This window comes from Trachurus japonicus, chromosome 14 (assembly GCF_045865225.1).
Source record: "Trachurus japonicus isolate A0001 chromosome 14, Traja_1.0".
Lineage (NCBI taxonomy): Eukaryota > Metazoa > Chordata > Actinopteri > Carangiformes > Carangidae > Trachurus > Trachurus japonicus.
The window spans coordinates 32,567,855-32,840,037 of NC_140920.1; the positions used below are offsets into that span (position 1 = coordinate 32,567,855).

The 272,183-nt window shown below is 44.2% G+C and overlaps 17 protein-coding genes and 1 pseudogene across 32 annotated transcripts in view; 10 read left to right on the plus strand and 8 right to left on the minus strand.

The window, feature by feature from the left end:
• Positions 1-17,892: 17,892 nt before the first annotated feature.
• On the minus strand, positions 17,893-30,869 carry LOC146975137 (uncharacterized; annotated as a pseudogene).
• Positions 30,870-32,745: 1,876 nt separating this feature from the next.
• Positions 32,746-45,593, plus strand: pgap2 (post-GPI attachment to proteins 2). Its single transcript, XM_085798821.1, has 6 exons — positions 32,746-33,064; positions 36,860-37,034; positions 38,628-38,877; positions 38,957-39,063; positions 44,962-45,070; positions 45,230-45,593. The coding sequence occupies exons 2-6, from the start codon at positions 36,861-36,863 to the stop codon at positions 45,358-45,360; spliced, it is 771 nt and encodes a 256-aa protein (XP_085654947.1). The 5' UTR covers positions 32,746-33,064; position 36,860; the 3' UTR covers positions 45,361-45,593.
• A 1,125-nt stretch (positions 45,594-46,718) lies between these two features.
• On the plus strand, positions 46,719-95,641 carry LOC146975139 (stromal interaction molecule 1-like). Of its 5 annotated transcripts, none has more exons than XM_085798824.1 (14): positions 66,897-67,052; positions 71,076-71,219; positions 81,781-81,911; positions 82,067-82,181; positions 84,685-84,796; positions 85,036-85,151; positions 85,477-85,651; positions 87,251-87,428; positions 87,527-87,694; positions 89,112-89,212; positions 89,891-90,126; positions 91,340-91,426; positions 92,666-92,729; positions 94,976-95,626. In XM_085798824.1, the coding sequence occupies exons 2-14, from the start codon at positions 71,078-71,080 to the stop codon at positions 95,415-95,417; spliced, it is 2,067 nt and encodes a 688-aa protein (XP_085654950.1). In that variant the 5' UTR covers positions 66,897-67,052; positions 71,076-71,077; the 3' UTR covers positions 95,418-95,626. The 5 variants fall into 5 exon arrangements, with proteins under 5 accessions (XP_085654953.1, XP_085654950.1, XP_085654949.1 ...); XM_085798823.1 differs by having other exon boundaries at positions 66,926-67,052; positions 81,775-81,911; positions 94,976-95,627; XM_085798825.1 differs by lacking the exon at positions 91,340-91,426 and having other exon boundaries at positions 66,926-67,052; positions 81,775-81,911; positions 94,976-95,629.
• On the minus strand, positions 53,124-63,688 carry rhogb (ras homolog family member Gb). 2 transcript variants are annotated; one of them, XM_085798829.1, is made up of 5 exons: positions 63,577-63,688; positions 57,869-57,965; positions 57,622-57,779; positions 55,003-55,173; positions 53,147-53,762 (listed from the first exon to the last, which is right to left on the minus strand). In XM_085798829.1, exons 3-5 carry the CDS (start codon positions 57,748-57,750, stop codon positions 53,487-53,489), a joined length of 576 nt encoding a protein of 191 aa, XP_085654955.1. In that variant the 5' UTR covers positions 57,751-57,779; positions 57,869-57,965; positions 63,577-63,688; the 3' UTR covers positions 53,147-53,486. The 2 variants fall into 2 exon arrangements, with proteins under 2 accessions (XP_085654954.1, XP_085654955.1); XM_085798828.1 differs by lacking the exon at positions 57,869-57,965 and having other exon boundaries at positions 53,124-53,762.
• A 5,713-nt stretch (positions 95,642-101,354) lies between the features above and the next one.
• On the plus strand, positions 101,355-108,114 carry LOC146975141 (capZ-interacting protein-like). 4 transcript variants are annotated; one of them, XM_085798830.1, is made up of 6 exons: positions 101,355-101,440; positions 105,165-105,254; positions 105,333-105,401; positions 105,480-105,551; positions 106,984-107,229; positions 107,429-108,114. In XM_085798830.1, the coding sequence occupies exons 1-6, from the start codon at positions 101,435-101,437 to the stop codon at positions 107,861-107,863; spliced, it is 918 nt and encodes a 305-aa protein (XP_085654956.1). In that variant the 5' UTR covers positions 101,355-101,434; the 3' UTR covers positions 107,864-108,114. The 4 variants fall into 4 exon arrangements, with proteins under 4 accessions (XP_085654956.1, XP_085654957.1, XP_085654958.1 ...); XM_085798831.1 differs by having other exon boundaries at positions 105,483-105,551; XM_085798832.1 differs by having other exon boundaries at positions 101,373-101,440; positions 105,165-105,251; positions 105,336-105,401.
• A 3,077-nt stretch (positions 108,115-111,191) lies between these two features.
• LOC146975142 (deoxycytidine kinase 2) lies at positions 111,192-116,765 on the plus strand. Its single transcript, XM_085796950.1, has 8 exons — positions 111,192-111,387; positions 114,477-114,592; positions 114,681-114,764; positions 115,262-115,371; positions 115,490-115,637; positions 115,777-115,892; positions 116,445-116,544; positions 116,632-116,765. Exons 1-8 carry the CDS (start codon positions 111,282-111,284, stop codon positions 116,656-116,658), a joined length of 807 nt encoding a protein of 268 aa, XP_085653076.1. The 5' UTR covers positions 111,192-111,281; the 3' UTR covers positions 116,659-116,765.
• A 3,294-nt stretch (positions 116,766-120,059) lies between these two features.
• Positions 120,060-127,215, plus strand: oatx (organic anion transporter X). Its single transcript, XM_085798834.1, has 17 exons — positions 120,060-120,090; positions 120,184-120,255; positions 120,347-120,556; positions 120,801-120,965; positions 121,036-121,094; positions 121,184-121,313; positions 121,411-121,514; positions 121,607-121,761; positions 123,293-123,461; positions 123,554-123,677; positions 123,768-123,883; positions 123,995-124,049; positions 124,196-124,355; positions 124,439-124,547; positions 124,775-124,853; positions 125,111-125,238; positions 126,548-127,215. Exons 3-17 carry the CDS (start codon positions 120,530-120,532, stop codon positions 126,696-126,698), a joined length of 1,731 nt encoding a protein of 576 aa, XP_085654960.1. The 5' UTR covers positions 120,060-120,090; positions 120,184-120,255; positions 120,347-120,529; the 3' UTR covers positions 126,699-127,215.
• A 5,173-nt stretch (positions 127,216-132,388) lies between these two features.
• On the plus strand, positions 132,389-135,702 carry pwwp2a (PWWP domain containing 2A). The gene is given in 3 exon segments (XM_085798835.1): positions 132,389-133,363; positions 133,656-134,931; positions 134,933-135,702. Coding segments are annotated over 3 exon segments (2,862 nt in total). The 5' UTR covers positions 132,389-132,443; the 3' UTR covers positions 135,599-135,702.
• A 4,541-nt stretch (positions 135,703-140,243) lies between these two features.
• Positions 140,244-150,498, plus strand: slc23a1 (solute carrier family 23 member 1). The gene is made up of 14 exons (XM_085798839.1): positions 140,244-140,318; positions 143,125-143,304; positions 143,438-143,595; positions 143,728-143,816; positions 144,741-144,808; positions 145,039-145,220; positions 145,305-145,425; positions 145,513-145,669; positions 146,445-146,592; positions 146,675-146,780; positions 146,901-147,030; positions 147,960-148,103; positions 148,175-148,270; positions 149,375-150,498. Exons 1-14 carry the CDS (start codon positions 140,301-140,303, stop codon positions 149,626-149,628), a joined length of 1,851 nt encoding a protein of 616 aa, XP_085654965.1. The 5' UTR covers positions 140,244-140,300; the 3' UTR covers positions 149,629-150,498.
• A 2,174-nt stretch (positions 150,499-152,672) lies between these two features.
• Positions 152,673-156,108, minus strand: LOC146975146 (uncharacterized). Of its 2 annotated transcripts, none has more exons than XM_085798837.1 (5): positions 155,756-156,108; positions 155,138-155,522; positions 154,784-154,870; positions 154,487-154,694; positions 152,673-154,400 (listed from the first exon to the last, which is right to left on the minus strand). In XM_085798837.1, the coding sequence occupies exons 2-5, from the start codon at positions 155,510-155,512 to the stop codon at positions 152,950-152,952; spliced, it is 2,121 nt and encodes a 706-aa protein (XP_085654963.1). In that variant the 5' UTR covers positions 155,513-155,522; positions 155,756-156,108; the 3' UTR covers positions 152,673-152,949. The 2 variants fall into 2 exon arrangements, with proteins under 2 accessions (XP_085654963.1, XP_085654964.1); XM_085798838.1 differs by having other exon boundaries at positions 155,138-155,531; positions 155,756-155,862.
• Positions 156,109-158,108: 2,000 nt separating this feature from the next.
• On the plus strand, positions 158,109-165,811 carry mat2b (methionine adenosyltransferase 2 non-catalytic beta subunit methionine). 4 transcript variants are annotated; one of them, XM_085798842.1, is made up of 7 exons: positions 158,109-158,325; positions 159,091-159,288; positions 160,605-160,719; positions 160,801-160,953; positions 161,992-162,185; positions 162,274-162,387; positions 165,401-165,811. In XM_085798842.1, exons 1-7 carry the CDS (start codon positions 158,296-158,298, stop codon positions 165,572-165,574), a joined length of 978 nt encoding a protein of 325 aa, XP_085654968.1. In that variant the 5' UTR covers positions 158,109-158,295; the 3' UTR covers positions 165,575-165,811. The 4 variants fall into 4 exon arrangements, with proteins under 4 accessions (XP_085654968.1, XP_085654969.1, XP_085654967.1 ...); XM_085798843.1 differs by having other exon boundaries at positions 158,214-158,325; positions 159,094-159,288; XM_085798841.1 differs by lacking the exon at positions 158,109-158,325 and adding an exon at positions 158,501-158,688 and having other exon boundaries at positions 159,094-159,288.
• Positions 165,812-167,114: 1,303 nt separating this feature from the next.
• On the plus strand, positions 167,115-170,906 carry pfdn1 (prefoldin subunit 1). 2 transcript variants are annotated; one of them, XM_085798853.1, is made up of 4 exons: positions 167,115-167,190; positions 168,433-168,599; positions 170,510-170,594; positions 170,752-170,906. In XM_085798853.1, exons 1-4 carry the CDS (start codon positions 167,158-167,160, stop codon positions 170,833-170,835), a joined length of 369 nt encoding a protein of 122 aa, XP_085654979.1. In that variant the 5' UTR covers positions 167,115-167,157; the 3' UTR covers positions 170,836-170,906. The 2 variants fall into 2 exon arrangements, with proteins under 2 accessions (XP_085654979.1, XP_085654980.1); XM_085798854.1 differs by having other exon boundaries at positions 170,755-170,906.
• An 85-nt stretch (positions 170,907-170,991) lies between these two features.
• ttc1 (tetratricopeptide repeat domain 1) lies at positions 170,992-175,175 on the minus strand. Of its 2 annotated transcripts, XM_085798851.1 has the most exons (8): positions 175,118-175,175; positions 174,199-174,589; positions 174,058-174,118; positions 173,859-173,971; positions 173,726-173,762; positions 172,237-172,385; positions 172,040-172,094; positions 170,992-171,152 (listed from the first exon to the last, which is right to left on the minus strand). In XM_085798851.1, the coding sequence occupies exons 2-8, from the start codon at positions 174,580-174,582 to the stop codon at positions 171,022-171,024; spliced, it is 930 nt and encodes a 309-aa protein (XP_085654977.1). In that variant the 5' UTR covers positions 174,583-174,589; positions 175,118-175,175; the 3' UTR covers positions 170,992-171,021. The 2 variants fall into 2 exon arrangements, with proteins under 2 accessions (XP_085654977.1, XP_085654978.1); XM_085798852.1 differs by lacking the exon at positions 172,040-172,094.
• Positions 175,176-198,879: 23,704 nt separating this feature from the next.
• On the minus strand, positions 198,880-219,523 carry tmprss15 (transmembrane serine protease 15). Its single transcript, XM_085798844.1, has 26 exons — positions 219,397-219,523; positions 219,194-219,318; positions 218,924-218,991; positions 218,493-218,635; positions 218,165-218,284; positions 217,929-218,037; positions 215,723-215,832; positions 214,757-214,897; positions 214,536-214,688; positions 214,343-214,448; positions 213,537-213,696; positions 213,313-213,454; positions 210,965-211,054; positions 210,750-210,875; positions 210,515-210,658; positions 210,326-210,436; positions 210,082-210,205; positions 209,899-209,994; positions 209,770-209,819; positions 209,557-209,622; positions 209,304-209,448; positions 207,900-208,081; positions 207,629-207,724; positions 199,375-199,514; positions 199,188-199,242; positions 198,880-199,096 (listed from the first exon to the last, which is right to left on the minus strand). The coding sequence occupies exons 1-26, from the start codon at positions 219,506-219,508 to the stop codon at positions 198,969-198,971; spliced, it is 3,042 nt and encodes a 1,013-aa protein (XP_085654970.1). The 5' UTR covers positions 219,509-219,523; the 3' UTR covers positions 198,880-198,968.
• A 513-nt stretch (positions 219,524-220,036) lies between these two features.
• Positions 220,037-240,574, minus strand: csf1rb (colony stimulating factor 1 receptor, b). 2 transcript variants are annotated; one of them, XM_085798845.1, is made up of 22 exons: positions 240,480-240,574; positions 231,866-232,153; positions 231,004-231,312; positions 230,766-230,899; positions 230,523-230,685; positions 229,971-230,310; positions 229,646-229,761; positions 229,450-229,558; positions 228,269-228,462; positions 228,076-228,185; positions 224,355-224,481; positions 224,153-224,257; positions 223,952-224,062; positions 223,695-223,854; positions 223,314-223,384; positions 223,131-223,219; positions 222,570-222,692; positions 222,368-222,479; positions 221,403-221,502; positions 221,175-221,301; positions 220,996-221,082; positions 220,037-220,914 (listed from the first exon to the last, which is right to left on the minus strand). In XM_085798845.1, the coding sequence occupies exons 1-21, from the start codon at positions 240,535-240,537 to the stop codon at positions 221,023-221,025; spliced, it is 3,006 nt and encodes a 1,001-aa protein (XP_085654971.1). In that variant the 5' UTR covers positions 240,538-240,574; the 3' UTR covers positions 220,037-220,914; positions 220,996-221,022. The 2 variants fall into 2 exon arrangements, with proteins under 2 accessions (XP_085654971.1, XP_085654972.1); XM_085798846.1 differs by lacking the exons at positions 220,037-220,914; positions 220,996-221,082; positions 221,175-221,301 and having other exon boundaries at positions 221,399-221,502.
• Positions 240,575-241,817: 1,243 nt separating this feature from the next.
• Positions 241,818-256,703, minus strand: LOC146975152 (platelet-derived growth factor receptor beta-like). The gene is made up of 27 exons (XM_085798857.1): positions 256,495-256,703; positions 255,382-255,450; positions 255,147-255,241; positions 254,630-254,825; positions 254,286-254,546; positions 254,041-254,171; positions 253,235-253,316; positions 252,801-252,875; positions 252,025-252,208; positions 251,837-251,952; positions 251,591-251,702; positions 250,255-250,357; positions 250,041-250,149; positions 249,325-249,419; positions 248,412-248,544; positions 247,758-247,862; positions 246,527-246,631; positions 245,090-245,192; positions 244,876-244,997; positions 244,665-244,780; positions 244,367-244,489; positions 244,165-244,276; positions 243,976-244,075; positions 243,165-243,270; positions 242,835-242,940; positions 242,362-242,488; positions 241,818-242,247 (listed from the first exon to the last, which is right to left on the minus strand). Exons 2-27 carry the CDS (start codon positions 255,437-255,439, stop codon positions 242,127-242,129), a joined length of 3,096 nt encoding a protein of 1,031 aa, XP_085654983.1. The 5' UTR covers positions 255,440-255,450; positions 256,495-256,703; the 3' UTR covers positions 241,818-242,126.
• rps14 (ribosomal protein S14) overlaps positions 242,205-272,183 on the minus strand; it is a 155,363-nt gene continuing 125,384 nt past the window's right edge. Inside the window, exon 5 of the mRNA XM_085798860.1 lies at positions 242,205-242,218. Coding sequence (XP_085654986.1) covers position 242,218 — 1 coding nt within the window. The 3' untranslated portion in view covers positions 242,205-242,217. The remainder of the gene's footprint in view (positions 242,219-272,183) is intronic.
• Positions 263,654-272,183, plus strand: part of LOC146975154 (arf-GAP with Rho-GAP domain, ANK repeat and PH domain-containing protein 1) — a 15,791-nt gene continuing 7,261 nt past the window's right edge. Inside the window, exons 1-18 of the mRNA XM_085798856.1 lie at positions 263,654-263,743; positions 263,828-263,886; positions 265,870-266,292; positions 266,374-266,460; positions 266,561-266,741; positions 266,822-266,935; positions 267,205-267,309; positions 267,457-267,517; positions 267,607-267,727; positions 267,899-268,163; positions 268,251-268,450; positions 269,433-269,518; positions 269,665-269,847; positions 270,662-270,730; positions 270,825-270,924; positions 271,033-271,089; positions 271,184-271,307; positions 271,864-271,963. Coding sequence (XP_085654982.1) covers positions 263,655-263,743; positions 263,828-263,886; positions 265,870-266,292; positions 266,374-266,460; positions 266,561-266,741; positions 266,822-266,935; positions 267,205-267,309; positions 267,457-267,517; positions 267,607-267,727; positions 267,899-268,163; positions 268,251-268,450; positions 269,433-269,518; positions 269,665-269,847; positions 270,662-270,730; positions 270,825-270,924; positions 271,033-271,089; positions 271,184-271,307; positions 271,864-271,963 — 2,424 coding nt within the window. The 5' untranslated portion in view covers position 263,654. The remainder of the gene's footprint in view (positions 263,744-263,827; positions 263,887-265,869; positions 266,293-266,373; positions 266,461-266,560; positions 266,742-266,821; positions 266,936-267,204; positions 267,310-267,456; positions 267,518-267,606; positions 267,728-267,898; positions 268,164-268,250; positions 268,451-269,432; positions 269,519-269,664; positions 269,848-270,661; positions 270,731-270,824; positions 270,925-271,032; positions 271,090-271,183; positions 271,308-271,863; positions 271,964-272,183) is intronic.

Below are 272,183 nucleotides of genomic sequence, written 5' to 3' on the forward strand. Positions count from 1 at the left end.
AAAATTTGAACTTTTCAAGCGACATCGCGTGACGCTGTGCCGCGACATCCAATCAGTGTTGATATTCAACCACGTCACCGACACAGCTGCAGACACACATTTCAAAACATGGTGGAGAAGATTACTGTGGCTGTAGTCTCGCTCACCAGATCCTCCTTCAGAGAACCTGTGGCTGTGTTAAAAAAAAAAAAAAACGGGGCTGTGTGTGTTTTCCTCAGATCAATAATATACATCCATGGCCGTTTCCCGGAGCTTTATGACACGACTCGTAGTTTTACCGCGATGGTAATAAAAAAGATAATGCCTGCAGAGGGTCAGAGAGGACCTACAGCTTTCTCCTTGTTAATATTTCACATGTATTTATATTTATTAATATTTCTCAGCCATGGTTGACGAGAGAAAGAAAATAGCGGGAGGTGGGTTGCATCATAGCGCGATGAAGCTATGAAGCGATGGTGAAATGTGACAAATGTGTCAAGCGACGCGATACTCGCGTTACGGGCGATGGCATCGCGTCCATTGCGTTTGGTGTGAACGCACCGTAAGGCCCTGGCCCTGGACTTGAGTAGCCACCCTCCCCTTTTTATTCAAAGACTGGACTGTTTTAATGGCATTTTAAAACAGTTCTTTTACTACAATTTTTAAACAGACATTTTAATTAAAAGTAAAACAACTTTCAACTCCATGTAATTTTCCCCTGCCTTTCTTAACAAGTGGAAAATTGCTGGCATAACAGGACCTCACATTATTTTGTGACATTTAAAAATTTTCAATTTTCCTTTGATTTTTAATTATTCAGAACAAAACTGCAACTTTTTTTTTTTTTTGCAACTTTCGCTGTCTCCCGCAATTTAATCGCAACAAAAGTGCTTAAACATCGCAACATGCACTGCAATTTTTTCAAAATGTGGCCGCAAAATCAGGCATTTTAGGCCGCAACAATAAAAAGGCCGCGAAATCCTGGAGGGACTGACTATAATGATTATTATTGTTAGACTTTAATTATTATGTATGAATTAGTTTGACAGACCAATGGAAGTTGCAGTTATGGAGTTATTGCATTTAGAATTCTGGTTTTGAAGTATGACACAGGCACCAGGACTAAACAACTGGTTACAATGATTGCATTTTTACTGGTTAGGATTTTGTTGAGACCAAGTAACATGTATATTTTGCCTGTTTTTCAGTCAGCTAAGTAACAGTGGTCTAGATGAAGTGTTGAAGACAAAAGTTCAGCAGTTTGCCCAAAATTCCGAGCGGGTGATTTTGACATAAATACACAAAAACTCACCGGACTGTCCGATGCATTGGCTGCACTGGAAAACATACTGTGCTAGTAAAACTACGGTATGTAGTTGTGCTCATGCTGTTCTTAATTGTAAAGTTTTTTTTTTTCACTTGAATAATGTTTCTTGCATTCAAAGCACTTTTGTTTGTGCATCTTCAGAGTGTTATCTTATTTTGGCAAAATCGTCTTTCAGTGTTGTAAGAGTCAAAGTACCTCATATTTGCACTATTTTATGTTGTTTATTTTCTTACTGTTTTCCAGTAACATTGGCAATTTGATACAGTAAGGACTCAGTTATGTTGATATGCTGTTTGTGTTCCAGCTGAATCAAGAACTATTTCAAAGTCAACATAAGACGTATAAAGCTTTTGCAATATTTTTCTGTGCCTTTGTAAGCCTAGAAAGGTTAAATAAAACAGTTCAAAGAAATACAACTTTATTTGCCAAATTATTCTTGGCAGACATGACAGCTTTGTAATCATACAAATAATATTAATCAATGACTACATCCAGGTTTTTCAATATGTAAAAAAAAAACAGACCAAATGGTCTGCTTATCCAGTTCCTCAATAACACCACAGGCTGTGAGAAATCACAATAAACAGTTTTTTTCCCCCCATACATGTCTTGCCGTCACATTCATTAGGCAAATTAAAGCATCTGTGAAAGGAGTATCGTCGTTGCATGGCATCTGCCCTCTTCAGATGAAAATGGATCAGCTCCAAAAGCAGACTCCCAGGTCAGTGAGGATCGCAAGTCTTGCTCATACATGTTAGCCACAACAGAAGCACATGGCAGCAGTTCCTCTGAGACTTTGGCTAGGTGGCCTGCTGCCAGTTCATTGGGTATTCCACGACCTAAGACATGGAATCAAATCAATTCTGTTTAGGTTGGATGGATTGGGAGTGGAAAAAAATTATCAATATTTCTTAAGTGTAAATAATCAGTTAAGCATACCGGGATCATGGGTGCATTCCATGAACGCACCACTCTGTCTCTGTTGCATCTCTTGAGAGAAGGTCTGTTGATCAATTGTCCAAGTGTGCATGGCCTTAGCATAACCAGATGAGCTTGCTCGTGGTCCTACAAAGTTGTAAACAGCTATTAGTTTGGATGACATATGTGTTCCACATTTGTTACAAAAACAAAAAATGTTTTCCCACAAGCTGCATTTATGTCTTTATCAGTTCACTCTGTGAACTAGTTGTATAACTTAAATGATAATCAAATTATTTTAAGATCAAGCATTTAAAAATTCTGGAGGACAAAAGTTATTTCATTAGTATGAATGAATGAGTTAGACAAAGAAGGGGTAGTTCATGCAAGGTTCTTTACTCCTTGAAACACAAGTAGGGCAATTATTCAGAACAGTTTGTTTTATCTTAACACCTACAATTTTCCTTATAAAACTTGCTCTGTAGTTGTCCTCTAAGACATGATTTACTCTTTTTGGATGTGCGTGTCTCTTCTGAGGTATGAGGACAACTGTCTTCTGAAACACAAACATTCCGCTTACTTCCGCTTTGAAGAAAGAGATCTCTGCACACTTAGATCTATGCAATCTCACTTTATTAAAAGCTAAGCTTTCGGTCTCAGATGACCTTCATCAGAGCATACACTGAGACAATGGACAGGCAGGTAAAATAACACACACACACTCCCTTTAACTTCGAAAATGGTCAATTCTATGTTATGCAAAGCTTATTCATCACTAGGACAAAGCAAGATGAAAACCTAGCTCATCCTCTTTTCATTTGAAGATGTTTTTCCCACCAATTTGCACCATGCAATTGACCTCCATGTGCTCAGCATTTAGTTGTGTGATCTGGCCCACAAATGGCTTCTGGTCATAGGATGGTTGCTTGCTTCCGGTTTCCTCCAAAATGAAATTTCTGAATTTCCGTGTGGAGTTTGCAGGCAGAATTTTCTGAGAAGTCTACATGCAGAACCATTTGTTTTCTTTAAGATGCCTGAATTTCTAGGCCTGGTGAATCCAGTTGAATTGATGAATGGCAATACCCTCCTCCATCAGTTTTTCCACTGTATCATTTTCTTGTTTCTTCACCCAGCTTTTATAGTTTTATAAAAACTGGGTTTATAGTTATAGTCTGGAGGAGAAGGAGAGGCTCTGATTAAACACAAAACTAGTCTCAGGGTCACAAGAGAGCAGAAAACATAGGACAATAGTCTTGCTATCACACTGGTTACTACCGGGACTAGACGGCACAATCTGGCACCGATTGCACGACGGCGTCTCCTCTTATCACCTCCGGTGTGCTGATTGGAGATGCGTCTCCGGTGTGCGAAGCGGAGGGGCGCGCAGCAGGAACTCTCTCGGGAGACGGAGACGCGCTCCGTGATGGTGACTGGACCAGTTGTGGGGTCACTTTGCACACTTCGTTACACAGTTAATTATGTACCTGCAAGTGGAGCAAATAGATGGATGGGTGCTGCTTCTGGAATAATAGGTTGAATTGGCTGAATGCAGGTAAGAGGGTTTGGTAGAAGAGGAGATGGACTTCTGTGATTGGATTTTTAAAATGAGCAATCTGGCTTGCTTTTCTTCTGAAAGACAATATATTGAAAATCAAACAGCTAAATCGCATGTATTTTCATTATCTAAATATATAATTAAAATGAGACAAACCTATGGATCTGAAGTAGCTTCTCAGGGCCTCATAGAGGCAGAGAATACAGTTTACTGCAAAATCCAAGCTCAACCCACCTGATGTTGTAGTACCTCCATATACTTTGTATCACAAAACATATAGAATTCTGAGTAGAACAAAACATGTTTAAGAATGGCCCATTAAATAATTAGTCACTGCTTTTCATTACAGTAAATGGGTTATGTGATGATAACTTGCCATCAAGCATGTTCTTCCTCTTAGTGCTGGATTTAAACCAATAAGCAAGATCAATGCAGAAGTCCTCAACCTCAAAGCCTGCTATCTGAAAGGTGAGCAAAAATGTGTTACTTTTTAGAACAGCAAAATGTTATAAATGTAGAATGCAATTCTAACTTTCAAACTATTAAACTATTACCTCTGAGTACACCAAGCCACCAGCTTGTGTGTTATTCAGCACAATGTGGATTAGCACCCGTGTGACTCTCATAAACAGCTCTCGTCTGCAGCACATGTGATAAAATCTGCCAGTCCTCGCTTATATAATGTGCTGTTATTGTTACGTACGACTTACGTTGCAGTTTAAGTCCATGAATCACATGTAATGGCTACACGGCTAGCTTTACTCATCGATTCCATTACCTGGGCTTTGGTTTCGTCGTACAATGCAGGCACAACAGTTTCTGTGAAGTGTCTTCGTGTCGGCAGGTTATACCGAGGCTCAAGTGTCTTCAGAATGTGGCAAGGTGAAGAGGGCCCGGGCGGGGATTGAACCCACACCTCCCAGGTAAGAGTCATGCGCGCTTGCCAGTCACCCAAAGGGACATCCCCTTGGCCAAGTAGCCAGGGCACATGATCAATTGGAGGCATAGTGACAGGAACCTCAACTGTCACAAGGAGGTAGCGAAACCCGGCATTTTCTACCACAGAATAGGGCCGTAGACCCTTAGCAATGAAGCAGGCAACAGAACTCTTCCCTCTCTCCGAAGCAGACGGCAAAGTTGTCAGCGCTTGTTCGATTGTTGGCTGGGATGTGCTCGCTGTTTTCGTGGCTGTTGCTGCCTAAGTCCTCACAGGGTGGAAACGTTCAAAATGTTTCGTCATATTAGTTGTATTCCCAAAGTACTTTATTTTAGTGTGGCAGACTTTACACACAGCGTGCGTCTTTTCAAGCTTTCCGTCAAGCTCATAAAAGCCGAAATTAGCCCAGACGTCCGATTTAAATGTAATAGGTGCATCTTTGATTTTACTTGTGTGGTTCGCGCCGTATCCCCATCCGCCATTTCTGTTGTTGTATTGACGCTAGTGCAACACAGTGCGCAACTCTGCCGCGGAAGTAGTTGAAAAACCTCAAAACTTTATTGTCCAAGCGCGGCCGGAAAAAGCGATTATGGCACGACGCTGCATCGATGCAGAATCGTGCACGGCCAAATCGTGATGCATCTTAGAATCAATCATTTTTCCCACCTCTATGTAAGACCAGTAATGTTATTTATTTGTTGAAGTGTCCCTGTGGTCTTGCTTACATAGGAAAAACCATTAGAAATCAGGATCAGAAAAGCCCAGTTGCCTGTCATTTTAATTGAATGAACCATCCTGTTGCTTCTCTCTCCTACATGGGCATTGGGCATGTTCTACTTCAACGGCGGGGGGGGGGGGGGGTCAATAATCTGCTTCTAAAACGTGAACTGTATTGGATATATACTCTGAACACGTTGGCACAGAGAGGTCTAAATGAAGAATGTGATATCAGACCCTTCCTTTGAATTGGGTCTGCTCTGCTTGTTTTTTGCATCTGTATTTATATACACTGTATGCATATTGCTGTGCCCCTGTTTATTGGTCTTAATGTACTATTTTTAAGTTAGGCAGTGTTCCATTTACTGTACTTAGGTACTCTGTCATGTGTGTTTACATACAAGAGGCGCCTCTTTGTAGCAGGTCTGATACAGTATGACGGGTTTTCCTGATGTTTGGTGTATCCAGACTGCTTTAAGTGTGTTTAATTAATTTTTTAGTATGGTGTTTTGATGTGTTATTGTTCCCTAGCACATCTAACACTCAATAGGTGAATGTCTTATACTATTTGAGTGTTTATACGGCTTTGTAAAAAATTTCTCTCTTTTTCTATTGTCTCCAATCAATGTGGAAGTGGCATCAGCTGTGTGATCATGTGACCACTCACCCTTTAAAGATGGCGTCTCCCATTATTGTGTATGACCTGAGGAAGAGCAATAGCTCGAAACGTTGTCACTATTAAATTATACTTATTGGAGCCATTGCAGTGTGCAAGCTTTTCTTCATTTTTTTAATGTATAAAACACACACTTTCAGTAGGTGATAAAAGATTGTAGTACGCTGACAACATTGCTAGCTAACACCGCTTTGACTACATTGGATCCATGGAGGTAACCATGACAACTGGTTCTTTCTGCGGTCAGGTTGCGCACGCCTCCGAGGTGTTGGTAAACAAATACCGTATTGATCCGAATATAAGACGACCCTGAATATAAGACGACCCCCCTTTTTCAAGACCTGTCTTTGGAAAAATACCTTTTTCAGACAAAATCAAAGAAAAAATTAATCTTTTTAAAATCATGTTTTCAGTATCTGTGAAATAACGTTCTGGTAGATTGTAGCGCCAACTGATCTCTCTGAATGTGTGTAGGTGTGTGTCCATCTCTCTTGCGCTCTGTTTACACAAAAAGGCACACGCATCAATTGCGGTGTTTTATTTTGAAAATTGTTTTGATTTTGAAAGTTGAGCGGATTCTCTCGTGTTTCTTTGTTTGACCTGCCCGGCTTGACGCAATCACTCGCAGCTCGCGCACAAAATAGACCAGACACCGAAACGATTGCTGCAGGACGTCTGGTGTGAACAACACAATCGTTTAACATGAGCCCCGAAAGGAAACTGGCTCAGCTTCTCGGCGCTTCGCAGCTATTCGGCGCCTCCGCGTCCGGTGTGTCCCTGTCCCCGGCGAGAACGCGGCCGTAGCCGCTGTGATATGACAACCCCGCCCCTGGAGGAACTGTGAAGGAGTCAGCTGTGATTAAAATGACCTAAACCGAGCCGAGTTGAGCTGTAACTGTGTGGCAGCGCTCTGCTGTGTGGCGAAGGGGCAACACACACACACACACTTGGTGCACACACGCGCGATCATCCTCTCAGACGCAGCTGCATCTCTGCAGGTCACTGGTGTGTGAGTGAGGAAGAAAAGCCCCGACTTGCTTGGACAGACGTTGTTTGATGTCACCCGCTGATTTGCATATAAATATCTAGACCCCGAATATAAGACGACCCGTCTTTTTCAGACTTTTTTTGACGGAAAAAATATCGTCTTATATTCGGGTCAATACGGTAATCCCTCTATAGCCTAGCACCGAGACTCAGAAATGCCATGCAGTCACAGGAAATAATGGGAACTGTGGTTGTTTGTGAGTTGCTGTTTGCTAACACTGTGTTTGAACCTTTTTTGTCCTTTTTACAGATCGTGGATTCATTTCATATCATTCATGGTGCACTGATACTTGGACAGTTCTTAGGACGCAAGGTCAAATAACAACTACGAAGATGGAGGGTGGGGAATATCATCACTATTGCATTATCTAGCGATTGTTGTCAAGGTTAAAATCTTTAACACCACCTGCCAACCTTAATACAATTAAGTTGCAGTTCATATAGATGGAATACCACTATTCAAAAGCAGTAGACTTCAGTTCTGGCCAATTCTTGCAACTGTTGATTACACCAGATTTCCATTCCTTGTAGGCCTTTAATGTGGCCTTGGCAAACCAAATAGTGTGTTTGACTTCTTGGGGCCATTCATGGAGGACCTTAATGAAGTATGTGTATGTTTGTGTGCGATGCCCCTGCACTCGTGTTTATTAAAAACATAAAGGGCCATGTGATAAATGTGTTCAAGTTGGTGAATGACAAAGTAAAATGACCTTTCCTGAATTGATGCTAAATTCAGAACTGACACAGTCTTCAACTCCATGACTGATGAAGACCACAACTTACATCAAAAGTTGTCTCCGCTAGCTGGTGTGGTGAAAATGTTTCCATTAGACTACATGTACTTGTGGTCTTGGGTTGACCAGGAAAGTTCTGTATATTTGGATAAGAGGAAAATCCCTGGCTGTGATATAGTTCCACATCAGTTGTTTTTCCAACAATGTGGTGCTAATGTTTGAGTGGACAAACTTTATATATTAGAGTTTATACATGTAATGTGTCCTGTATACAAATAACATGACAATTCAAAAGTTAGGAATTACTGAAATGTTATTTTCATGAAAATGCATTGTGAATTAAATGTTTCCAAATGAATGGAAATTACAGCCAAGTTATTGGAAATAAGTTTGTTTGTTTAAGTATATTTTTTAGGGCTTTTTTTTGCCTTTATTGGACAGGAGAGTTGAGAGAGGGGGACCGACATGCAGGAAAGGGCTGCCCGATGCGGGATTCGAACCGGGGCCGCCTGCAGTGAGGACTATAGCCTCAATGTGAGGCGGCAGCTCTACCAAGTGAGCTAAATGCCACCCCCTTAAAATATTTATTCACCACAATGTAGTAGGGAGTTCAAAGTACCAAAATCACACAAAATATAAAAATCGTGTAAATTGTACTTTTCCACCTATTTTGCCTATTTGCCACATTAGAACGTCAGCGACTTCCGACGGGTTTTCCCAGGCCGCCACACATATATTCTAATAATTTACTGAGATGCACCAGAATAACATGGAAAACTCCAGTAGTTCAAGTCAAAAAGCCCTCACCAAGTATTGAGAACATATAGATGGACAAACTTATCAGAAAGCAAACATTTCCATATTAAAAATGCTTTTTTAAATTGGTCTTTTTTCCATACATTTTGTCTACATTTATTCTAATTCATTGAGATGCACCTGTATGCCCTCCTACAGCGGTTTGGTCACCGTTGGTCAGCCTTCTAGTACTCATTTCAATACTCAAAAGTTAAAAACGTAAAAGTTGTGTGAGTGATTTCAGTGTCAGTCGCGCGCAGACTCCTTCCTTTCTTCCTTGGTGCTTTTTCTAGTTTTGTATTGATTATCTTTTTTTTTTAAATTAATAACAGACAATAAGTAAACTTGACTGATTGTCATTGAGGTTGTAGTACAGTGGGATCCCCAACCATCGCTTATATTTATAGGATTTTTTAAATTATTTTTTTCGGTCTTAAATTTCAGTCAAGGTGGCATTCAAAAATGTCTTAAATTTGACTTGCTGAAACCTGCAGATACCCTGCTGACGGAGATGAACACACCAAACAGACGCGTACTTGACATCGTCCGACTCTCGGCCCAGTGTGTTCCGGCCTTAAATTTCATCTCACCACTCCGATGTGATGCTCCGTGTGTGTGTGTGTGCGCTGCGCTGACACACACACACACACACACACAGTTACCTTGCATCTACAGGATCCTAGCGCATGTTCAAACATATGAGACGTCTTATCGCAGAATAAACGTCACAAGCAGCTCAGTGTTTTCCCAGTCTGACTTTTCTCCTCCACTTTCTGACTGTCGTATAATCAGGTCACTCTGATTCCACACTGCCAGGCTTCTTTTCATGACAACATTACATCAGTTGCCATCAGCTCCACTTCCACTCATTTCCCTTTTTTTTTTTTTTTTTTTTTTTTTACAATTTTCACTTTATCCGTCTTGCCCTTTAGCTGCAGCAGCCCAGACAAACTTTACAGTACATGCTCACAACAGTAGGCATGCCATGTGATAAGGAAATATGACCATAGCCGATTATCATAATCGATCAAAAGTTTACTGCACACAGACACAACCACACACAGTCGCAAGGTTTCATAGTGGAGTGTATGGTGTCACATTTAAAACAGGTCGGTCGGAAGATTTCCTGCCGAGCTATCAATTGAGTGACACCGAGTACATGTATGCAGAGTCCGCGCGGTATGTGGGGGCCTTTCGACATTTCGATAAATGTGCGTTACTCAACAGGTGACTTCCTCGTACTTATCTGGACTCTCTACTTCTGGACTCCGTCTATCTGACCTGTCTAGCCTCTATCTAGTCTTTTTACTAAACTTAACCAACTCCTTTCTTCATTGCCTATGCCCAACCAGTGCAAAATCATTTGGGGAAAAAATACGCTATTAAAGGAATTGCCGGAAAGGCAGGATGTTTACAAAACAACAAAAAAATACCGTCATTCCGACCATAGGAGGCAAGAATTGTCGGAATGCTGGGACATTTGATAGAAAATTAAGTGTTGCCATTTAGATAATTAGAGGCCTATGTCGGACTGGTGGGATGTCATGGGGTCCGTCCGCTATTCCGACATCCCGCTATTCCGACATGTCTTTATTTAGACATCCCGCTATTACGACATCCCTCTATCTAGACATGCTGCTATTCCGACACTTTTTTGTATCGCTATTCCGACACGTCATCTTTTTTTTTTTTTTTTGACACAGCTGCAAAGGCAGGCACGTCTCTCTCTCTTTTTTTCTTTTCAGCATGCCTATCACCGGTTTGATGAGGGAATGATGTTCTTAATCTCAACAACTAAACTATCAAGTCGCAAACAAAACTGACACACATGATAAACAAACAGAACTATGCTGCAGTTTGTTTGTCAAGTTAACCTGTGACCACCGGCACCACGGACAGCGCCGCGGAGAAGCTGCAGCTGTGAGCGTCTGGGCTCTGGGCTTAAGGCCTGGGGCCTCATTTATCAAAACTAAGTAAGCAGTGTAAAACTGCTGCTACTAAATTTTTTGCTTAGGCCTACGGTGAAAAGACACCCAAAATATTTACACCTTTTTCAGATCTATCAAACTGTGCGTGCACAACAATGCACAATTTCTCTTTGATAAATCAAACTGGATCCAAGAATGGTGAGCAATGAACACACCTCATATTCCGCCCCCGGAATGCCTAGACACAACCATATATGGTCAGCATGTGCATATTAATTAGCCATGTGCGCTCTGTGGAGCGGCAACAAAGTGACAACGGCAACAACGAAGACAACGGGCGGAGGGCGGGGGAAAGAAAGCGAGATACATGGCATCGGGCAATAAATCAGTCAGAAAAATGATCTTGCATTTTAATAAGCTACAATAAAAACAAAAACCTCCCAAATCTCAACAAAAGGGAGCAGAAAGAAGAATAATCTTATGTAATCTGCCCGTTTATCCCAGAAAATCTTTTTTTAAAATAAGCTTAAAAGAAGCTCTAGCTGCTGGTTACACCCCGCCTTTTCGAAACCCCGCCTTTCCAAAAATAGACTTCCATTCATTGTAATAGAGGGGTTTTCTATTTTTTCTAAAGACCCCGCTATTCCGAAAAGGCTATTGGGGAAACCCCCCCACTAGTCAACTACCTGCCTTTCCGACAATTACTTAATAGCGTATTGCACTCTGCTGCGTAATTACACGCAACCATATGGGTATTCCTTTATCAGCATGTATTAAAGGATAATTACTGTTTTTAACAATCTGGACCTTATTTCCAGTGTTGGGAGTAACGCATTACAAAAGTAACGCAATAGGCTACATGCCACAGCCGTTGATTACGGGCGCATGACGTCTGTCCGACTACCCATTTCTCCGACCACCCATTTCTCCGACTCCGACCATACATTTCTTTATTTTTGCGTCATCAGTCCGACCTCCCACTTCTCCGACTTAAGTAGCCCTAACCCTTAACCTTACCCTAAACCTAACGTTAACACTTCAGAATGGGTAGTCGGAGAAATGAGCCGTCGGACTTGTGGGCAGTCGGACTGACGTATGCTCCCCGTTGATTACGTACTTCTGCTAAATTCTCAGCCAGCGCTGCAACTTACGGTGCCGGTTCCGGGTTTGCCTGTTGACATGGCTCAGCCGCAAAAAATTTAACTACAGCAACTGACAGGTAGCGTCAGGCGTACAGCAGACACAACTCAGACATAAGTTTTCACTCTGCGCCCACCGATGTCGAAATTAGGAAGAAATGGACGGTTGCCATTCACCGGGAGCGCTTCACCGTGACCGACCATACCCGGATTTGAAGTCGGCATTTCACCGCAGAGGATTTTCGTGAAACAACAGGACAGCGGTTACCGTGTGAGAGATGGTCCAACACTGTCAAGATCACAGTGAAGAAGACAGTGGAGAACACACAAGAGTATCTTGTGGAGTTATTTCACAATCTCCTGCATACAAGAGGCATGCATTCAACATAAATCAACAGTATTTCTACTGCAGAGAGTTTAAAAGAGGAAGCTGTGATTCACATCGACTTCTCAGAGAATTACACCTGCAAATACAGCTCAGAGATTCAGGCTGTGCACTTAGGCTCCCCGCACCAAAAAGCTACACTGCACACTGGTGTTTTGTACATAGGTGGTGAAAAAGAGCCAATCTGTTTTAGCACAATCTCACCCTCCAAAGGGGTCCGCCCGCTATTTCGACATCCCGCTATTCCGACATGTCTCTATTTAGACATCCCGCTACTCTGACATCCCTCTATCTAGACATTTTTGATACCGCTATTCCGACACGTCATCTTTTTTTCTTTTTTACAGCTGCGATACCCAGGCGCGTCTCTCTCTCTCTCTTTGCTTTTCAGCATGCCTATCACCGGTTTGATGAGGGAGCGATGTTCTTAATCTCAACAACTAAACTATCAAGTCACACACAAAACTGACACACATGATAAACAAACAGAACTATGTTGCAGTTTGTTTGTCAAGTTAACCTGTCACCTTCAGAACCATGGACAGCGCCACGGATGAGCCGTGGAGAAGCGTCTGGGCTCTGGGCTCTGGGCTTAGGGCCTGGGGCCTCATTAATCAAAAAGGGTGTAAAACCTGCTACTAAATCTTTGCTTAGGCCTACGGCAAAAAGACGAAAATGGCGTACACCCAAAATATTTACACCTTTTTCAGGTCTATCAAACTGTGCGTATGCACAACTCTCCGCAATTTCTCTTTGATAAATTACACTGGACCCAAGAATGGTGCGCACGTTAACACACCTCATATTCCGCCCCCGGAACGTCTAGACACAACCATATATGGTCAGCACGTGCATATTAATTAGCCATGTGCGCTCTGTGGAGCGGCAAAGTGACAACGAAGACAACGGGCGGAGGGCGGGGGAAAGAAAGCGAGATAGGCCTAGTACATGGCATCGGGCAATAAATCAGTTAGAAAAATTATGTTGCATTTTAATAAGCTACAGCACATCTTGCCTAATCTGCCCCTTTATCCCAGAAAATCTTTTTTTTTTCTTTTACCTATAGGCTATTAAAACAATGTAAAGCAGGATTTCCAGGATAGTCATTTTCCATTACAACTGAGTCCTTCACAGTTCCTCCTCAGGGCCGCGTTGCCTTGCTCTTTATTCTCTCCTCTCGTCAGCTCCAAACACACGTGCACCTCAGAATAATAACAGTCTCAGTAGGCTGCAGATCAGTGCGCTGCTGCCGGTGTGTTTTTAAACTTGGCAGGTTTGATCCTTGTCGGACGTCACACTAGTTTGTTTTTTTCTTCTCTCTAATAGGCCTATGTATTTGTGTATGAGAAACAGTGTCTCAGATGCAAAAAAAAAAAAAAAAAAAAAATCATAACGACAAGTCTGACTATAACGTAATCAATCAATGTCGGAAAAGCGGAATGTTTGAAAAATAGTAAAGTGCCGCTACTCCGACAATGAAAAAAAAAAAGTTGGAATAGTGGGACGCTTGAAAAATAATATTAATGCCGCTATTCCGACAATTAGAAGTCAATGTCGAAATAGCGGCATGTCGGAATAGCAGCATGTAACCCCTCCAAACACAAAAGCCCCCCAGCTATATGGGAACACATGAAGCCAGATCGCACTGGTGTATAACCCGCACCCAACTTTTTAAATGAAAAAAAAAAGCAGGGGAAAGTGCGACTTATGCACCAAATTTTACGGTATTTGCTTGTTTTGCAGTTAATTATACACATGATCCATTTAACCCCAAAAACGCCTATTTATGTTACCTGGGTATCAATAGAAATGCACTATATAAAAGTAAACCATTATTACTATTACTCGTATAATCCATCAAGTCACTGATTGATTATCAAAGGCTTCAAATGCACAACCAGGAGGAGACTCAGCAAAACAGCAGACGTGACCGGACTTGCAGATTCGCAAAATGGGGGGGCAACCGACATTCCGACATCCCACCAGTCCGACATAGGTCTCTAATTGCCTAACTATCAAATGTACCATAATTCCGACAATTTTTGCCTTCTATAGTCAACATCCTGCCTTTCCGACAATTCCTTTAATAGCGCATTGCACTCTTCTGCGTAATTACGCGCAACCATGTGGGTATTCCTTTATCAGCATGTATTCATTTTCCCTTCCACCACAAAGAGGGGGTTTGGTAAAGGAGAAAGTGACCAGCGGCAGCGGCGGACTCACCAGAGGAGGATGCAGTTAACCCTGCCCGTCACCATGACTACGCCTCCCACCCTGATCCTGCCGTTGTGGATCTTGCTCTTGAGGAAAACCAATCACTCAGAGAGGAGATCAACCGCTTGAGGGAAGAGATGTCATTGATGTCAGTGAGGCAGCGGTTTGGCATCTATCAAATAACCCCCCGTGACCCATAGTGCCTTACATCATTTCCTGCGTGAGTGGAAGTTAACCCAAACATACCAAAATAAAACACAAAAAATAAAAGGCAAAATGGCTCTTGCAATCTCTATAAAGACTAATGGGGATCCAAAGAATACAATAAACAAACAATACAACAATAAACAGTCACTTTAAATACTTCTTGGGATATAACTCTTTTTTTGTTTTAATAATTTTTTTATTTTTTTTATCTGACACATAACCCCATGCATACTCAAACACAAACCCACAGATTGAAATTTGCTCTACAACACATAGCTCTCAATTACAGGGAGTTAAAAATTAGACTCAATACCTGTAAAAAAAAACAAAACAAAAAAAAAAAAACAATGTTGTATTTCTATATCCACAGCTCTCAATTCAAAAACAGGGAGTTAAAAATTAGACGCAATACCTGTAAAAAAAAAATACTTTGTATTTCTAAATCCACAGCTCTCAATTACAGGGAGTTAAAAATTCTCACTCAATACCTGTACATACTTACACAGCCATCAGCTAACTAATTGTTCAAGTAGGCATTGAGGAAAAAATAAATGGTCAACTTTCTCTTTGTTTCGATGAATTCCATGTCACGGGGGAACCCTCTGGATGAACATGTCATCTTCTGTGTAAATGACAAAGTCGCACCAGTCACACCCAGAAATCAACATTTGTCCCTGTACTTGCCAGTAGTACGGGATCGCTGATCATAATGTAAGGGCAGTCCACATAGCTTGTTACATTTGGGCATTTGATTTCCAGCAGGCCAAACACTGGCTGCCCCTCAGGATCGTACACAATCCCATCAGGTGATGACCCCATCCATGGGGCATCAGGGTGGATCAGGAACCCACAGGGGTAGTGGTTTACCTCCTTTACCCTGCAGTACTCCTCCACTGCTATAGGCTCCAGGTCAAGCCCCCGCTGCATGTCAGCAGTCTGACTGGATGGTCTCAGAGGCCTTTTAGCAAGGTTTTCAGCGTAGCTTTTCCCCCTGGTGTGACAAACCTCCCTGAAGTTGGTGGAGGTAATGCAGCACCTCTTTGGTTGGTGCCACTCAGCACAGGAACTCTGCTCTCGTGTGCTGTCACCAAAGATGTTTCAAGGGATGCCATATGGTGTTGCTGATGGTTGGAACACACAAATGCACAGGTAGAGGGTCCCAGCGTGTAATCAGGGAGTGGCAGCTGTGGGGGAGAAGGGGCAAATGTGTGTGGTCGGGTCCTGGGGACTGTCCTTGTTGGTAGTTGGTAGGACCCCTGCACCTGCACCTGACCAAACGTACACTCAACCAGAGGTACATCCAGGGCCGGCTCTAGCCATTTTGGTGCCCTAGGCGAGATTACTCTCAGGCGCCCCCCCAACAATGATCATAATGATCATAACGATAACATAACAGTGTATCTCTATGTCCCCTCTGACCCTGAGATACACAACTTGCACAACAATCAGTAAAATTGCATTGAGTAAATCCTGGGTGAAGACATGAAAAAATTAGTCTCTTCACAATCATGAGAACAAACTGTTTTGGTGCTTGAAATGGGTATACGAAAGTCTGGGCTTCACAAAAGCAGTGGAATATACTGTATGATATAAGGCGATAAGTGTGGGAAAAAAATTGTGAAATTGCTTTTTGAGCATAAATGTTAGGCCTAACTGTCATTCTCACCAAATGTCTCAAATGTGGGATAACAGAAGCTAAATATTGACTTCATTGACTTCAACTTCATGAGATGTGTGTAGCCCTAAATGAGAAATTTTCTCCAAATATCAATTAAGTAGACAAAAAACACACCAAATTTACAATATTTAGCCTATATAATGTACCCTATATGTGTTGTCACTGTGGTACTGTTTGAGAGGTTAAAAAAAAAAAAAAAAAAAAACTAGTTTGAGAGCTCAGCAGGTCTGAATACAGAGCTGGAGCTGATCTGGAGCTGTGGCCCACTGGCCCTGCTGTCTGAGCAGGCTGAAATCTCTACTCTCTTCTTTTTTTCATAATCTTCCTCATCAAATTAGTCAGAACTTTAAACCTCTCTCTCTCTCTCTCTCTCTCTCTCTCTCTATCACTCTCTCTCTCTCCCTCTGAACGACTCTGCTGTTTCGAAGCGCTTCACAGTTGTTGTTTTGATTGACAGGTCGTCAAGGGCGTGCGGCCGTGCGTATTTGAAAGAGGAGAGTCTCCCAATCACAGTAGTTGAACCGCATTTCTACTGCGTAAATGACCAAAATATGAAAAAAAAAAAAAAAAACATATTGAGACGGTCGCGCAAACGCGCCAGCATTTGTGCCACACATCTAATTAAAAATGTGGCGTTTCTAACAAGAAAACGGCTTGAGAGCATTCCTGCTGCAGACAGGTATCTGCTGTGTGTGTGACTATACACAATTTAGGAACATGTTTGTCATTGTTTATTTATTTGTTTTGGGGTTTTTTTTCTACACAGAAAACACTAAGTGAGGGGGCGCAGTGGACATAAATCATTATTATCATCTTTTTTTTTTTTTTTTCCCCCTTGACTGGCGGCGCCCCTCCAGCAGTTGGCGCTCTAGGCGACCGCCTATATCGCCTATGCCTAGAGCCGGCCCTGGGTACATCACTGGAGATGGCCATAGTTGTTATCATTTAAAGGGACAACGAGGAGTTTCAATTTGGTTATAAAAAAGTATCACGTTAATGTGGATGAATCTACGCTACCCACACTTGTTAATGGCTCCATTTTCGATAAATATATCGTTTTGTCTCTATCGTTATTTTGTTATTATTAGTGGTGGCGGAAATGCTGGGCGAGCCGACCAGCGTTTCCTTTCGCAGCGAGTTATGAGAATAACGCCGCCGAATCGCTGTTTATGGTTGGGACTACGACGGTAACTGAACCTCTTTAAACCTCTGACTTTAATTCTTGATGAATGAAAACATGAGTCCGTCTTGCGCCGGTCAAAGAATTCTACGGTGCGCGCGGAGGCTCATAAATGTAGTGTGAAAACGCTTTGCTTTTCCAAAACTCCTCGTTGTCCCTTTGAGTTAACTTTTGTTTGTAGACTTAAAAATTGTGCAAAGTGAAACAGGAAAAAGTGTTATAAAACACAATTTATTTGCAGTTAAATGTGTAAAATAGATAACACAACCATTAATGCACTAACATAGCACTAGCCTAACTTTTTTTTATGAAGGTCCGTTTGTCTTTTCTCTTTCTTGCCTACTGTGTCTTTCCCAGGAAGCATGGTGCTATTTTCATCTAACAGAAGGAAGGATTCCACCTGAGCCCTTTTCTCATTTATTAACTTTCTCCTTGGGTGGCAAATGGTATTTTTCTCAGCCCTCTTCTTTTCTTTGCTAACTTTTCTCTGGAGTCTTTTTATTCTGATTCTTCAGCTTCTTCTCTTCAGTGTGTGGGCTTGGTGGTGGTGATGTAGGACCTGGGACTGGACCTGGGTCTACCTGGATGTCTTCATCGTAGATGGAATTATCTGCGGGAGTCATGTTGAGTAATGCAGAAATTCTCAAACAAAATATAGAGCCAGAAGTACGCTCTATATTTTGTTTGAGAATTTCTCCATATCTCCCTCAGCTTCTCTCTTCTTGGTGGTAGAAGAGTCTGGATTCTAAATGTAGGTATCTCCCCACTGTTTCTTTTCTTGATATCTGGAGTAACAGAATGGTGTGAACATTTTAACAGTTGTGGGCCAGCAAGGCTTGTTGCATCATCCTAAAATACATTACATTTTAATTAATATGTTTATTAATCAATACGTCAAATTATTAAACATTGTCTATTCTCTTCATTTCATAACTGCGTTCCTATTAGTTGCACTGCCTACAGTGTCATAGTCCAATGATATTTTAACTATCATGTATTGCTAGGCTTCAAGAAATCTACCTCAAGGCCTTTTGAATCAACAATGAAAGCACCCCTTAAAACTCTCAAGTGTCTACTTTACGGCGCTGTGAAGATGTCATGCAATCTGATCACGCCGGCTTGATCGTCGACTCCTAAGGGTTAACCGATTATCGGAGATCAGGCCACAGGTCAAATGTGACGAGCTGCTGGAGTTGTTGCTTGAGCCATGGGCACACCAGCCAAGTTAAGTTGGTAAATAGGCTATTGCATAATTATAGGATATAGGCTGGTGCTTAGAATGCAGCATGCCTGTCATCTAAGCACCACTTTGATGCTGATGCACCGCATGTTAAATACTATACCTGAGGTGGTTTGTGAACGGCAGCGCTTCAAACTGTTCTGGGAGATCATGACATGAACCAATGTGTTGCCAGTACACCTGCATCTTTCTGTGTTTACTCCCACCATGTCTTTGAACAGCTGGAATACGTACCTGAATTGAAATAAAACATGATCGCAACCCTTATTTATTTATTATTTTGCTTTATTTTCAGTAATACACGTTCACATAAAATGTCTGTATTCACCTACCACTGAATGATGTGTGTACTTGTATTGGTGTATGTCTTTGAGGTGGGGGCACATTGAGGTGCCCCCACCTGTTGTCAAAAAATGTAGCCATCTCCATCATCTTTCTGGCATCAGGGGTCTTGATGTGGTCAGGAAGCAGCACCTTGATGACAGCATAGCAGAAGTCCTGCACCCAACAGCATACAGTTGAAACACCAACGCCAAAAAGGTGACTCACACTCCTGTACTCATTGTTGGTGGCCAGTCTCCACAGGGCGATGGCCATCCGTTTATTGACGGGCATGGGCAGACGCTAGTTGGTGGTCTTCCTTTGCAGGACGGGGCTAAGACGACGGCAGATGTAGTTGAAAGACTCCCGCGACACCCTAAAGTTCCTAATGAACATGTCGTCAGAGGTGGCAAAAGTACTCATATTCTGTACTTAAGTAGTACAGTGTTGTGTAAGTTACTGAAAAATAGTAACTAGTTACAGTTACTTGTTATTTCATTCAAAAAGTAACTCCGTTAGTAACCTTAAACCAAAACGTAATGGGTTACTGAGAAATTAACTTTTTCGTTACTTTAAAACGTTTTTTTCCTCCAATGCTCCTATTAAATAAAGGTTGATTGAATTCCCCTCTAACCCTCATTTCAGTTCTGTACTGATGCTGATGAAAACACGTGTTTTTATCTGTAAAATTTCACCATCATGCTGCATGATGTCAGCATGTAGCTACAGCAGCTTGACCTAACAGAACTGCAAAAAAATCTTTAGGATACGTCTTGACCGAGTTACGTTCAAGAACCTGTTTTCAATGACGGAAGTAAATTCACTCAAGCGGTAATTTTTTTCAATCAATCAGCTGTGTTTACCCAGAGCGATCGCTCTGTGTTTACCGTTTCAGGTGTCATAATTGGAGTCCGTCTGTCGCACTCTAACCGCTGCTGCTCCGGTGGAGTGGGTGCTTCTGTGTGCTCGCTGTGACTCTCGAGCTGTGTCCCAGTTCAGGGGCTGCAGCCTGAACTGACACACTACACAGCTTCAGTCTCGGTGCTGCGTTAGCTAACGTTACCTTAGCTCACCGTCATGCCCTTGTCCTGAGACAGCTGATGTGTGGCCACCTTGACACCTTGCGTTTCATTCAACCAACTGTAGTAACGCGCCATTTCACATTCTCAGTAACAGCAACGGCGTTGCATCGAGTGTATCAGCTAGATCAAACTCTCTTGATGTTGTTTTTGTCACAGTCTCAGGGTTGGAGTCAAATGTGTCTGGCAATTCTCCAACTGAAAAACATGGAAATAAGCTCACCTCAATTAAGCTTTCCCAACGTTCTCTTGTGTAAACTCTGTTCTTCTTTGCTGTTGTTGTGTTCTCTCAACACCATTGTAAATAAGGTATTTTCCTCAATGGTCCTCAAGAAAAAAATAAAGGTTATAATAATTGCTTTAAGGGACAGCTAACACCTAGAGAAAATGCTTAAATAAATCCAAGCTGGTTAACAGAATACGAACATGAATGCTGAATACAGTAGGGAGCAACTAATAAAAGGGCCTTTTTCAAAAAACAGCTTGAGTATTGATCCGAAACTGAGGGAAAGTCTGCATTTTTTCTGTTTCAGAAAGGGAAGTAAACCCTCTTAAAAGTTAGTTAATTAAAGAATAATATTTACTTTGAAACGAAAAATATGTAAACTAGTAAACTGTGTAGTATAATGATGACTGACCAACATATAGCATTATAGCAAGTCATGGCGTCTTTTCACTGGACACAACTAGGTCATAACAACACAGTTTACCTTCCTCAAAGTCTAAGAGTAAATGGTCTTTGTGTCCCAGGGAAGAAGTAGGAAAGGTCCTTCATCCAGGTCTTTGTTGAAGTCCCTCATTTTCCTCACTGCCTCATCGATCTAGGGAAGTGATGTTGTTTATGTTGAAGTAGCCTTTATTGTCATTATACAGTGAATTGTACAACTGAATTATGAGGTTAGAATGGAGGGTTAGTCCTGAGCTGCTGCAGGCAAACATAATTTTAAGTGCCTATCATGCATATCAAAAACCCAGTAAACAGCAGATTACCTTTCGATACAGGTAAATGGTAATACAATGATTTGCACGTCACGGTTATTCATCATAATACGAAACTAGCAAATATGTACAAAAGTGAAAACAGGACAGTGTCATTGTCTGAGTAATATGGTCGTGGCACAGAAGCACATTAGTATTATGCAAAAAATATATGGTCACCATAAAAATGACCCTATCATCTGGCTTACTTTTAGAGGACTGAGATGATGATGGAAGAATGTCAACAGCTGTTCATTCTCACTCTGAGATATAACCAACTTACCTGGACTTTACAGATTTTCTTTGGCTTACTTTTTCCACATGAAAAGTTAACTCTCTCTTCAGCTTTTCACTTTCTGTATTCCAGAAAGCTCCCTATATAGGGATAGTCTGTGATTCTACATGGTAGCAAAGGAAAAATATGCTACATTATACGGACACATAAATACAGTGAAGATAGTCGTTAAAGAAAACGCAAAGCCATACAGTGTTGCAGCACCCCACTGTATACCCATTCCACTCCTTCCATGAGTTGAGGAGGAGTTAAAGCGGATGGTGCCAGTGATCAAGCCAACGGGAAAAGTAAGGATTTGTGTAGGAGAGAAAAGTTCATCCTACCCACTGTTGACAGCATTCTGCACAAATTAGCTGGAAGCTCAACACCATGCTGGATGCAGCCAGTGGATTTTGGCAAATAGCCCTGGATGAAGAAAGTTCAAAGTTGACCACATTCACAACTCCAAAAGGTCGCTATCGCTTCAAACGACTCCCTTTTGGAATAACGACTGCACCAGAGATATTCCAGAGGAAAATGCAAGAGCTGTTGCAGGACCAGGAAGGAACATACTCTAGTATTCGGAGCCTCAATGGACCGCAATCTTGGAAAAGTCATGGAAACCATCCACAGGTCGGGCTTGAAGCTGAACCGCCAGAAGTGTAAAATAAGACAGAGCTCACTTTACATTTTAGGCCACGTTATCAGCCAGGATGGCATTGCTCCATGCCCACAGAGAGTTTCTGCCATCACCGCCCTGGAAACACCCAACAATGTGTCTGAATTGAAACGTATACTTGGTATGGTAAACTACATTGGCAGATACATACCTCATTTGTCAGACACCCTGCATCCTCTTAATGAACTGTTGAAAACAACTGTGACATGGATGTGGGGCCCTCAGCAAGAGGAAGCCTTCAGGAAGGTTAAAACATTGATATCTTCCGCTCCTGTGCTCCAGTACTTCGACCCAAAGCGGCCAAAGGTAGTAGGTGCTGACGCATCCAGTTATGGACTTGACGGCATACTGCTGCAGGATCATGGAGGTATACGCTCTAACCTGTAATTTACTGCTCCCGAACACTCACTGAAGCAGAAAAGAAATACGCACAGATGCCACTACTCAACGAGACATGCCGAGGAGTATGCAAAATACCGGGGAGATGAGAGGGAGAAGCGAGTCGCAGAACTCAAGAAATGTTTCACCTGGCAACAAAATCTCTTTAGGAAAGCAACTGACGAGGCTGATAAAGCAGTCAAGGCCAGCTATACACTGAGCGAAATGATCGCTAAAGCAGGAAACCCTTTTACAGAAGGCGAGTTTATTAAAGAGTGCGTGTTGCAGGCTGCGAGTATTGTCTGCCCCGAAAAGAAAGCTCAGTTTGCCAGCATCAGCTTATCACCTAACACAGTGGCAGAGCGCGTTACCAAGCTGTCAGATAACATTTATGGTCAACTACGTGACAAAGTCAAAGACTTTTGTGCGTACTCAGTGGCCCTGGATGAGAGCACAGACACCACTGACACTGCCCAACTAGCAATATACGTCCGTGGTGTTGATCAGCGTTTCTCAAACTTTTTTCAGTCATGCATAAAATCTCACGGCACCCCTGTGTAAAATATAATTTAAAATGACACTGCATAGCCTAAATGTAAATTTAATCCAGATGTGTCTGAGTAGTCACAATGGTCAGACACACCTGGATTAAACAGTTTGTCCAATAATATAAGACAGGAAACAAAGGAGCAGCATTAAGTTCAGGAAGTAGTGGAGCTGTGCATAGAGCCCATTGTCCCTCACTGACTACTGCCTGTGTCTTGGTGCAGCGTGATGCACTGGTGTTTCTCAGTGCAGGAGATCAGATACCTCTCTGTACTTAATGGTCATTTGTAGCTCATACAGCCCCACTTCAAAGAAGCTGACATGTCCATTTAAATTATGTTTCGGCTGTATGTTTTTGTTGTGGAAGGTTAAGTAAGGGTATAAAAGGTAAACAGTGTAGTGCATAGAAGTCAAGAGTTCCTACCTTTGGCCCTGATGGAATTGAAAAAGAGTTCCAGGTGGTCTTGACTCACACGGTACATGCACACGTACCGCTGTCTCTCCAGCAGGTCTGGGATCATCGTGGCCATGCATCAATGTTGATGGCAAAACCCGTGACCGACAGATACCTTTAAAATATAAAGGACAAACATCAATATTCCAACACTTACCATAAGGCCATACAGTTGGTCTGTTAGACTACTTAGACTTACTTTAAAAATGTTAAAATACCAGGCAGGTGAGTACGGAAGCCCTAAAGGGCCAAGTCCGTATAAATTTTTTTATTATCGTTTTCTCGTGATAACGACTTATTATTTCGTTATCTCGAGATAACAAAGTCTGTTTTCTCGTGATAACGAATTAATTTATTTCGTTATCTCGAGATAACAAAGACCGTTTTCTCGTGATAATGAAATAATCATAGAATGTGTGGTTGACATGGTTGCCAAGCAACATGTTTCCCCGGTGCAATCGCTTCTGCTTACGGGGAAGTAGCAGCTGGTTAGCCGCTGTATGTTCGTAGCAGGGGGCTACTACGTATTAACTGACTCGCCGCTCTGTGTGTGTGTGTGTCGCGGTGATAATTTAACCGTGAAAAGTAGGCTACAACACACACAACATAACGTTACAGCCGCAGTGTTGTGAGTGAATCATGTCGGGACAACCAGGCTTCATGAATCCGTTTCACAGACCCCGGTGCTTGGGGGTCCATGGCACTGGTCCGACCTCCCATTAGTTCGACCTCCCATTGGTTCGAGCTCCCATTGGTCCGACAATCGGAGTAATGAGAGTTCGAACTAATGGGAGGTCCTCATTAGTTCGAACTGGACTAGTTATTAGTCAAACTCTCCATTCTTACCGTTCACTATGCATTTATATCATTATTCATATAGGCTCCACCTGTCAATAAGACACAAGTGGAAGAAGAGGTGCAGTTTATTGTGTTTCACCAACGAGGAGCTGTCATTACGCACGACTTTTACGCACTGCTGCGCGCTCATTGGTGTCCGTAATTAAACCTTGACACTCATATCAAATCAAACTTACATTACAGACAGGTGGATTGGGTTCTCTGTCTCTCTCTCCCACTCCGAACAGACAGACGGACGCAATCAGAAAGGAAACAGAGGCTGCGCATTGATCCTTTTTTCCTTTCTGGGATCAAACGGATCATGTGCATAATTAACTGCAAAACAAGCACTTCATATTAATAACATATAACGCTCATTATGCTTCCAGCCTGTCTAGCCTCTACCTGCTGTTTTTACTAAACTTAACCAACTCCTTTCTTCATTGCCTGAACCTAACCAAAGCGAAATTTACTTTTTTTTTCTCTCTCTCTCTCAGTCTGCTGTCAGCAGCAGCAGCGGCTGCAGCAGGCTCGCGCCCGTGAAGTGAGCTCAAGCCGGCCAGGTTCAGCCGTGCTCGAGCGGAGGGGGGAGGAGAAAAAAAAGTGTATTTCTTTTACTCTGTACTCTGGGAGGGGGGGGCTTTGATTATCAGTTTACACATCTTGATCAGCATTTATGATGGTTGTGCGCGATCTGACATGATCTGGCTCTCTGACTGAATATGGTGATATTCTGGGCCGCGCGTGTATGTGTGTGATGTGCGTAGAGAGAGAGAGAGAGAGAGAGAGAGAGAGAGAGAGAAAGCTGCATGCTCCTATCAATGGAAGAGCTTGTCACAAAGTAGCGATGACAGTTCGAACTAACGGGACCACCCACTGGTTCGACCTCTTATTGGTCTGACTTGTGGTTGATTTTATCGGAGTAACGGGAGGTCGAACCAATGGGAGGTCGGACCAATGGGCAGTTCCCGTGCTTTGGGCCGCCGCCGCCGCCGCTGCTCTAGTGGCGGCCGGGCACCGGGGTCTGTGAAGCGGATTCATGAAGCCGCTCCACAGACCCCGGTGCCCGGCCGTAGGTGGCTCACACACCCGGGAAGGACATCCTGGCAGTTAAGAGGAGAAACTTTCTGCTTCTTGTTGTTGTTAAGTTTAGGAGCAGCGCAGCGGCTCGCGGCTGCAGCTCTGTTCACTTCATACACTGAGAATGGAGTCAGTGTATGAAGTGAACAGAGCTGCAGCCGCGAGCCGCTGCGCTGCTCCTAAACTAGAAGCAGAAAGTTTCTCCTCTTAACTATGCTGCCAGTATGGCCTTCCCTGGGTGTGTGAGCCCGGCCGCCCCCGCCGCCGCTACTGCTACGGCGGGGAAGGCGAAGCTCACTGATCGCCTTACCCCAGCGGCGGCGGCGGCCGGGCTCACACACCCTCACTGCCAGGATGTCCTTCCCCGGGTGTGTGAGCCACCTGTGTTGAGTGTTGTGAGTGAATCATGTCGGGACTCGGGACAACCAGGCTCCATGAATCCGCTTCACAGACCCCGGTGCTTGGCCGCCGCCGCCGCTGCGCTAGTGGCGGCCGGGCACCGGGGTCTGTGAAGCAGGTTCATGAAGCCTGGTTGTCCCGACATGATTCACTCACAACACTGCGGCTGTAACGTTATGTTGTGTGTGTTGTAGCCGAAAAGTAGGCTACAACACACACAACATAGCATTACAGCCGCAGTGTTGTGAGTCATGTCGGGACTCGGGACAACCAGGCTTCATGAATCCGCTTCACAGACCCCGGTGCCCGGCCGCGGCGGCGGCGGCCTGGAAGCCTGGTTGTCCCGACATGATTCACTCACAACACTGCGGCTGTAACGTTATGTTGTGTGTGTTGTAGCCTACTTTTCACGGTTAAATTATCACCGCGACACACACACAGAGCGGCGAGTCAGTTAATACGTAGTAGCCCCCTGCTACGAACACAGCGGCTAACCAGCTGCTACTTCCCCGTAAGCAGAAGCGATTGCACCGGGGAAACATGTTGCTTGGCAACCATGTCAACCACACATTCTATGATTATTTCATTATCACGAGAAAACAGTCTTTGTTATCTCGAGATAACGAAATAAATTAATTCGTTATCACGAGAAAACAGACTTTGTTATCTCGAGATAACGAAATAATAAGTCGTTATCACGAGAAAACGATAATAAAAAAATTTATACGGACTTGGCCCTTTAGGGCTTCCGTAGGTGAGACAACTTTATGGGGAAAGGATATTAATGTCCACATCTACAGAACAGATTGGCTCTTTGTGACAGAAGCTTCTACCAGGCCCCTGTCTTAACAAACCTTTTGGTCACACAGAGTGTAATTAATATTAACATTTTTAGCTTCAGTGTCTCACCCATCTGTTTAAAACAGTGGTTCCCAAAGTGGGGTCTGCGGAACCCCAGGGGTTTGCAGGCCATTGCCAGGGGGTCCTTGAAACAGTTTGCTACAGGTCAAGTTAGACCAAACTGAAATTAAATTATTCTGTTTGAAACTATTAAGGTATTAACGTAACATATTCTGGAAGTAAAATGTTCCAAATGTATCTGACCGAATAGATGATAAGCCTATATGATAAGATGATATGGTAAGTTGTAAGCCTAAATTTGTGTTGTGATTATTACAATAATAGTATTATTACAAAATCTGCACCATTACGGGTCCCCCACACCATGAAGTTTGAGAACCCCTGCTATAAAGGTAAAGATATGATATACAGGTTGCAAAGAGAAAGATGGCAATGCATAGACCTAATGATATAGAACGATGGAATCAACATTTCAATACATTACCCAAAGTTTTCTCTGAAATGATGTCCTCATGTTTTTCAAGTAAATAACTTGCTTAAGAAACCAAAGAAGCACTGGAAGAGTAAATAAGACATCTTTTGAACACAACGTCAAAGGATAGGATATGAACAAAGGAAGGATATGAACAAAGAACTTGATCAAGACGTTCTAAAGAGTAAATCATTAAATTACTGCTTTGGGTCAAGGGCTGTAGTGTGTAAGCAATCCAAACTTTTGTTACCATTATGGTTGTATTATTACTCTTTAAAACTCTTGTTCTCTTACTCTCTTATTACATAAAAACACCTCTTGGAGTGATGAAGTGGAGTGCCATCATTCATCAACAACTTGGGCATGTAAGCTTGGGCTTCTTTCAAAAACTTAAATGTGTCCTCCCAGTTGCGCAAACCAAGTGCAAAAAAAAAATCATCTGACTGAAAATTTATTTAGGTATCACTTTGGGTCATGGCCGCATACTGCCTCGATATTTAAACACCACGTGGTCCATTATCCCTTCTAGTTCAAAGCCAGGGCATGAAACCAATATTTTTTGCAAGACTTCACCATTCTGGTTAATGGGCTATAAATAACAAATCGTCTGCACAAGTTTTCAGTGCAAGCATTTATTTTCACAATGTTTTAACACAACGGTGTAACACACACACACACACAAAAAACTAACTTCAAACAGCACTGAACAAGTTAAAACAGTAAACATCTACTTTTTTGGCCTTTTGTTGAATCCAAAGTCATCCAACTTCAGGACGCCTGATGCCCGTTTCCGGGGGTTGGTTTTTGGCCCAAGAGGAGAGGAAAAGGGTTGTCCTGCAGGTGTGGCTTTAGATGAGCCAGAGGCAGAGGGAGTGGAAGAGGAAGAGGAGGAGGAGGAGGAAGAGGGAGTTCCAGTAAGAGTTCCTTTTGAGGAGAGGGGTTTTCCTGCAGTGGTAGATGAGGAGGAGGAGGAGGAGGATGGGGTTCCTTTTGAAGAGGAGGATTTTCCTGCAGTGGTCGAGGAGGAGGGGGGGGGGGGGAATGGTGGTCTGCAGTGGTCGAGGAGGAGGAGGAGGGAGTTCCTTTTGAGGAGGAGGAGGAGAAGAAGAAGGGGGTTCCTTTTGAGGAGAATGGTTTTCCTGCAGTGGTAGATGAGGAGGAGGAGGAGGAGGGAGTTCCTTTTGAGGAGGAGGAGGAGGAGGAGGGGGTTCCTTTTGAGGAGGAGGGTCTTCCTGCAGTGGTAGAGGAGGAGGAGGAGAAGGAGGGAGTTCCTTTTGAGGAGGAGGAGGAGAAGAAGAAGGGGGTTCCTTTTGAGGAGGAGGGTCTTCCTACAGTGGTAGAGGAGGAGGAGGAGGAGGGAGTTCCTTTTGAGGAAGACCTGGAAGGACGGGAGTACACCTCTGTATAAGTCGATCATGGTGAGCTTACTGAACTCTGTGAAAAGTACACAGATTCTTGTCTTCCTGTCATTATTTACATCGATTTGACCCTTTGGTGATTTTGCAAGTTGTTGATGTAGTACATCCATCCTAGCCTTTTCATCAGCTGTAACCCCATGCTTCTGCAGTACCTGGTTGAGCAGCCATCTGTTAAAAAAGAAGAAAGAAAGACACAGGTCATACATAAAATTAAGAAGAGTAAACAGAGTAACAATAATTATTGCATTTGATCTGACTATAAATTTAATTTAACAAACGTGATAGAGAAAATATTGAAAGGAAAGACTAGACTGCCATATCACCTGTATTTGCGCTGATCATGGGGTGAAAGGAAGCAGAAATAGTGTACAACCAGTGGATCCAGTAGCTCCCTTAGCCTGTTGTACACCTCCAGCATCTGCAGGAACCTGCTGCTGATGGGGCGGATCAGGCTCTTGTTTTTCATGCGTAGAAGAGATTGAAACTCTTCAAACAATTCCTTCTACTTTGGAAACTTTTCGATGTCATAATAAACCTCCATACAGAATTCTTCAATAAAATTCTTGAATGGACTCAAAAGGGCCTTGGCAGAATTTGACACCATGTGCACTGTGTCTCCACTGATGTCAAGCAGCGATTTATTTTGCTGTCTGATCTGGGTCTCCACCCCAGATCTCTTCCCTCTCATGACGCTGCAGTTGTCCAGCAAAATAGACACAACCTGATCCCAGTTCAACTTGTATGAGAGGAGGATTTCTGCTATTGCATTTGTCAGTGATGAGGCATCTGCAAAGTTTACTATCTTTGAGCCTAAATGCTGAGTGACAACTTTCCCCATATACTCATCATAGAAGCGTACAAGCACATTTAAAATCTTGTCCATATTGACATCAGTAGCCTCATCTGCATTCAACGAGAACATCTTTGGTTGCAGCTTCTTGGACAACTCTGATTTACAATAGGCTGCAATGCCATGTGTGCACAAGTAGGAGGCATGTGCATTTGATATTGACAACAACACACAGAGAACTGCTGCTGAGGACGTGATTCAGGTTTGCGCTGCCACTCACTCACTCATGATTCGCAAACCTACTGCACACACAGAGAACTGCCGCTGGGGAAGCTGTTACTCACTCACTCACTGGTGATTCGCGAACCTGCACCAGAGAACTGCTGCTGCAGACGTGATTCAGGTTCACGTACTGTGCTGAATGTAGTGCTGTGTCACTCACTGCCTAGGCCTACTGCATGCACAGAGCTGTGTAGCATCATGTTAAGTGAATGTACTGTGCACACAGGACTCGCGTTCACCGTGTAGTAATATTTGCTGCTTCTCCCACGAATGTCTGTACTGTACTGTACTTTTTTTTTTTTCTTTTTGCACCGGCGACGACGGCCGTAACGTCTGACGGGGGGAATTTTTTGAACGACTCATTTTAAGGAACTGATTCTAGTGATTCAGTACAGTCAAAAGAACTGCCGATCCCATCACTACCTTAGACCCAAGAAAGCCCTTTAAACAGGGAAAAAAACTGGAGAAACAGAAAGAGGGATCCCTCACCCAGGACGGGCGGACAGGACAAAGATGTTGTATAGTAACGTCACAGACAAGAAAACAGTTTACTACACATGAACACTGATGATGTTAAAAAAATAAGTTGTGACAAGCCTTTAAAAGATGATCTGGGAATAGAAAAACATTGGGGATCACTCCCTCCCGTAAGCGGGTGGTCTGCCCAGTGCTGTCAAAGTCCTCATATTGAAAATGGCAACTCTTTTGAGGACTTCTCTCCAGTATTGCCTTGCTGCTTCTATTTCTGTTGCCATAGAAACACCAACAGTCCTGATGCCCTTGCCCCTGTGGAGTAAAGATAACATGGAAGCCTCCTCACTCCTCTCATGGTCCCCGATGCGTTCTGAATGTTTCCGGTCACTAAATCCCTCAACAAACTGATGATGACATTTAGAGAAAAGTTTACAAGCAAAACAGTAAATATTTCCATTTGAGGGGGAGTAGCCTACATCATCCAGTCTCTCATTACTTTCTGTCCATTTGGAAAACAGCAATATGGTAAATCACTGTTTATGTGGCGATTTTTACCTCCAAAAGTTCTGTACCTGGCAGAAGCTGGGTAAGTCGACCTGCTGCGCCTCTCTGAATAACAACGGTCTTTATCCTGTCGCTGCTTGTATCTTTCCACAATGCCGGATCCGTAGTGGTCTCGTACCACTCCTGCATTTCTGGTTCAGCTTCGGGGGGCCGCCGGTCTCCCACTTTCAAATCAGGAGACTTTGCTGGTGTCGTCTCCGCCTCCTCTTCTACGTTCTGCACCAGACTTGTGTCAGGGCAGTCAAAGCAGCAATCAGCTCCTCCAGCCCCAGTCCTGTGCGAGTTGGTCCAGTGCGTAAAGAACCGGGAGTAAGATGCATAGCTCATGGACCTGGTTGACACATACCAGTTAATATCATCTCGACAGAGCTGGAATACAACACGGCCGCCAATTAATTGTCTACACTCCTGTAGACTGTATTGCTTTCTAAATTATGTCAAGCAAGCGCAGCTTGTTTTATTTATTAATTTCACAGATAAGTATACATCCTTAGTCCTTATTTTAAATTCATTATGGAAGTGGATTTAAAGTAATTGTTTCTATTTTATGGCCTTGCTGCCCTGGCTTTTGACCTTTGTGCCCTCAAAAAATTGTCAACACAAAAGGCCAAGTGGCCTTGTCCCTAAAATGATGAAATTCTAGGCCTGGCCTAGACTATCATTCCGATGTATGATATTAACATGTATGCCATCAAATAATTTGTTAGACAAAATACAACAAAGCAAGAAGCTACCAAAAACTAGAGGAGCTAAAGTTGTTTGAAATTGATGTTGGTGCTGTTTAACTGTTAAGTTTATCTGCTGTTGCCGTTTCACAGTAATGTTAATGTAGCTGAGATTTTGGGAGCCTCCTTTCATATTTAATATCTGATAGAGATGAGAAGCGCTCAGTGGCATTAGCCGACATTGACAGCATCTGCCCCCCCGGCCCCTGAGTGGGCCAGTCAGGTACTAAATTCCCGGGTCACTTTTTTGCCCCAGTCCGCCCCTGGATACAAATGAACAATCTAAGATAATTAACTGTATAAAACTCTGTAGTGCTTTCAGGTCGGCGGTGGGAGGCTGCCATGATGCTCACGGCCCGTCATCAGCCAGGCCTGTGACAGGACGTCTGTGAGGAGGAGCATCAGGCTGCAGCGCGCTGTTCAATACGTTTACAGGTGACCACTATGTTCACAGTTTGCTTCGTCAGTCAAACCTGATAATGCAGAAGGTAACATCTCACATCAGCAAGGTCAGACTAAACTAATCACATGTTATGCTCCTTCTTTGTGTATAGTGTTCCTGTCACACTTTGTCTGTAGTTAACATTAATCACCGCTGTAGGTTACATCATACATATGCCTTCTCATAACCATATTTTTGTATTAAGAGTATTTGCTAATATATTTCACATTCACTGTGTGTCACAGTGAAAGACTACTCAGTATTAAACTATGAAGACCAATGCAGTGAAGTTGGGGAAAAATAAAATAAAATCTTTTTATTTTATATAAAATCTTTTTATTTTATTTTTATATTTTCAAATAATCTTGAACAGGCAAGAAATAATAATAATAATAATTAAGAATAATAGTAACAGCCTAATAATAATAATAATAATAATAATAATAAAGAACCAATTTATTTCTCTATTTATTCATTTGTGCACCTAAATATAAAAACAAATTCTGAGTATGTGTAAACATACTTGACCATAAACACAAATGTCATTCTGATGCAAATTGATTTCATTTTGGTAAAGATGGTGTTTTATAGGCTAAATAGGTCTCTTTTTTTTTTTAGCAATTGATAAATGCAAACTCCCAATGAGAATAATACAGGTGAAAAATTAAGTGCAGTATAAAAGTCCATGAAGGAAAACAAAACAACACCAAACAGTAACACATAAGGTGTGAAGGATACACCAGACATTTTACAGCAAAAGCGAAATAGCCTAATAAAGAAAAGGAACAAAACCATGGTGTTTGCAGCTCCTTCATTCAGCTCAATGGATGTGGTATTTACCCAGCAATAGGGTGATATTAATCATGTCTGAGACAAATAAGGCTTAAATGATCCATATAAAAATGGTATTATATAAATAAAATCGCATATAATTAATTTTTAAAGAAATAAACTACGTTTATAAAACGTCAGACACCGCCTGAAGCATCCTCTTGGCTTTCCGTTCTCCGGACGTTCGACTTCCGTAGAGACTTTTATTCTGAAGGGTACAGTAGCCGGAAGTGGTTGGCCTGATAACCGGTGCCAGGGGAAAGTCTGCTGAGTGTGTACTGTTTGTAACCGAAATAAACAGTAGTACAAGTGACGTACAAAGTGATTCGGCGGCGTGAAGCAGATGTGAGCGGTGGAGGAAGCGACAGACCGGTGTTGAGTTGTGAAGCCGCCGGAGCAGCGCGGCTACCGGCGGTGAACTATGTGCTGACACCTGGGAGGCTGCGAGGCTAACAGCATTAGCTGCTCAGGTGGATGGCTGTCGGCCGGAGCACCAGGTGGCGAGAGCCGGGGCAGCTGTGAAAGTGAGTAACGTTACCGGGCGGTGCCGCCGGGCTGACCGGTAACTAGCCGCGGAGTGGGACGGTTCAGTGGGGTGTGACGTTGGTCCACACAAACACAGACACAAACACACAACAGTGCTCAAACTTCTAGATGTGTTGATTTAAAGTGAAGTGACCAGCAGCAGAACTGAGCTCTGGCTGGCAGGAGAAGAGTGAGCTCATCTACTGATCCACTGTAAATTAGATAATCTGTTGATCAGAGCTCAGTGTTGTCTCGGCCACTGTTGGTGAAACAGAGGAAACTCCCTCTGCTCAATCACACTGGAAAAACACAGTAGTTAAAGTAGAGGGCGGGTGTTTGGATGTTATTCAAGTCAGTGGTAGGTGAAGTTGTTTTATGAGCTACAAATGCCCATTAAGTATAATATCTGTTGTAGAAAGGTCAATACGATCTTAAGTAAAAAAAAAACAAAAAAAACAACAACCACAAAAAAACAATGCATCAGTTAAACAAGTTAGTTTATCTGGAACTAACCAACTCACTCAGTACTCCTCCACACAGACAGGCTCTGCGATGTGCTGTATCACTCCGCCTCTTCCACACACCACCGATCTAAACAGCTGATGAGCAGAGCGATGTGATGCATGGCAGAACCTGCCTGTGTGGAGGAGTACTGAGTGAGTTGGTTAGTTCCAGATAAACTAACTTGTTGTAATTTTTTTACTTTAGAGCCTACTCTTGAACTGGTGTATTTTTTTTAGACTGGGCCTATTGTAGGCTGATTAATCATCCCTCATTGACCATTGACCACAGTCAGTATATTTACATGACACTTGAAAAAAACGAATTATTGCCTTAATGCGACTATAACTGGACAACTGAAGTGCATGTAAACACCTTAGTCCGACTGAAATCGGAGTTGGAGAACTCCGATTAAGACACTCAGATAATGCGATTGGAATTCGTTTTTCTCCGTCATGTATACACCTTAGTCGGACTGAAGCTGGACAATGCATGTGCGCATACTCCAAAACGAGAGACGGCACAGAGAAGCCGTCCAAACCCGGCAAAGTAAAGAAAAAAACCCAACGTCAGCACCGATTCAATGCATTTCACACAGAGCGACCAGCAAGAGTGTTTTATTTTTTTTTTAAAAGAGAGAGAAAGAGAGAGAGAAAAAAGGAAGCCCGTATCCTATTCTCAGCGCGAATCCGGCCCAGACTGACGCGTCTGGTTGGGAACTGCAGTTGAGAATTTATTATTAAGCTTACTAAGTTGTTTATATTCAGTTTTTTACAAGGTGACAGAAAAGTCAACAGGACAGGGGGGCGTATTAACCCGCTGAAACAACAGGTGACGCCGCATGAGGGGGTGGACCCTGTCAGTTATTCGATTTCCTCAGTTGCATGTAGCCTAAATTGAAGAACAGAAGTCTGACTTTACGCCAAAATCGAATTTTGAGCATAGCTCGATTAAGCTCTGCATGTAAACGCACTAAGTGTGTGTGCCTGTGTCTCGGTGTTTCTCAGTGGGGGGGGGGGGGCAGAGACCTTTGTACTGCAGATAGTGTAGTTAATGGGCATTTGTAGCTCATACAACCCTACTTGAAAAAAATTTAACTATCCCTTTAACACAGCGCAAAGAAATACAGCAATTCAACCAATAGCATAAATACATAATTAAAAATACTCTAAACAGTGGAGATAAACTAGATAATCTGCCTTGTGATTTCAGCAGGGAGGTGACAGGAGGTAGAGTGAATGTTTTGGCTAGTGGAAGTCTGAGCAGCGAAGCAGATGTTGATGTAAATGATGGGAACAATCAGACAGGAATAGATTCTGCTTTCCTGCACAACTGTTTGTGGTAAAAATCCTGCAGAGTTTCATGAACAGTTCCAGTTATTTTACAACAGGCATCCCCCCTCCCCCTCCCATTCAGTACATGTTCCTTTCATTTCTGCTTTACCTTAAGAGACTGAAAGCAACAAATGAAAGACCACTGACTCAGTAACAGAACGATGGAACGTGGTCATCAGGGTCCAGTCAACCTGGAACTTTGTGAGTTTCCTAAGACAAAACAGAAGCTGCTGACTTTTCTCTAAAATGTTACTTTACTTATTGTCTAGTATAGTAGTTGTGTAAATGTTGATCTACATTTCGGTGCATTTACAGTTGAATGTGAAAATGAAAATTTCACTTTTTTGTAAATATTTCCCAAGTGCTGTCAAACAGAGCTGAGCATTTTTAAGCAGCTTTTTCAAATATCATAGTTTTATTTTGGATACTTGCAGAAACTAAATTATTTGACAAAAAACTAAAATTATTAGCCCCCCTGCTCTTAAAGTGATAGTTCAACATTTTGGCAATTGGCCCATTGCCATAATCCCTATAGTCATAGGAGTAGGTTCGTTACCTTTATTTGTCAATGCGAGCTATTTTTAGAACGGCAGAGCAGAGCCGTGAGCTGCTCAGAGCCAGACAGAGTTGTTTTAGAGGTAAATGCAGAGACTGCTTGATAAAAAAAACTGTCCCTGAAGGCAACGTGCATCAGCGGTTTTGCATGAATTTCCCTCTAAAACAACTCTTGTCTGGTAACGTTCTGTTATTATCTCATAGCGTGGTGAATGTGCAGGTCACAACTTGTCCACCAGAGCGTTTTGGAGTTGTTGGATTGTGTGTTTGATGACTTTGATGAGGGAAACCAAGAAATCCCATGAGCCTCCGTAGCGTAGCTCTGAGCAGCTTGCGGCTTTGCTCCGCCGTTCTAAAAATAGCTTGCACAGACAATTAAAGGTAACGAACCTACTGCTATGACTATAGAGGGTATGCACATGACGTCACGGTACTCTGTAGTCGCTGTGGAACGTCCACTGAGTGGCAAAAAGACGAGTGGCAGAGCCGCCAAAGTTTAAAAACGACGTAGTAACAAAGCGATTTTCTCCGAGCCCATACAAGTCTGACATGTCTAGCCTTGCCAGCATGTAAAGCATGCATGACCTAACAGAACTGCTAAAATTCTTGAGGATACGTCTCACTTTGACCGGGTTACATTCAAGAACCTGTTCTCAATGACGGAAAGTAAATCCACTTAAGTGGTCATTTTTTTTTCGATCGATCAGCTGTGTTTACAGTTCAGGTGTCGTAGTTATGATGTTTAGACAGATAAATTAGTCCTCTAACACATCCTACAGTTTGACTTGTTAGAGTTTTTCAGAATAAAAGCAGCTTGTGTTTTAGTGTCGGGAGTCACTGTCAGGACGACAGTAACAGCTGTAATCTCGTCCCTCTGCACAGTAACAGTGAGCCTGTCTGTCACTCTGCAGGTACCGCGGTCACACTGTGTGTTACCATGGTTACAGGAAGTGTCCGTGGAGCAGACGCTTTTGGGGAGCTGGTTGTCGATTCCTTTTGACATCAATTTGTTTTGATATACGATATTTTATCCAGTTTATGAGTCCACCGCTATCCGCCAGCACGTTGAGGGAGGTTTGTTTTGCCACTCCCCCATACCCTCTATAGGGATTATGGCAATGGGCCAATTTGCTAAAATGTTGAACTATCCCTTTCATAGTCAGTTGTGTGTCCTTTTTGTTGGATCACATCTGGAGAAGCTGGAGAGATTTCCCAAAGAAGAATGTGCAGAGACTCCTCAGGAGATGTGTTGAAAACTAAAACTAACAACTTTACTCTGTTATCCAGCAGAAAGGACACACAACCGACCATGAGGAACAGCCAGGTCAAACAGGAAGTCAGTTGAATGTTGCACGCTGCAGACGTGTGTGTGTTGTGTTGGCTCTGACACTGTGTTTGGTCCAGGATGCTCCAGGGTCCGTACAGCAGCCTGGACCGAGACCGGGACCGGCCCCTCATCCGGCTGGCGTTCACCAGCTTCTCCGTGGCGACGGTGCTGCTCCCTCTGACCGGCTTCATCGCCTGCGTCTTCGTGTCCCTCGTCTACCACTTTGAGGACGCCACGTACACACACTGTCAGGTGAGTCACCACAGAACAGCTGGATCATCCAGAATCTGACTGCACCCAGCTCTTTTATTTGAACTAACTTTATTTATAACACATGGACGATGACAGGCCACAGAAACGAACAAGACTGAAATGTTACAGTGAGATGAACATGTAAGAAAAATGCTAAGTCACTGAATTATGATCTTAATAGAAAACTCATGTTAGTGCTCCCACTGTTGATGTTGTTCACTATAAATTCACTCTGCTTGGTCTCCATGACAACTTCTAATTGGACAAAGAGAATTCATGTGTGTTGCTGGTTGTGGATCAGCTGACAGATCAAACAGCTGCTCTGCTCTGCCCCACCCACCTCATATTACTTGAACTGTTGCAGCAAAGTGCAGTATGATCATTCTTCTTCTTATGAGATGACTTGAATACTACAACACATGTAGTAGGAGTTTGTGAGCTACTAACATGCAGTGCAGTCAGAGAATCAATAGAGGGTGCCAAAGAAGTTTGTGAACTAAAACTGTGAACCTGTTTACATGCTTCATCCACTGAGTTTCACTGTTGAGTTATGGTAGAGGAATACACAAATTACACAAATAGGACGTATTGTGATAAGACATTAAAGGGATAGTTCACTCAAAATTGAAATTTCATTCATTCATTCATTCATTCATTATCTACTCACCCTCATGTTGACTAAGGGTTGGGAGAAATTTCAGAGTCCTCCGTGCCTTCTCTGAGTTACAGCAGGGCTCCGTGCAGCACTGCATGTCCATATGACGGTTGCAAATGGATACCACTTTTCTTCGTAACAAAAAGACACACCAAAAAACATCCAAATACCTCCATGCTGCTCGTATGTAATGTCCGTCTTGTATTGAAGCCCTGAAATGCGAAATTGTTCCGAAAAAAATTAAATAAGTCTATGTTTTAAGGTTGTTTGTAGCGGAAGCTCCCAGTGTCTCAGTTCACTGCTCTGCCTGTGCTCTGACAGCTTAAAATATAGACTAAATATAGACTTTTATTTTTTTCGGAACAATTTCTCATGTCAGGGCTTCAATACAAGAGGGACATGCAGGCGAGCACTATGGAGGTATTTGGATGGTTTTTGGTATGTCTTTTTTAGGGCTATCCCGGGGGGTGCGCGATTGTAACGTCTGACGGCGGCGGGGGGTGCGCGAGCGTAGTGGAAATAATGAAAGTAATGGCAAACAAACACTGCATATCTCCAGATGTAACAATTGCCGATGAGAACTGTGGCTGGTGGGGGGGGGGGAATCGATCGCGGACTTCCTGATCGATTACCATGGCAACGAACGAAGCTTCGAAGCTTTGAATTCTTTGGGTCAGCCCTAGTCTTTTTGGACGAAGAAAAGTGAGCCCTGTTCGCTACCATCATATGGACATGCAGTGCTGCGCCGAGCCCCCCTGTAACTCCAAAAAGGCACGGAGGACTCTGAAACCTCTCCCAGCCCTTAGTCGACATGAGGGTGAGTAGATGATGAGTGAAATTTGAATTTTGGGTGAACTATCCCTTTAAAGAGCCTTCAAAAAGTGATATTTCCGTAATATGTCTCCTTTAATCCTCTGACGTGTCCTCCGTCCAACCAGGTGTCCAACTACCTCCCGTCCATCAGCGCCGCCATCAGCCTGGTTCCAGAACGCTACATCTGGCGCTGCTGCATCGGGCTGCACTCGGCGCCGCGCTACCTCGTGTCCGTCGCCTATTTCAACTTGTACCGCGGCCGCTTGGCCAGGCGGCAGCCGGAGCTGCTGCTGAGCGGGCTGGCCTTCGTCTGCAGCCTGGCCGAGAACACGGGGCTGCTGCTGCTCACCTACGTGTCCTCCACCGAGACCTACAGTGAGTGTCTCGCTGCTCTCATGGATCTGATCCCAGGTTGCGGAGTCAGCGGGTTAACCAGCTGTTGTTGTCTCGGCAGGCGTTCACAAAGACGGTTTCATCGCGTTCATAGCGGGCTCGCTGCTGCACATGCTCATCTCCTGCTGGCTGTGGCGCCAGATCCAGAGATACAGTGTGAACCCAGAGGTAAGGCTCTGCTCTGTTGACATCATCATCACACACACACACAGTGATCATCATGCCCTGCCCCTACCTTTTGTCACATTACACCCAGGGCCCAGTTGTTCAAAGATAATCTGATCAGATTTTGGATAATGGATTGGATCAAATCTTGAAAATGGCTTGTTTCAAAACTAAAAACGGAATCCTTTCCAAGATAGATCCCAGTCAAACAGGTGCATGCTGGAGGAATTGCGGAGATGAGTCTGCGAACCACACACATGTATTTTGGAAGTGTCCAATTTTGGACAACTTTTGGAGGGAGATATTTGACTCATTGGACAAAATATTTCTTTCTCAGTTGCCTAGGAACCCACTGCTGGCCATCCTTGGGGCACTCCCTGAAACAGAGATTAATAGGAAAAAGACATATCTACTGCATATACTACTTACAGCAGCCAGAAAAGCAATAACCTTAAACTGGCTTAAAAAAGATCCCCCAACACTTGATACATGGCAGTCAGTAGTTAAGAAAATTTATAATCATTATTAGAATAATAATAACAAAATAACAATAGAGACAAAATAATATATTTATTGAAAATTGACCCATTAACAAGTGTGGGTAACGTAGATTCATCCACATTAATATGAGACTTTTTTATAACCAAATACAAACTCCTGATTGTCCCTTTAAGCCAATGACTAATAGGGGGACATGACCTATTGCATACAATACAATGAGACGTTTTGAATGGACAAGGCAAAGATTAATTAATTTGATTTCATGTGATTTTAAGGAAAGATTTTCAGGGTGGAGGCCCAAGATACAGGATTCTTGGGAGACAGGGATGGGTTTGGAAATCATATGAATTACTTCTTCCAGAAGTTTAGCATCTTCTCACATTCGCAGATGCAATGGAAGGGGGTGCCAAAAAAATATTTTTATGGGTTTTAATTTCAGGTTGTATGACAAATAATGTTGCTATCTCAAAGTAGGGCATTGACGAATACTGGGTTTTAGTATTCGCCGACTATTGGGAAGTATTCGGCGTATAGTAGAATATAGTTGAATATTCGCCAGATTTTTTTCTTCCTAATCCATACGGCACCTCAGCTGCCAGCCATAACCCTACACTGTTTGCTTCTGTCATATATACACTTTGGGTCTCATTCATGAAACGTGAGCAGCACGGATTTGTGTGTAAACCCTGAGCAGCGCAAATTTACGTGGATTTCCGCATTCATCAATCTTTTAGTAGTGCTGATTTTTTCGTAGCTACTCACAAAATCTACACCTGCTCCTGACTGTGTGTAGCGCTTGTGTAAATGTAGGAATGCAAATAAATACTGCTTGTCACTGTTGGAAATTACAATTTTAATCCGTATTACTCTCTCTCATGTTCAAAATAAGTCGACGCCTTTGAAACACGTAATTTAAACATGACAAACAATTAGAAATATTTGGAGAGAGAGACGTTTTAGGGATCGGACACGCACAAACACGTCAAGGCTCCATTTTATGATGATAATAATCTGATATAAAACCGGAAAAAACTTTTTTGTGTTGCTACACGCTCGGGTGGCGCACACTTGACCCTGCGCAGCAACGCAGTCAGCACCGGTTTGGATGGAGCTGTGACAGACGGCTGGTGCTTCTGTAACAATATAACCTGCCTATATAACTTCATGTGTTGATCCAACCATGCTCCTATACAGCTGAGGCTGTGAAGAGCCTCCATCTCCCGTCGCTGCTGTAGCTCTGTAGTTGTGTTTTTTTTTTTTTTTTTTTTCATGTTTCATATCAAACTATTCTGGCTTTATTTCTTAAACAGTTCTTTAACAAACCAAGGACACTTATTTCACTAAATCTGTTTCTTCTCTCCACACCTTTGACCTGTCCCAGTCACACCACTACTAACAGAAGATAATTAAATATTTTTTCTGGACTCTACTTCACCCAAAATGACTTCGATCCCCGATCTCTCTTTTATCTCTCCCTCTTTCCTCGTTTGCGTCATGGCCGCAGGTGAACAGGATGCACCTACCTCCTAATATGGTGGTCAGGATCTCCTTATATGGCTATTCATGTATGGAGATATATGCTAATTGCTGATCACCGGGGGCGTGTTGTTAGTTTACCATGGGTTGGCATTCATCATCTTACACACGTATTTACGATCAAATCTGAGTTTACCGCACCGTTCATGAATCCGGAGTAGAGTTTTAGTAGAGTGAGCTTTTATGTGCAAATCTACACACAGATTTACTCACGTTTCATGAATGAGACCCAATGTATTCGCTGTCATCCATTGTGGATAAGCATTTACATGTATTTAATATTTTATACATTAGGAAGTCTCACTATTATTTGCTATTCATTTCAACACGTTCTAAAATAAATATTTTTTTATCTGCCGGTCATAAACAGAGCTGCGTCGGACACTCCTCCGCTCTAAATAGCAATATAGCCTAACTTAAGTTATATCCACCTTCGGTTGTTGTTACATGCTATAGAATTTAGAAATAAAATGTCATGTTGACTGATTGTAAAACATTTATTTATTAATGTAAATGTAAATGATTTTTGTACATACAGAGCCCCGGGTAACAGCGCAGCTGTTCTGTCCAATACACACCTGAAGCTTAACTTTTCATTCAAACTAATGTTGCTGATACAGTTGTTAGATTTCATCAATGAGAACAACATTTATCTCCTAAAAACTAGCCGGCGGTAACCCTCTAAAACCTGCGGGTACGTTAATCAGCGATCGTCGTCACGGACGTCAGGCGGCCGAGCAGCTCTGTAGCCTGGGAAGGGTGACTGGCTGCTCACACAGGCGGAGCTTCACTGATCCGAAAAAAGTCGGAGTAAATGTCCAAACAGGCGTCATTTGGATAAACTAACCGCACATTAAGGATCGAAACGGTTACTTTCTCTCATGAAAAAATATTTAAAAAGTGACGTAAGTGCTACCACGGTAACTTTTAGCTGCTTTGATTTAGCAGCTTTTAGCTGCTTTGGCTTCACCGGCCGCAATGCATTCTGGGAACCACAAGCACTACACTAGTCTCACACACGCCCACAGCGCCCCCTGCTGCATATCTGCTGTAGAGCATTAATGTAGATGCCATCCACGGCTTTATTACAGCACCGGGCTTTTGAAAAAAGAAAAAAAAAGAAAAGGCGAATACTCACAGCGTCGAATAGTGGTTTTAATGAGTCGAATATTCGAATATTCGACTATTCGGTGAAACCCCTATCTCAAAGTGGTGTGGTGATGTTCTATAGGCTCAGTGTGTCTGTGGAGGTCAGGTTGAGATCCTGAGGAGCAGTGACCAGGTTTGACCTGCAGGGCGCAGCAGAGCTCAGTGAAGCTCTGTGGGAGTTGACGTGAGCTTGGAGTAACAGGAGTGTTACCCCCAATTCCAATCCGCCCCCTAAAGACTCAGGCCCTGAACCCTCACTGACTAAAGTGACGTCAGCTCTAAGTGACAGAGTGTGAGAGTCTGTGAGGGTCCAGATGCTGTAAACATGAATGGAACAGCACTTACACACTCTCACGACACGTTACCTTGACAACAAAATGTTTTTAACTCCGCCCTTGGACCGATAAATTTACTGTACTTTCAATACGCATAGGGTGTGCGAGGGAGGCGGACTCAAAACAAAATATTCCTGGATCAGATCTGATCAAATCATCATCAATAATCAAAATCAAATTCCCTTTTTTTGGCTCCTGTCCATTAACAATAAAGAGACTGGCGGAGCTCTCTCTGACTACTTGGGTTAATTTCTTTTTTTTTTTAACACTTGCGTTCCGACGGCATCCCATGTGTTATGGTTTGACTTCACACCGCTATGAACTGTGGGTAATTCCCCTACCAAAGTCAGCATCGGTGCTGACTTACGGTAAGGGGGCAGTAAGGGCTCATTCACTGACTCACTGACTTGATGATCTGACAACGGAACAGCCCTCACACACTCACGGACTTCCCGTGAACGCGCCTCTAAGTCAGTGAGTCTGTGAGGGGTCGGATTGGAATTGGGCCTTAGAGGAGATTGAAGCAGGTCTCTGACATGTTCTGAAGAGGTTTCATTGATCATGTGGGAGTAGCAGTCTGATGTTTGGTGTTGTGTTCAGGGAAAAGAGAAGTCCAGATCGCGTTTCTCAGTATGTCATTAAAACAGTCAAAGCAGAGCAGGAACCAGATGAGTGGATATTTTTACTGAACTCGGATCAGTTCTCCCATTCGAGCAGGAAATAGATGAATAAGTTCCAAATTAGCGTTGTGACTCAGACTTTATTTTGGTAGTTCCCTGTTTGGGCAGCGTGAAGGCGTCGCTCGGTGATCAAACCTGCTGACGGAGCCGTTCACACATCCACACGGCTTGTTCTCTGGTCAGACATCACGGTCACATGATGTGAGTCAGGAAACCTCAGTCAGCCCGATTCATTTACCTTCATGTTCTGGAGGTTTCCCACAGATCCGGCAGAACCCCACCACTCACCGTCTATCATCTTTGACAGAGCTTAAGCAGCTTTGCAAAACAATAATCGACTAAAGTTTCAATTTCCAGATGTGCGGGCCCAGCCGTGACTCTCTCAGGAGTTGTGCAGCTGTAAGACCTGCTGCTTCCCCGTCCAGTTCCTTTGCTGCTTTTTCTGTCGCTGTCCATAAAGAAACCCTGATCAGTGAGTGTGTTTACAGGCACACTCATCAAACCATTATCATCAAATCAAATCAAACCATGTTTAAGTGGACATGTAAACGTCTTCAACCGGTAACGTATCTATTTCTAGAGACACCACAGGACGTAGCGTCCTCTGTCCCGCCGCCACGGCCTCATGACCGCCCTCATTACTTCACACTGCTTTACAAATGATCACGCCGTTCATTATCACAGAACCCCTTTAACACAAGTCTCACTCACCAATCCTCATACTTTTTAATTTTTTTAAATGTTTTTTATTAGGTGCTACAGTTGCATGACATATAAAACAACTTATTACAATGATTGACAAGACAAAATAACAAAGACAAGTGCTATGGTGTTAGCTAGCGGTGCTGTTTATATACAGTATATTGTGGTGGAAGGTGTGTGCGTGTTGTGTATGTCCCTATGAGCATTGAAGAGTATGTGCTGGGGATTGGGCTGAGGTTGAACTGGAATGACTGAATAAAGTGTGAAAAAGAAAGAAGGGTAAAGCAAAAATAAACAACGAAGGAGAGAGAAAAAAACAAAAAAAATAAGTAAAGAATAAATAAATCAAAATAAATCAATCCTCATACTTATGGAAACCTCACAATGATAAAAGCTTTCTCATTTTCCTTCCACTACTGGAGGTTTTTAGAAAACAGATGATTGAAGAGCACGTAGATGCATCATACACATTATTAGCATTAACAGATTATTCCTAATAACCGTTTCATCAGTCTGCATGTAAAAGCAGAGGCAACAACGATGTAATGAGGATAAAAATAAACTTTATTTCTCGAACATTTTCCACACAACAGATGTTGCTCATAGATCAAATGCTACAACTGCACATAACAGAATCCAGAGTCCAGTTCAGCTGCAGCTCTGGTTGCCAGGCGACCTATAGATGGTGATGTTTCCTGCAGTCTAGAAGAACTCTGCTGATCTGCTGACGGGGAGTTGAAGTTTTATCATAAAACTTTATAAAAGATTCCGGCCATGTGAGAAAACATCTGGATCTGGAGCTCTTTAGGCCACGCCCCCCTCAGCCCCGCCTCTGATCTGAAGACTGCGTGGGTGTGTTCTACAAGTCACACTCACATTGACACTTTGATACATGTTTGGTCCACTGGCAGAATGTGTGTGTGAAGTGTGTATCAGGAGCCAGCATCTCCTCTGTGGTTATTATCTAGAAACCATCTCCTCTCCTCTCTGTGTCTCAGGAAGTGACGTCGTATCAATGGAAAGTGCGTCTCTTCCTGTTCAATGTCAGCTGCTGTGCGGCCGCGGCGTACTTCTTCAGACGCCACAACGAATACTGTGAGACCGGAGGTAAGTGTTCAGGTCCAGACTCTGAAGCTGTGTCCCAGCGCAGGCCTTCACATTTGGTTCAAAAGGTTGAACTCAAGGACAAACCTGATTGGATTTCAGTGACTAAAGACCAGAACTAGTCCTTCAGTTCTACTCACTGTCTGTCCCTCCCCCCTCCAGTCTACACCCTGTTTGCCTTCTTCGAGTACCTGGTGGTCTTCTCCAACATGGCCTTCCACATGACGGCCTTCTGGGACTTCGGTGGCAAAGAGGTGATGGTGGCAACGCCGCCTGAGGACAAACGGTACTGAGCAGCAGCTTCAGTAGCTCCAGGTTGGGATTTTACCTGAACATCTGAACGCCTCATGGACCTTGTGTGTGAATGGACTCTGAGACGGGAGCCAGACCTGCAGAGAACAGTTGTGTCCACAGAAGACACGTCTCCATTACCCTGAGGATTAGTCCAAAGATTTAAACTGTAGAGGACAACTCACTGACACTGAACTGGACTCACATGTTCAAAACACACACACACACACACACACACACACAGTTTTAATAAAGAGACGTTTCTACAAAAGTGTTTATTAAGTTTGGTTCATTCTTTCATCATTGTAGTTTTAGCTTCATAGTGAATCACTGGAAACAAAATCTGGTGTCAAACAGATGATTTGATGGAAATTATCAAACGTCATAACGGGAAACAAGAAACTGAATCTGTTGCAAAACAGCTGGTTATAAATTATTAAGATCTAGGATCACATATCAACCCCCCCACACACACACACACACACACATGCTGTGGGACAATAGGCAGCTGTATAGTGAAGAGATTTGACAGTAAAATGAGCAGCAGAACAAGCTTCCTGAGAAATACGTTAAAAAAAAAAAAAAAAAAACTGTGTCAATGACTGAAGAAATAATGAGTCATTTAAGCAGATGTTTGTGTTAAAGCTCCATACAGTATAAAGGTAGATGTTTGTGTGTAGTGTGATTATGGGTGTATCCCTCGGGTCCGCGGAGCAGCTGATTACCGAGCAGCAGAGGTCCGCCCGTGTTTAACGTTTAAAGCAGAACTTTGCAAGTCGGCCGGAAATAGCTCGCTCCTTCGTTGGTTTCTCTTTTTTTTCCTCTCCGGAGCTCCCCCACAGTTCTGGTAGGCACATGTCACTGTCGTAAAAAAAAAAAAAAAAACTCGCCGCCACCACCTCCGCCCCCTACACGTGCTTGTGTTTACTGCTGTTTGCTAAGCCCTGCTAACACCGAGCTAATGCTAACACGAAGCTAACGGAGCTAATGCTAACACGGAGCTAACGCTAGCACAGAGCTAACGCTAATAGGGCCACACACAGACACAAAGACACAGACATACACACACATGAATAAAGGTTCCAAAACGCGAAGGTGTGTGTGTGTGTGTCATGATGTATTACATTATCTTATAAAAGACCCATGGTGTGTGTGTCTGTGTTAGCATTAGCTCCCAGTTAGCCACAAGCTGAACTTCCTCAGTACAAACATTTCATGTTTCCATGGTTTCCTCCGACTTTCCGAACTCAAACCAATCACGATTCGTGACATGCATGACGTGATATGCGTTCTTATCTCGTACTGCCGTAAGGCAGTTTCTCGCGATACTTCTATCCATTGACGAGATTTGTAACACCGAGACGGACGACTGATCTTGCAAGTGCGGTTTTCAGCCAGTGGGGGGGGTGAGCGCATTGGCCTAGACCCCATTCACTTCATAACAGGTCGCTCTACCATCACAGTGACTCTGAGCCACAATAATTACAGCCCAAATCCTGCATAGTTCCGCTTTAACCGGGAACTAACGGGACCGAGCTGGGTGAACGCAACTGGAAACCAGCCGGAAGTAGGCTACCTAACAGAGTTATACATGCAAACAATATAGAAATAAATGACCAGAGCTACTAACAACCGGCCCTACTTGAGTCTCCATCATGAAAGTTTTATCAATCAGCGCTTCCAGATTCCAACCAGTAGTCATGGAGACACAACGCTCTCCAAGTTTGGTCCCGAGTGACAAAAAGCAGGTGTGAAAGCAACCGCACTAAGTGAAAAATGAAACAATGTATCATTTTAACATTTGGTGCACACTAAACAGGTGTGAATACACCCTATAAAGCAGCTCTAGGATCTGTAAATAAATGCACACAGCCTGTATTCAGAAACTGAGCCTTTAAACTAGCCCTCAGGACTTCCTGTCACTTTGTGATGTCACAACAAAGCCCACCAAAAGCAGCTGGTGAGGAGATGGAAAACTACACTGAGATCATTTTTCCATATATATTTTTCAGGCTTTGCATTTAAATGGCATTTGTTATGAAGTAGGAGAGAGACAGGAAACCAATGGAGAGAGCAGATGGCATACAGCAAAGGTCTGCGAGTTGGACCATACGCTGGAGTGGGGCGGGCTACTGTGAAACACCAAATAAAGGCCCGGGCGTTCATTTGCTTAAATCGCTCCAATCAACAGGCGTTTATTAGGGACCTGCCTTTATAAATAGTGTGTCTCCATTCAGCCGTTGTTTCTCGAGACATTAAAGATGGCCGGGAGGGACTCTTTCTCAGTCTCGCTGACCTCCGCGGTCCTGGCCCGCACAGGTACCAGGAGACCGAGACCCCCAGTCATGTTGGTCCTCCGCCCTTCCTGATCGGCCCCAAGTTGCAAAAACTAAAAAAAATAATAATGCAACATGAGGTAGCTAAATAAGCATAGGAGTTAACAGAACAGTAAATTGTTTACGCTACTTTTAAAAGGAGTAATAAGTCAGTTAAAACGAAGAGCAAGCCGAGCTGACACAGTGCAGCCCAGGACAGGTGCTGATGTGTGGATGAGAGGAGTGGACACACCTGGCAGGAGCAACCGGCCGTCTTTAATGTCTCTAGACCCCCTCTTCAATTCGTTTAAGGTTATTTGTTTGTGTTAAGGTAGGCTATATTTGCATAGAATAATTTTTGGCAACCAGAAAAACAATATTTGACGTGGCGTTTATTTGGGATAGGCGTTTAATACAAAAAATATTTTTGCTAGACCCGGCGAATAATTGAGACCGGCGACAAATTGGGAGTCGGCCATTATTTGAAGTTTTACAATACATTAGGATGATTTAAATTTATACTTAACACTTCAAAATACAACACAGGAGAATAACAACACAGAGCTTTAAGAATGGGCATGAGGATGATCATTATTGATCAGTTGAGTTCTCACTGTTGAGCCCACTGAGCTGGAGGACAAACACTGGAGTCAGAGTCAGGAGGTGTGTGTGTGTGTGTGTGTGTGTGTGTGTGTGTGTGTGTGTGTGTGTGTGTGTGTGTGTGTGTGTGTGTGTGTGTGTGTGTGTGTGTGTGTGTGTGTGTGTGTGTGTGTGTGTGTGAGAGAGAGAGAGAGAGAGAGAGGCGTTGTTGTTGAGCTGACTCAGGTCTGGTGTTTACAGGGTGTGATTCACTCCTCAGCTGAGACTGCTCAGTGTGTCTCTGGGTTCTGCAGCTTCACCTCAGTGCAGCATTGTCTCTGATGAACCTGGTGTTGGGTCTGGGCTGCTGCTCAAGCTGCTTTGTAACTGGTTCAACTCATGAACATCTAAGAACCAGTTTGCATTTCTACAGGCAACAGAGCCACAGTAGAACTTCTTCAGGACATCATCTCATGCTACATTCCCCAGCAACACTCGTCCATTTCATATCATAAAGTTTTGATGACATTTCAGGTGAGAAACTGACCATTAAAGGAGACATATTCTGCCCCTTCTCCACAAATTAAAATAGTTTCCAGGTATCTTAAAGACATGTCTGTGACATGCTTTGGTCAAAATCCCCCAAGGATCAAACATCACAGCTCTTTTCATACTCTCAAAACAGCCCTGTTCAGAACGGCTGCTTTCAGTGTCTGTCCCTTTAAATGTAAATGAACCACTGCTTGCCCTGCCCTGCCCCTTCTACTGCTACCAGATAGGGAGCCTGAACATTACAGATTTTGGTGTCAGTTCTCACATTTTAGGGTCCCGAAAGCAAGACAAACACCTAAATATATGATAAAGAGCCTTCAAAAAGTTTTATTTCAATAATATGTCCCCTTTAAAACTTAGATATGTCAAATATGACAAATATGGTGCCTGCTTGTAAGTTTGTGTGGGTGCTTTTGGAGATGTGAGTGCCCCACCAGAGGAGGAGACCTCTGGTGGGGCCGTCCAATGGGGAATTCGATAGCTTTGTCATCTGGTTCGTTGCTGTCTCACTCTAGGCTACAGTCAGGTAAGCGTGTGACGTATGCTGTAAAGCAGGTCGCACTCTACGGCTCTACGCAGAGGGGGGAGGGCCGGTGTTCCTACCCGCACAGGGAAGTTACATAGTGCAGTTTCAGCCGACGCAACCCGGCTCAGGCTGCAGCGGCAGCACCATTCATCCTATTAACCATTTTTCTACCATTGCAATGAGTCTGGAAAGATTATTTTAAGGCCGATAAATTCTGCAATGTTGCTTTAATAACAGCTCTGTACAAACACACAAATAAATGAAAAAAAAACTGAGGCAGTGTTCCATGTTTCTGTAACTATGGTCTGTCAGTGTTGTTTTCTGGTCTGTTAGTGTATATTGTGTAGATGAAGTCTCTGGTTCAGCTCTGCCTGTTTTTCTAAACTGGCTGAAGTCATGTAGTACAGTAGTTGGTTAGAACACAACAACTCCACTTCCAGCCTCTGACATAAACCATTCTTGGTTCTAGACCAGAACTGGTGCCACCCAGTACATGACCAGTCTTCTGTTTATATGAGATGGTTTCTGTAATGGAGGTGATGCTCAGTGTAGTGGGAGTGCCCTTCCTCCTCCTCCTCCTCCTCCTCCTCATAGGGAAGGTTTGGAATGACCTGAACTGAGACTGAACAGGACTCTGAGCTCAGGTCCTGCACTGAGGACAGCAGCAGCTCCTCGTCTCCATTATCTCTGGTCAACTCACAGTCAGAGACGCTGCAGCAGGAGACGAGGGACAGGAAGAGGAAGTGGCTCCCTGTCTCCACGGAGACGCTGTGGAGGAAAAGACGACATCCTGAACCGAGGAGAAACAGAAACAGACTGAGTGGAGGTCAAAGGTGGTCAGCTGGTTGTCTTCCTCCCACTGACGGAGAGTTTTCTCACCAAACTGTTGGTGACTGTGAGTTGTTCAGGGTCGTCTGTCTTCACCGGTGTCCACATCAGCTGGACCCTTTTCCACCAAGATGAACCTGGAGCCACTTCTGGGCCGGTTCTACAGCTCGTTCATTTTGGTTCAACTTGAATCTTCTAAGAAGTGGTCTGTGTTTCTATGGGCCAGAGAGCCACAATGATGTCACCCCGTATCTCCATTTACCCAGAAACCCTAATTTCATTAAGTTTTTGACAGTTAAGTCTCCAAATATGTTCATTTATCCAAACAAATCTAAACAAATGAGTCCTCAGGTCTCTGCTCTGGCTCATGTTTGGTTTTTAAAACATCAGTTTCAGTGGCTCTAGGAGGGGGGATAACTTGGGGTCTGTAGGGCCTGCAGAGCCTTTGGGGGACTGTAGGGGCCTCCACAGGCCCTATAGACTCTCCTACATCTGTGACAGTTATCTGTTTCCTCTGTGTGATCATGGCTCAGTAACATAAACAAACATCAGACAGTCAGTCTGAGTGAGGTCACATGATCCAGGTGTTGATTCGGTTACTTCACACCTGTCACCATAAAAGCCCTCCCATGGTTTTGGGGAAGTCATTTTTTCTGCATGACATTTATGAAACTGGCCTCCCCCAACTGTATTTATCAGAACAACAGGAGGCGGCTCACCTGGAGGAAGTGTGAGAGTAACCAGGATGTAAAGTGGGCGTGGCCAGTCTTCAGTACAGCTAGTGCTACATAGCAAACATTAGCAGGTGTCTGGAGTTCAGGTGTCAACTCTGGCTTCTGTCATGCTAATATGCTAACCAGCTAGCCCTGCCCAGCTCCACTGATGTGAACCAGGGTGTTTAATTCTATCTCTACCGTTCTCTTCCCCTGAATGTTTGATTTTCATGTTACATCCACCGATAGGGTTTTTTCAGGGCTGATAACCCGGGGCACAATAAGCGTTTAAATTTACACTGCTACTTAAACTTAAACTCATTACAAATAAACTGTAAAACTTTTAAAATGTATGTCCTACCACAATTTTTTGCTCAATTGTCACCAAACTTGCTGGAGAGCATCTTCAGACTGTCCTCCAGACAACGGATTTTTGATTTGTCAAAAATTGAGCCTACAGTGCATGAAAACGTTTGACTGTAAACAGTACTGTAAACATATACCATCCAATTCCTGCCAATACATTTTCAATCTTCCTGAAAAAAAAAGAGAATATTTTGGAGTCAGGGTTGATGAAGTTTGGCAAATATCAGAATTGTATCTCAAAAACTGAATTTTTGAGAACATTTTAAATTCTGCTCTCATGGAAACAACTGCAGTCAATGTAAGAGTGGCATTTTTAAACATCAAGCAAAACACTTATTAAAAACAAATCACCAACATTTCCATGCTGTCAAGATGCAATTTATGTATTAACAGATTTTTGTTTAGATAACAGAATTTCTGACATTTTGACCATTTTGAAATCTGCTTTACCAACTGCTGCCTGGACAGTGACTCCCTGAGTCTATTTGAGAAGTCACACACCAGCTCTCACTTCCGGACAATTAGCTCAGTGAGTTCGGAGCTGTTTTGTGGTGCGAGGGGCTGTGGGTTCGAGACCCAGCAGGGGTGTTGATAATGACACATCAAAATGCCAGATGTTCTCATGGTGACATTACAGCAAGCCTCTAAATTAAAAAAAAAACCCAAATAGTTTGGATCGGAGCATGGGCGAAAGCTCACTAAACCTTACAGAAATCTCTAAATCCCATGTCAGATTTTTGTTTAGATAACAGAATTTCTGACATTCTGACAATTTTTGAAATCTGCTTTACCAACTGCTGCCTGGACAGTGACTCCCTGAGTCTATTTGAGAAGACACACATCTCATTGCACTTCCAGACAATTAGCTCAGTGAGTTAGGCGCTGGTTCTTGGTGTCAGACGATGTATAATATACTATACAATATACTAGATAGTCTTGATGATGTCTGACAAAAACATATCAGAATTTTACTTCAAAAACTTTTTTTTTTTTTTTTTTTTTTTACAGGGGTTTCAAATCTGCCTGGTGACAGTGAATGGCTTACTCAATTTGTGAAGCCACTTGCTAATTAGCTCCGTGCGATAGACAATGGTGTTTAGTTCTAGAAGTTGTGGGTTCAAGCCTAAACTAGTGCAAAATGAACATTATAAGTTTAATATTAATAATAATAATAGTTTCGATTTATATAGCTCCTTTCAAGTCACCCAAGGACGCTTAACAATGACACAAGACAGGACAAACTGGCTTGTCTTCCTATTTGTTGCTCAGAATTTGCCTAAACTTGCCAAAAATAGCCCGGACCCAACCCATCGCTGCGCAGCAGCTATAATATCTATTTGTTTTTCTTAGTATTTAATTCCTATTTTGATTTTTCCATTTTTCTCTGTTTTTTAATTTTATTTTTATTTATCTATTTATTTTAATTGATTATTATTATTATTACTCCTATTTTATTTTGTTATTTTTGTATTTAATTATTTATTTTAATTTTTACTTATATTGCTATACGGCCTGTCACTCATTTATTATATGAAACCATATGTCAGTAAGTGTTCTGTAAAATGACTAAAACATGTAAATAAAAAGTTCTAAAAAAACTCATTTGACTTCAAACCCTAACAGAAAGTACCAACAGGTAACCGTGTTGTGACAGCGTCCGTAGTTCATGGAGCTCAGGTGAGCAGCTGCAGTAAAAGAGGAAGTCAGACATGTTGGTGTGACATCCCCTCTGTCACTCCTCTGCCTCAGTATCAACAACAACCATCTCTTCAACTTCCTTAATTCTATTTGTGTCAGCGTGACCCCGCCCCCTCATGACGCTGGTGCAGACACCAACCAGCCCAGGTCCAGGTCCAGGTCCAGGTGAGAGGGAAACAGCTCAGACAAAGTAGAAACATGGTGACGTCTTTTTTTTATTCTCAGGTACAAACACAGGGAGAAAAATGTGACATCATCCTCACCTGGTCCACACACCTGTCGTGCAGTCCTTCACTCTGGAGTGACACAAAGATGTCTCCATGACAACAGCTGGACTGGATTTTTTACATGATGAGGAGCAACAATAAAACCCCTCCTACAAATATTTTCCCCACCCCCTCCCTTTCCCTTTTATAATTAAGATAAAAGATAAAACTCTAACCAAACATAAAAACATATTTAATATTAATTTTCCAAACAGTCTCTCAGGAAGTTCTTCCACAGGCTGGGGTCTCCTCAGTCCTACAGCGGGACGCGGGGTCTCCTCAGTCCTACAGCAGGACGCAGGGCCTCTTGCTGACGGTGGGCTGCGGGTTGAGGAAGGCCCTGACGGCCTCGGTGAACACGTCCTTGATGCCGTCCTGGTTCAGGGCCGAACACTCCAGGTACTTGACGGCGTGGATCTGGCGAGCCAGCGCGGCGCCCTGCTGCTGGGTCACCGGCGTCTGGTTCTGGTCCTTCAGCTTCTTCTGGATTTCAGCGTCGTTCCGGAGGTCGCTCTTTGTGCCGACCAGGAGGATGGGGACGCCGGGACAGTGGTGGGACACCTTGGGTGGGGGAGGACAGATGTGAGGTTCAACTCTCAAATCAATCAGAATCAAACATCAGAAACTTTATTGATTCCCCCAAGGCTGAGCCAGCAAAAAATATAGTCTGAAGTGAAGGATAAGATGAAGATAAATGTGAAAGAAGAAAAGATATATCGTATAATCATATAAAAATAGATTACGATATGTTTTTATTAGAATATTATATATTTATATTATATATAGTGATAAAGAATGAAAAGAAATATGTGATGATTGATGTCTTAAGGTTGAATCACTTTCTAAAGTGAAATTGCATGTTTCAAATTACAACAGACAAAGACACTGTCCCTTCACTTGGTTTAACCGTTGTTTCTGATATTCTTAGAAATTTTTTTATTAAAGGTACATTGTGTAGGTATTCTTCTCATCTAGTGTTGTGGTTGTATATCACAAGCAACTCAGTTGTATTTTTCATGCTGCATTCACGTGACATTGGGCAGACGGCAGACGGACGACAGCCGCTGCACGTAACGGCATAAACAAGCCTCTATGTAAACAAGTGGTCCGTCAGCACGAGGCAAAACAATACACGTGACAATATGTTGTCATGACGATGTCGTATTGTTTACCTGACCCACGTTTTACCGGCTTTCTCTCAACTTCTATGACTAAAATGACATCTGGTTTGTTACCGACGGCCGTCTGCCCGACTGCACATGAATGCAGCATCAGTGTAACGCTCCATTCCTCCTCACTGCGTTACCGCGGTGACTTTTCACAGACGCCACCTCGACCTGAGCCGACAGCTCCGGTGTCTCCGCTGAGTTTCCGTGGTTTCCTACCGTCACGCTGCCACTGAACGTAAAAACATGGCGGCACCACATGGCAGCCAGCACCGAGCTTACCCGCTCCATGTAGATATGAATGATATGAACGGCTAATTCAGAGCTGAAAGGAACACTTCAGTTTGTTGATGGGGAGGATTACTGATTAATGAAAAACAGACTTTTGAACCAAATAATCGATTTTCATGAATAGATAACAGGAGAAGTTACACAATGTCCCTTTAAATATTTTTTTCTTGTGAATTCTGATTTTACTCCAACTTTGTTCTTGAAAAAGTATTTGGCTTATAAAATTATGATTTTATTCTCATGATTAAAGACATGTTTGGCAGTGTGTCCCTGCTCCTGTCATCAGTCCGCTCTGTGATAACCAGCAGGACCAGTGTGAGGTGTGTGTTGCCTTGACCTCTGACCTCTGGGTGCCACTTGTGTTTGACGTTCTCGTAGGAGGCCGGGCTGGAAATGGAGAAGCAGATGATGAAGACGTTGGTCTGAGGGTACGACAGCGTCCGCAGCCGATCGTACTCCTCCTGCCCCGCCGTGTCCCACAGGTTCAGACTGATGATCCTGCCGTCCACCGTCACCTGGACACACACACAGGGTCAGTGTTATTTATAAGGCTGGTATAGACTCACCTTACCCAATGGACCACACTGCTCTACAGAGCATGCTGGGCACTGTAGTCAGTGTTGGGGAAGCTACAAACTACATTTCTATCCCTGGAGAAAACTACAGCTAAAAAAAGTAGCTTTAGCAACTACTTCTACTCATTATTTTAATTTAATTTAGCATTAAATAAAATCAACATGTGGTGTATATGAAACAAAATATAACATCCGAGAAAAACATTCACATGGCAGCAGAAATATGCCTCTCAACTCAGTTTTATTTTATCAAAGAAAAAAAGCGGTCGACATATTCAAGATCGGTGTGTCTGGAACAACAATGTTTAAAACCATGACAGGAACGCCATGGCCAGCCAATCAGAGGCAGCGTTGGATTGGCATGTCGTGACATTATTCATGCCTTTTTTCAGAGACTTCTGGAAGACAATAATGGTAAAATACAATTTATATTATAAAGGTTGTTTTTAAAAAAAAAAAAATTATATTATTATTATTAAAAAAAATTCTTGTTATTGGCCAAAGTTGTAGTTTGTAAATTGAGTACTGTACTTGTCAGACTATAAGCTGCTAGCCTACTACCCCCCCCCCCCCCCCCCCCCCAGTGTCCCAGCTCTCGTCTCTGCACACTGCAACACAAATGTGCTCCGTAACCATAATCTTTTGTTCATGACGGTTAAGACTACACAAACACACACGCTGTAACATCGTACATGTTATGTAACGTTATCCACCGGCTTCGTTGTAAACAAATGCACATGGGCGAGACGAGAGGAGCGTAACTGAACAGCGGAAGAGTGAGTGGACTTGCATAGTTCCCTACTGTCTTTCTGTATAAATATCTCGGGTTACAACATGAAAACCTGCGGCTTATATTCAAGTCTGGCCTATATATGTACAAGGTGTATTTTCTTCTAAAATTTAGCTGGTGCGGCTTATATTCAGGTGCGCTCTATAGTCCGAAAAATACTGTTAAACTACAAAAAAATGGCTCAAAAAGTAGTTGAAATACTTGACGCAGCACAAAATATGAATGTAGTTTAACTATCAGCAAGTTACAGCAAATTATAGTTAAGCTATGATGTTCAACTACATGTAGGTTTAAGTCTCCCCAACACCGACTGTAGTGTAGCATGTCCACACACACACACACATACTGTATACCCCTTTCCCACTGGGCAAAAAACCCGTTTAAACCCGCTAACAATCGGCTTTTGGTGACAATGGGAAAGGCGCACCGAACCGCGTCGACCCACGTCAAACGATTCGGCGAGCGACGCGGGCTAAAATCGCCTTCAATCGGCTCGGCTCCGATCGGCTTGCAGTGGGAACGCCAGACCCGGGTCAACCCGCTAATTTACGTGATGACGTCGTTGAGCGTTACGTGACGCCACGTCATAACATCGCACCAGTCGCGTCTCATATCCAAGGAGGGAGTTGTGGGTTCTACAAGTGAAGACCACTTCAGCGTTCAAAAAGCTGCAGTTCCTGTCCGGCCTCTGGGGGCTGGGACCAGAAGTGAGCGACTCTCCATTGACCCCCATGTTAAAATAGCCGACTTTACAGCTTAAAAAAACATATTTACAGCCTGGTACATCTTATTTTATTTTTTTGTGTGTGATCACATTTTTATTGGGATTTAAAGGACAACAGTCATCATCATTCAACAGCACATAAATAAAGTAATTACCGTATAAATAAGTGCATACCCGGTGCATTTTATTTTTTTGGTCTCTACCGATAGTTTCCACCTCCGTGAACACTGTGGGGGGTGGGGGGGGGTGGACCGTTTTAGTGTTGTTTAGGCTTCAAATTCTACATAAATGGGGGGGTCGTTGAGTGACAGGTTCACAGCCGCACCTCTCCAAATATGTAAAGCAGACTTCCACTAAAATCCAAGATGGCGCAGTTCAAATCCCAATTCCCATAGTAGGAGCACAAAACAGACTCCCCCAAACCAGTGGGTGACGTCACGGTGCTACGTCCATTCTTTTTACAATCTATGCTCATATCACGTACCAAAACAAAGCTCTGCTCGCATTCAACACTGACCAAAAAAGATTGAAACAAAACAGAAGAAGCGACAGTCTGTTTAACTGACGCGTTGTGCCGCAGACGTCCATCATACGGCCGCGGCAGACTCGCTGTCCTCCGCGGTCCTGGTGCTCAGGTCAGCCAGACGCCTTGTCTGCCTCGCCCGACGGACCTCACACTCCGCGGCGGACGGCTGTGGCATGACACTGTGTTTCTTGCACCGTGGATGAAAGCGGAGCGACTGGTTTGTGCTCTGTCTGGTCTCCCAGCGGGGGGTCAGACTCGGCTCATTTTGGTCAATGGGAAAGGAGCCAAATGCCGATTGTTAGCGGGTCGACCTGCGTTTAATTTGAGTGGGAAAGCGGCTCTACACACCTGGCTGCTGTAGTTGTCGAACACAGTGGGGATGTACTCTTTGGGGAAAGCTCCGGTGGTGTAGGAGATGAGGAGGCAGGTCTTCCCCACAGCACCGTCACCCACCACCACACACTTTATAGTCTGCATGATGACCTCTGACCTCTTCAGCCTTCAACCTGCAGACACACACACACACACACACAGTTGAATGTATGGATGACTCAGTGATTAGATAAACAGTGAGTGTCAGTCTGAGCTGTGTTACCTTTGCGGTGTGTGAGTTGTGGATCAGTGACAGAGAAGCTCCAGTTTCCTTCAATCAACACAGTTAGTTCAGACACACAAGACGTCCCATCGTATGACTGTGGGAGAGGGGGGGGGGGGGGGGGGGGGTACTCTGTCAGTATTTGTGTTTATGGAAATGATTTGCAGAAGGAAATGGTCTCCAAACAAAACAGAGATGTTATCATACACACACACACACACACACAGATTTGAATGTCCCTGTCCCTCTGTGTGAATGAATTAAAGTCATTCACACTTTATTTAGTCTTTATTTGCATATGAAGCAGAGTGACGCAGCAGTAGAAACAGCAACGGTGGTATGGGTGACACTGGGCTGCTGCTGTGGTTGTGTTGTGTTGTGTTGTGTTGTGTTGTGTTGTGTTGTGTTGTGTTGTGTTGGCCACTGTTCTGCTCCACCTTCTGCACTGGTGTCAGTCGCCACAGCTCAGGTCACTGAGGTCGACACAACGACACGTGTCTGAGAGAGCCAGCGTCCAGGTCCATTCTGTGTGTGTGTGTGTGTGTGTGCGATTCTTTGACGAACAAGAGAAACAACTAAAATATGAGAAGAGAGAGAGCGGGAGAGAGAGAGAGAGAGAGTGAGGCTCAGCCCAGACCCTGGGGATGTTGACCCCACCCTCTCTCTCTCTCTCTCTCTGGGCGGAGGTCAGCTGATCTCACTGCTGGAAGTCTTTACCCTGATCTCACTCTTCATCATCTTTCTCGTCTTCTTCAGCCTTTGATTCTTTTCTCCTTCACATTTAAAGCTGCTGACCTTTAACCATTATGTATCTGACACACTCTACTTTTACAAATGATGTGTTTACATACACAACTAAACCACTGTAAAAGACTAAACTACCTTCAACAATTAGATCTTAAATGATTATTAATTGACCTTTCAACACTATTTTGTGGTTTCTGATCCTTATACGCCACGTCTGTGAAAAATAGATTTGAATATTGACCATATATCTTATTATGAATTCAGTACGTTGTTGTGTACTATAGTGTATTTATAGTCTAGTACTTGTACTGTGACATCTGCAGCAGTGATACTGGACAAAATAAAGAAGTGCTCAGTATTTTAGGGAGGCGGCCGCTCGCTGTCATTTCTGTCACAAACAGGAAGTTGTGTATTTGTGTGACTGATTGTATTAATAGGAGTAGACCTTCAGAGAACGAGAAGAAGAAGAATGAGAGAAATGTCCGAGGTGTTGTAACGACGTTTTGTAAGTCAGAGTCAGAAAGAAGGAAGTTTTCAGCAGTAACATGTCGTCGTGGTTACATGTTGAAACGAAGCAGCGACTTGAGAAAGCTGAATTCAGTGTTAAAACCTGGATCAGGCAGCTGCTCACATCCAGAGCCTGAATGTTGATCAATACACTGATCAGTCGTACTGAAGCTTGTGAGGCTGCAGCTGATCGATACGATCAATCAGTTAAACATCGATTCAAACTGATCGATGTACAATAGTTTTTGACAAATGACACAGGAGACGTTGCTAAGTGTGATCAGTCGCGTCTGACCTTTGACCTCCACAATGAAATGAAAAACTTCACATCTTGGTGGATGACTGGAAACACTACATAACCCATGAGCCTCAGCTACTGTTGCTATGGCTGTGTTACTGGCTGTTTGCGGTCTAAGTGCACCATGGGAGGCGTAGTTCCTTTATCTCCTTCAACACAAAAGAAAAACTCCACCTTTATTTTCTGCTCAAACCAAACCAGAACAAACCAGTACAAACCAGAACAACCCAGACCAGACCAGTAAAAACCAGTACAAACCAAACTAAACCAATACAAACCAGTACAAACCAGACCAAATCAGAACAAAGCAGTACAAACATGAACAAACCAACACAAACCAGAACAAACCAGACCAAACTAGTGCAAACCTGAGCAAAGCAGTACAAACCAGAACACACTACAACAACCCAAAACGACCCAAAACAAACTAGACAAACAAGTCTCGACCCTACCAGATCACCAGATACAGGTCCTGCATGTTGGAGGACCGGGTCTGAGGGATCAGGTCTGTGACAGACTCAGACTGTGAGAGGTAGAAAGAGGAAAACACAGGAAAAAGAGGAAGAAGAATCAAGATCAGTGAACACGCCTGTGTGTGTTAGTGTATTTGTGCGTGCGATTCAAGTGTGAATCTGAAACAAACACGTGTTGGTTTGTTCTGTAGCCAGTTCATCATTAACACAGTCTGAATAATGAGAAGGCGTCCACCAGAGGAAGTATCACTCTGCCTGCCCTGTTCACCAGCTTTCACATGTTTCAACTATTATTGTCACTTTATTCAGATCAGTTCAGCAGCTCAACGGCCCAACGGCCCGCTGCTGACAGCTTTCACTCAGCGTCCATGATTTTCATCGTCTTCTCTCCACAGCTCTGAGGTCTGCTGGTAGAGGAGCTCATCACATGGTTAAACTGCATGTTTTCACAGCCCTGACCCTGGTCCTGACCTCTGACCCCGGTCTTGACAGCTGACCTTTATGTAGATCTAGACCACCCAGTCTAGGTTCCTCTGGTCCTTCTAATGTTCTCCTCACTGCGCTGTCCTGGACCATGTTACCAGGTTTATCCTATGACCAACAGTTTTTGTTTCAACTTGAAAAATCAGATTTTTGTGTTTTTTCATTTTGGTGGATGACTGTAAACACTACATAACCCATGAGCCTCAGCTGCTGTTGCTATGGCTGTGTTACTGGCTGTTTGTGCACCATGGGAGTAGTAGTAGTTTCTTTCTCTCCTTCAAGACATTCAAAAACTGATGGCTCATCAAGTGGAGTCCTGATGGGCTGATGGGAAACATGGTTTGAATTCATCGTTTGAACCAGCGGTGTCGCTGAGGATCGAAGGGGTGGCTGGTTTGGCTTTAGTGGTTTTTCACGTTGCAGTTTCAGGAAGTAACAGACAGTTCTGGTTTCGTCTCGTCAGCTGCATTCTTCTTATGGGTTTTTATTTTGTCTCTGGTTTAGGAAGAGTCTGGAGCCCACAGAGGAACTGAGTCCTGCAGCTGAAACTCAGACGGGAAAATCTCTAAAACTGGAATGACATGGGTTAAAAAGTATTTTTACAACTGAGCTCATTGATCTTATTCCTCATGTGACACCTGCTCCGACTGGCAGGCCCTGGTATTGAACATGTTTCTATGTGTTTAGACCATTTCATCCAGGTAGAGAGAGATACTATTGAAACTGGACCGAACCAAGACCAGAATGCCAGTGAATACTGGACCAAATGAGACCGAGAACATCAAACTGGGACTAGATCGGCAATGAATACTGGAGCAAACTGGGATTAAATCACCAATATGAACCGAACCAAACAATAACTATAATTCAAATAAATGCTGGACCAGTCCGGGACAAGTATATGCCAATGAATACTGGACTAAACCAGGACCAGAGCACAAAACCTTCAGCATGAACAGGTTTAGTTCAGCTCTGAAACACTGGCAGTCAAACGAGCAGATGGGCTGGAAACCAACCAACATTTAATGGAGACGGATACACACACTGAATGTGAGCACACCTGAGTTAATGTGTCATTGTAGAGGAGAACGGAGACTGTGTGGCTGCAGTGAGGCCAGCAGGCTGAAGTGCATCTTCATCTCAGAGTTCTCAGCCAGGTCAGCGTGTCTGACCTGCAGTCAACACTCCGACATGACTGTGGCAGTTTCCCAACCTCCACTCACCCTGCTGAACAGCGAGACGCCAAAGAGGAACTGGTCTGTGGTGAAACTGAAACAGGAAGGGTTTGTCCACTGGCCCGTTCATCCAGCAGCATACGTGAGGTTCAATAAGACAATCGGACGTGAAAGTTCAAGTCAACGTACAAACCAACGACATAAAGAATAAACTGATGGTGTCACTAAAATCAAGACTTGAGTCAACTGCAGTTAATGTCAGAGCTAAATACCTCAGAATACTGGACCAAGCCAAAAACCTGAACTACCAGAGAATACTGGACCACACAAAGTCTAAAGGACCAGAAAATACTGAACCAAACTTGTTAAACACCAAACAATATCTTGCCAAACCCAGGACTAAAACAGCTCAGAAAACTGGACCAGAGCGCGCTGGACTAAACCAGGACTGGAGCACTAGAAAACACTGGACCAGACCAAGACTTAAATACCAGACCTGGGCCACACTTCATCATAACAGCAGACCAGAGCAGGACCTAAGTGAGTCATGTTTTCATTCACACTCTGGGTGATGCAAAGCAGCAGCAGCTTGGTGATCTCTGACTGATCTCACCCTCTGACTTCCTGTGTCATTCTGGGAAACCTGAAAACCTGAACCTCGCTGCCCATCTTCACTGATCTGAGTGCATGCAGCCGCCATCTGTGTGATGTCATCAACCCAGGACATGATCAGACACTTTACTTCTCTCTATCATTATATTATATTATTCTTATACAATTTACTATAACAATAAAGGTCACTTTCTAATGTTTTTGCCTTCAACCTTTCACCCATGTAGTAGTAGATGTTACTGTGTTGGTATTTAGACCCTGTGTTACAGACATTTCTAAAGACTTCCTCACTAGAACACATATTGTTTTATCTTCAACGTTCCAACAACTGATTCTGTTCCTGTTTGTTCTGCTCTCATGATATTTTGGTCAAACTTCATACTGAAGTATGGACATGTTTCTCTACAGTTCTGTTGTAGTTCAGACACAGTGCTACTGTAGCATCACTCTATGTATGACCTCAGTGTAGGCCTATGATGTTGTCATTCTCAATTATTTGAAGATTTAGCTGTGATGTTCCTGGGCTTAAACAAAAGATAGACACTTCGCCAGCATCCGAGTCTCTCTCCCTCTCTCTCCACTTAGCAAAAAGTACTTTATTAAAGTGTACCACAAGTAGGCTACTCACATACTAAAACTGATCAGTAGGCTATACTTGGAAGTGTACTTTTGTAAACATAAAATGACCTATAAAGTATACTTTAACAAACTAAAATGTGGACTAGAAGTATATACTTAGTAGCCTACACTATGAGTATATAGATGAGTGCATGTACAGTACTTGTTGTATACTTAAAATAACCTATAAAGTATAAATTATAAACTTAAAATGTTCCAATTTAGTCCGAAGAAGTATTAAATCAGTATACTTTCTAGTGTGCTACAGTACAAGTACATGGTCCATAGTATACTTGCTATACTTATACTCAAGCATACTTAGCTACTGTAATAAAATGAACTTCAAGTAGATAATAATTTTGCTAAGGGTATCTCTCTCTCTGTCAGTCACTATCATGTACTCTGCTCTGTTATAATCTGAGTCTGAGGTAGTAAACTTTGCTGTGATACAAAGGTAATGTGACACACACACACACACACACACACACACACACACACACACACACACACACACACACACACACACACACACATAACGGGAGTGGTCGCACCTCATCTCCACTTTGCTGCCACAGCGTCAACAATTCAAACAAACAAACAAACAAACAAACAGATTATTAATCCGCTAGAGAACCGATCGATTATATCTTTAGAGAACTGAGGCTCATGTGATCAATACTTAGACTATTAGCCTACAAGTTTGGACAGGGAGGAAATACACACACATCACACATACGCACACTCCCACCCGGCTGACCCGGGCCCGGGCGGTGACAGACAGACAGACAGACTCACCGGTCATCAGTCCTCCTGTCCGGGCGCTCAGCTCCAGTCGGTCCTGCTGCGGCGAACGTGGGTTCTGTCTGTGTGTATGTGCGTGTGTTAGTGCGTGTGAGTATGAGCGTGTAGCCGGAGGGACAGTGGCTCTCTACCAGGCGGGCGGGGCTAATGAGCAGGAGGAAGTCCGAGAGGAGAGAGAGAGGGGAAGTGGTGGAGCAAGTTCGAGGAAGTTTATTCTGTGTGTGTGTGTGTGTGTGTGTGTGTGTGTGTGTGTGTGTGTGTGTGTGTGTGTGTGTGTGTGTGTGTTTTCAGTTTGTTCTGTCCAGAGTTGAGAAACAGTAAAAATTTCTGAAGAGGTTTAAGGAGCCAATCAAACGTCAGCGTGAAGGCCGAGGCAGATGTTAGCAGATGTCGAGCTGTTGGTATTCAAGGTGTTAGGGGGTTTGTTGTTGTTGTTGTTGTTGTTTTAAACATATTTCTATTTGAACATAAAAAGAGCATTACAGTAATCACAGATATCCAACAAACATTTTTCATATTTTCTCCCCCCACCTGTTAATCAGGTTTTTAAGTAAATGTTTTGTAGATGTTTAGCAAAAAATCAGTTGATGTTTAACAGATGTTTACAGGTGTTAGCTTTTATAGCTGATGTTTAATAGATGTTTAGCTGATGTTTAACTGTGTTTACTGTAATAGATGGTTAGCAGGTGTTTTGGGGTTGAGCTGATGTTTAACAGGTGTTTAGCTGATGTTTAGTTGATGTTTAGCAGATGTTTAACAGGTGTTTAGCTGATGTTTAGCAGATGTTTAACCATGGGTGCAGGTCCCAGGGGGGCCCATGCCCCCCCCAACTTCTGAAAAATATCAGATTTCACATTCTTCACATTTTAGATTCACATCTAAAAAGAAATTATTGAAATGGTGGAACATAATGTTGACAAATGTAATTCGTACACAAATGCTGATGACATCAGTAGGCTGATCAATCATCCATATCAATTAATCATGCATAAAGTAGCCTAGTCCCATACACTGGGAGAAAAGGAAGATGGGGAGAAGAACTGGGGATCTGGGAAGGTCGGAGGGAGGCGAAATATAAGAACGTGAGCCGATATTAGACTATATGTCAGAGTCTCTTAGTGATGCGTGCTGTTGGCTGTTTAGCATAGATATATCTATGGCTGTTTAGGACAAATTTACAAGAGTAAGCACAATAAATGGTATGAGCTGCTGCATACGGGCAAAAATAATACTAATCACTTTTGTGCCCCCCCCCAATCCTGACATCGGATCTGCACCCCTGTGTTTAACAGATGTTTAGCTGATGTTTAACAGATGTTTAGCAGGTGTTTAACAGATGTTTAGCAGGTGTTTAACAGATGTTTAGCTGATGTTAAACAGATGTTTAGTAGGTGTTTAACAGATGTTTAGCTGCTGTTTAACAGATGTTTAGTAGGTGTTTAACAGATGTTTAGCTGCTGTTTAACAGATGTTTAGCTGCTGTTTAACAGATGTTTAGCAGGTGTTTAACAGATGTTTAGCTGATGTTAAACAGATGTTTAGTAGGTGTTTAACAGATGTTTAGTAGGTGTTTAACAGATGTTTAGCTGATGTTTAACAGATGTTTAGTAGGTGTTTAACAGATGTTTAGCTGCTGTTTAAAGCAGAAGTAAGTGGTCCGGTCGTTTTCGCTAATGCTGCGTTCCAGGCAGGCTTTTGAAATCGTAAATTACAGCTTCAAGTCACAACTTACGACTTTGTAGCGTTTCAGGCAACCCACTCGTGTTTTTCCGAACTGTTTTACCGGTGAAAGTCACTATAACGGCCACTCGTAACTTCCGACCGGTGAACTCGTACCAGATCGAACTGGTACCACTTCACGGTCGAAAAAATACGAGTTTCCTTGAACGCACCATAACAGTCCTCGTCCCTACGTCGCCACATTCACGGCGTTCCTTGGCTGCACACACAGCCCTGCATGCCGTTCTCTCTCCTCATTGGATAAAAACTGTAGGATACGATAAATGTTTTCTCTTCGGCTCAGAGCAGAGCAGAGTGACTGACAGACCCGTGTTTCAGTCCAAACACTCTATGTAAGTGATTGCTGTCGGAAGATATAGCCTAACTATTTAAGACTTATTAACACAAATATATCACTTACTTCTGCTTTAACAGATGTTTAACAGATGTTTAGTAGGTGTTTAACAGATGTTTAGCTGCTGTTTAACAGATGTTTAGCAGGTGTTTAACAGATGTTTAGCAGGTGTTTAACAGATGTTTAGCAGATGTTTAGCAGGTGTTTAACAGATGTTTAGCAGATGTTTAACAGATGTTTAGCAGGTGTTTAACAGATGTTTAGCTGATGTTTAGCAGGTGTTTGAGAGCTGATCAGCAGGGCTGTGGGCGGAGCACATGAGGAAGAGTTTGAGCTGTTCACCAGTCTGAGTAAGAGCTGCAGTCAGAGGAGGAGCAGAATCAGCTGCTCTGATCAGAGGGCGAGGAGATGTTTCTGCCATGATCTGTATCTGCTGACCACTCCTCTTCCTCTTCCTCCTCCTCCTCCTCCTCCTCCTCCTCCTCCTCCTGTCACTGTGCTTCAGACCACTGCTGTGTGATCGCAGTAATTTCAGACAGTATCAGACCCCGGTCCCCGCCCACAGCCTCCACCAGCCACAAGTTTTGAAGTGGACTGAACTTCTACCTGCGCCTCGTGCCTCTGGCCACAGGACGGCGCCATCACATTGCCTCATCAGACAGACGTTGCCTTCAAGTGTTGTCGAAAAATACGACACTCGGGTATTGAACAGGAAATTCCGAGCAGAACTGGGCTGGTTTTATTTATCTCTGATAGAAACATGGAAACTGGTTCCTCTGAGCTCCTGATCCAGGTCTTTGTCAAATCCTCAGCTTACAGTGGAGCTCATTAGGTAAACATGGGGACTCAGATCAGATTCAGAAAGACACACAGCTTATCTTTCTTCCTTCCTTTTTAGACTATTAGGCTATCTCAAAATGTTTACCAGGCAAATGTGTTTTAATGAGAAAGGAAACAATGACACATACGTCACATCCTTTTTGTGATTCTTTTGTTAGAAAACTGCATCAAACGACATATTATTCATAACTAGGCTATTTATCGATCAAAAGTGTTCAACTGTGTAAGAACATCGATTGATTAAATCTAAAAAAAAAGGGACAAAGAAAGAAAACTACATGAATAAAATTCGCAAATTAAAAACCTGCTGGAACAAATGCTTACTCCACCTGTTGATTGTCGAATAAAAGAGGAATGATCAAAGAATGCTTGAACTCCCTGAACTCGATTTTTTTGGGAGGTCCTTGAACGCAACGCGGGCAGATCTCTCGCTGCTGTTGTGTGAGGCGCAGTGAGAAGCTGGACACAGGGTGGAGAACTGAAACTCGCTTCAGCGTCGGATCGATCAGCGCTGATCGGATCGGATCGATGGATTAGAGGAGCAGCTGCAGCAGAGGTAGGTGACCACTTTAAACCGTCTGTGACGTTGCACTGCGACCGAGGCACGTGTTTTCCCCCTGAGGCTCTGAGCAGCCAAGTTTGTTTTTCCCGCATCGATGATGGAATGAACCTCAACAGCTCTGTGACATCTGACCTCCGACCAGCCTCACAGACCTGCACAGAGTTTGTCTGCCGCTGATCAGAGGAGAATATCGATGGATCGGACCTGCATACTTTATTTGCTTTTTTATTCAGTGTTCATTTCCAGTAAAGACTCTCGGGAGTTGAACTTGTTGCTCCTTGGAGATCAACATGATCCGTGAAACTCATCAGTCCTCGTCAAAGGACCTCCGTCTGCTCCAGGTCCAGTCCAATTCATAGACGTCATCATGGGTTTATTAGTAACGACCCCGCCAGGAAACACGTGAACGCATCTGAGAAAAAGTCAGTCTCCAGAGACAGAGAGGAGGGAATTAGGCCGAACAAATAAGAAATAAGAAACAGGAAATAACACAAGACCACTTCACCTGGTGTGTGTGTGTACAGAAGCTGGAGAATGATCTAAATAGAACAATGAGATGTTACTAAGATCAGGAGGAAGAACTCACCAAATATCCTGTTACCACACAATATCAAAAACCTGAAACACCTCATTAACATGATGAACAGTGTAGTTTTGTTTAAATAACTAACATTTGTTCTTGTGGCCTGTCCAGGTCTCCATACTGGACTTGTGCAGTGTTACATTTCTCATGTAGCTACCAGGTACAACTAGGTTAGTTGGTTAGTTAGCTGTAGTTAGCATAGTTAGCTAACACCAAGTCTGTAACAATGTAGCAACATATCTACAGGTAGAAGCTGCACAATACTGTCACTAGCCTACAAATAATTTAATGGAGCAAAAATAAGACGAAGAAGCTGGTATAGCTACAGTGTAATATTCAGCTTGTTATTCTGCACAGAGCAGCCATCTTGGATTGTGAGCTCGTGGTTACCGAGAGCCCGTCCACATGAATACAGGTTTCAGTGAATCTGCATACGTTTTTTTATCGTTTCGTCCAGACGGAAATGGCGTTTTAGGGGTCAGAGTGGTCAAATCTGGAAACGGCGGCCAAAACGGATCTTTTGTGAAACGATGATGAACCCCCGACTACTTTAACCTGTACGCCACTGAGCCACACGTCTAGACGTTACAGTCTATGGACGTAACAACAGCCGACTACAGTCGGTCCCTGGGACACTGAGGCTGAATCGCGTCCGTTAAATCATCGTCAACACTGACAGGACTCCCAGTCAACATTTAATCATTTTAAAATATTGGAGTTTGAATCCAGCGAGGAAGCTTTCCTTCTTCTTCTCTGTTTTTGGTGTTTATGTGTGGCAGCGTTACAGCGCCACACACAGGCCTGGTGGATCTACTACAGCCTTTTGAGTTGTTTTCAGTGGACCCGTGTGTACACAGATATTTCTTGGAACGATGCCGTGTTTACAGAAAACTTTTTCAAAACGAACAAGAACAAGATCATTTTGGATGAAGCTCTATTTCTGTGTGGACAAGGCCTGAAGTTCCCTGAGTTTCAAAGTGGGAAATGTAACTGGGGGGGTGTTATGGTGACAGAGCCGACTGGGAAGTTGGAAAATCCATTGTCAAGAGTTGATGATCAGACTGTGTCCCCAGTGTTCACTCTACAGTGAGATCATCGTGTTGTAGTGTTGTGTGAAGACCATATGAAGTCCACTGTTACCGTGCATCACACAGCTCCTGTCGCCACACAACCATGACATCATTATTTTTAATTTACAAAAGTGTTATGACCCCTGTTTTTTTTCTCTCTCTCTCTCTTTTTATTAAGGTTCAGGCAGACCACATATCCTTTACATATAATTTCCACAGAACTATGCATTTTTCCTTTTATGAATAAACATAACAAAGCGAGTAACACAGCTTACAAACATACATAAACACATAAATACACCGCCAGTGAGGGATATTGAAGCTCAGTCCAGAGGGATCCACAGCGTCTAAAACTGGTTGCCATACCCATGTAAAACCCTCCATGTTATCATGAAGGCTATAAGTCCATTTTTCCAAAGGGACTAGTCACTATACTCATTACCTCCTTGTACCAATCGTCCAATGTAAGAATGTCTTTATGAATCCAGAACTTGATAATAGTTTTTCTTGCCATATACAAGAGTATTACGATGAGTTTTGCGTTGTGATTGTTCCTTGCGCTCGAAACCTTGGCTGCCAGAACACACTGAGGAGGTGATAGGTCCAAGTTATGTCCAATCAAAGCATGACCCCTGGTTTTAATGTTAACGTTGAACCTGTTACTGTGACTGAGGAACTAAGCTGAAATGTAACACTGACATTAAACGGTGGATCTCAGCCTCGCTGCAGCTGAAGACAGACACAGTCATGCTACAAAGTGAAGAATCAGCTCCGTTGCCTGTTTACAGTGTATGATACTGTATGTACAATGGTAATGAGGTGTATCACCAAGCAAATACAAAGAAATGAGATGCAGTTTGTTTCTTAACTTCACCTGCAAAATCCACAATGGGACTGAACTCGACAATCCTCCGGTGCCACGTATGTTTCAAAATAGCTGTCAATCAAAAAGAGATTCGGCCTTTAGACAGATCCTCCAATCATCATGCAGAAGCCCAGCGTCCAGGCCTGGCCCTCTGCTCCATTCACTCCCAGAGACACTGACAACATCACAGCATTTATCCAATGACCGTCTAGTTTCTATTCTCTGTCGCCCCATTGAAGTCCATGGACGCTGAGAAGACAATCAGTCGACCTGCGAGTAGCTGATTCTGAACCAACATTGTCTTAGAGTTGAACATGTTCTCACACATTTTTAGTTATGAAATAATTACACAGCAGTTCATATCTGACCTTTTTTTTTTCTTGACATTTTAGAGGAAACAGAGCTTCCCTTGCAGTCGTAGAGCAATTACCAACCAAAACAGCCAGAAACAACTAAAATGCAGGAGAATATGTGTAAAATGTCTTTGTACAAATTGAAGAGAGAAATTAAAATGATTTTCATTTCATAATCAGTTGTGTTACGTTCTGGAACACTGGAGAATCACCAACACGTATAAGGGAGGGGGGAATCATGGTATGGCAAAAAGGCTCAGGGGGTACGCAAGACAAAAAAGTTTTCTATAGCTTAGAAGTTTAAATGTGAAACACGACTGAAATCTCTGCTTGATAGCATTGTTTTTATCCCTTCACAGTTCCACATGGGTTCACTATGTGTTGTTATATTTAACATTTTATACCATTGACACTGCCTGTAATGAAGCATCTTCTCTATAGAGGATCTTTGGTACAACTGGTGGTCGGTCAACAACCCTTACAGATTATGCGTTACACTCTTGCTGAAGGACTTGAGCAGCATCTGAATGTTTCCTCATGTTACCATGAGCTCAGTGTTTGGTCGTCCATGTTAACTCTATGAGTGAGTAAAGAGTCAACGAGTGTGTGATGTTCATGGACTGATGAAAAGCAGGGACACACCACTCACTCATTTATTTCTCTACTGACTCAGGAATGACGTCATCTTTTTTTTTTTTGCAGATTCTAGATTCTCAGTCTAAAGTTAGATATTAAAGCACCATACAGTATAAAGGCAGATGTTTGTATTAAAGCTCCATACAGTAAGGTAGATGATTGTGTTAAAGCTCCATACGGTATAAAGGTAGATGTTTGTATTAAAGCTCCATACGGTATAAAGGTAGATGTTTGTATTAAAGCTCCATACAGTATAAAGGTAGATGTTTGTGTTAAAGCTCCATACGGTATAAAGGTAGATGTTTGTATTAAAGCTCCATACGGTATAAAGGTAGATGTTTGTGTTAAAGCTCCATACAGTATAAAGGTAGATGTTTGTGTTAAAGCTCCATACGGTATAAAGGTAAATGTATTAGAGCTCAAACCACCCGGCAGGACTTCCTGTGACTTTGTGATGTCACAACAAAGCAGTCAGGAAGTGCCTGAAATTCTCCTTCTGTCTTTCCTCAGACATGGAGTGTGTGCGTGTGTGGTTGATGTGTGTGTGTATGTTGAGCGCATGTGTTGACACCCACGGTGGATTGGACAGAAGTGACCACACCCACCTGGACCATCAGCACCATCATCTGGTCTCCCATGGCAACACAGCTGCAGGTAGAGACACCTTCTCTTGTGTTTGTGTTTGTGTTTGTGTATTCCTGTGATGCAGTTTTGTTGCTAACCATGGAGTTGAAAATGAAGAGGAGATCAGATGATCAGAATCAGAATCAAAGTTAGAAGACAGATCAGAATTTGAATCTGAATTACAATCAGGATCATAATAAGAATCTGAATCAGGATCAGGATCAGATTCAGATTAGGAATCAGAGTCAATATTCAACACAGAATTAGAAACGGAATCAGGATCATGATCTTAATCATGATCAGAATTCAAATCTGAATTAGAGCCATGGTCCTGCCATCATCACCATGTCACATAATCACAACAAACACTTAAGTGCTACAGCGCTATGAACTGTGGGTATGTCCCTCAAGCAAGGTATGCAGAGACAGATTTAAAGTGCCCCTAAACCCAAAATCGTGTCAGTGTAGTGTTTAGGTTCTGCTACAAGACATTTCAGCAGCAAAGTCACTAATGCAGCCACAACTGAGCATTTTAGATTTGAAAATGCAGTTTGAAAGCCAGAGTCTGAAAAAGTTGGATTCAGTTTTTCAGCAAACAGTCGGGATTAATACGTCATAATGCCTAGCAACCAATCTGTTGATTTTGTTTTGCATCTCATTTGTTGTTCACTGTGATGACACTTCACATCTTACTTATACAGCTAGATGTCAAAAGTGGTAGCATTAGTTGGCGTGGCCGTGAGGTATTTTCGCCACTTTGAATGCGGTAGACCAGGGTTTGAATCCCAGTGCAAACCTTGTGTTTTGACATCACTCCTCCGTTACTAGCAACACGGTGGCGGAGGGCGGGCGCTAGTCATGACACTTGCATAATGCATAGTCATGAAAATTCATAGAATCTGGATTTTTCAATGAGGGAGAAATAGTAGATGTGTTTTTAGCCTCTTTGAGAGTTTTTTTTAAACCAACTTCTTTGTGGGAAAACAATTTTAATCAAAAAAATAGTCATAGCAGAGCACTTTTACGCATAACATTTTAAAATGCCTCTTTAGGGGGATTTTAAGGAAAAAGGGGACTCTTGGACCTGATAGTGTGACAGGGGACAGTCCTGACTCATGGACACTGGGATTTCAACAACATAGCGGTACCCACTCCAAGTGAAGCCAGAGCTTCTTGTTTGACATCTTCTTTGTTCCTGATGGTGATGTCTCTGATGCTGTTTCTTCACCTGCAGCCTCTGACCACTGATTGGTCAATGTTGATAGTTGTCAATCATTGCAGCGACGTGTGTGGCGTCAGATTACAGCTCCTGTTGCTCTCTTGCCTCGTACTGACTTGGTGCCTCATATTGCGCAGCGCATCAATAGTGCAATTTGCGCATGTTGCTCAAAATGAAGCCCTGTGTGTAAACCTGAGGCCCAACAGCTGTTCTGTGTTCAGGGAGGGGCGGCCCTGACTGGACACATAGGGTCAGTGGAGAGGCCCCCGTTGTGTGGTGTCCACTAACAGGTCTACCCGGGTCCGGGCTGTGGGGTCTGAGTGAGACATCGGCAGCAGCTCAGAGCTCTGAGCTCCGGCTCTTGACAAAGAAATGGGTCCTTCCTGTTTGAGGTTCACACAGTGAAACACACCATGACAGAGAAACAGAGCTGCCCCCCCACACACACACACACACACACAGGCCCACAGAATGAGCCGACTGAGTCTTCCTGGTGGTTTTGTCTCTTTGTGGTTGTTTGTTGATGCTGCACAGAGACGTATCAGCGGCTGGGCCACATTGGCGTGGATGGGTGGTGTGTGTGTGTGTGTGTGTGTGTGTGTGTGTGTGTGTGTGTTGCAGCAGTGATAGTGTGGGAGATTAGCCGTTAGCAGTTCACCGCAGCTTCCTGGAGATGACACGTCTTCTCTGATGTCACAGGAAGGATGTTGACAGAAATAGACTTTGTCTGGAGGAGGAGGTGGAGCTGTCACTCAGACACATCAGGGACAGGACGTGGGACGGACGGTGAGGTGTCAGATGGAGGGAAACCCAGTCAGATAGGTCAATGTCTTCATCATAGGTCATGTATGAATTCTTGGTCAACAATGGGTTTTGTGAGGTCACAGTGACTTTGACCTCCATATCGCAATCAAGTGGTTCTGAATATAATCTTTATTTATTCTCGAGAGACATTGAGGTTACCCTCATTTTCAATGTCGTCGAGTTTACAAGCCATTTAAATATTGACAGTGGTTACAGTCAACTGATAGTGATTACATGACAATATACATTTAACAAGAAACAAGAAAGACAGTCATCAAAGCGGTCTCGCCAATACTCGTATAGAGGAACTCGAGGAACTTTGAGTAGCAGTAGTTCAGCTGAACGGGTCATATGAGTACATGAGTTCCATTCTAACATATTTGCTACATAAAGTGGTAATTTGCCTGAAAGGGCCTCAAAAATATATAAAAGCCAGTGCTTCTTGCGCCTTTCCTCAAGAGAGGGCCAACCAACTTTTCCATACAGAACACAGTGGTGAGTATCATATTTACCACCAGTGATAAATCTTAGAGCTGAATGATAGATGGAATCTAAACGTTTCAGAGTTGAGACAGCAGCATGTCTATAGATGATATACCACCACCAGAATCCATGACAGACATAAACACTGTTTCAACTATTACTCTTCTTGTGAGCACTGGAAAGCAAGATTTGTTTCTGTACAGATAACCAATTTTTGTCTCAACTTTAAAGGAGAATTCCGGTCATTTTTGACCCCTAAATCGTTGTCCTGGTGGTCACCCATAAAACACGACTAAAATTGATGCAGGCAAACCAGAGTTACACCATGGCTACCCAGCGCTAGGGATAGCAACAACACTAACCTATGGGGGCAATTCTTTCAACCACAACAAACACTCAAAAACAATCGAATATCTATGGTACATGACTGGAATCCTTATGACACACCACTGAAGTCATATAGTGTACAGTATAAACAGCATAAACTTTGTGTTTTTGCATGTAATCACTCACCTCAGACAGCCGAACTCCGAAACATCCTGGAAAGACATTTCTATCTGATCGCAGAGCGCCTTCTCCCCGCCACAGAAACAAACACTTTTTCCTTGTTGTGATGATTTCTTTACAAAAATAAACGGTCTGAGATACTTTGGACATTACCACTGCACTGCTCCACCGTTTATTTAGATAGATAGATAGATAGATAGATAGATAGATAGATAGATAGATAGATAGATAGATAGATAGATAGATAGATAGATAGATAGATAGATAGATAGATAGATAGATAGATAGATAGATAGATAGATAGATCATACATATTGTATTAAACACAACAATAAATATGTGGATAAAAGGTGCATGTAAAAGGTTAAAAGTGCTGGGTTCAGGATGCTTATAGTGAATGAAACAGACAGAAGAGTATTTGTATTGCGATTGGCATGAATCAGTGTTTCCTCTACATTCATAGGAGTGGTGGGCCGCCATTCCTAAATCCTAGCCGTCGCTCCTTCAAATTTCTTTCTTTCTTTCTTTTTTTAATTGTCGCAAATGCACCACCGCATGTCTCCACCTTCACAGCAGAGTCCTGCACTGGGTCGGGTACTCGGTAAGCTACAGATAACTATCTTGCTCAGTATCTACTCTTTGCACCTTGATGACGGACCACAGCGTGTTTTTCCGCAGCATCATTTAACTCAAGTGACAGAATAACAACAGTCTCAGTACAGACCAGTGGTCGCTGTCGCCGGTGTGTTTTTAAAATTAGCGGGTTTGATTGTTGTGTTGGATGTGCTAGTGGAAAAGCAAAAAAAAAAAAACGGAATGTCTCAGTCTAAATAAGCAACACTGATGATTATTATTGTGGCCCATAAGTTTAACAGGACATACCCCAATATAATAATGTTGTAATCGTGTGTGTGTGTGTGTGTGTGTGTGTGTGTGTGTGTGTGTGTGAACAGCACAGTGGGGGAGTCGGTATCTGTGGCTGAATGTACTCTTGAGACAGTCCAGTGTGTTATGGAGGGGATGGGTGGTGTTGTCAATGATCCTGAGGAATTTTGTCCAGACTCTATCGTCAGCCACTTCCTCCAGAGTGCTCAGCTTCGGACTGAACCTTCTTTATCAGCTTGTTGAGCTTGTTTGCATCTCTTTTCCTGATGCCCACACCCCAGCACACCACAGCAAAAGAGAGACGAGTGGCTACAACAGTCTGATAAGCATCCTGTTGCATACGTTGAAGAGACATTGTGTAACTTCTCCTGTTATCTATTCAGGAAAATCGATTATTTTGTTCAAAAGTCTGTTTTTCATTAATCAGTAATCCTCCCCATCAACAAACTGAAGTGTTCCGGTAAACTCTGAATTTGCCGTTCATATCATTCATATCTACATGGAGCGGGTAAGCTCGGTGCTGGCTGCCATGTGGTGTCACCATGTTTTTACGTTCAGTGGCAGCGTGACCGTAGGAAACCACGGAAACTCAGCAGAGACACCGGAGCTGTCGGCTCAGGTCGAGGTGGTGTCTGTGAAAAGTCACCGTGGTAACGCAGTGAGGAGGAATGGAGCGTTACACTGATGCTGCATTCACCTGCAGTCGGGCAGATGGCCGTCGGTAACAAACCAGATGTCATTTTAATCACAGAAGTCGAGAGAAAGCCGGTAAAACGTGGGTCAGGTAAACAATACCACATTGCCATGACAACATATTGTCACGTGTATTGTTTTGCCTCGTGCTGACGGACCACTTGTTTACATCGAGGCTTGTTTATGCCGTTACGTGTAGCGGCTGTCTGCCCAATTTCACGTGAATGCAGCTAGATGGGAGTAATTCCCACACAATGTACCTTTAAAATACAAGCTGCTCAGGCCTTTCTTGTATACAGCCTCTGAGTTAGCTGCCCACTCCAGCTTGCTGTCCAGTAGGATGCCGAGGTACTTGTACTGCTCCACAATCTCCACATGGCTCCCCCTGATGCAAACAGGAAAGGGTGGGGACTTTTTCCTCCTGTAGTCCACAACCTCTTGGTTTTTGCTACATTAAGCAGCAAACGGTTCTCATTAACCGTATTGGTACCGTACATAGGTGTTACATGACACTTGAGGTTGAAGCCCTGTGGCGTTTATGTGCTGATGAGCTGTGATGAATGTTTCTGCTGCTCTGGCTCAACCAGCTTAATGCTTGTTTTGTCCTGATCACCTTCTTCATCCTCACCTACACACTCCTCTACATGCTGCTCAGACTTGATAGTTACCTTAGCTTAGCAGTTAGCGCTGGTTCCTCTCTCTGTTGGCTCAACACATGAACGTGTTTGTCAGGTTGTGTTGTTTACCAACCACACCCTCCACAAACACTCACGACAGCGCTGATAGGCCGCTGCTCCTGATGTGTTACCAACCAGATGTTGCTGTGGGCGGGGCACAGACAGCATCAGTCAGCCCCGTTTCCACTAAGAAGGTTCCTGGTAAAGGGAAGGGGGAGGGACTCTGAGTACACCCAATCAGCACCAAGTAGTGTGAAGGACTAAGGCCGGGGACTCTTGACTGACAGGTAGTAGGCTATATAGCGTATACCTGCATTCATTTGTTGTGTCAGCTCCACACATGCTGCACCTCTTTGACCATATTTGGATTAGCCATGAGTTATCTCAGCTCATTAACTTGCTAATGTGCAGCACATGAATGAGCCTCAGCTGTGCACATGATGCAGCCAAACCAGCTCCATCCACTTCCCACTTCTTTGTCCATGTTTTGATTTTGATACTCTGAGCTTCAGAAACTGGTGGGCGGAGTCACAGAAGACACATCCATCTGTATTTACAAAGTCCGCCATCTTTACTGATTATACTGTGAGAACCTGACAGTCTCTCAACTTCCACGCCTTCATGTTAAAGGAGGTTTTTTTTTGGTTATAAAAAAAATTCTCATATTAAAGGGATAGTTCACCCAAAATTGAAATTTCACTCATTATCTACTCACCCTCATGTCGACTAAGGGCTGGGAGAAGTTTCAGAGTTATTCGTGCCTTCTCTGAGTTACAGGGGGTCTCGGCATAGCAGTGCATGTCCATATAACGGTTGCAAATGGATACCAACTGTCTTCGTAACAAAAAGACACACCAAAAAACATCCAAATACCTCCATGCTGCTCGTATGTAATGTCCGTCTTGTATTAAAGCCCCGAAATGCGAAATTGTCCCGAAAAAAATTAAATAAGTCTATATTTCAAGCTTGTTTGTAGCGGAAGCTCCTCTTCCCAGTTCGTCCAAATTTGACGAACCGGGAAGAGGAGTGTGAATTTCTGTGTTTCAGTGTTTAAATGCAAATGAACCACTGCTTGCCCCGCCCCACCCCTTCTACTGCTACCAGGTAGGGGTGGGGTTATGCAAATTCAAAAACTAGTTACATCATTGAGAACTGAGGGAACAGCTTGTTAAACCACATGGATTTCAACCTAGAGAGCCTGAAAATTACTTTTGGGGGCCAGAAGGCAAAACACCTAACACCTAAATATATGTTAAAGAGCCTTCAAAAAGTGTTCCATAATATGTCCCCTTTAATAGGCATCAACAAGCTCTGTGCTGTATGTGGTGCATGATGGGTGGTGTAGTTTTGTCGCCGTGTTGGCGTGTGTTCAGACTGAGCTGTGACTTTGACTCAACCCCCACATCCTCTTTAATTCTATTATCCATGTATTTCTGTCCTCACAGCTGCTGATCTTAATCCTCAGACTAAACTCAGACCTTTACCGAGGCCTCGTCCTCACCTGTCTCTCTGTCTCACCACCTCTCTCTCTCTCCGTCTTCTTCTGTGGTGCTGCGGCCGTCACAGGAGATGAGATGGAAACCCGAGCTGGACTCACACACGGATCAGACGGATGTTATAAGGAATTGATTTGTATTTTAGCTGCAACCAGAGGAAGACCTGTGCATAGTTACATACATACATACCAGTAGTTAGGTTTTCATGTTGAAGGTGTGAATGCTGTCTGACTGACAGCCATCTCCTCTGTGTTCACTCTCAGTCTGGGGAATTTGGGAGTGGGGGCTCTGTTACATGTCTCTGTCCGGAGACCCATTGTCTCCTGATCTGTCCCCAGCTGTTGGACCTGTGGATTTACTCACTGAGATCATTTCACCTCAGAATATATAACATTGTTGATCTAACCTCCATTTATCATAGTCTCTATGAATCATGTTCAGTTTGTTACTGCAGAGGCCCAGGTTGTGTTGTCCACCTCCCACCACCACCAACACGTCACTAATTAAAATGCTTTGAATATTTTGTCCATATGTCGTATAGAGCTTCAATGTGGACCTTAAACTTAGCACTCACTGTTTAAATTTAGTCACACATACATAATACACAATACATATACGTATATGTATGTATGGCTAATTACCATGGCAGCAAACAATACGTACTTTCAGGTGTGACCACCAGATACCTGTGTATCAGACCCCAGACCAGACCACAGAATGAAAATGTCAAAGAAGTTAAACAATTGTCAGTCAATAGTACTTTTTTTTTTCTTTAGGTGAAGCTGTGGTTCAGTGTGTGACTGATATGAAATATGAAATTGGGAGAAGATCTGACAGAGATAAAGACACTTTCTTTGTAATTTGAACACTGCACTGCAGCCAGGAAGTGACGAGACGTGACTCTAAGAGGTGGCAGGTGACACTTTATAACAAACACAGAGAAGGCAGAGGCATGCAGCAGAAAACTCTATCAGAACACATCTACCCAGCGTAAGCACTATGGTTGAAATTTACAGAGGAAATAACAATTAGGTCTTCAGCTCCTTGGCTCTGGTCTGTTTCATCTGGTTATCAAGCACTCCAGAACAGAACTGTCAATCAAACAGACATGCCCCTAATTATTTCAATATTTAAAGGTGTTCAGAAATGGCCGTTTGTCCTGTTTGTCGCGCTGAGTTTACCCGAGTAAGGAAAACGAATTTGATTGGTCGTTATCGAGCGGGTGGGATATTCAAAGCTTGAGGCGAGACCGAGCTCTGTGTGTGTGTGTGTCTCAGACGTTTGATTGACGGATGATGGATCCAATATCAGTGGCTAGTGAATCGTGAGCAGTGTGACGCATAATCCGTGCGCCTGCATTATCCAGAGTGAAAAAAAAATTCCCCACTTTCATCCCGGATTTACTCGAAAATAGAATTTTGCACAAAGTTTGGGCTCCATCGTCTGATAGATGAGTTATTACACTAATGTTAAGACCCACAGTGGGCTCAAACTCAATTTTCTTTTTTGTACAGCTTTAAGACCCCATATCTAATTAATTAGAAGACTATTTTCAGATCGACCACCAGAAGAGTGAACAGTGTATGGGCCTGACACATGTACACAGATCCATGAGTTTTCAAGCATACTTACTACATGAAGAGTAATAATATACTACAGCATGCCCTGTGATGAGCTCAGATCCAGTAATCAACAGTGACAAACCAACAGGGTCCTCATTTCATAGATAATCACATCATCAGGAAGTGGTACTGTAGCTATACTGACCAATGAGACTTCAGCAGTGAGTGTTAGAGCTGCAGTATTGTAAAACTGCTCTGCCTGATCTCTCATCTTTCCAAGTGTTTATTCAAAGGGAGTGAGCACACACACACACACGCAGTATGAACGGCCCTGTGTTTACACTACATTTTGGATTATCTGACATGTGGAACAGCCGCAGCTCCATCAGCACTAGGAAACTAAACATAAGGAGGTCAGATGTCATCAGAGGGAGAAGTAGCGCTGTAAATGTTTACTTAAGATAATAAACTGATACCACCTTAACAGCACAGCAGGTGAAAGTGTCTCAGTTTGTGTAACAAGCTCACAGGAAGAGAAAGGAACCACTGGAAGAACAAGACACTGAGGAACTGTAGGCAGGTTTACAGGGAAAGTGTGGTGACAGCAGAAACCGGTCAAACCGACATTAGGGCGGCTGGCCATGTTTGGTGGTGATGGACATGTTTGTTCATCATCATGCTGACCTGTGATACCTAGGGATGGATCGTCTATCGGCGATCAAAGGGAGGATCGTGATTTTTTTTTTTTTCAAATTGCGATTCATTTACTGCCATAAGATGTTAAAGAAATAATCTCTAGAACCTACACTGCTACTGTGTACTTGAAAATGTTTCTGGTCGAGCAACATGTCTGCATACAGAGCTCTTTGATCTGTGCAACTGAGGAGTGAATATTAAACTCTTAATTACACACCCTGTTGCATATTTACCAGACAGAGTAGTTTTCAAGGTAAATCTATGCAAAACCGCTGATGCACGTTGCCTTCAGGGACACTTTTTTGGCAAGCAGTCTCTGCATTTCCCTCTAAAACAACTCTGTCTGGTAACGTTCTGTTATTATCTCATAGTGTGGTGAATGTGGTCACAACTTGTCCACCAGAGTGTTGTACGTTTATACGTTTATTTGAAAACAGGGACAGTGCACATTAATAACATCACTGTAAATGCGCCAGAATTAGCCAAGAGGCTATTTTTCATCTGTAGTCCCCAGACGGATGTTAAAAAGTCACCCTAAAAACAGAATATGAATATGATTAAAATTACAAAATTATTAGCCAAGGCAATCTACAAACATGCACAGCAATTAACAACTTGACAAAAGAACATACAACATAACATGACAAAAGAACATATATAACATCAATCAGAAAACATAATCAATACATCCCCATGCAGCAAAGACACATGACGCAAGACACATCACACCACAGCATGCAAAGCAGAAGCACAGACACAAACTGCAAAAAACAAAAAGACATGCATGCCGACACAGGCAGACAGACAGGCAGTTGTTGGATTTTGTATTTGATGAGTTTGATGAGGGAAACCAAGAAATCCCATGAGCCTCCGTAGCGTAGCTCTGAGCAGCTCACGGCTCTGCTCCGCCGTCCTGAAAATAGCTTGCACCGACAATTAAAGGTAATTAACCTACTGCTATGACTATAGGGATTATGGCAATGGGCCAATTTGACAAAATGTTGAACTATCCCTTTAAGAACCCGGTGCTTAGGTGGTGGAAAAGCAAAGAACCGGTGCTTAGTCGGCACTGGCTCTGAACCTGCATTAGAACCAGCTCGGTGGAAAAGCGGCCATTCTGTCCACCTGGTGACATCATCAGACGCTGCTCCGACTGTGAGGTGAATGGAGCAGGAGGTTCACTGACTCATTCAGACATGTCAAGGACAAACCTTCAGACTAACATCAGACTGTCACACAACCACAGGCCTGCAGTTCCTGAGAAACCTGATACACACACACACACACACACACACACACACACACACACACACACACACACACACAGACTTAGCAGAGCATTCGTTCATGCAGAAACTGGAGGCTGAAATGACCAAATGTAGTCATGAAGTTTCACCCTGATCTGTTGAAAATCTGCTGTGTTGTCATGACGAACAGATATTGTTACCTGACTGATGATCGTGGAGGCTAGCTGCTAGCGGAGGCTAACCACCCAGTGTTCCACAGAGTGCACAGGTTCAGGACTGATAACTGACCTCTAACCTGTGGCGGTGTGTGTTACAGCTGTAGATCTGTGCGCCATCGACCCCCAGCTGTGTGGCGACGAGAACTCCAGGCTGAGCTTCGAGGCCATCTGCAGCATCCACAAACTGATGGACGACGATGCCGACGGGACGGTCGACACCACCGAGACAGACGGGGTGAGACACGGCTGCCGTCCCATGATAAAGAAGAATTTGTTTCATCCATTAAAACACCTTATTTTGTTTACGTAAAATGTTTTTTTGTACATCACTCAGATTATTTTGATCCCCGTCTATAATCACACCCACCTACATGTAAATGTATTTCCCAGTTTCTCAGGGAGGACTTGAAGGATCACAACCCCAAAGCCAAACACAGCAGCTTCCATCGAGCCGATCTGCACATCAGTGTGGAGGACATGTGGAACTCCTGGAAGGGCTCTGAGGGTGAGGCGCCACGGCAACAGGATGTGGTGTTAGCATGAGCACAACCCTAACACTGCGTCAGCCACATAGGTTACAAGCCAACCCACAGCAAAACACTAAAAGATGCTCACCGCTCGTTGTTCTGTGAAGATGTACACTGTAAAAAGCAAGCTTCAAGTTCAAATAGGCAATGTGATTGGTATCGGTATTGGTATTGGTATCAGTATTGGCTATATACTGATTTCAGAGATTGGTGATCGGCCTCAGAAACCCTGATGGGAGCACCCCTAGTCTCTGGTTCTGGTCTCAGAAGACTGCTCATTTGAATAGTGCTAAGAGTTCTGCAAGATGCTAGCTGTACTCACCATGCTAAAAGACGCAAACTGTGCTAACCACTCAGCTTTGTCGGCTCGTCTCTGGTTCTGGATTTGGCCACTATTTTTTCACTTTTTTCAGAGGGAAAATCATGTAAAACTGAATACGAGTCTTTTTTCTTTTTGTTTTCAGGATATTTTCTCTGTATTTTCCCCTTATTTGATAGAACAGTGTAGAGCAGTGGTTCCCAACCTTTTGTGGCCTGTGACACCATTTTGACATCATAAATGTCTAGCGACCCTGCGATCATGTGACTGCAGATATTTTTATATGCTGCGTTTTATTTGAATTATATTTGAGGAAGTGAAAGTATAAAATATAGTTGTTTAAAGCAGATATCAGTGGAATGTTTTTGTTAATATAAGTCCTAAATAGTCCTATTTTCCGTCAGCAATCACTTACATGAAGTATTTCAGCCTAAACACGAGTCTCTCCGTCACTCTGCTCTGCTGTAACCCGAGGAGAAAATTTTCCTTGTGGGATACAAGTGTTATCCAATGAGGAGAGAGAACGGCATGAAGGGCTGTGTGTGCAGCCAAGGGATGCGCGTGAATGTGGTGACGTAGCACGAGGACCAATTGATGCCTGACAAGGGCGGGGGCTGCTAACTCATGGTGCGTTCACGGAAACTCGTACTTTGTGTTTTTCCTTCCTGTGAAGTCATACCAGTTCGATCTGGTACGAGTTCACGGGTCGGAAGTTACGAGTGGCCGTTATAGGGAACTTTCACAGACAACAGGACGGTAAAAACACGAGCTACGGGTTACCTGGAACGCTACCAAGTCGTAGTTGTGACTTGAAGCTGTAACTTACGGTTTCAAAAGCCTGCCTTGAACGCAGCATTAGCCGAAACGGCCGTGCCAGTGATATCTGCTTTAAGATTGTGTCTGGTGTTTTTTAATCATAATTTTAAAAAGAATAATAATTACTTAAAAAAACATTTTTATCAGTAATTTTTTAAAATCAATTACTAGACATTTCAGGCGAGCCTATTTGAATTCCAGGTGACCCCACATGGGGTCCTGACCCCAAAGTTGAAAAACACTGGTGTAGAGACACATGAAAGAATGTTGAGAGACTGTGCGAGGGATGGTCTCTGTTGGGAGTTGGACTGGCGATCAGCGTCTCAGGCATATGCCAACATGGGACATGCTCTCTAACCACTCGACCACACAGCATCCCTAAATACGAGTCTTTATACAAGTTTTTATAGTTAAACCACCCTCGGCTTCATTTCACCCTGTTGTGGTGTTTAACTGCTGTATCATGTGACACTGCAGTGCTGGACAGTGTTTAGATTCCAGCTGTATAAACGAAGTCAGCATCAGACAGAGACATTCAACAGGACCAGGTCCATGGAGAGTCATTATTGTTGGGGGAACAGAGGATGTTGTACCTCTTCCCCACCACACTGGCTGCTGCTGGGACAAAATCAGCAGTGAAACTAACTGCAGATTGTTCAACAATTATTTATTCCATGCTGCCATCATCAGCTCAGTGACCCTAGAAATTACACATTTGAGTTTGTTAGAAACATCAGAGTCCAAGTTGAAGAAGGAAAAATGAAAGGAGGGGGTAAAGAGACACAAAAACTGAACATACAACAAAAAAGGCAAAACAACAGAGCGGTTGGAGAGATTAAAAAGGACAAATGTGTAAAAATAAAAGCCTATTTTTGGAGCCACTTAATTTTCCCGCTCCATTAGTCTCCGCAGCGATGTCAGAAAAGACGAAACTACAAACACATGGAGAGGAGAAAGCTTATTTTTAGAATGAATAACAGCTGGTTACAAACAAGAAACAGCACACGTTTTAGATTCAGTGTGATGTCACTTCCTGGTGATGTCATCATCTCTGATGTCCTTCCAAAATAAAGTTCCATGTAGAAACGGTAACTGCGGAACTGTTTTTAAAGGTCCAGTGTGTAAAACAAATTTTATTTTATAACGAGTACACACTTATTCAAATATATTACAGTAATTGGTAGTATATTCAGATTTAGCCACTAAACATTGCCAATTATTACACACTGGACCTTTAGTTTCAGCTCATTCAGCTCCAGCATGGTCTCCATTTTCATTACCTTCACTGGTGTTCACACTCAAGATGTAAAGTGTTGGTGTGTGTGTGTGTGTGTTTGTGTGTGCAGTATATAACTGGACGGTGGAGCAGGTGGAGGACTGGCTGCTCGTCAGTGTGGAGCTTCCTCAATACACTGAGACCTTCAGGAAACTCCAGCTCGACGGCAAAGCGTTACCCAGGTAACAGCCACGCTTGTGTCGTTACTATATCGTACCTGTCTTCAAGTCCGTCTGTCCATCAGTTTCATTTGGATGAATTGATTATTAACGATTCTAAGTATCAGTCAAGTGACTGCAGAGCTCAGATGTCCCACTATCCTTGAACACTCAGTGTTGCGTCAGAGTTGCGGCCGCCACAGTGTTTGTTCCTGGCCGTCCACTTCCTGTTCAGTTTAATAACCTGTCCCCCCCCCCCCCAGGCTGGCAGTGAAGAACACCACCCTGACACTGATGGTGTTGAAGATTTTAGACAGAAGTCATTCACAGAAACTGCAGCTCAAAGCACTCTACATCGTGCTGTTTGGACCACCACCAGGTCTGTGTGTGTGTCTGTGTGTGTCTGTGTGTTTCTGTGTGTGTGCCCATATTAAGGCTGTCAATCAATACAAAAAGCATCAATTACAAATTGGTCACATGTTTTGCATCTTATTTTCTTATCATATTTCTCAGTTGTTATATATATGTGCATAATGGACCGATGTGCTGCTTTAAACAAATGTAACTTTATTAAACATGACCCATGAACAGTGACAACTGATTCAGACTGCGGGTCAAAGGTCAAATGTTTTGTATGCATATCACTTCAACTTTGACAGCTTTGACATGCATTTATTAATGTGTGTGTGTGTGTGTGTGTGCAGACCAAAAGAGCCAATGGAAGGACCTGGTCCTGGGTCTGTCGGTGCTGATGGCTCTCGGCGGCTGCTGGTTTGCCTACGTCCAGACCAGGAAGTCCAGAGACGACCTGGGCCGCCTGATGAAGGACCTGGAGGGTCTGCAGAGAGCAGAGCAGAGTCTGCTGGACCTGCAGGAGAAGTGAGAGCAGCTCTGTCCCCCGGGGGAATGGGGGGGGGGTCAGAATCCCCCCCCCACCCACCCACCCACCCACTCACCCACTCACCCACTCACCCACCCAAACACTATTAGTACTACTGTTACTATTATTAATACTGCTGCTACTGTTTGGAGCAGCACTGGTCCTGGTCCAGCTCTGATCTAAGACCTGCTGATGAACACACTCATTTCCTAAGTCACATAATTACACATGAAGCTTTCAACAGCATGAGAGGAAACAGCCCATCTACTGTGTGTGTGTGTGTGTGTGTGTGTGTGTGTGTGTGTGTGTGTGTGAGAGAGAACAGTCTTTGCTGAAGCTTTCTGTCTGAAGTCCTTATATGGACAAAGAATAGCCGCAGCTCATGGTGCTCACACACACACACACACACGCACACACACACACACACACGCACACACACAGTGACATGTTGAAACATGTTGTTTTACTTCACACACTTCTCTGTACTACTACAACTGTTGGCTGTTACTTTGGTTATGACTACCCACAGTAATCCTGTTGCTATGGTTACTGTTAAGTGACTAATACTACAATTAACACCATTATTCCTATTGGTACTGTTACAGCTTCCAGTAATACTAGTGTTATTACTACTGTTACTTCTAGCACTGCAGCTGTTACTGCTACTATTGTTTACAGTGCAGTACAGCTACCAGTGTTACAAGTAATACTAGCTCCATAATATTGTTCAACAGATTTGTTTCCGCACAAATATTACTACAACTCTCCTGTGAGTCCTGTGAGTACTCAGTGAGTACTGCTGCTGTGTGTCAGTGTCACCGACAGTAAATCACAGTCAAACAGGTGCTGACATGCTGAGGACAGATATACTGTTACAGACACACACACATACACACAGATAATAAACATACAGAGACACATGCACACACACACAGCAGATCCATGGGGATCAAGTGAAGCATCAACTCTAGTTCCTCTCTTTATTCCCTCAGCACTGGAGTTTGTGTGCGTTCCTTTCATTCTATCAAAATAGCACACACACACACACACACACACACACACGGTCACAGACTGTGTCACAGCTCCCTCTGCTGGCACTAATACTCGTTAAATGATTAAATTATCAATCTGACACTGAAAAGCACAGAACCTCAGGTACACATAGGTACACACTGTTACACACTGGTGCACATATGTACACACTGTTACACACTGGTGCACATATGTACACTGTTACACACTGGTGCACATATGTACACACTGTTACACACTGGTGCACATATGTACACACTGTTACACACATACTGGTGCACATATGTACACTGTTACACACTGGTACACATAGGTACACACTGTTACACACTGGTGCACATAGGTACACACTGTTACACACTGGTGCACATATGTACACACTGTTACACACATACTGGTGCACATATGTACACACTGTTACACACTGGTGCACATAGGTACACACTGTTAAACACACACTGGTGCACATATGCATGCTCTTACACACTGGTACACACTAATACAGATAAATGCTGGTACACACTGGTACACAGGTATGATAAAGCCACTGTGCTGTGTGTCTGCAGGCTGCAGCAGGCTCAGGAGGAGCAGCTTAGCGTCCAGGTGGAGAAGGTGAAGGTGGAGGAGGAGCTGAGGATTGAGATCGACTCGGCCAAACAGGAAGCTCAGCGTCTCCGAGATCTCCGAGAGGGAACGGAGAACGAGAGGAGCCGCCAGAGGTACGCCGAGGAGGAGCTGGAGCAGGTAGGCCACGCCCACCGCCACCGCAGTCCCCGTGGCAACACCCGACCACACACCACAAGTCTCCAGGTTGATGGATTCATCCTGTGTGTGTGTTGCAGGTGCGTATGGCACTGAGGAAGGCGGAGCGAGAGCTGGAGTCGCGGGCTCACTGGGCGCTGCCGGAGGCTCTGCAGTCGTGGCTGCAGCTGACCCACGAGATTGAAGTTCAGTACTACAACATCAAGAAACAGAGTGCAGAGAGACAGCTGCTGCAGGCCAGGGAGGGGGTGAGGAGCACACACACACACACACAAGGGAAGGAGATGTGGGAGTTAATCTATAGCTCTAACATTCATTTCTTGAGCTAATGTTAATCCCTATAGTCATAGCAGTAGGTTCATTACCCTTAATTGTCAGTGCAAGCTGTTTTTAGATCAGCAGGGCAGAGACGTGAGCTCTACAGGGCGCGTGATATTTTCGCCTTTCCCTCATCAATCTCATCAAATACACAATCCAACAACTCCAAAATGCTCTCATGGACAAGTTGTGACCTGCACATTCACCACTATGATATAATAATGTAACATTATAAGACAAAGTTGTTTTCAAGGCAAATGTGTAACTGGAACTACATTCCAGACACGGCTGCTGGGCGGAGTGATTTAAAAAGCAAGTAGTTCTAAGTATTTGCTTCATGTGTCGTAATGTTACATGATTATACGTTACTATTTCATAGCGTGGTGAATGTGCAGGTAACAACTTGTCCACAAGAGTGTTTTTGAGTTGTTGGATTGTGTATTTAGTTAGATGAGGGAAACATGGAAATACCATGAGCCTCCGTTGTGTTAGCTGAGCAGCTCACGTCTCTGCCCCACCGATCGAAAAACAGCTTGCACCGACAATTAAAGCTCCAGTTGGTAAGTTGATGAAAGTGAAAGTAAACTCTGCGACTTGGTCGGAAATTTCAAAACAATACTCTGTCAGGTCCCTTTATGAACCTAGGTAGCCAATAAGTAGCCATAAACACCAAAAGATGTACCATATCCATAGCAACCAGAGACTCCAAAACAATCTCACCTCTCTCTCACCATGAAACACACTCTTCTTGTGTGTGTGGAGGGAGGGAGGGGGTTGACAGAGGTGAAACGAGGGAGCTGACTGTGTATCATCTTGAAATTTCAGACCAAGTCGGGGACTTTACTTTCACTTTCTTTCGTCAGCTTACTACGACGTGTACGAGCTGCGATTGGCTACTCCTCCAGCTCCCTCTACCTGGTGGAGAATCTTCGGTTGTGGTGGATTTTGGCAAATACAGGCTGTGGGTGGAGCCAGAGGAGTTGGATTTTGTCCTAAACTACCTATTTAATGTCTGACTATCAGAATATAGTGACAGTTCCAGCAAATATGACTGAATAATTGTTGAAGCTTTAAAGGTAATGAACCTACTGCTATGACTATAGGGATTATGGCAATAGGTGAATTTGCCAAAATGTTGAAATATCCCTGTAAACGAACAGGCTAATGTGAGCTATTTAGTTGTGCTGTGTTAAACTAACAAATTTAGAACATTAAACTGCTGAGCTGAAGATGCTCAACTTAACACGTTAAAATGAAGCTGGTGACCTAATAACCTAGGTTTAAACCATTGAGCTGGTGTTAAGCTATTGAACTAATATGATGATGATGATGGTGATGGTGCTTCAGGCAGAGAAGATCAAGAAGAAGAGGAGTTCTCTGTTCGGGACGTTTCATGTGGCTCACAGCTCCTCGTTGGACGACGTCGACCATAAGATCCTTACTGCCAAGTGAGTGACCTTCGACCCCAACCTTTGACCTAGCTGTGTATGACATTAACAGACACTAAAACACACGAATAAGCTTCTAAAAGACCTCAAGGACTTGTCTTTCATCAAAGTAGAGACAAATACCTTGTCCCATCGTGGAGGGAAATTGTAGCTTTTGTTCTTCTTTCATTTCGGGTGCTACACCTAAAATCTCCAAGTTCGATCAGTTAATCTCAATTGATGGGTTGGTGACAATGGCTCTAAAAGAACACTATGAACTCCCCACTGTTCACTACAGCCTCCTCAAAGACCACTAGTATCTTCTTGATAAGGACTGAAACATTCCATAAAACCTCCCTAAACTTTCTAAACAAGCCCAGGATCATACTCAACCTTTTAGTCATCCTGGACAATTCTGAGGCCCTCCTCAATAACCACTAGAACCTTGTTAAAAACGACATGTAGATCCATCTCAGTGAACGTTAGAACCTCAGGAGAACCTAGAAACTCCTGGTGGAGTTCTAGAACCATATGTTAAGACTTCAATGTTCTAACAAGATCAAACAAGATCTTTCCACTGACCCAACAGTAGCACCTCTAATTAGCTCGTGAATTAAAACAAAGTTTCAATTCGAGTGAAACATCCAATAACCTAAACAGTACAGTAGATGACTTGATGCCCCCCCCCCCCCCCATCAGACAGGCCCTGGCCGAGGTGACGGCTGCCCTGCGGGAGAAGCTGCACCGCTGGCAGCAGATTGAGTCTTTGACAGGTTTCTCTTTGGTCAACAACCCTGGTCTGGGTGCGCTGGCCGCCGTCCTCAACCTGGACCCGGCCTTCCTCGGCCTGCGACCTCCGACCCCTCAGCACCTGCTCCTCTCAGACGACCTGGACGACATGGATGAGGACATCCTGTCTCCTGGGACATTGCAATGTGAGTCTGAAGATCAAACTAGATCTTATTGATATGTTATATTGATATTTATCTGGCCTGAATGAACTTTATCTTGGATTACAGTGGGGTTCTGCAACTATATAAGATAAGATAAGATAATGGTTTATTTGTCCCACAGTGGGGAAATTTACAGGGAGCAGCAACAGACAACAGCAAAGAAAGATAATAATTAGCAGATAGCAATAGCAGTCAAAAGAAAGCAGTATTTGTAATAGAGTATGGTTAATGTTGTGATTAAGTCAAAATAATAAATAGGAAAAAATAGAAATATTTTTGCACATAATTGAAATAATTATGTTAATTATTAATTAGTGCTGAGAGCAGCTCTTATTGTGGAGTCTGAAAGCTGCAGGGATGAAGGACCTGCGCTCTGTCACACATTTCATAATATTTTTTATAAGATAAAGATAAAGATTAAGATTAAGATAAAGTTGAAGAAAGTTGAGCTCTGGTTACAAAAATCAAAATTAAAATATAATGTGCACAAGAGCAGGGGGTACATGGCTAGAGGTCGAATGTCTGAAGGGGTACGGGAGTGTGAAAAGTTTGGGAACCACTAATTTAGACTCACTCACACCTCAAACAAGAACTAATCCCCCACTGGAAACGGTCCCCATCAAATACAGTAAGTTTCAGACCTTATTTAGCATCTGGTTCAACTTCAACCAAAAACCTGAATTCAGTAAGATCCAAGAAGGAATCTCTGGCTGAACCTTTAGTCTCCTGGAGGAACCAGCAGGTGGCGTGGGTTCACTCCGAGCCAACATGGTTTGGTAGTCAGTGCAGTATCTCTCTACCTACCACCTGCAGTCAACTGGGTTTCTGTTCATCACATCATTAGATCAATATGAGCAGCTTGTCAACATATTCTCCAGCTGGTCAAAGATCTGAACTCAAACTTTATTTACAGCTTCAGTTTTTGACAGTGACATTCTAACAGTGAGCAGCTGTTTATTAACCTGAGCTGAGAGGCAGAGAGAGGAAGTGACAGGATGTGGTGTGTTTGTGTGGTGTGTTTGTGTGTGTGTGTGTGTGTGTGTCGACAGTGATGCAGGAATGTGATGAGAGCTCGTCCTTTAATCACCTGACAGTGTCACTGACCAGCTGATCACTTGAGGTTCATTCAACACAACACAAACAGACCACCGTCCCCTCTTTATTTGGCATCTCTCTCTTGATTGGCTCCTCCCAGACGCAGCATGGCAGATGGACCGGCGAGTGAGCGACCTCTGGCCCCTGAGTGGCATCGCAGACACCCAGTCACCATGGAAACACTCCGGTTGGCCCCTCCCTCTTTTGGCCTCTGCCTCTTTCTGATCCATACCTCTGAACGATGCCTCCAAAACCAGCAGGGACAAAAGAAAAATAACAGAGACGTTATTTTTTGTTGATTAATTGATAAAGACATTTTATGTCATTTTTTTTCTTACTCAAAATGAAGAAAAAAAACATTACATTTAATGAAATTCTTGAGGTACAGAAAAGAAAGGGTAAAAAAAACTGAATTTGATCCAAACGTCCCACAAAAATCTGTCTGTTGCCATGGAAACAGAGGTGTGAGCCTGCCTCAGCCACCTCCCGTGCAGAGATATGAATCAATCACAGGAGGCATCACATGAACATCTGCAAGAGGTCAAAGATCAGACAGTTTGTCTGTGTTTGAGGTTTAAATTGAACAATTCAGCTCACTGTGAAGCTAACAGAGCTAAAGCTAATGAAGCTTTGTTAACTTCAAACTTTTCCAAACCTCAGACGTGTCTGAACATGACGGACGACAGCTGTCCATGTGACTCCTCCTTTCACTCCTCCTCCTTCTCCTCCACCTTCCTTCCTCAGTACGGTCACATCACACAGCTGTCCAGATGTTTTCCAGAGGAGTTCCCACTTCACAATCTCCTCCTCTTCCTCTTCCTCCTCCTCTCACTGTGTGCAGACACGTGTTAACAGCTGTTTCCTCACTAACCTCCACTCACAGGTCTGCAGCTGCTCTAAGAACCAGGTTGCTGTTCTGTCCTCAAATATCATATTGACATTAGAGGCTTCACTTCATTAGCTATACATTATTTACAAGGAGAAAACTGCTTCCATACTGTATCTTCAGTAGTATAAAGGTAGATGTTAAAGCTCCATTCAGTATAAAGGTAGATGTTATATTAAAGCTCCATACAGTATAAAGGTAGATGTTTGTGTTAAAGCTCTATACAGTATAAAGGTAGATGTTATATTAAAGCTCCATACGGTATAAAGGTAGATGTTTGTGTTAAAGCAGGATCAGGATTTCTGTGACTTTGTGATGTCACAACAAGAGACAGAGGCAGATTTCAAAATAAATCTCCAAAAGATAAAATGACTGAAATGTAAGGACTATGTCTCTGTGCTGATGATGAAGCTCTGATCAGTTTGTCACACTGCTCTTTGAATCTGCTCTCTGTTATGAGCTGAACTTTCTGTTTCTGATTTTCAAAATAAAGCTACCTAACTCAGTCTAACTTTCTCAACCTCCCTCCCTCTCCTGCAGCCCAGAGTCTGATGCCCATGCGACAGAGGATGGGAGACCCCGCTCTGGCCTTCAGTTCTCAGAGGTTGGTTGAAGGACGAGACTTACCTCAACCAGAGGGGCGTGGCTTGTTCACAGCGTCGCGCCCTCCCAGTGGCCACGCCCGGCAGAATCGCAGCCGCTCCATTGGCCAGCTGGAGTTTCTCCCTGTGCCCTTCCCCTCTCTCTCTTCCTCTCTGTCTCACCCCTCTATCGGCCCTGCCTCCCCTCCTCTCCCTCCTGTCCTGTCTTTCTCCCCTCCTCCCTCTGGCTCCGCCTCCTCCCACACTGAGAGCACCGCCCACTTCTCTGCTCTGCTCTTTCGATCTTCCTGTTTCCACTCTGTGGAGGCGTCCAGTCTCCCGTCTGCAGGGGGCGCTGTGACAAACCGGAGGCAGCGCTGTCGCTCCGGCAGCTTCGGGTACCTCCCCTCCCCCGCACAACTGTTCAAAAGATACTGACGAACTAACTCAACACAGCTGAAGAACTCGCGTCTAATTCATGACCAACCAAATCTAACAGAGATACACAGAGGTCAGGATCCAGGCTGTGTGAGTTCATCTCCCAGGGTCAAAGTTCACTGTTTAATGGGGTGGGCTTGTTGTATGAGTGTGATCCCAGTCTTGAGTCTTCATACCAGGTCTACATGTGAATGAATCAGACCAACAGTTTCATCAAAGACGGTTTAGAAACCAAGACCCCCAGTGACGAGTCAACTTCCTGTATACGCCCCTTTAGGAGACCAGCAGCAGTTTTGAGTCTATTGACTCCAATGAGAAAAGTGAGCGTGAACACAGATTATGGTCGATTCTTTCGCCCCATAGTAACTCAAGTAAATATTGGACTCATTTTTCACAAGCCACATCTCTTCTGAACATTTTGACATGATCTTTTGTTTCATTACTTATTTATCCTTATTTATCACCTCATCCTCTCTCACTCCTCTCACTAACTTTTCTAACTGTGCTTATTTTTTAATCCAGAACTTTGAACCTTTGCATTGTCCAATCATTGCATTGTTTTTTATTGTTTGTTATTGTGTTGTTAAAACAATACTGATAACGTGTAGAGCTGTGATCAACTACAGTGCAGCAGCTATGAGTCGTGACATGGTAACCTGGTGGAGCATGAGGAGGCTAATTTAGAGTTTGTGCAGCCTTTAAAGGTAGAGTCTGGAGGCTTTTGCCCAAAAATAAATGCTAGACTTATACAAATGAAGTTTGAATGTTTTTTTTCACAAACTTCACCGAACAAACCTCCAGACTCTTTAAATCAGTTGACAATTAGTTAGCATGCTAACAAGCTGAGTTAAAGGAATAGTTCAACATTTTGGCAAATTGGCCCATTGCCATAATCACTATAGCCATAGAAGTAGGTAGTTACCTTTATTTGTCAGTGCAAACTGTTTTTAGAACGGTGGAGCAGAGTGGCGAGCTGCTCAGAGCTACGCTAGGGAGGCTAATGGAAGCGGTTTTGCATGAATTTACCTCAAAAACAACTCTGTCTGGTAACGTTCTGTTATTATCTCATAGCGTGGTGAATGTGCAGGTCACAACTTGTCCACCAGAGCGTTTCGGAGTTGTTGGATTGTGTATTTGATGAGTTTGATGAGGGAAACCAAGAAATCCTGTGAGCCTCTCTAGTGTAGCTCTGAGCAGCTTGTGGCTCTGCTCTGCCATTAAAAATAGCTTGGACCAACAATTAAAGGTAACAAACCTACTGCTATGATTATGGCAATGGGTCCATTTGCCAAAATGTTGAACTATTCCTTTAAGATGGTGAGCATTGTATGTACTAAAAGTGATGTTAGCATGTAGACCAGGTCACTACTTTGTATACCATATAATTAGCATTTTAACTGCACAGAGGTTGTTTGAGTGGAATGCTAACTTAAAGCAGAAGTAAGCGATCCGGTCGTTTTGGCTAACTTCTTGTCAGCCGATGGAGTTAGCAGTCCCCGCCCTCGTCCCTACGTCACCACATTCACGCGCATCCCTTGGCTGCACACACAGAGAGGACCGCCCCTTTATGCCGTTCTCTCCCCTCATTGGATAAAGGTTGTAGGATACGAGGAAAGTTTTCTCCTCGGCTTACAGCAGAGCAGAGTGACTGACAGACCCGTGTTTCAGGCCAAACACTACATTACACTATATAAGTGATTGCCGTTGGAAGATATAACTATTTAAGACTTATATTAACACAAAAATTCTGCTTACTTCTGCTTTAAATAAAAGCTCAGCTCTGAGATCACGTTAGCATCTGTCAGCCGTCTGACGTTGTTCTCTCTGTCAGGGACATCATGAACCGCTCGGACTCTGACTCCTCCCTCCCTCTGCCACCTGGTGAATCCCGAGGCCTGTACAGCTCCAAGCCCTTCCTCCTGTCGTCCAGGCTCCACCCCCAGCACGGCCAGGTTTCTGGGCTGGCGGGGGGAGGAGGAGGGGGCCTGGAGAAGAGCTCCAGCCTCGGGGAGTTGAGGGGCCCCGCTGAGGTCCTGGCCTCCTCCTGCTCCACCCGCTCCCTCTGCGTCTCCTCCGACACCGCAGACGGCCCTCTCATCTTCTCCACCTCCGGCTCGTCCGGCTCGCTGGGCAGCGGCCGGGGGACGGGCGTCCACCCCCCAGCCAGGAGGAGTCCGGTGGCGGAGAACGGAGGCGAGGAGAGCGAGTCGTCAGGCAGCCGGCGGAGACACGCCTTCAACAAGATCTTTAAGAAGAAGCAGGGACGTCACTGAACATGAACATCTCACCTGCTTCCACTGATGAGACTTTAACCCTCTTCACGTGAGGAGGCAGTGGCTCCAAGGAAAAATAAGCATTTAAGGCTTGATCTGCTTTTATTCAACTTTTTTGGCAAATATTTTGTTTGGTCTTTTTTGCTGAGTCCAGAGAAACAGGAGGAAGTAGAAGTAGAGAAATTGGACTTTTTTTATGTTTTATTTCTTGTTTAATTTTCTCTTTCAATGCACATGCTGAAATCAGCATCTCTATATTTGTCTGTTTTATCTATTTTGATGCCAAAAAGTCTGTCACAAGTTTGATGCCTGCACCCAGATTGAAACAGTCGCCACAGCAAACATGTTCATATAGGAAGCTGTGTGTTAGCATCAGGGGATGTGGACCCACTGGGGGGGGGGCTACATATGTCATCAGGGCATGAAGGACGTCTGGAACATCCAGCTCAGCCAGTGAGTGTGAACTCAGAGATCGATCAAGCTTAGATGCTGTAGATAACACTGCAGTTGTTAGCACGCTAGCCTTGTGGATTCCCCTGTAGCTCAACCTCACTGATCTACACCATGGCTCAATTTCTCCACTAGGGGGCAGGTCAGCCTTTAACCCCAAAACAACAACAACAACAGTCGACGCCAGAGTCAGATTGGACTGTTAAAGGACTGAACGCAGTGGATTATGGGATACGGAGGACCAAGTCACACAGCAGCCTTTGTTCTGGAGCCTTTAAACGTTGGTCTGTCTGAGGATGACGCAGCAGCTCTGGTACAGAGGATTTTATGATCTGAGTCTGTAGATGACGGAGCTCAAGGAGTTTTGTCAACAACAAAAAAGTACAACAAGAAATAGATCAGAAGATTTTAATTATGACAACAACAACTGTTAGTTACAGCTCTGATGGTGATGTGTCCCCTCAACAGCAACAGTCAGAGCAGCATCCGTTTTGTTTTCAGGTACGAAGAGAGTCTCGGAGTCAGTTTCAGAGCATGAGGTTGTTCTGGTGTTCACCTGTAGGAGACACACAGTAATACATCAGCTGGTGTGTGTATGTGTGTGGTGTGTGTGTTGTGTTTAGAGTAGAAAACTAAGCATAAAAGTGAACTTTATTTGCTCTGAACAAACAAAGCTGTCAATATAAACACAGTGTGTTTTATAAAGAGACCTGTTGTCAGTGAGAGGACTTCATTACCCAGAAATCCCATAAAACATGAAGCCAGTAAACTACACACAGTCTCTTGTCTGCGACTTTTATTCAACATCTGTTTTTATTTATGAATGTAAAACCAGCAATAAACAAACCACTGATGGAAACTGATTCTTCTTCTCTGAACATCTGTGCAGTTTGAATGAACATCTGTGTGAAGCAGCTGCTGACCAGCTAGCATCAGCAGCTGTTTGCTTAGCAGTCTAGAAGAATCACTGAGTTCATCAAAGTCTGTGCCTTTATTCACCAACATCTGTCTCCAGAGGTGGAAACAAACACTTAAGGTTAAAGGGATATTTCAACATTTTGGCAAATTTGCCTATTGCCGTAATCCTTAGCAGTAGGTTCATAACCTTTAATTATTGGTGCAAACTGGTTTTAGTACGCAAGCTGCAAGGTATTTCCACGTTTTCCTCATCACACTAAATTCACAATCCAACAACTCCAAAACACTCTGGTGGACAAGTTGTGACATGCACATTCACCACACTATGGAATAATGTATAATTATGTAACATTACCACACATGAAGCAAATACCCGGAACTGCTTGCACTTTTGAAATCACTCCGCCCAGCAGCCGTGGGCGAATCTGCCAAAATGTTGAAATATCCCTTTTAACTCCTGTGTCATTGTGGGTTTCATTAGAACTTGGAAGTTGGATTTTCTGAGTTCTCACTTAGCTCCATCATCACAAATACCCAAGTTCAAACTCGAACTCAAAAATTTGGAGATACTTAAAGGGATAGTTCAACATTTTGGCAAATTGGCCCATTGCCATAATCGCTATAGTCATAGCAGTAGGTTCATTACCTTTAATTGTAGCTGTAAGCTATTTTCAGTACGGCGGAGCGCAGCAGCTGGCTGCTCAGAGCTACGCTATGGAGGCTAAGGGAATTTCTTGGTTTCCCTCATTAAACTCATCAAATTCAACATCCCAAAACTCCACAGCGCTTTTGTAGACAAGTTGTGACCTGCACAACCACCACGCTATGAGATAATGACGGAACGATACGAAACGGAGCCGTTTTCGAGGTAAATACAGGGTAAATACGGAGACTGCTTGCTGAAAAACTGTCCCTGAACGCAACGCGCATCAGCGGTTTTGTATGAATTTACCTCGAAAACGGCTCCGTTTCGTATTGTTCCGTCATTATCTCATAGCGTGGTGGTTGTGCAGCTCACAACTTGTCTACAAAAGCGCTGTGGAGTTTTGGGATTTTGTATTTGATGAGTTTAATGAGGGAAACCAAGAAATTCCCTTAGCCTCCATAGCGTAGCTCTGAGCAGCCAGCTGCTGCGCTCCGCTGTACTAAAAATAGCTTACACCTACAATTAAAGGTAACGAACCTACTGCTATGACTATAGCAATTATGGCAATGGGCCAATTTGCCAAAATGTTGAACTATCCCTTTAAAGCAGAAGTAAGCGAGTTTTGGCTAACTGCCTGTCAGCCGATGGAGTTAGCAGTCCCCGCCCTCGTCATGGATCTATTGGTCCTCGTCCCTACGTCACCACATTCACGCGCATCCCTTGACTGCACACACAGCCCTGCATGCCGTTCTCTCTCCTCATTGGATAAAGGTTGTAGGATACAAGGAAGTATACAAGAAGTTTTCTCCTCGGCTTACAGCAGAGCAGAGTGACTGACAGACCCGTGTTTCGGACCAAACACTCTATGTAAGTGATTGCCGTTGGAAGATATAAATATTTAAGACTTATATTAACACAAACATTCCGCTTACTTCTGCTTTAAGTAACCCTAAACTCTGAATCCAAGATGTTGATTTTGGAAATAACTGAACATCCTTCTCAAGCAGAACTCAGCAGTTTAACCACCAGGTGGCAGCACAGAACAGCTGGGAAACAGCTGCACTGGAAATCATCAAGATTTCATTGAGACGCCTCAACATGAACTCAGGACTGTGCTCTTCAAAGACATGTTCCTCATGTCCTGAGTAAAAACTATAAAGTCCTGAGTCAAGAACAACAGCCCTGAGTAAGGCATCAAGTCCCAAGTAGTAACCATTAAGTCCTGAGTCAAGACTGTCAAGTTATGAGTCAAGAACAACAGTCCTGAATGCAAACTAACAGTCCTGAGTCAAAACCATCAAGTCCTGATTCAAGGCCATCAACTCCTTGATTAAGACTATCAAGTGCTGAGTCAACCAACCATCCTGGGTCAAGACCAGTCCCTAAGTCCCAGAGGTGACTTGATAACAGAATGGTTGCCCTGAGCAACGACTCTCTCTACATTGTTCAAGTAGCTGATTAGTTAGCAGGTACCAGACCATCCTACCACACCTGTAAGTTTAAAGGAAATACATTTCCTTTCTATCAGATTGCTTATTATTGAATTATGTTCACCCAGAATGATTCTTGACTTATAAAGGTATTTTTGTACAGCAGAAAATGTATGTGTTATTAATGTAAGAACGGTAAAGGTAAGTGTTTTAAAGGGCCAATATTATGCAAAATCCCAAAAGGAAGGGTGCTCTTGCGCTTCAGCCAGGTAAATCGGTGCTCTCAGACAGGACCAGTAGGTAGGAAGGTGCAATTGGGTCACTTCACGAGGACTAAACCCAAAGAAACGACTGGAGCACTCGATATAAAGCAGATATTTAATAATAATACAGGTGTACAACACCTAACGTTTCGATGCAATGCGTCTTCATCAGAGGTATATTATGCAAAATCCACTTTATACTGGTTTTGTAGCGGTTATAGTCTATGTGTGCCTGTGGCCTTACTATGACGCCTGGAGGTGAAAAAAGTCTGTTCGCTCTTGATTGCTTCACTTTTTTGAGATCGTGTCTCCAAACGGGCCAGTTGGAAGTGCAGTTCCACTTGACGTCACGAGGGAGCTAACTTGGAGTGACTCCACCTCCCCCAACATCCCAAGTGTGAAGTTATCGGCTGCAACAAGCAGCATGAATATTTATTTTTCTAACTTTCTGATGGCTGTAGGAGTCTCTCCATGTTCCTCCTGTGCCAGTAAAAAGGGAACATTTACATTCTCTCAGACAAGACAATAGTCTCTAGGCTATTTGATTTTAATTTAAATGGAACAACTATTGATAATTCATTCGATCATTCCCCACGCCTATTCCCAATGTCAACATTAGCACATGGTGAAAGAACCACATGACAGGTGTGGAGTGGACATGGTTTACACATCTTATTTGCATTTCAAGGTGCAGACACAGAAACGGCTTGTTCTCAGGAGAGTTAGATGGCTGAGATTTAGAACCGCAGATTTATTTGGGGACAACACGCTACTAATAGTATACTGATGTGGTTGGACCACTGACCAATGTGAAATGGTTGAAAAACAGCATAATATGGGACCTTTAATTTAGCTGTGTAATGAGTTGTGTCCTGTGTGAAGATGAACAGAAGGTTTAGATTCCTTTGGACCTTGGATGTTTTGATAATATTAGAAAATGAGTGGTGAGGTCAAATGAGGAGTTGTTTTAAAAGTGAGCAGCTAAAATCTAACTGGTCGATAACTGCAGTCTGAGTCCATCACATATCTGCATCTGAGTTTTAACGTTTCTGACAGAAGAAGTGATATTGCGTAACATCTCTCCACTCATATTTCCTGTGGCATTAATTTCACCATATATGGTTTCCCCTTTCATAACACGCCGTTGTTTTTTTCCTGTCAACTTCACTCCCCCTCTAAAACCACGTCCTGTCACCAACTGTCACTGTTGATTGGTCACAAGACAAAGTGAGATAAGTTCAGCATTTTTATATGAAGTGAGGTTTTTACTCCTAGTTTTCTTCATTCAGTAATCACTCATTTTTGTTGCAGTTTGTTCCAGTGAAATTCACAAAAGTTGTTAACTTCAGGTTCACACATGGAGTCAGTTAAGTTCTGAGGCAGACGTGAAGAAATACAAAAGGAGAAACGAAATAAGTTTTTTTTTCTGCTCGTGTGACTCAACTTCCTGCTCAACAAACAGGCAGCAGCTTCCTCTTCGTCCGCCATCACAGCATCTGAGACACACAGGCTGGAAACCACATTTACAAGGGTCATTAAATGAGGCAGGGAGGGGGCACTAATTAACTGCCACTGAACTATTAACTAAGCTGCAGAACTAACTCTTCTGAACAGCATATACAGAAATAATATAAAGCCAACTAGATTATGAGGCAAGACCCATTGCAATGAAAGTTGATGCGTTGAATGTTGAAAATGAAGCTTCACACTAAAATGCCACAACAACCAGTGACACACACTGTACAACAGAGGAGGGAATGGGGGGGGGAGTGAATTGCTGCAGGTGAAGTCCCGGCCTGCTTTTTGAGGAATCACTTGATGAAAAATGTTGTGAATCAATTGTAAACACTCACTGATGATGTAACAGGAAGTATCATTTTGAAAGAACGACAGCCAATGGAGGACATCAGCAACAGCAGTTCACGTTGTTTACTGAAGGGGACTTTTTTTTTAAATTTTTTTTACATTTATTCTACCCTGCTGACTTCCATTCTCTGTCGTCTGTCATCATGTCAACAATAATTAAAAAGAATACAGCTTTAATTAAACACCACAAACTGCAGAATGACACAACTATGATCAACATGTGACAGAACTTGAGCCCCGCCCCTCCCATCTCTCTGTCACTATGTGTCAGTAGTGACTCTGCTTCTATATTTAACCTTTCTCTCTCTCTCTCTCTCTCTTTCACACACACACACACACACTCTCTCTCTCTCTCTCTCTCTCTCTCTCTCTCTCTCTCACACACACACACACACACACACACATACTCCACATAAACCAAGCTGCTGAGAGACGACGAGCAGGATGGAGGTAAAACTCTTCTAATCTCTTCTGTACTGCTGCTCTTCAGTTGTGTAGATATTTGTGTGTGCGTGTGTGTGTTGTTATTGTTGTCTTGTTTCTGTTTCTACCACTGACAGAGGAGTAAACAGATTCATTCTAAGCAGACTTAATTTGGTGGTTGGTTGAATAGTGGAGTGTGTGATGTGTTGGACAGTGCTGCAGGTGTCAGTCAGCGAGTGCAGGCCTCCGTCCCTCTATCACAGCTGTGTCAGTGTGAGCAAACACATGATTTGATTTGTTATAAATAGGAATATCTTCAGTGTCGACACTGGATTTATCAGAATATCACGTTTCCCTCCTAAACTTCACACGTGCACATCCAGAACCGGATGTCAGAGCTTTCCAGCAGCACTTGAACACAGCACACTTCTGTCACTGTGACAAACACGTCAAACAGGTAGAGAGAGATGTAAATGATCTCACACCCAGCACGTCAGTTTGATAAACAACAAGTTTCCATGTCTGTGACGCAAACAAACAAGTTCATGTTTATGAAGATACTTCCTCATCTAAGCAAATTTTTCACACAAGTGTGACGTTAATGAGTTTGATCAACATGCAGAGCAGTGTGGTGCGTTCACTGACCGGAGGTTATCACAGGTCACTGTCATTCAGCCTGAGGTGCCAAGTCTAAACTACGTGACTCTCTGATTATAACAGATTTATTGAAGGAACATTACAACACGTTTGTGAATCCTAACTACGGTGGCCCTGAAGGCTGAACTCACTGTAACTGAAGAAAACACATGCATAGATGCAAATGTGCTACAAATTCAGAAAACAACTCCATCAGTTTGACAACACATGAGCTGCAAAAACTCACAACACAACAGCAGTGTTTCCAGGGACACAATAAAGTGAGGGACCAGGCTGAGGTGCTTCAGTTCAAAGCTTCTTAACTTTATATGTTGTGCAGACGGCTACTGGTTAGTGGGTTTGACTATTATGAGTTTGTTTTGTCATTCACATGTACTGTTAGCTTAGCATTAGTGTTTAGCCATGTCCATCACTTTATTGTGTCGTGGGTTTGTGTAGCCTACTACGTTGCAGTGTTTTTTTTTTTAAATCCAAACTTTCTTTATTGTTTTTTTCACAGAACAGTCAGGATCTCAGTCCTTACAAATGACAATGGTTCCAGAACAGGTTAAAGATCCAGTTCTTATTTACCCATATCGGCCCAGGTGTATAGCCACCCAACCACATCTACCCTGAATTACACACATTCAATCCATTCACACTCATACGTTGCAGTGTTTTGAGCCTACAGGGCCACCGTAGATAACACATGAAGCACCTGCATCTTTTCATCTCTGTGGGGTTTTCCACTTGTGGTTGTGCTCTGGAAAGTTTTTAACTTCAATCACAATATTTTCAGTTTGATGGATCATGGTCTCATTTTTAAGGGGGACACAGGTGAATAGGGATAATAAATGTATGTAAATCATTACGATTGGTTGTCGAATCAGAGGAAATTACTTATTTTTTTTGGAGCCTACATTGTTCAGGGGAGAGAGAGCTTTACAACGATGCCTGAAACGACATGGGTCAGGCAACAGGCACAGCACAGTATGTCACAGTAGCTGCTAACTTAGGAGAAATCTATTGACAAGAGAGACAAAATGAAATAAAATAACCACCTTAATGTGGATTTTCTACCATTTCTTTCCACTTTTCTGAAAGAATACATGTTAAGGAAGAAAAATAGCCCAAAATCTCAAAATTAAGAATTGAGAAAAAACTCATGATACGATGAATCACCATGAGAGTTCCTAACTCGCTCACTGGACATTATTTCACGTTTTTAGCGATGGCTGCCTTCTGCCTTGCTGCACTGATTCGTTTTATGTTTGAATGCTGAACAACATGACTGAGATAATAATGTAAACCTGTTCATTACAACATGTGTCAGCACCTACAGTAAGTGGGGGTTTGATTATGTGACGCTGCCAGATCAGACCCATCACCTGAGTCAACACACTGGAGACAGGAAGGGAGGGGCGTGTGGTGTGGTGACCTAGAAGGCTCAGGGGAGATGGAGTCAAAACTAGAAACTAATGTGAAGAAATCTGCCTGTCAGTTTGAACAACAACCCTCAGAAACAGGAAGTGGTTTACGGCTCAGTTTTCATCACTCTGCCTTCAGTTCAGAGGTCAACGACACTAGACTGTGTGTGTGTGTGTGTGTGTGTGTGTGTGTGTGTGTGTGTGTGTGTGTGTGTGTGTGTGTTGCAGACTGAGGATCATGGTGCTTACAACTTCAAAAGATGTGGTTTTAGGGTCTGTGAAAGAATCAGGTTTACATTAGAGTCAACAAGAGTCTCCATAAAGGAACAACCACAAGTATGTGTGTGTGTGTATGTGTGTGTATGTGTGTGCATGCGTGTGTGTGTGTGTGTGTGTGTGTCCCCTCCAGGCGATGTGATTTCATTATCTGTTGAATGCCAGCTATGTGAGACCTTCAGCTGAAATGGACATGGATCAACCCCACGTCAACAGCTGTGTGTGTGTGTGTGTGTGTGTGTGTGTGTGTGTGTGTGTGTGTGTGTGTGTGTGTGTGGCCTGAACCTTTAATAGACTTGCATAGCTCTGAAGGTCGACACAGTCCTGGACTCGTGTTTTGTGTTTACTAACAGTTTTCATAGCTGTGAAGCCAGGGAAGGGTTAGATGGCAGCAGTAATACACACTCACACAGTGGGCTAGTAAAACTACTACCTACTACTACTATAGTACTACTGTACTTCATGTAGCAGTAGCAGCAGCAACAGTAGTAGTGGTATTAGGAGTAGCAGTAGCAGTGGTAGCATTTGTATTAGGAGCAGCACCTAGTAATATCAGTAGTAGTAGTAGTAGTGTTACCTAGTAGCAGTAGTAGTAGTAGTCGTAGTACCTAGCAGTGTTACCTAGTAGCAGTAATAGTAGTAGTACCTAGCAGTGTTACCTAGTAGCAGTAATAGTAGTAGTACCTAGTAGTGTTACCTAGTAGCAGTAGTAGTAGTAGTGGTGTTCGTACCTAGTAACAGTAGTAGTAGTAGTGGTGTTACCTAGTAGCAGTAGTGGTAGTAGAAATAGTGTTAGTACCTAGTAGCAGCAGTAGTAGTAGTAGTAGTAGTAGTGGTGTTACCTAGTAGCAGTAGTAGTAGTAGAAGTAGTAGTAGTACCTATAGTGGTACTAGGTGGTACTAGGTACATCAGGTGGTCGGTCTTGTAGTAGCAGTAGTAGTGGTACTAGGTACTACTACATCAGGTGGTACTAGGTCTTGTAGTAGTAGTAGTACCTAGTAGTGGTACTAGGGGGTACTAGGCACTACTACATCAGGTGGTAGGTCTTGTAGTAGTAGTGGTGGTGGTGGTGGTGTTAGTCCCTAGTAGCAGTAGCAGTAGTAGTAGTGGTACTAGGTACTAGGTCCATCAGGTCTTGTGGGACATCATCATCCTCCTGCTGTTGGCTTCATGTTGCTGGACAAACACCTGTCTCTATGACAACACACACCTGTTCCTAATATGGTCACAGTGCCACCACAGACAGGAAGTGAGCAGGCCAGCTGTAGGACTGCAGGAGGCAGGAGGTAGGAGGCAGGAGGCAGGAGGCAGGAGGCAGGAGGCAGGAGGCAGGAGGCAGGAGGCAGGAGTCAGTGTTCAGTCACATCATGTCTCATCATATATCTAACATCCACCCTGGTGTGATCCTCAGGAGGAGGCGGTGTCCAGACGCTCCGTGGCTGAACTAGCAGGAAAGTTTACAGCTCCTCCTCACAATGCTGCTGGGACTGGGAGTGAAGTGGTGAGTTCAGGGAACATCAGACAAACAGAGACATGTTTGCTCCAGCAGGTTTAGTAAGAGGTTCATGCTTTCTTGCAGGAGAAGCCGGTCAGACGACGACCACCTCGCACTCTACCACTCCCAACCACACAGGGAGAGCAGCAGGAGGTGAGAGAGAGACGCAAAGGAAACATCAGCTTGTGTTACCTGAAGTAGGTCCTGTTAACATGTGTGTGTGTGTGTCAGCAGGCTCCAGGTGTCACCTCACCTCTACCTTCCAAAGCCAAGAGGAACTCTGCTCTGATTGAGAAGCTTCAGGTAAGAGCAGCTGGTTTCTGCCTGTCACGGGCTGCAAACTGACTGTCTACAAATGTAAAATGATGTCACTAAAGTTTAGGTGAATGTAAAGACCCTCTTATGAAGCATGAGAAAGTTACAAAGAGGCAGAGACACAAAACATAAAGGTTACCATAGTAACCATCATACACTTGCCATAGGAAAGCTCCAGAATGGGAATAAAAGACAATATCCACTTGTTGATATTTGTCCCTTGACAATGCTCTGTTGGACCAGGAGCTGACGGTCTCATGATGCAGCGACCAACTCACCACAGAGAGACCTTAAACTAAGCTCAGCTCTGGTGGCTCATGTTTAGAGTTGCTTACAGGCTACTTTGCTAACACTACACACACAACGTAATAACACCGGCCTCATAACACAACCACAGGTGGTGAGTGAGCTCAGTGTGTGTCTGCTCTCTGATGAAAGGGCAAAGGTCAGATTGAGTGGAGACGGTGAAGCACAAAAGCAACGACAGCAACACGGAACAGACCAGAATCACAGAAATGATCATTCACTACACAGGCAGCATGTTCAAGTTCGACTCACACACCCTGACCACAGTCTCAGTTTTCATTTGATCCAACCTGGGGAGTGGCGCTGTGGCCCGGCTCTAGGGCACAGCTGCCCCGGCTCCGCAGGTCCCCTGATGACATCATTCTGACATCACTGGAGTCACTCTGATATAGGACGAATCGCCTTGTTGTTTACAACTAGGCTTCTGGGTAGAAAACCAGCATGAGAACAATTGTGACAGACGAGAGTTTCGCTATATCTAATTTTTCATGTTACTATATCGCCGTTTAGACTAATCTGATGTTTGTTAAAGTCTATAAAACCAATGATTGGACAAACATTAATACTATTTATGTGTGCACATTTTTGTAATTAGTCATGGTTATCATAGATTAGCTGGGCTAACGGTTACCTGTTTAACTTTAATAAACGGTCCATGAAAAAATATTTTTTCCAGCGGATATCTTAGTTACAACATGACTGAGCTAACTGGAGTAGTTTCATGAGGGTTTTAACAGCTGACGTCCTGATGTTAGCTTAGCTACCGCCGTTAGCTTAGCTACCGTTAGCTGACCCTGTCAGCTGCAGCCACTGATGGTTTCTAGACACCGTGATTCCCCCAAACTTAATAAATAGCAACACAAAACACACACACACAGAAATGGTAATGTTTCTTCAATCATTTCAGATTTGTCTAAACGGTGATAGGGCGTGAAAAATATGATATATATAGCTAAACTCTCTTTTGTTACTATTGATCTCATTCAAATTACGTGCTGGTTTTCTACCCGGGAAGTAGAACACAACAAGGCGATTCGGTCTATAACCGTGACATCATCAACATCACTCTGACATCACTGACATCACTCTCTCTCTCTCTCTTTTCTCTCTGTAGGCCTCCCTTGTTCTCCCTGGCTCCAGCCCCATCCCCTCTCCAAAGAGCCCAGGCTTCAGGTTGCTGCCCCCCACCCTAACCCCAGCCTCCCCCGGCTCTGCCCCAGAAACCACGGTAACCTCCTCGTGCGCGGTGACACCCACCAGCCCAGTCACTGCCTCTCCAGCTACTGAAGAGGAAGGCCCCACCTCTTTTGAAGCCCCGCCCACTGTGACAGAGGGCTCCATCCTGCCGAGCATGAACAAGGTCAGAGATGAATTCAGTGACCCATGACAGCTGTATGTAAATTCCTCCGCTGGTGTGTTTAAACCTCTGTGAAGAAATGTAGCTTGCATCCACTGCCTGATGTGAGGCGTTTAGGGGACATCTGTAAACTTCCTATAGGTATTCTATAAAGTCATAATTATTAAGCTCAACTTGCTGTTTCTGATTGGTCCTTCCCCAGAGCCGAGCCCGTCACTCCATCCGCAGACGCCCTCCGTCCCGCCGCCACAGAAAGTCCAGCAGTGGAGACGAAGTTGGGGTCACCAATGATGTCACAGACAAAACCACGGGAGGAGAAGGAGGAGGAGACGTTTTCAAGAAGGACGGACAAACAGACGACTTGAAGGACGACAAAACGGAGGCTTCAACATCTCCTGGAGAGGATCAGCAGCACGAGACTGAGTCCAGAGAGGAGGAGGAGGAGGGGAAGGAGGAGGGAGAGGAAGAGAACAGATCTTTATCAGGAGGAAAGGAGGAGAAGGGGCAGAAAGAGGAGGAAAAAGAGGAAAAGGAGGAGAGTGAGGAGAAGGAGAAACAATCTGGAGAAGGAGTGACTGAGAAAGTGGCAAACACAGAGAGCAGCGGAGAAGAGAAGAGCAGTGTGATTCCCACATGATGAACTCCACGTTACTATGACAGTGTCAGTAAAACTCAGCAGCCGTTTCACTTTTAAAGGCTTGAAGGAGGCCTGTTGTTTCTGTAGGCTTTCTGTTTGAAGGACCAGCAGGTAGGAACTTACACTGAAACTCTGGACTTTTCCTTTTTTTTAAAATGACGTTTTCATTCTTGCATTGCCATGACGTGCCTGATGATGATGATGATGTTTTGTATTCTATAAGTATCTGTGAAATCCTGGAGTTGACAGGTACGGAGGTTATTAGACCTGTGAGCTGATCACCTGGTTTCTAAAGGGAAATCCTTTTATTGTCTCAGCAACTGAAGAACCTGTAAACTCTCATTGTGCCTTGACGTTTGAAACAGAAATTAAAAAGCATTTTTTTCTGCAAAATAGCTTTTTGTCTGCTCTTTGATGTCTAATTTTGATTGATTAGGACAGGGGGCGGGGATAAAGGATACACACCCGAAATCTGGTCAGTACAGACTAGAATTGTGACACTGATGAGCCACTGCCAGTTAGAAGCTAAACGTCATGAAAAGAGACTAACAACACAAACTGCTCTGAAAGATGCTGGCTAACCATTCTGAAGGCTGCTTAGCCTACTATGTTAAAGCAAAAGTAAGCGATCCAGTCGTTTTGGCTAACTTCTTGTCAGCGGATGGAGTTAGCAGTCCCCACCCTCGTCCCTATGTCACCACATGCACGCGCATCCCTTGGCTGCACACACAGAGAGGACCGCCCCTTTATGCCGTTCTCTCTCCTCATTGGATAAAGGTTGTAGGATACAAGGAAAGTTTTCTCCTCGGCTTACACACAAATATTCTGCTTACTTCTGCTTTAACTGTTCTAAATGATGCTAACTAAAGCATTCTAAAAGATGTAGGCCTAAACTGTGCAAATTGTCCTCAAGGTAAGATACGTTTATTTGTATAACCCATTTTTACACAGTTTGTCTCAAAGATGCTAACTGTGCTAGCTCTCTGAGATGACATAGCTAAGCTACATGTGTTGATCTGAATTCAGACAGTTTAAAAAAAACAACAACTAGGCTACCTGTTTCCACAAAGCACTTTCACTTCACAGTGACAGTAGCCTACACCGCCACAGGGTTGCCCCCGGGAAATATTAAGCCATTCTGCTGTGGCAATCCAACATAAGCAGACTAGTTGATAAACGCCAGGCCCTCTGGTAGTGCCTTGTGGTGTTAAGAACGGCATTTACAATACGCCTGAAACAGGGGATTTGACCATGTTGACTTGCCATAACACTGAGGTGTGTGACTATCAGTGTGAAGTGAAATTGATTTGTGGAAACAGGTAGCTAGTTCCCTCTTTGTAACTGTGAATTTAGTTGGGATAGGCTATTGGGCAATTATTGAATTTCAGAAGACTTTAATTCTGTGTGATCAGTTCAGAAAATGTGTGTCTCTTTTATAGATCAGTTGAAAATCGACCATTCTGCTTATTTTAGTAGCCTATAGAAGGTAAGATCCTACCCTTCAATCACTTGCACTTTATACAATAACAGTGAGTCACAATGTTTCTTCAATCACTTGCACTTTATACAATAACAGTGAGTCACAATGTTTCTCTATACAATTAGGGGGCGAAATTAGGGGAAGAAAATTGAAGGTATAGGCCAGGGTTTAAGTCTGAACCTCTTACTGTAACCAAACACAACTCACACTTAATCAAAACACTAGACAAAAAAATTAGAAGTCAATTGGAGCTGTTTGACCTTGAAATGTAACATCCTTCACCTGTCGACACTCTTCCAGCCATCTGAAGTGCAGGTCAGCCTGCTGGAGAGAGGCCATACCTTCATCCAGACCCTCAACTGTTGAATAGGGAGGACGTATGCAGGGACGCTCACTTCATCTGATGTCCTGTAGTGTTTTAGTCTCCTATGTCCTCATGTAGAGGAACTGAAACCTCTTCTGATCAGGAACAGAAAAATCACAGAACAGAACAATCAGCATCAGTAGGCCTATCAAACCAAACCATTGAGTGCAAATATTTTACACACACGACACGCAGCAAATAAAATAATCACCCACAATGTTTATCTGCGTTGCTGCTATATCCAGTGGTAATGCTGCTGCTAATGCTAACTTTACTGTTAGCTGTTTGTAGCAGCTGCAGCCTGCAGGGTCAAGTTCAGATCATCAGTGACAGTGCTGTTGTTGCCAGGGTTACCATCGATACCACCTTTAGTTTTCTGAGATGTTGCTTGAAGAAAAGAGATTCTTTTCTGCTGCTTAATGCTGCTCTTCCTCACCACCGTGCTGGCAGACTGGACTGTGTGCCTGTGATCCTTCCTGGATGACTCTAGAATCAGAAAGAATATAAAAAGAATAGGCTACAGAATCCTAGTTATGGATCAGAGGTTTGTGGGTGCAGTTTCCATGCAAAGAAAAGAGGGTGTAGTAATATAAGTTAACCACAAGAGGGCTGAAGTCTACAGATACTGACTGAACCATAGAACTGAACGTGTGCACATTCCCTGCAGGTTTTACAATACAATCTGTCTTTTCTGTTCTTGTCAAAAGTCTTTTTTATTTTCAGAAATGTTCATAATAATTCAAATAGACAGTAAAAACTACACAAACCAAGACTAGATAGATAGATAGATAGATAGATAGATAGATAGATAGATAGATAGATAGATAGATAGATAGATAGATAGATAGATAGATAGATAGATAGATAGATAGATAGATAGATAGATAGATAGATTAGTCCAGGCATAGCGTTTTACGACAGATTGTAAAAGAATTTATTTTCAGCATACATCATTTCTACGAGGTGTCCAGAACAACAGCTACTACGTCGATTGATTTGCTCTATCACAATGAAACATTTGCACAATGAAAGTATCCATGAAATGTAACATTTTTTGTATTAAATTTCTTTGAAAATTAATTTGAATATGCAAATGAGCCATATAATGGAATATGCCCAAAATACACCCGAATAGCCCCCCCCCCCCTTTACTCCTACCACAATGACATTTTACAATGAAAGTATGCATGAAAAGTAGCCTAACATCTTTTGTATTACAAGTTTCTTGGAAAATAAATTTGAATATGCAAATGATGTATGGTGGAAAAAATTCTATTACAACTTCTATTTTTGGTCCAAAACGAGCTAGATTGCCTGGACTAAGATACCGCAGATAGATTTTCAGTCTGGGTCATAGGTCTGGGTTAGTCAGGTTCATGGGCTTCAGAAACAGGAGCAGAGTCGGACATGACGCCTTTAGTCCCGCCCCCGGAAAAGGAACTCTATTCTACTCTATTCTGGCGCGGGATTTAACCATAGGATTTAACTGAGGAGGAATCTCGCAGCTGTTTCCCTCCTTGCGGAGAACAAACAAAGATCAATAACAGATCGATATCCGTTCATTGGCCGATTAAATGGCGACTCCACCGAAGAGGCCGTGCGGTGTTTCCAGCAGTCCGTCCCCGAGCGGCAGCAGCTTCTGCCGCAGACTGAAGAAGATCTCCATCGAGGGAAACATCGGTGAGTTGTGAGCGAGCGGGCTGAGCAGCGGTGAGCTTTGTAGCTACCAGGCTGCTGCTGCTGTTCTCTGCTCAGACACTTTAACCCTTAGATGCATAAGTGGGGTCAAAAATGACCCCATGCGTTGTTATTCTTCAAAATCTTTGAAATTAAAAGTAATTATAATTTCATATTCCAGGTATTCCTCATAAAACATGTTTGTGACATGAGGCCATTTGTATTTTTTAAAAATATTTCATTACTTTTAAGAAATTGCAGTTTTTGTATCACTACCCCACTCTTCCATAAGCGGGGTCAAAAATGACCCCAAGCATTTCCTATGGAATTTCCAAGGAACCTTTGATTCTCATCAACACTGACTGTCAGTATACTGTTACTGTCCCACTTAAACATCTAATGTCAGCAGTCTCACCACCCAGGAGGTCATTTTTACACAGCAACATACATGTAAGTATTATCTTCATTTATGAACTTATTTTCCACATCCATGAGTTTTCTGTGATAGAGTATAACGTTAGTATTATTGTCATCAAATTAGCCTACTTTGTTGTTACAAATTAGGCTAGGCACAATTAAGCTAATTGCAAAGTAATGTTAGTACTTTGATGTTAGCTAGTATAGTAAGGCAGCTAACATTACTGCATTTGCTGTGTAGAGAGTGAGACTCTTAATATACCTATAACTTCCCTATAATAAAAGCTAACCCGTTATATGATTATTGATGTGATGTATGTATGGTGTGTTGATGTGATGTATGGTGTGTGTGTGTGTGTGTGTGTGTGTGTGTGTGTGTGTGTGTGTATGCATGTCTGTGTATTTACTTACATATAAATGCCCAGAAATTGACTTACATAGCTACGTATTCATTTATACAGTATAGTTTTATGTGCCATTCAAACATTGTCCTTTTTATGTTTTCTCATCTAAAGTATCATGGCTGCTACAGGAGGCCAGCTAGGATTCCCGAGGACCTTGCCTGACAAGTGATCCTGCCGCACACTGAGAAGAGAGAAGATGTTTGTGTGTTTACATATGTATGGACAGTGTTATGGTCCCCAGATCTACTGAATGTTCTCTTTTTGTCCTCCATAGTCAAACAGACAGACGGACACACAAACAATGGATTTTGACATTTTTGATACTTGATTGAATGTTTTGTGATCAAATGTGAATAAAAAGTGATAAATGGACAAGTCAAAAATGAAATCACTCTTTTGTTGGCCAAAATATAATGAAAGTCATCATCTTTAACCAAAATTAAAGACATTTATTGCAAAAACGCATTGATTCTAATTGGGGTCATTTTTGACCCCACTCATGGAAGAGTGTAGGTATTGGTAGCTCATGCATCCAAGGGTTAAAGCCCTTAAACTCCGCTGAACACGGAGATCATTTGTGTTTCTGAGCTCAGTCTTCCTACAGCTGATCAGCCAGATCAGCTTGGCTGATCAGTCAACACTTTACTAATCAATAATCATTAACGTCTGTGGCTCCGTAGTGTACAGGGCGGGAAAATATCCAGGCGTCACTGTATTGTATAGCTCCCTGTTTGCTGTAAACACATCAGAGCTCTGATCGGTGATAATCTATCTAATCTATAGATTCAGTCACATTAAACCGAAAAGGTCCAAACGTTTCTTGAGGTTCAGTTTCAGCTTTTCAAGACAACAAACTGTAAACAAGATCATAACCGAGATTAACATCTGTAAACAGACTGTAAACAAGAGTATGACTATTAACATCTGCACACAAAATCTGCAAACTGAGATTAACATCAGGACAAAACAATGTCAGGTGAACTTCTGCACTGGTATCACTGATGTCATAGTATATTCGATGGAACTCAGGTCTCACTATTTCATAGTTTCAGAATCAACAGGAATATTAATTATAAGTCACATAGCCTATCAAATACAACTTTGAGTGAGAATGGAAACTAAAGTAAAAAGAACAGGATTACATAAAAAGCTTCTTTGTCATTTAAGTTTATATTCAATATTTTATGCCAACATAATACAAAAGACATCAGACTTCAACACAAACATCACCATAGTAAACAAAAATATACAGAAAAAAGAAAAAGAAGAGAGAAAAAACACAAATCACAGCCCATAAACAGCGCAGCACATCTCCCAGCACTAAACACCATGGTCACCGAAAAAAAATCTACAGTAGCCTATATGATAATATACCCATATACAAGAGGTCAACCCCTCATAGGATTCAGGTACCTATTCCCCTCTATTAAGAAAATGACCCCAGACCTGGTAAAATTTCCCTTCGTTATCGTTTAACCTTGCTATCATCAATTCATAGGAGGCATTATCCGTCATCATCTTAACCCAGTCAGTAAATTCTGGTCGAGTCTGACTCTTCCAGTGGCGAAGAATGATCCTAGCTGCAGTAATGAAGCCTGTTGCTGCTAAACCAAATTCTGCTTTTGATATTCCTGGTGGTGACCTTGACTTATCTCCCAGTAGACAGAGTTGGGGGGATTCAGGTAGAGTTTTTCCCAGCCATTCTGCCAATTTTCCTATAACTTTTTTTCCAGAAAGGGAAAATCAAAGAGCACTCCCACAGTAAGTGTAAAAAGGTTCCTTCCTGAGAATGACACTTCCAACACAGGTTGTTCTGTATCAATCCCATTTTATGGAGCCTTACTGGTGTATAATAATACCTGTGAATAATTTTATAATGTGTGAATTTGCCTCGGACGTCCCTGATGGACATTCCTGTGTTTACTATTATGTTTTCCCATACATCTTCCTCAATGTTGCAATTCAAATCTCTTTGCCAAAAACCTCTTTATTACCGGTCACTTCCTCCACTGACAACTCCTTCAGACTTCATGGACTGAGCCAGTTGCTGGAGACGTATGATGATGTCATGATGTTGCTCTGCTGTGTCAAGTTGATGGAAAACCCCCCAAGATCAATCAATTGGGTCAAACTCTGAGTCTGAGTCTTCAGATGATTTGTTTTGTCTCAACTGATTAATGATTATTGTTGATTATTTTGTTAGGAAAATGTCTGTTTCAAAATGATACACCAGTCTCTCACCTGTCTGTCTCTCACCTGTCTGTCTCTCAGCTGCAGGGAAGTCCACATTTGTGCGTCTCCTCCAGGGGGCGTCAGAGGACTGGGAGGTGATCCCGGAGCCCATCGGAAAATGGTGTAACATCCAGAATGACTGTGACATTTACCAGGTGCAGTGATGATGTCACACTGTGGATCCGGGCGCTTCCTGTCCTGTCCTTTCAGAATAAGGTGCTGATGATTTACCTGTGTCTGCAGGAGCTGAGTTCTTCTCAGAAGAGTGGAGGCAATCTGCTGCAGATGTTGTACGACAAACCGAGCCGCTGGTCCTACACCTTCCAGGTGAGTGTCACAACCAGTGGTGGGAATAACGGCGTTATAACGGCGCTACTATTTTCAGTAACGGGTAATCAAAAAAGTGACTATTTCCCCTGTTTTGATGCCGTTACTTGACTGAAGAAGTCCCGTCACAAAATATTACACCCATGTATGTCAAATCTAAACGGGAGGTTAGGGGGGCGAGTCCAAGTAATTTGACATATTTGAGCATTTTATGAAAAAGTAACACAATGTGGTCACAATGTGTCCCTGACCACCTTCAGAGGTGGTACAGGTGTAAACGCAATCTGATAACTGACGATGCATGTTAATGCCAGGTAACAACAGGCTACCAGATGAACATCCTCGTCATGTGGAGGCTTTATTAGCGGTGGCAGGAAAGGCTGTTAAAGGCAGCGTAGCCTGTTAAAGGTTCAAAAGTTAAAATCGAAAATAAGTCCGTACTGAGTCTTCGGTCCAGAACATATCCAAGCATGTCTCCCCGCTGTGTCTTTCCGCAGAATTACGCGTCTCTCAGCAGAGTTCGTGCTCAGCTTGAGCCTCCGTCAGCCAAACTGCAGCAGGCTGAAAACCCCGTCCAGTTCTACGAACGCTCCGTCTATTCAGACAGGTAACCACACACTGTGGAGTCTGTGCAGGTTTGAGTTACTACTATACAGTCAGCATATAGTGTAGTGTATATAGTCGGTGTGAAGTATTACTACAGTGGGTGTGTACTGTGTGTACAGGTACGTGTTTGCGTCCAGCCTGTTTGAGAGCGGTGACCTGTTGGACACAGAGTGGGTCGTCTATCAGGACTGGCACACCTGGCTCCTGAAGCAGTTCCAGTCTGAGATCGCCCTGGACGCCATCATCTACCTGAGAGCCCAGCCACAGGTACTACTACTACTACTACTACTACTACTAGTGTAATACTACTACTACTACTACTACTACTGCTACTGCTACTACTATTGTTGGTCTGTGTGTTTTGGTGCTGCCTTCAGGTTACTGAGTGAGTGTGTGTATATTTCAGCGGTGTATGCAGCGGTTGCACCAGCGGGGTCGGGAGGAGGAGCAGGGGATTCCTCTGGAGTATCTCGAGCAGCTTCACTTCAAACACGAGGCCTGGCTCTACCACAGGAACCTCAGGTGGGTCAAACATCTTCACCAACAGACGCTGGAAACTTTTCTGTAAAACTGAAAGTTCTGCAGCAGATACAGGAAGTAGCAGCAGCTTTCCAGTTAACACTTAGGCCCCGTCCACGCGAATCCGTTTTTTTCGAATCCGGATAAATACTTTATCGGATCGGCGTTGCGTCTTCTATTGAATTTCAACGGGGACTTCCCGTCTTAAGTGTTTATGTGTGGCAGCGCTACAGCACCACACACGCTCCACACAGGCCTGGAGGATGTACTACAGCGTTTTGGGTTGTTTTCACTGTATCCGTGTGGGCGCAGATATTTCTGGAAAGGATGCCGTGTTTACGGAGATTTTTTTCTAAACGATTAAGAAAAAGATCGGATTTGGTGAAGCCACGTATTCGTTTGGACGGAGCCTTAAAAGTCACTGTCCACTGAGCCTAAACATGCAAACATCAGATTTCAGTAAAGACGTCTGATTTGGAGTTTATTTGAAACTCGAGCTGCTAAATCTTCGAAGTCAGTGAACACATCACAGTACTGACCCAACTTTGTGGCCAGGTTGGACTTTGATTACCTGAATGATCTACCTCTTCTGGTCCTGGATGTCGACGATGACTTCAAGAACGATCGCATCAAACAGGAAGACTTCATCAGCAGGGTTTGTTCTGACTCTGCTTTGTGTTTTAGTTGTTCACAACTTTTTTAATTTTCTACATTCTGACCTCGAGTCTGTTCCCTCCCGCAGGTCAAAGACTTCCTTACCACGCTGTAGATTCATCTACCAATCACAGGCAAGGATGCGAGTGGCGGCCGCGTCTGATTGGATGATATTTACAGTTCCAGTTTACAGATACAGTTTATTAATGTCAATGTTTCAGTGCACAACTCAACATTTGTAGCAACAGAGTTTTAACCTCATCTATGTTTTTATTTTTTTATATTTTGTAGATACTTGTAAATGAGCCAGTCAAGGCATTATATCTGGTTGTGTGAGTGTGTGTATTAACACTATGTATTTACTTGAATTATGTGAATTAGCTAATATTTATACTTCAGGCTGGATCGTTTCCCTTATGAAAACCTGGTGCTTCACTTCAGCGACAACAACCTGTCAGTGAAGATGCTATGATGCCTTCAGGAACACTCGATGTTTTTCTCTGTTGATCTCTGTGAATCAATGAAATCAAACATCTGTTTTTCTAAGTGATTTTTGATGTGTTCCAAAACCCATTAAATCAAACTTCAAACCAAACTAGAGAATGCATTTCCTGAAGGAAATACATGTGAATGCTGAAAGCTGAACACCATTACTGAAGCAATGCTGAATGACCTGAAGAAATTACTTAAGCAGCTGAAACATAAAACTTGTAAGCTGATGAATGCCTTTAGGGGTAAAAGCAGTAGGAATGTTAAAAAGGTAGAAGAAAATGTAGAAATCCTGCCTGCTTAAGTGAAACAGTTGAAGATTTCAAAGAGTTGAAATCTGCAGCTAACCTGAAAGTAAAGAAAACTGATTTACTGAAACTAACATAGCTGAAGCAATAGCTGAGAATAGATTAAAAAGTAGAACTTTTAAGAAGGAGGTTGATTTTGTATCAAATGGTTGGAAATTACTTGAATTGTTGAAAATGAGTATGAAGAAACTGAAAAGCTTAAGTCTACTCAAATATGTTTAAAACTGACAGCGTGAACATATGGTTGAACCATTACTTATATAGATGAAACAATAAATGAAGAGTAAAAGTAGAACATTTAACAGTAGAAAAAAAAATTAAAAAAAAGTTGAAGAAAATGTAGAAATCCTGCATATTTGAAGTGTAACAGTTGAAGGGTTGAAATCTGAAATAGGTATGAAAATATAAAAAAATAGAATTTGTAAGAAGGTTGATTTTTTTTATGGAAGTAGTGTGTGTACCACACTACTTTGTTCATGATGATGCTTTAGATTTAAGGTTGGCTCTAATGGACATGATGGTCTGATTTTGCGGATGACTACATTTGTCCAGATGACTAGTGAAAAGTTGAATGGAGTTTGTTTTGCAGTTGTCAGGTTGATAAAGGGCTAATAAAACATGGTAGATGTTCATGTTCGAGGTCTTGTTCCAAGGTGTTAACAGACAATCTGACAATGATTGAAAGGTTTAACTGTGTAGTTAATGCTCAAGCGAAGGACATGTTGAGTCACCATGAGGTGGTGTAACCTGGCTAATCACTGACGGAGCAACATGTCTCCGCTTTACAGCAACTAAAAGGGGTCATTCAAACTGATCTGGGTGGTGTTAAAACGTACACAAGCTGTAAACATCAGCATACAGCATGGCTGACAAGGTGAGCATGTTCAGACACAGACTAACATGAAGAAGAACAAGAAAACAAAATTAATACTGACTCAAGGTTTCACATTAAAACTGATCCACACTCAATTTTAATTAACATAAAACATTATAAAATACTCTTTGTCTTGAGACCATTTGTTTTAGGAGGGGGAGGGGGCATGGTGTGATGAGCATCTGTGTGTTGAGTTTGTTGTCCTGAACCCTAAAAAGTTTGTTGACTCAAACTCAGTCGGACGAATTCCAGGACAGAAAAACTCAGCAAGGGGCGAGAACATGAAAACAAACTTTAATCAGACCCCCAAGAGACCTGGAGGAGGTCTGGAAAAGCCTGGTGAGACCTGGAGGAGGTCTGGAGAGTCCTGGGGACTCGGGAAGAGGCCTACATGATGTTAAGATGAAGTTTGTGATTAAGGTAAGATCTTTTAGACTACTGATTAGACTAATCTGATTTTTTTTTTTAAATCGTAGTCCTAAAGGTGCTATGAGCACTTTGTCAAGTTTTTTTTAATCAAGTTTTCATCTAGTTTGTTCAGAAATTGAGGCTTTTTTATTTCTTGCCTGAAGGCAATGTTGTGCCCTAAGGGATACTTTTTGAGAGTGTCTTTGTCAACATTGTTTTGGAGGGGTAATCACATTATTGCATGTGTTTTTGCCCATTTGAAATAACACATTTTCACACGTTGACTATGGACAAAATACTGTTTTATGGAAGGAAAGAGAAGGATGATCATGTTAGACAGATCCCATCTGAAAGTGAGGACAGTGACACAGAGTAAATGTTCAGTTTTCATTGTCACACTGAATAAAATCTAGCGCAGCCCACATAATGTATCAATGATATTTACACATTCTGAGCACTGACAGGTGAAGTGAATAACACTGAATAACACTTCATCATGGCTCCAGTTAGTAGGTGGGATATATTAGGCAGCAGGTGAACATGTTGTACTCAGAGTTGATGTGAATGTTAGAAGCAGAAACATGTTCAGCATAAGGATCTGATCCAGTTCTCCAAGGACGACTGGGTCTCTCGTGTGAAAACTGCAGCTCTTGTGGGCTGTTCCCGGTCTGCAGTGGTCAGGATCTATCAAAAGTTGGTCCAAGAAAGGAAGAGTGGTGAAGCGGCCACAGGCTCATTGATACACGTGGGGAGAGAAGGCTGGTCCGTGTGCTCCCATTCAACAGACCAGCTACTGTTGCTCAGACAAGTTCATGCTGCTTCAGATAGAAAGCCGTCAGGATTGTGTATTTGGCAGAAAAAGGGGTACAACACAATATTAGAAAGGTGGTCATGATGTTATGCCTCATCAGTGTATGTTATAATATGTTCAAGTAAGTACAAGTGTTCTCTCTCTTTTTACATGATAGATTGTTTATTTTTATGATGAAATATGATGTTGCACTGCTTTCAAAGCATTGTCTGATGATCTGTACATGGATATATACAGTATATATTTGTATATATATTTTGTGTGTATATACAATGGTATGGCATCATTTTGATCATGCATAATCGAAATGTGTGCAGTATAGGGTTAATATTAACTGTTTTTATTATCGATTTATTGATCTTCAACATCAGACTGAAGACTGAAGAGGGAGAGAGAAGGAGAAAGAGAGAGACATCAACCGTTAACTGAACAACAAATCATTGTAGAGCCAATCAAAACAGAGGAGTTGGGGGGGGGGGGGGGGGGGTCATGTCTCTGCAGAGAGAACGAGACAGCAGGACACAACCACAGAGTCTTTTTTAAAGTCACTTATTAATGTCCAGTCGTTGGTCATCTGCTGCTCCTCCTCTCTACATCCGTCCACCTGTTCATCCCACCGCCTCGCCACTCGTCCACCCAGGCAGCTGCAGACTGTAGGTATGTTGAAATCCTCTTTTCACTGTTTCCATGCAGCCCTAATCCGTTAAGAACTCTCACCAGACTCCATGCAAATATTTCCCTTTTTTAGAGTTGTGTGAAACGTGCTGAGTTCGGGAGAATTGCACTGATGTGGATCAGCCCCCGAGTCTGCACTCACAGGAGGTCTGGAAAGTTATGGAGGAAGCTTTGGTGGTCCACAGGTTGTAGTTTTCAAAGAGGAACTAACTAAATAATTGTGTTGTTTTGTTCTCAGGTTCGTTCTTATGGAACCAAAACTCAAACCTGAAAGTGCATATTAGTATTAATCTATTATTATTGTAATTTAACAAACAGCTGTGGCACAGCTGCAGACCACAGCAGCTACAGCAGGCTGTCCAAGAAAACACTGAGACAGATAGAAAGAAGAGATTTTTTGAACTCAGATAAAAAGAGAGGGATGGGCTTCTCCGACCTGCTGGACGAGGTGAGTTTACAACTGTCAACTGTAATCTGATTACTGGATCGTGTAATCTGATCACTGTGTAATGCAATTGTGTAACAGCATCTAAATGTAATCTGATTACTTTGTTTCTTAACAGTGTCACTGACATGACAGTCATGTAAACTAACTTCAGTTGAACCCACCTAGCCAGGTAAACCATATGTGTGATGCAGATGTGTGACAAAACCCCATCTACCCCCCACCCCCACCCTCCTGCCATGGTGAGGTGGGTGGTTTTGGCAGGTATCAGTGGCTCCATGTGACCCTGATCAGTTTCCCTGGTCTGATGATGGCCAGTCAGAACTTGCTGAACAACTTTGTCTCCGGAATCCCCGCCCACCACTGCAGTCTGCCGGCCAATCACAGCTTCTACAATCTGTCTCAGCAACAGGTAATCTGTCTCGCCACCAGGTGTCCTTTCTCTCCAGCAGGTAATCTGACCATGTGATTGGTTGTTTCAGCTTGTAAAAGCCTTCATCCCTCTGGACTCTTCAGGAAATAGACTGGACCGCTGCAGGAGGTGATGCTTCTTTTTGCTCTCCAAGTTTTACTGTGTCAATGAATAAACTTCCTCTAACCTCACTTCCCATTCCGCCTGCTGCTGTGCAGGTATGTGGAACCTCAGTGGCATCTGCTAAGCGCTAACAGCTCAACTAACACAAGTCAGCTACAGACTGAAGGGTGTCTGGATGGGTGGACCTTCGACCGCTCCGAGTTCCTGGCCACCACCGTCTCTGAGGTAACAGAAGAAAAACTTGCTTGCATTAATGAACGTTAATAAGGTTATTAATAAGGATTCTGTGCTGTCTGTGTCTCTGAATATGTCTGTCTCACAGTGGGAGCTGGTCTGTTCTCTGCGACCTCTCAAACAGATGATTCAGACTATCTACATGGGCGGAGTCCTAACAGGAGCCATCGTCTACGGTGGCCTGTCGGACAAGTACAACTCACCTCTTCATATGTCGACAGCATGATGTCTTCATGTAGAGTTCCATGTTTTAGCTCCGATGTCCTCTATCTGTGTCCCCTCAGGTTTGGGAGGCGGTCTGTCCTTATTTGGTCATATCTGCAGCTTGGCATACTTGGTTGTAGCTCTGCCCTCTCTCCTACATACGCTGCCTACTGCATCTTTAGGTTTCTGAGTGGGATGGCGGTGTCTGGGGTCATCCTCAATGGAGTGTCACTGAGTATATCTATCAGTTCACCTCTCTGTCTGTCTGGAGCCTGGTTTATGCTTCTGCGTCAACTCCACGCTGTAAGCACCCCGCTGCTTTGTTGCCATTGTGCACGTTTTGATGTTCTGTGTTGAGGGAACACGTCGCTGTGCAGCTAGGGGGTGTGTGGTTTCAGGAGGGTCATTTGTGAAACATTCTTAATCTTCCTGCTTCGTTCTTCTGGACACAGTGAAACGTGGAGACCGAAGAAGAAAGAGTGTTTTTGGTAACAACTCTATGCTATGAACATTTTAAATAAGACGGTATAGGATGAAGGAGAAACTGCCGGAAGATCCTGGAAATCACGTTCTGAGAGGACCAATCACACAGCCCTTGTGGTCTGCATGCTTTGACATGTTGTTCGAATTTTTTGTAGGTGCACATCAGGCGACGGTGTAGGGGTTCATGGCGCCACAGAAGGCTCTGAGGGGGTACGCCATCAACCTGATGCAGAAGCATAAATCAAGTCTGTCTGTCTGCTGTCCGTCTGTCTGTCCATCTGACTGACTGACTGACTGACTGACTGACTGTCTGTCTGTCTGTCTGTCTGTCTGTCTGTCTGTCTGACTAGCTGTGTCCCATTTCTGGGGCTGGATCCTTCGAGGGACCCAACGCAATCGGTGTCCAAACACAATCAATGTCCTAATGTTAAACATTTGAAAGTGGCAGCTTTTTTACGCTTCCATCGACTCCTCAGCTCCTCACCTCGGGCTGTGCAGCCAGCAGAGCCCTGCTCAAGCTGCGTTCACACCGGACCTTTTATTTTTGTCGCTGGTGACAAGTGTAACTACATATTAAGTCAATGCAAACGGGCGCCTGAGTGATTAATCGCTGGGACTCCAAGCGACAGAGTGAAAAATCGTCGCTCGAGATGAGAAATCCCAAGTCTCTGGCCGTCAGTCACTCAGCGCTGATTGGCTGCCGTGATCCCGGTGGTGCCAGTGTATACAGAGAGACATGGCAGTAGGCATGACGCCATCAAAGCAAAAAGGCGAGTTGTGACGAGCGATTGCAGCTGAGCGACAACAAAGGAGCGATACGAGCGACAGCGACAAAAATAAAAGGCCACACCTTCAGCAGGTGACCACGCTTCCATGCCGGCCACAGAGCGGGGCTACCATGGCAACAGCATGGAGCCACCTCAGTGTTCCGATAGCTAGCGTGCTAGGTGGCTAATAAAAACTGCGCAAAGAATCTTGGGATAGGTGCAGTGCGTCCTCCTAGAACAGGTGAAGGAAAGCCGCATTTGTGGGCCACATTTAGAGGAGCCTTCAAACTGGGACAGGCCTTGTCGTGACACTGTGGTGTTACCTTCCTACAAATGCTGCCTCCGAAGGATGCAGCAGCTGAATTGGGACACAGCTACTGTCTGTCTGTCTGTCTGTCTGTCTGTCTGTCATTTCTACTAGCTCTGATGGAAAAAAAATGATAATGAGTCTTTGAGCAACCTGTATCTCTCTCTCTCTCTCTCTCTCTCTCTCTCTCTCTCTCTGTCGGTCTTAAGAGGTGGAGTGGATCCCAACTAAAGCCAGGACCTTGGTGGGCACGCTCACCTCCTTCTTCTTCACATTTGGTCAGATGATCCTGGCGGGGTTGGCCTATTGGCTGAGGGACTGGAGGAAGCTGCAGGTGGTTGTCTGTGCTCCTCAGTTCTTGTTCTTTGCCTACAGTTGGTCAGTAAATATCATTCTTCTCTCTGATTGCTCAGGTGGTTCTGATCCGTCTTCTCTCTGATTTCCTGTCTATCTTTTCTCCGCTTGGACAGGTGGTACTCGGAGTCGGCCCGGTGGTTGGTCTTGAAACGTCGCTCTGAGGATGCCTTGAAGAGTCTTCACAGAGTTGCTCGAATTAACGGAAAACCAGAGATGGTCAACAAGTTAACACTGGAGGTACCTGGTCTGTCTGCCTGCAGTCTCTTTACCTGTCTGTCTACCTGCTTGTTTGCCTGTCTACCTGTCTGTATGTCTGTCTACCTGCAGGTGCTGAACTCTCACATGAAAAAGGAGATTGAGTCGAGCCGTCAGTCTTTCACAGCGTACGACCTGCTGAGGTCCAGAGGGATGAGACGTATCTCCATCTGTCTGATAGCTGTCTGGTCAGAGAACAGTCATCTGTACTCACCTCTTCTCATTCTGTGTTCATTTCTTTTCCTGTTTATTCCCACAACATGTTCACCTACCTTCCCAATCTGTCTCCCTGTCTACAGGTTCTCTACTAGTTTTGCATACTATGGTTTGGCCATGGACCTGCAGAAATTTGGGGTAAGTCAACTGATTAGCATCAATTCCACATGCTAGATAAACTTCCTGCACACCTCACCTTCCTGATACCTGAGGTTCAAATTCCTGACAGGCAGAAGGAGAACATCTCCTCCTATTGGCTGCTTCAGTCTGAGTTGTTGTTCCAGGTGAACATCTACCTGATGCAGATCATCTTCGGAGCTGTAGACTTTCCTGCCAAACTAATGGCTCTCGGCATGCTCTCTTACCTCGGGAGGCGGGTCTCTCAGGCTACCTGTCTCTTCCTGTCGGCCTTCATCATCTTTGCCAACATCTTCGTCCCCTCAGGTGACAAGTACACAAAGTTCCCACAATACATATGGTACACACAATGGTAGATATCAACCTAACCCCTCACCCCCCAAAAACAGACATGCAGACAGTCAGGACCACCCTGGCGTGTCTTGGTAAAGGTTTCACCTCGGCGTCCTTCACCACCGTCTACCTGTACACGGGAGAGCTCTACCCCACCGTCATCAGGTGAGATGGAGGCTGCTGGTTCAAATCCTGTTTGTGCTCCATTTAAATGTCTATTGTATATCATATAATATTACTGTGTATTTTATAGTCATTTGATTGTATTGATTATACTGATTGATTATATATATATATGTCAGTATTTTTACATTGGGTCAGAGCTCAACTCGTGACAATCTATGAATCAGTGTATTGATCGTGTGTGTGTGTGTGTGTGTGTGTGTTTTCAGGCAGACAGGAATGGGCTTTGTCTCCACCATGGCGAGAGTTGGCAGCATGGCGGCTCCTGCTGTCCTCATCTTAGATGAGGTATTGTTTCTGATGCAAACCTAATTAAACCAAAATAATGTTCATATTATGTGATGACATCACATGACATCAGTACGAATTAATTTTGCTGTCTTCATGTGAAAAAATGTTTCAGAATGACAGTAAAATTATCATCACACGTGTATCATTCCTACAGTTCTGACTCTGTAAGAAAGTCACAGCACTTGTTTTAATGAGTCTTAATGTACAGAATGGTATCATCAGCATAAACTCTGGTGATGGACTACATTCCCCAGGTCCTCCCTGCTCTACCCAGTATTGTGTACGGGGGAGCAGCAGTATTGGCCGGATGCTTCGCCTGCTTCCTGCCCGAGACGCTCAATGTCCCACTGCCTGACACCATTGATGATGTGGAAGAGAAATGGTGAGCTAACAATTAACAGTTAGCTATAGTAGTGGGTGGGGGTGGGGTCATTTCACAGATTGGAACTCTTTCATTAAAACAGGTGATTCTAATGGTAACGATGATGTTCCAGCCCTTTTTTTCATTTGTCCCCTAAGTGTCTGTGAGAGGTTCATTAATTTGAGTGGCTCTCTGTTTGAGGATGTCAATATTGCACCTGTTCAATTCAAATGAGACTAACATGAAGCTGTAGATGAAGCTAAAGGCCAAGAGTAACTCGGGCCTGGACAGTCTGGCATGGTGGAATATTAACAACACCCATACTCTATTCGCCACTGTGTAACAAATCCTCCAACACAGTTAGCTCATGAGAGCAAGTATTATCTCCACCCAGTCGAGCAATAATTTAACCCTAGCCAACACTCTTAACTTGAGTATTTAGGTCTGAACTTACTACTGATGGTGAAACTCTTGAAGTGGGTCAGTGGGTCCTTCCATCTGGAACAACCTTTAACCTCTGTCCAGTCGATTAAGTGAAATCTGCCTGGTGTGTATCTGAAGCTCCTCTGTCTTCTTTTAAAGGCAAATTCTCCTATTACCATAATCCCTATAGTCATAGCAGTAGATATCTTTAATTATAGGTGCATGTTGTTTTGAGATCTGCGGGGCAGAGACGTGAGCTGCTCAGCGAACACAATGGAGGTAAATAGTACAGGTCCCCTGTCCCTCATCAAACTCATCAAATACACAATCCAACAACTCCAAAACACTCTGGTGGACAAGTTGTGACCTGCACATTCACCACGCTATGAGATAATAAAGTAAGAGTGATTTCAAAAGCACAAATAGTTCCCAGTATTCGCTTCATGCATCATAATGTTACATAATTATACGTTATTATTTCATAGCGCGTTCGCTGAGCAGCTCGCATCTCTGCCCTGCAGATCTCAAAACAACATGCACCGATAATTAAAGGTAATAAACCTATTGCTAAGATAGGGATTATGGCAATAGGCAATTTTGCCAAAATATTGAACTACACCTTTAATCGTTGTTGAGATTTATCATCTGTTTTCATGCTCATAGTTTTTGCTTTCATTCTTATTTATCATTTCCATTGAGAACGTTAAATGTACAAATACATTAGCCTTCACTAGTTGCATTAGTGTTAACATTCCCTACTGACACGGAGCAGAGTAATGCCAATGCTAATGGGTCACTTTATCTAGTCAAGTCTGCTAGTCTAGTCTAGTGTTGTTTATCACCCAACTGTTCACTGATGATGAATACATCGTTTTGGTAACCGATTACTGTTTGTCTGTTTTTATAGGTCAGGACGAAGCCCCATCCCCCAACAGAAAGAGGCCACGCCCTTACACGAGACTATGGTCTCCAGCGACGATGTCAGCGGGGTTTCATTGGGGGATGTTGCTTTAAAAGATTTAAAGGAAACAGAGGAAAGCGGTCTCAATGCCCTCTGACAAATCAGATGTTGCTGCATCACACAGTCAGAGCCAACCGAGTGGTGCAGAGTGAAACTGAAACTCCCTTGGATCATCTAACAGTCATGTCACTGACTAATCAGCTCATATATATCTCCAAATACTACATTACCCACAAGTCTCAGCTGCTGTGTCCATGGGGAGGAGATGTGAATCAGGGTGTAGTAGTAGAAGTAGTAGTGATAAATGTAAGTGCACTTCTGTAGCAGCAGGAGGAGGCTTCCTTCCTTTGACTTTTGTATTTTCATTAATTGAGGAAATGATGGAAACAATGTGGACAGTTTGATTTTACCGCAACATAATTGTTGGATTCATCAACAACCAATTTGATTATTTGTAGTTGTTGATTATTAGTGATTGATCAATTGCTCATGAAGTTAAGGCATGATGACAAACATGTATTCTGTCGTAAATAATTCAATAAATAATAAATAATGTGCTCACTAAAAAGTTTAAAAAGTGTTTAAAAACAATAAAAATGATTCATATCAGTCAGGTGATTGCTGTCATTTCTGCTTCTGTTAGGAAGTTTACAGTGAGTAGTAAAGTGTAGGATGAGGTTTATTAACATGTGATCAGTCTGTGATCAACTGCAGTGCTGAATGTTACACCCACACTAGCATCAGTATTCTAGTGTTGTTTTAACTCGAGTCGTGTGATTAGATTGCTTACAGTTCACCCTGTGGAATGTTTTGATGTCGCTGTAGCAGAGAGATGGAGGGGAAATAAGTGACTGGTTTAAAGCCAGGAGAGGTGGAAATAAAACCCCTGTGTTGCTTCCCTTGAATGGAGCTGCTCTCCCAGCTGTGTTTGTCTTTCCAGGCCAGAATGGAGTACCTTTACATTGCTGTGTCCATGACAAAGGCATGGACATGTGACAGCATCATGCAGGGGAATCAGGCCATGTGCATGCTAAGTGTGGAAAAGATCACAACATCCTGAAATATTTGAAATATAAAATTTATAATCTGTTTTTATCGTATGTGTGTGTGACTGATTCTTCTGTGAGCAGTTGACCACACCTGAATGTCCTTCGGGAAGTAAATCTATCAATCTATCTATCTATCTATCTATCTATCTATCTATCTATCTATCTATCTATCTATCTATCTATCTATCTATCTATCTATCTATCTATATATATATATATATATATATATATATATATATATATATATATATATATATATATGAAGTAACAACCTTGTAGTGTGCTTTTGACCGTCTCAATGCTCAGTTCCGGTTGGCCATCAACATGGCGGTGCACAAGACCACGGGCGTGACCCCTGCTGTGTTAGCTCTGGGATGCAGCCTTCAAGGGCCCCTGGAGCGGCTGGTACACAACACACCTGCACCCAACACACCTGCATACCATACACTTCAATACATGTTTGTTGAGAGAGGTGGAAAGACATGTCGGTAAGGCCAAAGCCAGACAAGCCAGGTAGTACAATGCTCGGTGCAAAGAGGTACACTTTGCTGCCGGGGTCCTGGTTTGGATTAGGTCACATCCGCTGTCTAAAGCCTCCACCAAGTTCTCTGCCAAGCTGGCACCCCGTTGGGTCGGACCCGTCAGGGTAGAGAAGAGGCTTGGTCCTACGAACTACCGTGTGAAATGGTTAACTGATAAAGATAAGGTGGACACCATAAATGTTGTTGACATGAAGCCCTACTACGGCCCCGGTAAGTTGCTGGCTGGGGGGGGGGGGGGGGTGGGGGGAGGGTGCAGTGATCCACTGTGTTTTGCCCGGCCATAGAGCTATTGGAGCTGGGGGTAGTTCATTTGCAGTATTGCGCCCCAGGTTTTTTCATTGTGTATTTGGCCAGGGAAGTTATCAATTATCCTTGTTGTTTGCGCACAGGGATGTGCGGACCTGTAATGAATTAATGAATGTTTTTTTTTTTTTGCTGTAAGTTGTGTGCGTAATGCGCACAGGTGCATTAAGTGGGACCAAGGGTTTAAATGGGGAAGTGACGTGGGGTTGTGCCAGTTCCTCTTATCATTATTGTAAGGGAAATTGTTACAACCTAATCCCACACCTAGTAGAGTGTATTGTCACTTTTTGTAAAAGCAAAACAGGCTCAGGAGGTCAGAGACTGACATAAACATTTGTATGCAGAAGCCTTAAAGAAAGTGCAGGGGCAGGGGTCCAGTCAATGTTAGGAGAATACCTGTGGTCTTTGTTTCATCATCTATCATGTTGATTTTTATTTTTTATTTTTTATTTTTTTTACAATGGTTTGCATCCTTAATTTGAATGCAAAACCACAACAAAGAAAAAATTATCCAGGACTTTGAGATATAACCTGATTTTTGATGTGTTTGAGAGGCTTAATTCCAGTGTATATACTGTATGTCTGTAAAGATAGATCTGATTGATCAGGAGCTGGATGTGCAACCTTTGCTAAAACCCAGTAAAAAAGTTTGTGAGTATGATTTATTCCTTGAGTGTTTCAGAGTAGAAATGTGGAGTTCTCAGGGGAAAATAAATTTAGTTAATTTTTGGAATCCTAAGCCTCTAATCCTGGTTATGAGGAAATAAGATCAGGTCCCCTGTTATGTGGCTTGGTGATTTTAATGCCCATAATCCACTGTGAGAAAGTCAGGAAAGAGATGCAAATATAGTTACTGAGGAATTAAGACATCGCTGAAAATGCCGCCTTGATTTAACTTGTGTCTAAAGTCAGTTTGGGAGGACCTTCATTATGGATCCTGGTGCTAAGTTTAAAGATTTGATTTTGTTAGAGGTAAATGGGTTGAGTTTAAGGTTGATAAAGGAGAAGGTTTGTGAGAAATCAATAATGCTGGTCTGGATCTGTTGATGAGTATAATGATCATTTAACATGTTTGATAAGGCATGAGGATGAGAAAGCAAGCATTCACGTAAAAACCTCAGGAAAATGTTATTTATTATAAATGGTGTAGGGCAACAGCAAGCAAAACTATCAAAGATGGTGAAAAGAAAAGCTGGAGGTGATTTTGTGGCACTCTGGGTCAGTCAGACAAGTTTGGTCCCGAATTCATAAAATATATGGGAAAGTGGTGAGATCAATACCAGTGCTGAGTGCTGGATGTGCTGACAGGCAGTAAAAAATAAATAACAAGAAAGTATGTGTGTTAAAGTTTTTCAGGGGTTCGTGACTCATCTCTCAGATATGGAGTTTTAGGATGAAGGGGGGAGTTAAGGAAGAAAGATGGAATGATGCTAGTGAGGAAAGTCATTTTTACAATGTGTTCTGATGGAGTAGCCCACAGGCAGGGGAAAATACCACTCCACACCAAGAAAAGATTACAGTAGATGATATTGCTTTGGAAGAAATTGGCAAATTACCAACAAAATGGAAACATGCTGTTGTGATTCCAGTTAGAAACCAGCAAAGGATTCATCCTGTCCATAGCATGTACATCTGTTTTGTGGAAATCATGGAATGAATGGTTCATAGACTAGTTTCTTTTTTAATTTATTAATGATTTTTTGAAAAAGCATTCAGTTATATGGAAGGAAGGTGTGCTAACTGAACTCTGTGATAATAACTAAAGTCAGTCAGTTGGAGAAGATTTCTCTAAAACTGTCAACATTGGAAAATCATCAGTCCTGTCTTTTCAATATAATATATGTGGCAAGGTGAAGAAGGCCCAGGCGGAGATTGAACCCACACTTCCCGGGTAGTAGTCATGCATGCTTACCAGTCACCCAAAGACACATCCCCTTGGCCAAGTAGCCAGGGCGCATGATCAATTGGAGGCATAGTGACAGGACCACCACTGTATATTGATGAAAGTCCGTCAAAGCGCTACTTGCAGATGATGGTGCAAGCAGGAAGAGAGCGAAAATGACCGACCCTGTCTTTGGTCAGTCTCAGAAGGCTTTGGATCAGATTGTTCACTGGGGTTTTAAGGATTTCCCTGTCTAAAAGTAAATTTGGATAAAAAGGAAATTTCAACATTTTTTTGTATAATTGGTCTATAGAAAGGGTTGAGGTTTTTGAATTCCTGAATGTCGATGGATGAAAGACTTCCATGGAAATGTCATAGGCTACAGATACTTTGTAAATGTGAAAAAGTGATTGATATCCTTCATAGTTTGTCAGGAAGTGGCTGGGAGGCTGAGAGAGACACTCTGATTATGATTTGTCGAGCTATGATAAGGTCAAACTGTGCTTTTAGCTCTGCAGTCAGTGTAGGTTTTGGAGGAGTCAAGGGCCTGTTGCCTGTCCTGAGATTTGATGCTGTTTATTTAGGATCCATGTGTGTATATTTTTCGTGGGCAGCTGGACACTCAGGAGTTGAGGAGAATGATATCATTGATACAATCAAAAAATATGCATGGAGTGCTGCATGGGTATCAGTTGTCTTTGTCTCTTGTCTCTACCTCTGGTGCTCTTCAGTGTGAGGATCCAAATACTAGATGGTAGCGGCACTGAGGCACTCAGAGTAGGAAGGTGATTTTAAAAAGCCTTTATTGCAGCATGGCCAAACTGCCATGGCCATGCTGCAATAAAGGCTTTTTAAAATCACCTTCCTACTCTGAGTGCCTCAGTTCCCGACATCATTGATACATTGGCAAAGGAATCTTAAGAAACACCATGGATTTGAAAGGGAAAAGTGAATGCTTTATCATTTGTAAAGAACAGGAACATCAGTGCACTGAGGAGCAGAGGGGCAGGCATTATTTCTCTCTTCATCTTCTGTAAAAAATAATAATAAGAGGATTAATCTGTGCAAAGAGGTGATGTTGTCCCAATCGGACTGAGACTGGGACAAATTAGTCTTGCTGAATGAAAGTTCTTGGGAAAAATCCAGATATACTGTGAAACATGTTGTGATCACATGAAATAAATGTGAAAGGCTGCAGTTAAGAGAATTGTCATATTTTAGTTTGTCTTTTTTCTTCTTCTTGTGAGTCCATTTCTGGAACAGAACAGAACAGAACAGTCAACCTGTTGGGAGAGCTCATAAAGTATCTTCATTCTGCTGGACGGTAGCAGTGAAAAAATGTAATAAATTATTATTATAATTATCTTATGCCTGTGGAGGGCAGCATCAGGCTCTTTTGTGTACAGCCTGCTGAACCTTAGAAGAACAAGTGCTATCTTTGTTTTCATGTAGGAAAAAAAGTTGAACCTTTGATTTGAAAGGTTGGCTAACGATCAGTCTATTCAAATATTCATACCTAATTGTGTTAACACATTCTATGCCCACGGTGCTGTTATTCTGAAGGTCACAGAAAGGGCTTTTATGGAGTTGTTTACAAACTACTTTTATCAATTTATTTGAACTAACCTTATTTTTTTTGGTTTGACTAAAACAAATACAGAATATTAATACTTCTATATTCTAGATTATTGATAACATGTTGTTTTTATCTGATCAAGAGGATTTTTTTCCATATGAATTTTGATGTTAGTGGAGATCAGATTTTTAGTCATGACGTCTCTTTTCATCCGACTACAGTTTTATTCATCACATGGTGATCGATCACATATAAATAATCAGCTGTTCACTGGTCTTTACTGCTTTTGTTTTTGTTTCTTGTAAAAGGAAACGCCCCCTGGCGGCGGTCTGACGCTTCACAGCCTCTGACAGAATCAGCCACTCAGAGACCACGCATCTCCCTGCTGAGTCTGACTGACGGACGCCGGAGCCAATGGCGGCGGCCGCAGCAGCTGGCAGCGGCGCGGGGAGGAGGGGCGAGGCGCTGCGAGGCAGCATAGCGGAAGAAAATGGCGGCCGTGGCTGCAGAGCCAGGAGCTGCGGCGGTTCCGACAACAAAACCAACCGCGGCGACGGACGACCAGGCCCCGCCAGAACCGGGCCCTGGCGGCCCGGGACCCACGGCGGCTCCGCTCGAGTCCAGCGGGCCGCGGGAGTCCGGCGCGGCCGTGGAGCTGGCCGTCCCCCGGGTGGAGGATGGTGAGGACGGGGAGGAGCGCCGCCATGTCAGGCCGGAGCTGGAGCCTACGGCGGGAAAAGCTCTCTGTGAAAACGTCGTTAACGACGACCTGGTCAGCAACTTCCCAGTGGACCGGATCGGCATGGACCGGTTTTCGCCCGTGCTACCGGGAGACCCGGAGGGCGGCGGCAGCGTGTACCGCAGCATCCTGCCGGACCCGCAGCCCTCCGCCGTCTTCCTGCACTCCCTCCCGGCGCCGCCGCCGGTCACCGAGGCCGGACTCTCTCTGGCCGAACCGGCGGAACCGACCACTAACGAGACCACGGACCGAGCGGAGCCAGCGGGCTGCGACCGGGGCTACACGGTCCTGGTCCAACCTGAGCTAAGGCCCGGGCCCGCGGAGGACGCCATGTTGGACGGTAACGCAGATCCTCTGTCGGTCCCGGTAACGTTAAACCTGGCCAGCCTGGACCCGGAGACCGGCTGCACCGACACCTCCGCGGGGGGCGAGGAGCGGGACTCGTCTCCGCCGGGCCGCTCTCCGAAGAGGAGGCTGATGCCGGACACCGTGAAGCAGGAGGAGTCCTCCTGCTCCGAGCCCGGACCTCCTCCTCTCGCCTCTTTCCAGGACCTGAACCCCGGGTCCGAGGTCCGGGTCTCCCTGGACCACGTCATAGATGACGCGCTGGTGGTGTCCTTCCGGCTGGGGGAGAAGGTCTTCTCCGGGGTCCTGATGGACGTGTCCAAGAGGTAATGTTGATCTGTGCACAGTCAGAGGATCATCCTCCACACACACTGTTGATGTTCTCTGATGCTTTTGTCGTCACACTGGTCGATAAACAGCAGAGTATGTCTATTCATCATTAGTTCTCTACCTCATGAGACATAATATGTTATTATGGTTGTTTTTATGAAATAAATTCTAACAGTAGAGCAGAGTGAAGATGACAGACACCTGATCATCAGCTCAGACACGTCAGCTGTGCTTCGATGTCAAAGGTTCTCATCCTCTGTGTGTGTGTGTGTGTGTGTGTGTGTGCAGGTTTGGACCCTACGGTATCCCCATCACCGTGTTTCCCAGACGAGAAGATCGAAGTCCACCTCAGATGTCGCTACACTCAGAGCCCGTAACCGACGACAACCCCTCAACGAAACAGGAGGAGGTGGCCGTCGGCGCCCCGCCCCCTCCTCCCCCTCAGCCCTGGACCTCCAAACCGCCGCCGCTGTTCCAGGAGGGGGCGGCGTACCCCCCTCCTCTGTTCATCAGGGACACGTACAACCAGGCCTTACCTCAGCCGCCGCCGCGCAAGATCAAACGGCCCAAAAGGCGCTACCGCTGCGAGGAGCCCACCTCCATCATGAACGCCATCAAGCTCCGCCCCCGCCAGGTGCTCTGCGACAAGTGCAAAGGCGTGGTGGCGTCGGGCGCGCAGAGGGAGGTGCGGCGGGGCCACGTGGACCTACGGGGCGAGGAGGCGTCTCGCCGGCGGAAGCAGACGGAGGGGCCGATCTCGGCCGAGGTGAAGAGGCTGAGGAGCGACGACCGGGGAGGACGGCCCGCCGCCGACCGCCGCTCCGCACCAGGGATTTGCGTTTCATCTTCATCCTCCTCCTCCTCCTCCCGACGCGTCCTGAGGGGCGTGGCTTCATCTTCGTCCTCGTCCTCGTCCTCGTCCAGCCGCATGCGTCTGAAGCTGAACTCCAAGAAGAGTCTGGCCAAAGGTCCGGCCGGCGACCGCTCTAAAGCGCGGCAGGTTCTCAAGACACTGGCGAGGAGCTCGCAGCCGCCGCAACCGCAACCGCCGCTGCCGCCGCCGCGCCGGCCCAAAGAGCACAACCAGAACCAGAGTCAGTCCCAGAACCAGGACCGCACCAAGGCCGTGACGCGGGCCGCCGCCCTGCAGAACCACAACCAGAAGGTTCACTTCACCCGCCGCCTGCAGCACCTCGCCGGCGCCGGCGTCTCCGCCAGCTCGCACACCTCGCTGCCGCCCAGAATGCGCCTCAAACCCCAAAGGTATCGTACCGACGACAGCCAGACCCCCCCCTCCTCCCCCCCACCCCTGCCCAAACAGATCGCTCGCTCGCCTCCCAAACCCGCTCTAAGTCCCGCCCCCCCCACGCTGGACCTGCTCCCACCCCAATCCCCCCCGCAGCCCCCAGCCCCAGCCCCCCCCTCGGCGCCCGCCCCCCCCTCTCCTGCGGTCAGCGTTGCTATGGAGACACAGGTCCACTCTGCAGCGGAGGAGGAGGCGGGGTCGGACCAGGAAGGAGGTGGAGGTGAAGAGCAGGTAGTGGAGCCCCCTCCGCCCCCCCCCCTCCTCCTCCTCCTCCTCTTCCTCTTCTTCCTCTTCCTCCTCCCTGGACTTGTCCCACTCAGAGTGTAGCTCCACAAAGACGTTTGACCCCCCTCCCTCCCTCTCCCCTCCCCACGCTCCCGCTTCGTCCTCCTCACCGGTGCCTCGCTGCTCCCCCTCCTTCCCCCCCGCGGCCCCCCCCCTCAGACCCGACAGCAAGGAGCTGGAGGCGGGCGACGAGGAGGAGGGGGAAGAGGAAGGAGCCGAGATGAAGAGGCGCCGCAAGTCTTCCACGTCCTCCTCCTCGTCTTCGTCGTCTTCCTCCGTCTTCTCCAAGTCGGTGTCCAAGTGCTCGCTCCCCGACGGCCGCACCGTGTGCGTCGGCGACATCGTGTGGGCCAAGATCTACGGCTTCCCCTGGTGGCCGGCGCGCGTGCTGGGCATCACGGTGGCGCGGCGCGGCGACACGGGGCTGGCGGTGCGGCAGGAGGCGCGGGTGTCCTGGTTCGGCTCGCCCACCACCTCCTTCCTGCCGCTCGGCCAGCTGTCGCCCTTCCTCGAGACCTTCCAGTCGCGCTTCGACAGGAAGAGGAAGGGGCCGTACCGCCGCGCCATCGCCGAGGCCGCCAGCGCCGCCAAGCAGCTGACGCCCGAAGTGCGAGCTTTGCTCACGCAGTTCGAGACGTAGCGTCGGCCGCCGCCGAGCCCGCGCCCCCCCCGCCCCGCCCACCTGTCAGAGACTGATGCAGACCGGTGGACGATGTTTGTGGCTCTGTTGTGTCTGTGTGCGGCGGGGGGGCGGGGGGGCGGGGGGGCGGGGCTTCTGTCAGCAGTCAGTGTGTTGGCGAGGGCCGTTCAGGGAGCTCCTCAGTTTGGGGGTCAGTCGTTTCCACTGGCCGTTGAGTTCTGGCATCAGTCCCCGATGATGTCACAGTGATGTCAGCGTTCATCCGTTCCCCATGAACGACATCACTGGAACTGTGATACTGATTGGCCGACAGACCAGTGATCAGGAAGCAGCAAACACTAACCGGACGTTCTCCTCTCCACACCTCCTTTTTTTCCGTGACGTCAAATCTAAACTTTTGTTTGGGTTTGAAACAAAAGTTTGGATCTGACCCATTTTTGTTGAGTTGTTCAGTCCAACACGACGTTTTGGTCGAGTTGTGTAGCCCGACGTTCTTTGTTCCTTGTCGGCCCCGGTAACGGAGGGGCGGTGTGAAATGGTGTGTCACTTCCTTTTTTGGAGTCCCTCTGGGTTCTACTGGGGAACGTCTCAGAACTTTTTCTTTCCGTTCACTAAGAAATCAAGATGAAAACTGTGAAACACAAAGTGTCCAAACTGAGGCCGGAGGTCCGAGTCAGAGCGCCGTAACCATCCTCATGTTGTCAGCTGTTCTCTGACCCATCACCCATCAAACGTATCGATACCTCCTCAGGGTGTTTGATCACGGTGATGTTCTGCTGCTGTCTCACTCTGACGGTTATTTAAATCAGAGGTGGTTTATGCAGACGATGCTCTGTGTTCTGACCTCCAGGCCTCAGTTTACCAACAGACAGACGGACAGGTAGGACACACTGACTGTTAGACAGGACAGCTGCTGCTCTTATGATGATGATAATGATGATGATGATGATGAAGGTGGATTTTCCCTCTCTGCTGTTTGTAGTTTCAGCTGTCAGACTCTTTTTACCGTCTGTTTGCAGATCAGAGATTCTGAACTAAGACTGTTTGGACAATAAAACGGAACAAAAGAATCAAGTCAAAATAAAGAATCGTCTGAGTCGACCTGTGTTCATGTTTTTTCTCATGTTTTAAATCTACTAATAAACTGTCAAACTTCTCTTTGAATCGTCGTCATCATTTAAACTCCTCTCCTGTGATGGACTTACTGTAGGAATCACACCGGTGCCTTGCTCAGCAGCACGCAGGCAGCAAACCTCATGCTCAGATTTTCTCACCTGCAAACAGATGTTTGGTAAATGGGTCAGTCAGAGTTGGTTTTACCTGAAATATCAGCAACAAAATAAAATACTTGCAAGTTGAGGACATTTTAGTCACGTCTGGAATCACAATGATCCCATTCAATAAACGCAGTCGCAGGTTTTCATCCAATCACGTGACATGTTGCTGGTTTCAGGTGAAACACCTCTGATAACCAGAGTGGGAAAATACCAGCACGATAAGTCAGGTTAGACCGAGAGTCACTTTAATGGGTTGTCTAATAACATGTGATATGAAGTGTGGGTAAAGGTGAGTTTGACAGTTAAATAACAAGATGAATGTTTTCATGAGGAACACAGATGGAATGGAGCACATGTTACACACGGTTATGTACAGTATGTAGAAATGAAAAACATATGAACAGGAAGTGAAAAGAGTAGAGAAACAGAAACATCGGGTTAGATTGTGTCATTCTGACTGAGTGATTTACAAACAGTTTATTTCCAGAATCCCGGGATGAACAGGAGCTGCTGGTGGTTGATCATGTGACTCATTAGAATATAGATCAAGCATTCAGTTCACTTAAGTCAGTGGTTCTCAACATGGGGTCCGGGGACCCCCAGGGGTCCTTGAGAGGGTTCAAGGGGGTCCCCAACTTTTTCTAGATTTTTTTTTTTTTTAAACTTGTTTTCTTTTTTGAGAAATATAACCACTATTTTTCTAGAATTTGTTTTACTTTTTATGATAGATGTTACCACTTCTTTTTTTTGAAAACATTTTTACTTTTACATTTTTTTTTACTTATTTCTTTTTTTTTTGAGCATTTTTACCACTTCTTCCTAGAAATGTTAAAATGTTTTTGGAGAAATTGTACCACTTTTTTCCAGAAATGTCTCTGTAATATTTCAAAAAAATCACACCATTGGCCCTAATTTAAATGTACAAAAAAGTAACTTTCTTCAGTCTCGGAACAAATATTTGTGTATTTCTGGTGTTTACTTCAAAATTTGGTCCAATGGGGGTCTGTGGTCTAATTTGTGTCAATTCGGGGTCCTTGATGTAAAAAAGTTTGAGAACCACTGACTTAGGTATCAGGAGACATTGTTGACAGTGATGATGTGAACACTCCATCGTATTAATCTGTTGATGACATCATCTCTCTCTCTCTGCAGTACTACTCTGAAGAGCTGCTGACGCTGAGAGTCCTGTGCTGTGGATGGTGAAGAGGCTGTTGGGTGAAGTCCGATCGCAGATGATCAATCTCATGGACATAAATAATCAATAATCAATGATTATTTAACTGAAAAGTTTATATTTATAAAAATAAGGAAATATATTGATCAATTTGATCTGATCAGTGTTTCCATGGATACCAGGTTCATAGCGGTGACGACCATTTTATCTTGCGTCCTTCAATCACCAATCAGATCGTAAACAATCAGTGATCAATCAGCTTATAGGTGGACTGTTTAGTTTTTATCTTGCTCATTTGCATGTGAGCTCTGGTCTCCATGGAAACAGGGAAACAACTGTCACTCACTTGACAACCAAGAGATAAGTTTTACAAGCATTTCCACTGCACCTGAATGCACCATCTGTCCTTTAAAAACCAGAGCCGAGGCTCCGCCCCAACAGATCAGATCTGGGTAAGGACCTGTCGGCCTAGCTTAGCACAAAGACTGGAAACAGATGGGAATTGTTAGCCTAGCTTAGCACAAAGAATGGAAACAGATGGGAATTGTTAGCTTCGCTTAGCACAAAGTGTGACCAACAGGAGTCATTGCTCTTGATCAGGTGCAGAAACAACTGTTGTTCAGCTGACTGTTCACACCGGCCAATAGTGTGTTCTGGTCCCTCCCCTGATGGGCGTGGCTAACCATGCTAAGCTATGATCTGTAGAGTACATTGTAGGCTTAACCATGGTTCTCTGAGTGAAGAGACTATCTTCACCTAGCTACATGTTCCATATTCCCTGTAGGATGTAGCTTGGTGCAGAGTATCAGTATGACAGAGAACTGACCTCTGGTCAGGAGAGACCACGGAGGAGTTTAAACTCTTTGTAGGCCTACACGTTTGTGGATGAACAGCTGTGATATGTCACTAAGGTTTTCTCAGATGACAGGGTGAACAACGTTAAAACGATGGATATTCACAGATAGACATTTCTTAAATTATTTCTGTGTTTAAAGTGACAGAATAAACAAAACCTAAGACTCAACGTTGTTAAAAAACAAAAGATGAAATATCTTGTTTCAGTACCAATGATTGTCGATTTGACATTTTACACAGCTTCGCAAAACTACATGAAAAAGACAACCACAACGAAACAAACCAAAAAATGAAACAAAACTTTCTAATCTAGATTCTCAGTAGTTCTTAAGTACTGGTCATGGGATCAATCAGTAAACCCAAATAATAATCGATAACGTGATGATTCTTCACCAGGTCCTACAGATTCTTGGAGCTGATGTGACTGGGGGTTCACATGTGGAGTTAGGCTGCGCTTCACCCTTCTGTTGTCTTGACAACCGTCACAGTAACATCTGTCAATGAGAAAGAACAGCTTTGATGGGAATTCAGCTTCATCAAAATCTTATGTGAGCATAGAGAGAAACCAGTTGACACTAGACTGAAACCAGCTGGTTCTAGACCAAGACCAGCTGGTTCTAGACTGAGACACTGGAGTGATGATACAACCCGGTTCTGCCGGCCAAACAAGATTTACACCCAGTCTTGTTACATTTCTGTTTGAACATCTGAGAATCCGGATCACTTGATCTGATCTAACCTGGTTTCTGGAGATTAGTTAAAGCTTTGACTTGTCACCTGTTTTTATTTCTGAAAATAATGCAAATATGTGATTATAAAAACTGAGAAATTATTATCTTTATTGTTATTATCATTATTATTGTAATTTTGTGTACAAACAGATGATAAATGCAATAAACAAGCTGCATGTTTGAAAACGGTTGTTTTATTTATTAACCAGTGATAAGAAATGATCAGAATTATGTATAAGAAGTTGATCTTTTTTAAACAAGTTTAAGAAAATAACAGGAAGTGTTGAGTACTGCATCACACATCAGTCGGTAGATAAAACAGTGTTTAGAAACACACGTTCTCTGATGGCAGGTGCACAGCTGATAAAACAGGTTTGTTAGTGGACCTCATTGGTAATCAATAATCATTAATCACTGATCATAAAACTTATTGCGGAGAAAGTGACTCACCTGAACAGGTGAGAAATTCCTGTCACGTTTCTAAGTATGTGTGTGTGTGTGTGTGTGTGTGTGAGTGAGTGAGAGAGAGAGAGAGAGAGAGAGAGAATGTGTGGTTAATAATCTGTTCACTGTGGACTTTCGCCTCAAACACTAAAACTCACTCTCTCACTCTCTCTTTGGTTTTCGGTGCTTCATCATCTTCAAGTCCGACAGTTGCAGGTGAAATGGAAGACAACCATAAGGTAAACTGATCATTATTGATGCATTATTGTCTCTACAACAGTCAGTCAACAGGTGATGAGCATGTGAACTGTAGGACAGGTGGACAAGTGATGGAGTGGTGGACTCTACAGTAGAACAGGTGATGAACAGGTGGACAGTTGATGAACTAATAGGACAAGTTGTGAATAGGCAAGGCAAGGCAAGGCAATGCAATTTTACTGTATAGCCCATTTTTACAAACAGTTTGTCTCAAGGGGCTTTACATGGCATCACAACAACATCCTCTGCCCTTAGACCCTGACATCCACTGAGGAAAAACTCCATAGAAAACCCTTTTAACAGGGAAAAATTGGAGAAACCTCAGGGTGAGCAACAGAGGAGGGATCCCTCACCCAGCACGGGCAGACGTGCAATAGTTGTTGTTACAGACAAGAAAACAGTTTATAGTTTATGACACCAGAATGTGGGAAACATGGAAATGTTAACAAGAGTTGATGAAGGAAGCCTCTGGTAGGGGGGGGGGGGGCAGGGAGAGCTGGTGAGTTTAATGGGGGGACTGGATGGCAGACAGGTTCATGGGAAGGGAGGGGAGGCCGGTCTAACAGCAGGGGAAAGGGCGGGAGGGGGGGCGATGCAGGCGGCTGGTGCAGAGAGATGGAGCTCCGGTGGATCTGTGGAAACACAGGGGGAGTGCGATACACCAAGGCCAAACTACAAAGTACAACAGAAAATGACAGTTCAAAAATGTACTGAGAGGAGAGGAGAGGAGACAAGTGGTCTGTATAGGTGGACAGGTCATGAACAGTTGGAATGTGGAATAGGTGCACAAGTGATAAACAGGTGAATTGTAGGTCAGGGTGAACATGTGATGAACAGTAAATTGTAGGTCAGGGTGAACATGTGATGAACAGTAAATTGTAGGTCAGGGTGAACATGTGATGAACAGGTGGACTGTTTCATACATCTCCAGGTGTCTCATACCTGAAAGGCCTGTCCACAGATTTAAACTGATTTAACCATTTAAAACACAGAAACCTCCAGGTGTCAGAACTTAATTTAAACTCTAGTGAAAAAAACACATACACACAGGGGACAAATTCAAGTGTGTGATGAAGCAGGACTAACTTTGGTCCTGGTTCTCCCTTGGGTCAGGGTCTCTGAGGGTGTGGTCTGGTCAACATGTTCTTCAGTTTAATCATTAATTAAAATTTCACAAAATGGCCAGTGATCGGTTAATGTTCTATGTTTTCTGGGTTCCATGTTCTATGTTCCCCGCTTATCCAAAAAAGGCAGCAAACATAGCAGTAGCATTAACTCATTTAGTGCCAAAAATGAGTTTTGACAAGTTTTTTTTTAAAGCCCAGCGTGCCAAAAATGAGTTTAGATGAGTTTTGGTTTTTTTTACTGTTTATACTAGGGGCGCCCTTCCCCACCCTGTGACAAATTTTGTTGTTCCTTCCTATGATGAAAGGAAGCATGTGATCACGCATCACATGTATGGATGTATTGATCATGTGACCACAACAAACTCGTCCCACTGCTGTGGGAGCAAACTGTAGCAGCCGACGCTCGGTACACTGGCCATGAATGGACCGAACCATGAATGGACCGAACCATGAAGGGATGGCCAGAAGCCCCCTGATCATGCCATCATGTAACCATAGCAAACAAGTGTCTCATCAAACCTGTGAACCCTGGTTGAAGCCTTTGTTTTCTTGTAATCAATGTCTTAGGTATTCACAATATCAAAACAAACAGATAATCGGTCACAGTGACTTGTGTCACTGTGACTTGTGTCACTGTGACCTGTGTCACTGTGACCCTTATCAAAGGTGACGCTGCATTTTTTCTTTGATCCATTATCCCACCAATAAAAAAAAAGATTAGCCTATTTAGGTCATTTGAGAGAGAGACAATCAGACAGACACAGAGACAGAGAGAATCATCAGTCATCCCATCGGCAAAAAAAAATTAAAGGGTAAAAAGAGAGTTCTGCTTGAAAATGTCTCCCTCACTTTAAAGATGTTTTTCACAGAATTATCCTCCCAGAATGCTGAATTTGGAGAAAACATGCTGTATTCAAATGAGGATAACTAAAAAGTGGAACATGCTATGAACTCACCTTTTTTTCCTGGTGAAAGCAGAGAGTCTGCCCTTTCATTTGAGATATTCCGTGTCATTTTAGTCATAGCACAAGATATCTGTGGCTGTTTGAAAAGTCGTTGAAATCCTCAAAAGTGCTGGCACTTGCTGTACATTAAGTTTTCATGGTCTTGTCTGTGAGAACTCCCTAACTGTTCGTTCACACCAAAAGCTTCCAAAGCGTCAAAAGTCAACTCATTTTCAATGAGAGCCCGGCGACACTGAGCGACCAAAGCATCAACTGGCATCACCGTGCTTCCAAAGCGTCCAAAGCGTCACCAGGCAAGAAGTTGAGCCTTGGTTAACTTTAGGGTAATTAGCTATGACGCGGTTCGGCAGCAACCTGTCAGAATAGAGACGTCCTTCGGCTGCCTTTTTTTTCTTTTTTTTGTCCTTCGGCTCCCCGATGACCAGCGTGATCGAACTTTGACGACCAAAACGGCTGAAAATATTTGCCGTTTTGGAATCTGTCTTATCTGAAGCACACCCTTGAGCATTTTTGATGCTTTGGAAGCTTTTGGTGTGAACGCACAGTAAGGTGTTCACTCCCTGAGGTGTTCACCCCATGAGGTGTTCACTCCCTGAGGTGTTCACCCCATGAGGTTCTCATGAACCTGTTTCAGACCTGTTCAGACCTTTGTTGTTATAATGTGACTGAATGTAACAGTGTACCTGTATTAACAGGTGTGTGTGTCCAATCAGAGTCCTGACAGAAGGATTCAAAAGGTAGATGTCACTGACCTGCCAATGGGAGAAGACAAAAAAGTTACACAGCCAATGGAAGTGAAGGGGGCGGGGTCAGACATGATTTATACCATTGAAGATGTTCCACCGTGGTACCTGTGTATTTTACTGGGACTTCAGGTAAGGCTTGTATACTGGTTCATAGGTTTGCACTGGTTAATTCTGCGTTTGTGATTGTTAACATTAACATTGGATGGTGGGTAGACTGGGAAGTTTGGTCTTGACCTTCGTAACTTCTCTACTGTGTCCGCAGCATTACCTGACATGTTTCAGTGGGACTGTAGCCGTACCCTTTCTGTTGGCCGAGGCCATGTGTGTGGGCCGAGACCAGAACACCATCAGTCAACTGATAGGAACCATCTTCACCACGGTCGGAGTCACAACCCTAATCCAGACCACGGTGGGAGTCAGGTGAGTGTGGGGTCAGCCCCAGCCTGAGGCCCTGGTTTGTTGTGTCTTTGGTTTGATGATTAAATGATGTGGTCATTTGCATAGAGAGCAGGAAGTGAACAGGTGTGTCTGACTCTGTGTGTGTGTATGTAGACTTCCTCTCTTTCAGGCCAGTGCGTTTGCTTTCCTGATTCCTGCTCAAGCAATCCTTGGTCTGGACCGCTGGAAGTGTCCCAGTGAGGGTGAGACAGTCGGTCCATCTTTCTGTGTCTCTCTCAGTCTGTGATCATGTTAGGGCCCAAGCACACTGAAGCTCTTGTAAATGAAATAGAAATAGAATATTACACCAGGTTATAATAAATACTATACTGATAGAACAGTGAGAGACTGATAGGCTGGTGTTAAAGACTCAGATGGAGGATGAGTGTGGTGAGTCCAGTGGTTGGAATGCTTCAGGTGGCGCTCTGCTAAGGGCCTGTTCATTGCTGATTGCAGTTTAAAGGGATATTTCAACATTTTGGCAAATTTGACTATTGCTATAATCCCTATAGTCATAGCAGTAGGTTCATTACCTTTAATTGTCGGTGCAAGCTGTTTTTAGAACGGCGGAGCAGAGATACAAGCTGCTCAGCTAACGCCATGCAGGCATATGGTATTTCAGGCTTTCCCTCATCAAACTCATCAAATACACAATCCAACATCTCCAAAACGCTCTGGTGGACAAGTTGTGACCTGCACATTCACCACGCTATGAGATAATAACAGAACGTTACGAGACAGAGTTGTTTTAGAGGTAAATGCATAACGGAACATTCCAGACACGGCTGCTGGGCGGAGTGATTTCAAAAGCAAGTAGTTCTGAGAATTTGCTTCATGTGTCGTAATGTTACATAATTATACGTTATTATTTCATAGCGTGGTGAATGTGCAGGTCACAACTTGTCCACCGGAGTGTTTTGGAGTTGTTGGATTGTGTATTTAGTTCGATGAGGAAAATGTGGAAATACTGAGCAGCTCGCGTCTCTGCCCGGTCGATCTAAAAATAGCTTGCACCAACAATTAAAAGTAATGAACCTACCGCTAAGAGTATAGGGATTATGGCAATTGGCAAATTTGCCAAAATGTTGAAATACCCCTTTAATGTGTTTGTATTTTTTTCTCTGCAGAGGAGATTTATGGCAACTGGAGTCTTCCTCTGAACACCTCACATATCTGGCAACCCCGAATTAGAGAGGTACGTGATTCTCATTGTCTCATTGTGAGTCCAGGTGGGTCCAGGTAAATCCAGATCAGAAACAGAGGATCAAACAGAAACTCAGGAGGTGGAAGTTGGGCTTAGTCTAGACAATGTAGTCTCAGTGAACTGGCTGTGGCTGTTGGTTCATTTGTTCTCCCTGGAGGACTGAGGGTCTGGACAGACTCAGCCTGCTCAGTGTCTGTCCCACTGTGTGTTGTGTGTCTCAGATCCAAGGTGCCATCATCATGTCCAGTGTGGTGGAGCTTGTGGTCGGGCTGTGTGGCTTGCCAGGATTGTTGCTGGAGTACATCGGTCCACTCACCATCACCCCAACCGTCTCACTGATCGGTCTGTCTGTCTTCACCATGGCCGGAGACAGAGCCGGGTCCCACTGGGGCGTGTCAGCACTGTGAGACACTGTCTGTGTGTCTGTCTGTTCTTCTGACAGAGAACAGATAGACAGCTAAATCTCTCTCTACCTCTGTCTCCTCAGGTGTATTTTGCTCATTGTGCTGTTTGCTCAGTATCTGAGAGCGACATCACTTCCTGTTCCTGTTTACAGCCGAAAGAAAGGACTGAGGTCCACCAGAGTCCAAGTCTTCAAGATGTTTCCTGTAAACACACTGACACACACACACACACACACACACACACACACACACTGTTACAGAAACAGGTGCTGATGATGTCTTGCTTCACAGATTATCCTCGCCATCATGTTGGTCTGGCTCGTCTGTTACGTCCTCACCCTGACTGACCTTTTGCCAAGCGACCCGGGTCGCTATGGACACAGAGCTCGGACCGATGCTCGAGGTGACATCATGACTTCATCTCCCTGGTTCAGAGTTCCCTACCCCTGTAAGTCAGCCAATCAGAGCCCTTGCTTGTTGAGTGTTTAGCTTACAACGAGGAGTTTTGGAAAAGCGAAGCGTTTTCACACTACATTTATGAGCCTCCGCGCACACCGTAAAATTCTTTGACTGGCGCAAGACGGACTCATGTTTTCATTCATCAATAATTAAAGTCAGAGGTTCAAAGAGGTTCACATACCGTCGTAGTTCCGACCATAAACGGCGATTCGGCTGCGTTATTCTCATGACTCGCTGCGAAACCGAAAGTAAGGAAACACTGGTCGGCTCGACCAGCATTTCCACCACCACTAATAATAACAAAATAACGATAGAGACAAAACAATATATTTATCGAAAATGGGCCAATTAACAAGTGTGGGTAGTGGAGATTCATCCACATTAACGTGATACTTTTTTATAACCAAATAGAAACTCCTCGTTGTCCCTTTAAAGGGATGGTTCAGCTTTTTTGAAGTGGGGTTGTATGAGCTACAAATGCCCATTAAGTATAATATCTGCGGTAGAAAGGTACCCCCCCCCCCACTGAGAAACACTGGTACACTGTACACTGTTGTGAATGAGGGACGATTAGCTGCATCTAGTGTACTTAATGGGCATTTGTAGCTCATACAACCCCACTTAAAAAAAAACTGAACTATCCCTTTAACGTGAGCCCACATTAGCTCACACTGACACACAAAGCAATGCTGCAATTTTACATTTAGACAATGCTAGATGTTTAGCTAAACATGTTCATCCAACATGTCTTTGACTTCTGATAGGTCAGTGGGGGTTGCCAGTGGTTACAGTTGCTGGGGTGCTGGGGATGTTAAGTGCCACCCTGGCAGGAATTGTGGAATCGATTGGAGATTATTATGCCTGTGCTCGTCTGTCTGGAGCCCCGCCCCCTCCTGTCCACGCCATCAACAGGTGAGACAGGAAGTAAACAAGAAGAAAAGTCATTGATGTGTTAGAGCAGACACACACAGCAACTGGTGTTTGTGCGTTTCAGGGGGATCTTCATCGAGGGCTTCTGTTGCATCATCGCTGGTCTCTTAGGAACAGGAAATGGCTCCACTTCCTCCAGTCCGAATATAGGTGTTCTCGGTATCACCAAGGTAACTCAGCCAACAGGTAACCAAGGTGGTCCTGCACCTACTGGATCCTGGCCAGAGGTGACTGAAGTGTGGGTTGTTTGCTGACGGTGTGGATGTTTGGTTCTCTGACCCTGTGAACAGGTCGGCAGCAGGCGGGTGGTGCAGTATGGCGCTGGTATCATGTTCCTGTTGGGATTGGTCGGGAAGTTCACAGCTCTGTTCGCCTCGCTGCCAGACCCCATCCTCGGAGGGATGTTCTGCACGCTGTTTGGTGAGTGACATCACAAGTGACATCACAATAAACCAGATGTGTCAATCAAATAGTGTCAGCCACTTAAAAGGACAAGTCCAGGCAAATTCAACCTGGGGCTCTAGTTTCCTAATATTTTAGGTCTAAAAGAAGGAATCTGAAGGTTTTCTTTTTAATATCTCCTGTTATGCAGTAGTTCTGTCTGTCTCTGCATCACCACAGCACAGTATAATGGGAGTGGACCCATCTTACCTGTTTAGGCTGTTTACATCCCACAAAACCACATTTTTTTTCACAGACAGTGTCAGATGGCTTCAAACACACTGAGGGTTTTTTTCACTTTAAGTAAGCCGACAAATGGAGCTGTAATACAAAGTCTTGCGCTAGAGTCAAGTTGACGGCTAACTAAGTTTACAGGTAGAATAAACATCCAGACTTACTCTGACTGCTACCAAGACGTTGTGGCTCTGGGTTGATAGTCCTTTGTTGATAAAACAAATGGGAGCTACAGACCACCTGTAAACATAGTTAGCCGTCAACTTGACTATCACGCGAGACTTTGCAAGATCGCGCAAGACTTCACGAGACTTTATATTACAGCTCCGTTTACAAACATGTCCGCTTGCTTGACGAAAACAAACGCCTTGGTGTTGTGGTGCTGTTTGAATACATCTGGCGTTGTCTGTGGGAAAAAAAACAGATTTTGAGGGATGTAAACAGCCAAAACAGGTAAGATCGGTCTGCTCTCACTATACATTATACTGCTGAATTTGCCCTTTAAGTACAATCAGGTGAAGATTTAATCTCACACAAATGAAAAGGAGGTAAAGTCAGTGGGTTTGTTCATTGCAGTTCAAAGTTCTCGTTTGAATATATTTGAATAAAGGCTGAAAATATAAACTGTGAAATTCACATAACTGCATTTACATCTTCACATTATGGTCTGTCAGGTATGATCACGGCTGTGGGTCTGTCCAACCTGCAGCTGGTGGATTTGAACTCATCTAGAAATCTGTTCGTTCTTGGCTTTTCGGTTTTCTTTGGTATGACGCTGCCGACATACCTGGACTCACACCCCAACTCCATCCAAACAGGTGAGGCTGCCAGCTCTACATAGACCTGCCGGACATGAATCAGACACATCTGATAACTCTTGTTTGTTCAGGTGTTGAAGAACTGGATCAGATCCTCACGGTACTTCTGTCTACCGAGATGTTCGTTGGAGGTTTTATAGCTTTTTGTCTCGACAACACAATGCCTGGTAATACACACACACACACACACACACACACACACACACACACACACACACACACACACACACACACACACACACACACACATATGCACTCGGTCAGCTGAGGTTAGATCAACACTTTAGATTTTAGATTGGGCCCAGAACATCCAAGCTCGTCAATAGACTGTATCTATGTTCTTGAACCCAATTTAAAGCCAACATTTTAAAGGGATAGTTCAACAATTTGGCAAATTGGCCCATTGCCATAATCCCTGTAGTCATAGCAGTAGGTTTGTTACCTTTGCTCAGAGCTACGCTACAGAGGCTCATGGGATTTCTTGGTTTACCTCATCAAATACATGATCCACCAACTCCACAACGCTCTGGTGGACAAGTTGCGACCTGCACATTCGCCACACTATGAGATAATAACAGAACGTTACGAGACAACGTTTCAGAGAGCACTGATGCACGTTGCCTTCAGGGACAGTTTTTCAGCAAGCAGTCTCTGGATTTACCTCTAAAACAACTCTGTCTGGTAACTTTCTGTTATTATCTCATAGCGTGGTGAATGTGCAGGTCACAACTTGTCCACCAGAGCGTTTTGGAGTTGTTGGATTGTGTAGGCTATTTGATGAGTTTGATGAGGGAAACCAAGAAATCCCATTAGCCTCCGTAGCGTAGCTCTGAGCAGCTCGCAGCTCTGCTCTGCCGTTCTAAAAATAGTTTGGTAATAAAAGTAACGAACCTGCTATGACTATAGGGATTATGGCAATGGGCCAAGTGTTGAACTATCCCTTTAAATAGGATGTGTGTTAAAGTTGTAAACTCCAGCTCCAAGTTGTTTGACTGATGGACTGTTGGTGCAGATTATATGTGACTTGTTGGAACCTTCTGATGCATTGATCACAGTTGCCATGGTTTAAATCACACTGTTCTTACACAAAATGTTCCTGATAATCACACAACAGTGAACTCCACATGACATCTATGATCTGACCTGGGTCCTGGGGGAGGGTGTAGGTCCTGGCTTGTGGTCTGGACTCAGGCCTGGGCAGAGAATCTAGTCTCTGGAACAGAGGAGGGAGTGATGGACAGAAAATATGTTTTCTCCTCTTCTGTTTTCAGGGTCCCGAAAGGAGCGAGGTTTGATCGAGTGGAATACTCCCTCAGTCACCTCCTCCTCCTCCACTTATGAGTTTCCTCTGGGGATGGGCGTGGTCAGGCGGACTCGCTGGCTCAGACGGTTTCCCATCAGCCCCACCTTCAGAGGTTTCAGGGCATCTGATCGCACGCCGACACCCGAGAAGGAGGAGGGGCAAGAAAGAGAGGGAGAGGCAGAGGAAGCTGCTGACGGCGACGTGACCAGCACCAAGGTGTGACTGTGATGTCATCAGTCAGCTGACTGAACAAATCAGCAGGAGGTTCTTCTGTCCAGGCGCATTCGATCAAATCCAATCTGCCGTATCAGCAGGTGATCAACGGATGTCGATCAATCAGCAGATAACCATCAGTCGGTTGATGTTAACCGGAGGATCAATACCGTTACCAGGCAACGGTGTCCCTTGAACAGAGGCGTTTTTTTTTTTAAATCACTTTTGTTTATAACATCAAAAATGTTTTATTTATTGTGTGTGACAAAATTATTTCATCATAGTGTTTAATCATTCAGTTCGATCAACAGTCACAATGGGCTTATTACACCCACACCCCCCCACACACACAAACACACCCACCCATCCCCACCCACAACTGTAGTGAAGTAATGACTGTTTTAATATTAAAGTAGAAATAACTCACACCTAAATAACTCACACCTAAATAACTCACACCTTGTGCATGCCCACAGATGTTTACAGTTGTATTAGCTCCATCTTATTATTATTTTGTTATATTATTTCACCATTCTTTTTGTAATATTTTAGTGTTCAGATATGAGAATCAGAAGTGTTGAGATTTTTTGTCTTGAACAATGAAGCAGCTCTCAAAATGATCTCTGCCTGGTTTTCTGTTGTTGAACTAATGATTATCAAATGATGAATGCTCTGATCAGTTTAGATGACACAGTGTTGGGGCTGACGGGCCCTCAGGAGGTTAATCATGACAATACATCTGAACAGTCAGAATCATAAATTTGTCAATATTATGTCACATATACATAATAAAGGTCAAGACTGTCTGTGTTTAAAGTGAATTTCATATCAGCACGTTTTATTTTGAAAACTCTGAATAAAACATTTTTTTATACAATGAACTTAAAGATGGCTACTGCTGTGCCCCTGAGCATCTGTGTGAGAACTACTCTACGACCTCAAAGTGACACGTGTGCCAGTACAAATAAATATCCAATCAGTGACCAACAAACAGAAAAACTTCAAATGCGGTGAGGGTGAGAGCTGGACAGGTAAACATCAGCTCGGCCCTGGGGATCTGCCTCCTCCTCACCATCACGGTCCAGTACAACAGTCAGTTCTGACGCTGCCTGTCATTCCTGTCCCACAGGTGAGGGTGGGAGGCGTTGACAGTCGGGGGGGAGAACTGTCCGCTATTCAGAGGGCTCAACGGTGGTTCCATGGTTTGATTTCTGGCTCCTCCTCCGGTCCATGTGACATTCCTTGGACCCCAAATGATCCAGATGTAACATGCCGGTGTGGAAGCTAAATGTTAGCATCTACATGTTAGCGTCTATATGTTAGCAGTTACATGTTAGCAGCGTTTGCTGAATAGAGTGTGCCAGGGCTGACGTCAAAACCCGGAAGTTTAGTAGGTGCTGGTTCCAGGGAAAGAAAGTGAATGGGATTTTTGCATTGTGTTTTGGATTATGTCAGAAAATAAGATCTGTGGCTAACACAAGTTTATGATACTTACAAGTTTTGTTCAGTGAGGTAATCTTCACATATGAACACCTTTTCTACCGTATTTGAAGCTTAAATGCGATTGCCAGAAGTAAAAAGCTAACATTAGGCTTTAACGGACTACTACACGGTCGCATGACTTTTGACGTCACCACCACTAAGCTTTCCATTGATTTAGGCTGATTTCAGCCACTTCGTTTGAAAAACATTGTAGAATGGGGAAATTGGACTGTTTTTACTTGTTGAAGACCCATCATAAAATAACATACATAAACAAACACAAACACTCCCCCATCGACCTGTCAGACTTAACTTCTGCAATTACTTCCACTTGTCTGCTGGATCTCGTCCCGACAAGACTACTTAAGGATGTCTTCCCCTTAGTTAACACTTCTATATTGAACCAAATCAATCTTTCCCTAGTCACAGGTTACGTGCCTCAGGCCTTTAAGGTGGCTGCCATTAACCCTTTACTTAAAAAACCTTCTCTCAACCCAGATGTATTAGCCAACTACAGGCCTATATCCAACCTCCCCTACATCTCCAAAATCCTCGAGAAGGTTGTCCTGGAGCAGCTACATGAACATCTGCACAGCAACGAGCTCTTTGAAACTTTCCAATCTGGATTCAGAGAACACCATAGTACTGAAACAGCACTGGTCAAAGCCTCTAAGGATCTTCTTATAGCTTCAGACAGAGGTCTCGTCTCTGTACTTGTACTTTTGGATCTCAGTCAGTGCTGCATTTGACACCATCGACCACAGCATCCTGCTGCAGAGACAAGACCTCATCATTCTTTACTGTCCTACCAGAGCACTCCGCTCCCAGAACGCAGGTCTGTTAGTTACTCCCAGTATCTCTAAAAACAGACTGGGAGGTAGAGCCTTCAGTTACCGGGCTCCTTTACTGTGGAACCAGCTCTCTCCATGGGTCAAAGAGGCAGACACCCTAACTACATTTAAGTCTAGACTTAAGACCTTCCTTTATGACAGGGCTTTTAGTTAGGGCTGGTTCAGGTAGCTCTGAACCATTTTATAGCTACGCTGCTATAGGCTTAGACTGCTGGGGACACATCTGGTTACACAGAGCCCTCTCCTCTCCTCTCCTCTCCTCTCCTCTCCTCTCCTCTCCTCTCCTCTCAGTATATTATCTTTATCTGTTGCACTTTGTAGTTTGGCCTTGGCGTCTCGCACTCTCTCTGTGTTTCTACAGATCCACCGGAGCTCCATTTCTCTGCACCAACCGCCACCTGCATCGCCCTCTTACCCCCATTTTCCCTGCTGTTAAACCAGCCTGCCCTCCCTTCCCATGAACCAGTCTGCCATCCAGTCCTCCCATTAAGCTGGCCAGCTCTCCCTGCCTTTCCTCCCACCAGAAGCTGCCTTCATTCTTGTTACTGTAATCATTTACATGTTTTTGCATATTCTGTGTTATAAACTGTTTTCTTGTCTGTATACAACATCTATGTCACGTCTGTCCGTCCTGGGTCAGGGATCCCTCCTCTGTCTCTCACCCTGAGGTTTCTCTTGTTTTTTCTCAGGAGTTTTTCCTCAGTGGATGTGAGGGTCTAAGGACAGAGGATGTTGTTATGATGCTGTGTAAAACCCTTTGAGACAAACTGTTTGTAAAAATGGGCTATAAATAAAATTGCCTTGCCGTGCCTTTTTTTACAACATATAAAAGCTTCAAAATTCACAAGCAGGGTACTTACTGATGTGTTTTATGTCGTATAGAACAAAACCCGAAACTCGCTTAAGCTTTTGTTAACCACAGACCTAATTTGAGGTATTTTACCAAAATCCCATTCAAAAAACGTAGTGACTTTTAGACGAGAGAAGTATAATGTCGTCACGGTGCTGTATGTGTGAAGTTACCTGGTGTGTGCAGGGGGAAGGGGAGGCAAAGAGGGGTGTAGAGGGAGGGGAAGGCCATGGTCGGCTGGAACCGCATCACTGAGACAACAGTGGGGTTAGCAGTGCCCATCTGTAGCATAGTAGGGGTGGGGTTTGTGATTGTGGGGGCGGGGTTGGGACAGCACACAGGAAACATGGTGGCGTTGGGGACCGAGCTAGCTGCAGGAAGAAGCACCTGGATGAACTGACCAGTCTCTGGATCCAGCAACATCTTTCTCTGATGCTTTGGGGGCGTGTCCACATAGTAGCACTGCCCACTTTTGGGCTCTAGCATCACGTTACAGAGGGCGGGGCCACCGAGGAGGGCTCCGGGTGGTACGGCCGAACCAGTGACGTCGACAAGAAGGTCACTGCCCACCTGTGCAGGTAAGACACCCTGGACATTGGACAGAAACGGCTGCTGCAGAGTCTGTGTGGCCGCTGTCGCCGTGTTGACATGTCCGTCCTGGTCTCCTGTGGTCCTGGTCTGCTGAGGGGGGCAGGACTGGATGAAGCGGTTGGACTGGTCCTCCTCAGACCTCCTCAGCAGCTGGAGGGTTGGAGCGGGTGGGAGGGGCTGCAGCTGGATCTGGAAGTAGTTCAGGGGGCTGTGGACGTAGCTGACCTTCCCCAGGTGAGGATGTTGGGCAGAGAATACAGGAACGGTGCTGGAGGAGCTGCTGGGGGGGCCGGGGGTCAGGCTGGATGGACCTGCCCAGGGGGGGGCACTGTTCCTGGGCAGAGAGCAGGGGCTCTGTCCCCCAGTGTTACTTAGTGGAGGAGGGTGGTGCAGGTGGATGCTCGATGAACACAGAGGGGGGAGGGGGGCGCCTCTGGCTCCTTGCGATTGGGGTGGGTTGGGGGGCTCGCTGCCTCGTCGCTGCTGTGCCATTGGACGACTCAGTGTGTCACTCTGTTTCCTGTCGAGTGATTGGCTGAGAGACGCGGCAATCTTATTGATGTGTCCTCTGGAGAAGTTGCTCTTCCGGTGACACTGAACCCCCACAGCCTGCTGGTAGGTGGGGGGGGGGCTATTCTCCTGACCAATCACTTTGAAGTTGGCTGGTCTGCGCTCGTCAGATGTGGTTGCTGTGGGGAACGACAGGTTATAGGTGTTCTTCACCAAACTCCTCACGTCTCTCACCACGTGGACCGGGCCTCTGAACAAAGCTCCGCCCGCTCCGCCCCCCTCCCTCGCCGCCTGCTGGTCTGCAGGTGGCGGAAGGACGGGCAACGTCTCAGGGGTCTTCTTCAGGTGAGACGTTTGGGTGTTGCTTTGCTCCACCTGCATCTTCTTGGAGAGGACGCTCTTGATGATGCACGACGCCATCTTAGTTTTTGTCTCATCCAGAGAGATGGACTTCTGCAGACGTCTCTGTGGCTCGCCGCTTCGTCCCACCTGAGGCCCTGAAACACAGACAGGATCAGACCAGAACCTGGTGGGTACAGAGGGGGGGGGGGGGGTGGTGGTTTCAGACAGGACATGTTGTTACCTTGGCTGGCCCCTGCAACCAGACCCCGGTAGACCCTGTTGCTGTCAACGTCACTGTTGTTTGTCATACGTGTGCGGAAGGACGCGGGCATACTGTGCTGGCGTAGCAAAAGGTCAGGGCGGGGACGGACCGTTGGACAGAGGAGCTCATGGGATGACACCCCATTATCAGCTCCTCCCCCTTCAGAAGGTCCATCATTCAGTATCACCTGGAGAGACAGACAAGACAGCAGACAGACAGGTGAATAGACAGGAGAGCAGACAGGAGAAGCAACAGGTGAACAGGAAGTAATCATACCTGTAGTTTCTCTGTGCTTTGCTTCTTCTTCAGATGTATCTGTCGTTTTGGGACCATCTTTGGCACACCCCCCTCCTGACCCTCCACCTGGACACGTAACAGTTGAAAACAAGACGATCAATAAACTGGTCAATTCATGGATGAAAGTGATTTTTTTTTAAAGGTCCAGTGTGTAATATTTGTTCAGGTTATATATAAAATATAAAAATACGTTTTCATGCATATGACAAAAAGTTTTGATTTGTTGATACAAAGGTCAGAGTTCAGGGTTAAACCTGACCTCTGACCCTTGATCCTCAGTCAAACAGGACCACATCATATCAATGAAATTAATCAATGAAAAATAAGACTAACCTTTGTTTCCACGGCAACCTCAACACAATTGAAGCCACTCTCCGTGTCTGACTCCTCATCTTCTGATGGGAGGATGACGGATGGAGAGAAATGGAGAGAAAGATCCTCCTCGGACCAGTCACTCACGCTGCCTCCCCCCTCCTCCTCCCCCTCAGAGGGACAGGACGACACCTCCAGGTAATTGGCCTCTGACCGACCGGAGCAGTTGAACTCAGGAACTAGTGAACACGGTGGAGGGATTATCGTCTCAGAGTCGTGATATGGCAGCAGCTCAACCTCAGGGCAGCGGTGAGCACTGAGGAAGACCTTCCTTCCTTCTCCTCCTCCTCCTCTTCCTCCGCCTTGTCCTCCTCCTTGGTCCACTCTGCTGCTCATTGTTTTGTCTCTGGAGAAACTCGTCACAGATTTTAAAATCAACCGTTTTCTGTTGTGAGGGCAGAGCTAATTAACGACCGCAGGGACCAGTCACAAAGTGGTCACGGGAAAATACTCGTGTCTTATTGGCTGAGAGGTCTGTTAGTTGAAGGGGTCACGGGTCAGTCGTTAGCATCAAGACATGAAGCTGCCGGACCAAACTTGAAAACAGAATCAACAAACTGAATCAGAACGAGGTCTTACCCGGAGCAGGAACCGGATCTGATCTGGATCAGAGCCTCCTGTCAAAGGCACAGGTTCACACTTCTCATAGCGGTCTTGGTCCTGGTTCTAGTCCAAGCCAAGGCCGGTGGTCAGAGTCCAACAGCGTTTAGGACCGGGTCTTTGGTCCAGTTGTGTGGTGGGGTATGACCTGATCCACAAGAGGTTCTGTTCCGGGACGTCAGTGTTTCAGTTCAGACACCGATCCACATGAGTCAGAGTCAGGGTAGGCAATGCTGACTGAGAGAGAGAGAGGGGCTCAGATAAACAGAGAGAGAGAGCGGGTCAAGCGAGTATGAGTGTTGCTGACAGACTGCAGGTCCCGAGAGAGAGAGAGAAGGGTAGAGAGACATCGAGGCAAACAAATAGAGAGAGTCGGTGTCGGACTGCAGGGTTCTATTTTAGGAGGTGATTGACAGACGAGGCTGCAGCCCCCCTCCCAACAGCCGGCCTCAAGCATGCAGCCAGACCTGGGGGTGGTGGTGGTGAGGGGGGGGCTCACTAACAAGCCTCTGGTAGGTGGGCGGGACCTCAGATGGTTCAGCAGCAGTTGAAAACCTGGATGGTCCTGGTCCAAACCTGCTGAACCACGTGGAGTCTCTGGGGGACTAAGGAGGACCCTCAGACTGATCCTGGTCTGGACTCAGGTTTTCCGGGGATGGTCTTATGGAATGTGTCTCATGAGGAAAAGTAACCCAATAGTTACTTCAATAACAGTAATTAAGTTACTAACTCAGTTATTTCTTGGGGAAGTGACAACTGTAACTAATTAGAGTAGACCACTGACCCCTATGTTGACAATTTTCATCTCAGCTCTTTCCTTGGATCGAAGCAGCCTTGCTAATCTTTGTTTAGCATTGAAATCATTTTACTAGTGGGCGGGAATCCAAAGAACTGATTTTGAGGTAAGTTGATGTAGGCATATTTTGAGGCTACAAAATAAGCCTCTGTGTTGGAAGGATACACCCTTTTTTAAAATGTTAACATGAGACAAACATAGCCCTGGAGAAATGAAGTTTGTAAAACTGTTGCTTTAGCAACTAGGCTCCATAAACTCATTATATTCATTTAACTCAGCATTAAATAAATCAACATGTGGTGTATATGGAACAAAATATAATAGCCTAGAAAAAAATTCACATGCCAGCAGAAATGCCTCTCAACTCAGTTTTATTAAAAAAAAAAAGAAAGAAAGAAAAAAAGAAAAGCTGGCATTTCTGGTCAACATCCTGTAGGTTGATGTAAAGAGAAAATGAAAACCCTAGTTACCCCAATACCCACTGGTAGTAATAAGCCATAAAGCAACTTGAATGTAAGCTTAACTTGTAAATAATGTGATTTTGATGAATTTACTGTATGTACGGTGTCGTTCCTGTAGAGATTCTTATCACATCATTTACAAATTGTGTGGTCAGACTTACCGGTAGGCTACAGATTATTTTAAAATCGGAGAAATAACGGCCGCGTCTCTAACGTCCGGATGTTGTTGCCATAAACAACGTACGGCAATTGAGGGGGAAAATGGAGCCACACTCCCTTATGGCCTTTAGTCTGGCATATTGGTTCACACTGCACCAGCAACGTGAAAGAGCCCGTCGTAGACGACGACTTCGAATGAGAAGACTTCTGGCAATGCTTGCCTTAACCCTTGAGCAAGTAAGTTATGTTTGGTTTGAACCTATCGTTTTTTTCTTTTGCTAACTTAGCTAACGTTAGCACCACCAGGTGGTTGTTTTTTCGTTTTACATAGTTTCTTAACTCAGGTCCTCAGGCCCAATAATAAATTAATATTAAATATATATATTGTAATTATTATTTTATCACTAATACGATGCAAGAAGTGTACTGTCAGGTGGACCCTGGGGACTGGAGATAAGAAGCCCCTAGCAGTGGTGAACATGAAACTAACTTACTGGAGTACACTTTTTAAACCACTTCATACTTCCAATCCACTATATTTCAGACATAACAGTAGTAGTAGTGCAGTAGTACTACTACTACTACTAATAATAATGCAATCGTTTATTTGTATGTTAGCCTACAAACCCAGAGGAAAAAACTAGGGGATAAGGGTGGTAACCAAAGACATAAAGCTCTTTATGTGTCTATGTAACATAATAGGCAAAAGAAGTGAGGGAACCAGAGATGACCAAAAACAAAGGTTTTACAAAAAGCCAACAACTAAAGGGGGGCGTTTTTTACCCCGCTACTTATTCCAAAGTAAAGTGCCCAACACTGCTGGACAGTGAATGTGAACTGTAGATCCATGGAAATTACTGACCAGCAGGAGGCGGAAACACATGGCTGTGGTCTGTGCTTCGTCAAACCACAGAAGAAGACGTAGAAGAGGAAAAGCTGTGGCAGCGGGAAGTGGTCTACTGGTGTCTACTGGGTTTTATTGCTTTCTGCTGGTTTCTACGCCCGTGGCTAGACTGTCCCCGTCTGCGCTGGTCTGAGAGCTGGTCTGAGAGCTGGTCTGAGTGCTGGTCCAAGAGCTGGTCCGAGTGCTGGTCCCGGATCAGATGCCGGGGTTTGGGTACGGAGCTCGGGAGGTAAACTGTCAGTTTGTGTCATTATTCCTCTCAGCACCGACGCCGACATATTGACCGTGTTAGACCCGGTCCAGGTTAGACTTCACTGAGTAGTAGTCTGAACACACGGACTTTCGTTTTCCGTCTATTTCTTGAAGCCCATTAGCCGGCATGCTAACAGGTAGCATCGGCACGACAGCCGCTTTACGGCAAACAGCTGATCAATGCGGAAGCGGAAGAGACGGGAAAGTGCGCATCTTAAAAAACGGAGCAGAGCGGAGTGATCGATACTTATCAATAAGAGATATCAGAGACTCAGACATGAGCCGTCCAGGCGCAGAGCTCAGGATCCTGTTCAGCCCGGGCCGCGTGCAGCTGGTGGAGGTAAAGCCCCGATGCAGCTGAGCTAACGGCTAACGGCTAACGGCTAACACCAGCTTACTGTCCTGGGAAGTTTGTCAATCGTCAGATTAGCATTTTTATTTAAACTGATACAGTTATTGATCAGTGGATTCATTGTTTTTTGTCTCTCTTTAAAAAAAAATTGTATTTGTATTTGTAAGAGATATTGATTATTAAAGTCATGTCATAATAGTGTGTGTTCTCTCAATGGATGGAGGTTTAATGATTTATGGTAATTAGTTGACCGGAAGTGACATCATGAATGAGCCCAGTGTCTCCAACAGTTGCCTCTGTCCTGCTATCTGATGTGTTATCTAGAATCGTGGTAGTTTGTTGGTGTTTCTATAGGTGATGAGGTGACATCATTGGTTGTGTGTCCTCCAGGAGGAGGAGGTGGCGGCCCCGGGTCTGAAGGTCCTGGTCACCGGGGCGACAGGTCTTCTGGGTCGAGCCGTTTGCAGAGAGTTCCAGAACAACGGCTGGATTGTTACTGGCACCGGATACAGGAGGGCCAGGCCCCGCCTCCTCCGCTGTGACCTCACTGACGAGGATGCTGTCAGAGGGCTGATGTACGAGTACAAGGTACTAACACACTGTACTGTAAACAATACTACATACAGTACTCAGTCACACCAGTAAGTTTGTTACCTTTAATTGTCCGTGCAAGCTGTTTTTAGATCGGAGGGGCAGAGACGTGAGCTGCTCAGCTAACGCATACTCATCACACATTCACCACGCCATGAAATATAATGGAATGTTACGAGACGGGAGTTGTTTTTGGGGCAAATGTGTAGCCAGAACTACATGCTGGACACGGCTGCAGGGCGGAATGATTTCAATAGCGCAAGTAGTTCCGAGGATTTGCTTTGTGTGTCGTAATGTTACATAATTATACAGTATGTTATTATTTCATAGCGTGGTGAATGTGCAGGTCACAACTTGTCCACCAGAGCATTTCGGAGTTGTTGGATTGTGTATTTGATGAGTTTGATGGGGGAAACGCGGAAATACCATATGCCTCCGTAGCGTTAGCTGAGCAGCTCACGTCTCTGCCCCGCCGATCTAAAAACAGCTTGCACCGACAAAGGTAACGTACCTACTAGGGGTGTAACGGTACACATGAGTCACGGTTCGGTACGAGTTCGGTACAACAGACACTAATTGAATGTAAAACTAAAAACCATCTTCTGTTATAAAAGTAAAAAAATAGAATAAAAAATAAAACAAGTGCATTAGGAGTGTTATAATACCATTTATTAATTCTAGAGGAAAAAAAACTTGCACTTGACAACTGGCAACTATTATATAAAAAAACAAAAATACAAGAAACTAACATCAATGTTGGTTTACACAGTTAATTTAGACTAAATACCAGTTGCTTTGCTGATGTTTCTGGTCCTGACTGTGTTCATGTCAAGAGGCTTAAACACGGTGGAGATAAGTTGTTGCACACAACTTGCGTTAACGTGTTTGATGCGTTTCTAGCGACGCATCCGTGAAACATCGGCGACGGAATTTGTCCTGGCTACCAGTCACGAGCCGTCGCCGTTGTGTTTCACTGAGAAGCCACACGGTGACATGAATGAAGCAGGCGGCTCCTCTAACTTCACACTCTCATCACTTGTCTTCTTTGTCTGTAATGACGGTTGCTGGCAGCTTTTGGGCTCATTACTGCCACCTAGTTTGGAGTGAGGACTCGACTTTAAAAAAAAAAAAAAAAAAATTCACTCAAGCGTATTCGTTGTGTGACTGTGTGCAACGAACCGTGAAGGCACGGGACGAATACATATACTGTTACACCCCTAATACCTACTGCTATGACTATTGGGATTATGGCAATGGGCGAATTTGCCAAAATGTTGAAATATCCCTTTAATGATGAGCTGTGTGTGCCTCAGCCGGACGTGGTCGTCCACTGTGCAGCAGAGAGACGTCCAGATGTTGTGGAGAGACACACGGAAGCAGCTGTGAACCTGAACGTGCATGCCACGAGCACGCTGGCCAAGGAGGCAGGTCAGTGATGACATGATGCTGTGTGTGTGTGTGTGTGTGTGTGTAATATGTGTATAATAACCTCTGTGTGTGTGTGTGCAGCTGTGTGTGGCTCCCTCTTCCTCTACATCAGCACTGACTATGTGTTTGATGGGAGGAATCCTCCGTATGGAGAAGACGACAGTCCAAACCCGCTCAACGTGTACGGACGCAGTAAGCTGGAGGGGGAGAGAGAGGCGCTGCGCCACTGTCCAGGTACCTGTCCCTCTACCTGTCCCTCTACCTGTCCCTCTATCTGTCTGTCCACCAATGTTCTTCAAAACTCCTAAGCAGGCATTCAGCTCCCCTGATGACCTGCTTGAGCGACTGTCATGTTAAGCATGTCCACATGCCGGCGCTATGGCCTCACCTCTCCAACTCAACTCCAAATATCATTACAACTGACTATTACTATAATGATTAGTAATCGGATTATTTTGACAACATGATCTAGGCTACTGCAACTGTAGGTCAGTTACAGTTAATGATAACAAAATACAGTATTGTTTTGGGGCGGTGTTTAGCTCACTTGGTAGAGCGAAAGACGGTTTATAAACCAAGACCCCCATGACGAGTCAGCTTCCTGTATGCATGTCACGTGGGTTTCTGCACGGCCACGCCCCTTTAGGGAGACCAGAGGCAGCCTTGAGTGTATTGACTCCAATGGGAAAATTGAACGTGAACACAGATTATGGTCGATCCTTTCGCCCCACAGTCACTGAAGTAAATTTTGAACTCATTTTTTATAAGCCACATCTCTTCTGAACATTTTGACACAAAAATGGCAATTTTCAGACAGACACGTCAGGAGAAAATGAACTTTGTTCACAACCTGTCTCTGTCTCAACAACACACTCTCGCGAGGCACAGATCTCCTAGGCAACGTACAACAAACGGCCGCGAACTCCTGTGAAAATTCTTAAAATAATTTTCGTCATGCTAAATATGACTGTTAGTAGTGTAAATATTCAATGTTATCATAAGAAAATATAAATATCTCTCTTTCATCTACCTACAAATTTTATAACTCCACACACACGATCACAGAACGAGGTTTAGCCATCTACCGCCCACAGAGGGGTTCATATTCACGGTTTACGTAACAAAACGCATGTTGGGGAGAAAAAAAAACAGTGAAACTGGTTGGGGATATTTGAGTGTGCAACTTTTTAGTCCTCTGCTCAAAGAGGTGGGGACAGTGCTGTCCACTTGTCACCACGTGTCTGTCTGACCTCCCTCCACCTGTCTCGTCAGGTGCGTTGGTGCTGCGGGTGCCCGTCCTGTTCGGGGAGGTGGAGTCGGTGGCGGAGAGCGCCGTCACATCTCTGTGGTTGAAGGTTCAGGAGGCGACGGAGAGCTGCACCCTGGACCACTGTCAGCAGAGGTTCCCCACCGACGCCAGGGACGTGGCCGCCGTCTGCAGGAAGCTGTCGGAGAGGGCCAGACAGGTATAAGAGAGAGACGGGTCAGCCGGCTGTGTGTCTCGTCAGTCTGTCCGTCTCACCTGTCTGTGTCTCACCCGTCTCTGTCTCTCAGGACCCGTCCATCAAAGGTGTCTTCCACTTCACAGCGAAGGAGCAGATGACTAAATATGAAATGGCCGTTGCCATCGCTCAGGCCTTCAAGCTCCCGTCTGACCACCTGATACCTGTAAATATACACTGTTCAATAACTGTTCAATACATTAAAGGGATAGTTCAGCTTTTTTGAAGTGGGTTTATGAGGTACATATGGACACTAAGTATAATATCTAATAGTATAAGGCCACTGAGAAACACAGAGACACAGGCAGTATACTGTTGTCAATGAGGGACGATTAATCAGAGACTTCTCGTCGGCGGCAAAAATATGCTGATTAATTGTCCCCCATTCACAACAGTGTACTGCCTGTGTCTTGGTTGAAAATTGATGCAGGTAAACCAGAGTTACACCATAACCCGTTTCGCAAATACCGCCATCTTGGACATCCCGCAATGCATTGTGGGTATGCACCGATGCACTCTGGGATTGAAAGCGTCCAAACAACACCGCAGCACCGTGCTCCGCGGCTCTGACAGACGGGCCATGGCCGCAGTGGACACAGAAGATAACTTTAGTAATATGACGGTTAGTCATAAATGTAAACGGAATCAAAATAAAACTAGTGAAACTAGTAAATCAACTTGGAGTACGAGCGTTTATAAGAACCAGGCGCATATTTGCAACAGGCTACTTATTTTTGCAATGACCAGCACCCATTATGCACAGAACAAGGAGGTCACTGCAGGAACACTGGAATAAAACTACTTTAACCCCCGACATATCTTTATTGACATCAGACAATAAATACGACAGCTTGTCTGTGTTACCACGACACAGTCCTTATTAGTCCAGCACAACCTGTCACGCTCCCGTGTGTGTGTGTGTCTCTGTGTCTGTGTGCACCTGCAGGCGAGAGAGCGAGCGGGAGGAGCCGCTGACTGACAGGTGAGGACGCTGTAACACAATAATATTCTATTAAGGGATGTGAACGTACTAAAATATGTACACGTGTAAACTGTGCAATGCTTTCCGTTTTAAACGTGTACACGGTACGGTACGGTTGCCGCCCCCCCTCCTGACACATGACAGCTGTAACCTGTGGTTCGTAATCACGGCCGTAGCCGCTGTAATATGACGAACCCCATATTTTAGTTCACATCCCTTGTATATGACCAAATAGTAATAGGCTATGTGTTATAGCGTCCTCACCTGTCAACAGCGGCTCCTCCTGCTCGCGACACAGACACACAGAGACGTGACAGATTGTGCTGGACTAATAGAAGCTCTGATCTAGGAGTGTCAACATCTACACGTGTAAACAGGTACACGGATAACAAATCATAACCGTTTAGAAAAATCAATAGTCGTTTACACGTCTTTTCCCCCCCTCCTCCTCGATCATTTCTCACCAATATATATTTTTAGGGGTGATAATGTTGCCTGAACTGCGTGTCAATTCCCCCCTCTATCTGCGCGTAGCCTACCGGTCTCTTTCCAGCTGTCCCTTCAGAATAAAGGCCGAGGGGGGAAAAAAACAACAACAACACCGACTCCTCCGGCCTGTACTGCGAAGGAGACTCGTCTTTGTGTTCATATTCCATCTTAACAAAACCTCAAGCCCCGGTCCGAGTTAACACGGTACGAAGCTGGTTATCAACTTGCTGCTGACGCTCAGCTCAACAGCTGAGCAGCGTCTTCCCTCAGCTGAACATCGGTAGGCGGAGACGCTCAGAGAGAAAGTAAACAGCAGCGGATCAGCTGATCTCTCCCTCCGTACAAACGCAGACAGAGGCGGCCGCCTCAATATTTATAATTCAGAAAAAACCCTGGTAGTAAATGTTTTCGATCCGAACCTGTCCGGTCGTGCCCGGTCCGATGACTGAGCCAAGGGAAGAGCCGGAAGCTGTGGCCGTACATTTATTCAGAAAAGGTGTAGGCTATTGGTGCAGATTAAACTTGTAAATGAATGCTGCTCTCGATCCGACCCTTCCTTATTCTGACTCTTTTGAACAGTAACAACAACAGAGATTATATTATAGATTTTCTGTGCTGAGCATAAGAATTGTTTGAAATTAATAATAAATAAAAATAAATAAATAAAAAAAAAAAAATTGTAAACGTTGACACCCCTACTCTGATCAGCTCCTGTGTCTGGTAACACAGACAAGCTGTCGTATTTATTGTCTGATGTCAATAAAGATATGTCGGGGGTTAAAGTAGTTTTATTCCAGTGTTCCTGCAGTGACCTCCTTGTTCTGTGCATAATGGGTGCTGGTCATTGCAAAAATAAGTAGCCTGTTGCAAATATGCGCCTGGTTCTTATAAACGCTCGAGCTCCAAGTTGATTTACTAGTTTCACTAGTTTTATTTTGATTCCGTTTACATTTATGACTAACCGTCATATTACTAAAGTTATCTTCTGTGTCCACTGCGGCCATGGCCCGTCTGTCAGAGCCGCGGAGCACGGTGCTGCGGTGTTGTTTGGACGCTTTCAATCCCAGAGTGCATCGGTGCATACCCACAATGCATTGCGGGATGTCCAAGATGGCGGTATTTGCGTAACGGGTTATGGCTAGACACCGCTAGGGATAGCGACAACGCTAACCTATGGGGGCAATTCTTTCAACCACAACAAACACTCAAAAAACAATCAAATATCTATGGTACATGACTGGAATACTTATGACACACCACTGAACTCATAGTGTACAGTATAAACAGCATAAACTTTGTGTTTTTGTATGTAATCACTCACCTCAGACAGCCGAACTCTGAAACATCCTGGAAAGACATTACTACATTCTTTACAAAAAATAAACACTTTCGTAAGGACTCCAGTCATGTACCATAGATATTTGATTGTTTTTTGAGTGTTTGTTGTGGTTGAAAAAATTGCCCCCATAGGCTGGCGCTGTCGTTGCCTGCATCAATTTTAGTTGAGTTTTTTGCTCCCCCCAACACTGGGTGACCATCAGGACAACGATTTAGGGGTCAAAAATGACCAGAATTCTCCTTTAATGGGCATTTGTAGATCATACATCCCCACCTGAAAATAGCTGAACTATCTCTTTAATCAATTAATTTCTATGGATATATTAATATGGTTGTGATACCTGTGGTACTAACCCTGTGTCTGTGGCAGCTGACGGAGCAGCCGGCGGCGGCGGCTCCTCGTCCAGACAACAGCCAGCTCAACTGTTCTCGTCTGGAGCTGCTGAACCTGAGCGTCCAACCGCGACCTTTCACCTCCGCCATCACAGACTGTCTGTGGCCCTTCACCCCAGACAAGCGCTGGAGACAGACTGTCTTTCACTGAGGACGGACACACAGCCGTACAGATGCAGAGTTTGTGTGTCGAACCTTTACCCCCTGAGTTTTGTCTGCAGGTTCAAAATGAGACCAATATGATAACAGTATAAATGTAAACACAATCATGTGTGTATGTTTGTGTGTGTGTGTCAGTTTGTTATTTGTCGTATATTTATTGTCCAAACAGTTGCTGGTTTCTACTGTAATTCTACTGTTGTCGTTATTAAACGTCTGAAACACTGAAGGACTGCAGGTTTTATTTACACGAAACACTGTCACACAGGTCCTGTCGGGGAGGTGTGACCACACATCACTTTCAAGCTGTTGTAAACAGGAAGTAGATTGTTACTTACATTAAATCCTCTAAATGAGGAGCAGCAGTAGTGCTGTAAACTAGAATGCTTTCCAAAAGCGGAAGTGTTACTTAAATTGTTTTTCATCAATTAACAAAATGCAGTGAATGAACAGAAGATAAATCTGAATTAAATCAGTGTTTGACGTGACCATCCTTATTGATATAATACAACAATTAAATTATCTTTGTAAACCTTTGTCCACCCAAATATTCCATTGTCTTAATGATAAATGGATGCTCAAGTCCATAAACAAAATGACTACATCGTCCGTAATTAATGCCTATAATCTAATAAATCTAAATCCAATCTGAAAAAAAAGTTATGTGTAGACCGACTGGATGTCACTTATAGCTGTCAAACCATCATCAAAACCTGTTGTTAATCACCAATCAGTGTTCAGGGACGAGCAGAGAAGTAGTGGACAGAAGGGTTCAGTCCAGCAGGAGGTGCTGAACAACGTCACCTGTTGGAAAATTCACACCAGAGCAAGACCGCTTTCTGAAAGGTCTTGGTCTTAATATAAACAACAACCTCCCCAGATTAGTAGACATAACTGAAACAGCTGTTGGAAAAGCTTGTTTCTCATGGAAGAATAAGAATACGTTTATTCAACTATCAACTATACACCCTCTGCTTTATCTTACTGATCTACTTTTATTGGCAATACTAATTGGGAAAACGTTTGGCTATTACCTCATAGGGTTTTATTAACTAACAAAGTCAAAGAGATATAATTTAAAATGCTTCACAGATTTTACCCAATTTATCCTGATCTAGAGGCTCAAGGATACTGGTGTGAACCATAGACTGTATAAAAAAGAACACACCAGACAAAAGTGACACGTTTTTATCAGCGATCATATTCATCAACCCTAGTTTAATTTATGTTGGAAAAATGTTTTGTTTGGTAACACTGAATTTGATAAGAAAACTAAATTATTCTTATTCATTTATTAATTGTACTCACACATAATCAAAGATTTCAGGCAAAAAGCCAATAATTCATTTGTTCTATATCTGACTATGAAAATAAAAAAGCTTAAAACATATGATCTCTTTAAGCTTTACAAAATAGGAATTAAGTAAATATTTCTTTCTTTGTCTTGTTGTCAACCCCCTGACGTGTTTATGATTATAGTTTAGTATTCATTTGTGTGTTGTCAATGAAGCGTTAAAAAAAAGACATTGCGCATGCGCAGTCTCTGCACGGGGATACGGACCGGCACTGTTGAAGATGGCTGCGCCCATAGACCTGGAGCTGAAGAAGGTACAGTCCAATTAAACATGTCCTGTCTCGTGTCCTCTCATCTCCTGTCCTGTCCCGTCCTCTGCTTCTCTGTGTCTGTGACCCAGGCTGCGACGGCTACATTAACTGGTGCATTAGCATTAGCGTTAGGAGCTGAGTGTTAGCATGAGTCGCCGAGGGTTAGCATCGGAGCTGGGCGTTAACATGAGGCCTGCAGCATGAAGCACGGGCTCAGCTCATTCAGCTATCTAGAGTTCAGTTTGAAAAGACCACTTTTCCATGTGAACACAGCCGTGTTTACTCTTCTCTCATCACCAAAACTCTCATCGTACGGCAGCCGCTCAATGCCAAAAAACCCATGCGGTATAAAATCTGGTAGATAACTAACTGAGGAATATACCAAGGCTTTAACACAAACACTATGTGTTTGAGGAAACTAATGATTGCACAAAAGCTCCACCTACTGACCTGTTTGTTCCCATATAAATTAACTTAGTTAAAGGGATAGTTAAACATTTTGGCAAATTTGCCTTTTGCCATAATCCCAATAGTCATAGCAGTAGGTTCATTACCAAGGTATAATATGTAGGAATTCCCCCCATCTAGCGGTGCTGTTGCATATCTGAACGTATTCTTGATGTTTCATTCACGTGAAATTGGGCAGACGTCAGACAGACAACAGGCGCTGCATGTAACAGGATAAACAAGCGTATATGTAAACAAGTGGTCCACCAGCACAAGGCAAAACAATACAGGCGTGACAATATGTTGTCATGGTGATGTGGTATTGTTTACCTGACCCATGATTTACCGCTGAGTAAAATTACATCCGGTTGGTTTACTGACGGCCATCTGCCTGACTGCACCTGAATGCAACACCAGTGCCTCCGTCCTTCCTCACACTACACAGTGGTGACAGTTTTAACAGGCGCTACCTGGAAAACTTTCTCTCCGAGCCCACAGCTCCGGTGAGTTTTGGAGTTCTTGGATTGTGTATTTGATGAGGGACAGGGAACCTGTATCATTCACCTCCATTGTGTTCGCTGAGCAGCTCATGTCTCTGCCCCGTGGATCTCAAAACAACATGCACCTAAAGGTAATGAACCTACTGCTACGACTATAGGGATTATTATCCAACAATTTAGATCATAGAAGTGGATCAGATTACAGGTTAACAGGTTTACAGGTTTTACTTAGGTAGGTAGGAGCTCCTGTGTGGCTCACATGAGTCAGTGCTCAGCGTGACCCCTCCTGTCTCTCCAGGCCTTCTCGGAGCTGCAGGTGAAGATGATCGACACGCAGCAGAAGGTGAAGCTGGCCGACCTGCAGATCGATCAGCTGACCTGGGTCCAGAAACACGCCAAGCTGACCCGCACCGAGGTGGCCACGCTGCCCGACAACACGCGGCTCTACGAGGGAGTCGGACGCATGTAAGTCTCCAGGACGACCTGCGTCTCTGTCGGCCAGGGCAGGTGGTGTGGACAGATGAGCTGACGTCAGTGACATCACCAAACCTCAGCACAGACGAGTGTTTTTACATCAAGGGAGGTTCTTCAGTTAGTATCCATCACAGAACAGACAGTTCAGCCTCATCTACAGTGTCCCAGCTCAACAACACAAACCGGGTCAGGTGGTTTTGTTGTGATGATGATGTCACAGCTCACCTTGTTGAACATCACTGTACCACAGTTCACCTGCAGGTGGCAGCGTTTCTCTTTGTTCATGGTTCTGTTGTTGTCGATGAGTGACAGGAAAACACAGTCACCTGAGCCAGGTGAGACTCTGTGTGTACTACAGGTTGCCATGACGACCTGTGTGTGGTTACCCGGACAACAGAACAAGCCCTGTTTCAGAAAGTGGGATTAGTGAAAACTCTTGAGTCTTCCGTTTCAAGGAACCGGTGTAGGTACCAAATGTGTCCGGGCTGCCAGATTTGTCCGGGGCCGTGACTGGCGATGACGTGGCACATCGTGATTGGTCGTGGTGGCATAATGCATTACTTGGATGCTACCACGGATGTTAGCGAAGTTAGTCACTTCGCCCCATAGTAAATATTGGACTCATCTGTCACAAGCCACATCTCTTCTGAACAGTTTGACACGTAAATGGCAATTTTCAGACGGACAATTCAGGAGAAAATGAACTTTGTTCACGACCTGTCTCTGGCTCAACAACACACTCTCGCAAGATTTGGCACAGCTCTCCTAGGCAACGTCAAACAAACGTTAGTGAACGCCCACGCTAATTACAGTATTTTAATCATTTTCGTCACTGTTAGTTATGTAAATGTTTAATGTTATCATAAGAAAATATAAATAGCTCACTTTCGTCTACCTACAAATTTAATAAATCCTCACGACCAATCACGATGTGCCACATCATCGACAGTCGCAGCCCGGACACATTTGGTACCCACACCGGTTCAGTGTAATGCTGAGGCAGTCGCTATGGCAACATATGCCAGGTGGATAACCAGTAGGTTTATTACCTCACCACACATCGTGGATGTCATTTGTTATCGGAGCAGATTTGATGTTTTCTTTTTTGGCATTTGATTCTTCACCGACAGCAGCAGTTTTAAAATGATGTAATTTTTTTTCCATTGGAGACAGTGAACGCAACGGCTCGTTGGAGCATAAGAGACGAGACCGTGCACATTTCCGCTGTGTATTAACACAGAGATATCTATTGCACGTCTGCCCGTCCTGGGTGAGGGATCCCTCCTCTGTTGCTCACCTTGAGGTTTCTCCAATTTTTCCCTGTTAAAAGGGTTTTCTATGGAGTTTTTCCTCAGTGGATGTGAGGGTCTAAGGGCAGAGGATGTTGTTGTGATGCCATGTAAAGCCCTTTGAGACAAACTGTTTGTAAAAACGAGCTATACAAATAAAATTGCATAGCCTTGCCTATTAATGAGCTTTGAGTTTTTCAGAGAACACACTCTTCAGCCCACGCAGTTTCAGCTGAATTAGATTGTTTTTAATGTGTTCAACTTTATACTCCACGTAAATTAGTGCTCACGGTGAACGCTCCTCCCTCAGGATCAACATACTCAGAGTTGATCAAACTGATCCTGATCAGCTGTTCTAGTTTTCCAGCTCCAGTTCAGTTAATCTGGAGATCAGGATTAAGATCAGTTTGTTGAGCTATATATAGGTATAGCTACTATAGGGATTATGGCAATGGGCCAATTTGCCAAGATATTGAACTATCCCTTTGAAGCATTAAAGTGTAGCGCCTACGTGACATTTATACTGGGTTTGGTGACGTCCCGTAACACACCCTGTTGACCCTGCTTCAGTGGACAGAAACTGCTGCTGACCTTCACTTGTGTGTGTTTCAGGTTCATTCTTCAGTCAAAAGAGGAGATCAACAACCAGCTGATGGACAAACAGAAAACAGCTGATGAGAAGATCAAGGAGCTGGAGGTAAGACAGATCAGTGACCAGGGGATTCATCCAGACCAGTTTTTGCTTTAATGTTTCAGACAGAAAAACACAGACACTTACAGTGTTATGTGTCACAGTCAGTGTGTGTGTCTGTGCCCTGACTCTGTGTGTGTGGGTTTTTTGTTGTGATTTCCAGCAGAAGAAGGTGTACCTTGAACGCAGCGTCAAGGAAGCTGAAGACAACATCAGGGAGATGCTGCTGTCCAGAAGAGCTCAGTGATCATGGATCAGTGATGTGGTTGTGACTCTGTTGTGTTTATTTGTTGTTCATATTAAACTGTTGTAGCTTCACTCAGTCTCTGCTCCTACTTTAATCAACCAATCCGTGACTGATGACGCAGCACAAACAGGAAACTTATTAGGCTGCTGTGATGTCATCACTGTCCGTGGTGACGTCACTGTGATGTCATCTGTTGTTGGGTTTCTGCACAAAGTTGATGGAGTATGCGCCCGTGTCCGTGTCCTGGTTCACCTGGAAGTTGTTGGTGGAGAGTCCAAACGGCCTCAGCATCATGTTCCCCAGGTCCTTCAGCTTACCTGTGTGACATCATCACCTCTTACATCACTGTTTCTCACACAGCATGTCATAGCAAAGTTTCACTCGCACAACAAATACAGTGGTGGAAAAAGGTTTTGGGACACCCCATGCATTTGTGTACGGAAGAGGGTAAGGGCAGTCAACTCAGTGAGTTCTGACTTTTTCTCAGAATTCTGAGAAAAAACTTGACTGGGCCGTTCATATGAACACGGGTATTTTGTGTTTGTCTGCACGGTTTGGCCTTTCATCCACACGTAACCGCAGTTGTGGGCTCCTGAAACTGGAGTTTTTCAGAAAAGTCCGGTTTCAGCAGTCATGTGTGGACAGGAAAACCGCAATTTCTTGTCGACATTGTTTGACGTCACACTGTGCGACGGTAAACTGTAAGTTGTATCCATGGAGACTTAGGGAGCACTCTAGACGTGACCAGCTGACTGATTTTAAATTCATAAGTGACAGTGAGAAGTAACTCAACTTCGCTGTCAGTCCACACACAGGGTTTTTTCAGCAAGAAATGACACATCCTGATCGGCATGTGCAGGGAATAGGCTCTCTGCACAGCTCCACTACTTTCTGAACTTAATGCTGCTCCTTTATTTCCTGTCTTACATTATTGGACAAACTGATTAATCCAGGTGTGTCTGAGTAGTCAGAATGGTCAGACACATCTGGATTAATCAGTTTGTCCAATAAGGTAAGACAGAAAATAAAGGAGTTTGTTGAAGTAATTAAGTTCAGGAAGTAGTGGAGCTGTGCATAGAGCCCATTGTGTAAACTTTTAAGGGTGTCTGAAACTTTTTTCCACCACTGTAAAATCTGAGAATGTGATTGTGTCCTTCAACAGTGATCTGAGATAAGAAGACAGGACGGTGTGGTCTGTACGTACTCATCATTTCCTCCTTCAGTTTTTCATTCCTCTCCTGTATCTGCTGAGGCAGCCTCTGAAACAGACAGACAGACAGACAGACGGGTCAGTGCTCCGGTGGTCTTCATGTTTCTTGATGGAACGTCACATTAATGAGCTGATCACTGTGATACTAAAGGAGGCTGAGTCCCAGCTGTCCCAGCTGTCAGTGAACTCACCATACAGGCCTGCCTAGCACCGGTCTGGGTGGGGTCTCGTTCCAGAACCTTCTTGTAGTCCTCCAGAGCCTCGTCCAGCTTCTCCGTTTGCTCGTAGAGCTCCGCCCTCCTCAGCAGCGCCCGCACGTAGTCTGGATTCAGCTCTATCGCTACGGAAACCAGAAATAATAAATCAATACCAGCAGCAACCCAGTGTTGAACAGAGGCCTGTACTGCGAAGGAGGTTCAACAGATCCAGGCTTTGTGTTCATGTTCCAGCTCAACTAAACCTGAAGCCCCGGTATCAGGTGTTACTATGGTTACTGGTTATCAACTTGGTTTGTTAAAGGGATAGTTCACCCTAGAATGATATTTCGCTCATTATCTACTCACCCTCATGTTGACTAAGGGCTGGAAGAAGTCTCAGAGTCCTCCGTCCCTTCTCTGAGTTACAGGGGGTCTTAGCGTAGCAGTGCATTTCAATGCAACGGTTGTAAAGGGACACCAGAGCTCTTCGTAAAAAAACACACACAAAAAAACATCCAAATACCTCCATGATGCTCGTATGTAATGTCCGTCTTGTGCTGAAGCCCCAAATTGCGTAATTGTCCCGAAAAAAATTAAATAAGTCCACATTCCAAGCATGTTTGTAGCATTAGCTCTGTGTCTGTTGTCCGGTCTTCCGCTGCCAGCGCGCATGCGCAAGGTTCGCACTGAGACCGACTCGAGTCTCAGTCTGGTTGCGCATGCGCGCTGGCAGCGGAAGACCGGACAACAGACACAGAGCTAATGCTACAAACATGCTTGGAATGTGGACTTATTTAATTTTTTTCGGGACAATTACGCAATTTGGGGCTTCAGCACAAGACGGACATTACATACGAGCATCATGGAGGTATTTGGATGTTTTTTTGTGTGTGTTTTTTTACGAAGAGCTCTGGTGTCCCTTTACAACCGTTGCATTGAAATGCACTGCTACGCTAAGACCCCCTGTAACTCAGAGAAGGGACGGAGGACTCTGAGACTTCTTCCAGCCCTTAGTCAACATGAGGGTGAGTAGATAATGAGCGAAATATCATTCTAGGGTGAACTATCCCTTTAATACATAATGACCTCCATAGACTGTATATAAAAGTAAAATTAATATAGCCTAATAATGAGCTGCTGATGCTCGGCTCAACAGGTGAGCAGCGTATTCCCTCAGCTGAACATCTGTAGGTGGAGACGCTCAGAGAGAAAGTAAACAGCAGCGGATCAAACGCTCCGTTCAGATCCAGCTCCAGCTCCACTGGAATTTCAGAGTAAAGGTGACGCAGCTCTAGATGAGTTAAATAGTGAAACAGCAGCACTTTTATAGACGATTTTAGGATGAAACTCTTAACATAACCTGGTCGGGACAAGGTTAGTCCTTTGAGACAAACTGTTTGTAAAGAATTGCCTCTCGTCTCCTCTCTGACAGGTGTTAACTGGTCTCCCCCCTCATTATGAACAGCACAGCAGTGACACTGACCTCTGGTGCAGTCAGAGATGGCCTGATCCTTCAGTTCCTGTCAGGAGACACAGTTAGCATCCCGTTAGCAGTGTGTTAGCAGGGAACCATTGTCCTGTATCAGCTGCTGTGTGTGTTGTTAGCGTGTGTTCACCAGGTGCAGCCTTGCAGCAGCTCTGTTGGAGAACAGCACGGCTCTCTCTCTGCTGAAACAGACGGGGCATAACACCAGAGCCTCTGTGTAGCTGCGCTCTGCCTCCGGCCAGTCTGCCAGGACACATGTATACATACTGCTTTATACAGATTCTGCTTTTGGCTCAGATTCTGGACTCAGACTGGTGTGTTGTACTCACCTCCAGTTTTAAAGTGGCTGTTTCCTTTTTCCTTCAGAGTTAAGCTCTGCTGCCGTCGACTCTGAAACAGACAGAGACCTCAGTAGTGTGTGTGTGTGTAGCCACCACCTCGGCACATGAACGGAGCTGAGCAGCTCTTACCTCCCTCTCCTCCTCTGTCAGCTCCTTCTCCACCTCCCGTAAGTATTCATCATCAAACTCCAGCGCTGGACTCTCCTCCTTCAACTCTGAATCTGAGTCCTCCTGCAGCCTGTCACCCTGCTCCTCCTCTACATGGACTCCTTCTCCTTCCCCTCCTCCGCTCTCAGTCTCTGTGTCATCTCCTCTGTCATTTAGTCTTTCAGTGTTCATGTGACAACATTTTGACTCTGCATCCTGTTGATTCTCCTCCTCGTCCTCGTCCTCCTCGTCCTCTCTGGGGTCTGGAGGCTCCAGAGTCTCCTGGCAGTCGTAGAAGTCGTCCTCCTTCTCCTCCTGCTCCCTCACTGCTCCGCTGTGTCTCTGCTCGTCTCCTCGGCTGGTCATGTTGAACCTGAGACACACAACCAGTCAATCAAGAGATGTAGGGCAGACTCACACTCACACACACACTCTGGGTTCAGTGCTGTCCACAGACTGAGCTGCTGTCTGTTAACATCCTCACCTGACCAGCCTCTAAACAAATCTCATCACACACTCAGCACATTATTAATCAGCAGCGTCTCTGACCACAACCACAGCCAGGTGCGTCACGCAGCACCGCAGGTCTCCACCGGACCGGGACCAGAACCACGGACCGAGTGAGAGTTACCAAACGATTCAACACCTGTTTCTGTCCACATGTGGCTCGGGTCTTTGGGGAACCAGCACCGAGGTCTTGGTGCTGGTTCTGGTCCTCTCAACACTATGACACAGCTAGCACGCGGCTAACGGCTAACAGCCCATAAACAGCTGCGTGCTGACGGACTGCTGCTGTCAGCGCGAGGACACTGCACTGACGAGTGTAGCGTCACCGGTGTGACAGTTTAACAGAGGGCAAAATGTTTTAAAACATTTAATATTTACACATTTCAATTCTCACCTGCTAACAGCCACTAGCCTGGAGAGGACTCACACCGACGCCACTTCCGGTATGGTGACGGGTGTAGTTCTTCTGTGGTGCTTTACGGCAGCTCGCAGCCACGTCGTTGCCTGACTGACTGACTGCCACCTTCAGGCTCTCTTTCCTCTTCTAGAGATAGTGTTGGGCACGTTACGTTTTAAAAATAGTAATTAAACACGGCACAAAAGGTAAGGAAATTTGTGTTTGGTAGATTATTTCTTTGTTTTTTCCTGGAAATAAATCTTATAGCATTGGAAAGCCTGTTTATTATCCTTTTAAATGGTGCCACCACTGTATGCATTTGTGGGGTGAGCAGCACAGCTGCGTTATGCGCCCATGAAAAATGTGCCAAATCTTCTCTGCCAAGTCAAACAGCTTATTCTGCCATTATTGGGTACGTTTACATGGACAGTTTCAAACGGTTTCAGAAAGGTTTGGAGACCAAACCGATTTGAAAATACTTCATGTAAACACCTCAAACCGTTTCAGTTATCCCAAACGGGTTGAAATTCCAACCAGTTTGAAGGGGGTAGTTTAAACCTTTTCTAAAGCGATCTGTCTGTCATATACACTTGAAACAGGTTGATCCCTGGCTGCATTCGTTCTGCGCATGCTTGACATACGTACGCACACACGCTTGAGCACGTACGAGCCGTACTTGGCTGTCACTCTGCGCTGTCACAACGTCTCTGTTAACATGTCGCCCAAGAAATCCACAGCTCCGAGATGGACATCGGGAGAAACCCTTTTGCTTTTAGAAATTCTGAAAGAACAAAACATAATGCAAAGAATAGATGGGAGGAAGGTGAGGAATGATGACTTGTTTTCAGAAGTTCACATGAAAATGAAGGGATACGAAAGGAGTCTGGAGCAGATAAAAACTCAGTGGAGGAATTTAAAAACGGCCCAATATATAGCAAAGAATCACAACGGCCGCAGCGGGTTTGGCCCATCTAACTTCGAGTACTTCCAAGTAATAGATGAGTTTATGGGAGGACGGCCACTTGCCAATGTCAGTGGCAATGACTCTTGTTTGTTGTTTGGTGGATTGGATGATTTGAAATTAGAAGAAACAAGACATATTGGCAATTTATCAATTTAACAAACAGGAGCCTCAGTAGCATGTGGAAGAACCATACACCGCCACAACAGCCTGGCACCTCCTCCTCATGCTGGTCACCAGCCTGGTCACACACTGCTGTGGGATGGCATCCCATTCTTCAACCAGCATTTGTCACAACAACAGCACGCCCAAGCTGATCCCACAAGTGTTCAATGGGGTTGAGGTCAGGACTGCTGGCAGGCCATTCCATCCTCTCCACTCGGACTTGGCAGAGAAGATTTGGCACATTTTTCTTGGGCGCAACCCAGATACATAGCTCTGCTGCTCACCCCACAAATGCATGTTCCTTACAAGTGTGGCACCATTTATAAGGGTAATAAACAAGCTTTAAAGGGTAATAAACAGTTCCACAGAAAGTAACTGAGTTAGTAACCAAATTATTTAATTATAAGTAAACTTATTACTAGGAAAAGTAACTATTGCGTTACATTTTTATAAAATGCTCAAATATGGCAAATTACTTGGACTCAACCCCTAACCATAACCCTCACCTCCAGTTTATCTGGCACTAACCAACTCACTCAGAATCAGAGGAATACTGAGTGAGTTGGTTAGTTCCAGGTAACAGCTTTATTTCAACTTGATGGACTGAAAAAACAAATGTGTCTGGCCATATAACAGGTGTATTATTTTGTGATGAGACTTATATTATAGGAAAATATCTACAACTGTAGATAAATTCATCAGAAGTCACCACATGATGGTGTATGTGTGTATTACATAGACTGTATGGTGTATTAGGCTATATCAAAACAGTCTACACTCAAATGCAGACACACTTTGAAGTATAGCAAACAACAATAACCTGTTTTTAGTATTTAGTACGTGCTATAAAATAATGTGTTCCAGTAACGAGAAGTTTAAGGCATTACTCTTCTGAAAATAGTAATCATATTACAGTTTTACAAGCTCGTTACTTGCGTTACATTGCTAGTAGCAACTTGACCACACACGCATGCATCACACAGAACAGAAGGGAGGGGGAGGGCGGCGTGAATGGAACAGTGATTGGTTGGGGTTTGGCACGAGGTATCATTTACCATCACCGATTGGTCACCACCCGGCAGTCGGCACACGCAAGGACAGATGGGAAAAAATGGAAGCGTGAATAAGCCCACAACATGCTGCTGCAAGCTCTTTTTCTGAAAAAGGGCCCCAGCTGCAAAAGGCTACTTTCGACGGATGGAGATTCAGTCATTATTTTGAATATGTGCAACGAAAGGAAAATAACCTGATGGTGAAGTGCACACTTTGCCCGGGGAGAAAGCTGCTCTCCACCGCTTGTAACACCACCTCCAACTTGAAGAAGCACTTCAGTGACAGCACGGACACATAAAGCTCGTTGAAGCAATGGAGTGACATGAACGAGCAGCCTCGCAAGCGGCTAAAATTTTAATTCAAACAAAAGGTACTGGTGGGGCGGTGTTTAGCTCAGTTGGTAGAGCACCCGCCCCATGTGTTGAGGCTGTAGTCCTCGCTGCGGGCGGCCCCAGTTCGAGTCCCGCGTCGGACGGCCCTGTCCTGTGTGTCATCCCCCCTCTCTGCCTCCCATTTCCTGTCACACTCTCAACTGTCCTATCTAATAAAGCCATGAAAAGCCAAAAAATATATACTAAAAAAAAAAAGAAAAGGTACTGGTACCAACATCAAAATCCGAGATAATTTATAGCTGCTGCGCAGCGATGGGTCGGGTCCGGGCTACTTTTGGGCAAATTTAGGCAATTCTGAGCAACAAACAGGAGAATAGGAAGACAAGACAGTTGTCCTTATAATGTCCAATTTGCATCAGTTGAGGATTGAACCCACAACCTCGGGAACCAAAGACCATTGTCTATCGCACTGAGCTAATTGACAAGTGGCAGATCAACAGTGGCTTCACAAATTGAGTAAGCCATTCACTGTCGTGTAGGCAGAAAAAGAAAAATCAGTTTTTGAGGTAAAATAATGATATGTATTTGTCAAACATCTACTATGAGTCTAAGATGTTAGGAGCCTTCGCAGATGGTCCAGTCCAAGCTATTTGAATTTTTAAATTTAGAAGCTTGCTGTGATGCCACCATTAGGACAATTGTCTTGTGTTTCGTGTTGAGGACATTTGACATTTTGATCTGTCATCATCATCATCACCCTGGCTGGGTCTTGAACTCACAACCTCTGACACCAAGAACCAGCGCTTAACTCAGTGAGCTAATTATCTGGAAGTGAGACATGGTGTGTGTCTTCTCAAATAGACTCAGGGAGTCAGTGTCCGGGCAGCAGTTGTGAACGCAGATTTCTGTTATCTAAACAAAAATCTGTTAATACATAAAATGCATTTAGACAGCAAAATAGCTTTAGGACATCTGACATTTTGATCTGTCATCATCATCATCACCCTCGCTGGGTCTCGAACTCACAATCTCTGACACGAAGAACCAGCTCTTAACTCGCTGAGCTAATTAGCTGGTAGTGAGACCTGCTGTGTAGCTTTATTTATCCACTCAGGTGAGCCAGTGCCTGGGCAGCTGTTGTGATGAAATGGTCAAAATGTCAATAATTCAGTCATCTAAACAAAAATCTGATAATACATAAATTGCATCTTGACAGCATGGAAATGTTGGTGATTTGTTTTTAATGATAAGTGTTTTGCTTCATAAGAGAAAATATGATGTTTAAAAATTCCACTCTCACATTGGCTGCAGTTGTTCCCATGAGAGCAGAATTCAAAATGTTCTCAAAAATTCCGTTTTTGAATTAAAATTCTGATATTTGCCAAACTTCATAAACCATGACTCCAGAATATTGTCATTTTTTTTCAGGAAGTTTGAAAATGTATTTAGCAAGAATTTGATATGTTTACAGTACTGTTTACAGTCAAACGTTTTCATGCACTGTAGGCTCAATTTTTGCTTAATCAAAAATCTGAGAAACAAGTTTTGTGGAGGACAGTCTGGAGATGCTCTGTAGCAAGTTTGGTGACAATTGAGCAAAAATTGTGGGAGGAGATACATTTTAAAAGTTTTACAGTTATTGAAAAAAACAGAGTGATGGACTTCGTAATTTGTAATAAGTTTAAGTGGACAAAAGTTTCAGCAGTATTGAGGCTACATTGTGGTGAAGTTTCAACACTGTAGCATCTACCGTTGGTTTGGTAGGAATTTTTAAAGTTTTTAAATTTAAACGCTTATTGTGCCCCCCCTAGGAGGGGGGGGGGCACATGTCCTTGGAGTTGAGTGAATCTGACATGGGACTGAACCTTTGTGCAAAGTTTGGTGAGTTTTCGCCCATGGGAAGTATGACTTCCTTGGAAGAAGAAAGAAAGAAGAAGAAGAAGAATTCCTAGGAATACAATAGTGTCCCGGCAGCTTAGCTGCCCGGACCCTAATAAGCTTGTTGCCTCGTACATAGTAGAAGAAATGTTACCTCATATACATAGCATACCTATACCAGTATTGGCAAGGCCAGTCTGTTGTTGGCGCAATAAAGACCCTAAGAACACTCCTCCTTTGTTTTCCTTCCATCTATGCATCTCAGGCAATTTTAGAGTAGAGTAACGACTGGAACTAGTAATATAACTAATTACTTTCTCCAGGGAGTAATAAAGTAATGTAAGGCATTACTATTTTTGAGAGTAATATGTAATGTGTAATAAATTACTTTTTTGAGTAACGAACCCCAACACTGCTGGCAGGCAAAAAAAAAAGGCACAACAATAAGGAAATTCTCTCTCTTTTGGCACATAAACACGGTGTGGTCATAAGTATAAGGACGTTGGAGAGATTGTGTCAGAAACTTGGTTTGTTAAGGAGGATAAACCACACAAACTTGAAGGAGGTGGCCACTGGGCGCATTCATACAAAATGAAATAGCTGGAACTGGACAGATGCAGGGATATCGATGGTTGCAATCCAGAGAGGGTATGTTGTCGCTTGATCCTGTCGGTGTGGAGCTGAAAGAGACGCGGCGCCTGAGGCGCAGACATTACTGCACCGACATTACCGCACCAAAGGCCCTAATGCGCTATGGCATATCGATTCTTACGACAAGCTGAAGCCATATGGCATTGCCATAAATGGTTGTATCAATGGTTTCAGTCTCTATGTAGTGTGGATGGAAGCTTATAGAACGAACAACGACCTAAAAGTAATAGCGAACTATTTCATTGCATCCATTGCGCGCTTGGGTGGATGCCCGGAGCGAGTGCGCGCTGAGAGAGGCCACAGAAAATGGTCAAGCCTGTTGTCCTCCAGGGGGAGTGATGCGAATAGTGGTGCATGTTTGTGGTAATTTATGTTTTCACTGGTGGCTGTTGGTAGGACAGAACACTACCAGCTTGCACAGGTCCAAATCGGAAGTCAACCAAAGTCTACAATCAGTAGACATTACCATAGTATAAACCAATGGCCTGGATAAAGATTCAAAGTTATTGTATGCCTCTTCAAACTGGAGCACAGAGAAGTCAGGCAGAGGTAGAGTGTCCTGTAAAAACGGTCCAAATTAGGACCACAGAGTAGTAAATCAGTGTGCTCCACATCTCAGAGTTTATTAACTTGTTTAACCACAAGGGAATAATAACCCTCTATGGCATGGCGTTGCCCTCAGGCAACAAACCACATGACTGGACCTCACACTATCCCTTTAAATTTTTTGGGGGGTAAACATTTATTAAATATCACCAGATATGTCTGTGTCCAATAATAAGTGACTTTGAAGTGCATGTGACCTTGTGTCTGAGGGATGGGCAGCCATTTCAGGAAGCAGAGCCGTGACCTGCACATTGCCACAAATTGGTAAGTTGAATATCACTTTTTCATGTCTTTTTCTTGTTTAAATTAGCAGTAACCTAAAATAAAAAATATATGCATGTGTATGAACATGTAAGGGAGTATTTTTGATAATTTTAACACTTGGCTTTATTTATATTCTAAAACTGTGTTTTTTCATTTGTTGCCTCAGGGCAACACTGTGCAGTTAGGGCACTTTTGTTCAGGCAATATCATTATACAGTGTGGATATGTTCTTACTTGCACTTGTTTTTAACTTTACCATCTATTAACAATTACAGGAGATGGATGCAAGCATGTTTTATGAGAGGACGGAGAATGATCTGGGAGTTAGGGCCATTCCCTCAGACAGTGAGGACAGTGAGCTTGAGAGTGACAATGACAGTGGAGATAGTGAGGAGGAGTGGATCCCTACATCAGGTTTGAGACACTGTTAGGAGTTGGAGGGTCAGTCAAGGGTCAGCACAGCAACAAACTGTGTGTGTGTGTGTGCGTGCGTGTGCGTGCGTGCGTGTCAGTGGATGAAGCGTGCTCTAGGACACATTTGAATCTGTACTCCCTTCTTTCTGTTTTAAAGGTGAATGTGCCCATGCTGAAGAGGAGAGTGAGAGTCAGACTGAGTCTGAGAATGAAGACGCAGAAGAGGAGGTTAATGCTTCACAGCTACCCCGATGGAGAACACCCCACAATGCACACACTGATGTGCACCCAGAATGGCGAGCCCTCTCACCATCTCATGGTATCATGTCACCCCTTGAGTACTTCAGGAAGTTCTTTTCTGAGGACATTCTAGAAGTTATTGTCGAGCAGTCAAACATCTATGCTATTCATTAGATTCACATGACGTCACTGTGTTTGTGCGCCGCCATATTTGTGTCCGAATCAGGGCAATCTGGGCACAGATCACAGCATGTCACGTTACCAGAACAAGTGGAGGTAGTAGTAGGAGGAAATCAGCAAGAGACCGAAAATTGACGTTATTTGAAAGATGCCAGGATTATATTGTGCTGTTGACTGTGATAGCAGTCGCCAAAAAAACCCCGGACTGCAGTTTTATTCCATCCCAAAAGACGTAAAGTTATAGGCGGAATAAATAGTTGACTGCAGGCAGTCTATCAGTGGCCGCATGGGCTGGCTGTGAGTCTCACAAAAAGAGGGGATTCACTTTTTTTTTAAATAACATGGATATATTGAATTCTGCATTTTGATTACTTTCTTATTAATTACTCACTGATTCTGCATTCAGTCTTTTATTTCTGTATAACAGACCGTTGCTAAGTAAAACGGGCCGTTGCTAGGGACGCCGCTCTGATCAGCGGAGCAGGGCAGAAGCACTAGCAAGGATTTTTACCTTGTGTTTAATTTTTACCGGCTTCAGACTAATTGTGATGTTAGAAACATGACTTGTAGCTTGTTAGAGGGAGAGTGGAGGCTCTCTGCCTCCCTCACCGCTGCTGGAAATCAAACCTGCGATCAGAGCGGACGGGCCAGCGCAGTGTCACAGCTGTGACCAGCTGTGTCTGTGCCACCGCGAGTCCGTGACACAAACGTGTCCCGTAACCGTCATCTCTTATGACAGACAGGACTACATAAATGCGCACATCGTAACATTTACATGATAATTCATCAATCTACTGATTGATTATCAAAAGCTCGTTGAAAACAACTACACACGAGTCGACAGGAGGAGGGTGAGGAGCAAACAGTGGAGAAGTGACCGGACTTCGGACTTTGATCAACATTACGTCTCAAATTAATTAATTAATTCATAAACTGTGTAATAAGTGTGATAATATAGAGTTAGTCTGTTGTTATAGAGATATAAACCCAGACAGGATGTATGAAACCCTGTCATTTTGTCAAGAAACTGTCATTTCCATCCTGCGGTTTGCATGCTGTGGAGACCTGTCAAATCGGACACAAATATGGCGGCGGTCCCTTCGACGTGACGTCACTGCAACCCATGAATACAATGTGACCCAACCAGGCCCGCCTCACAACCAAAGAATTGACCTATGGCTAAGCCACGCCCCCAAACGCGATGAGCCAATCACAGTGCGCATAGCTAGCCCATACACTCGGACATTCTCTGCTTCCACGTCCATTGAAATGCATTGTAGTTAGTCAGTTTTCATTCGTTTTTATATGTTTTTTCTTGACATTTTAAGTTTAAAATGGTCAAATGGTGTGCATGGGGGTATGCAACTCTGACAATAGGTATCCCGAGAGGCTGGGCGACGGGGTGTATTTTTTTAACCCTTTCCCAAGCCACATCTCAACCAAGAGAAGTGTCTGCTCTGGATAAAGTTATGCAGTAGACCACAACACCAACTAAACGTGGATAAACTTAAAGCAGATATCAGTGGAATGTTTTTGTTAATATAAGTCCTAAATAGTCCTATTTTCCGTCAGCAATCACTTACATGAAGTATTTCAGCCTAAACACGAGTCTCTCCGTCACTCTGCTCTGCTGTAACCCGAGGAGAAAATTTTCCTTGTGGGATACAAGTGTTATCCAATGAGGGGAGAGAACGGCATGAAGGGCTGTGTGTGCAGCCAAGGGATGCGCGTGAATGTGGTGACGTAGCACGAGGACCAATTGATGCCTGACAAGGGCGGGGGCTGCTAACTCATGGTGCGTTCAAGGAAACTCGTACTTTGTGTTTTTCCTTCCTGTGAAGTCATACCAGTTCGATCTGGTACGAGTTCACGGGTCGGAAGTTACGAGTGGCCGTTATAGGGAACTTTCACAGACAACAGGACGGTAAAAACACGAGCTACGGGTTACCTGGAACGCTACCAAGTCGTAGTTGTGACTTGAAGCTGTAACTTACGGTTTCAAAAGCCTGCCTTGAACACAGCATTAGCCGAAACGGCCGTGCCGATGATATCTGCTTTAATAAGGATGTCTGTTCTAAGTTAAGTCAACAACCTATTTGAGGCAACATTGTGAGAGATGTTTGGATGTTAGCCAGCATCACAACTAAGCATAAAGCCCGCTAGCTTAATGCTAACGTATAATGCAAAACTCCATAGACAGGCTAACAGAAGTTAGCCCGTCGCTATCGGCGTTTCGCGGCAAACGGCAGCCATAGCAGTAAAGTTAAGTGAAGTTTTGGTGACTTCGAGATGATATTTAATCTTTCTGTCTCCAAAAACCATCAATTGCCTCCTGTGAAATGTCTGCTACTGTGACAGCTGCCATAGCGCCTGTCACCGAATGTTGACTGTTTGTCCGAGTGAGTGGAGGGGGCGGGGCTTAGCCATAGGTCAATTGGAGCAGTTCCTGGGTGTTGCGATGTTCATCTCATTATTCGGTTTGCCAGCCACGCGCATGTTTTGGAACAAAGCCTGCCGAGTGCCCCAAGTTGCAAACACCATGACCCTGAATAGATGGGAGGCCATCAAGAAACACCTGCACTTCAACAATAATTCAGAGAGGGGGGAGGAAAATGATCCACTCTTCAAAATTCGACCACTGCTTACACACCTGTGCTCAAAGCTGACGTAAATCCCGATGGGTGAGCAACTGGCAGTAGACGAGCAAATCAGTCCCTCCAGGATTTCGCGGGCTTTTTTTGTGATTGTTGCGGCCTAAAATGCCTGATTTTGCGGCCACATTTTGAAAAAATTGCGGTGCATGTTGCGATGTTTTAAGCGCTTTTGTTGCGACTAAATTGCGGGAGACAGTGAAAGTTGCAAAAAAAGAAGTTGCAGTTTTGTTCTGAATAATTAGAAATCAAAGGAAAATTTAAAATTTTGAAATGTCACAAAATAATGTGAGGTCGTGTTATACCAGCAATTTTCCACTTGTTAAGAAAGGCACAGGAAAATTACATAGAGTTGAAAGTTGATTTACTTTTAATTAAAATGTCTGTTTAAAAATCGTGGTAAAAGAACTGTTTTAAAATGCCATTAAAACAGTCCAGTCTTTGAATAAAAAGGGGAGGGTGGCTACTCAAGTCCAGGGCCAGGGCCTTAGGATGGGGGGAGGGGCACCTGGCCGCCAGCTGCTCCGCTCCGGCCCTGCAGTGGCGCACTCACTGGATTCCCCCTCGGCGAGTGCTGCGGGGTTGACACACAGCCTCGGGTGGTCAACCAGGACAACTCACACACTCAACACGTTCAACTCAGCTTGTGTTCCTTTACTTATCACTTTGTGCACGTTGTATCAAGTTTCTTGCCATCAGCCCAGAGCGATAGATATAACAGAGTGGCGACAGCCTTTGATGTCGCCGCCAGCGTGGTCACGTGGTTCATGGAGCCCCCAATAGTTCCAAACACAGCTCCCGCTGCCCTGTTCTCCTATGGGACAGACAGCGGTGAGCTTGTTTTTGAACGGTAAATATTAAAAATAAACATTACACCGGTACATTTACAACTGTTTATGAATCACTGTACATACAAGAATGTAATTTATGTGTATTGAGTGGCTGGGTGACAACTGAAAGCAGCGTAATCAGACTATTTCTCGTGTGTGTGTGTATGTGGAGTTTTTTTTTTTTTGGAGGGAAAGCTTGGTGTAATGGTAAATATTAAAATAAACCGTACGCAGGTACATAAACAACTGTTATTGAATTACTGTAGGCTACATACAGAAATGTCAGTTGTGTGTATTGAGTGGCTGGATGACAATTAATAATTAATTGTTCCGCCCACGGAACGGTCTGAAGTGGGGAGGTAGCACCAACATCTCCAGAATTTTTTTTAAGACCAACCCATAAACATATATATTCTTGCCATACATTGTTAGAAAGCTTAGACTGCCCCGATTAATTCAAGTTCACGCACAATTTTTTTGGTTGCTCACAGCCCTAACAGGATTAGCATTTATGTCGGCTAGCCGCTAAGCTAACGTATGATGCGTACATACCTTTTAAGTCTTCCCTTTATCCACAACGACCATCTTATGACACAGGACTTTATGTACAGCTCGCCAAGTACCCATGCTTGTGAAATATGAAATTTGTCTCCTTCTAACCGAAATACTTTCCCCAATATATCCATGTATTTGGTCCAACATGTAACTTAACAGCGCATCAAAACAAAAACCTGCATTTTACGACTTGCACGTCAATCTATGAGTACATGTGACTGAATGTTTACATCCGTGAGGTCTTCCTGCTTCAAACGACACCACTCAGGAGCCAATTGGTACCGAGGTTGGGCCGGGACATGTCTTGAAAGCCAATGAGGACATGTGACGACGACAAACGTGGATTTGATTGACAGCTGTTTGTCAAAGTCACAGAATCACACAAACACTTAAACAATAATCCTGAGAGTGTTACCTTTTCAGTGATACCAGGCACATCTCTGAATCTCAAACTATGTGGGATCTGTGCTGCTCACAACTTGGACATGTAGTTTAGGCAAAAAAACAACAACATAAAAATAGGGACATGTTTTAAGGGGTTAAAGCAGCACAATTACAATAATATTCCTGTGTGTTTCGTTTTTTTGGGATAGAAAGCTTTGTGTAATGGTGAATATTAAAATAATATGTACACAGGTTACTGCTGTTATTGAATTACTGTACACATAAAACAATTCAATTAAACATTTTATTTAAACAAGAACAGTTGTGTGTGTGTGTCTATGAGAACAACAAAAAATGAAAGACAAGGTATGAAGGGTCTTATGTCATACAGCAGAACAAAGGGTGGGGCAATGAAATGGTAAAAAAAAAACAAAATAAAAAAACACGTTGACTGCAGGCACAACTATGTACAAAACTCTTGAAGTCCAAATTCCACTGCCTGACTTCAGGTTGTCATAGTTAAGACTTCACTTGAGACATCTTTCAATATGGTGGACCAGAAGAACTTCCACCTCAAGCGCAGAGAATGTGAGGCTGTAGGCAAGCCTCCTTCATTTAAGGATCCTTCTTCATGAAAAAGCACAAAAGAAAGCAGAAAACACAGCTCACAGCACTCTATACGTATCCAGTCTAAGCATATTCTGCCATTACAAACATATTGTTCACAGGAAGCAAAGGAGCAGCATTAATTTCAGGAAGTAGTGGAGCTGTGCATAGAGCCCATTGACTTAAAATGAGATGGAAAACTTGGTGTTCAGTTCCAAAAAAGCTGGTAGAATCAACTCTTGAGTATATTCACCTTTGTATGTTCCAAGTCACTCATTCACCATGGCAACCCCAGACAAACAAGGAGAAACTTATCTCACCCTGTTGGAACACAATGACATAATGCAAGTCAGAGGGATATGGTTAGTTGTCACCCGCTCTCAGTGATTTTCTGTGATGTTTGACAGCTTTTATTTATTTACATTTACCATTGTATAGATCAGTGATCATACCATGGTTGGCTGTGCAGCTTTTGGATGCACCAATCGGTCGGAGAAAGGCCATCGGATGTATGGTTTCCCCAAGGACACAGACCGACGGAAAAGATGGCTGGCAATGGTCAGCAGAAAAAACTATGAAGTGATGGGAAATCACAACAATAGAAAATTTGCCAGGTAAATAATATTGACAAAGTTGACATGACATCATCAGAACAGACCTGTGATTTTCAGCCTCCTTTCATATTTAATAGAGGAGGGACAATACATGACAGCAATAATTTCAGTTATAAGTATGATAGAGTCTAAAAACATACTATTTTCATGAAGAGTGGGAAACACGGTGTTGTGTTACGATATTAATGTTACAAAACACAAGTAGCTCTCGACCATTGTCATTTCCTAAAAGCTCTCAGAGGAAAACAGGTTGGAGACGAGGCAAAGACAATAATGACATTTCAATGATATTTGATGTACAGTACAGGCCAAAGGTTTGGACACAACTTCTCATTCAATGTGTTTCCTTTATTCTCACTGAAGGCACCAAAACTATGAATGAACACATGTGGAATTAACAAAAAAGTGTGAAATAACTGAAAACACGTCTTTTCTTCTTTGTCTTCTCTTTCTTCTTTTCTTCTTCCTCTCCTTCTTCCTCCTCCTCCTCTATCTCTGCCCCCACCAATTCTAGTTTCTTCCACCCTTTGCTCTGATTACTGCTTTGCACACTCTTGGCATTCTCTTGATGAGTTTCAAGAGGTGAACCTGACCTGAACATGGTTTTCACTTCACAGATTTGCCTTGTCAGGGTTCATTAGTGGAATTTCAGTGAGAATCTACAATGTAAATAGTCATGAAAATAAAGGAAATGCATTGAGTGTGTCCAAACTTTTGGCCTGTACTGTATACAAAGGAAACTGATCTTACCAATCTCCCTGCAGGTACATTTCGAGGACAACCAATTCCTTGCCACCAAAAAAGGCCACTTCAGGTTAAGATCCGATGCTGTGCCCACAATTTTCCTGCACCGTTCAAAGCCTAAGAGGAGGAAAGTCCCCTCACGGGGCATGCCTTCAGGAGTGGTTATTGAAGGGAGCAATGACCACGCATATTGCAGAACATCTGATCTCGGTATGACACAGTTAACAACATATCCCATTTCATCTAATGCAAGGACAGACTACATTCCAAATGCAGCTTTCAGCTTATTAGATGCAGCATAAAAACAATGTGAGGTTGGTGAATCAGAGACATAACATTATGACCAGATTGACTGAATCCTATTTCCTGTCCATATTTAAAAATCTGATGGCTTCCACAAGCCATTGCAGAGTGAATCGGGCAATGTCAATAGATAAATCTACAGGCATCTTCATCCATAGGTAAAAGATAAACTTTATGTACATGTAATTAGTCCAGGGGTGTGGCAGATGATCTGTTTCACATAAAGATAATGTTCTGCTTAATTGGAGTGTAGTGTACCCTTAAACAGGAGATAAAAGTAGGTACTAATGTAAAGGGAGCATAAATGCATATTAACTGCAACAACACCTTGTTATTATTACAGAAAATGAGGAAGAGGTTGAGGTTGAGGCAGAGAGTCAAGGCAGGGACCTACCAGGAGAGGGCGAAGGAGAGGTCAGCAGTCTGCCAGGGACCAGTGTGCTAGGGCCCACTCATGATAGGGAGAGTGTGGAGGAGGACCTCAGGAAGAATCTTGAGCTGGAGAAAGTCCTAAGAAGAAAAGCGGAAAGGGCTCTTGCTAAACAAAAAAGAATAAATTTGCAATTGAAGAGAAAGTACAATTTAATTCAAAATAAATTCAAATCAGTTTTCAACAGCGACCAAATTAAACAATTAGGCAGAAGGAAGAAAGGAGGGATGCGCTGGAGCAATGAGACCCTAAAAAAAGCAATACAAATTAGATTCACTGCTGGCACAACTGGCTACAAAACCCTACAAAAAATGAAAATCCCCCTCCCCGACATTAGGACCACCCAACGAAGAATACAGCATGTCAAAATGGAGCCTGGAGTGTTGGGTGAAGTTTTTGAGATGCTGAAGCTCAAAACAGCTGGAATGAACAGGATGGAAAAAGAGTGTGTCCTTACCCTGGACAAAATGGCCATCAGCCCAGGTGTGGAGTTACATATGGGAACAGGGAGGCTGTTTGGAAATGTCACACTGCCTGGTCACACAGGGCAGGCAAACCATGCGTGTGTGTTCATGCTGGCTGGGGTAACAACGCGCTGGAAGCAAGTTGTTGCTTACCACTTCAGCAGTAACTCTACTGATGGCTCAGTTTACAAACCCATCGTAATTGCCATAGTAGAGGCTGCAGCTTCTGTAGGGCTCCATGTCAGAAATGTCACCACTGACATGGGGAGTCCTAATAGGGCCATGTGGAAGTCCTTTGGGGTGACCTGTGATCAGCCATGGATACCCCATCCTGTTGAGCAAAACCAACGGCTCTATTTCATGGCTGATGTTCCACATCTCGTCAAGAATTTGAAGAGTGCCCTCGTCCGTGGTCAGACCATCACCATTCCAGAAGATGTGGTGGACAAAGAGCAGCTGGGGTCCAGAGTGGTGTCTGTTCATCCCTTAAAGGATCTTGTGTCCTTTCAGGAGAGCATGGCACTAAAGCTGGCTCCAAATATGTCCAAAGGCATCCTGGAGCCTAACCACTTTCAAAAAATGAAGGTCAGTTCTGCCATGCATGTGTTCAGCAAGTCAACAAGCGCTGCCTTGAGATACCTGGTGGAGGAGGAGCAACGACCACAGTCCTACCTCGTGACATCATGGTTTTTGGAGAAGATGGACCACTGGTTTGACCTCATGTCATCCCGCAATGTGGTAACTGCCCTGAGCCATTTCAAAATGGAGGAGTATGACAAGGCCATCAGCTTCCTCCAGGATAGCATCCATCTTTTTCGGGGCCTGAAAATTGGTCAGCCGGGCAGCTGGAAGCCAGTCCAGACAGGACTAGTGATGGCCACAACAGCGATCCTGGAGATACAGCGAGACCTGTTAAGCCAAGGGCACAAATTTGTGTTAACAAGCCGCTTCACTCAGGACTGCCTGGAGAACACCTTCTCTTGCATACGTCAGAGGAACCCCATCCCAACACCAGCAGAGTTCCACTACGCACTGCGAGCTATCACTGTGGGACAGTTCCTCTCAACAGTGCATACTGGTAGTTACCTGGATGATGGATCTGACCATTTAGCAGAGTTCTTGAACATGAAGAGCAGCAGCTGCAGTCCTCCTGCGGTTATGAGGGTAGAGCAGCTGGAAGATCCGACATCACCACCTGACTTCACCAAAACGGAGTCCTGTGTCCTCTACCACTTGGCAGGATACATTGTGAAGAGGGTCATCAGCTGTTCACTTTGTGAGAAATGCCAGTGCGCACTAATTGAAAAAGAAAATGCAGATGAAAATGAGAGAGCTGTTCTTCTCCGATTAAAGGAGTTCAAAAGGGGGGCACTTTACCGGGCATCTGATGAGGTTTTCACTCTCATTCAGGATGTGGAGCAGCTGTTCCGTGTGAGGACAGGTGATTCCCTCATGGAGTCCACCAATGCAGTGGCAATGCTGGAACAAGAGGCCATGCAACTCCACAGCAACCTTCCCTCATGCCATGATCTGAAGACAAAAATTCTCTCCAGATACATCCGGCTGAGGTTGAGGATTGCATCAAAGTGCATCTGGGCTGCGAAGAAGGAAAATAATGCAAAAGTGTGCTTTGGCAGCAAGAGTCAGAGTAAAGGGGCAAAAAAGAGTCAACATAAAACATCTGCACCAAAGGTCACAACATCTAGGCCACTGCCAAACACCTTACTCGTTGCCATGGATGTACTTGGTCTTACCACTCCTTGGCCACTACCAGCAGCCTCCAGTGGTGTCTCATTCCAGCAGCTGCAGCCAGCTGCCAGCAGCAGCCACATAGGCGGCGCTATCAATAGGCTAAGGGAAGCTTAGCTTCCCCTAGATTGTCACAGAAAATAAAATAAAATCATCACAAATAATAAAATGAAAAAATAAAATAATGTTTTTTTTTTCGTTGTTGTTTTTAAATTATATTTTAGAAAGAGGTGGGAAATACATTAAAACACACATTTTTAAAGTATTATCTATGTCGATGGTTTATTTATTTTTTATTTCAGTGGTATTTGACTGGTTACCTGCGTCATTACGTAGCCTACACACGGCGTAGCTACAACGCGCAGCGTAGAAGCTTACCCCTTTGCCTCGCTATGCTACTGTAGTCACTGACAGTCCAGCGAAATTAAAAGAAAAAAGCCCGGTAAAACGGACATTAGAAGGTTTTTGAATATCAAAATTGACGAGTCCGAGAGTCCCATGAAGCAGCAGCAATGAAGCCGACCACGATGCTTCCACGACCGGCTGCCGCCTTCTCTCCTGCCACTGGCCTCCATGATGACACCGGCTGCCCCCCCCCGGATACCGGCCACTGCCCGCGAGTCACCGGTCTACCTCCGGACAGCCGCGCCCCCCCGAACACCTGCGCACACCCTCCTCCAGTCACTGGCCTAAGTTACGTCCAGACAGCAGCCCCGACCGCCCGGACACCTGCTGCCTCCCTCCTCCAGTCACCAGCCTACCTCTGGACACCTGTGTGAGCGCACATTCTCACAGGAGTTGCGCAACTGGATGAGGACAATGGCACAGCAGATACTGTCAACTCTGTTGCTTCTGTACATCGAGAGCGACAACTAAGAGGATTTAAACCTGAAGAAATAGTTGAAAAATATGACACAAACGCCCCGTGGCGTGCTGCTTAGGGTAAGAACATTGATTAGGTTAATTATGGGCCACTACAACAGCAAAAAAAAAAAACAAGTAGAGAATGAAAGGAATCATTCTGCTGCATCTCAGTTTGATGAACATCAAAACTATATACATCTTATATATCTGCCTGGGTAAAGACTTTTTTTTCTTTTTCTTTTTTTTTTTTGTCCCGTAGCTTCCCCATTCCTTCTGCCCTAGCGCCGCCTATGAGCAGCCACATCTACCAGCCACCACCAGCAGCAGGGGCCAGCAGCAGCCACACCTACCAGCCACCAGGGACAGCCACCGCCACCATCAAGAGCCATCAGCTGCTTGTGGAAGCCAACACCACCAGCCAAGGCCCACAGCAGCAGCAGCAGCAGCAGCAATAGCAGCAGCAGGAGATGCACCAGGTGATCAGCCAAATTCTGCCCAAAACATTATTCATGTTAGTTATGTCAGAGGAGCAGGAAAAGAAAATGTAAAAAGAAAAATAAAGTCTTTTTTCTTCTGCAGGAGCCTGGAGCTGAGCAGCAAGGTTTGGTTGTCAGCCTCCTTGGAAGCCTGTTTCAGGATTGGACAGTGGGCCTCCCTCAGCTCCCTCTTCTCCATGAGGTGGCTCTCATATCTCCTAGTAATATAATAATAATAATAATAATAATAAACTTTATTTGTATCGCACCTTTCTTAACAAAGTTACAAAGTGCATAGACAGGTATAAAATACAGTAACAATAGAACAACGGCAAAAGGACAATATTAGACATTAACAAACAACAATAAAATGAGTCGATAAATACAAGAGAGAAATAAGAGACTGACTGACTATCGTTACCCTTAGCTTAAACCGTCTGGTTCGGATGATAAAATATAAATAAAACTCTTTGGTAATCATCCCAACTCCATGTGATTTGTCTGTGATTCATTACTCAAACAGGAACATCACAATGTTAAACCCTCCACAACTGACGAAGTCGAGCTATTAAGCTAGCAGGCAATAGCTGAAAATCGATATAAATAACACATTTAATGATTTTAAATTGTCCGGTATTTAATCAACTTAACGTTACTCAAACAGGAACACCACAATATCAAAGACTATAACCCTCCACAGCTGACGAAGTCGAGCAATTAAGCTAGCAGGCAATAGCTGAAAATCGATATAAATAACACATTTAATTATTTTAAATTGTCCGGTATTTAATCAACTTAACGTTACTCAAACAGGAACACCACAATATCAAAGACTATAACCCTCCACAGCTGACGAAGTCGAGCTAATAAGCTAGCAGGCAATAGCTGAAAATCGATCATAATTCCCTGCTCCCAACAACATAATTATATTGTTAACATGCCAAAAAATTTCGATATCTAGTTAATAAAAGACCTCCAATATAATAAACACATTTAATTATTTAAAATTGGCCGGTATTTCATCAACTTACTCAAGCAACCCTCCACAGCTGATCAAGTCGAGCTAATAAGCTAGCAGGCAATAGCTGAAAATCGATCATAATTCCCTGCTCCTAACAACATAATTATACTGTTAACATGCCAAGAAATTTCGATATCTAGTTAATAAAGGACCTCCGATATAATAAACACATTTAATTATTTAAAATTGGCCGGTATTTCATCAACTTACCTCAGTAGTTTCTTGCTGTGCAGCCATAGAAACAGACGTGGTCCAGCGCCACGGGAGGAATGTTTGGAACTATTGAGGGCTCCATGACCCGGAAGTCGGCCCGCCATTTTTGTACAACGGAGTCCTATGGGAGTGTCGCCACTCTGTTATATCTATCGCTCTGCATCAGCCCAGCCACACTGTTCCTCCGTGGACTCACTTTCAACCACCGCTCCGTCCAGACTCGCACTCTCTGCTGTGTAACTCGCGGAAAGCACTGACAATTGGTCCAATTTGCGGAAAAGTTGCGGTGATTGTACAAAATTGCAAGATCGCAAAAATTTGCGGGGATTGGCTGAATTTGCGTTAATTGTTGCGATCGCAACATCGCAAATTCCTGGAGGGACTGGCAAGTGGTCCCATTCAAAGGAAGGCATAGGCTGAAACAGTACCTCCCAGCAAAGCCAAGCCAGTGGGGCTATAAGATCCTCCTCATGGCTGGTACAGATGGTGTGCCACACAATTTCGAGATTTACACAGGGAGAGCTGTGCAACCCCCAGGCCTACCAGATGTGGGAGCTAGTGGCAATGTTGTCCTTCGCTTGGCCCAAACCATCCCCAAACACGAGAACTATAAGTTGTTTTTTGACAACTGGTTCACAGGTGTGCCTCTCGTGCTCACACTGGCTGGGCAAGGAATACACAGCACTGGTACTGTTCGTGGCAACAGACTGCCAGGCAGCAACTTGATCAGTGATGCTGATCTCAAGAGAGCAGGGCGTGGCTCATTCACTGAGAAGACGGCTGTGGTTGGCGAAACCACTTTGAACTTTGCACTTTGAAACCACTTTGCATGTGGTTCGACAACCGCTCTGTGACCCTTCTGAGTGATTACATGGGAGCCCACCCTGTAACCGAGATTGAAAGGTGGGATTGAAAGCAAAAGATCATCACCAAAGTTCCCTGCCCTGCTGTCGTGAGAGAGTACAACAAGCATATGGGTGGCGTGGACTTGCTCGACTCCCTCATTGCATTGTACAGAACAAAGATCCGATCCAAGAGGTGGTACCATCGGCTGCTGTTCCACTTCCTGGATATGATCACTGTGACCTCCTGGCTGCTGTACCGCAGAGACTGCGTCAGCAATGGAATGAAGAAAAAAGGAACAGATGAGGCTGTATACCTTCAAATCATACGTTGCTGAGGCCCTCTGCAAAAGTGGGAAGGATTTGCAGCGTAAGAAAGGACGTCCCAGCTCATCCATTGCTGGTGAGTATGAGGAGAAGAGGAGAAAAGGACCTGCTGCCTTAATTCCAGTGTCTGAAGTCCGTCTGGATGCAACAGCCCACTGGACGGTAATAAGTAAGTAAGTAAGTAAATTCCTTTATTGTCCCGAAACGGGCAAGTGTTTTGCAGCAGCTGCTTCAACATTTAAAATACATGACAGGCAACAAGGACATGGAAAGACAAAGAGACAAGGGCTGAGCAGAAGGGGAGATGTAAAGTCCCTTGATGCACCGGTACACCAAAAGTGAAGTGCCATCCAGGTGTGTCTGACCTCACAACAATGGTCAGGCACACCTGGATTAATTGGTTGGTCCAATAATGTAAGACAGGAAATAAACGAGCTGGCTTATTCAGGAAGTTGTGGAGCTGTGCATAAAGCCAATGGGCTCTATGCACAGCTCCAGCACTTCCTGAATTTAAGGCAGGTCCTTCATTTCCTGTCCTACATTGTTGGACACACTGATTAATCCAGGTGTGTCTGAGTAGTCACAATGGTCAGACTGCAATAACTGAGTGTAGAATCCTCGGACATGATGTGGGTTGCTTCTTTCATTGATTTCCTCAGCAGTGGAGATGTCCATCTCACAGTGTGCAGATGTCACTTCCACATCTTCTCACCTTTGGGGACAAAGCACAAATAGCTAATTGTTCCATCGTGTAGTGACATCCGTTTTCAGTTTGTGCAACGGCAACTGTAGAAGTTTCTGTTTCTCCTGCAGTTCATGATTTGCGATGGTGCTGTGGTGGAAGAAACCAGTGATTCGTCTGATCCTCCCAAGCAGTCTTGACACCGTAGTTAGCCTCAGAGCTCGTTGAGCAGCCAGGTTGAGAGCAGTGTTAATTTTGACAACAAATTCTAATTTAGTTTTAGTCTTAGTCTTTTGACTAAAATACAATTTAGTTGTAGTCATATTTTAGTCATCTGAAATATTTTAGTTTTAGTCTAGTTTTAGTCAACGAAATATCTTTAGAATTTTAGTCAGCTAAAATTACAGTGGAGTTAGTCGACGAAATGTTTCACCAGAATATCCAGTCATTGGAATTATCCATCAATCTGTTATGGAGTGGTATTAAGGTTTGAGTCTACAATACAGGCACAGAAACAGTTGTAATATGGTGCATTTTGTTTTATTCATGTTCTTTTAACTTTCATGTTAATACTGAGTTTCAATCACATTGCTTTGGTTTTCTTTGGAACAGTTTAGTCAGTCTCCCATCTACTATCTCCATCATTAGCACAAAGTCCTCAGCTGCAGTTGTGAGTGGTAAATGTGTGTGTCCAGTCCATCTGGCCTGCTCCTTGGTCTGTTGTTCTAGAAGAACTGAGGGAAGCTGTAGAGATGAACTGCTGCTGGGTTGCATAGCAGCACTAGCTTTATCTCCACTTGGTCCATGGTCATCTGTGTCATCATCAGAGTCTTCTGTATCTGTGAGGGTGAATAAGGGGGGAATCAAGTTGTGATCTTTGTCGCTCAGTCCTCCCAGATCTCTCTGTCACACTACACACACACGCAGGCACACATGCACGCGCTTGCACACGCACACACGCGCAACGAATCAATCTTCTAATCAATACAATTCAGAGGTGGTTTCCTTTAGCTTCTATTGCATTTCATGTTTAGTCCTATAAACACGGTGGTTTGTCTGGTAATATAACTTTAGCGTGTGTGCTTACCGTCGCGTGTTCTGGATGAGCTCTGTGTAGATGATGCTTCACGTTGCTGGTGTGTAGATCGATGTGGGTCCCCGCGGTGCTCCGGTTTACAGGGGGTCCTGGGCATTGTCCTTGTTGTCATATGTGAAGTGTGTGACCAGATGTCATTTCTTCGTTTCCGTCCTAAACTCAGCGCTGATATTTCCGTGGTGTTGTGTTCATAACTCATGCTGTCGCGCTCGGAGCGCGTGCACCGCAGGACGCTAAGGAGCGAGGCCAGTTTTATTTTGAAATGTTTCATGTGCCGCGGCTGTGGCTCTGCTTCCGGAGAAATCAACATGATTGGACCTCTTCTCCATTCGTCCCTCCCTAACATTTTCGTCTCGTTTTTATTCGTTGACTAAATTGTTAATTAATTTCTTCATCGTCTTCGTCATCACAGCTGACTTTTTATTTAGTTTTTATTTAGTTTTCGTCCGTGAAAAAGGTTCGTTGACGAATATTTTTCGTCATAGTCTTCGTCAACGAAATTAACACTGGTTGAGAGTATCGGCAAAACATGTAATATGTGCCAAGTTGTCAATCTGTGTAGCGGCGAGCATGTTGGCAGCATTATCAGTCACAATAACTAGATCCGCGACAGTCAGCCCCCATTCATCAGCAACAGAGTGAAACATGGCATTGACATTTACGGCAGTGTGGCTTTCGTGCATCACACGAGATTGCAAAACTCGGGATTCGAGCAGCCACGTATCAGTTATATAGTGAGCGGTTAAAGTCACAAAAGACTGAGTTGCTCTCGATGTCCATGCATCACATGTTAGTGCCACTCTGGCCGTTTTGGTCAAGCTAGGCACTTGCGACCTTTCTTTTAGTCTCTTGGTAAAGCTGCAGCACAGCTGTCTCAGTGAAAAACTTACTTACGGGATGGTATGGCGTACCTTGGCTCCGCTGTCTGCAACATGCAGATAAACCCCTTGTTCCCCACCACACTGTAAGGTTGCAAGTCTTTGGCGATGAAGCAGGCGATAGGCCTGGTTATTTTTTTTGCCTGCTCGGAGTTGGCAGAGAGTTTGGTGAAGCAATGCAGTTGAAGTGGCTGACTCTGCGCCGCAGGGCCGGCCCTAGCATTTTGGTGGCCCTAAACAAGATTTTTGTTTGTGGCCCACTCTAAGCACAAACACCAAATCACATACACTGCTTAAACTGAATACAGATATGTTTGATAGACAGATGTAACAATACTCAAGTGTTTTATGTCTAATCTTCCGCTCTAAGTACACTGAGGCCAATTTGTCTTGAACACGGTATAAAGAAATAATTTAGGCCAAATTTTCTGAAAAATTTCAAATCCCTTGTGAAAACACTCCCTCAGTCATGAGAACAAACTCTTTTGGTGCTTGAAATGGGATATGAATACAGTAATAGATAAGTGTAGAAAACAAGTCTAAAATGAAATTTTGTAAAATCACTTTTTGAGCGTAAATGTTGTCATTCTGGCATTCTATTTTCTATCTATTTTTGACCAGGTTGTCCACCCAGATTATGATCCTTGAAGGTCCTAGATATCATTTCTGTTGTCAAAACGCTCCATGTCTGTTTTTTTTGCTTTGCCCCCTGGGTGAAAGGAAATATCAATCTAGTATAGTGATGCAATCAAGAAATACATGTTAGCTACTGAAGAACAATGTACAACTAAATGAGAAATCAATCAATAGAGTGGTAGATAACATTATATACGATGTTACGACATGTATATTTGTGTAGTCTTATCTGTCATAAACAAAAGATAACGAGAGCTGGGACACCGGGGCGGCGGCGGCCCCAATCTTGCAAAGTTTTTTTTTCAGCCAAGAGACGGAATAAATGACATACACAGAGCCTCCATTCTCCCTCATAACAAGTTAAGCCATTTATTAAACCGTCACAATTATTTCAAAGCTGTTTAATCAAGGTAATAATGTGGCATAGTGAAGCTACAAATCCTGGATAGTTCATCTTTAAATATTGCTCCCTGTGCTGGCTTCATGGGACAGAGCCAGCTTTGTCCCAGCTTTGTTCACTGATTTAACTTTATTTACACATATGATAAAAAAAAAAAAACATCATCATACAATCATCTATTAAAAAAAACAAAACATGATCACTTATTGATAATTGAAAACTGTATCAACAGCCAATCACACTTAAACGCTGAATTTTGATTGGTGCACATCACCTTTACCCAGGTGAGCCCAGCCCACTTCACAGAAGAAGAGACAAAACAAAGACAAAACTGTGGAATCAGAGGTGGGAGGGGAAGGAGGGGAATGATCGTCTGGTCTGGGCGATCCAGGAGGAAAAGGCAGAGACTCGGGCGTAGACTCCAGGTTTCTGAGGACGACCACAGCCAATCCCAAAGGAGGTCACACCTGTTCAGGACCAATCAGAATGTAGCACCTCCTAAAACTTTTTCTACATAGTAAGATTGTATGTGTGTGTGTGTGTGTGTGTGTGTCTGACCGATCTGAGTCCAGTGTCCATCCTCCAGACACATCAGAGGACCTCCTGAGTCACCCTGGAAACGAGAGAGAGAACAAACCAACACAGAGCTTAGTGACCCGTCTGATAACACTGCATCTGACCAACCAATCAGCACACAGAACACTTCCTCAGCTGACAATAATACAGAGTCCAGGGGAGTAGCTACCTGGCAGGAGTCGACCCCTCCCTCTGTGAAACCGGCACACACCATACTGGAGGTGATGTCATACTCAGGTAACTGATGCTGACACTGTTCCTGGACCAGCAGAGGAACCTGGGCCTCTTGGAGAACATCAGGGAGAGAACCTGGGAGGGGGTGGGGGTTTGGGGATTTTGTTTTGTAAACTCACATTTCTATAAAACATAACATCATGATACATTACATTAATACAGAAAAAGACAAGCTGCTCAATGACCTACTGAATGCTGCAATGGCTGCACTAATCAATAATCAATCATGTAACTATCCAGTAATATCGGATAATGAAATGAAAAATTAAGTAGCGGCGGACCATCACTACTTAACTGAATTACTTAATTATGTTATCAGGTTTTCATTATCGGCAGAAAAAACAATAACAATATGGACAGATATTACATTCTAATGCTAATATCAGGCTGATATTATCAGTCTGCTCATTCAGGTGTGTGCTGGACAGAAGAGCAGCGCCGCCACGGGGCTCTGTATGTACAGAAATCACCACATTTACATCAATAAAGAAATGTTTTACAATTAAAGCAGAAGTAAGCGGAATGTTTGTGTTAATATAAGTCTTAAATAGTTATATCTCCCGACAGCAATCACTTACATAGAGTGTTTGGTCTGAAACACGGGTCTGTCAGTCACTCTTCTCTGCTGTAAGCCGAGGAGAAAACTTTCCTTGTATCCTACAACCTTTATCCAATGAGGAGAGAGAACGGCATAAAGGGGCGGTCCTCTCTGTGTGTGCAGCCAAGGGATGCGCGTGAATGTGGTGACGTAGGGACGAGGGCGGGGACTGCTAACTCCATCGGCTGACAAGAAGTTAGCCAAAATGACTGGATCGCTTACTTCTGCTTTAACTCATCGGTCTACGTTAATACAACAGAGGGAAATTTGTTGCGATGTGCTTGTTTTTAGTGCACGTCCACCGTAAAGTGTTCCGTTCACACCAGTAGCGTAGCCTGGGGGGGGCAGGTTGTCAGCTGTAAGTGACAGAGTGTGAGAGTCTGTGAGGGTCCAGATGCTGTAAATATGAATGGAACAGCACTTACACACTCTCACGACACGTTACCTTGACAACAAAATGTTGTTGACTCCGGTCTTGGGCCGATAATTTACCGTACTTTCAACGCGCACAAGGTGTGTGAGGTGGACGGACTCAAAACAAAATGTTCCCGGATCAGATCTGATCAAATCATCATCAATAATCACAAACTGCACACGTTAATACTGACAGTAAACTTCTTCTTTTTTTTCTTTCTTTCTTTTTTTTGGTTGTTGCTCTTGTCCATTAACAATAAAGAGAGTGGCGGAGCTCTCTCTGACTACGTGTGGTAATTTACTTTTTTTTTTTTTTAACACTTGCGTTCCGACGGCATCTCATGTGTTTGACTTCACAACGCTATGAACTGTGGGTAATTCCCCTACCCAAAGTCAGCATCGGTGCTGACTTACGGTAAGGGGGCAGTAAGGGCTCATTCACTGACTCACTGACTTGGTGATCTGACAACGGAACAGCCCTCACACACTCACAGACTTCCCGTGAACGCGCCTCTAAGTCAGTGAGTCCGTGAGGGGTCGGATTGGAATTGGGCCAAACTCACTCAACTAACTCACTCACTCACTCACTCAAGGGTGCCATCATGCTCATCATCATATTTCAGCACTAGCCTACTGTGGACCTGAAATTGCTAGTGCCGACATATAAAGCAAGACACAGTCACACAGGCCTACAGGCAGTCAAACGCTCACAGACACAGAGGCAGACTATGCTTTTATTTTGAAAACGGGCCATGTACCGTCCCTGTCAATATCACTGTCTGTTTCGCGGGTTGCCTAGGCAACTGTACATTTGATTTGATCGAAGTCGGGACGGTTGCAGACAATGCTGTTCGTAGTGACAGAGTAGGCTATCGCTAAAAACAAGTCGGGATGGCAAAAGATGAAGGAGAAACAAAGGAGGAGGAACTTAGTGGCCTCATGTGCTCCACTCACCAACTATTTCTCCACTCAGCCCTCAACATCTGCCCAGCTGCACACTGACCCTTCTACTAGCGCTGTAAGTGGGACACATGCTCATGCTAACGTCGTTCACAATGACGATGATGACAGTGGTAGCGGTGAGGAGGAAAACACATTTATGCAGGGTTGCCAACTTTTGGTCCTGGGCTGGAGTGAGATTCTGTTGGCGGGGGGGGGGGCTGTCTATAATAATAATAATAATAATAATAGTAATGTTTAATGTAGATTTTCTCTCTGTCTCTCTCTCTCTCTCACACACACACACACACACACACACACACACATTATACCTGCAAACTGAGTAGAAGTGGATTAGGTGACAAAATATATCCCTCTAGGGGGGTCTGGGGGCACCCCCCAGGAAAAAATTGTGATTTTAACATGTATTTGAAGCATTCTGGTGTACTCTGAGAAGAAAATAAAGGGAAAACACAACATTTGCTTCAGATAAGAGGGAAAAAAGCAGATTTGTGGTTCCTATCATTGTATGGCTGGAGTGTATGAAACTGGTCTAGTGGGGAGCTCTGGCTTTTGGCCTGGACCAGCCTATTGAGCCTATTAATATATGAAAGGACAGAACAGACATGTCCAGTGATTTTCAGTCTTCTACTACAGCCTGATGATACAAGTCAGGTCCTGAAATGTGTGTTTCTCTTCTGTAATAAACATTCTACATACCCATTCGGAGTTTGCAGGCGTGGCACACGTGCATGCATGCGCGCGCGCGCACACACACACACACACACACACACACACACACACACACACACACACACACACACACCTGTTGCTGCGCTGTCTCTCTCTCCTCTGCTCTCTGGACTGAGCTGCCTGGCTGTACTTTTGTGCTACCCAGTCTGCATCTTGATGTTATAGTTTTCAACGGACTGGCCCAACCAGCCCGACCGCAGGCGTCAGTTCCAGCCGCGTTCAGTCTGAAAACATAACTCGGTCAGGTCAGGTTGTGTCTCGGGCTTCGCTCTCTCCCTCTTTCTTTTGACCATCGGATTCGGACCAAGTCGGGTCCAGGCTTCAACACCCGCGGGTCGGGCCGGGTTAGATTATAACTTTTAAGTCCGTGATTGTAGACTGTAGAGATGCCAGTTGCCTCTGCGCACCGCCGCTGTTGGTGGGGGTGGGGGGGTCGCGGATCGACAACTCCCCGTCCTACTGTGCTGCGCTGTGATCACAAGCTTGAGCAGCCGTCCAATCGACACGCGGATAAGCATCGCGCACACCAACCAGAGAGCCTATTGATGAGTGCCAAAGCTTGCTTTTTATTTATTTATTTATTTTTTCCAAATCGCTTGATTTTGGCGTGAGAATTGTTTGAGTGGCGTGAGAGCGTGAGACAGGACCTAAAAGCGTGTGACACACGCCAGATGCGTGAGAGTTGGCAACCCTGATTTATGGGTGAAGAACATGATGACAATGATGAGGAGGAGGGTAGGGAAGAAGAAGACGACACTGACACAGAGGGTGGGATGAGCGCAGACGCTCCGCACCAGGCATCCACAGGCCTCCTTAACGCTGAGAAATACCCAACGGATCCCTTCTTTTTCAAGGAGAAACCCATGACACCTCAGCTCATCAGAGAACTTATAGAGTATGGCCCTTGGCAACCAGGGCTGAAAGATGGCTATGACACTTTCCCATGCGATGAGGAAAAAAGCTGCTTCCACTCTGCTTGGTACAAGCGCAGTATTGGTCAATCATGCATAGTGGACCGACAATGGTTAGTCTATATTCTCCAAAATGCAATCGTATGTTTTGCTTTTGTTGCTGGATGTTTGGTAAGGGTGCAGGGCGTCAGTGGGCGGAACCAGCACAAGGCATCTCAAACTGGAGAAAAGGCATCAAAAGAATAGAGCATCATCATGAAACATCTGTTGCAGTGCACATAGGGAGGCTGAGAAGATGTTTTTAATGACCAAGTTTCGGATAAGCAAAGACAGCACAGTGGTATCAGAGCTATTAAAAGCCGAGAGGGATAGAGGTAAATAGAGAGGAACAGGAAGGTTTTACAAAGGCTTATTGACACTACCTTATTTTTAGCGAGACAGAACTTGGCATTTCGAGGGCACAGGGAATATGCCAGTCTGGGTGTCCTATCTTCAAATGAGGGAAACTTCTTGGAGCTGTTAAAACTACTGGCCCAATACAATCCTTGAATAGCATATGAGAAACCCAGCGACGCGTAAAGTGACTTACCTCAGCCCTGTCTCTCAGAATGAGTTGATTTCAGCCCTCGCTAGCACTAAGCTCCATTATAACAGAAGTAAAAGCAGCTAAGTTTTATTCTGTAATCGTTGACTCTACTATCGACATTTCCAGAGTAGATCAGTTCTCTCTGTCCCTCAGATATGTCACAAAAGCTGGAAATAGTATTGAACGGTTTGTTCAATTTGAAGAGCTTCAAAGCAGCAATGCCGACGCATTTTATAACTTGCTTGTAAATGCACTCGACGCATTAGGCCTGGATGTTAAGTTTATCCGAGGCCAGGCATATGATGGGGCAAGAACAATGTCTGGTCACTTAACGGGATTGCAGACAAGGGTGAAACAACAGTGCTCAGAGAAGGCATTTTATGTGCACTGCTGTGCGCACAATTTAAATCTCATCCTTCTGGATGCAGCCTGTTCACTGTGCAGCGCAAAACTTTTTTTCGGTACTCTAGAATCACTCTACTGTTTCCTTACTTCCAGTCTTCCTAGATTTAAGATCCTAGAAGAAGAACAGGCCAACATGCAGCTGGAGGAAACTATATTAACCTTAAAAAAACTGTCGGACACCAGATGGGCATCTAGGAAACAGGCCACTGAATCTGTGATGCAAAGTCTGCCAGCTATAGGGGAGGCCTTGAAGAGAATAAAAGAGCATAATCTCACTTCACCGAAGACAGCATCTGAAGCGGACGGCCTACTTCACAAAATAAGCACATTTGAATTCAAATTGATGTTGTGCATTTGGAATAATATACTGCAGAAGACACACATCTTGTCCAACTACCTCCAAAAAAGTTCAATAGACATCAATACAGCTGTCCAGCTGATTGACACATGCGTGGCACAGCTCAACGAAATGCGCACTGATGTATCATTTGAACAAATAGTGAAAACGGCACAAAACATGGCTCGGGGATGCAGCCCTGGAATGAATGGAACGGAATTCACAGTGGTGAGAGGAACAAGGTTCCATGATGGTGACACAGTTCGAAAAAAGGTTCAGAGATTTCCACAAAATCGCAACACTCTTCTCCGTTCTCAACCCTCAAAACTTTTCCAGCGATGACGCAGCTGCCAGAATGCAGAATCTCGCTGATTTCTATGCCGGAGACCTGTCCGCATCCGACCAGGTGGTCAATGAATTTCTTTCTTTCCGTGCTCTATGTACTGAGTTAGAAATAGAACTGAGCACCGCAGCCGTTCTGCCATTCCTGATCTCCAATGACATGGACAGGGCATTTCCCAACATCGCCACTTTGTATCGGATTTATGGAACACCACAAAACTATCTGCGGGCAAGCATGAAGGAGGCTAGACTCTCAAACCTCGCCTTACTCTCCATCGAGAAAGATATTGTCATTGATAAAGAGAAGGTGGAAGACAGGTTTGGGAGACTGAATATGCCTATATGTACATAGTTCAGGCTCTTCGGCCAAGTCTGTTGGACATTGGATTTTTTTTTTTTCCTTTTACAAATAGACGTGCTTTGATGGGATCTATGACGCTGAACATGAAGACGTAATCAGTGAGTTTACTTGTTTAATGTTTGACTTAGCTTGAAGTTGTCATAAATCTGCGTGGCTGTATGATGATTTAATCTGTAAAATCCATGGTAGTGCCCATGGTGCTGGCTCGCTATTGTCCTTACACTTAGGGCCGGATTTACTAAGGTCCAAGATAGCGGGCGCTAAATTGCTTGGGGAGTAACGGACTACATGTAACGGCGTTACGTAATCAGGATACAAAAAAAAGGTAACTGTAGTCCGTTACAAGTACAGAAAAAAACCCGTAATCAGATTACCGGTACATTTGATAAAAACGGAGATTACTTGGCTGATTACTTAACATTTTTAAAATCAACCACAGGCTATAGAGCGGCTGTAGAAGCCACTCGCCGTCTTGTTGTATTTCGGAGTAGAGGCACAGAGCTGCTCTGCCTCTTCTGCCCATACGGTGTGTGTGTGGCTGAGGCTACGCTGCCTCATTGCGTAACTCTACTGAGTGTGAGCGGCACGTACGTTCACGTTGCTTTCGTGAATTGTAAACACAGACGCCCCCTCGGTTTTAGTGTCCAGCAGTGTAGCGGCTAATTCAACAGCAGTGATGGATAACCGTATCGGAGACGCTCCACAACTTCATGAGCTTCATCTGAGGAATAAACGGCAGCTTTTACCTGACGGGAGACCGACGCCTGAGCTACGGTAGCTAACAGCAGCTAACAGCTAGCAGGGTTACATACTTTCTCTCTCTCTCTCTCCCTCTCTTCTTTACACACGCACGCACACAGCCCAGGTTGTCTGTTGTAAACCTTGTAACAGCTTGTTGAGTACTATTGTTGCTTCGGTTTGAGTGTGGATTAATTGTTAATGGTTTGTTGTGTTGCTAATGTGAGCGGTGGTCCAATATCACAATCTTGTTATTGATGAGTTGGGTTTTAACAGCTGATCTGTGTACTGTAGATGGCGTGGATTTTGATGAGAAAGTGTTGCAATGCACACATTTATTTTCAGACTTATCTGTGCAAAGTGCAAACCACTGTGCAAAACCTGTCTACGTGGATTGATGCGTGATGGCTGCGTGACTTAATTTGCATATAAAGTAATCCAAAACTAACTAAAAGTAATCCGTTACATTACTTAAAATTTGTGATACTTAGAGTAAGTTACTAATTACATTTTTTAACAGGTAACTTGTAATTGTAACAGAATACATTTTTAAAGTAACCCTCCCAACCCTGCTAAAATGTTGCGTGTTTGGTTAGTGCACGCAAAACAGCTGATCTACTAAGAGTAACCCGCTAAATGACAACACGTGCAAACCGCAGTATTCAAATGATATTTGCATCTACTCCTCCCAGTATTTTGCGCGTTCTGGCAGAAACGCCCATATTTACATATTCATCAAGACAAACACGCTAAATGGATTGCACGTGCTATTTTGCCCGTTTGAGAGACGCAATCCTCGGTGCGCCCGGTTAGTAGATCAGGTTCCACATGTGTTTGCGCGTGCAATCACGTTTGCACACGTTTTAATACACGCAAACCTTTAGTAAATCCGGCCCTTAACGTTATGGTCTACTTTGTTGTGTGTGAGAGGATTATGTGGCTTGACTGTATGACTGTGACTGTGTGGCCGTATGATGATTTAACCATCAAAAAATACTATTTATTTGTAAAATCCATGGTGCTGACCATGGTGCTGAAGGCTTCAGTGTTGTTTTGTAAAATATCAGCAGTTCACTCTTCACCGATAAATCCATGGCACTGCCCATAGTGTTACGAGGCAAAAAGAGAACTAGCAACACTGTCTTCTCCCGAACTATAAAAAAGAAAAAAAATTCTACTTTAGGAGAAGACACGGTTGCAGTTCTCTTTCTGCCTCGTTTAACTTGTTCGGACCCAGCACCTGGCTGCATTTCGGATGTGCATGAGCTTTTTCCTTTTTCACTGTCCATAGTGCTGAAATAGCATTGTTTACCACGTAAATTGGTGTCTTTGACTAACGATATATTAATAATAATAATAATAATAATGATGTTGTATTAGACTATATTTGTATAGCACATTCCTAATAGGCCCATTACAAGGTCTCGCCCCATCTGCATGACCCAGTTAGCTACACCACTGGTTCACACCAAAAAAAGGGAAACATGTTGGTGCATGTGATCAGGATCGGGCACTGACAGGGTCATTACTGTCAAAATGTTTATGAGACAAGGGAAGTAGCAGTAAGCCACTGGCTAACCGTGGTTGCTAGCGGTTTTTATTTCAGGGTACTGGGAGAGAGGCCTGAGTGTGTGTGTGTGTTGTGAGAGAGGAGTGAAGGAGAGCACCGCCCATCACAGAGGAGAGGAGAATTGCATTGCCTCTGTAGAGCTCTATGGAGTGAATTAATTGTGGTGGGGAGGGGCATTTAATCTGCAGAGGCTGTGTCTCTGTGTGTGTCTCTCTGTGTGTCCTCTGTGTCTTACCCTGCTCAGCAAGTCGTCCCCAGCCTGCGATGAAACACTTTTCTCCAGCTGTGATGTCCTGTCCCTCTGGAGGGAGACACACCGTCTGGACAGTTTCTGAAAGACAAAGGTGATTTCATCTGTCTCTGTAATTTCATTCATTCGGAGAAAAGTCTCTGTTACACCAAAACTAAACATAACCATTCAGAGTAAATTCATTGTGACATGAGGTTTGTTACAAAAGCAGAGTTGACACAACAGGAGCATTGAGATTCTCTCTGGTCATACTGACGGGTGAAGTTGATTGGCTGCTGCAGGTGCATCATAGCGATGTCGGCCTCTTTGCTACGTCTGTTGTAGCGTCTGTTGATAACGATGTGATCGACTCGTCGGGTCTGGACATCCTCAGAGTTCATGTTCCCCTGAGCGTGGAGACCGAGGACGGCCAACCAGGACGCTAGGTGGACATTCTTCCTGTGGAGAAGCAGCTGAAGTCTTTACCATGTCTTTATGTTTCTGAGAAGATGGCTGTTGGTTAGGTTAACTGGCGACTCTGTGGCCCTGTTTACACGACAACGGTCACGGATGAAAACGGCAAAATATTTCATCGGATGTGCCTTTCGTTTAGATGGTGACTGCGTTTTGGGGTTTGAAAACGCAAAAAAGTGAAACCACCCTCCAGAGTGGAAATCTTAAAAACGCTCCGCCGTTGTGTCCCCATTTAAAGGGTGAAAACGCAAATGTCTGCTCCGATTGCTACGACCTGTGGAGGGCATGGAAGGCAGCATTACGATCGCTGACCTTAGTGCAGGATAAGCGGTATAGAAAATGAATGAAAAAAAGGTTTAAGTAAGATTTAATGACTGTGGGGGCTTTGCGTCAGACAGTTCACATCCCCACATCGTCCATTAATTTCCTTATAACTGGACACCTTGAAGGGCATTACCTGCTTATACCATGGTCACTTACCAAAGAAATAAATATTGTATCTATTATTTTTACTTTAATGTGTTTTACAGTTAAAACCACAAGTTTTTCACAAGCCACAGCTGGCAAACTATTAAATAACTCTTGTCTGCAGGCAAAAAAAGGAGACCCGCTGTGTCCACAGCGTAGAGCCACGGCGACTGATAGTTGATTAGTGGAGGGACGGCTGATTATTATTTCAGAAGGCCAGTGCGCTTCTTACCACCTGTGTGTTACCAACTCCAGTGGTCATGATGTGCTGAAGAAAAATTGTTACCAACTAGCGTTTGACCCAGCCCAATAATCAGGCAATTTGACCAGAAAATCTTTACAAGTGTCCTGTAACCCTGCAGCCAATCAAAATTGAGCATTCACCCAAACTGAGATATAATATGAACTGATCCAGGTGCCAACAGTCAGTCTAGTTTCCTGTTTAAATCCAGTTTCCTGTTAGATCTGGACTAAAATTCATCTTCATCATAAAACACAGTGTTTGAGAAACCGTCCCTCAGTTTCTCTTAAGAAAATGAGTTTGGTCAAAGTTAACCCTCCTCAGTTGACTTGGTATCAGAGGTCAAAGGCCACATGATGAGAGTGTTTGAATCATGTTTGAGCATCGAACAAAGACAAAGTGTCCAGGAGTGTAACATCAGACCTGTTCAGGTCAGTGATTGTGTGTGTGAGGACACTGTGTAACTGTTTGGACTGAGCGGTAATGTGAGTGTCTGACCCATAGACACAGTGAGCAGCAGTCAGCAGCCAGTCGCTGCCAATCAGGGTGGCTCCACACACGTGACGCCCTTGCCACTGCAGAGACACCATCCATGGCCACGCCCCCTTTGCAGCCTCAGCCCCGCCCACCACTCGGGACACACCTGACAGGTGACAACAAACACACAAACTTACTCAGAATCTACAATGAAGCTGAGACATCAAATCATCAATAAGAAACTGAAAATCAGGATTTATCTTGGTTCCTGTACCCGATTTCCTCTCGTCTGATTGGTCCATTTCTCTCGTGACATTAGGGGTCTGACGAAGTCCACAAGCTACAACACACAGAGGTTTTGTCAGTTCACCCTGAAATAACCTTTGACTTAACATTAACAAATGAAGTTGTTTTTACCGTCAGTGTTTATCAGTGTACTGTAGGACTGTGAACTCTTGTTACATGTGTAGTTTATGAGTGTACCTACGTTGGTTGTCACAGGTGAGTGATATCACTTTCTCACTGCGACAAGTTTCACTGTAAAAAAAATTAAAGTAATTTACTTTCCTAAAACATTTTAACTGTTTCTACACTTATTGGTCCTGGTCTTCAGTACCTGACAGTGGTTTCCAATGTTCCTTCACTGGAGACTGTGATAGTTGCAAACGGTGAATCTTGTGGCCGAGACGGCAGCAGTGATGCATCCCCAGACCTGAGGGTCAGAAACCAGATCTGAGATATCAGGACTCATGTGACACCTGACTTACCTGTGTCGTAAGTACCAACAGGTGAGAGTTACCTGTATCCCAGATACTGACAGGTGAAGTCAGACAGGTGAGGCTTCCAGTTGTCAGCACACACAGTGTACAGAGTGGAGATGAGTTGAAACTGGAGGCGGCTGGAACCGTTCACCTCCCACACAACTAACACAGGAAATAAACAGAGATGGGCTGAAGACAGAGGTTGTTATAGGCATGACCACCAGGGGTCCTTATAATAATGATGATAATAATGATAATTATGTTATTGATGATTAAACTCACTACAGTCAGCTTCATCAGAGGCATCAGGACAGTCAACCACAGCATTGCACTGACTCTTGCCATGGATACAACCTCCTGTCTGGCACTGGAACTGTCCAGCTGCACATGGAGCTGTACAGACACAAGCCATCACTATCAATAACCAGTAATACTCATCAACAAGACAATAAGTTTGACCTCTGACCTCACCTAGTGTTCCCAGGTCAACCCCGGAGGTGAAGTTGGCTCTGAATCCTCGACCATGATCTGAGCTGTCTGTAAAGAACCAGACTGTCATCTGATTGGATGTTGAGAACAGGTCATGGGTGGGGCCATCACTGCCGGTGAGAACAGCTGGAGGCAAAGAATGAGTGAAACCAGAAGATCAACAAACTTTGGTTCATCACAGTTACAGCTGGGCATTATGGGTAAAAAGCTACCTCACCTAGTAAGGTGGAGTTCAACCCCGCCCCATCCCGCACCTCTACAACGTCATGGGCTGCTTCAACATCGAAGTCTAAGAAGTGTAGCTGGATGTTTTCCCCCTCCACAGCATGGAGAGTCCACAGACCTGCAGCAGAGGACCATGGGTAATTTATTATGAGGGAACCATCCAGATGTAGAGGCTGTAGGTGACTTTTGACCGACAGGTGCACTCACACTGAGCTTTGTTCCCGTAGGAGTGTGGATAATTTGGTGAACTGAAGGTGGAATTTGGCTCCCAGAGGTCAAAGGGTCCTCCACAGTCAGCTGGGCCAATCAGAGCAGAGGGGGCGGAGTTAGTGTTCTCTTCACATATTATCATTAATAAGTAGGACTGAAAATGTGTTGTATATTATTTATAAACTTTGTTTAAAATAAAGATGAGGAATAAAAAAAATTATTATTATCATTTAATAACATTAACTCATCACATTGTTAATATGTAATTAGTAATATAGTAATAGAAATAAAAAGTCCAGTTAAAGGGATATTCCGGCGTTAGTTTAACCCATGGTCTAACACACCATGACACCGAGTAAGACCCCCCCCTGCAGAGATCAACTTTGCTGGCCGCTAGCTTCTCTAGTTGTAGGCTAGCAACTTCAGCAAAGACCGCACAATCGCAATACTGTTGTCTATTCCTCCACCAGCCAACCGCCATCAAAAAAGCTGCTCATAGCCACAAATAATGCTCAGAACAGCACCAAACTTCAGCAACAGTACAAACAGGGTCCCAGCCCATCAAACACCTGCTGGCTTTGCCTGGTTTCTATTGAAAAGAGACCAAAACACAACTCTCCTCCAGCTGCTGGCTAGTTATGGGGAAGCCCTGACAAGTCGATTACCGAGTGCATCAGTGTTCCTCTCTGTCTGAGTTGAGCAAAGCTGCTGCATTTTGGAACTAAACATCACTGGCCACCCATGACTTTTCTTACTGCACTCGGAAATTGACATGTTAAGGCTTCTGCATTAGTTTTTTTTTTTTTTTTTTTTTTTTTTTAAGAAACTTTATTAAGACATCATGGTGCAATACAATTCAATACACCAACAGAACATCGCCAGGGGGTTTCAATACAGACAATGCAGAGACAAGCTTTCATACAAAAACATTATATAGTGTACATAAATTCAAAGTCTTTATAGCTTTCATGTTGATGGATTTTTTAATAGACTTAATGTATTGTTTGGCTTCATTTTCAAAAATAAGAAAAAGTGGATTTTGATTAGTGTAACGACATTTATGAATGTGCCATTTGGCTAATTGTATAATAAGATTGATGATATAGTATTGTTTTTCTTTAGAAGATGGATTGTCAGTGAAGCCAAACAATACATGTTCAAAGCACAGGGAAAAAAGAGGTTCAATCGAAAAACAAATCAGGTTACAAATATCTTCCCATAATTTAGTTGAGAAAGGGCAAGACCAAAATAAATGAAAAACATCTTCAGGGTGTCCTACACAGAAAGAGCAGTTTAAATCTATATCTTTTTTAAATCGTTGTAAAAAAACTTTTGATGGGTAAACTCTGTGGATTATTTTAAAAGATACTTCTTTTACCTTATTATTAACTATATATCTAGCAGGTAAATTCCAGATTTTTTTCCAATTAAGGTTATTAACAAAGTTATTCCAATAAGCTATTACATATGGAGTTGATACGACTTCTTTCTGAAATAAAGAGCGTATATTACGGTTACTATTGCGTGTCGAGGAGAAACAAATTTGGCCTATATCTAATTTGGTTGGATCAAAGGGCAAGAGCGTTGGGTTTTGTACTAATGTACTTCTAAATAACATAATTGCTCCAGAAGGGATTGCATTTATGACAATATTAAATTCACTAATAGGAACAGGGATTCTATATTTTAGGATAAATTCTTGATATGAAAATAATGATCCGCTTGAGTTAAACAACTGATGAACCAAAAGTATGTTGTGCATAAACCAATGGGGGTAAAATAAGGATTTGTTTCTATATATAATGTCTCTATTATTCCATATGTAGTATCTATGTGGGGAAGCTTCTGCATTAGTAGCAAGCAGCTGGAGGAGAGTGGGTGAGTTTTGTTTTCATCTCTTTTCAATAGAAACCAGGCAAAGCCAGCAGGTGTTTGATGCCTCATATTATGGGCTGGGACCCTATTTGTACTGTTGCTGAGGTTTGGTGTTGTTCTGAACATTATTTGTGGCTATTTTGATGTTGTTTTACAAAATTTTACCACATTATTTTCCTGAAATTTCTTGAAATTTTTCCCAAAAAGAATTCATGCCATTGGCAGTAATTTGAACGTACTTTGACCAAAAAAGTAACGTTATTCAGTCTCAGAACAAATATTTATGTATTTCTGGTGTTCAAAATTTTGTCCAGTGGGGGATCTGTGGTCTAATTTGTGTCAGTTTAGGGGTCCTTGGTGTAAAAAAAAGTTTGAGGACCACTGTGTTAGACCATAGGTTAAACTTACCTCAGAATATCCCTTTAATGTGTGTGTACAGGTGAATGCAGGTTAATAACACTTAGGCTCACTTGGTATAGGGGGTGGGGTTGTAGGAGGCGGGACATTGGTTGGCTCGGGGGGGGCGGGCCCACAGGGAGCAGCAGTCAGAGCGATGTCGTCCAGAGCGATGTCGTTCCTCAGCCCTCCTTTCTTCAGAGCTTCAAACACCACCTGCACAGGACAGAGGTCACACGGCAACCATCCGGCTATCGACAAGGATCAACCAACTGGACCCCTGTGTGATGTCACTGACCCTGGCTTCAGTTGTCAGGTTGAGGGTCACCTGGCCGTAATTCCAGTTGTCACCATAGTTACCGTCCTTCTGGAACACCACGGTATCAGAAGATTCAGGCTGTGACAGTGGGATGAGCCGGACTCTGAGACGGTGGACGTTGTTTCCAAACATGTGGTACCTGCAGGTGTTTGTTCGTTCACATGGTAACTCAGTTTTACATGAACATGTTGGTTTGTTTGGTGTCTTGTGCATTTACTAATTTAAAGGGACAACGAGGAGTTTCTCCGTCGGCAGAACGAAAAATTCCGCGACAATAAAAAAGTCTCATATTAATGTGGATGAATCTACGTTACCCACACTTGTTAATGGGCCCATTTTCGATAAATATATCGTTTTGCCTCTATCGTTATTTTGTTATTATTAGTGGTGGCGGAAATGCTGAGCGAGCCGACCAGCGTTTCCTTACTTTCGGTTTCGCGGGTGCTGCATGGCGAGTTTATGGTCGGAACTATGACAGTATCTGATCGTCTTCGAACCTCTGACTTTAATTCTTGATGAATGAAAACATGAGTCTGTCTTGCGCCGGTCAAAGAATTTCACGGTGCGCGCGGAGGCTCATAAATGTAGTGTGAAAACGCTTCGCTTTTCCAAAACTCCTCGTTGTCCCTTTAAAGCACAACAGTTTTCTTACAATATTTCTTCTCTTGTTATTCCATTTTTTTGTCTCCATGTTTTTTCTTTATTGTTGTTGTATTTACATGTTTGTTTCTCTGTTGTGGATTTGTGCAGTTTTGGTTGTTTACATGTTTTTTTTAGATGTTTACCAGAAGCTCAGACACATGGGCTGTGTGGTTGGAGTCAGGGGGAGGCTGTAGATCCTGAAGCTCTTCAGCCATTCTCCAGGACTGCGAGGGGTGACGATGTAGAAACCTGACAAACACATCAGTAGTATTGATGCTCACACTGATCCTTCCAGTTGCTATGACAGCGTGACACCGCCCTTCACAGGAAACCCACCAGATATGTTCCCAGTCGTGTGGTCGACACTCGGGCCGGTCAGCGGAGGAAACGAGGGGCCGCGTGTTCGAATCCAGTCTCCATCGTGTTCGTCCTGCTGCTGCCTCCAAAAGCACATGCCCTGCTCAAAGGTACAGGTCAGCGCCTGTGGGTCTGAGCAGAGTGGGCGGGGTTAGGAGCTGTGCCGGACACCAGACCTGTTCTGTGGACAGAGGTCTTACCGGACAGGTTTGAGGTGTTGGCGGCACGGTAGGTGGCGTTGAACCCGTACAGGTTGTTGATATCATCAGAGATAAACTCCACAGTTGATTGGTCACTCAGCACCCACACCGTCCCAGGAGGGGTGGAGCCTGAGAGCTCAGCTGTAAACCACATCACAGGTCAGTTAATAGATTACATCTGTTCCCACCTGGAGAGAGCCATGTTCGGTGTGTGTGAGTGCATTAGAAAAATTCACATTCCTTAAAACCATCTATAAAAGTGCTGTAACTTTCAAGTACTCGGTTCTATCTTGTCTCACTCACCAGACCTTTCTCCATAGAAGAAAGGTCTGACTGGTCCGACTCTGATTCTGAGATCGGAGGAAAATAACGCCCCTGCTGTTGGGATTTCTTTCAACCAATCACAATTGTTGTGGGTGGTGCCACAGCAACGGTGCGCTTGCAAAACATTGGCTTTAGCCTTGCTAGCTCACTGAAGACGATGGGCCAAGCTTGATAGATAAAACTTCTGCCGTAGCCGGTCGGTGAACAAGCCAGAATGTCTTTCTTGGACAGCAAATGGCGTAAACATAAGCTTTTAGTTTGAATATCTTTACAGTCATATTGAAATATATGTGTATATGTTTCCTTTCTCCGGGGGGACTGTGAAAACGCCGGCTGGCTCGTTCTGGCCAATGAGAGGCTAATCGCAGCAACGGACTTCCTACTCTGTTCTATATGAAATTCCCACAATGACTTGATATCAGAGGTGAGATTTCCTTGATGTGATACGACAGTGGACTCAGTCTTAACCCAGATAGGGATGTGGGCCTGGGACGTAGTTGACTCACAGGAATCTCTGTGGAAAGCAAACACGAGGTGTCTTTGTGATGAGAGAAGATTTGTTTTGATTTGTCAAGTACTACTCAGTACTCAGACATCCCCACAAGTGTGTGTATGTGTTTGAGTGTGTGTTTGTGGATAAACCTCTAAGCTCTCTGGCTTCTCCCACTCCTTCATAGATCTTCACAATGTCGATGTTTTCTTCTGTTTCAAAGTGATGGAAACTGATCTCAACTGAAAGTCCTGGATCGACCCTGAACACAACATCATAAACAACAATAACAAAAGAACAATAACAAACGACAACAAATAAATAACAACATAAACAACAACAAACAATTAACAGAAAATTTGTTTTGATGTGTGTCTGAAATGTTCCAGAAGACAAATGAAACAGTACTGTGTGTACAGGTGAATACAAGTGTGTGTATCGGTGTATAGAGGTGGGTTCAGGTGTATGAAGGTGAATACACAGGTCTATGCAGATATAGTAACTGTGTATAGGTGGGTTCAGTGTATATACATGTTCACAGGTGTATACACATGACTTCAGGTATATACAAGTGGGTTGCACAGATGTGTACAGGCAGCTGTACAGGTTTGTACAGAGAGGAGAGTCTGGAGAGACACTGGGTGACTCAGAATGGGGAAGCAGGGCTCAACCCAGGCTGCTGACTTGGACTGGGCTCTGCTGTTGCGTGCTGAGAAGAAGGCTTTGAGAATCTCCTGTCTCTCCTGAACACTTCATCTGGAGAGAAATCTGAAGACTTGAGGGGGAGGTCTCATACATAATCAGTTGCTGAGGCAGTGAAGAGATTCCTTGGTGGCAAAGTGCCCAGTGTGAATGGGATACAGCCTGAAGCCTCCAGACATTGTAGGGCTTTCATGGCTGACATGCCTATTCAATGTTGCATGGAGGTCAGGAACAGTGCCTGTGAAGTTCAAACCTGAGGTGGAGGTTCTTGTCTTTACTAAGAAAGTTTACCAGAGAATGTGCTCCAACTATAGAGGTAATACACTCAGCCCCCCGAGGAAGGTTGACAACGAATCAAATCCTCAGATTTAGGAGAAGCTAATTGGATTTTGTCCTAGTAGTGGAACAGTAGACTAGCTCTTGCTCTGTTGAGCAGGGCATGGAAGTTTGACCAGTCTACATGTTGTCTGTGGACCGGGAGAGGCTTCATAGTCCTGGTGGACCATGTGGGGGAGTACTGTGGGAGTATTGGTAAGGGTTGTGCCAGGATTCCTGCTATTTGCAGATGATTCCATCAGAATAAGACCCCGAGTGCTCACTGGGAGAGTTTGCAGCTGAGTGTGAAAGAATCAGCACGTCCAAGTCTGAGATCATGGTTCTGAGTTGGAAAAAGACATCTCCCTACAGGTTGGGTGTTAGTCTCTACCCCCAGTATCTAGAGATCTTATGGCTAGGATGGAGTTAGAGTCCATTAGACTGTTGTGGTGAAGAGAGAGTTGAGCTGAAGAGCCAGTCAATCTGTGTTCTAGTCTTCACCAATGGTTTAGGTGTATTCAGGTGAGTTTAGGTGTATTCAGGTGTATAGAGGTGTATTCAGGTGTATAGAGGTGTATTCAGGTGTATAGAGGTGGGTTCAGGTGTATAGAGATGTGTTCAGGTGTATAGAGGTGTATTCAGGTGTATAGAGGTGTGTTCGGGTGTATAGAGGTGTATTCGGGCGTATAGAGGTGTGTTCAGGTGTATAGAGGTGTATTCAGGTGTATAGGGGTGTGTTCAGGTGTATAGAGGTGTATTCAGGTGTATAGAGGTGGGTTCAGGTGTATAGAGGTGTGTTCAGGTGTATAGAGGTGTATTCAGGTGTATAGAGGTGTGTTTGGGTGTATAGAGGTGTATTCGGGTGTATAGAGGTGTATTCGGGCGTATAGAGGTGTGTTCAGGTGTATAGAGGTGTATTCAGGTGTATAGAGGTGTGTTCAGGTGTATAGAGGTGTATTCAGGTGTATAGAGGTGGGTTCAGGTGTATAGAGGTGTGTCCAGGTGTATAGAGGTGTGTCCAGGTGTATAGAGATGTGTTCAGGTGTATAGAGGTGTATTCAGGTGTATAGAGGTGTGTCCAGGTGTATAGAGATGTGTTCAGGTGTATAGAGGTGTATTCAGGTGTATAGAGGTGTGTTCGGGTGTATAGAGGTATGTTCAGGTGTATAGAGGTGTATTCAGGTGTATAGAGGTGGGTTCAGGTGTATAGAGGTGTATTCAGGTGTATAGGGGTGTGTTCAGGTGTATAGAGGTGTATTCAGGTGTATAGGGGTGTGTTCAGGTGTATAGAGGTGGGTTCAGGTGTATAGAGGTGGGTTCAGGTGTACAGCAGTGTCTGACCTGATGATCCAGCGACACACAGTGCTGCTGTTGTACGTCTCAGAGTTGGCTGATGAACTGAATGAGCCGCTTGGTCCTCTCAGCAAAAACTGTCCGTCACATGCTGTCGCTATGGAGACAAGAGTGATGACATCATCAGGGAGTTGTGTCTTTATAGTCAAAACTGATGAGTGACTGCTGACAGAAAAACGTGAATGATAGCTTCAGTGTTAACAGCTCAATCTCAATCTGCTGACCACAGCGAGCGGCGGCTTCATCTGAGGCGTCTGGACAGTCGTCCACTCCGTCACAGAACCGATCGATCGGGACACACGTCAGTCGATCAGCACAGGATTCCTGATGAGGAGGGCACGCCACTGTGGAGACGGGGGAGGGGCTTCAGATGGTGAGCTGGACATGAAACATCAACCACACACCAGACCTGCACTCACCTGACGTAGGTGTGACCGTTGTGGGCGTGGTTGTCGTCTCCCCTGGTTTCTCTGCAGAGTTTTTGATTATTTGATTATGGGATTCACATCAACAGACCCATGAGCTCACAGGGAACTCTCACCTGACACTCACCTGTGATCTGGATGCTGCCTCTGTCGATAACCAGTCCTGTGTCTCCTACCTCCTGAAGCCCCGCCCCAAGTTCCTCCTCCACCTCCTTCACATCAATCAGCTGATTGAACCGAAGGTCAAAGGTCACGACCACACTGCCGCGACTGAGGACATGGATCAATGACATCTGTTACATTATCAGTAGATCATCCAACTGTGATCTATCTTTCAAATGTAGCTGAGAAGTAAACGAACTTAATCAACAAATCAATCACTTAATCAGTTGATCAGTGAAGAATCAAACAGGAGCTGCTGCTGTGTTGCTGGGATGAAACTGATCAGGCAGCAGGACAACGATCATGTATCCTTTGACCAGCTCCAATTAATCAATAAGTTGTTGACAGTTTATCAGGATTGCTGTGATTGATGTGGATATTGATCAGTTATCTGACCTGAAGGATAAAACCTGACAGGACTTGTAGAGTTGCCTGAGTTCAGAATGGGCAAACGCCTCAGACACCTGTTGACCAATCACAAGTGAGATCAGCTGAGTTTACACCTGCTGACAGATCAATGATGTCATGAAACCTGACCGAAGTGATGAGGTCACTATTGATCATCACAGTATTGAACATCACAGGGAAATACAGTAGAGTGGTCACAGAACATCACCTTGTGTATTTCAAAAATAAAAGCTGCTGAGAAGTTGTCAGTGAGCTCACCAGCTGCTGGACGTCAAAGGCCAAAGACTTGAAGTTCAAACTGCTGTGGTTCCTCAGTTCCTCAGAGAACTCGGCTCCTTCAGTGATCACCATCCGGCCGCTAAGCGCTGCAGGTTCCACGCCGCCTGAGTACCAACATTATCATCAGTACCGATCAATAATAACCCCATGTGATCAGCTCACCAAGACCCAACGTTTGTCACCTGCTGGGCTCAGGCTGATCCAGGAGACCACGATGAGTCCAACGCAGCAGACGAGAAGCAGAGACGAGACGACAGTGAGGAGACACTCTAGAGTGGACAGGCGCCGCGCCATCCTGACCGCTGCATGGATCAGTACACCTGTCAGTCAACCAGTCAATCAACCTCCAGCCGTGTGTCTGTGTCTCACCTGAACGTCTGTGTCTCACCTGTGTTTATGTGTTCAGGTCAGAGCTGTGTCCAGGATCAGGTGCTGTCTCTGTCCTCTCCAACTATGACTATGACCGACTCTGATCTGTGATCAGCTTTTATTGAGTTGTTGAGTATGATTGATGGCTCATTAGTACCAATAGCTATCAGCTGATAATGGTTCATGTTTGTGCTACTGGGACATGAAGTAGGACGTGATGACTGATCGTTAATGATCAGCTCTAGACTGGCAACGCTGCATTTATTGTGATGAGAACTCAAAGTTCAGGGACCTTTCCTCTCAATCCAGTGGCAGTAATGATACCTGCAGGCGTCACTCACAACACACACACACACACACTGGCAGTAAATCTTTCAAGACATAGTTAATGTGACCCTGGCCCTACTCACCTGACAGGTGCAACAAAACACAAACACATTCAAAATCTGTACATACTGTAATGAATAAGTTTATTGTTAATAAAGAGTATACAAATCTGTAAAAAGAGTTTAGAACAAGAAAGTTAATCCAATCTAATCAGGTCTGATCAGCTTCAGCTTGTTTAGTCTAAGCTTTAATTAACTGTTCAATGTCTCAATTAATTAAACTTATGAGAAAAATAGCATTTTCAAGATGTTCAGAAATATTATCAACAGTTTGGTTTGTAAATCAGACTCAGCTTTAATTCACATTAAATTTAATTTTAATTAAATTTGATTGGAGAAACATTTGATTTTATTTCATCTCATTTTTTATGTTGTTACGTTGTTACATTTTTATAAACATGAAGAAAATGTCACAATCAACCAAACAGAGAAAGAAACGACACTGGTTCACGTGAACCACAGGTTCAGTTTGTTCATGACACACACCAGCAGTGAACAGCTCCTCCCATTATTCTGTATGTAGAGAACCACACAGCTCATGTTCTCCTGCCTCTCTTCACACCAGTGCTTCATATCCAGCTGCCTCCACTTCCCTGCTTTCTATCCTTTTTGTCCTGTGTTGGCTCCAGTAGCAGCTTGTTCAGCAGTATTCTCCTCTCAGTGACGAGCTCCAACTCAATGCTTCCTGGTTGACGTGTGTCGGCGTGCAGTGGCGAGCCGCACGGCACCACAACGCCACCGCTGTGTGTTGCACTTTAATAAGCTTGTTGTGTTGTTCCTGTTGTTGTTTACTCTGACGGGTCATTCTGATGGGAAACAGCTGACCCACATATAATCCTTCACTTTCATTAGGTGATAAACTTAATTTGAGACACTGTGATTGGATGAGACAATCAGGACAGCTGGTATATGACCCCTCCTCCTCCTCTTCATCACCATGGAGCTCTGAGAAGGGCGGGACAGGAAGAAGAGTTAGGTTACAGTTGAAAGGTTTCTTAGCAACATGATGTCATCCTGGATCATTACCTTTGTGCTCATGCTCTCCTCCTCTCTTCAGTGTTTCTCCTCCTCCTCCTCTTCCTCTCTACACTCATCGATGTTCCTGTACGTCGCCTGTGGACAAATGATGCATTGGGTTTTAGAATAGCAACCTGTCAGTCCAAGCTGAGGGCATACTGAGAATCTCTTCTCTGATTGGTCCTCACCTGATGGCTGTGACGGGGCGACGTGTCGCTAGTGGAGGGGAGGAGTCTGTTGATAAGCTGACCAATAGTTTTGAAGGTGGGTCTGTCAGTGGGCTCCAGATTCCAGCAGAGAGTCATGAGCTCATACCTGAGAAACAGCTGAGTTAGATCTCACACAACCTTATTAACAGGTTTGTGTGTGTGTGTGTGTGTGTGTGTGTGTGTGTGTGTGTATGTGTGTGTCCTCACATCTCAGCAGGGGCAAAGTCAGGCCGAGCCATGTGGCGGCCGTCCATGATCATCTTGAAGAAGTTGGTATCTACAGCGATGTTGGGATACGGACTCTTACCTGGGCAGATAAGCAGAGAACCAGGTGAGAATCTTTGAATCAGTCAGAATGTCACACTAGCTGCGTTTACATGCCGTGTTATCCTCAATCTGATTGAAAACAATCGTATTAAATGAATCTTATTCGATTTGTATACATGAATGCTAAATAAAGCGATCCACATTCAATCCGTGTATACATGGCCCCAGCTGAAGCCGATTATATAGCTATTGCTGTGAGACTGACAGCTGGTGAGTGCTTTTGGACGGGGGCGGGGCTTACGGGAGCAGCCGCTGCTTTCACTTCAGAGTCTCCAAACCAGAAACGTCTTTAACAACACCGGGAAAAGTTGTTAGATTGTCGCTAGTCGCTTTTGACTAAAAAAAAAGAAATCGCCAGATTTAGCGAGATAGTCGCCAAGTTGGCAACACTGCTTTGACTTTCCTATTTCCTGTTTCCTATTTTCTGCGAACGTCAATACATGACTCCTACATACTAGGGCGCACATGCGCAGAATCCACTCGTTAACATGCGGCATGAAGCTGGTTATCAATCGACTACCACTTTCAATCTGATCCGAAATGTAATCAGATCCGGGTGAATCTGATCCGGTACGGTGTTTACATGAGACATTTGGAATCTGACTGACCTCTTAATTTGATTGTAAATAGGATTTTTGGACCCATGTAAATGCAGCTATTGATGTTGTTTCCATAACAACACTAAGGGCCTGATTTACTAAAGGTTTGTGTGTATGTATGTGATGTATGTATTATCTGAGCATCAAGCCCCAAAAGGAGCAAACCTGACAATGAGGTTTACTGCACCAGTCAATAATCAACATATGTCACAGAGTTGTGCTGTGACTGCATGTTGCTGTGGTTACCTAGAGAGAAGATCTCCCACAATAAGACTCCATAAGACCAGACGTCACTCTGTACAGTGTAAACACACTGGAAGATGCTCTCAGGAGCCATCCACTTCACAGGTAACCGAGCCTGTCAAAATAAAAGCCACAGGAAGATCAAAATAAAAGACAGAGCAAACAGTGTTGTTGTTGTTGTTGTTGTTGTTGTTGAGACACTCACGTTTCCCTGGACGATGTAACTGTCATCATTGTGAATGTCTCGAGCCAAACCAAAGTCACAGATCTTTGCTACACGGCGATCAGTCAGAAGAATGTTCCTTGCTGCCACATCTCTATGGATACACTGACAGACAGACAGACAGACAGACAGACAGACAGACAGACAGACAGACAGACAGACAGACAGACAGACAGACAGACAGACAGGCAGTCAGACAGACAGACAGACAGACAGACAGACAGACAGACAGACAGACAGACAGACAGACAGACAGACAGACAGACAGGCAGGCAGGCAGGCAGGCAGGCAGGCAGGCAGGCAGACAGACAGGCAGTCAGACAGACAGACAGACAGACAGACAGACAGACAGACAGACAGACAGACAGACAGACAGACAGGCAGGCAGTCAGGCAGACAGACAGACAGACAGACAGACAGTCAGACAGGCAGACAGACAGACAGACAGACAGTCAGACAGGCAGACAGACATGTTACTTCTTAGTCTTGGTATTGAGCAGGTGATCATTAGGGGGGTTGGGGTTGTTGTGTCTGTACTCTTACATTTCTAGTGGACAGGAAGTCCAGACCTTGAGCCACCTGGTAGGAAAATCTCATGAGGTCACTGACAGACAGGCTGTCTGTCTGTCCACCTGAGAGACAGATAGACAGGTTAGACAGTTAGACAGGTGAGATCTCACACAGACACTAGATATAGGGTGTGAAGAGATGAGTTCAGGTTGGTACCCTGAGTTTGTCCTGGACTGAGAACTGGCAGCATCTCCTGATACTCTGAGCAGCACGAGATCCCACTGTCACTGAAACACACACGGTCAGAGGTCAGCAGGCTCAGAGCAGCGTCTCCACATGTGAGTCTTTTTACTGACATGTAGTCAGAGATGTGTGCTTTCAAGTTTTTACAGCGTCTGAATATATAGTACATATATATGACATGTTGTACATGTTTTGAAGGTTTTACCTCAGCCTGTGGTCAGGGGGTTAGGAGTTTAGATGTGTAGGAGGTTAGAGGTCGGTGTGGTGTTGTGTTGTGTGTATTGTGTGTAGTAGAGTGACAGAAGTAGGTGGGTCATCAGTGATTGTTGGTGTTGTCAAAGGTTAAGTTCACACCTCCTGAGTCGGGAGCTCTGGGTGGCCATGTTCTTATAGAAAATCTCCTCCGTCACTTCATCCACACTCAAGATAGACGTCATGAGGTCGTGAGCATTAGCCCGCAGGAAGTTGAGCAGGTCGCCATGGCTACAGTACTCTGTGATCATCAGCATGGGGCCTGTTGGAGGGAGGCGGGGGCCGGCGTTAGAGGTCAAATATGAGGTCTTTGAATGCACCTCAGCTTTTACAGCAGAACCGAGTCCCACTGATGTTACCTCCTTGGGTGCAGGCTCCCAGTAGGTTGACGATGTTGTCATGGTAACCAAGATGGCTGAGGATCTTCAGCTCTGACATCAGCGCATCACGTTCCTCTGAGTGGGCGCTCGCTGTTGATGAACATACCAGAACATCTCAGTGCAACGGTCACACGCTCCACATACAACAGGATGAATGACGACGAAGGTTTGTGGACTGACGTTTCAGCATCTTGACAGCCACTCTGGTGATGTTGTCATCAGTTCCCAGACCATACGCCGTTGCCTCGACGACCTTACCAAATGCTCCTGAACCCAAAACAGCACCTAATATCGAGAGAGGACAAAGTTAATGGAATTAACCACAGGCTGGACAGGACTTTTGTTTTGAAAACATTTTCTTTAATCATGGCTTGGTTTGTACCAAAGCGGAGCTTGTCCCTTGGAAACTCCCACTTCTGATTGTACGGCAGCTGGGCAGGGTCAATGAAGGTGTAGTTGTTTCCGTCTGAGCTCTCAATGATTTTCCAGCGAATTTCGTACTTTGGTTTCTGATAGAAGAAGAAGAGTTGTAATGTTAAGGGTTTGAAGTCGGTCTGAATCTTAAACCAACAGCAGCTGTAACCCTTCAGAATAAAAGATTGGCCTGGAGTCAGTTGAGTCAGACAAGATGAAAGTTTAAGTGAAAGCAGCTGGTCTATCACGAGAACCAGGTCAGAATTTCTCCGTGAGTTAGTCCATGAGCCAAGACCCCAAAATTGGCCTCCCGCAATCGAACGGGTGGGCAATTTCTAGTTTGTTTTTTTGACTTGGTAGACATCTCTAGTGAACAGTTTGGCATGATAACCATTGCAAACAGGTAGCTTAGTGGTGGTTATCATGTGTTGAATAGGTGGACCGGTAGAGTGGAAACTTGAAAACTGTGTATAGTGCTTGTTCGGTATTATGCTGTTTGTTGACCACTCAGTGCCTAAATCACTTCAAGGATGTTTTTCCCTTTTATCAAGACCCTACTGTAATAATAATAGACTCACCTCAGAAATATTTGAATGAAAATGTGATAAAAATTAGAACATAGGCCTACACATGAAATAGCCAACGTTTTTAGAGTGTTTTACTTTTCATGCAATAACAAGAACAAACAAATATTTTTTTACACAATTAAAATCAACTAAAGAGCTTGCTCCTCCTGTCACAAATAATGTGGAGCATACTGCCAGTACAGTATTTCAAATGTCCCTCTGTCAACGACCTACGCCTGGCCAACAGCCTGAACGAGTTCTACTGCCGCTTTGAAAGACAATGGGACAGACCTGATATCCCCCACACCTCCAACCACCAGCCATTCATCAGCAACAGCTCCTCCAAACCTGGATCACCTACACAGCCCCACACCCAAGTGCCACCCTCCCCCACACCTCTCACACCTCTCTCCATCATAGAAATCAAATCAAATCAAAGAAGGAGAGGTGAAGAGACTGTTTAAACGGCTGAACCCGTGCAAAGCTGCAGGCCCAAACTCTAGCCGTTTTCCTACTAACATCAGCGGGTCGACGCAGGTTTTTTAAATGCGGGTCGACCCGCTAACAATCGGCATTTGGCTTCTTTCCCATTGACCAAAATGAGCCGGGTCTGTCTGTCTAACCCCCGCATAAACCAGTCGCCCCGCTTTCATTCGCAGTGCGAGAAACACCGTGTCATGCCCCAGCCGCCCGCCACGGAGGACAGCGAGTCTGCCGCGACTGCCTTATGATGGACGTCCGCGGCACAACATGTCAGTTAAACAGACTGTCGCTTCTTTTTTTTCAATCTTTTTTGGTCAGTGTTCTTTGATCTTTAAATCCCAGTCTTGAATGCAAGCAGAGCTTTGTTTTGGTAGCCTACGTGAGACGCGACTGGTACGATGATGTGGCATCACGTAACGCCCAATGTCATCACATAAATTAGCGGGTTGAGCCGGGTCTGGTGTTCCCACTGCAAGCCGATCAGAGCCGAGCCGATTGAAGGCGATTTTAACCCGCGTTGCTTGCCGAGTCATTTGACGCGGGTCGACGGGGGGGCATACATCAGTCCGATTGAAAAGTCCGACAGCTCATTTCTCCGACTACCCATTCTACAGTGTTAAGGTTAGGTTTAGGGTAAGGTTGAGGGTTAGGGCTACTTAAGTCGGAGAAATGGGAGGTCGGACTAATGGACTCAAAAATAAAGAAATGTATGGTCGGAGAAATGGGTAGTCAGACAGACGTCCCGGGTTGACGCGGGTCGGTGCGTTTGTGGGTTTAAACGGGTTTTTTGGCCAGTGGGAAAGGGGTATAAGTCTCCCCCTCCACCCTGAAGCACTGAGCCAATCAGCTGTCTCCGGTGTTCACACACATTTTTAACACCTCACTGGAGAACTGTCATGTGCCAGCTTGCTTCAAGGCCTCAGCCATTGTTCCAGTTCCCAAAAAGACAAGGATCACTGGCCTTAATGACTACAGACCTGTTGCTCTGACTTCTGTGGTCATGAAGACTTTTGAGTGCCTCGTCTTGACCCACCTTAAGGACATTACAGTTCACCTACAGAGCCAACAGATCTGTAGATGATGCTGTAAACATGGCCCTCCACTAGCACCTGGACTGGATCCTACGCCAGGATACTGTTTGTGGACTTCAGCTCTGCCTTCAATACGATCATCCCAGCTCTGCTGTGCCTGACTCCATGTGCAGGTGGATTACGGACTTCCTGACTGACAGACGGTAGTTCGTGAGGCTGGGGAAGCATGTCTCTGACACCCAGACCATCAGCACTGGATCCCCCCAAGGTTGCGTCCTTTCTCCTCTGCTGTTCTCCCTGTACACCATCAGCTGCACATCTGGACACCAGTCTGTCAAGCTCCTGAAATTTGCTGACACCACCCTCATCGGCCTCATCTCTGATGGGGACGAGTCGGCCTACAGCAGCGAGACGGACCCTCTGGTGTCACGGTGCAGCATGAACAACCTGGAGCTGAACGCTCTGAAGACAGTGGAGATGATAGTGGACTTCAGAAAGGACCAAGCTGCCCTCCCCCCTGTCATCCTCTGTGACTCTACAGTGACCCTGGTTGAGTCCTTCTGCTTCCTGGGCACCACCATCTCCCAGGAGCTCCAATGGGAGCAGAACATCAGCTCCCTCACCAAGAAGCCTCAGCAGAGGATAGGCTATACTTCAGCTGAAGAAATTTCACCTCCCTGTGAAGATGCTGGTGAACTTCTACACTGCCACCACTGAATCCATCCTCACATCCTCCATGTCAGTCTGGTATGCTGCAGCTACGGCCAGAGACAAGGCCAAACTGCAGCGTGTCATTCACTCTGCCCAGAGGGTGATCGGCTGCAGCCTCCCATCTCTTCAAGAGCTGTACATCTCCAGGACCAGAGCCAGAATAGCTGCTGACCCCTCTTACCCTGGACACAAACTCTTCCAGCCCCTCCCCTCTGGCAAAAGGCTCCGGTCCATCCGGACCAGGACCTCACGCCACAAGAACAGTTTCTTCCTCTCTGCAGTTAGCCTAATGAACAATGCCCCAGTTCCCCCTAAATAACCCTAAACCTATGGATGTAATATGCTATAATGTTAATGTCATCTTTACTCACTACATCTTAGCCTTCTTAACCTTGGATGTATATATAAACCATTAAAAATGTTCCCTGTATAATGTGATTTCACAAAAGTCCTCTGCTACTTCCTGCTAACAGCAGTATTAAAGCCGATTTTCCCCCTCGCTCCCTCATGCACCCAGTGGAATTAGCGCCAACTAGTGGTGCAAACAAATATTATCTGCAGGGCCTTTCTGCAACTGCAAAGGCGCTCTAAATCATCAGTAGTGGCACACAAATTATGAAATGTGCAACATCGGAGAATGGCCATAATTGGTGTATATGGCATTTTTATGGTCAAAATAGTGAATGCATGATAAATATTGTTAAGCTACTCTTGTACGAAGGTTATCATACCAATTAATAATCTGGACATATATAGGAATAATAAAATAGCAACAAGAATTTGCCCACCCTTTCGATTGCGATTGGTGGTCTGGCTCATGGACTAAGTGGAGCCCTCTGACCCTGAGGAACATAAGGAACCAGCTAAGTTCTTCACACTTGAGGACCAGAACACAAACCTGTCTCCACTGGTGAGAGACGAGCAGCAGCAGCAGGAGGAGGACGGCGGCAGTGCTAATAGCTGCAATCAGAGCAGGAGTGAAGAAACCTTGAGGTTTTTCTGTAGAAACTAAGAACACAAGAGAACATGTTTAGTGAGATTCGTCTGCACCTTCACAGACACAAGACACAAAGAGCTTCATGTGGTCCTACTTGGAGATGGCCAGGGCCTGAAGACGACGTCACGCGACTCTCCCAGCTTATTGGACGCAACACACATGACAGTGACATCATCACCCGCTGACAGAGGTAGGTGTGACCTCACTTCCTCCTCCTCCTCCTCCTCCTCCTCCTCCTCCCATGAGATCACAGTTGGAGGCACATGAGTGGTGGAGACATCTTCACACCTGCAGCAGAAGTGATGATATTTCATCTGTTTCTGATCTAGCAATAGATTTTATATACCGTAATTTCCGGACTATAAGCCGCTACTTTTTTCTCACGCTTTGAACCCTGCGGCCTGTACAACGATGCGGCTAATTTATAGACTTTTACTGGCTAACGGCCTCCGGGAGGCGCTCTAGCAGAAAGCGCAAGTGAGACAGACATGTGGGGAAAGATTATGCGCCGAAGAAGACACTAGTTTTGCGTGTTGGTGCAGTGTTTTATTTTCTAACCAGGCATGTTACTGTCTGTTGGTGCTGTGTTGATGCCGTGTTGGTGCTTCTGGAGTAATTGTGATGGTTTAACTCGCTGACTTGTGACTTGTTACGAGTGAGAACGGATGCTCTCCGTCTTCACCTGGCGTCTCACGGCTGAAAACCAACTTTGTAACATCACTACAGCTGCTGCCCCGTGTCCCAGCTCTCGTCTCTGCTGCACCGCAACACAAACGACGGTACTACACAAACACACACGCCGTAACAACGTATGTTATGTAACGTTATCCACCGCTCCATTTATTGATTTTTCGACGGCTTCGTTGTCAACAAATGCACATGGCTAGGAGCGTAACCAAAACAGCGGAAAAGCGAGCGGACTTGCATAGTTCCACACATATTCTTCCGTGTAGCCTATTGTCTTTCTGTGTAAATATCTCATGTTACAACACGAAAAACCTGCGGCTTATATTCAGGTGCGGCCTATATATGTACAAAATCTACTTTATTTTAAAATTTAGCTGGTACGGCTTATATTCAGGTGCGCTTAATAGTCCGGCAATTTACGGTAATTATCAATTATCAAAGATAAAACATCTCAGAACTTTATATTTTATGATGATGATTTTACTTCCATACATGTCTGTTTCTATGACAACCACTGTAAACTGCTCAGTTAGATTTTCCTCTAGCGCCACCCACAGAACAAATGTTACATATTACACAGCTGCATACATGTCCTGGAGTCCAGCGCAGGTGTACCAGAGGATTGTGGGTTGGGGATATCCAGAGCTGGTGCAGGTCAGAGTGTCGTTCTGCAGGCTGACCACAGCACTCGGAGAACCTGAGGGAGGACAGCAGTCATCAAAGTTCGTGACAAAGTTCATTTAATGATTAGCTGATCGTGAGGAAGGGGAGGAGTAAAGATTACGGTAGATCCGGACGTCAACGTTCTGCATGCCGCTGAAGAATGAGTTTGAGAAATGAAACACGTATCGACCTCGATCCTCATGTCGGACCCGCCGCAACAGCAGACTTGCTTCTGAACTGGAACATCAAGAATACCACCTTAACAACCCTTAGTACCAAGACAACCATCTTAACACGAACATAAAATCTTAAAAACCATAAAACAACAAGCAACAGTACCACTTTAAGAGCACCAACGCTACCAAAGCAACAAACTATACCACCTACTGTACAATACCACCTGCCCAAAGCAGTAGAAAATCTGCTGTAGCTGCTATCATACTAACCTGTAGCCATTAGCAGTGTAGCTCTCCTGGTGCACTGTGTGGTTGTTGCTGTTGGTGTGTGTTGGTGTCATCCAGTCCTGGTTCGTGATTGGAGGATATGCTTCCATCACAAATGTTAGTGTCACATCTTGGCCTTCATACACCTCCACTCTGCTGCTGCCACTGACATTGATGCTGCCAGCAGTCTCTTCCCCATTCCAACCAAAGCTGATATTGGCGTCTGACTCCTTCTTGACTGATGTGATGCTAACATTAGTAAACAGGTCCTCGACCTCTATGGTCATGGTGGTAGCGTTAGCATGCTGCTTCAGTTGTAAGTAGGTCTTCAGATAGGGGCGATCTGGTGAGAGAGAGGAGAAAGTAAATGCCTGGCAATGTTCTTCAAGCTCCAATTATTAGCCATGTTCCATGTAGTAGGTTTATGTTTGTTTAAGTGACAGATGTTTCTCCACAACTGCTACCACTAGCACACAAGTCAACTCACTCAAAGATCAACATCTGGTTAATTGTTTCTTATGGTTACTTTGTTTGATCTATGTTCAATCTCCTTACCCAAAACTCTGAGCTGTGCAGTTGCCGTGGTGACTCCGTCTTCATTGAAGGCCGAACAGGTGTAGGGTCCACTGTGGTTTAGACTGACAGCGGAGATGGTCAGAGTGCCGTTGATATGTAGGCGATTGTGACTGTATTGGGGACTCCTGGTCACATTCAGTGTCTGGAACAAAGCAGGCAGCCAGTCAACATCAACACAGGTCATCATTATAACTTATTCACAGGAGACGTCTGACCTCTCACCTGTATGTTCGGGTGCGTCCAGGTGAGGTAGTAGTGGTGGGAGGGGTTGCTGGTCAGACAGGTGACCTCAAACCTTTCTCCCTCCAGACGGATAAATTCATCCTGGCTGATGGACAGGGCAGGAGGAGGGAGCCCTGCAGACAGGTGGACATAAGGACAGGTAAACAGGTATACAGACAGGTATACAGGTGTACAGAGAGACAGATATACACAGAGGTAGTAAGTAGACAAATCTTACTGGGAGCCACGATCAGGTCGAAAGGGTCGGATCTAAACTGGGTCCCGTTCTTCCAGCCTGAACACACATATTTGCCGCTGAATGACCTCTGCGGGTCTCGGATTAGGGCTCCTCTGCGTGGATCAAGTGTCACGTTCATGCCCTGGGGGAGGCCCCACCCCCCGCCACCAGTGCTGTCCTCTGATTGGAGGGTGAGGTTTTTCACAGATGGGTCGGTCAGCAGACACTTAAACAGGAAGTCCTTGCCTTCTTTGATGACGTCGGTGGCTTTGCGAGGAGTGACGAACACACTGGCAGAGTGGGCAGGGTCTGAGAGGGAGGGGTTACAGGACACTAAAGGTCATTTTTAGAACTCAATGAAAGGTAAGAAACCCCTATACTATTAAGGCAAGGCAAGGCAATTTTATTTGTACAGTCCGTTTTTACAAACAGTTTATCTCAAAGGGCTTTACATAGCATCGCAACAACATCCTCTGCCCTTAGACCCTCACATCGACTGAGGAAAAACTCCATGGAAACCCTTTTAACAGGGAAAAATTGGAGAAACCTCAGGGTGAGCAACACAGGAGGGATCCCTCACCCAGGACGGGCAGACGTGCAATAGATGTTGTTACATACAAGAAAACAGTTTATAGTTTATGACACAGAATGTGGGAAACATGGAAATGTTAACAAGAGTCATCATTATAACTGAAATGTGAGTTATATTATCTACCTGTGATAACATGTGGCTTACAGATGTTTCCCACCAGAAACAGGAAGCAGATTAGCCAAAGTTCATAGGAGCTGCTAATAACTAGGAAACTGTTTGGCTTCAGTCACCTGACCCTGCCAGGAAGTGGGGTCTGGGTGAGGGTCTTACCCTTGATGTACAGGTGGATCCAGGTGTCCAGGTGGTCCAGGCCCTGCTTGGTGTACCCGCAGCGGTAGGTCCCAGTGTGCTTTGCAACCAAGTTGTTGACCATCAGTGGGTTGGCTAATTTTTTCCCCTGCAGAAGGAAGGCAGTGCTGGACCAATTGGTCGGACTATTACCATGGCAACTGAGTGAGATGGTGGAGCCAGCAGTCAACTCTTCCTCGGTTTGGTTTGGCAAGAGGACAGAGTTGAGATGGATTGTTGGAGCAGCAGGAGGATCAGAAGACACAGGACCTGTGATGGAAGCACATCAACAACACCGTTGGAACATCTACAGAAACAAAACTAGAACAACAGCAAGAGAGACTTTATTCAGTCAGGTGAATTTCAGTGCTCACATCAATTGTGTCATGTTAGTAAAAATTGAAAAAGCCAGTGTAACTCATGTCTCACTGTAATTGTCTCCAAAAATAAACAAAACCATTCTAAATATACTGTAGCAATAGTCACATAAATGTATGACAATCTCTAGACAGGTCTGGTCTACAAGCTCAGCTGACCTAGTCCCATGTTGTTTGCAGGGCAGACTGGCAGAAGACATTTATACAGTGAATGTCAACAACCCTATGGCCAGACCTTTTCTGGACTTTACTGACCGTGGCCCACCCACACACAGTGTTTTGATCACATTCCCTCCCCCTCAAGACAAAAGATACTTTTTAGATTTTGACACTACACTACTACTCATCCTAAACCTTCAGGATTAAATGTAAAGTTAAAGGTCCATTGTGTAAAATGGGGGTAAAACCGTGACATCCAACCTTCAGATTCTAGTTTACAGCGCTCACTCACTCGCTCGCTCTCACCTCTCCCGTTGGCAAAGTGACGGTGGCCTCTGAGGACAAAAAAATTGTGACGACTGGGAGTATTTCAGGAGCATGGAGCGATGAGGTGAAGATCTAAACCATTTTACCACATGTCTGCTGTTTCCTCCTCCTTCTTCTTCCTTGGTTTATTTATGAACAGGAAACTCTCTGTGCTCTCTGACTGGCTGGATTTTACGTTCAGGCTGCCGTACAAACATGGCGGCGCAAGACGACGACACTCTCTAAAGCAAGACCCTTTCTATATGTACGTATAAAAGAATACTGTAATTATAAGGCTACGAAAACCAAACTAATTTTATTTTATAGCAATTATACACTTACACAAATATAATCATGGGAAGTATTCAGATTTTGCCAATAAACCTTGCCAAATATTACACATTGGACCTTTAACAACTGAAGGTTTTTGTTTGTTTGTCTCTGAGGCCGTTTACATTGATTGTATTTACTGAACTTAAACTTAATTTCCTGTTGCTTATAATGGGCAGAATTATGCCTTCACCTCCAGGTTTAAGATCTACTTTGTGGAAGACCAGTGTAACGGGGCATTTGATGAAGACTTGGTTCTTAGGCTCTCACATGACCACACCAATAAAAGGCTTTTAAATACTTAGAAAGGTATGACCAACAACAACAACATTCACTGACCCAGTGGGTAAATGATACAGCCACTTTATTTGATTTTATTTCCAGAACAAAGTCATCATCACATTTGATTTACAACAAATACAATTAGTGAATGAAACAAAATTATCTGAGCTGACTGAGAAGTCTGATTGGCTGACAGATTAAATTGAGGTGAAGTGTTGAGAAAAAAAAACATGTTGATCATTAGTGTGTTGACTGATAAACATCGTCAAAGACAGAAGGTCAATTACAAACAATCTCATTGGTTAATTAGTACAACGCATCTAAATCATGCCAAGGTGAATAAATTCACATGAACACATTCCATTGGAGGATCTCATTGGCCGGTGGCAGCAGGTTTCTTTGTGATGTCCTGCAGGTAGGTAGCAATTCGGGATGTCTGCAGCAGTAAGGCCTGGTGGTTTTCAACCAGCAGACTCTGGTGACGAGCCATGTTCTGCAGGTCCTGGATCTGCTGGGAGCCCTGAGGACACAGCACAGTGTGGGTCTGATGCTCTGTTTACACAACAACACTCGCGGATGAAAACGGCAAAAATATTTCATCGGATGTGCCTTTCGTTTAGACGGCGACAACGTTTTGTGGGCTTGAAAACGCAAAAAAGTGAAACCACCCTCCAGAGTGGAAATCTTAAAAACGCTCCGCCGTTGCGTCCCCATGTAAAGGGTGAAAATGCAAAAATCCGCTCCGATTGCAATGACCTGTGGAGGGCACGGAGGGCAGCATTACGATAGCCGGCGTACAGCCTGCCAGAAATCAAGAAGAAGAAGAAGAGGAAAAACTCTGGTTTGTACACAGGCGTGCAGACTTGGTGGTGTTGTGTGTTGTGTGGCACACTGCCACCTAGGTGCCTGGTGTGCATACAACATTGAATTTTGCGTCACCGTATGCACACAGATTTCCTCCCCAAAAACGCTCGTCTAAAAGCGAAATAAAAAGTGAGAACGCAACGCCACTTTTGAGTTTTCTATTCAGATCGTTTCCGTGTAAACGTAGCCTGAGTGACCAGCATTAAGCCACCAACAAATCACAACATCTACAGTACAATCATGTTAATAGGACTACTAGACTTTAAGACCGGGCATAAAATTGAACAATGTTACTACAGTGATAATTAAGTTTTAATTAAATTAAACTTATTTTCAATGAAGAAGCTCAAGTTGGATTCAGATTCATTATCTAATCTCAACTAGACCTCAGATAAACTAATTAAATCCCAGATAAAAAGTCTAAATCAAGTCTAAATCTAAATGCAAGTTAAACTAAACTAAACTGAACTAATCTGACTCACCAGGGTTCCTAGCACGCCCAGCTGCTGGACCACCTGAGCCTGATGTTTGGCGATGTCCTTCTGGGTCACGACTAGCTCTGTCAGGAGGTCCAGGACTTTCTTCAGACCCTCTGAGTGTGGATCCTGGACCAGCTCCAACAGCTGAGGGCCCTGGCTCACATCAGTGGGTGCATCATCAGTTTGGGCGGGAGACTGGGCCGCACCCATCGTCATGTCAGCAGGTGGGTCGTCATGGCGATCACCTGCAGTGAAGACGACTGAAGTCAAAACTTCAGGTTTTTACACGACACGCACAGGATTCAAGTTCCTGTGATTTCCGGAATAAAGATTATGCTGACGGAGCGTGTAGGGGGTTTTGACTAACAGGGGTCTCAGCTGACGACTGAGGTCACATGATACCGCCGTTATGTTTCAATGATGTCAACAGTGATGCTCTGGAAGGTAACAATTCAGTCCTGATGGAAATATTTCACTAACTCTTAGGCTGAACAGAAAGAACAAAACTAACAGAACAGAGCAGACTTAACAGAACAGACCAGAAGAGAACTGACTGAAGAGAACAGAACAGACTGTCCGTTTACACCTGGCATGTAACATGCGTTTCAGTGATCAGATTGCAATCGGATAGTCCTTGACCACTTGAAAGTACAGGTGTAAAGCCACCCAAGACACATTGAAGACGGATTGTGATCCGATCGGCCAGACCACCAGGGACGCATTATGACAACATTGAACACAAGTGTAAATGGAAATGCGTCCTGTATCTGCATACGACTACGCGGGCGAAAATACTTCTTCTATTTAGTTTTTATTTAGATCAAAAATGTGATCGGATCTCAATGTGGATCTGGATACAACTGGACAGAATAGAATAGAACAGAACAGAGAGAACAGAACAGGACAGGACTGAATAGAACAGACAGAATGAAGAGAACAGATGAGATCAATCATTAAATTGATAAATCACAGACAACATAAACTGGCAGATGACTTTTGTCGTGAAGCTTCATGTGACAGTTGATCCACATCATCGGGTTTCACAATCGAAAAAACAAGAAGTGAAACCCTGTGTGTGTGCGTGTATGTGAGTGTGTGTGTGTGTGTGTGTGTGTGTGTGTGTGTGTGTGTGTGCGTGCGTGTGTGTGTGTGTGTGTGTGCGCGTGCGTCCATGTGTGTGTGTGTGTGTGAGCGAGAGTGTGTGGGTGGGTGCATCCCACTTCTTCTAAGTCCTCCTGTGTACGTTGTGGTCAGGATACTGACAAAGGGCCGATGAGGGGCCAACATGGGGTTAGCCATGCAGATGACAGAGGCTGTGCTGATTGATGGATACATGACAATTGTCGTGTTTGAGACAGATGTAGGAAATTGTCCTGAAGCTTTGAGCTTATGGTGATTCAACCTGTGTGTTTCAGGTCCAGATTCACATCCGGAAAACAGAGAGTAATAATAGGCCCATTAAAAAGTGGAAGTGTTATAATGAGCTGGCATTCTGAGGGATGCTGGGAAACAGCGAGTGTCTCTTTCTGAGCCTTTAAACCACATCACGATTAGCACGTTTTGTAATTCAGGGGTTTCTGACAGTGACTCAGAGTCGAGTGTTTCACATCCGCTGACTTGGCATCAGAGAGTTACAGTCCACAGGATCACTAAAGAGGTGACCTCAGCCTCTGAACAGGGGCTGTGACCTCATGACTATTGCACACATCCAGACCTCATCCAGAACCAGAACCTTAACCCAACACACGACCTGCAACAGCTAATGATCATACTTCATTTCTAACTTTGACGCAAAAACACCAAGGGACAACCAATGGGTACAAACGGGTCAGAACATGGGGTTCATTTATTGTTGTTGGAAACTGCCATTGATTTAGATCCTTGTAGATCAGATCCATGGTCACAGTGATGAAGTGCTCATGAACACTCAGACAGACATTGACTCTTCGGACTCATCACTGACTCTTCTGACTTTTCACCAACTCTTCACTGACTCCTCATTGACTCCTCTGTCTCTTTACCAACTCTTCTGACTCTTCATTGACTCTTCACAGCCTCTTCTGTCTCTTCACCGACCCGTCAATGACTCTTCACTGATTCCTAAAAGACTCTTCTGTCTCTTCACTGAATCTTTTAACTCCCCACTGACTCTTCTTACTCTTAACCCTTCTTTGGTGTTTGGGTCACTAGTGACCTGTTTTCAGGTTTTAAATGCATACAAGCACCACATAAATTTGTTTATAGCAAATAGGCTGTTTGACTTTGTCAGGAACCTCTATTTAAACAAAATAAAACCAATGTTTTTCACAAAATTCTAAAATGCTGTGGTTAAAATTATGACATTTGTGGTGTTAGGGTAAATTTTGACCCAGTTATAATGTTAAGAACAATAATGAGAGTTCAAACTGAAATCATAAGTGCAAAACCAACTTTTTCATGGATAAGGAAGCCTAACAATGTAACCACTAGATCAGAAACAAAAGGATGATAAATAATTGTTTTAGTGTGTTTTACAGCTGATTTAAGACTCGGGTCAAAACTGACCTGAACACCATGGAGTAGAAAGCTAACACAAGACGAAGGTTAGAGCATGTGTGGCGCTGTAACGCTGCTACACATAAACACCACCTGTATTCAAACTCCAAACATTATACGTGGATTAAATGTTGACTGGCAGTCGTGTCAGTGTGACTATGACGATAGTTGATGATTTAATGTGTGCGATTCAGCCTCATTGTCCGAGGGACCGACTGTAGTCTGCTGTTGTTGTTGTTGTTGTTGTTGTTGTTGTTTTTGTTGTTGTTGTTGTTGTTGTTGTTATTGTTATTGTTACGTCCATAGACTGTAACATCTAGTGGTGTGGCTCAGGTTACAGGTTAGAGCAGTGGAGGGTATGACATCATCGTTTCACAAAAGATCTGTTACATGAAAACGCTGGGGTGGCGTTTTGAGATTTTCTGGGACCCGAAACGAAATGCTAAAAAACTATGGATTAAATATGGATTCACTTAAAGGTTGAATATGTAGAATATTTATTAAAAGCTATATTTTTTCAAAAATAATACATCCATGGGGCCTTTAGAGGGGTACAGAATGAAAGTATTGCTTTTCCATAAAAAAAATTTTTTTAGTCTGAATTATTATTTTTAATATTTTTGACGGGCTCGACAATGACTTTCTGTCAACGTTCTGTTTACATTCGTACCTGCCTGTAGCCGACATGTGGCTCAGTTCTCCGCTATTTTCCTGCCTCCTCCCGGTCGTATGCGTTTGTTTCCAACCAAGCCTTTTTAATAATCAATCGGTGGATCAATGGATTATCATATACTTGTTAGGATGGGTGTATTTGTGTAGTCTTATCTGTCATAAACACGTTTATCGTCGCGGACTTTCGGTGCCACGGAGCTCCTTTTTTTTTTTTTTTTTTCAACTTGAGGAGAGCAGTGACAGCGGAGGCTCTGAGGCTCTGAGCAGCAGCGGTGTGGAAGGCAGAGAGCCTCCACTCTCCCTGTAACAAGCTACAAGTCATTTATTATGCTGTTAATGACGGTAAAAATGAAACATAAGGTAAATATCCTGCTTAGTCCTCCTCCTGTCTGTCCTCTGATCAGAGCGGAGTCCCTAGCAACGGCCCGTTTTACCTAGCAACGGTCTGGCAATCGACTGCTGGAATTCTTTTTCTGTTGTTTTTTTTGTAATTCTACATAGTCAACCTTTAAACCCACATCCGTGTGGACGTGCAATGACAAAAAAGGCATACTATTCTATTCTATTCTATTCTATTCTATTCTGTTCTATTCTTCTGACTCTTTAGTAGCTGGGTTTACATGGACACTTTTTCCTCTTTCTGATTGAATGAGTCTTTCAGGTTAACTGTTTACATGTGATATGACCTAATCTGAATAAGTGTACTGCATTTATTCAGAACGGATGCTTTACAACCGTGTGGCACAGAGTGTTCTTAACAGGCTTGTCAGACCGAACAACCCAGCGCTGGTTTGGACGGGCTCTGGCCATTTTTCCTCTTTTTTGGGGCCGAGTCTGGCCTGTTTATTCTGATTGAGCTGTTTATATGGAGCATTTTCATGGGGTTTGGACATCTAAACGGATTCTAATCTGACTCTTCACAGATTCTTCAGTGACTCCTCTGACTCTTCATCGACTGCTCCGCCACTGTTCTGTGTCTCTGTGATTCTCACTCTTCACTGACTCTGAGTCAGCAAAACAAGAAAATGTAATCTTCGACTGATCACATTCACTCTTGAAGCCTCCACATAAATTTATTAATCAATTTGTTTGATCAATGAGTCCATCCTGTCGTCTTCACATTGACCTACTGATGAGGTGATGATACAAGTTTTTTCCATCAACACATCTGAGTTTTGTTTTGGAGAAAGTCCTGCAGTTTGGAGGTTTCAGACTGTGGGGGCTGGTGTGATGAAACCCCAAAGAGTCAGGAAACACATTTTCTACCACGGACCACACACACACACACACACACACACACACACACACACTGGGATAGTGTGTGTGTGTGTGTGTGTGTGTGAAGGGTCTTTTTTCCCACTTCCTCCTCTTACTTCTTCTTTGTAGACGAGTCTGCGGAGCGGTGGAGGAACTGGTTACCACGGTAACATGTTTACATCTACTCAGAGCCCTCCCGTAGCTACTATCTGTAGTAGTAGTGGTAGTAGTAGCGATATATTGAACTTGTCTGTGATGGGATGGCGTCTGAGACCAGTTCATGATGTGAAGCTTCTTATATCATTGTTAGAGCCATTTATTGGATCATAGATAATTTGGATTTGTTGTTGATCCTGGTTTTATGTATCGAGGTCCTAAGAATGCCCATTGGCTAATTGCTCTCTTCTTATTGGCTGTGATATGTGCATACTCAAGTTTTTTAGTTGAGACTATGAGGGCGACGAGAGCACATTCGTTTTTGACTGTGATTATTATTATTTTTGGATTGATACACAGTTTATTCTGTTGGAGCCTAAAGAAATATTTCAATAAAAGAAAGAAACATGAACAAAGGCCCCCGCACACTGTCTTCACTTCTCTTGTTTATTAAAGCTGAGACCTTCGTCAGGTTCTAAAACAGAAACGTTGTTTAATAAACCTATGCAAGTGAAGACAGTGTGCCGGAGCCTTTGTTCATGTTTCTCGACCACGCAGGTCTTCTCTGATGCACCTGTCCATCCGTGCCGGTGTGCATGAGTTTCAGCTCAATAAAAGAAAGAAAGAAGAACTGTGGAGTTTTGTTTTGACCTCGACACGCGTCAACTATATGCTTGTGCTCCATAGATTAGAAGTGTGCGTTTTAAAAAGGAAAAAATGGACGGAGCCGCACTTACAGTCATCATCACTTCTTATGTTACAACAGTGAAAATAATATGATTTGTTTGTGTTGTTGTTATCGTTGATGAACATGAGCTGTTGTTGTTGTTATTTTGTTTCCCAGTCTCACTCACAAATGAAGGTTAATAAAGGATTCTCTTTCTTTAACTGCTCCTTTTCTCTTTTAGCTCAACATCTGTAACAATAACATGTCTATTGTTAACCACAATGTAATAACTTATCGTGCAGGTCAACAAGTTGGTAACAATAGAGATAGATAGATAGATAGATAGATAGATAGATAGATAGATAGATAGATAGATAGATAGATAGATAGATAGATAGATAGATAGATAGATAGATAGATAGATAGATAGATAGATAGATAGATATGCACTATATAGAGTAAACAAAAGGTATAGACAAAGAGTAAACACAGTGTGTGAGTTGTTTTCTCACCTTCATCGCAGCAGCAGCAGCTGAGGGCGATCAACAGTAGCAGAGAATGGACCAACATCTCTCTGTTGTTATTCAGCCGAAGTCAAACTGAATCTGACTGAAGGAGATGAACTTCCCCTGCAAACCCCGACTCCCTAACCCCACCCACTCCACCAGCTCCCTGAGGCAGGTCTCACACACACTGACAGAGGCGTCCCGCAGGTCTCCTGCTCTGAGCACTTGATGCTGTCAGAGGTTCAGGTCTGGCTGGAGGTAGAGTTGAAACCTCAGGTGACAGCCTGATGTGAGATCATCCTTTGCACCGTTGGAAGGTGGTCTGATCAGGGCTCTGGTCTGATGGTTGGACTCTTCCAAGAGATGGTCTCTGTTCTGGACCCGTTTCAGAACTTTTGTCAAAAGCTGATTTGCTTAGATGCAGCTTTTCTTTGCTTTGTTATAAACTGTTTTCTTGGTTGTATACAACAATACAACTCTGTTGCTCACCCTGAGGTTTCTCCAATTTTTCCCTGTTAAAAGGGTTTTCTATGGAGTTTTTCCTCAGTCGATGTGAGGGTCTAAGGACAGAGGATGTTGTTATGATGCCATGTAAAGACCTTTGAGACAAACTGTTTGTAAAAAACGGGCTATACAAATAAATTTACCTTGCCTTGCCTCTGATCTGAATGAAAACACATTAAAACAGTGCTGAACCACGCTGCTAACGCACTCACCCCCACCCCTACCCTGGAGCTGCGGCTGACACCTGTGAGTCACCTGAAGACGCAACTGGACATTTCAGAAGAATGAGGAAGAAGCAGCTGAGGAGGAAACAGATGGGCGACTCTTTGGACACTCAGCACATTATGATGAACAACAGGAAGTAGAAAAAAAACTATAGTGGCTGGCCAGGGGCGGAGTCAGAGCCACGGATGAGCAGCAGGCTTATATGGGTGGAGGACGGGATCTGACAGCTGGAAAGGCCAGGTAGCTCACCTGATTCAGTTTCAGTTTGTGTGTATATGAACTAGTCATGTGACCATGTTTTGGACCAATCATGTCAGAGCATGGATGGGCTTCTGTCCAGGTGAAGATGATTCTCTCTGCTGATAACATCACCTGCTGAGTCAGGAGACTCAGCCGACCAATCAGAGATGATCATTATGATTACCATTATCAATGACTATCAACTGACCTTATAGTCAACCTGTTTTAAAGGTGACCACCTGCAGACATCAAACATCAGGTCCTGCACCGTGTGTGTGGGTTTGCTTCTTTTTTGTGTGCTTGTGTGTGTGTGTGTGTGTGTGTGTGTGTGTGTGTGTTTGTGTGTGTGGCTGAAACATGACACATACTCTGGTAAACTGCTGCAGATTGTTTATTCTTATGTTTTAATAAAGTTTGTGTCTAAAGCAGTTTGAATAAACACTAAGCAGAAAACAAGCACACGTAGGCGCCCACACACACACATTCTCTCTCTTTAGAGCAATACAGAGATTAAATGAGGGATTATAAATCTGATCCAGGACCTGCCACAGTCCACTCATTAATAGACCAACAGGAAGAAGAAGAAGCCACTTCCTGTTGGTCAGGTCAAAGGTTAGATAGTTAATGCCTTACAGTCAGGACTGAGGGGAAACACCCTCCTCCTCTCCACTCTGTCTGCAGCCTTCACAAGCAGCTCTCCTCCTCTTCCTCACCTCCACACGATGAAGCAAGAGGCACCTTATCTTTACCTTCTGATGATGTCACTTCCTGTGGTCCAGACACATCTTGAGCATCGAGGAGGGGGCTGCAGGGGAAACATCATTCATCGTCATTTTTGAGCATCGTCACTGCAGAAGATTAAGGTGATGGAGGATCATTGATGAGCTGTAGCTCCACCCACTGAGAGGTAATGTCATACCTGACTGCGTCCAGCGCAGCGCTGCTCGTTTCTATGGTAATGTCAGCAATGGGAATGATGTAGGAGGGGCCTGCCTCCACCGGCTCCACCTCCAGCTGGTGAACTTTCACCTCAGGGGTGGGGCTATCTGCAAAAGAAAAAGAGGGCAGTGTTTGAAGTGTTGAATGTGTGTGCGTTTCCATGTGTTGTTGCATTATTTTCTTGGACAAACATGCCATGATGATGGGACTATTCTCTAAACTCACATCATACTATGCTGTTTTTCTACTCAGGCAGTACAGGATGTCACCAGATAACGTATCTACTGTCTCTACCGTATCTTCACTCTGGGCCTCTCATGGCTGTGGGTCACTTTGCAAATGTCTTGGATTCAGTTTATGGAAGGACAAGCCTCAACATTGTGTTCTACTATACAAGAATTGTGTGAGCAGTGTGTACATGTGTGTGTGTTTGTTACTGTGTGTATATGTTACCATGTGTGTCCACCTGATCTTCAGCAGCTCTGGATAAACTCAGTCTGGATCGAACGATAGCTGGACTGTTGCTTTTCAGGAAGTTCTCTGTCAGCTGGAGGTAACGCTAAACAACAAAAATCATCGTCATCATCATCATCATCATCATCATCATCATCATCATCATCATCATCATCATTGTCATCATCATCATCATCATCATCATCTTGATCATCATTAGCTGAGTCCTGCAACTCAGGATCTCATTCACCACTGATGGAGATAAAGACTGATGGAGGAGAGGACTCTCAGGAATCACATGTGCTGACATAAACAGGAAGTGGTTTGTACCTTACTGAAGTCGTCTGTTAATGTTTTTCCCACAGAGACAACCAGAGATGAGAACAACGGGCGAGACTGAGGCTCCTCCTCCCAGCAGAGCTTCATCAGCTCATAGCTACAGGCAGGAAACAGACAGGAAACAGTCAGGAAACAGACTGGAAACAGTCAGGAAACAGTCAGGAAACAGACTGGAAACAGACTGGAAACAGACAGGAAACAGACTGGAAACAGACAGGTAGCAGACAGGAAACAGACTGGAAACAGTCAGGAAACAGACAGGAAACAAACTGGAAACAGTCAGGAAACAGACAGGAAACAGACTGGAAACAGTCAGGAAACAAACTGGAAACAGTCAGGAAACAGACAGGAAACAGACTGGAAACAGACAGGAAACAGACTGGAAACAGACAGTAAAACAGACAGGAAACAGACTGGAAACAGTCAGGAAACAGACTGGAAACAGACAGTAAAACAGACAGGAAACAGACTGGAAACAGTCAGGAAACAGACTGGAAACAGACAGGAAACAGTCAGGAAACAGACTGGAAACAGACTGGAAACAGTCAGGAAACAGACTGGAAACAGACAGGAAACAGACAGGAAACAGACTGGAAACAGACTGGAAACAGTCAGGAAACAGACAGGAAACAGACTGGAAACAGACAGGAAACAGTCAGGAAACAGACTGGAAACAGACAGAACAGCGGAACAGGGAACAGACAGGAAACAGTCAGGAAACAGTCAGGAAACAAACTGGAAACAGACTGGAAACAGTCAGGAAACAGACAGAACAGTGGAACAGGGAACAGACTTGTCCTACATGTCAGGGGGGACATGTTCAGGGCGGCTCATCCTGTATCCTCTCTTCAGAGCAGAGTAAAACTCCTGGGTCATTGGAAGTTCGGGGTACGGGCTCCCACCTGGGACAAAAGACACAAACACCGGAGTGAGGTGGCTGCAGACGGGTCAAACAGCTCAGTGCCATTTCAGAACGGTCAGGGTGAGTTACCCAAAGAGAAGATCTCCCACAGTAACACTCCATAAGACCAGACGTCGCTCTGAGAGCTGTAAATGTTCTGGAAGATGCTCTCTGGAGACATCCACTTCACTGGCAGGAAGCTCTGAACATCAACACATGGCCGTCAATCAACGCTGTGAGCTCCTGTCAATCACTCATGTTCAGTTAAAGTTCATGTAACACGTTCACTGACGTTTCCTCTGGCGATGTAGTCCTGATCCTTTGTGAGGTCACGAGCCAAACCAAAGTCACAGACCTTCACCAGCTTCCCCTCACCGACCAGGACATTCCTTGCCGCCAGGTCTCTGTGGACACACTGAGCGGCACCAGTGGGACAATCAAGGGACATCAGAGATGGACGCCACAGAAGGACAAAAGGACAATACAGAGGAAGAGACAGGGGAATGTTACAGAAGGACAGAGTGGGACACAGGGGGACAATTCATTAAACCACAGTGGCAACATGTGAAATAAAGTTTCAGGGCTCCTACATTTCTGGAGCAGAGGAAGTCCATGGCCTGGGAGATCTGGTAGGAGAAGCTGAGGAGGTCGCTGAGGCTGAGGAGAGGAGAGTCATTGAGGAGCAGAGAGGACTCCCCCTGCTGGTCTGAGGGAGAGTCACAGGAAACACTATGTAACCTCTGGACTGTGTAGAGCTGAGCTTGTACAGTGTGCACTGCATGTCACTGAATGACTCTTTACCTGGTGGTATGTACGGAGCCTCGTACACCGCCGGTTCAATGTCGGCGTAGCTGAGCTCCTGCATGGCAACGTACTGAGCGCTCTCCTCTTTGTTCATGTGCATGTAACCGCCATCACTGTCACTACGGGGGAGAGACATCCACACTCAGTACAAACTCAGAGAGAGAAGAGGGGCGGGTCGCACCTTTGTTTATTTGTGTGGTTACGTGTTGACCTCTTGGTGTGTGTGCCGTTCTGCTGGAAGGTGTGTTTGTTCCTATGCAGGTAGTTCACCAGGTCACCATGACGGCAGAACTCAGTGATCAGATAGACAGGGCCTGGTATACGGACAGGTAATAGTTACTTTTTATTTATTATAGTTATTATTTATAAGACAGGATTTGTAGGGTGTTAGTGTTAGCTGAAGATCAGTTCAGGTTTAGTGTGAGGTTAGTCTGGTGCAGTCCAAGGTAAATCCAGCTTGAGCTCAGGTTTAGTTTGGTGTTAGTTCCAGATAAGGTTGGGGTTGCTTCAGGATTAGTTCGTTCAGAGTTAGTTCAGAGCCCTCTCCTCTCTCCTCCCCTCCTCCCTCCTTCTCCTCTTTTCTCTTCTCCTCTCCTCTCCTCTCCTCTCCTCTCAGTACATTTTTGAACTGTCATTTTCTGTTGTACTTTGTAGTTTGGCCTTGGTGTCTTGCACTCTCTCTGTTTCCACAGATCCACCAGAGCTCCATCTCTCTGCACCAACCGCCACCTGCATGCCCACCCCCCCCCACCCCCCCTTTCCCCTGCTGTTAGACTGGCCTGCCTTCCCTTCCCATGAACCAGTCTGCCATCCAGTCCCCCCATTATGCTGGTCAGCTCTCCCTGTCCCCCACCCCCTACCAGAAGCTGCCTTCATCAACTCTTGTTAACATTTCCATGTTTCCCACATTCTGTGTCATAAACTATAAACTGTTTAAACTTAACCAACTCCTTTCTTCATCGCCTAAGCCCAACCAAAGCATCTCACCCAGTCGGCTTGAGCGCCCCTGTGAGCTCAAGCCGGCTTCAGCCGCGCTCAAGCGGAGCAGGGGGGGAGAAAAAAAGTATATATCTTTTACTGTGTGGGAGATCTCCAACAACAGAGTCGGGGAGAAAGCAAGTGGGACAGATCTGCCCAGTCTCTGAGCAGCGCACGTTTCACAGACAAGACACAACACAGTCTCAACAACGTCACGCGGCTCAGCACCTTGGACAGCTGCGGGGGGGAGGGTGTCGGAACAGCGGGGTGTCGGAGTGGAGGAATGGAGAGCCATCCCCAGGCTGACAGTAACTCCCGGGTAGGCTGAGCTTGCTTCGTGATACAGGTTTATTTTTCAAGGTAAAGTTAGGGTTGATTCAGGGTTAGTTCTGGATTAGTTTAGAGTTAGTTCAGGTTTGATTTTCAAGGTAAACTCAGGGTTGATTCAGGGTTAGTTCTGGTTAGTTCAGGGTTAGTTGAGTTCAGGTTTAATTTTCAAGGTAAACTTAGGGTTGATTCAGGGTTAGTTCTGGATTAGTTTAGAGTTAGTTCAGGTTTGATTTTCAGGGCAAACTCAGGGTTGATTCAGGGTTAGTTCAGGGTTGATTTAGGGTTAGTTCAGGGTTGATTTAGGGTTAGTTTGAGGTTAGTTCAGGGTTAAAGAGCATACCTCCTCTAGTGCAGGCTCCCAGCAGATTGACGACGTTAAGGTGAGGGCCAAGATGAACCAACACCTTCAGCTCTGACATCAGAGACTGCATGGCTCCACTGCTCTCTGAACAGACACATACAGGAAACATTCAGGGGGCTGTTCCACAAGAGCTAGAGAGCAGATCATTATCTGGTTATTCTGGATGAATTTAGCCGGGAGTCAGTTGCACAAAAGCAGAGGCACAGATGTTACCATGGAGATTCTGTGCAGCTAGCCTGCTCCCAACTAGGCAAACATCCAGGCTTAACTAATCCTGGTGTTGTATTCGTTTTGTCAACCTCAGTGTTTTAATTAATTTTTATTAGCATGCACTAGAATAGCCACACTTCTTTGTCCTGGCCTTGTAGGCTTTTGTCCACGCTGTGTAAATAACAATTAATAGTCATAATTATTATATTATTATTATTAGATGGACTTATACAGCAATTTTCTAGTCTCTACAACCACTCAAAGTGCTTTACATTGTATGTTACCCTGTCACACATTCACACACACACATTCATAAAGCTAACCATTCACACACATTCATACACCCAATGCACACATCGGGGAGAAAGCGTCGACATGTGGACTGGAGGGGCCGGGAATTGAGCCACTATTAGTGAACAACCCTCTCTACCTCCTGAGCCACAGCCGCCCTAGACAATTTTTACATTAACATGTGTATAACCGTTAATTTGGAGAAAATGTTGAGTTGCTCACTGAATGGTAATCATCATGTGTCAGTGTTAAAAGTGTATCTTTGTGGATAACTTACACATGAAGCTGGTTTGTTATTAACTGCCAGGCTTTTTTCTTCTCCTGATGACAGCGGGTGTATTTCCTTTTTTGGAAACAATATGATCACCTCCTTGTAACTTTCCAAGAAGAGCTGATGAAAGGTCTGCATCAGTGAATCTGTGATCAATACTGCAATCAATTTAAAAAAAGCCGTGGACACGCTTTTATCTGAATTACTTAGACCTGACTTGACAGATCTGCACCCCATCATCCTGGTTTAGTAAATGTGCAATGGACTAAGCCAGGATACACTGATGAGGCTAGGTCAAGCCTCACTTTCTCAGTTATCCTGAATTTCTTAATTCTGCTTTTGTGCAATAGCCCCCAGCTTTATTGATCTCAGTCGGTAATCAATCAGACAGGTAAACTGCATGTGACACACCGTCCACAGGCTGAGACAATCACTTACGTTTGACCATCTTCACAGCTGCTTTAGTTGTAGAATGAGTGTCAATCAGACCCGAGACGTCCGCTTCGACGACACGACCAAATGCACCTGAACCCAGCACCTGACCTGGGGGGGGGGGGTCAGAATATATCAGATTAGATCAGGGAGTATTGATTATGGTATATTAGAGTCCCAGGGGAGGAGCAAGACCAGAACAAGTCATAAAACATGGAGAGTCTCCACTCAGAGTCTGAACTACTTAGACTACAGAGTCTAAGTAGTTCATGCTCACAGCCTCCACTGCAGAGTACAAGCAGTGTTCCATCAATGTCACCAAAGAAAGCCACGCTCTCCAAATTAAGCCTCAAATTGTGCCGCCAACACCGTTCAGACTTATCTGATTCAGGCTGACTGAAGACAGACTCACATAGTCCTACATGAGAAGCCCAAATGAATGAAAACATGAACAAAGTTACGATCAAATGAGTCACAGAGAGGTGAAAGTGTTTTCAGCATCTGGACCAACACTGCTGAGGTTGGGAAAAGTGCAGGAGTCCAAGTATCTCAGCGTGTAGTTGATGAGGCAGCTGAGCAGGAGGCAAACGTCATGATGATAAAGTTAGTGCTACACTGTCCATAGGTACTAGCCTGTAGCATGTTATCTGGTGGTATTACCTAGTACTACACTGTCTCTGGGTATTTCCCAGGTGGAGTTGTAAGGCAGGTGGGCGGGGTCCAGGTAGGTGTACTGCTGTCCGTCAGCACTCACCGACTCAATCACCTTCCAGCGAACTTCATAACGAGGTTTCTAACAGGAAGAGACCAACAGACATCAGGTCAATGAGAGTCTCAACATGTTTTAAAGTGTTAAAGGGATAGTTCAACATTTTGGCAAATTGGCCCATCGCCATAATCCCTATAGTCATATAGGTTTGTTACCTTTATTTGTTGGTGCGAGCTAGTTTTAGAACGGCCGAGCCAAGCTGAGAGCTGCTCAGATCTACGCTACGGAGGCTAATGGGATTTCTTGGTTTTCCTCTTAAAACTTATACACAATACAACAACTCCAAAATGCTCTGGTTGTGACCTGATGTTGTGAGACAGAGTTATTTTCAAAGTAAATTCATGCACGTTCCCGTCGGGGACAGTTTTTCAGCAAGCAGTCTCTGCATTTACCTCGAAAACAACTCTGTCTCATAGTGTTCTGTTATTATCTCATAGCGTGGTGAATGTGCAGGTCACAACTTGTCCACCAGAGCGTTTTGGAGTTGTTGGATTGTGTATTTGATGAGTTTGATGAGGGAAACCAAGAAATCCCATTAGCCTCCGTAGTGTAGCTCTGAGCAGCTAGCGGCTCTGCTCCGCCGTTCTAAAAATAGCTTGCATCGACAAATAAAGGTAACAAACCTACTGCTATGACTATAGGGATTATGGCAATGGGCCAATTTGCCAAAATGTTGAACCATCCCTTAAAGCTCTCACACTGCTATAGCCAGACCATGATGTCATGGCAACCACAGATTACTGCTGAAAGACAGCAAAATACTGCTAATGTTCTATGAGGGCAACAGCAAATAGAACTACTGACTTTTCTCCAGAGGAGGATGAGGATGATGAGGAAAAAGACGGCGATGACAACCAGAACCAGGACAGCTGCCAAGACAGCAACCTGAGACAGGAGGGCTGGAGACAGGAAGACAAAGTTAGTTTACAATATACTTTACAAATATACGTCCTACCTGCTCTTTAAATGCTAGATATCGCTGAATCCAATTCAAAGTCCTACACAGAATCCATTATTCAAAAGGGAAGTTACACAACATTTTTCCTGAAATGTCTACAGAAGCTGATCTGCTGCACAGTTTTGCCGTGTGTGCCACTGCCAAATTGCAAGGCTTCTGGGTTAACATTCTCAGTTTATTCTCAAAATATTTAAAGTACACAGTAGTATGTACTTGTATATGTATGTGCATGCATACAATTTTGTGGGATTGCAATGACTAAAAAGAAACATGTGTAATGGAACATGAATCAATGACTTGTGCAATCCTGCAATAAAGTTAAAAAATTAATTAAATCGGTCTTAGCACTCGGGGGTGGGACTGGCTAAGGGGGATGGTGAGGGTGGCAGTGGGTTGTTTGGGGTATCATTTTGTGGGGTTTTGTATGTTTTTTATTTTTTAATATTGAACTGTGCATTGCCCTGTATTGGACCTCTGTTTTTGAAAATTAATAAAAATATTTGAAACAGACTTTACAAGTACTTGCGCTGCAGTAGTGGCCTACAGCAGCATCAGTACGTACAGGGAGTCAGTACTCGCAGGTCTCTGGCTCGGCGTCCTGCTGTGTTCTTGGCTTCACAGCGAACAGCTGACACAGAGCTGAGAGCCTGGAGAGTCAACACACTGCGTACCTGCACACACACACACACACACACACACACACACAAAGAGCTGTTAGTCATCTTCACATCATGACAGTATCATGTCCCTTCCCCTTTGATGACATCACTGGTTACCTGGGTGACTCCTCTCTCCTCCACCTCAGTAATGTTCTCCTGCAGGGACACGCCCCCCGAGGCTGCTGATAGGCTCCTCCAGTCGCTTGTCACATTACTACACCTGTAGGCCACAGGGTTACTCTAGCACATTTCATACCAAGGGGCAACTCAATGTGCTTTACATAAAGACAAAACATTTAACAAGTAGAAATGGAAGGGAAAAAAATAACAGAATAGTAAAAACTGTAACTATAGAACATACAATTAAAAGCAAGAAAAATGAATTAAAAAAGTATATAATAAAATAGAAACTAGATTAAAATAGAGCATAAAATATGAGTTTGCAGCATGAAAACAGTTAAGAGGACTTACAGTGCAAAACCAAGATTATGATTAAAGTTCTGATGACCCCTGAACATTTTTGTCCACCTCTCACACTTTCCCAACTCCCCACGGTCTGATTTTTTGGCAAGGATGTCCCGAGGTTTTTGGACTTGTAATGCATTTTTACAACACCCATGACCCTTCGCTGGACAAAAATGTCCACCTCTGCCTATGGGTTTTTTAATGTATTTTAAGGAAACATTTTAACTAACAGATATCACTATGAAACTTCCCAAGTTTATCACTCACATTTTTGTATTACAAGTTTTGTCAAATTTTATGTTTAAATGTGTAAATGGGGCAATATCTAATGAAAAATGCAGTATGCATACACAATATTTGCATACATTTCCAGAACTGAAATCTGAACAATGGATAAAGATATTTTAAAAATTCTTGTTTTATTTTGTTGACATATTAGAGTCAGAAGTTTTCACTGAGGGGATTTTGGATATCTCTTTTTATCACTCTGTAAATGAGAAAATACTGTCACCAGCCCTAAAAAAAAAAATCAAATTTCACTTTTTTTGTTTTTGTTTTTTTGGAATAAAATGTTGTATGAATCCCCTCTGTAAAAACCTTCAGAATATAGACAGGAATAAAAAATAAAAAATAAAATAAAAACATAGTATGAGAAATCATATGTTTTTGCAGCTAAAACAACTGGCCAGGAAGGGGTTAAAAAATGTTGAAACCCATGTCAAAAGTGATTTTCATGTTTAGTCAAGACCCAGCCTTATATGTATCAGAAATATTTTGGGAGTAACTGATATTAAATGTCTCTCACTATAGGTGAACATTTTTGTCCAGGGGTCATGGGTACTATGGTAAAAATTGAGGGATCATCTGAGGGTAAGAGCTCAGCCATAAGCACACAAAAAGAGAAATGTTTCAAACTGGATTTAAGAGTGCTCACAGTTGGGGCTTACTCTATGTGTGAGAAAATGTGCATTTCCCTGTGTGTTGTTACCTGTGTGAGGTAGGACAGGTGTACCAGGTGACAGAAGGAGGTGGGGCTCCCTCACTGACACAGAGCACAGCCTTACTGCCCACCTCAGACAGAGACGTGATCCTGGGGGGTGCTACACACACACACACACACACACACACACACACACACACAGAGTTAGAAAACACACACACACACACACTTACATTGTTATAAATATACACACACTGTTAAAAATAAAATTCACATGCATGCGCTTTCTCTGACCTTTGACCTCCAGTTTGAAAACAACTTCATCGACATCGTCTTCGTTGGAAACGGTTGCCGTGTAACTTCCTGTCTGATCCATCTGGACTCGAACCAGCGTCAGTGTGCTCACATACCTGCACATCAACCAGTCATCAGTCAATCCATCATCAGAGTCTTTATCTTCTCCACCCTGACCTCTGACCTACCTGGTGCCCATCAGGTGTGAAGTGGCGATGGGAGTTGTTTCCGTGGCAACAGTTTGGTTGTCTTTGGTCCAGAGGACAGTGGGGGCGGGGTGAGCGTCCACCTCCACACTGAACTCCACTGTGTGGTGGAGGAGGGACGTCATGTTGGTGTCACCTGAGGGCCACAGGTGGACATACCCTCGCTCTGCAAAGAGAGAGACTCTACTTGAGTGTGTGTGTGTGTGTACATGTGTAAATCTAAGACTAAAACTAGCAGTGAAAAAATAATTTAGTAAACTGAAATAAAAATAAAAATGAAACAATAAATAATAACAAATAACATTTTTTCCCCAAAAACTAGAACTAAATCAAAACTCCAGGTACCAATGATAGACTAAGGTAAGTAAAGTAGAGTCAGATAACATCAGCTTAGAGCTGTCTAAAGCTGCAGGAAGAAAACACCACAGCTCAATATGGGACGACTTGGGGTACGACCCACAGTAGATAAGAGTGAATGGAACCTGATGAGGACTGATGGGAACATTATGGGATGCATCTTCAGAGGTCTGACAGAGGCTTTCTCCTAAAACCTGGAAAACTACAACTAAGACTAAGACTAAATATAAACTAAATAAAAACTAGTCAATTCCTCTACAATAAAAACTAGACTAAAACTGCGTAATCACTTGTTGAACTCACTAAAACTAAACTGAAATAAAAAAGCAAACTGAAAAACTAAATGTGTGTGTGTGTGTGTGTGTGTGTGTGTGTGTGTGTGTGTGTGTGTGTGTACTGACCCAGTACTGTCACTGAGATGTTTTTCGACACAGTCCGTCCCTGTGTTGTCTCCTGTACCTCACACATATACACACCTACAGGAAGCACACACACCATAGTTGACAGTTATTACAACTACTCGTTGTATTTACATTACATTACAGAGGATCATCAACATGGCACAAAAACCACTGGCTGCCCTCCCCCCTCCTTGCATCCACATCATCAACTTCATCAAAAACACTTCACATCACTTTGACCTGTTGCCCTCTGCCAGGGGCTTCAGGTCACTCACAACCTGCACCATTAGACTCAAAAACAACTGTCACAAGCAACCAACACTTTGAACATACAAATCACAAAATTCTTGTATTTTAGAATACAAGGATAATTCTATTCTATTGTGATGGCAGTCTCAGGGCAGGACAAACCTCCATCCTGTCACCTACTGTACCTGAATCTGCTACTGTTGCTGTGGGGATGTGAATGAACGAGCGGATGCGATTGGGCAAAAAGTCAGTCAGCCACATGACGTCCTGAACCAGAGCAGACACAAAACAAGAAGACATTAGGTAGTGAGACAGAAAGAGAGACAGTGAGACAGACGGATGGATAGACAGACAGACAGACAGTGAGACAGACAGACAGACAGACAGACAGACAGACAGACAGACAGACAGACAGACAGACAGACAGACAGTCAGAGAGACAGACAGACGGACGGACAGACAGACAGACAGACAGACAGACGGACGGACGGACGGACGGACGGACGGACGGACGGACGGACGGACGGACAGACAGACAGACAGACAGACAGACAGACAGACAGACAGACAGACAGACAGACAGTCAGACAGACAGTCAGAGAGACAGACAGACAGACAGACAGACAGACAGTCAGAGAGACAGACAGACAGACAGACAGACAGACAGACAGACAGACAGACAGACAGACAGACAGACAGACAGACAGACAGACAGACAGTCAGAGAGACAGACAGACAGACAGACAGTCAGAGAGACAGACAGACGGACGGACAGACAGACAGACAGAGAGACAGACAGACAGAGAGACAGACAGACGGACGGACAGACAGACAGACAGAGAGACAGACAGACAGACAGACAGACAGACAGTCAGAGAGACAGAGAGACAGACAGACAGACAGACAGACAGACAGACAGACAGACAGACAGACAGACAGACAGACAGACAGACAGACAGACAGACAGACAGACAGACAGACAGACAGGTACCTCTTTGCGGGGAAAGTTCCATTGGAAGTAAGCCATCTCAGTGTCTTTGACGGTGCAGTTGACAGTGAGCGCCTCCCCCTGTTTCAACACGCTGCTGGACACAGTCAGGTCCACCTCCATGTCCTTAGGGACTGACACAGACAGAGAGGTCAGACCTTACTGCTGTCTATTACTCTAACCTAAGGACTCCATGCTGATCTAATACATTCCCTCTGTTTGGATCTGATGCTGACTGATGAACTAACCTACGATGCTGAAGACGTAGTACACCTGGGACTCTCTCTGCTCTCCTCCGCGGGCTGCCAAGCACATGTATGACGTGTCGTTGAGACGACCCGTGAAGCCCCGCCCAGGCTCATACGTCACCCCGGTAATCGGCGTCCTTCCAGGACGTTCATAAAGCGAGACGTTGAGCTTTGGGTCAGAGACAATGCAGGGGATGGTGTCTTCCTCTGACTCCTTCATCACCACACCTGGGCCCAGTGGGACAAACCACTCGTCTGGACCTGAGGGGGGCAGGTGGATACATCTGGACATACAGGTCTCACTGGAGGGACGGACACACATGTATACACGATTTAATCATCACCTTGTCCAGGAATGAAGATATCGATGTCTCTGCTCTGATAAGACGACGCCTCCTCACAGGTGTACCGCCCAGAATTCATCCAGGTAACATTAGAGAGATGCAGGTAGCTGCTGGAACCCTGGTTCTCCACCGAAACACCCTCTGTCTGAGAGTCCTGAGGGAACCGCCACGTCACCTGGCTCCAGCCTGAACACACCTGTAGAGACAGACAGGTTGTTGCAGGGCCGTTGTATAGGGGAGAAAGGTGATCATAATTCTAGGGCCCCAGCGCCCAGTGGGGCCCACAAAAAACCCCAGTAGTCTAATCTTTGTATGACTGATTTATTCTGCATAAGACCCTGACTAATATTCATAGTAAGTGAAGTAGGCTAAATAAAAAATTATAATACATACATAGTCTAAAAAAAACAAACTGGAAAAGTTAGGGGGTAGGGGCCCACTTTAGTATTCTGTCAGGGGCCCCAGATTTCCTAGCAACGGCCCTGCACACCTGTAGAGACAGATGGTTGGAACTCACCACAGTGAAGCTGGAGGAGGAGTTCAGTAGAACTTCAGAGGACGATGGTATCAGTTCCAGACAGATGCCACCTTCAGGGTAAACCAGGAACACACCTGCAGACAGACAGACGGACGGACGGACGGACGGACGGACGGACAGACAGACAGACAGACAGGAAGACGGACGGACAGACAGGTTATCAGTCCACCTCTGAGTCCAACGCATACTGATGTTGTGTTTGTTTGTTACCTACCTAACAGGAAGTGGAGCAGGTGCAGACTTCCTGTTTTCTCCTTGACATTGGACATCATGGCTCTTGATCCTGACCAATAACAACACAGAGGAGAAACTTCCAAGCAAATGTCTGCTGACTCTTTTAGTAAAAAAAAAAAAAGTGGTGAAATGTAACTGAGTGCATTTTCTCCAACATGGTACTTTTTTTAGGTACTCTACTTATACTCTACTTATACTTGAGTATTCCCATGTTATTTTGCTGTTTACTTGTACTCCATGTACACCAACCATCCAGCAGTAAGGAAGCACTAACACTGGACTGGTCCCACTGATAGAATGAGTACACGGCCTTCGGGTTTGTTGTTAAAAAGTAATGAAACATTGGATTAAAATACTTGTGAATGCAGGACAGTTACATGCACCAGAGTTCTTGTACTCTGTGGTCTTAGTAGTATAACTGCAGTAACCCACACTGGACCACACTGGAGTCGGCTGGATTCGTCTGAACTGATGGTTCCAACAGACCTGAACACACATTCATCTGTGTGTGTGTGTGTGTGTGTGTGTGTGTGTGTGTGTGTGTGTGTGTGTGTGTGTGTGTGTGTGTGTGTGTGTGTTTTCACTGGGGGATTTTGGAATGCATTTAAGTAAAAGAAGGTCTAGTCATCAGTCATCCAATCACAATGTGTCCCAGGGGCCAGTGGCCAATCACAGGCTTCCTTGGTGCAGTGTGACAGAAGAATGTGAGTCGACCACTGAAGACGAAAAATAAACAGTCAAGTATTTCCTGTGGGCAGCAGCAGCGAGGACCACGGTAACTCTGCCATGGATGATGTCACTGATCTGCTGCCATGGTAATGAATTTAACCACAGAATCATCAGTGGGTTTGTACTGCACTAAAGCCATCTGAACTGTAGTTACCTACAGTATCTTTACTGTAGTGACCTGTCTGCAGTAACCCCTCTCTCTCCTGATGTGGTGGAAAACGCCGTCTTTAGGCCAATCAGAGCTCAGCAAACAGACTCATGGAGGTCACAGTTCCTCCCTTCATCCTGATGAGAAAGACTTACTGTACTCAGAGTGCATATGTTTGTGTGTGAGTGAGGCGGGAATGGGGTGGGGAGCTGTCACCTTGCCGTCACTCCTCCATGGTGAAGGTTGTTTTCTGTGTCCTGATTGGTTCAGATCTGATAATTAAAGGTAAATACACCAACTCAGGATGAGTGACAGACAAACAGACAACAGACACTGACTGTTACTGAGTTTAAGTGTCAGACTCGTTAGATGAAGATGCTTGGCACATGGCTGACGGAGGAGGAGGACACTCTGCTCGGTTCACTCTGTCACAGTTTCAAAGTTAAAGAAGTTTCATTCACTGAAGCTGATTCAAACTAAGAGTCTTTCATAGCACAAACAATAAAACCACAGAAAAGACCGGAGGCTGGAAACTGCAGAGAAAGTACTTAGTTACTGTCCTGCCTGCTCCTGACAGAGTACTAGTACACAGTAATAGGAGTTTTACTGCAGTGAAATGGGTTGAATCAGCAGAACCAGGCGCTCATCGCTACGGAGACAAAGTCAGAGAGAAATAGAGATAAGACATTTAGTTTGTCCAGACCTGCTGCCTGCTGCCTGCTGATGCTGCTCCTCTTCCTCCTCCTCTTCCTCTCTGTCTTTTCCTTTGTCGTCGTCAGTGTTTTCCTTTTTGCCTCCCTCTCTCCTCTTCTTCATTCCAGACGGACGACGAATGGAAACCAACAGACTGACTCACAGTGGGAGAGAGAGAGAGCAAGAGAGCAAGAGAGAGAGAGGCTCACTATGGCAGAGAGGAGAGTCTGTAGCATTGAGAGAAGAAAAAGAGCGAGAGACACTGACCCACAGTGGAGGGAGCGAGAGAGAGAGTGGGCCAACGTCTGTTTTCAATCTGTCTCTCTCGCCCCCCCTCCCCCTCCGACAGGAAGCCAACCAAGTTCACACACACACACACACACACACACACACACACACTGAAAGGTCTTTTTGAGAGTTTCCACTCTATTTTACTGCTTTGTGTGTGTGTGTGTGTGTGTGTGTGTGTGTGTGTGTGTGTGCGTGCGTGCGTGCGTGCGTGCGTGCGTGTGTGTGTGTGTGTGTGTCTTGCAGTGAAATTGATTAAATGCACTGGTGTGTGTGTGAAAGAGAAGTAGAAGACAGACTGATCAATCAATCAGTAATAAATCAGTTAAAGATCACTAAAGCAGCAGCTTCAGTCAAAGTCTGTGATTCTTCAACTGACTCCAGCTGATCTAAGACTTTATAGATATTTTATTGACATTTTTTTAGTTTTATTTTTGTGGGCTTTTTTGGCTTTTAATTGATAGTCTAGTGGAGAGAGACAGGAAATGGGGAGGCAGAGAGAGGGGGGATGACATGCAGCAATACGAGGCCGGCTGCAGCGAGGACTACAGCCTCTACACACACACAGCGCCTGCTCTACAGCGCCCCTTATTGACATATGTTTGACACTGACACACACCTGGACCAGCTGCTGTAGGCTACTTCACTTGACTAAAGTTGACCTGTGTTCATTTGTCTCACCTGTCATGTCCGCTGCTGCCTGGTGTTACAAGCTCTTTCATCTTGGTTTCATCTGGCTGATCTGCTGCATCAGGTGGGTGGAGTCAGGTGCAGGTATCTCACCTGTTCCTTGGAGGGAGAGAGGTGAGGGACAGGTCAACATAGGTAGCTAGCTGTTAGCCGTTGGCTAGTATAGCTGCTGTCCTGACCAGGGACAGGTTATGACACAGCCAATCAGCTGCAACACACAGCTATTGAATATTGAGAAGCTATACCTACTTAATTTCCTATGAGGAGCGAATTACTCATGAATCCATCACCTCCTCTTTCCTTATTGGTTCCCACCTCAGGGAGGTGTTTACGGGTGGGCATTGGTCACCCAGAGATAAGCCTTGCCCACCCAGGGGAATCATCTGCCCATCCAATGAAAAATCCACATTATAGCTGTTTTTTATTTTAGTGTTTATAGTTGTACATTCTATTCTACTGTAACCTACACTGTAAAATGTTATTTTGATCCTTACTTAGAATAAGGAGTGACCTTAAGTCTGCTTAATTTGTTGACTCTCCTAGCTTACACTTAGTTCATACAACTTTCTGGTGAGGAAAGTAATCCAAAATCATCAGGTTTAAGTAAGCTGTACTGAAAATTATGAGTGAGGATTAACTATCTTCAAATAAAAGTGGTGGTAATGCGCCTTTAAAGCTGGTCGCCACCATGGATCTATGGTTGTCACACACTAAGAAAAAAAGAAGAACCCTGACCCCTTTCGTTTATTTTCTTCTTCTTTGATGGTAAACAACCGGTGTTTGAGGTTCATTATTGCCACCACATGGATGTATTTTTGCAATGCATTTTGGGTGATACACAGCTCTGGAGTGACCATCGGTGTTGACCCTCAAGGGTCAATCTCACCAAGTTCACTTCAGCTGTTCAGAGAAATGGAACAGCCCTTATAATGGCGGCGGGGATTCCCCCGAGGGCAAGTGCTGAGGGCAAGTGAGCGAGGGCGACTCAACCCGCTTTTGGAACGCAGCCCTGGTGACGGCAGACTTCACCAGCTGGTGCATTGTGGGATTAATACTTGGCCAAATACCGCTCCGATGCAGTCTTACCATCAGTATGAGTAAGTACAGTGCTGTACTTTTGGTTGTTGGAGAAATGGAACACACTTGTGCACTTACACTAAGCCCATGAATTTATGTGGTACTTGTATGCATTTAAAACCTGAAAATGGGTCACTGGTGACCCCAACACCAGAGAAAGGTTAAAGACCTGCATGGAAACGTTAGCCCCCTGTTGCCAATAGTTCTGAATCAGCCCCTGTTGCTGCACCACCACAAGTTTCCCAGCCACCACCTCGTAGATCTGGTGTGTACACTGCGGCCTTATGTGAAAGAGAAAGCACACCGGTTAAAAAAAAATAAAATAAAGATATCACATCTGAATGCAGTTTAGGTTGTCGATGTATCGATCTACAATATAGTGTATTTGTCATGAAAAAAACATTTACAGGGCCAAGCTCTCCAATGCACGTCATAAACCAAATGGTCCAGGAAAAGTGGATTGGTGAAGCCAAAACGCAAAAATGTCAACAAGGGCGAGCTGAAACCACAAGTAGGAGTGCCTCTTTCATGTCCGGTTAATGTTAGTGGACCTCACACCAAAAAATTCATTTCTATGAGCTTGACATTTGCTTTTATAGTAGACCAGATCGAGTGATGGCATCGTATGACAGCTATAGGGTTGAATGGAGCTGACTAGGTGCTAAACCTAGACACCCTGCATCCATATATTTATGTATTTCAGATGGTGCTGGCAGATTCAGCTTGGCACAGTGACAATTTTGTACCAAAAGGCTGCGCTGAAAGTGCGCTGGTGCACAGTGTGGACACGTCACCAAGACCTCACAGGCAGGTTTCCAAAATGTCAGGCACATTTCGATGCAATAAATATTCACAACAACCACTATTCAATGCAACTATCATTTGAATCAGCACATACATTTATATCTTTACCGATTGTCCCGTCACATCTGATGTCAGATCAAAGGTGGTTGGCTGAATTACAACACAGATTAAAACGTGATGCAAACTAACAATTCACATCTCTCTTAGCCAACCACAAACAGCCTCGGCATCAGATATCAGGGGCGTCACTAGGTTTTAAGGACAGGGGGGGCTTAGCCCCCAGTAGATGCACAGGATGTGAGCGAATGTAGTGCGCAAGCACGAACTTTCACAATGGCCCAGAAAAAACACAATATTTAGAATTTAGAGTAAATTTAGAGTATTGAATCATGGGCTAGTTGAATCTAAGAATTCAACTACTTTTGAATTTTACCGTGTAAAAGTAGATGCTAAAAAAAGTGAACCTGAGTAATTTTTCAGGTGTTTGACTATCATGGATATGTCCAGGTGTACTGGAAAACTAATTATATTTCACTAGTAGCCTGTGTCATAATGGTTATACACTCCATCCAAATACAGCTGTTTTTGGCTCATTTTGATTTCACCCAGACCTCCTCACATTTTCCAATTCAAATAAGACCAGACAACAGAAATGAAGTGCGACTCCAACTGGAGCAGATATTTCTGGTAAAGTGTGCACATTTCACCCTAGAAACCCCTTCATCTTCTACACAACCAGGACCTTCACAAGAAATTTCAGATTTTTTTCTTTTTCTGAGCTGAAATAGACATTGGGGGGTTGTGCAAATGACTGACCCTGAGAATCATTTTAATTTGAATATTCTGCTTTTATTAGTAGTTTTATTTGGACTAGGTTTAAAAATATATATATATTTATACCTAGCCTATATTGTTATCATGCTGTTTTTATATATTCCTGTGTCTTACCTGATCTTCTGCATCTTCAGGACATGTCTCAGTCTGGCCTCTCCCTACAGCATTTCTCTCCCTGTCTGTCTGTGCTGCCTGCAGTGTCACCAGATATCATTAGTATTTTAAATTAATCCATTAAATAATCTGTTTTTTACTGCTAAATTTTATTTTCTTTAACACAGTTAAGCTATAAAGTACCAGATGAATGTTACAGTAACACATTACACACATACACAGCACACACACGGCACATGAGACAGAGAGAGAGAGAGAGGAACACACACATGATGACAGGAGTGTTCAGGATCCCCGTTTAAAAGTTTTCCCCACCAGAATCTAGCCGAACTTTGGAGCATTATTTAGCCAGTTTTCTGACAAGCTATCACGACATGGTTGGTACCAACAGAAGCCTAGCATCTCCTGGTTTCATATAATATCTGTATCTTCGCTCTAGCTTTAAAACTGATCCGTTTACAACGCAATTAATATTTCACATGAATTCAAATTTGATCGCGGTCATTTTGACCACACTACTATTTAGAGATGTAGTAGCTTACTGTCTGATACCTGCTAGTCCTCTTTTAGCTACAGGTGGACTGACTCTCTCCCTCGGTTGACCTCAGAGCTCCTGTAGCCCGTCACTGCAGGCTCGGAGTGGAGCTTCAAACAAGCCGCCGCTACATGGGCGCTACCAACTCACAGCTGGGAGGGGGGTGGTCACACACTCAACAAACTAATTAAATTAAACAAATCAGAAAAAACAAGAGACAAATGCGGTGACAGCTGGGGTTCTTAAAAGGAGAATATATGTCACATATATAAAAAAAAAGTCACATAGCCTAATAGAAGAACACCAAATTATTTAGGGGGGCTTAAGAATATTTTAGGGGGGCTTCAGCCCCCCTAAAATAGGCCTAATGACGCCACTGTCAGATATACTCGGCATCTCTGTGTATCTTGTGGAGACCCCCAGCATCTATACCAAAGAAAAACTCAGGGCAAATCCCTCGGTGTCTAGAACTTAGTTTTGCAGTCATGTCCAGGACATTGAATACAGAGATTTGCCTGACTGGTTTTGTGTCTTACGGACCAACTTGCTGCCTAGCCAGTGAAAAGGACATAAACAAAAGAACTGAAACATTATAAGCAAAACATATAACTGCTATAAGACTAATCTTACTTCAACAGCCTATATATTTTGTTACATACTTAATAAAAATAAAAATAAATATTGTTCTTTTTTGCTGCTTTTAATGAGAAGCCAGTGATGTAGTACTAGTGGTCATAGAAAATATCACATGTAACAGACGGACACAGAGGCGGAACACCCTGACAGCCTGCCTGCAAGAATACTGGGTATTGCCTGAAGAACAGCCACAGTGTCCACAATTCTGTGCTAATTGATATGCGTTTTACAGAATTCACAAACCGTCAGACATCTGTATGCCCTGCATCTGAAGAAGCAGGCAGCTCCTTCAAGATAAATTGGATCAGACAATTCCTTAGAATTATTATTATTATATTATAGGCCTATACATACTTTCATTTACTTATACATACAACTTATCTAACTTATATTTGTGTAACAACAGTTGTTGTGTTGCAAGTTTTGATCATCACGCAATTGTTGTGCAGCAGTTTTTGTTAGTGGTTTTTCCGGTAGTACCGGTAGTATCTATCTATCTATCTATCTAGACTAAGAAAAAAAGTCTCCAGTTGATTTAAAAACAAAACCTGACCGCTTCAGTATGTTAGTAAGGTTCACACACACACACACACACACACACACGCACACACACCTACACACACACACGCGCACACACACACACACCTACATTCCTGCGGCAGGTTGAACCAGTGACTCTTCACTGTAAAACTTTGCGTGTTGAAACAGTTGAATTCTGTCAGGTTGTGAACACCTGGAAGCTTGAATGTATGAGGCACATTCAACTCGACAGGTAAACACACTTAACATGGATGTAGGCACTGACAGTACCAACACACAGTCCTTACAAGGACACAGACGTACACACACAAACACACAGAGAGATGGACTTTGAATAGATTTTACGGTAACATGTTTATGAGTGCAGCTCGATCAGAAACAGGACATTCAACATGTGAACCAGAAACTGACGAAGACTCAACACAGATCAGTCAGCGGAGGACTACAAGGAACTTACAGACAGGTAATCACAGACCGGTAACTTACAGACAGGTGATCACAGACAGGTAACTTACAGACAGGTGATCACAGACAGGTAACTTACAGACAGGTGATCACAGACAGGTAACTTACAGACAGGTAACTTACAGACAGGTGATCACAGACAGGTAACTTACAGACAGGTGATCACAGACAGGTAACTTACAGACAGGTAACTTACAGACAGGTGATCACAGACAGGTAACTTACAGACAGGTGATCACAGACAGGTGTTCACAGACAGGTAACTTACAGACAGGTGATCACAGACAGGTAACTCAGGTGTGTGTTTGCCTGACTTTGTTAAGGTTTTGTGTTGTGATTCTGACGGTTCTGTCTTCAGCTGATTTGTTATGGTTCCATGTGCAGGTTGTGTCGTCTGGTTCTAGGTCAAAGTTCTGTGTTAAGGTTGTGTTTTATGTTTCTCCGTTGAGGTTCTGTGGTAAGGTCTCATTAAAACCCTCTGATCACTGATCTTTGATCACTTTGACCTGAGACTATATACTGATTACAGGTAGACCGTGTGGTCTGATTGGTCGAAGGAGCTGATCACTGCAGTTACTGATTGTTTGAGGTGAGGAGGTCTTTTCACTTGTTACTAGTTTTCACCTTCAGACCTCTGCTGGAGATGATGATGCTTCCTGGCAGGAAAATGATTCATTGAATGTTTGCTCCTGTCTCCAGGATGACTACACCTCCTCCTCCTCCACCTGTCCCAAAACCTCGCAATCGTTACCTGAGGGACAGTCTAAGTTCAGCCTTCAGTTTGGACAGGTAATTAATTATTCCTTTAAATCTACAGAACAAACCTTTAAATCTACAGAAGAACCTTTTAAATCATATTTGTTTGTGTTTCAGAGATGTGACTGATGAAAATCTACAACCAGTTTTCACTGATGCAGTTCACCAGAGCACAGGTACACACACATACACACACGCTTTCTCTCTGCGGATGTCATCAAAAGCTGATTTAATGCAGTGTAGCCTTAAGATTAAATTGGTTTTGGTTTCACTAACTAGTTTAAAGTGGGTTTTGTAGTTTCACTTTGAAATGTGGCATTTGGGTAAACAACAACAGCAACAACTAAATAAGAACAATAACAACACTAATGTTGGTTTATCGATAATCGTGCATGGAGCATACCTGCATGAGGTCTGAACAGGTTTTGATCTTTGTTCAGGTTCTGTTTGTTCAGATCTGATTAGCTATTTTGTTTGATCTGTGCACTTATGGCATGTCACATGGGACAGTGCTCACACTCAGATCTCATCTGCACCTGTCACATCTCATGCTGCCCCACACTGCTCAGTACTGCAGCATACTGTCCCCATGCACTGACAGTCTGCTGCAGGGCCAGATGTTTTTTTTTGTTAACAATTTTTTATTAATTTTTCATATCAACATATAGGAAAAAAAATGGAAATCAGTATAATAAAATAAAATAAGAACATACAGACAATTCAAGTGTATTTCCTGTTGGCAAACAATATAGCCCTACTATTGACTGTATGTTCCAAACAAACAAACAAAGACAAGGAAAATCAAGCAGGGCCAGATGTTGACGTGACTGAGGTTGAACCGTGGAACCGGTTATTGCAGTAGATTAAAATCTTTGTCAGTCTGACTGATGACGTCATCCAATGAATGTTAACAATGTTGACCTGTCACGAAGATCCACACCTACCCTCACAATACAACAGCATCAGCATCAGTTTAGCAATGTTTTGTTGCAAATACTTTTAGGCACCAAACCAAATGTATTGGTTTTATTGTGTTCCCACAGCCCTATGTTCCCACAGCCCTATGTTCCCACAGCCTTATGTTCCCACAGCCCTATGTTCCCACAGCCCTATGTTCCCACAGCCCTATGTTCCCACAGCCCTATGTTCCCACAGCCTTATGTTCCCACAGCCCTATGTTCCCACAGCCTTATGTTCCCACAGCCTTATGTTCCCACAGCCCTATGTTCCCACAGCCTTATGTCCCCACAGCCTTATGCTCCCACAGCCCTATGTTCCCACAGCCTTATGTTCCCACAACCTTATGTCCCCACAGCCTTATGTTCCCACAGCCTTATGTTCCCACATTTGAGATTTATCACATGGCGCATGCTCTGCCACGTGTGAAAAGATTCTCTATGGGTGTGATGTTATGGGAACATAGGGCTGTGGAAACAGGGCCTAATTTTCAGTGGGAAAAAAGTTAGAAATGTGGGAACATAGGGCTGTAGGAATGGTTACATGTTGTCATTCCAACATCCCTTCATTCCGACATCCCACCATTTAGACATCCCACCATTCTGACAAGGCTTTATATAAGGAAATGTGCGTTACTCAACAGGTGACTCCATCCTACTTCTCTGGACTCTCTCTATCTATCTGGCCTGTCTAGCCTCTATGGTCTTTTTACTAAACTTAACCAACTCCTTTCATCATTGCCTAAGCCCAACCAGTGCAAAATCTTTTTGGGAAAAAATACGCTATTAAAGGAGTTGTTGGAAAGGCAGGATGTTTAAAAAAAGAAAAAAATACTGTCATTCCGACCATAGGAGGCAGGAGTTGTCGGAATGATGGGACGTTTGATAGAAAATTAAGTGTTGCCATTTAGGCAATTAGAGGCCTATGTCGGACTGCTGGGATGTCGGAATGGTGGTTGCCCCCCTGTGGGAACAGAGGGCAGTGGGAACACAGGGCCTAATTTTCAGTGACGTTTTTTTTTAGAAATGTGGGAACATAGGGTTGCGGGAACATAGGAATGACCCCAATAATAATAATATCAATAACGCTAACAAATCTTATTCATAATGCACTTAAAGTTATGAGGGACAGAGGAACTTCAGGTGGACAGATGTTGATTTGATTGCCAGGTGTCTCTGACATCAGTGTGACCTCCTCCTCAGATGGAGATGCTCCCAACCTTGGTTTGGATCATGGTGTCGTCTTCCCAACTCTGGCCGGTGTCACTGACATCATCGTTGCCAATATCCCGTCATTGGCTGGAATTGCTTCTGACATTGGAGGCTCTGCCCCCCCAGCTGCCCCTGCCCCCTCGGCCCCCCCGTCCATTGACAGCATAGCTAACAGCATCGCCACCCACATACCTAGCTTAGCAGGCACTGCTAGTTCTGTAGCTAGCCCAGCTGCTACGCTAACTCACAGCTGGTCCACACCTGCTGCTGCCGGCTTAGACAGCATCATTAGCTCCCTTAGCAACATACCCAGTTTAACAATGATTATTAGAGATGGACCCCCACCTCCCTTTGCTGATGAGCCCTACACTCCCCAACTGCCAACAATGGGAATGACTGGAGACCCTGCCACAGGTACTTCGATCAATCATAAATCTATTAATCACCAGTCCTTCCCTCCTGATTGGCTGTTCACCCTGTTCACTGTGTGACCAGATGTTGAGGCACTGCTGCAGCTGGTGAGGTCTATAGAGGGGGAAGCAGGTGTCACACATCCTCCAGCAGAGGGGGCTACAGATCCAGGTAGGCTACAGTTGCAGACCTAATAAAGTCTGGTTCTGATTCCAGCTGGTTCTGCTGGACCCATCCTCAGTCTGACTCCTCTCTCTGGTTCTGGTTCCAGCTTTTCTCCAGACCCTCAAGGAGGAGAACCCCTATGTCACTGTGTTGGCTTGTTGGGGGGAGGAGGAGGCGGACTCTGAGTTGTCCAATGAGGAGGAAGATACAGAAGTTAGCTCTGCTCCCTTGAAGTCGAATGATCCAATGGAAGCAGATCCTCCTTCAAATCCACCTACAGCCAACAAGTATGTACACAGCACTCAGTACCCAGTATTCAGTACACAGTAAGTACCACTACTGCAGTCCTCTGGTGCTGTTGTTGCAGTGTGCCCACCAGTCCTACAGGTGGCATCAAACCCATTCGCCCGGCTCCGCCCCCTCCTCGTCCCTCTGGCCAATCACAAAATCCAGGGAAACAAGTGAAACAGAAGACACCAAGGTATACACACACATACACTCTCACAGTCACCACAACCACACACACACACACACACACACACACACACACACACACACACACACACACACACACACACACACAGAGCCTGACCCCAGCAGTGTTTACCCAGTTTGCTTCAGGAGCCGACTGTGTTCTATTTGGGTGTCTGTGTCTATCAGAGTGAAGCTGAGGTTCATTACTGTAAAGGTCAAAGCTCACAGACAGACAGACTGACAGACATGTTCTCTCACTGTGTGTTTGTCCTGCAGAGCTGCCACCATCAGAGTGTCCAGGAAGAAGGGGGGCAGTGGGAACTCCGCCCCCAGGAGCGCTGTGGTAAGATCCAGCTGGCTGGACGTCTGGAAGGGCTTCAGGTGATGATGATGATGATGATGATGATGATGAGGAGGAGGAGGAGGAGGAGGAGGAGGAGGAGGATGATAATGCTAGTGATGACTATGAAGATAATGCTGATGCTGATGCTGATGCTGATGATGATGATGATGTGCTCTCTTTAACAGATATAATGTTTTATGGGCGACGTTTGATGGACAGCTGATGTCTCTGTGGAAGAAACGTACAGTAAGTCACTGTCTGTGTCCCTCTCTGTCTCTCTCTCTACTTCTCTCTGAGTGTGTGTGTGTCAGCAGTGTGTCTGTGTTCTTCACCAGGACCGGTTCAGTGAGGTCCTGTTTCATGTGTCCAGTATCACCAAGGTGAAGAAACAGGACAAAGGAAGATTCTCTGTTTACTTCAGAAAGAAACACTATGACTTCATGGCTCACAGTGATGGTGACAACAACATTCAACACGCACACATGCACACACACTGTAGCCTACACTCTAAACATGTAGGCTGCACTGTAAATGTTCAACTATAAATATAAACATGCACACTATACAGTATAAATATATACACCGTTGAGCTTTTGTGGCAGCACCTGAACATCTTTGCCGTTGCAGAGGTTCAGGATGGTTGGGTCACGTCTCTGCTGGATTCCCGGGGCCAACCAAGCCCCACCTCCCTGGGGATGCACGGACAAATCACCATCAAAGACCCGCGGAGTCGTGTCTATGCTGCTGTCTGGGGTCAGGACCTCTGGATCTACCCCAACAAAGACGGCTACCAGCTGGGCATCGCCTCCTTCAGCGTCCCCCTGAATGTGGCCACAATCAAGTCCACAGGAAAACACTCATTCACCCTCATCACTCCATTCAGGAGCTTCAAGTCTGTCCATCTGTCCACCTGCCCATGTGTCCACCTGTCTGTCCACCTGTCTCTCTAACTTCCCTCTCTTTTTGCCCCGCTCCTCAGTGTGTCGGTGGACTCGACGAAGGACGCGTCCCTGTGGTTGGACAGTCTGTCCTCGTCTATCCGTAGTGCTCTGTCGTCCAGCCAGGTGGCGACGCGTCTGTGGGAGAATGCCCACAACAAACTGTGTGCTGATTGTGGCTTAGCCAATCCTGAGTGGGCGTCGGTCAATCTGCTGCTGGTCATCTGTGAGAACTGTGCAGGTACAGGATCGAGGCTAACTCTAGTAATGCTAATAATGCTTCTAGTGGAGACAGTGTGTGTTTACATGTGACATACTAACGGTGCAGACGTACAAATCAATAACCAATATGATTATGGAAACAATCAATCAATTCAGTCTGTCAAGACCACAGTATCCCTAAAGAAATCCATAGAGACTTTGGTCCCAGTGTGGGTTGCTAACAGTGCTAACAAACCCCTGGAGAAACATAGTTTGTAAAACTACAGCTAAAAAAAAGCTTTAGTAACTACTTCTACTCATTATATTCATTTAATTCAGCATTAAATAAATCAACATGTGGTGTATATGAAACTAAATATAACAGCCTCGAAAAAATTCACATGGCAGCAGAAATGCCTCTCAACTCAGTTTTATTTTTAAAGAAAAAAAGCTGACATTTCTGGTCAACATCCTGTAGGTTGACCATAGACATGTTGGCTAATCTATAGACATGTTGGCTAATGTAAAGAGAAAATGAAAATCCTACCCCAATACCCACTGGTAAATCAGAAATGTGAATCAGTCAACAAAAAATGTCATAAAAAATACAAAGAGGTCGAGATGTTCTAGATCGGTGTCTGGAACAACAATGTTTAAAACCATGACAGGAACGACAGGGCCAGCCAATCAGAGGATGATTCATGCCTTTTTTCAGAGACTTCTGGATGGTTAAAATAAAATTTATATTAGGTCTTCTTATTTTTTTTAGAAAAAATAAATTGTTGGCCAAAATTGTAGTTTGTAAATTGAGTAGTTAAAATCGAGTAGTAAAAATGACCCAAAAAGCAGTTGAAATACTTGACGCAGAACAAAATATGAATGTAGTTTAACTATCAGCAAGTTACAGCAATTGTAGTTAAGCTATGATGTTCAACTACATGTAGGTTTAAGTCTCCCCAACACTGACTGTAGTGTAGATGTAGCTCATTTCTAATGCTAACAGATCTATTCACCTTTATCAGGTCAGCATCGAGGTCTGGGCATCAAACTGTCCAAGGTCCGCAGTCTGAAGATGGACAACAAGATCTGGACTGAACCACTCATACAGGTGAGGGGAGGCTGAGTCTCTGGTACAGGTGATTGGGGGTGGGGGGGCTCACTTACCGGTACAGGTGAGGAGCGCCTGACAGGTGAGGCGGGCCGAACCACTCGTACAGGTGGAGGGGGGGAGCTGACCTCTGTGGTATCTTCCAGCTGTTTGTGACCTACGGCAACCAGCTGGCCAATCAGGTGTGGGCTGCAGCGGTGCCAGCAGCGGAGCAGCTGCTTCCTGACTCGTCTGATGAGGAGAGGTCAACGTTCATCCAGGATAAATACAGCAGGGGGCGCTACAGACGAGTCCACGCCCTGGCCTCCTCTCCCACCCTGATGGACCAGGTCAGACTCAGCTACTCTATAATGTGGCATTACCACGGTAACAGATGTCAACAGAGTTAACTGACACTTAAAGGACAATTCCTAATTCCTAATATTTTAGGTCTAAAAGAAGGAATCACAAGTTCCACTGCTTAGGCTGTTTACATCCCTCAAAGCCGCAATTTCTTTCCACAGACAGCGTCAGATGGCGACTCAAACATGCACCGAGAAGTTTGTTTACTTCAAGCAAACCGACATGTTTGTAAAACTAGATCTAATTCAAAGTCTCCCGGAGCGAGACCCAAGTTGACGCGCTCAATGTGTGTTTATGTGCAGTCAGACGCTCCCGTTTGTGTCATAAACACTGGAATATCAACTCTTGACTAGCTTGAAGTAAATAAACTTCTTGGTGCATGTTTGAGTACCTCATGCTGATCTGTCTGTGGAAAAAATTTGCGGCTTTGAGGGATGTAAACAAACAGCCTAAGCAGCGGAACTTCAATCCGCTCCCATTCATCGCTGCAGTGGCGATGCGGGGACAGACACAACTACCGCAAAACAGGAGCAATTAAACAGAAAATATTCAGATTCCTTCTTTTAGACCTAAAATGTCAGGAAAATACAGCCCCGAGTTGAATTTGCCCGGAATTGTCCTTTAAGGTCCATACATGGTAGTACACAACACAACGATCGGACCAGTTTCATCAGGTCCAGTTCAATAATCAATAATCAAAGCTCTCAGGTTGAACAGTGACATTACATGAGGTCAACCTTAAACTGTCTGATACATCACCTGTCACCATGGTGATGAGCTGTGTTATGTGTGTGTTTTCAGAGGCTGTGTGAGGTTGTCTGCACCAGTGATGTCCAGGAGACGATGTCACTGATCTGCTCAGGAGCAAAGGTCACATGCATGCACGTACACACACACACACACACACACACACACACACACACACACACACAGAGTCCTTTTTAATCTGATGTTACCTGCACAGGTGTGTCACTCAGACCCTCAGAGCCCCTCCCCCATCCTCCTAGCTGAGAGGGCGGGTCAGGCCCTGCAGGTGGAGCTTCTCCGCCTCAATGAGTACACAGGTAACACACACACACACACACACACACACACACACACACACACACACACGTACACATGAATGCACAGGTGACACACTGACTCTTTACCCATGATGCTCTCTCATTCAGAGTTCCCGTCTCTCCAGCCTCATGGAGCCAGTGTTGGGCCTGGCTCCGCCCCCTTAGGTAAGACCACTGACTGAAGTACCGGACTGAACAAGACTCAGCTGTTTGTGTTGTTTTATTCTTTTTTCTCTGGTGTGTCTGTGTGTGTGCTCAGGTGAGGAAGAGGAGGAGCTACATGGGAAGCTGGAGGAAGATCGTTTTCTTTTCTCATTAGAAAACGAGTCGGCAGCTTGTGATGTCCTCGACCTGAGAGAGGTTCATGCGGTGTTTGTCTCACGGTGAGTCCTACTGCAGCATGATGACTACCCATTCTGCAGCATTGGCACTTGCTCATTAGACTTTCTGAGTTTATTAAAATCGTGACCAAGTCTTTACTTGGTCGATTGTGATTTAAAGGAGACATATTCTGCCCCCTTTCCACAAATTAAAATAGTTCCCAGGTGTCTTAAAGACATGTCTGTGACATGCTTTGGTCAAAATACCTTAAGGATCAAACATCACAGCTCTTTTCATCCTCTCAAAACAGCCCTTCAGAACGGCTGGTTTCAGTGCCTGTCCCTTTAAATGCAAATGAACCACTGCTTGCCCCGCCCCTTCTACTGGTACCAGGTAGGGGTGGGGTTATGCAAATTCAAAAACTAGTTACATCATTTCCAGACAACCGAGGAAACAGCTCGACAGCTGTCAGTTCTCACAGTTTGGGGGGCGGAAGACGACAAACACCTAAATATATGTTAAAGAGCCTTCAAAAAGTGATATTTCCATAATATGTCCCCTTTAAGTCATGTTTCTACTTCCTTTTTGGATGTTGCCGTGGCGTTGCTGGTGTGTCAGGACGGCTTCTCAGTTTGAGATGGTGACGCTGAGCGATCAGCTGACGTGTGCAGCGGATGATAAGGACGCTCTGCTGACTCACCTGGTCCACATCCTGAAGGTAACTTCAGGACCACAGCACTTGAGTGTTTGAGTTTCACCTGTTGTCATCTGTGTGTTTATATGCCTGGTTAAAAAAAAAAAAAAAATATGGTAACACTTTACAATAAGGGTCCCTTAATTAATGTTAGTTAGCACATTATTAAGCATTAATTAACTGTTTACAGATATATTAACAATCATTATTATGTATTACTTAGGGTTTTGAAACACATTAATTA

Excerpts from the sequence above, each read along its gene's own strand:
- LOC146975141 (XM_085798830.1), top strand. Across the intron at positions 105,402-105,479 it reads CACAGGGAGAGCAGCAGGAG|CAGGCTCCAGGTGTCACCTC; the intron begins GTGAGAGAGAGA and ends TGTGTGTGTCAG. Across the intron at positions 107,230-107,428 it reads TCCTGCCGAGCATGAACAAG|AGCCGAGCCCGTCACTCCAT; the intron begins GTCAGAGATGAA and ends GTCCTTCCCCAG.
- ttc1 (XM_085798851.1), bottom strand. The coding sequence starts at position 174,582 with ATGACCAGCCGAGGAGACGAGCAGAGACACAGCGGAGCAGTGAGGGAG. Across the intron at positions 173,972-174,057 it reads CAGCCACTTTAAAACTGGAG|ACTGGCCGGAGGCAGAGCGC; the intron begins GTGAGTACAACA and ends GTGTCCTGGCAG. Across the intron at positions 171,153-172,039 it reads ACTGAAGGAGGAAATGATGA|GTAAGCTGAAGGACCTGGGG; the intron begins GTACGTACAGAC and ends GATGTCACACAG.
- csf1rb (XM_085798845.1), bottom strand. The coding sequence starts at position 240,537 with ATGTTGGTCCATTCTCTGCTACTGTTGATCGCCCTCAGCTGCTGCTGC. Across the intron at positions 228,463-229,449 it reads TGCGCTGGACTCCAGGACAT|GTGTGAAGATGTCTCCACCA; the intron begins GTATGCAGCTGT and ends CTTCTGCTGCAG. Across the intron at positions 228,186-228,268 it reads CAGGCCCTGGCCATCTCCAA|TTTCTACAGAAAAACCTCAA; the intron begins GTAGGACCACAT and ends TTGTGTTCTTAG.
- LOC146975142 (XM_085796950.1), top strand. The coding sequence starts at position 111,282 with ATGGCGACTCCACCGAAGAGGCCGTGCGGTGTTTCCAGCAGTCCGTCC. Across the intron at positions 111,388-114,476 it reads CTCCATCGAGGGAAACATCG|CTGCAGGGAAGTCCACATTT; the intron begins GTGAGTTGTGAG and ends TCTGTCTCTCAG. Across the intron at positions 114,765-115,261 it reads GCTGGTCCTACACCTTCCAG|AATTACGCGTCTCTCAGCAG; the intron begins GTGAGTGTCACA and ends GTCTTTCCGCAG.
- slc23a1 (XM_085798839.1), top strand. Across the intron at positions 143,305-143,437 it reads GTATTTTACTGGGACTTCAG|CATTACCTGACATGTTTCAG; the intron begins GTAAGGCTTGTA and ends CTGTGTCCGCAG. Across the intron at positions 145,426-145,512 it reads AAGTCTTCAAGATGTTTCCT|ATTATCCTCGCCATCATGTT; the intron begins GTAAACACACTG and ends CTTGCTTCACAG.
- LOC146975139 (XM_085798823.1), top strand. The coding sequence starts at position 71,078 with ATGGAGTGTGTGCGTGTGTGGTTGATGTGTGTGTGTATGTTGAGCGCA. Across the intron at positions 87,695-89,111 it reads TGCTGCAGGCCAGGGAGGGG|GCAGAGAAGATCAAGAAGAA; the intron begins GTGAGGAGCACA and ends ATGGTGCTTCAG. Across the intron at positions 91,427-92,665 it reads GTCACCATGGAAACACTCCG|CCCAGAGTCTGATGCCCATG; the intron begins GTTGGCCCCTCC and ends CCTCTCCTGCAG.
- oatx (XM_085798834.1), top strand. The coding sequence starts at position 120,530 with ATGGGCTTCTCCGACCTGCTGGACGAG. Across the intron at positions 121,314-121,410 it reads TGGCCACCACCGTCTCTGAG|TGGGAGCTGGTCTGTTCTCT; the intron begins GTAACAGAAGAA and ends TCTGTCTCACAG. Across the intron at positions 125,239-126,547 it reads GATGATGTGGAAGAGAAATG|GTCAGGACGAAGCCCCATCC; the intron begins GTGAGCTAACAA and ends CTGTTTTTATAG.
- LOC146975146 (XM_085798837.1), bottom strand. The coding sequence starts at position 155,512 with ATGAGCAGCAGAGTGGACCAAGGAGGAGGACAAGGCGGAGGAAGAGGA. Across the intron at positions 154,695-154,783 it reads AAAGCACAGAGAAACTACAG|GTGATACTGAATGATGGACC; the intron begins GTATGATTACTT and ends CTGTCTCTCCAG. Across the intron at positions 154,401-154,486 it reads GGTTGCAGGGGCCAGCCAAG|GGCCTCAGGTGGGACGAAGC; the intron begins GTAACAACATGT and ends TCTGTGTTTCAG.
- mat2b (XM_085798840.1), top strand. The coding sequence starts at position 158,626 with ATGAGCCGTCCAGGCGCAGAGCTCAGGATCCTGTTCAGCCCGGGCCGC. Across the intron at positions 159,289-160,604 it reads GGCTGATGTACGAGTACAAG|CCGGACGTGGTCGTCCACTG; the intron begins GTACTAACACAC and ends TGTGTGCCTCAG. Across the intron at positions 160,954-161,991 it reads GGCGCTGCGCCACTGTCCAG|GTGCGTTGGTGCTGCGGGTG; the intron begins GTACCTGTCCCT and ends CTGTCTCGTCAG.
- tmprss15 (XM_085798844.1), bottom strand. The coding sequence starts at position 219,508 with ATGGCGCGGCGCCTGTCCACTCTAGAGTGTCTCCTCACTGTCGTCTCG. Across the intron at positions 219,319-219,396 it reads GATCAGCCTGAGCCCAGCAG|GCGGCGTGGAACCTGCAGCG; the intron begins GTGACAAACGTT and ends GTTGGTACTCAG. Across the intron at positions 210,659-210,749 it reads GTTGAACTCCACCTTACTAG|CTGTTCTCACCGGCAGTGAT; the intron begins GTGAGGTAGCTT and ends CTTTGCCTCCAG.
- pgap2 (XM_085798821.1), top strand. The coding sequence starts at position 36,861 with ATGCTCCAGGGTCCGTACAGCAGCCTGGACCGAGACCGGGACCGGCCC. Across the intron at positions 37,035-38,627 it reads CCACGTACACACACTGTCAG|GTGTCCAACTACCTCCCGTC; the intron begins GTGAGTCACCAC and ends CCGTCCAACCAG. Across the intron at positions 38,878-38,956 it reads GTCCTCCACCGAGACCTACA|GCGTTCACAAAGACGGTTTC; the intron begins GTGAGTGTCTCG and ends TTGTCTCGGCAG.
- pfdn1 (XM_085798853.1), top strand. The coding sequence starts at position 167,158 with ATGGCTGCGCCCATAGACCTGGAGCTGAAGAAG. Across the intron at positions 167,191-168,432 it reads TAGACCTGGAGCTGAAGAAG|GCCTTCTCGGAGCTGCAGGT; the intron begins GTACAGTCCAAT and ends CTGTCTCTCCAG. Across the intron at positions 168,600-170,509 it reads TACGAGGGAGTCGGACGCAT|GTTCATTCTTCAGTCAAAAG; the intron begins GTAAGTCTCCAG and ends TGTGTGTTTCAG.
- LOC146975152 (XM_085798857.1), bottom strand. The coding sequence starts at position 255,439 with ATGATGTCCAATGTCAAGGAGAAAACAGGAAGTCTGCACCTGCTCCAC. Across the intron at positions 244,277-244,366 it reads ACTACATCGCCAGAGGAAAC|AGCTTCCTGCCAGTGAAGTG; the intron begins GTCAGTGAACGT and ends GTTGATGTTCAG. Across the intron at positions 242,941-243,164 it reads TAACAGACGACTTCAGTAAG|CGTTACCTCCAGCTGACAGA; the intron begins GTACAAACCACT and ends TTTGTTGTTTAG.
- rhogb (XM_085798828.1), bottom strand. The coding sequence starts at position 57,750 with ATGCAGACTATAAAGTGTGTGGTGGTGGGTGACGGTGCTGTGGGGAAG. Across the intron at positions 55,174-57,621 it reads TCGACAACTACAGCAGCCAG|GTGACGGTGGACGGCAGGAT; the intron begins GTGTGTAGAGCC and ends GTGTGTGTCCAG. Across the intron at positions 53,763-55,002 it reads AACACAAGTGGCACCCAGAG|GTGTCCCACCACTGTCCCGG; the intron begins GTCAGAGGTCAA and ends CCCCCACCCAAG.